Source organism: Coregonus clupeaformis, unplaced genomic scaffold (assembly GCF_020615455.1).
Source record: "Coregonus clupeaformis isolate EN_2021a unplaced genomic scaffold, ASM2061545v1 scaf0823, whole genome shotgun sequence".
Taxonomy (NCBI): domain Eukaryota; kingdom Metazoa; phylum Chordata; class Actinopteri; order Salmoniformes; family Salmonidae; genus Coregonus; species Coregonus clupeaformis.
The window spans coordinates 1-235,686 of record NW_025534278.1 but is presented as its reverse complement, the minus strand read 5'-3'; the positions used below and the strand labels follow the sequence as shown (position 1 = coordinate 235,686).

Here is a 235,686-nt window from a genome sequence, read left to right as displayed (position 1 = left end):
AGTTACATATGGAATAAACAAAACATACTGTAAGGGATCGGGGGTTGGCTGGGTCTAGACAGAGTCTGACACTTCCCCGATCTACAGAGAGGGGGAGTCATCAGACTCGATCTGGTTCACCTGAGTTCTGAGCACACCTGTCCGTAATTAGGGTAGGATATAAGGTGTGCTCAGAAGTTCTGTCGGTGCGAGGTATTGTTCCATTGTGACTTGCTAAGCGTTTTGTTCCGAGAGAGAGAGAGAGAGAGAGAGAGAGAGAGAGAGAGAGAGAGAGAGAGAGAGAGAGAGAGAGAGAGAGAGAGAGAGAGAGAGAGAGAGAGAGAGAGAGAGAGAGAGAGAGAGAGAGAAAAGGAGAGAGAGAGAGAGAGAGAGAGAGAGAGAGAGAGAGAGAGAGAGAGAGAGAGAGAGAGAGAGAGAGAGAGAGTTTGTTGTTTTTGATTACCCGTGTATCCGACCTGTGCCTTGTTGTTTGACTCCCCGTATTGCTTAATCCTCTACTTGTCTACCCCAGTGATTACCGTTCTCTGATCCTGTGTCTGTGACCTCGACTACGACTAAGCCCGCTCCCTTGGTACCTCTGCCTGTCTCTGCCTGGCCCGGTTTTGACCACAGCCCGCCCGACCACGATTAAGCTATTCCCTTGTCTGTACTCTAATAAAGCATCGGCTATTCTGCGATTGGATCTTACCACTCTGTCCGAGTATTCATTACAGAATACCTCGCCATTACCATGGATCCAGCGGAATTACAGAGGCGATGGGAGATACAGGAGAAACGGATGGATGAACTCCTGCAGCTACTCAACGCTGGTGCGGCTGAAGGCACCACCCCGAGCACGGTCAGTCCTCGTCCTACACCTCCGATTTCTCTACCGACTAGGTACGACGGGGAACCTGGCAAATGTCAGGGGTTTCTACTTCAGACGTCCCCTGTATATGTCGTATAATCGTACTATGTTTTCCGATGACCGTAGCAGGGTGGATTTCATGATTTCTCTACTAACGGGAAGAGCACTGGATTGGGCTACTGCGCTTTGGGCAGCTGAGGTTCCCGAGTTGAATGCGGAAGTTCAGTTCAAGAGACTGTTCCAGGAGGTGTTCGACCACCCAGTATCTGGGCGTAGTGTGGGAGACCAACTATGCGAACTTCAGCAGGGCCGTCGCCCGTAGCCAACTACGCTTTAGAGTTCGTACTATAGCAGCCGGTAGCGGATGGAGCGAGACAGCCTTGCTCACCGTTTTCCGAAGAGGGCTGCGCAAAGACGTACAGACTGAGTTGGCTTGTCGAGGAGATATCACTGCGCTACATGAGTTTATCAAAATAGCCATCTCTATTGATAATCTGATAGTGCAACACAAGGTATCCACAGTCCGGGAGCCCTCGATCACTGGTCCTAAGCAATCGACAGAGCGGAGGAGAGAATCTGAGGAGGAACCTATGCAACTGGGACGGTCACCTCTACAAGGGTCGGGTGAGACAACAACGTCGGCAAGACGGACTATGCCTGTATTGTGGTCAGTCGGGTCATTTCGTTCGTCAATGTCCGGGTACGACCAAACCGTACCCCCAGGATACCGCCTCGGAACTGCCAAACCGGTGAGTGAGACTCCAGTTTTGAACATTACATCTAAACAAATGTATGTGCCAGTTACCTTATCTGTCGGAGAGAAAGTGCGCAGGTTGGAAGGACTTATTGATTCCGGGAGCGGCTGCCAGCTTTCTGGATATGGGTCTTGCTGAGGAGTTGGGAGTTCAACTTATCCCAATTCAACCCCCCTGCGAGTCAACGCGCTAGACGGTGAGCCCATGGGCACCTGGGTTCATTACGCACCCGTACCGAGGAAATCAAGTTACAAGTGGGCTCCCTGCACCATGAGAACATCATTCTGTTCGTCATCTCCGCTCCACGGGAGCCGCTAGTCTCGGCCACCCTGGCTCGTTACCCATGATCCAGTCATCTCCTGGAAATCTGGCGAGATCACGGCTTGGAGTGAGGTATGTAGGGCAGAGTGCCTCATTTTACCTTGCAAAACGTCTACTGTGGAGGATGCGAAGGGTGCGGTGTCTACTGTTGTTCCTACAGAGTACCAGGATTACGCGCAGGTGTTCTCCAAGGAGAGGGCTACCGTGTTACCACCGCATCGGGCCTGGGATTGTGCTATTGATCTGCTATCCGGGGCTACACCTCCTCGCGGACGAATCTACCCTTTGTCACAGCCGGAACGAGAATCAATGAGCAAGTATATTGATGAGGCACTACAGCAAGGGGCCATTCGCCCATCTACGTCTCCCGCCGCATCCAGTTTTTTCTTTGTTAAGAAAAAGGATGTCGGACTGCGTCCTTGTATAGACTATCGAGGTTTGAACGATATTACCATTAAAAATCGTTACCCCCTTCCTTTGATTCCAGCAGCCCTCGAGCAGGTGGGGCAGGCTTCCATCTACAGTAAACTGGACCTCAGGAGTGCGTACAATCTGGTGCGCATTAGAGAAGGGGATGAATGGAAGACCGCCTTCATCACCCATCGAGGACATTATGAATATTGTGTCATGCCCTATGGACTTACTAACGCGCCCTCTGTGTTCCAGGCGTTCATGAATGACATTTTCAGGGACTTGATTGATCGCTTTGTCATAGTGTACATTGATGACATCCTAATCTACTCTAACTCTCTGAGTGAACATGTGTCCCATGTACGCCAGGTTCTGGACCGACTCCGACAACACTCTCTGTTCGTGAAGGCCGAAAAGAGTGAATTCCATGTCACTACGATTTCCTTCCTTGGGGCCATACTCACTCCCGACGGAGCTGCAAGAAGCTCCAGCCCAGGTACATTGGTCCCTTCAAGGTACAGAGACGTATTAACCCTGTCACCTACCGTCTGTTACTCCCTCGATACTACAGGATAAACCCTACGTTCCACGTCTCCCTGTTGAAACCTGTCCATTATAGCCCGATGTACCCACCAATCGCTCAACAACCTACTACACCACCTTTGGAGGATGAACAGGACACCACCTATACACCGGGAGCCAGTGGGTTTGGCGATGAATATATAGTGAGGGCCAGCCAATAAGAGCGTACAGGTCACAATGGTGGGTAGTATATGGGGCTTTGGTGACAAAACGGATGGCACTGTGACAGACTACATCCAATTTGCTGAGTAGAGTGTTGGAAGCTATTTTGTAAATGACATCGCCGAAGTCAAGGATCGGTAGGATAGTCAGTTTTACGAGGGCATGTTTAGCAGCATGAGTGAAGGAGGCTTTGTTGCGAAATAGGAAGCCGATTCTAGATTTAACTTTGGATTGGAGATGCTTAATGTGAGTCTGGAAGGAGAGTTTACGGTCTAACCAGACACCTAGGTATTTATAGTTGTCCACATATTCTAAGTCAGACCCGCCGAGAGTAGTGATTCTAGTCGGGCAGGCGGGTGCAAGCAGCGTTCGATTGAAGAGCATGCATTTAGCTTTACTAGCGTTTAAGAGCAGTTGGAGGCCACGGAAGGAGTGTTGTATGGCATTGAAGCTCGTTTGGAGGTTTGTTAACACAGTGTCCAATGAAGGGCCAGATGTATACAAAATGGTGTCGTCTGCGTAGAGGTGGATCTGAGAGTCACCAGCAGCAAGATCGAAATCATTGATATACACAGAGAATAGAGTCGGCCCAAGAATTGAACCTTGTGGCACCCCCATAGAGACTGCCAGAGGTATCAGACAACAGGCCCTCCGATTTGACACATTGAACTCTATCTGAGAAGTAGTTGGTGAACCAGGCGAGGCAGTCATTTGAGAAACCAAGGCTATTTAGTCTGTCAATAAGAATGCGGTGATTGACAGAGTCAAAAGCCTTGGCCAGGTCAATGAAGACGGCTGCACAGTACTGTCTATTATCGATCGCGGTTATTATATCATATATCATCACCTGGTGCCGATACAGGATTCTTCTTTTGTCTAAGGGCTGTAGGCACTATCTCTAATTTACAGTGCTATTCTAAATGGATCTATTACCGGATGGTCTTTTTACACTCTTCAATGATTCAGATTTTCCAATAGACTAATACTGTATGACCACATGCCACATTGGCGTATTGGAAACCAGTTTGAAAATACATAAATTCAGTACCTTGCAAAAGTATTCAGATCCCTTGGATTTCTTCACATTTTATTGTGTTATAAAGTGGGATTAAAATTGATTGAATTGTCTTTTTTTTTGTCAACAACATACACAAAATACTTTAAAAGATTAATACAAATTAAATAACTAAAATATAGTAATTGCATAAGTATTCAGCTCCCTGAGTCAATAAATGTTAGAAACACCTTTGGCATCAATTACAGTTGTGAGTCTTGTTGGGTAAGTCTGTAAGAGCTTTGCACACCTGGATTGTGCAATATTTGCCGATTATTCTTAAAAAAAATATTCAAGCTCTGTCAAGATGTTGCGGATCATGGCTAGACAGCAACTTTCATGTCTTACCATAGATTTTCAAGCAGATTTAAGTCAAAACTGTAACTTGGCCACTCAGGAACATTCACTGTCTTCTTGGTAAGCAACTCCAGTGTAGATTTGCTGAAAAGTGAATTCCTTTCCCAGTATCTGGTGTAAAGCTGGTGTGCAGACTGAAGCAGGTTTTCATCTAGGATCTTGCCTGTGCTCCGCTTCATCCTGTTTCTTTTAATCCTGAAAAACTCCACAGTATTTGCCGATGTCAAGCATACCCATACCATGATGCAGCCACCACCATGCTTGAAAATAAGGAGGCAGTTATTCAGGGATGCGTTGAATTTACCCCAAAGGCTTTGCATTTAGGCCAAAAAGTGTATTCCTTTGCTGTTTTTTTTTTGCAGTATTACTTTACATAAATGTATTCCGTATATTTTTATTCGTCTTTTCACTGTCTTTTAGGCCATTATTGTTGTTTCACTACAATGTTGTTGATCAATCCCCGGTTTTCCCATCACAGCCATTAAACTCTGTAGCTGTTTTAAAATCACCAATGGCCTCATGGTAACATCCCTGAGCAGTTTCATTCCTGTCCTGCAGCTCAGTTCAGAAGGACGACTGTATCTTTGAAGTGTCTGGGTGGTTTATTACATAATCCACAGCATAATTATTAACTTGGCCATGTTGAAAGAGATATTCAATGCCTGATTTGTTATTGTTACCCATCTACCAATCACTGCCCTTCTTTATGAGGCTTTCGAAAAGCTCGCTGGTCTTTGTAGTTGAATCTGTGCTTGAAATTCAATACTTGACTTAGGGACCTTACAGATGTTGTATTTAGGGGGGACAGAGAAAGGGTTAGTCATTCAAAAATCATGTCAACCCTTATTATTTCACACAGAGTGAGTCCATGTCAATTATTATGTGAGTTATTAAGCCAAATTTTACTCCTGAACTAATTTAGGCTTGCTTAAACAAATGGGCTAAATACTTATGCAACGACTATATTTGAGCTATGAATGTTTTATTGATCTTTTTTCATATATAATTTTTCTTCCACTTTGACATTACAGAGTATTTTCTGTTTACAAAAAATGTGTCAGGGTGACGTGGATGCGGTAAACGAAGTCAAGCGCAGGACACCGAGCTACTGGCAGACGTACTTTACTGCACACAGTAATCAAAGTACAAAAACAAACCTCCTAACAGGGAGGAACAATAACTCGCACACAAAAGCAACTGCCGACCTAACGATAAACAATCACACACAATACACAACGAGAGACAGGGGGTTATAAAGGGAATACAATGCAACATAATTGGAAACAGGTGTAAACAATAAAGACCAAACAAGACAAACACTGAAACATAGATCGGTAGCAGCTAGTACTCCGGGGCCGACGAACGCCGAAGCCTGCCCGAGCAAGGAGGAGGAGCAGCCTCGGCTGAATCCGTGACAGTACCCCCCCCTTGACGCGCGGCTCCAGCCGTGCGCCGACCCCGGCCTCGGGGACGGCCAGCAGGACGCGGAGCAGGGCGAGTCGGATGACTCCGGTGGAAATCCCTCAACATGGAGGGATCTAGGACGTCCCTCCTAGGAACCCAGCACCGTTCCTCCGGACCGTACCCCTCCTACTCCACGAGATACTGCAGGCCCCCCATCCGACTACTCGAATCCAAGATGGAACGGACTGAGTACGCCGGAGCACCCTCGATATCCAGTGGGGGCGGAGGAGCCTCTCCTACCTCACTCTCCTGGAGTGGACCAGCTACTACCGGCCTGAGGAGAGACACATGGAACGAGGGGTTAATGCGGTAATTAATGGGCAGTTGTAACCTATAACATACCTCGTTCAATCTCCTCAGGACTTTAAATGGCCCCACAAACCGCCGACCCAGCTTCCGGCAGGGCAGGCGAAGAGGCAGGTTTCGGGTCGAGAGCCAGACCCGATCTCCCGGTGCATACACCGGAGCCTCACTGCGGTGGCGATCGGCGCTCGCCTTTTGCCGCCTGATAGCCCGCTGCAGATGGACATGCGCAGCATTCCAGGTTTCTTCAGAGCGCCGAAACCACTCGTCCACCGCAGGGGCTTCGATCTGGCTCTGATGCCAAGGTGCCAGGACCGGCTGATAACCTAGCACACACTGAAAAGGCGTAAGGTTAGTTGAGGAGTGGCGGAGTGAGTTTTGGGCTATCTCTGCCCAGGGGATATATCCTGACCACTCCCCCTGCCGGTCCTGGCAATAGGACCTCAGAAACTTACCCACATCCTGGTTCACTCTCTCCACCTGCCCATTACTCTCGGGGTGAAAACCTGAGGTAAGGCTAATCGAGACCCCCAGACGTTCCATAAACGCCCTCCAGACTCTAGAGGTGAACTGGGGACCCTGATCAGACACTATATCCTCAGGTACCCCGTAGTGCAGGAAGACGTGTGTAAACAGGGCGTCAGCAGTTTGTAGGGCTGTAGGGAGACCTGGCATAGGAATGAGATGGCAGGCCTTCGAAAACCGATCCACAACGACCAAGATCGTCGTGTTCCCCTGGGAGGGGGGAAGGTCCGTGACAAAATCCACCGATAGGTGAGACCACGGCCGTTGTGGAACGGGTAGGGGTTGTAACTTCCCTCTGGGCAGGTGTCTAGGCGCCTTACACTGGGCACACACCGAGCAGGAGGAAACATAAACCCTCACGTCCTTAGCTAAAGTGGGCCACCAGTACTTCCCACTAAGGCAGTGCACTGACCGACCAATACCAGGATGACCAGAGGAGGGTGACATGTGAGCCCAATATATCAATCGATCATGAACCTCGAGCGGCACGTACTTCCGACCCTCTGGACACTGTGGGGGAGTAGGATCGGTACGTAACGCCCGCTCGATGTCCGCATCAACCTCCCACACCACCAGTGCCACCAGACAAGACTCCGGAAGTATGGGAGTGGGCTCAATGGACCTCTCCTCTGTGTCATATAGTCGGGACAGGGCGTCTGCCTTAGCGTTCTGTGACCCTGGTCTATAGGTGAGCGTAAATACAAATCGGGTAAAAAACATAGCCCACCTTGCCTGGCGAGGGTTCAGCCTTCTCGCCGCCCGGATGTACTCCAGGTTACGATGGTCAGTCAAAATGAGAAAAGGGTGTTTAGCCCCCTCAAGCAAATGCCTCCACACCTTCAGGGCTTGAACCACAGCTAACAGCTCCCTGTCCCCCACGTCATAATTGCGCTCCGCCGGACTGAGCTTCTTAGAAAAGAAAGCACAGGGGCGGAGTTTTGGTGGTGTACCCGAGCACTGAGACAGTACAGCACCGATCCCAGCCTCGGACGCATCCACTTCAACTTGGAATGCCAAAGAGGGATCCGGATGTGCCAGCACTGGAGCCAAGGTAAACAGGTCCTTCAGATGTCTAAAAGCCCTGTCCGCCTCAGCCGACCACTGCAGACGCACCGGACCCCTCTTTAGCAGGGAGGTAATGGGAGCTGCTACCTGTCCAAAGCCCCGGATAAACCTCCGGTAGTAATTGGCAAAACCCAAGAACCGCTGCACTTCCTTCTGCCAATTGCGCACGGCTGAAATGTGGTAAATCTCCATCTCCACCCCTGACGCGGACAACCGGTGTCCCAGGAAGGAGATGGACTCCTGGAAGAACAGACATTTCTCCGCCTTCACATACAGGTCATGCTCCAACAGTCTACCAAGCACCCGACGAACCAGGGACACATGCTCGGCTCATGTAGTGGAGTATATTAGAATGTCATCAATATACACCACTACACCCTGTCCATGCAAGTCCCGGAAAATCTCGTCCACAAACGATTGGAAGACTGAAGGAGCATTCATTAAACCGTATGGCATGACGAGGTACTCATAGTGACCCGAGGTGGTACTGAATGCTGTCTTCCACTCATCTCCCTCCCTAATGCGCACCAGGTTGTACGCGCTCCTGAGATCCAATTTTGTGAAGAATCGCGCCCCGTGTAATGACTCCGTCATACTAGCAATCAGAGGGAGAGGATAGCTGTATTTGATTGTGATCTGATTGAGCCCACGGTAGTCAATACACGGGCGTAAACCCCCATCCTTCTTCTTCACAAAAAATAAACTTGACGCAGGGGAAGTGGACGGCCGTATGTATCCCTGTCTCAGAGATTCGGTGACATATGTCTCCATAGCCGCCGTCTCCTCCTGAGACAGAGGATACACATGACTACGAGGAAGCCCAGCGCCTACTTTATGTGTTTCGGTCTGTGCCCGAAACACATAAAAGGGGAAATAAAGAAGGTGTCTTCAGTCTACAGACTCAAGTGTAGAGAACCGGATCCTTGCCAAGCAGAAAGGTTTAGTGGCTGACTGACTTCTCAATCCTCTCCTCCTCTGTACATGTCAGACAGCTTCTTGAAGCGTGGGCCCCACTCTTGAAGGAGGTCGTAGTCCTGGTCGTCTCCTAAGCTGGAGGAGTTGAGGGAGCTGAGGGAGCCGGCCTCAGAGCCACCTCCTTCATAGTCAAACACCAGGAGGGAGTCGTAGGGAGGAGCAGTGGGGTCGTTGTCAGCTGCCTTCAGGTTCTGGTGAACAGAAAGATTACATTTTAGCACCTTGGTGAATATACATTTTAAACAAGCATAAACTACATTTATCCATGTCAAATCCAGTTATTTCAATGACAAATCATCTTCAGAAGACCTAGATATGATCTTAACTGTGCATTCCACTCACAGTATAAATCAGTTCAAGACTTTACTCACATCATCAATGAAGTTGCCAATGTCGGCTGGGTTGGCGGGTCGTGGGCGATACTCTGGCCGGGCCATGGTTGGCACGATGTCATTACGGAAAACATCAGGACGGTTATCCAGACCTCTGTGCAGAACGCTCAAGTCGAAATCCTGAAAGTGGAAAGATGTACAGTCACGTATTATATTCCAAGATTCGAACATACAGAACCATAAACTTTAGAAACATTGAGTGACAGATTTGTTATTGCAAACCATTGCATATCCCAATAATAAATTGACCATTGGGAGAGCCTAGTGGGCTTGTTCGGAGCTAGTCTGGTGTGCTCTCCCCTCACCTGGTCATCCTCGCCACCTCCCTCCTCGTCGTAGTAGTAGATGTTGTCCCTGACATCATCCTCCTGCAGCAGAGGCTCCTTCTTCTCACCACCTCTCTTCCTCAGGAACATGAGCAGCAGAAGAGACAACACTGTGGAGCACAACAAACAAGCACTTCATTGTGTATTAACAATTACATATGTAGGCTTCGAGGACAGCATTGACCCAACACTTTAGTAACGTGTTAAACAAATTAACAACTTACATAGGAGTAGTAAGACGGCTCCTAGAATTCCCAGAATGCTAGAGAGGCCGAAGCCTGCTACAGATTTATTGGTGCACTGGACATCAGCTCCTTTGCAGTCACACACTGAGGCCTGGATGGTGCGGTCCTGGTGCAGGCCCTGGTTGTCAGACACTCTCAGGACAACTGTGTAATCTCCACTGTCCAACATAGTCTTTAGTGTCAGGATAATGCCAGTCTCTGAAATGGAAAACGGATAACATTTAACATCAAACAACGCAATTGTTTTAAAGGGGGGATAGTACTGTAGTTCTGGAGAAAAAAATCAATGCATACTTGTGTCATTCATTCTGGCAGTCCAGTTAGAATGGGACGACCCCTGAAGCTGTACGGTGTATGGAGCAGCGAAGCCCGCGCCATCTTTATCAGTGACTGACAGAAGCTGTGGGGAGGACTCCTTGTTGCAGACCCAAATCACCCTCTCGTCGATGGTTGGAGCATTGTCATTCACATCCTCCAGCTCTATGATAACGGTGCCAGTGCCAGTTGCCGGGACTTCATCTGCAAATTAGAGCAATGTCACTCAAAAGGTGAAGTTTAGGGTGTGGTCATCTTCTAAACTTGAAATATTAACAGTTAACATTAGAGAAAGGGAAAATTGAAATACCGTTGTCAATGCCCAGAACAATAACAGAGTATTTGTTGTCTTGGACAAAAGGGGATTATCTGTCCATGTGGCTCTTGACTTTGATCAGCCCAGTGTCTTTGTTGATACTGAGCCATCCAGCAAGATCCTTGTCTATCTTGTATCTGTTGAGTAAATGTATTTTTTTTTTTTATTCCCCTCTTCAAATCTTACAAAACATATAAGAAAATGTAAATGAAGTTATAATCTTACGTGACTTTCTGATTCCTTGCAGTGTCTGGGTCTGTGGCTGTGTACAGAACCAGGTCACTGTCAACAGGGAGATCCTCAGGTTTTCTTATAATCTTCTCCACTGGGGTGAAGACTGGAGCTTCATTTAGTGCCATTTAGTAGCCAAAACTTTTAATTTGGCTCTATTCTCCTGCATTTTCAATTTGAGATCAAATGTTTCATATGAAGCGACAGTACATACTGTAACTTTTTATTTGAGGGTCTTTTCATAAATATCAGTTTTACCGTTTATAAATTGTAAGCACTTTATGTATCTAGTCCCCCCATTTGAAGGCGTCATAGATATTTGGACAAATTCACAGTGTATTAAAGTAGTCAAAAGTGTAGTATAATTTAATTCTATATTCCTAGGACACAATGACTACATCAAGCATGCGACTACAAACTTGCTAGATGCATTTTCAGTTTGTTTTAGTTTAGTTTCAGATTATTTTGTGCCCAATAGAAATGAATGGTAAATAAGAATCACTTTTATTGTAAATAAGAATATGCTTCTGAACAATTTTACTTCAATGTGGATGCTACCATGATTACGGATAATCCTGAATGAATCGTGAATAATGATGAGTGAGAAAGTTGGAGGCATAAAGATCATACCCCCAAAACATGCTAACCACTCATCATTACCAATAACTGGGGAGGTTATAATTTTTTGGGGGTGTATGATATTTTCCCCTCGAACTCTCACTCATCGTGATTCAAGATGTATTCATGATTATCCACAATGGTAGCATCCACATTAATGTAGAAGAGTTTAGAAACATTCTATTCTCATTTACAAAAATAAATAAAATAAAAGACTCCAAAATGACAATACATTACTTACCATTCATTTCTATAGACCACTTTCTGTGTTTGCAAACATTGTCGCACAAGGGCGATGCGCTCAAGTTGGTGGCAGAAGGGGGAGTTCTTATAGAACGGTAGCAAAAAAAGCCTCTATTTATATGTTGCTTACGAGTGCATTTCACACTATTTTTGGATTATAATTGGATTTTAAGGCTCGTATGAATGTCCTGCTTAATATAATATTTGTGTCATTATCGCAAATCAACTGCATTATACTTTTTTTTTTTTTTTTACACTTCAACTTCGAAAAGTAAAATGGCTCTGTCTAGCTTTTGCTACAGCCTATATCAATGAGCGTTAGCATTCTAGCTAATGTGGGGTTCTATTTTCTTATAATTGGATCTGTATGTGATGAATAGCTTAGAAGGAATGCATTAATGATAAGCATAGGTTTGTACTATACTGATATAAATTGTTTCACATAACAGGCTGTGATTCATGTAAGGAACGTTAGGGGGTAGGACAGATAAGACTTGTATTTCTTACAGATACGAACACTGCCTCTTTGTTGTCTGTGAACCGTTGTCTGTGAACCGTCCTTGGCATTCCTGCCTAGTCTCTTTTTGTCGAGTTGAAGAAGACTAAATTTTTCCGTTTCCTTCATTTTACTGGTACCTCCTTCCCCTATTCATCGGTAAGCAGACACCTATTGTTATATAACTAAATGTCTGCATATTGGCTATATCCAAATTATTTTTGTGAAACACCTGTTTGATGTAAGTGAACTCTATTATGAAATCATATTGATAAAATTCTAGTTTACATGTCTCAATGACAATGCAAAATGTTTGATAAATGTGAAGGTTAAACGCCATGGCATATTGAGTATTGTTCCACTGAAGAGAGGTTCGGGGAAAATACTGAAATCCCTAGACTAGGTACCACTGGAGGTGGGCTAGGGATATAGGGAATTATTGGATAAAAGTGTGTACGCTATTTGTCGCTATATTTCATAACAATCTATTGTCATTGTATCAGTTTAGACTGGTTATAATTGGGAACATAGATTAAATCTATTGTCATTGTATCAGTTTAGACTGGTTATAATTGGGAACATAGATTACATCTATTGTCATTGTATCAGTTTGGACTGGTTATAATTGGGAACATAGATTACATCTATTGTCATTGTATCAGTTTGGACTGGTTATAATTGGGAACATAGATTAAATATAGCTGGGATCATAGGACGACACTTCTAAAAACTTAGAAGACAGTATAAATCGCCATTTGTCGTTGTACTTAGGTATTGGCCGGGACAACTGGGAACATGGGTAATACTGCAAACGAGTAGAGAGTATAAACTTATTGTCTTTGCAACAATAGGGTGAAAATAGGAACATAAGAGAGATACTGCAAACTAGTAGAGAGTATAAACTTATTGTCTTTGCACCAATAGGGTGCAAATAGGAACATAAGAGATATACTGCAAACGAGTAGAGAGTATAAACTTATTGTCTTTGCACCAATAGGGTGCAAATAGGAACATAAGAGAACAGGGTAGACTAAGTGAAAGGGGTAAGGGTGTGGCAACGTACCTATTGTTGGTACTATAAATAGTTAGACAGTGCGAGTGTTGTATGCATGAGAGTGTGAATGATAAACCTGTATACCTTGATAGAAAACTAATTGGGAGTTAAAAACGTCTGTGGCTGTCCAAACTGTATAATTTGGGAATAACTGTTGGGTTTGTGGTTGCTTAAACCATATAACCCGTTAATAACAATTGGGAACATAAAGCTAAAGTGATGAATTGTGTGACTGAACTGAAACGTTTGAGCTGATATGATTGAACTGTGGCGTTTGATGTTTGACATAGCATAATACTGGTTTTAGGTGCTTGGGTTGAGGCTTTTTGGTTGATTATTTGATGTAACGTTTGATGTTTGACCCTGCAAAATACTGGTTAAACAATTAGACTGAAATAATTCGGTTTATCGTTGAAATATAAATATGCACCAACTTTAACTATTTAGGTGGGAATGATTTGATTTAAATAAATAGACTAAAGTACCTTAAATAACGGCAGAATATTGGAAACACTAACACGAAACACAGCTCCTCAAAAGAGCCTACTCCCAGAGGAGAGGAAGAGAGAGTTGCAAGGGGAGGGGCTGGAGACAGCGAGAGTGTGGCTTTTGAAGAGTCAGGAGAGAGAAGGGGGGTGATTTAGGTTGATACAAACAATTATTGATGGGTTAGGACTGGGGATATCTGTATCATGTTTTGTGTGCACTACCATCTTTAGATTATAACCAGGAGAAATAGATTAGCTCATCTCATTGGAATGTTGCCCAGGGCTAGCAGTAGTGAAGTTAGGCAGTATTTAGGTCATAAAAGTGAGCTACCAAATTAAGTGAGGCCTGGCTATTTGTGGTTGTTGTTTTTCAAATTAGGTTTTTCAAACAAAAAACAACACACCTAGTATGATGTTTATAAAGCCTTGTTGTTTCAATTTTGGGGTGGTTTCAGCAGGTCAAGGGTGATAGGTCTTAGAGGAGCACGCACAGTGAATTTTATGGAGTTTTTTAGGTTTTGACTGAGTTTGGGGTATATATGATTTCTTATGAGAATGAATGTCATGAGGACTTAATGAACACTTGGGATAACTAACATTTATGAAATATTTAGAATTAATATTTAGAATAATGGTAATGTTTGGTATACTATGGGATGGAACAGTTCATTGAATAATTTCAATTGCCTCTGAACTCTGTTTTAACCTTCTGGTGTTAATTAATCATCCACACTAGTAAATTCTAAAGGCATGAGAGGAGGACTTTAAGATAGTTTATTTTACTAAGTTGAGGGTAATTAATAGTACTGTGAAAAGTGTGAAGAATATTATAATTTGGTAATAATATATATGATTTAAACCATAAAATAACAGAAGAGAGAGTGGAGGGATGGCAATTGGATAATGAATTACCAATATTACCTAAGTGATTGTTTAGGTAGGTGGTGATATTGACACATGGGCAAATCATGTGTCAAAAGGGGGTTGGTAGGATTAAATAATAAATATATACAAAGGAGAGGACAAAATACAAAAAAAAAAAAAACAAGAACAGAAATTGAGAGCTGAACATGTATGTGTGAAGATAGTTTATTAACCACACCCGTATGTCAGAGGTTTTGTGCCCCTCAGGTGAACTAAAGGAGAAGGTGACCCACTCTATCTAACCAGGAGACTGGTGAGCATCCAGTCCCTAAAAGAAGAAAAACTGGAAGCAGGCCTGTTGGGAAGGGCCCTACCAAGTCCTATTAGATTCACCTGGGTGCATGTCACACACGGCAAAAAGGTAAACCCAGTTACACCTGACGAACAAACACAGAGTTAGGAGAAAGAACCGATCACCACTAGGGCTCGGGGGTTGGCTCCTTAACGAAGATTCCCTTACCCTGTCTGATCATCCCTGTGTGAGTTCGATAGAAGGTAAAGCAATGGGTTGGCCTCTGGCGTCTGACATGTTCTCAGGGCGAGGATGGGGATTCACAGGTCTCCCGACGGTAGGTAGCTGTCTGATTGTGGGGGCCATATTCCTAACACACTCAAACCCTCCTGATCAGCCAGAAGTAGTAGTTAACCTAACACAAGTTGATAAAATAATACCTGAGCACAGTCTACGAAGGCATAGGAGACAGCTAGACGTAGGGAAAGGGGAAGTACTAGGGACTTTAGGGAAGGACATCACCATATGTATGTCACCATGTACATCCTGGGACTATGTAGTTGCTCATACCGAGCGGGGGGGATATGTCAATCTCCATACACAGTTTAGGGACAGGTGTAGTATTATGAAAGTAGGGAATTACCAGAAATGGCAGTGCGACCCATATAAGGGTAGGTACTGTCTGAAAGTCTGAATTACGCTAAAACAGGTTACAGACCTGAACAAGTGAGATATCCTCTTCAACTGGGGCACCCTATAGAGTAAACCTCTCTGAGGGAGGTAGTGAGACCGGGGCTGTGGTGAAGATAGTGCAAACTATAGACCTGAAGGAAGTAGTACAGGTGGAGAAGGGGTGTAGAAATCTTGACCTGTGGTTGGAATGGATTCAGTATACGGCAAGAACTATGTCTAAAGAGGACTGTTATGCCTGTGGGACAGCCAAACCAAGGTTAACAACTACTCCGTTCCCCTTGACAGGCTTTAACTCTCTGTCAGGTTTATCCTCCATGCAAGCCACCTGGGAATGTGGTGAAACAGTCTTGTAGTAACTTGCACTGTCTGTATCCCCCGATAACAAAGTCACCCCGACCTAGGTTGCCTCCGTTTGAAGTCTCAGGGGATTCTTATTATTGTTTTTCTAGGACTAGTAAGATAGGATACAGGGTAGGACATCTTAGCTCCTGCTCCCACACAGAGAATATCACAACTAAAGAGACCATGACTAATCTCTCCTCTTTGTTGCAGCCAGAGGATTTTAGGAACCAAAACCAGGCCCGTGCTGACATCTGATGGTTGTGTGGTGATAACAGATTGTGAACTCACCTACATACGCAAACAATCAAACGTGTCAGAGACTGGTGAGTTGTCACGTAGAAAGTAGGACCTCCTCCCGGGATCCTTTGATGAAAGATATATATTGATGGGATAGGAGTACCTCGAGGGGTTCCAGAAGAATTAAAAGCTAGGAATCAGATCGCAGCTGGGTTTGAATCAAGTCTTTTCTGGTGGTCAACAATTAATAAAAACGTAGATTGGATGAATTATATTTACTATAACCAGCAAAGATTTATAAACCACACTCGTGATGCAATAAAGGGATTAGCTGAGCAGACAGCGGCAACTAGCTTAATGGCATGGCAGAATAGAATAGCTTTAGATATGCTTTTGGCTGAGTGGGACGGGGTTTGCGTTCTGTTTGGATATATGTGCTGTACTTTCATCCTCAAACAATACAGCACCGGACGGGTCCGTGACCAAAGCGCTTCAGGGACACACCACGCTGGCGAACGAACTGGCTGAGAACTCTGGTATTGATAGTTCCCTAAACGGTTGGTTTGATAACATATTTGGTAAATGGAAAACTATTGTTGTAACTATTCTGGGTGAAGTTATAGCTTCTATGGGTATACTTGTTCTTTGTGGATGTTGTCTTATTTCCTGTGTCTGAGGTTTGGTGAGAAAGGAGATGGAAAAGGTGGTTTCCCAACAGATGGTGAGATACGGCCCAATCCCGGACTCCGACCTAAGGAATGAAGGATATGACCTACCAGGCTTGGTGGAGTGACACTCTAGAGGGTGTCTAAAGGGGGACAAAATGTACTTCCCTGTTTGTGTTTTATGTTTGAATAATCTTATGTTTTGTGTTCTATTAATCCTGTGTTTTATGCTTTATTAATTAAGTTAACCATTGTGAATGTTTGTCTTTCCTTATGTGAAGGTTTGAAGTTCCTGGGTGACTTGTAACCAACCGTTTGTAAGTTGGGTGTAGATGGAAGGACTGAGGGTTTTTATGTTTTAGTATCATTATTGCCTATTAATAAAAGTGTGATTATTTTTGTTTGTATTGTATTTTAATGAGTGACACCCTGTGTTTTCTTATTTTGGGTTCACACCCAGTGGGTGTGAAAAGGGGGATTGTGGGGTTCTATTTTCTCATAATTGGATCTGTATGTGATGAATAGCTTAGAAGGAATGCATTAATGATAAGCATAAGTTTGTACTATACTGATGTAAATTGTTTCACATAACAGGCTGTGATTCATGTAAGGAACGTTAGGGGGTAGGACAGATAAGACTTGTATTTCTTACAGATACGAACACTGCCTCTTTGTTGTCTGTGAACTGTTGTCTGTGAACCGTCCTTGTACGTAGGTACGTACAGTCTTTTGGATGCTGACTCCACAGGTTGTTATGATAAAAACTTATGCCTGGCTACAGTGTGCAACGGTGGAGCGCCAAGAGGCTGGGACCAGCCGGTGCGCCAATGGATTGGCTGAGTAAGTCTAAACCACGCTCAGTCTCTACTCTGATTGGCCAGCAGGGAGTGGGAAATATCTCTGTCAGAGTATTTGAAGAAGAACCTGTTACAATGGATTAGTTCTCTGAGTGCCCTGCGTGGTATTTCAGTGGACCCGTATATACGAACCTTCATACTTATCATACATACATTTTGCATATAATAAATTTAGCTTGGATTGAATATCTCTTGATTATGTTTTCTCTTATTCCAATACCAGATTTGAATTACGCAATTTCTAACACTAACAATTGCTGCATCCAAAATAGGTATTTTGCAAAGACCATAACCAAACCAAATATAACCCTAGCGACTGTTCAAGCAAGAATCAAAACATAATTTTAAGCATATGAGAACCCCAAAAATTTATTTTGCTTAGAAGTAATAAAAACGGAAATCTAGGCTGTGTTGAATGGGCGCAGATGGCGATGGCTTTCTTACTGCTGCCAAGAGTCGCGCTCAACTGTGCATGGCGTTAGTGTGTCGTGTACTGGAAAAGGGTCTATTGGGCACAACAATCAGAAACAACGAAAACAAAGTAGTCAAACTTGAAAAATGCACCAAATTCTTTTTTAATCTTCAACATAGGAATGCTACCAAAAATAATTTAATGAAACTGGTTACAATTGACGGAGTCACCCATGATTCACCAAATGATATTTTGAAGGAGGAAACAAAGTACTTTAAGCATATGTTTTCGTTTCAGTCGCCTCCATCTCCTCTAACTGAAGCTAATTGTAGAGATTTTTTTCAATTGATAATGTAAAATTAACAGCCATACAGAAAGACTCATGTGAAGGTGAAATTACAGAGGAGGAACTTCTGGATGCAATTAAAGACAAAAGTCCGTGAAAACTCCAGGGTTGGATGGCATACCAGTCGAGGTATACCAAACCTTTTTTGATATACTAAGAGGACCGTTATTAGCATGTTTTAACCACTCCTATGTACAGTGAGGGAAAAAAGTATTTGATCCCCTGCTGATTTTGTACGTTTGCCCACTGACAAAAAAATGATCAGTCGATAATTTTAATGAGAGGTTTATTTGAACAGTGAGAGACAGAATAACAACAAAAAAATCCAGAAAAACAAATGTCAAAAATGTTAGAAATTGATTTGCATTTTAATGAGGGAAATAAGTATTTGACCCCCTCTCAATCAGAAAGATTTCTGGCTCCCAGGTGTCTTTTATACAGTTAACGAGCTGAGATTAGGAGCACACTCTTAAAGGGAGTGCTCCTAATCTCAGCTTGTTACCTGTATAAAAGACACCTGTCCACAGAAGCAATCAATCAATCAGATTCCAAACTCACCACCATGGCCAAGACCAAAGAGCTCTCCAAGGACGTCAAGGACAAGATTGTAGACCTACACAAGGCTGGAATGGGCTACAAGACCATCGCCAAGCAGCTTGGTGAGAAGGTGACAACAGTTGGTGCGATTATTCGCAAATAGAAGAAACAAAAAAGTACTGTCAATATCCCTCGGCCTGGGGCTCCATGCAAGATCTCACCTCGTGGAGTTGCAATGATCATGAGAACGGTGAGGAATCAGCCCAGAACTACACGGGAGGATATTGTCAATGATCTCAAGGCAGCTGGGACCATAGTCACCAAGAAAACAATTGGTAACACACTATGCCGTGAAGGACTGAAATCCTGCAGCGCCCGCAAGGTCCCCCTGCTCAAGAAAGCACATATACAGGCCCGTCTGAAGTTTGCCAATGTTGTGGTTAGATGAGACCAAAATGGAGCTCTTTGGCATCAACTCAACTCGCCGTGTTTGGAGGAGGAGGAATGCTGCCTATGACCCCAAGAACACCATCCCCACCGTCAAACATGGAGTTGGAAACATTATGCTTTGGGTGTGTTTTTCTGCTAAGGGGACAGGCCAACTTCACTGCATCAAAGGGACGATGGACGGGGCCATGTACCATCAAATCTTGGGTGAGAACCTCCTTCCCTCAGCCAGGGCATTGAAAATGGGTCGTGGATGGGTATTCCAACATGACAATTACCCAAAACACACGGCCAAGGCAACAAAGGAGTGTCTCAAGAAGAAGCACATTAAGGTCCTGGAGTGGCCAAGCCAGTCTCCAGACCTTAATCCCATAGAAAATATGTGGAGGGAGCTGAAGTTTCGAGTTGCCAAACGTCAGGCTCGAAACCTTAATGACTTGGAGAAGATCTGCAAAGAGGAGTGCGGCAAAATCCCTCCTTAGATGTGTGCAAACCTGGTGGCCAACTACAAGAAACGTCTGACCTCTGTGATTGCCAACAAGGGTTTTGCCACCAAGTACTAAGTCATGTTTTGCAGAGGGGTCAAATACTTATTTCCCTCATTAAAATGCAAATCAATTTATACAATTTTTGACGTGTTTTTCTGGATTTTTTTGTTGTTATTCTGTCTCTCACTGTTCAAATAAACCTACCATTAAAATTATAGAGTGATCATGTCTTTGTCAGTGGGCAAACGTACAAAATCAGCAGGGGATCAAATAATTTTTTCCCTCACTGTAAATGGTAGATTATCTGACACTCAAGAAGAAGGTCTGATCTCATTATTACTGAAACAGGATACAAGTGGAAAATATAAAGATCCAGTCCATTTAAAAAATTGGAGGCCCCTTACACTTCAGTGTTGTGATGCAAAAATTCTAGCAAAATGTATAGCGCATAGAATTAAAAAGGTATTGTCGGATATTATTCATTCTAATCAGACAGGTTTTTTACATGGAAGATACATTGGAGATAATATAAGGCAAGTATTGGAAACAATAGAACACTATGGAAAATCTGGGAAACCAGACTTCCAAAAGGCATTTGATAAAGTACGACTGGGGTTTATATATAAATGTCTGGAGCATTTCAATTTTGGAGAATTTCTTATAAAATGGGTCAAAATCATGTATAGTAACCCTAGGTGTAAAATAGTAAATAATGGCTATTTCTCAGAAAGTTTTAAACTGTCAAGAGGAGTGAAACAAGGTTGTCCACTATCGGCATATCTATTTATTGTGGCCATCGAGATGTTAGCTATTAAAATCAGATCCAACAATAATATCAGGGGATTAGAAATCCAGGGCTTAAAAACAAAGGTGTCATTGTACGCTGATGATTCATGTTTTCTTTTAAATCCACAACTAGAATCCCTCCACAGCCTCATAGAGCATCTAGATACATTTTCTAACCTCTCTGGATTACAACCAAATTATGACAAATGTACTATATTACGTATTGGATCACAAAAAAATACAATTTTTACATTACCATGTAGTTTACCAATAAAATGGTCTGATGGTGATGTGGATATACTCGGAATACATATCCCAAAGGAAATAAATTATCTCACTTCAATAAATGTTAATAGAAAGTTAGCAAAAATAGATAAGATCTTGCTACCATGGAAAGGTAAATACCTGTCAATTTGTGGAAAAATCACCCTGATTAACTCTTTAGTATTATCCCAGTTTACCTATTTGCTTATGGTCTTGCCTACGCCTAGCGAACAGTTTTTTAAAACTATATGAGAAAAAAATATTCCATTTTATTTGGAACGGCAAGCCAGACAAAATTAAACTGGCCTATTTATATAATGAATATGAATTCGGAGGACAGAAATGAATAAATAAAGCATTAGACCTATCACTAAAAGCTTCAGTCATACAAAAGTTATACTTATATCCGAACTGGTTCTCTAGCAAATTAGTAAGATTGTCTCACCCAATGTTCAAGAATGGCCTTTTTCCCTTTATTCAGATTACAACTACTCACTTTCAGTTATTTGAAAAGGAAATCATCTCCCAAATATCACTATTTCTAAAACAAGCCATAGAAAGTTGGTTGCAATTTCAATTTAATCCTCCAGAAACGACAGAACAAATAATGCAACTGTGGTGTCCGAACAACGATGCTGCGATGATGTGTTGATAAGAAATCCGCTGACACTGTACTTTGATTATAAAGGTTTATTATATCAAAGATTTCAGCATCAATTTACAGACTCTGCAGAATCTGGAGAGCAACGAAACCAATCCCAAATATGATCGCTCTCTCATTATTTTGTTAAAACATGGTATGTATATCCTATGCTTTATTTAACATAAGGTGGCGTGATTTGAATAGACCAATCCCTGGCCTCCACATAGCCGAATGTCCTCTGTTTTAGGGGGCCCCTATAGTAACACCAGATGTTTCAGCAAAGTAGAGTCAAGTTCATCTAACCCCCAATATGATAGAAGTTCAGATACTACATATTTCCCCCCTTCGAGACTAATTAAGTCTCGAAAACAAAAATAATAGGATTGTGACAAATAAAATGTTTTATTACATCAGGCTTCTTGTGTAACTTTAGCAATAAAACAAAGTGTATGGAGTGTGAACAAATTGTTATGGAGTGTAAGAGCGAAAAACCTGTCTGGCAGCTTTCTTTCCAAATATCCATCAATCAATCAAGACAGGAACATTCTCTCACGGCCCCTCTGCCCCAGGCGACCACCTAAGTACTCCAGATCAATTTATAAATCTTTAACAATGCATTTTAAGCTATGGTGCAATCGAATACACGCGAAAGCCTCAGAAAACAAAATACAATCAAAAAAATGTCCACATTCAGGCTGGTCGATCCATCGGACCCTCCCGTGGATTCTCTCTGTCCCTGCCTAGACCCAATATCCCTAAGCGTCAAAGAAAAACGAAAAACATCTGAGGTCCCCACATGTACCCAACAACAGAAAACATCATTCTTCAAAAAATGTATACAGAAAGAATATGACACAAATTATGTATTACACATGCAAATATGTATACAGTGGGGGAAAAAAGTATTTAGTCAGCCACCAATTGTGCAAGTTCTCCCACTTAAAAAGATGAGAGAGGCCTGTAATTTCATCATAGGTACATGTCAACTATGACAGACAAAATGAGAAAAAAAAATCCAGAAAATCACATTGTAGGATTTTTTATGAATTTATTTGCAAATTATGGTGGAAAATAAGTATTTGGTCAATAACAAAAGTTTCTCAATACTTTGTTATATACCCCTTGTTGGCAATGACACAGGTCAAACGTTTTCTGTAAGTCTTCACAAGGTTTTCACACACTGTTGCTGGTATTTTGGCCCATTCCTCCATGCAGATCTCCTCTAGAGCAGTGATGTTTTGGGGCTGTCGCTGGGCAACACGGACTTTCAACTCCCTCCAAAGATTTTCTATGGGGTTGAGATCTGGAGACTGGCTAGGCCACTCCAGGACCTTGAAATGCTTCTTACGAAGCCACTCCTTCGTTGCCCGGGCGGTGTGTTTGGGATCATTGTCATGCTAAAAGACCCAGCCACGTTTCATCTTCAATGCCCTTGCTGATGGAAGGAGGTTTTCACTCAAAATCTCACGATACATGGCCCCATTCATTCTTTCCTTTACACGGATCAGTCGTCCTGGTCCCTTTGCTGAAAAACAGCCCCAAAGCATGAAGTTTCCACCCCCATGCTTCACAGTAGGTATGGTGTTCTTTGGATGCAACTCAGCATTCTTTGTCCTCCAAACACGATGAGTTGAGTTTTTACCAAAAAGTTATATTTTGGTTTCATCTGACCATATGACATTCTCCCAATCCTCTTCTGGATCATCCAAATGCACTCTAGCAAACTTCAGACGGGCCTGGACATGTACTGGCTTAAGCAGGGGGACACGTCTGGCAATGCAGGATTTGAGTCCCTGGCGGAGTAGTGTGTTACTGATGGTAGGCTTTGTTACTTTGGTCCCAGCTCTCTGCAGGTCATTCACTAGGACCTAGTGTGGTTCTGGGATTTTTGCTCAACGTTCTTGTGATCATTTTGACCCCACGGGGTGAGATCTTGCGTGGAGCCCCAGATCGAGGGAGATTATCAGTGGTCTTGTATGTCTTCCATTTCATAATAATTGCTCCCACAGTTGATTTCTTCAAACCAAGCTGCTTACCTATTGCAGATTCAGTCTTCCCAGCCTGGTGCAGGTCTACAATTTTGTTTCTGGTGTCCTTTGACAGCTCTTTGGTCTTGACCATAGTGGAGTTTGGAGTGTGACTGTTTGAGGTTGTGGACAGGTGTCTTTTATACTGATAACAAGTTCAAACAGGTGCCATTAATACAGGTAACGAGTGGAGGACAGAGGAGCCTCTTAAAGAAGAAGTTACAGGTCTGTGAGAGCCAGAAATCTTGCTTGTTTGTAGGTGACCAAATACTTATTTTCCACCATAATTTGCAAATAAATTCATTAAAAATCCTACAATGTGATTTTCTGGAAAAAAATTCTCAATTTGTCTATCATAGTTGACGTGTACCTATGATGAAAATGACAGGCCTCTCTCATCTTTTTAAGTGGGAGAACTTGCACAATTGGTGGCTGACTAAATACTTTTTTTCCCCACTGTATATATATATCAGTGCAGACACTGGAATGTAGTCCACTATACTGCAGCTCCTCAGCAGTGTCGACTTTCAATGCAACGTCGATGATGGAATCTGAACATTTCCACACCGTCCTTGTTTAGCTTCCTCCAGTCCATTCATATTGTCCATGTTTGAGTATTTGAATCCCACTCTACACATTCCCCATATGCTTCTGGAAGAAAAGAAAACACCAACCAGTATATTTTGCAAAGCAACACATGAAAATTAAAACATCAATATCAAAAATAATAATATATAATAATATATAAAATGATATATAAAAATGATATATAAAAATGAATCACATTCCATTTCCCCCCTTTGATTCATAAGAAAACACTAAATATCACAACAATATGCAAAGAAATGTGAAAATGATCACACAATCAGATATTCAAAATGGATATCTATCCATCAATACTCCATCCAGTACCACTTGTTCATCTCCATCTAGATCAGTCACGGTTAACGGCATCTGAGTGTTGTCTCCAGGCATCACAACTCCAACCCATCTCAATATCATAGCCTTCGCAAAAGTCAATAACAAAGTATAAAAGCAAAACATCCTAGAGTTACTTCAACCCTAGTTTTCGTAAAGTTTTGGTGTGACTTTTTTCAGAACTGGTCTGGGGCTACTTTGTCTAACCGAATCACCGGCTTCTCCTGTAACAGAGTCGCCCTTGGTGATCTCTGCGGTTTCACATTCCACTGAAATATGCCCTGTTGTTTCTGGGACGTATTGAAAATCAATGTCCCCAAATCTCCTTTCCTGTCCATCCATTGCAGAGTCGTGTCTGGCATCATCAGAAGTGTACACATGATCATCAACATTGTCCACAGCATGGACAATCTCTCCTTCTGGGTTTTTACTCTGGATATTGTCATGCATCTCTCCTTCTGTCTGTTCTTCCCTATCTTCATCCTGCTCTCTTGAGCCTTCAACATCTTGGCTCTCTGCGCGTGGCACCTCTTCTCTAGGCGCTTTAACACAATGTGACAAATGATACCACGTTGGAGACCCTTTAACCTGGACAGCCGTTCCAGTACTACGAACAACTTCAAATGGTCCCTCACGGCGTTCGTTATACCACTTCCTTCTAAATACCTTCACGCATACCTTGTCCCCAGGTTGCACTGTACTTCTTTTTTGCTCATCGAGCTTCTCCTGCACCTCTTCTTTTCTTTGCCTGTCAGAAACATACGTGGATAACTTTTTATAAAAATTGGCCATATACAGTGGGGAGAACAAGTATTTGATACACTGCCGATTTTGCAGGTTTTCCTACTTACAAAGCATGTAGAGGTCTGTAATTTTTATCATAGGTACACTTCAACTGTGAGAGACAGAATCTAAAACAAAAATCCAGAAAATCACATTGTATGATTTCTCTCACAGACCTGTTAGTTTTTCTTTAAGAAGCCCTCCTGTTCTCCACTCATTACCTGTATTAACTGCACCTGTTTGAACTCGTTACCTGTATAAAAGACACCTGTCCACACACTCAATCAAACAGACTCCAACCTCTCCACAATGGCCAAGACCAGAGAGCTGTTTAAGGACATCAGGGATAAAATTGTAGACCTGCACAAGGCTGGGATGGGCTACAGGACAATAGGCAAGCAGCTTGGTGAGAAGGCAACAACTGTTGGCGCAATTATTAGAAAATGGAAGAAGTTCAAGATGACGGTCAATCACCCTCGGTCTGGGGCTCCATGCAAGATCTCACCTCGTGGGGCATCAATGATCATGAGGAAGGTGAGGAATCAGCCCAGAACTACACGGCAGGACCTGGTCAATGACCTGAAGAGAGCTGGGACCACAGTCTCAAAGAAAACCATTAGTAACACACTACGCCGTCATGGATTAAAATCCTGCAGCGCACGCAAGGTCCCCCTGCTCAAGCCAGCGCATGTCCAGGCCCGTCTGAGGTTTGCCAATGACCATCTGGATGATCCAGAGGAGGAATGGGAGAAGGTCATGTGGTCTGATGAGACAAAAATAGAGCTTTTTGGTCTAAACTCCACTCGCCGTGTTTGGAGGAAGAAGAAGGATGAGTACAACCCCAAGAACACCATCCCAACCGTGAAGCATGGAGGTGGAAACATCATTCTTTGGGGATACTTTTCTGCAAAGGGGACAGGACGACTGCACCGTATTGAGGGGAGGATGGAGGGGGCCATGTATCACGAGATCTTGGCCAACAACCTCCTTCCGTCAGTAAGAGCATTGAAGATGGGTCGTGGCTGGGTCTTCCAGCATGACAACGACCAGAAACACACAGCCAGGGCAACTAAGGAGTGGCTCCGTAAGAAGCATCTCAGGGTTCTGGAGTGGCCTAGCCAGTCTCCAGACCTGAACCCAATAGAACATCTTTGGAGGGAGCTGAAAATCCGTATTGTCCAGCGACAGCCCCGAAACCTGAAGGATCTGGAGAAGGTCTGTATGGAGGAGTGGGCCAAAATCCCTGCTGCAGTGTGTGCAAACCTGGTCAAGACCTACAGGAAACGTATGATCTCTGTAATTATAAACAAAAGTTTCTGTAAAATATTAAGTTCTGCTTTTCTGATGTATCAAATACTTATGTCATGCAATAAAATGCAAATGAATTACTTAAAAATCATACAATGTGATTTTCTGGATTTTTGTTTTAGATTCCGTCTCTCACAGTTGAAGTGTACCTATGATAAAAATTACAGACCTCTACATGCTTTGTAAGTAGGAAAACCTGAAAAATCAGCAGTGTATGAAATACTTGTTCTCCCCACTGTATGTAACATACGCTCTCATTTCATCTTCCAAAAGAGCCAAACTTGGACCCTTTCCGTTTGTTCGCAAACAAGGCGTAGGCATCCTTCTTCCTGTGACCAGTTCATGGGGTGTCATACGTAGATCACGCAACTCACTTGAGTTCACTGCCTCACGTAATGCTAAAGGGAGTGCCACTATCCAGTTTAGACCCGTATGCTGGCAAATCTTGACAATGCGATTTTTCAAAACACCATTCATTTTTTTCACAAATCCCTTGACTTTGTGGGCGATAAACTGCTCCTAGACATTGCTTAATTCCCAATTTTTGCAAAATCAATTTCACTGATTTATCCACAAATTCTTTCCCATTATCTGAGGATATTCGATCGGGAAGTCCCCACCTGCTTATGACTTCTTTACACAAGAACTTGGCAACCGACTGAGCGTCTTTTCGCTTGGTTGGACAGGCCTCCGGCCATCGTGAAAATCTATCCACAACCACCAGCATGTATCTTTTCCCTTCAACTGGTTTTATCATATCAACAAAGTCGATAACCAACTCACGCATAGGACCTCTCGGTGTTGGAATGTGACCAGGAAGAACAGTCACACCCCTGCGAACATTATTTTTCAGACAGATTGTGCACCTGCCTATGACATAGTAAACCTGTTCAAGCAAATATGGTGCCCAAAAACCATACTCCTTTGTGATCTTTCTCCTAACCTCCCCCCTTGCAACATGAGCTAACCCATGTGCTTCCTGAATCATCAGACCTAATAGGTCTAGAGGCGCTACTATCAACCCCTCATGGTTTCTCCAAAGACCCGTAGCATCTTTGACGGCACCTCGGTCTAGCCATAACTGTTTGTCAATCGTAGAAGCAGCTTCTGCATCAAAATCACATCCTTAAGCGTAATTTTGTCTTCCAAGTCCACTCCATGAGTGACCAAAAAAACCTTGCCCAATTTGTCCGCTCCTGTGACGGCTTTTGCAGCTTCATCAGCAGCTTTGTTCCCTTGTGTGACTTTTGACACATCTGTTTTATGAGCTGCACACTTAGCTATCGCTATCTCTTTAGGCTTCATCATAGCATACAACAGTCATTATTTATGCGTGATGTTGTATCGGAGAACCATCCGTTTTCTTAAACCCTCGACCTTTCCACACTGCTCCAAACAAATGACATACATTATGTGCATATGCAGAATCAGTATATATCGTCACTCGCTTTCCTTCTGCTAACAAACATGCTTCTGTTAGCCCCACAAGTTCAGCAAGTTGTGCGGACGCAGGCTGTGGTATTACTTCAGCCTTTTCAACAACAAATCCAGTTCCTTGGGCTTTAACTACTGCATAGCCAGCACACAATTTATCTCCCACACGATAACAAGACCCATCAATCCAATACTCCAGATCTGCCTCACGTAATGGAAGGGCTTGCAAATCTGATCTAAGCCTTGAGTATTTCTCTGCTTCTTGAACACAATCATGTGGCTCACCATCCTCTGAAGTTGGCAAATTCTCGGCTGGATTCACCGTATCACACCTCACAAGGGTGACATCTTCCTGCTCTAAGAGCCTGTGATAGTCTCTGAGCCTAGGCATAGTCAATATATATTTTCCATAGTTCAGAAGATTTCTGAGACTATGATGGGTAAGAATTGTTACTGGGTAACCCATCGTAACAGATTATGCTTTGTCATACATTAAATATACTCCCACCATTGCTCTGTAGCACAGTGGTAGCCCTAGTTCTACTTCTGAATAGGCAGTAGAATAGTAGGAAATAGGTTGAGGATTCGTCCCTGTACCTGTCGGCTGACAAAGAACTGCACATGCATATTTACCTCCAGTAGAAGTAGACACATATAGCAATAAATTCTTAGAGTAGTCTGGTAGTGTGAGTGCTGGTGCCTCTTGTAACCTCTGTTTGATCGTTTCAAATGCTACAAGGCCTTCCTGTGTCCAGGAAAGATTGCTATGGAGTTGACCATTCCCAGTATCTTTAACCATAGCTCTCAAAGGTCCCGTCAAACTAGCATAGCCCTCAACCCAGGCTGAAGAATAACCAGCAATACCAAGAAATGTCATCATCTCTCTGACAAGTTCTAGGCTTCGGAGCCTTACGAATAGCTTCCAATTGACTGTCAGAAATGCTTCTGTGTTCATGCATTATTTTCTGACCCAAATAAACAACCTTCTCCTGGCAATATTGCAACTTTTTCTGTGAAACCTTATGCCCCTTTTCTGCCAATATCTGTAGCAATTTAATTGAGTCTTTATGACATGTTTCCTCATTCTGTGAACAGATAATTATATCATCCACGTACTGAATGACAGTGCTTTGCAATACCTGATCTATCCCTACCAAATCGTCCTTCAGTACTTTATTGAAAATGTGAGGACTATGCTTGAACCCCTGTGGCAATCGCCTGTACTCATAGAACTGTCCATTATATGTGAACCCAAATAAACCCTGACTTTCTACACTAAGTGGAACACTAACAAATGCACCACATAAGTCTAACACCGTGAAATGTGTCGCATCAGGAGGAATTTGGGCTAACAAGGTATGCGGGTCTGGCACTTCTGCTGGAAAATCAGTTACTACTTAATTCACTGCTCTCAAATCATGAACCATACGATAAGTCTCATCGGGTTTCTTCACAGGCAACAAAGGCGTGTTACTCTGAGTATTTTTTATTGTCTTCAAAACACCTGCTTTCGAAAGTCCTTCAATTTGTGGTTCGATCCCTTGGATTGCTTCATCTTTCAATGGATACTGATTCTTCCAAGGAGGTCTGGCTCCTGGTCGAAGTTCAACTTTCACCGGTTGGGCTGATTTCACAAGTCCAATATCGGTACTGTGTTGAGACCACAAACATTCTGGAACTTGTTGCAACATCTCCTCTTTCATAGGGTCTGAATCCATCTTCGCACTGCAAATAGATTAATGTGTCATCCGTACAGCTTGTGGCTGTCCTTGTCCTTGAGCCGAAATCATGATTTTGAGAAATCGCTGAACTTCACTCCTCCAAATCGCCAAATTCTCTTTCATCGGTACAAAAACAGCTTTCTCTGCTTCTGTCATCATTTCTCCTATATGCTTCTGCTCATAGTCTTCAGAAACCAACAAGGTGACATGTGGCACACTCTTCTCAATCTCAAATTCTTCATCCAAATAATCGTCTGTGTTTATATTCATAACTGCTCCTTGTGGTCCTAAAATTATGCAACATGAGCTGAGTTGAACTTTCTTTGGTTGATGACTCAACCATTCCTCTGAGTTCGATTGGGCAGCATTCTTGAAATACTTGAGCGTACAATGAAATGGATATTCCGGAAGCCTCGTGTCTGGCATGTTTGCCACAATACATTTCTCCCATATCTTAGCCGGCTTCATAAAATCTGCACTGAGATTTCCAATCCAAAATACTGAAGAAGAGTAAATCTCTGTCGTCATCAACAATTGGTAAACCGTTTCTTTTGGCACTTCTACCAGACAGCCGTCTGGCGTACATTTTATTGTACAATTCAATCTACACAATGCATCTCTTCAATAGGTGTATGTTCCGATACCAGTATGGGTATTGTAGTTTTCTGATTTTTATAGCAGAGCTCAATTGGTTCCGTATGAGGAATCAGCTGTTTCACTCCCTCAAACCCGATTGTCCGAATCAGTTGATTGGACATGGGGAGATGTGTAGCATCTTCAGGCTGAACACAGGTGAAAGCAGCTCCGCTATCTGCCATCACTTCCAATGGTCGGTTGTTTACTTTCACCTCAATTGTTGGATCTTTTTCCGGTCCTGATGCTACCAGCTGACACCCCCCTTTCGGATCTTCTTTGCACCTCTAGAATCCTGGCTCCGGGCCCCTATAAGGGTTCACCGGTCCTCCAAATGATCTTGACTGGCCCCTGTATCTTCCTCTGAAATTTCCTCTGGTGTTTCCTCCTGGCCCATTACACTCATGGGCAAAGTGACCAACCTGTCCACAATTATAACACACTTCTGAAGATTGCTGGAAGTATGGATTAAATCTTCCTCCTCTTCCTCTTCCTAAGCCTTCTCGTCCTCTTCCTCTCCAATTCTGTGTCTGTCCGGAAACTGGCTGTGGATATGAAACAACTGGTTCCACTAGTGGTGGAACACTGATTCTGCATAACCAAAGCCTGTTTCAACTCCGTCTTAATATTCTCCACCAGTTGTATTTGATTTCGTTTTCTGAGAGTTTCTTGGTCCTGTTCTTTCTGGTTGTGTTCCTTTTTCCTGTATAGATCCACTTGATGGGCTATATGATCTGTATAGATACCTTTTGCCATGCTTCCAAGTCCAACCACCTCTGCCAGTTTGCTCCTTACTGGTGAGGGCAGCCCCATCTTGACAAAATTGACTGCTCCATTTGACTCACATCTGGATAATTTCCGGTAATATTTCTCCACACTTGATGAACTCTTGACACAAAGGCTCTCGGATTTTCTTGTTGTCCTAGTGGGTCAATCAGAATGTTGTCAGGATGCACATTTGTTGGAAACGTATCTTTCAGTGCTCTCCACAGCCGATTTCTACTTGCAGCTAACAACTCAGGATCATTCACCGCAGTCTCCACATATCGATTAAGTCCAGCTCTCTGAAAAATTTCTTCCATACGTGGAATCCCAAGGAGATTAGCCAAAAGTATCTTAATGTCTCCTATGGCAGACTGTGTTCCCACCGTAATTTCTTCCAACTTTGAAATCCAGGGATGTGCTCCATCTTGAAGAGTAGGCAGCTTCTCAAGTATATCTGACATATCGGTATTCTGCAAAGGCTTATACTCCAGGTTCTGTCCTCGGATTATCACTGGCATCATCTTCTTACTTGTGCTCCCTTTTCTTGGGCGCAATGTATACTTCCTCTCCAATTTTTGGGATTCTTTTTTCAGCAGTTTTTCCTTTTGTATCTTCAGCTTCTCGAGTTGTTCTTCCAATTCTCTTACTTCTTCTAAATTATTCGACTTATTCAAGCATGATATGCATCGATCCATATCTCTTTCTATTTCTTCTGTGCTAGTCATTGCAGGATAAAATCCTCTTGAACATGAAGCACCTTTAATCTCCAAATCTTCATCGCTGTCTCCATCTTCACTTTCATCAGAGATCGGATCTCTTGTATCCTTCTTCTTCCAACTTCCATCACCCCTTCTTTCCGCTCTGGCCAACCTCCATCTGATCACAGGGTCCTATCCACCCATGATCTCTTCTGAATCACTCTGATTATCATCATCATCATCTTCAAATTCCATCCTCCTGAACCTCACTCTACCCTTAGTTTCCAGACGTGTCGTTTTCTTCTTACTTTTGGAGTTTGGATTCATCTTTATGGTAGTTTCTGCTTGTCCTCTCTCTATTATTCATTCATCTTCATCTCTGATGCAATAATCACCCTCCTGAATGATCACTGGAAGCTGAGGATAGACGTCCTTAAACTCTACTTCTTCCTCGTAAGGTGGGGGTCTTTTTGCTGAATCCGTATGTGAGAAAGGTGTATTGACTTCTGCCATTAGTTTTTCTGTTACCTTTGCCTCTTTTGTCATTTTCTCTATACCTCTGTCTCTTTTATCTTTTGTATATTTTATCAGTTTTTGTCCCTCATTTTCAAACAACTTAAGAACACCCAGCTCTCTTTGTCTCTTTTCTTTACGTTGTTCCCCTTTTTTCCCCTTCTTTTGATCTGCCTTATACGTGGACACAAGCACTTGCATTATTTTAATTACGTCTGGGTTAAGAGTCCCTTCCACTGGCCATGGTTGTTCAATGTCAGGCCAACGTTTATGCCATTTTCCAGATAACCTTGCAATACCATTAACTTTTTTTTTTCTACCAAATTATTGATTAGTGGCAATCTTACCACATCTGATAAAGAAAAGTAAAGGAAACTAGTCAACTTCAGAGCAATCAAAAGAGAAAGACTTGTAATCCAGCAACACTACAGCGCCCACAAACCAATTGCTTAATAAGCACCCAATCACCTTAATTTTACAGAATAATCTCAGTGCTGGATTTCCAACACAACTCTAATCAAAACAACCCATGCAGAAAGAAAACTCCAATGTGTAATTCTCAATTACATCAATTGACCAAGTCCCCTGCTAAATGGTCACAACATGAAATATTTTAGGCATACACAAACAGATAAATGCCCTTCATCGAGAAATGTGTCTATAATATCCTGTAAGGGAAAGTAAGTTTGTGGATAGAACAGTACTGGCCTTAATTGGACTGGATCCGGAGAAGCACACGCTGTTGCGTGACGCACTGGTCAGCACCTCCTCTCTCTCTGTCTCCTACTTCTCGTCTCTCACACCACAGGAGAACAAAAGAAACAGACAACAATTTAGTATTTTATGTACTCACTGGGTTATTTCAACCATACAATACAGATATTAAACTATTGGAGTAATCACCATATATGTTTTCTTATCCTTTTAGACATATCTATGTTCACATTCGCGCTAAGAAATAAGCAAGCAGCTTAACTCAGGAATATTTTAATTAGCGCAATAACATTTTATTTTATTTATTTTTTATTTATTTTTTATTCCGTCAACATAGCTCTCATTTATAAATTCAATGGATCTCAATCAAATAGTTTCATAGTCAAGCAACAGCCGCTTAACAAACAGAATACTTTATTTGTGTGTACTCAAGTCTCCCCCTCCTTCTCTTTGCAGCTGTAAGTCTGCGTGTCACAGCAGCTCAGTGCAGGCAGGGGAGTGGCATATTCGTTCTGTGTAACTGTAAACTCCTAGAATTCCACACATGCACAGTTCATTTATTAGTGTGACTTCAGAGTGAGATGAGTGCTCCTGCAAGTAATTTTTCTCTAAGTCAAACAGCAGACAGACCAGCTGTCCCTCCGTTTTTTTTCCAACAAACCACATTTACCACACAGACAGTAACACTGAACAAAACGCACAAACCAACACAAAACATAGAACACAAATCCTACTTCGAAGTTTCTTAACTTTACTATCTTCACTTATTCTACTCTAATCTGCAGATTTATACTTATTTTCTTATCCATTACAAATCCTCTCTATACAATTATAACGTCCTCCCGGGGGCTCATAGATTTTAACAAATTTGAAAACGTTCTCTCAAATGGAGACTCATAAGGTTTTAACCGTAATTAACAGATTTCCTTGCAAAAAACTAAAACCCCTGTTCTCAACCAAAACATATATGTATATATATCTAACATAAAATCTTATCATAGCATGAGTTGAGCATATAAATCTCTGCACAATCCACACAGCTGAAACACAGCAGAGACATCTTTCTTTGCCCACACACACACACTCTCATACACACATGAATGCATTCATTCATACAGTTTCTAAAGCATGCTTCCGCCGCTCCTTTTCCTTCATTCCTTTTCTTCCTACATTTTTGCTGCCTTGAGTTGCAGATATTCAATGAGAGGCTACTTCGGACGTATAACTCGTCAACTATATATCGAAAGGTAACATAACATTTAATTTGTATTCTACAATCTCCCAGTTCCTTGGAACGGACCCGAAAATTCACCTAGTGACTTTCCAGGATTTGCGGCCCATCTAATGATCGCCTCATTTGAGGGCTTCCGTAGATCAGCGGCGTCCTAATCCTGTTTTCCTTAGTTCCTTATTTTATTCCTTTATTTTATTCCTTTTTCCCTTTAATTTTATTCAAGCCAAATTTCCCTGGGCCCAGTGTTATCAATTCCTTTTTTTTTCCTTTGATCCTTTATTATATTCACACTCCCCCCCGTTTGCGTTGTTTCCAACGCAAACAAAATTTAGAAATTTAGAACGGAAACTCATCACACAGCAATCACAGCATGGCACACACAGGTTCTTCACGGTTCATTCCTTCAACGCACACACAGCCACACGAACTGACCAGCGCCCAAAGTTGTGAGAAAGCTCACCTTATTTGCCGGCCTCTGGAGCGGGAGTCAGCTCGGAGTCCATGATGGAACGTTGAAACAGACGCAACTCGCCCCAAAATCCTCGTCGCCAATTTCTGTGGTGTCCGAACAACGATGCTGCGATGATGTGTTGATAAGAAATCCGCTGACACTGTACTTTGATTATAAAGGTTTATTATATCAAAGATTTCAGCATCAATTTACAGACTCTGCAGAATCTGGAGAGCAACGAAACCAATCCCAAATATGATCACTCTCTCATTATTTTGTTAAAACATGGTATATACACTGCTCAAAAAAATTAAGGGAACACTAAAATAACACATCCTAGATCTGAATGAATGAAATAATCTTATTAAATACTTTTTTCTTTACATAGTTGAATGTGCTGACAACAAAATCACACAAAAATCATCAATGGAAATCAAATGTATCAACCCATGGAGGTCTGGATTTGGAGTCACCCTCAAAATGAAAGTGGAAAACCACACTACAGGCTGATCCAACTTTGATGTAATGTCCTTAAAACAAGTCAAAATGAGGCTCAGTAGTGTGTGTGGCCTCCACGTGCCTGTATGACCTCCCTACAACGCCTGGGCATGCTCCTGATGAGGTGGCGGATGGTCTCCTGAGGGATCTCCTCCCAGACCTGGACTAAAGCATCCGCCATCTCCTGGACAGTCTGTGGTGCAACGTGCCGTTGGTGGATGGAGCGAGACATGATGTCCCAGATGTGCTCAATTGGATTCAGGTCTGGGGAACGGGCGGGCCAGTCCATAGCATCAATGCCTTCCTCTTGCAGGAACTGCTGACACACTCCAGCCACATGAGGTCTAGCATTGTCTTGCATTAGGAGGAACCCAGGGCCAACCGCACCAGCATATGGTCTCACAAGGGGTCTGAGGATCTCATCTCGGTACCTAATGGCAGTCAGGCTACCTCTGGCGAGCACATGGAGGGCTGTGCGGCCCCCCAAAGAAATGCCACCCCACACCATGACTGACCCACCGCCAAACCGGTCATGCTGGAGGATGTTGCAGGCAGCAGAACGTTCTCCACGGCGTCTCCAGACTCTGTCACGTCTGTCACGTGCTCAGTGTGAACCTGCTTTCATCTGTGAAGAGCACAGGGCGCCAGTGGCGAATTTGCCAATCTTGGTGTTCTCTGGCAAATGCCAAACGTCCTGCACGGTGTTGGGCTGTAAGCACAACCCCCACCTGTGGACGTCGGGCCCTCATACCACCCTCATGGAGTCTGTTTCTGACCGTTTGAGCAGACACATGCACATTTGTGGCCTGCTGGAGGTCATTTTGCAGGGCTCTGGCAGTGCTCCTCCTTGCACAAAGGCGGAGGTAGCAGTCCTGCTGCTGGGTTGTTGCCCTCCTACGGCCTCCTCCACGTCTCCTGATGTACTGGCCTGTCTCCTGGTAGCGCCTCCATGCTCTGGACACTACGCTGACAGACACAGCAAACCTTCTTGCCACAGCTCGCATTGATGTGCCATCCTGGATGAGCTGCACTACCTGAGCCACTTGTGTGGGTTGTAGACTCCGTCTCATGCTACCACTAGAGTGAAAGCACCGCCAGCATTCAAAAGTGACCAAAACATCAGCCAGGAAGCATAGGAACTGAGAAGTGGTCTGTGGTCACCACCTGCAAAACCTGTCCTTTATTGGGGGTGTCTTTTCCACCTTTGCCTATCATTTCCACCTGTTGTCTATTCCATTTGCACAGCAGCATGTGAAATGTATTGTCAATCAGTGTTGCTTCCTAAGTGGACAGTTTGATTTCACAGAAGTGTGATTGACTTGGAGTTACATTGTGTTGTTTAAGTGTTCCCTTTATTTTTTTGAGCAGTGTATATCCTATGCTTTATGTAACATAAGGTGGCGTGATTTGAATAGACCAATCCCTGGCCTCCACATAGCCGAATGTCCTCTGTTTTAGGGGGCCCCCATAGTAACACTTTCCAGATGTTTAAGCAAAGTAGAGTAAAGTTCATCTAACCCCCAATATGATAGAAGTTCAGATACTACACAACAAATATTGTGGTTAAACTCAAATATACTCATTGACAATAAACCTTTGACAAAATGTTTTAAAAAAAAAGGTATAATCTTCGTAAATGATATCATCGGTAGGACTGGTGGAGTTGTCGCACATGCAGCTAACAAAAACATATGGAAATGTCTGCTCTACCCAAAATTACAACCAAATAATTGCAGCCTTACCGCAAAAATGGAAGAGGAAAGTGGAAGGGGGAGAAAGTAAGGAACTTGTCTGTCGGCCTTGCATTAAAGAACATATTTGGTTAAGGAAAACTGTGATAAATAAAAAAGTATATCAGTTTCATTTAAGGACCAAAGGATTGACAGCCGTTCCATATAGATAGCAAAATAGTTGGGAAGAGATTTTTGACGTACCGATCCCATGGCATAGTGTTTATGAACTGATACGCAAAACGACACCGGATTCAAAACTTAGAATCTTTCAATTTAAATTATTATATACAATTCTTGCTACCAATAGAATGTTATTTATATGGGGGATACAATCTTCCCAGCTCTGCAGATGTTGCTGCGAAGAGACAGAATCATTAGATCATTCGTTTTGGTACTGTCCATTTGTAGCTTGTTTTTGGACACAGGTCCAGGAATGGCTAAAGGATTGCAATATTTACCTGGAGCCAACCTTGCAGATAGCATTACTGGGTGATCTGAAAAGTCATAGCCAACAATCAATATAATAATACTTTTAGCAAAAATGTTTATTTTCAATTCACAATCTGTAGAAACAATGAGAATAGAAAGGTTCAGAACTTTTGTAAGACATCACAGTACAGTTGAAATATATATGGCAAATAGAAATCCTATATGGATGGTGTTAAGAGATAGATGGGAGGTGTTGAATGGAATTGAAGGATGGAACTAATAACTACTAACAACAAATAATAACAAGATAACTAATAATGTAAGCATACTGTGTCCATAATAAGTATATAGGTTGGGAGCTTTTGTGAAAGAGCACAGTTAGAAAGATATGGCATATAGAAGCAAACCGGATGGACATCATGAAAATGATCGGAGAGGTTGAGAGTAGAAGAAGTTCAGGAGAAAAAACAAACAAAATATAATTATTGTAAAATTGACTTTGTCCATAAAATGTAGATAGTAAGTATAAGCTGGAAGTAGAGGCCTAGGCATTGTTGTTCACTAGTTTACTCCAAGTAGGGAAAGGGTGGCGGGGTTGGAAAGTAATAAAGGGGAATATATATATATTTAAAAAAACATGGGGGATTGGAAGTGATGCAGACAATTACATTGATGGAAGTTACAATCTATCCCCAAAAAAAGAGAAAAAAAAAATACTGTGGCGCGTTGTCATTGCTGTCCGTTACTGTAATGATGGCTTTGCTAAAGCTGATAAGGCCATTTCCCTCCATATCGGCGGCTTGGATTTCCAAAGTATATTTGGGAATTTTCTGAAACAAATTAAGTAGTAAATTAAGTCAGGGTCACAAATGTAACGCAAGTAGAATGTACACAACGAATAAATGATCGACAAGACTATTGATTTGAAAAGAGACCAACCTTTCTGTCCAACCCAGGTGCATTAACCCAAATCCATCCGGTCACAGGGTTGATGCCAAACATGTTGGGGCTTGGTAGTAGAGGGTCCTGTTTGATAATGGTGTATCTGACATCAGAATTGGCAGAGCCCTCCTCATCAGCATCAGTGGCCGTTACCTGCATGACCTCGTCACCTGAACAGTGAAATAAATTAAAGCAAAGAATAATCACATCATTAAGTATTGTAAATACTGAGCGTGTGAACAACATACCTCGTTTTGATGCCTCAGGAACTGTTCCCGTAAATTGATCTTGGGTAAATACAGGTTTGTTGTCATTCATATCGATTACTTTCACAATGATCTCCATGGGCTCCTCAGCTTTACCTGAACCCACTGCAACAGCATGGGCTAGGAGCTAGAGAGAGAAGTAGCGAAAAACTGTAGTTTAAACTACATATCAGTTTAATTAAGTTAAGGGAAGAAAATTAGGATACACAAACCATACAATGTGTTGGTCTTGTTTCTCCCTGTCCAAAGGCTGGGTCACATAGAGAACCCCAGAGTTTTTGTCCACAGTGAAGAGTCCCACAGGAGGTTGGTCTGCCCCAGTGCCAGTGATGCTGTACTGGATCTTCACCACTCTATCATTGCTGGACCTGATCTGGTTCACAAAGATAATAATATTCATGTCAATGAAGAAATGTCCAACACTGACACTGATATTAGAGTAATGGAAAAATTATCCTTAACCTACAAGACACTTACCTGCACCATATCCTTGGGGAAGGGGCCTTGGTTGTTCTCTGGGAAGTTGATGGGAGGAATGACCCAGTCCCTCTTCGTTCTTTTCAGACCTCCTGAAGACTTGGGGAAGTTCAGAACTGGTAGAGACAGACTTGCTCCAGGCTGTGGAATTCAAACAAAAACCATGAAATATCAAGTCTACACACACACACTGAAAGAGCATTTTACAAAAACTGCCATCAAACGTCATCAATTGACCTGAAAAAATATATGTTTCAATGACAGAATGTTTCCAGCTATACAAGTCATTGAAACACTTCCAGGGAGATGTAGTTGCCCATCTATCCACTAGAGGACAGCATAGTCTTATTAATTTGACCAGTCGTATACCTGGGGCTGGGTGGTCATCTCATGGTGGTGGTGATTGTGGTGGTGGCCGTGTCTGGCCTCATGCAGCACTCTGACTGGAACCGTGATCTTCTTGCCCTTGGAGTGGGTAGAGACATCGAACTCCTCTTGTCCATTACGCAGAGTCACCCCCCTCTTCAGTTTCAGCGTCCCGTCGCCATTTACTTTGAATCGTGAATCCTCGGAGTGAAAGAGAAAGCTGGTGCGGCTGGTGCAGTCATCAAAAACCACTTCAAAAGGTCATAAAGAGAAAGGTGTTCAGAGGATTTCCCTTAAAAAATATTTTACAACCATAATACGTATGTGGGCCTAAGAAGTAACCATTGAAAGCACTTCAACAACAGGAGCAGATTTAAAGCACTGTCACATTAACCTCAAATTCATAACACAAGAGCCCTATTCCATCAGTGCTTCCTTGTGAGAAACTGATAAGAACCACCACTCACTCGGTAAACGTATAAATGGAATACTGGTCATAGTAACAAAGCAGCAAATGGCCTTCTAAAAAACCTAGGCCTAATCGCCTCATGATCGCAGTTCTGATCTGCTGCAAAGACATAAACCAGGGTTTATTATTTGCACAATGTAAAAACCCACAACATGTCTGACTTGCAAAGGAGTAAATTGACCCACATCCTCATCTAACTAACACTACATGTATAACTAGTACTGTGCAACTTAGAACAATATACAATGTACCAGGTGGAGATTAAGCTGTCATGGTATACAAGTAGTCTACCAGAATCATCATGTGTGGTCAGAGAGAGAAAGTGCAGAGTTGACTTGCCCAGCCCTGGGTTAAGACTCAAGGACAGGTGGGCAGCAACCTCTGGTTTCACATTACTACTCTAAACATCCTGAGGCATAGGCCTAGCTCTACAAAGAGGTCTGAATCACTCAGGTGTGAGTGTCTCATGAAGCCCCTATTATTTTACAAAATAAGTTGATTTAGTATTATTTAGATTTTTAAATGACCTACAATCCCCCCACTCTTTAGGAAAGATGGTGGTCGTCACCAAAGTCTTGAACAAATTAAAGAAAGCTGTAGGTTGTAAAGCTCAAGTTCAGAGCAACAATAAAGAATCAGGTCACCTGTCATTTGTTGTACAACTGGCTGTCTCGTCATTGTTGGTAAATCAGGCCTAACACTGTTGTGTCGTCTGCAAACTCGATGATTGAGTTGGTCAAAAAAAAGAGAGCCTCCATTAGCACCAATGCTGGACAGACAAAACACCACAATGCTATTGTAAATAAACTAAGACTGAGAAAACAGGGGAAGGCCAGTGCCATGCCATATTTGCCAAGTAATGTACAGGGTCATCTTGCCAGCCGCACCTCAACAAACAGTTACAAAGTCCTATCAAAGGCAGTTACTGGAGGTCCCAGAGACATGAGTCAATTATTTACTTAGAAACAAAGCAGCCTTGTGAAACTAGCCAGCCTTGTGTTTCATCATCTGTTGTGCAGTTAAACAACGGCTGACAACCTTGGACACACCAAATGGAACATCAATTGCTGTCAGCAAGTTCACTCACATTATAACTCTAAATTAATTTTGTGAATCACAGTGTAAGTTCATAGAGAAGCCAAAGACACAAGGCCTACAATCATAGCAAGACCTGCAAGTATCTAAAAACGATGTGTGCTCAGTGGTTTGCCTGTACAATGTACAGAGATGTGCACAGTTTGATTAGGAATCACAAAGGCTGTCTGGGGAGACGGAACAAATCTTGAAACACAAAATACTTCCAATTGAACCACTTTTCTGACAAATTGAATAACGGATTTTAAAAAATCTCTATGTGTACTGAAATATTCAAAGCAGAACACTGTCTGCTATGGATTAAACTAAAATGTAATCTGAAGTGATGACACTCATTTCAAAAATCTTAGGCTTTATGCAGCATTCAAAACAACTGGGGCTCGGAAGAATACGAGATCAAATCATGACGTCGGTGATCTTCAGGTTGAAAAGTTGGAGCTCTTGAAAGAGGCCTGAGTTCCCGAGTTGGAATTTTGAGTTGGATGAAGGTTCAAATAGATTTTTCCCCAGTCGGAGCTCGTTTATCAGAGGGAAAGAGAGGATGATATCTAGTATGAGGGAGAAGGGGATACAGGAAATTAGTTTAAAGAGTATATTGAGTAGAATGTCATTAGATATAGTCTAAAATATTTTGTTATCTTTTTTAAGAGCAACGGGGCTGGCAGGTAGGATTTAGTTTCTCCCCGTCTCTGGCCCACACTCCAGTCCACACCTCTACGCAGACGACACCATTTTGTATACATCTGGCCCTTCATTGGACACTGTGTTAACAAACCTCCAAACGAGCTTCAATGCCATACAACACTCCTTCAGTAGCCTCCAACTGCTCTTAAACACTAGTAAAACTAAATGCATGCTCTTCAACCGAACGCTGCTTGCACCCGCCCACCCGACTAGAATCACTACTCTCGACGGGTCTGACCTAGAGTATGTGGACAACTACAAATATCTAGGTGTCTGGTTAGACTGTAAACTCTCCTTCCAGACTCACATTAAGAATCTCCAATCCAAAGTTAAATCTAGAATCGGCTTCCCTATTTCGCAACAAAGCCTCCTTCACTCATGCTGCCAAACATGCCCTCGTAAAACTGACTATCCTACCGATCCTTGACTTCGGCGATGTCATTTACAAAATAGCCTCCAACACTCTACTCAGCAAATTGGATGTAGTCTATCACAGTGCCATCCGTTTTGTCTCCAAAGCCCCATATACTACCCACCACTGTGACCTGTACGCTCTTGTTGGCTGGTCCTCACTACATATTCGTCGCCAAACCCACTGGCTCCAGGCCATCTATAAATCACTGCTAGGCAAATCCCCGCCTTATCTTAGCTCATTGGTCACCATAGCAACACCCACCCGTAGTCTGCGCTCCAGCAGGTATTTCTCACTGGTCATCCCCAAAGCCAACACCTCCTTTGGCCGCCATTCCTTCCAGTTCTCTGCTGCCAATGACTGGAACAAATTGCAAAAATCTCTGAAACTGGAGACACTTATCTCCCTCACTAACTTTAAGCATCAGTTGTCAGAGCACCTTACCGATCACTGCACCTGTACACAGCCCATCTGAAATTAGCCCGCCCAACTACCTCATCCCTATATTGTTATTTATTTTGCTCATTTGTACCCCAGTATCTCTATTTGCACATCATCTCTTGCACATATATCATTCCAGTGTTAATACTAATTGTAATTATTTTGCACTATAGCCTATTTATTGCCTTACCTCCATAACTTGCTACATTTGCACACACTGTATATATATTTATTTCTGTTGTATTTTTGACTTTGTTTTGTTTTACCCCATATGTAACTCTGTGTTGTTGTTTTTATCGCACTGCTTTGCTTTATCTTGGCCAGGTCGCAGTTGTAAATGAGAACTTGTTCTCAACTGGTTTACCTGGTTAAATAAATGTGAAATAAATAAATAAAAAATAAATACAGTGGCGGTAATGCACCATAACGTTGGATGCCAACCGCCGATAAACCCCACTGAAGAAGAAACTACCACTAGTTAGTTCTTACCTTTTCCTAGTCTCCGGCCACTTTGTAAGTGATTTCTTTCCACTTTGAAAATGTACATTTCTGAATTGAAACCTGGTAGACACTTTGACTCCTCCGACGCCCCTGGCTTGAAAGCCTTACAAAAGGAAAAGAAACGTCAGTTTTATTATTTATAATCAACTACACAAGGTTACAAAATAAATATAACCCAGACTACCATAGAAATGCAATTATACTGTAACGACCCTGTATTGTGTTCTGTGTTCATGGATGTGTTATCGTTCTCATGGGTACTAGCAGGGGTTAAATATGCCGGGACAGATGGAAAGGTTGGGGGGTATGATGGGTAATCCCGCGGGATTTTGGGAATGATTAAATAGGGGTTACGGTCTCATATCTCTCTCTTCGGTTCGGGACCCTTGATTTGACATGTTCTATTTGTGTATGTTCGAGGTTTAGCGGCGTGGGTTGTGGCCTGAACAATAGCCCATTTAGGAATAAACCTGTGTTCTGCCTGTACACCTGGTGCCCGTCTCTCTTTTACTTTATGACCCAGCTGGGTCATTACATTGGTGTCAGAAGTGCTTTCGAACGACGGGATAGATCGAGATTAGGCGAGTTAGCTGTTTCAGTATAGGCCGTGGTTAGCTTTAGCGTGACTCGCATCTACGGTCAGGATGATCGGGGCGAGGCGGAAAGTTAAGGAAGAGTCGGACAAAGTGGCCGTTGGGGGCTCGGGTGTACCCGGTCGGGAGGGTCAGGCGAGGACGGCTGTAGAAGAGCTGGAGAGCCACATGGCGGGAGTTAAATTGTCAGTCAGCAAGATGGCAGAACGGGCGGGTTTTCCTTCAAACCGCTCGACCAGAACAGACGTCACGGCGACGGAGATATCGACGTCACCGCGTGCGGAAATGGCTGGACCTCCTTATGTAAACAGAGATGGCAGCGCCCCTATTGCCATTAGCCACGGTAGCAGCTAAACTTCCAAAGTTCAATGGACAAGGTAAATGGGAAGTTTTTTTCACTCAATTCGAGTTGTTGGCTAGAGCCGGGAGGTGGTCTGACGAGACGAAAGGGTTACAGCTTGCCCTGAGCCTGTCAGAGGAGGCGTCGGAATGCCTGCTAACGCTAGCCCCCGGGACGAGAGGGGCGACTACGGTGCGCTAGTGGAGGCATTGGGGGCCGTTTGGGCAGCGATGCACAGCCCAACATGCTGCGGATTGAACTGAATAACAAAAAGAGACTTCAGGGGGAATCATTAAAGGCGTTGGCAAGTGATATTCTGAGCCTGACCAGGCGGGCTTATGCAAATATGTCGATTGGGGTGCAAGACGAGCTGGCACGGGACAGTTTCATTAGAGCGCTCTCCTCCACCGAACTGGGTAAGCATGTGCAGATGTCGGACCCAGCATCTCTGCGGGCTGCAGTGGAGATAGCCAGGAAGAGGGAGCTGATCTGGGGTGAGGGAGTGAGAGTGGAAGTTGCCAGTCAACCAGAGGTGAGAGCAGCGGCGGCCGGGGTGCTGGGGGTCACCAAACCAGAGTGGGTCGACGAGTTGGGAGGGTTAGTCAAGACCGCTCGCTTGTCATTGAGAAGGGCTCCAGACAACATCGCAGTGTCAGCTCAACTTCCATTGTCTGCTGGGGTTGTGGCCAGACTGGCCACATTCAGCGGGAGTGTGGCAGATTCTCCAGTCAACAGGGAAACGACAGCGGGTTCTCGCGCAGGGGGCAGCGGGCCCATTCCTCCGCCCCCGAACCCACAGTAAGCAGAAGATGTACCCAGCAGTGCAGGCAAGAGGGTGGGGACCTGCTTCCCCAGGGTGTAGCGGCCACCGTGTTTCCTAGTCCGGTAGTTGTGGTGGGACGTACCACCATTGGGGACTTCTGCAATGTCATCGTCAAGGTAGAGGGGGTGGAATGTTTGGCCCTGGTCGACACGGGCTCTACAGTAACCCTGGTGAGACCAGACATACTACCTGTTGGGGTGCGGGTGGAGCCGACCTTTGTCCAGCTACGGACTGTCACGGGGAGCTAGCCCCCATGTTAGGGAAGTGTCGGGTGTCTGTGACTGTGGGGGAGAACTGTGGGGTGTCCGGTGTGGGTAGCAGCGGTACAGGACCCCTGTATACTAGGAATGGACTTTTTGAAAAGCTGTGGGGCTCAGTTGGACTTAGCTTCGGGCACTTTGAGGCTGTCGGGGGGCCCACAGTGGGAATGTCGCCTACGGGAGGGCCAGCAGGGGGCAGGGCTGTCCCTCCGTCTTCCTCCAAGCTTGCCGAAACTCCACTGGTCGTCCCGGCTGCTCCCTTGGTCGTTGTTCCATCCCAGCAGCTGTCTCCGGCGGCAACGACCTTCACTCCCCATAATGGTGCAAGCACAGGCATCCCAGTAGCCCAAAAACACACTGGCTCCTTCACCCCATCAGCCCGACGGGGGGAAGGAGGAAGTTATCGACGCCGTTGAGGCTGTGTGGCTGAAAAACTGTCAAGGTCTGGACGAGGGACAACAGAGACAATTAAAGCAGCTGCTGTTTGACTTTAAAGATAGCTTCAGCTTGGGGGGAAGATGAGGTAGGGCAAACGCACCTGGTTCAGCACGACATCGACACTGGGGGACAACCAACCCATTAAAATTCGGCCCCGTCGCATTCCCCTTGCCAAGAGGGAAGCAGCAGCCACAGCTATTGCTGACATGTTGCGGGCCGATTTCATTGAGCCATCAGACAGCCCGTGGTCCGCGCCCGGTCGTCATGGTGCCTAAGAAAGGGGGTAAACTTAGGTTTTGTGCGGACTACAGGGCCTAAATTCTGTCACCATTAAAGACTCTTACCCCATACCGAGGATCGATGAGTCGCTAGACCACGTCAGAGGGTCCTCGTGGTTCTCTTCCCTTGATCTGCGCAGTGGCTACTGGCAGGTGCCCCTCTCGCCTGGGGCACGTGAAAAACGGCCTTCTCCACGGATAGGGGCCATTGGCAGTTCAAGGTGCTGTGCTTCGGGCTTTGTAATGCTCCTGCCACCTTTGAGAGGCTCATGGACAGAGTGCTGGCGGGGGGTTCCGAGAGACGAGTGTGTCGTGTACCTAGACGACATATTGGTACACGGCACGTCGTTTGAGGGGGCACTGGGGGCACTTAGGCGAGTGCTGGAGAGGATCTCGGGGCGGGGCTAAAATTACACCCGGAAAAGTGCCATTTCATGCAAAGGGAGTTGGCGTTCCTGGGTCATCAGCTGGGTGGTGAGGGTATCAGCACGTTGCCAGACAAAGTGGAGGCTGTGAGGGGGTGGCCAATTCCAAAGGAAAAAAAAGAGGTTAAGAGCTTCCTGGGTCTGGCATCCTACTATCGTAGGTTTGTGAAAGGGTTTGCGGGGATAGCAGCTCCTTTGAACCACCTTCTCAAGAAGGACACTGTCTTTCAGTGGACCGAAGAGCACCAGCGGGCGTTTGAGGCCCTCAAACGTGCCCTGGTGGAGGCCCCTGTCCTGTCCTCACCAGACCCAAACCGTCCGTTTATTCTGGACACCGATGCAAGCAATGAGGGCTTGGGGGCCGTGCTGGCTCAGCGTGGTTCTGACGGGGAGCACGTAGTAGCTTATTACAGCAGAACTTTTGATAAGGCTGAAAACGCTACTGCGTGACAAGGAGGGAGCTTTTGGCTGTCGTGGCAGCAGTACGCCATTTCAAGTACTACCTGGGGGGCCTGCCGTTTGTGGTGCGGACGGATCACTCCGCCCTGCAGTGGCTTCTCTCCTTCAAGGAGCCAGAGGGTCAGATCGCCCGCTGGTTGGAGGAGCTGCAACCCTACGACTTCCAGGTGGAGCACAGGGCCGGCCTTCGCCACAGCAATGCAGACGCCTTGTCCCGCCGCCCGTGTGCTGAGGACGGCTGTGGGTACTGCGCCAAACGGGTGGAGCGAGAGAGGGAACTGTGCATGGAGGAGGGAGTCACCGCCACGGTGAGTCAGCTGAGGGTGACAGAGTGCCGGGAGCTTGAGGCTGTGGACGTCGGGGAGTGGAGGCGTCGCCAGGAGGAGGACGCAGAGCTGCGTCCTGTGCTGGGGTGGGTGGAAGAGAGAAGACGACCGCCATGGGGGGAAGTAGCCCCTCTATCACCAGTCACCAAAGGACTCTGGGCTAAATTCTCAGTCCTTAGAGTGGCTGAGGGAGTGCTCCAGAAAAAAAAAAAAAAGCCAGCTACTGGAGAAATGACGTGGCAGGTAGTGGTTCCCAAAAGGCTGCAAGGGAGCGTGTTACAGCAGCTTCACGGGGAGTAGGCGCAGGGCATTTTGGGGTCTCCAAAACGTTAAAGCGCGTACGTAAAGGCTTCTATTGGGCCAGGCACAGGAGGGATGTGGAGGACTTTTGCAGGCAGTGCGATGAGTGTGCTGCTAAGAAAGGACCTCCAGGTCAGTCACACGCCCTCCTACAACAATTCCCAGTAAGGGAGCCCATGGAGAGAATAGGGGTAGACATAGTTGGACCGTTTCCAATCACAGACAGCGGTAACAGGTGGATTCTAACTGCTATGGACTACTTCACCAAGTGGCCAGAGGCTTACGCTCTCCCAGACCAGGAGGCAGAAACAGTAGCTGATGCATTGGTAGGGGGAATAATCAGTCGGTTCGGGGTGCCACAGTCTATACACAGCGACCAGGGGAGAAACTTTGAGTCACGGGTGTTCTCAGAGTTGTGTAGACGGTTAGGCGCGGAGAAGACGCGCACTACTCCGCTTCATCCCCAGAGTGATGGGCTGGTGGAAAGATTTAACAGAACATTAGCACAACAGCTGGCTATCGTTACCTCAAAACACCAGAGAGATTGGGACACCCACTTACCGTTTATTCTCATGGCATGTAGGTCGGCTGTTCAGGAATCGACTGCGTGCTCCCCAGCGCTACTAATGTTAGGTCGTGAGTTGCGCACTTTCAGCCGAACTGACGTTTGGCCACCCTCCTGATAACGACGACGGGGTTTTGCCTGGCCCGAACTATGTTCGTCGACTGCAGAACCGGTTAGAAGCGGCTCACACCTTCGCAAGAGAGCAACCTCGAGAACGCAGGAATGCGCCAAAAGCGCCACTATGACTCACGCGCTAGGGGGAGGCACTTTGGAGCGGGAGAACGAGTGTGGCTTCACAACCCCACGCGCAGAAGGGGCGGTGCCCAAAGTTGGACAGTGCCTGGGTGGGGCCGTGCCTGGTGATAGAGAGAGTGGGGGAGGTGACGTACCGGGTGGAGGTTCCCACGGGGGCAGGAAAGGTGGTGGTCCACCGGGACCGATTGGCGCCCTACAGAGGGAGGAAAACGGTAGGGAATGGAAGTGAGGACTCTGATGTGAGCACACGGGGACAGTCTAGCGAGGAGACTATAATGCAAGCTGAGCCTGGGACGGGGGCTGCCTCTTCGAGGGGTGCTGGAAATGACATTGGGGCAGTTGAGTGTTCTGGGGGTCCACCAGTGGGAGTCAAGGGAGGCACAAGAGACTGATGCGACCTCCGGGTCGTTTTAAGGATTTTGTTTTGTAACCCTAGGGGCTAGGGTTTAGAAAGGAGGGGGCTGTGTAACGACCCTGTATTGTGTTCTGTGTTCATGGATGTGTTATCGTTCTCATGGGTACTAGCAGGGGTTAAATATGCCGGGACAGATGGAAAGGTTGGGGGGTATGATGGGTAATCCCGCGGGATTTTGGGAATGATTAAATAGGGGTTACGGTCTCATATCTCTCTCTTCGGTTCGGGACCCTTGATTTGACATGTTCTATTTGTGTATGTTCGAGGTTTAGCGGCGTGGGTTGTGGCCTGAACAATAGCCCATTTAGGAATAAACCTGTGTTCTGCCTGTACACCTGGTGCCCGTCTCTCTTTTACTTTATGACCCAGCTGGGTCATTACAATACTATCATAATGACCACTCACTACTATTGTTGTTGTTGATCTTCTACAAATAACACAGCACCCTATTGCGAAATGTAGTATATGTTTGGATAAAATAAGCTCAAAATAATACATAAAATAACCGGGTGCGTAAAAAAATAAAAAATATGATTCCGGGTACGTTAACCAGGTAATTAAGCAAATAACCGACCAACGCAACGCTGACTAAAACAAATATACCCGACAAATCATGAAAAGTTCAACCATAAATTAGTTTTTAAATAAGACCTGTAGGCTGTAGCCGAACCAGTATCTGTGCGTTAGCGACTAATGCACAGATACTGGTTCAGACTGTAGCCATCGTATTCCCGGGTAAATGGCGTAGCCTACATTGCGTGTTACTTTCAGAGTAGAAACAAAAAAGAATCTTACCTGGAGAAATAATATTAATATGCCCAACTCCACGAACCAAAAGGCCCCCATTTGTTTTGAATAATTTCTGGATAGTCGTTCCACCAACAGTAAAAAGTAATCCGTTTACGCGTAGAGGGGACACTTCTCTCTTGTTCAAATGTGTGCTTTCTGGGTGTCGGTTAAATTAGATAAATGAGCTTTTAATCGGGTGGCTTCAGCAGGCAGACCTCGCCCATCCGCTCGCTCCAAATATGGGCATGGAGGAGAACGGTTCTTTATACCCGCACCTATAAAACACAGGTAAATTGTCATAATCCAGAAACCCACAGCAGGGTCCTGTGTGCCAAATTATTACACAAGAATGTGAGAATTCCGATCGAGAGGAGAAGCACTGATGAGGAAGAGTGGGTTCAGGATCAAACACGGATGTCAGTCATTCATTCCATTTCAAACAAAACACAGTCAGCAACACTGACAATAATTTCACAGACTGGAGCAGTCTGTATTTGTCAAAAGCTATAATTTGTCAAAATAAGCTTTACATTTTAACAAATGACTGACAAATACATATATTTTAATCATGGTAAAAAAATAACATTTACCATTACTCCATTTAGCCTAGTCAAAATAAATGCTGTAGATATTCTTCACCATACATTTTCTCAGCTTGTAGTAAAGTCTGTGTCAATGTGAGAGACCCTGTACTATCCTACCACTACCACTTCTCTCAAAGGAACCATTCATTTTGCTAGTTTGACCACAGACTGCATGATCCTAAAGCCTGTCCAGTTGGGGAATGAGACTGGGACACTTTATTAAAAACACCCAATTTCATAAAACCATTATAGTCCTTGAATACTATTTATGTTGATCTCACTTTTACTCCTCAACGCTCATACTGCTGTAGTTTACATGGCTGCCCTACACAACTGAGCTAAACATAAGCATAATGAGTAGCCTAAACATCTCCAGTCAGCATAACATATCAGTACTAAAATGATGTATTGTAGATGGGCTTTACTTTACTACCTGAGGTTTTCTGTGGACCTGATTGGCTACAAATGCAGGATAAATTGAAGCAGGAAGTCCTCAATGCATCCTCTTTATCACATCTCCATCATCCTCACCTCAGACATGGTGGCAGAACAACATTACAGCCCCTGCTTCCTTTGGATTCCCAGCAGCCTTGTGAATCAATGGTTGAATGATAAGGGATGTGAGTTGACTTATAAGTCTATGGTGTCACTTTGTAGAACCAAATACGTCCTATAGACATAGTCTTTGGTAGTAAGTAACCTATATAATATCAATCAAATTATTAAGATATGGAGAGACCGGCCTGTTGGAGAAAATAAAAGTGCTTGAGGGTTCCAAAGAGAAGGGAAACTATGACATGCAAGATATTTCTTTATCCATTCAGTCAGTGACCTTAGAGTACAGAGAATATTGTGGATCATGAGTTTCAAATGTGTTCAGTTCATGACCCACAACCAAACATCACTTCCTTCACTTTAAAGGCTTCTACTCATGATCCACAATATTGGTATGCATTGCTAGCTAGCATAACCATAACCTCCAAATTTGTTTTAGCAGTCCCTCCCTGTTTATCCATGATTCCCATGGCACAAAACCTATGCACAAAACTACCGACTCCTGACTGCAATTTAACAGATGCTGTTTTCAATAGCATCGAAAGTAGAAATATCAAAGCCAAACTGGATGTTAGCCCTCCAGACTAGTCTTCACTAAAACAACAGAACTGTAAGTAATTTGCCATTTTATTGTCAGGAAATGTTTAATAATTTCCCAAAGAGTCAAACTACGAATGTTTGAGGCCGTTAAAAGCTCTATATTTTGTCATGAGAGCATGGTTTTCAAAAGAGCTAGCTAGCCACGATCTTTTGCATGCCATCTGGTGATTTGGTCATGTGAATGCGGCATAATGACGCTAAATAGCATACAGACTAATGCAATCCAACAATTGGGTTCAGTGAATTGACGCTACCATTACATTTCTGACAACTGTTTTGAAAAGGTCAGAAACATAATGTAGTTGAGCTACTAGCTAACAAGCTAGCTAACGTTAGCCCTGGCCCATTTGCCATGGCATGGGACAACTAGCTAGCTAACTAACGTTACTAGCATTTACCCTGTAAAAAGTTACAAGTCTGACAACAATGGATAATGTGGAGATTATGTTTTTGGTTTGAAATTCACTTACCACTAGCTTGAATAATGTGCTCTACTCTTCTTCTTGTTCTTCTGAGCTATTATACTAGCTACATGTCACGCCCTGGTTCTGGGGACACTGTTATGTTGAGCCAGGGTGTGTAGATCTATGTATTCTATTTCATGTTGGGAGTTCTAGTTTGCTTATTTCTATGTTGGCCTGAGTGACTCCCAATCAGAGGCAACGAGTGTCAGCTGTCAGCTGGTTGTCTCTGATTGGGAGCCATATTTAAACTGTCTGTTTTTCCCGTTGTGTTTGTGGGTTCTTGTTCTTATTTGGTTGTGTTCAACCGTAGACATCACATTTTCGTCTGTTGTTTTGATCGTGTGATCATACTCTAATAAATATAAATATGTTCACCTTCAACGCTGCGCATTGGTCCTCCTCCTTAGACGATCGTGACAGAAGAACCCACCAAAACTGGACCAAGCAGCGTATCCAGGAGCCATCGCTAGCAGATCTCCGGGGCAACCTCGACTGGGTCAAGCCTAGTGAGGAGCAGAGAGGGTGGACTTGGGAACAGTGGAGGAAGAGCTTCGACTGGGTCAAGCCCAATGAGGAGCTGAATGGCGGGAGTTGGAAGCAGAAGAGCGAGAGTTGGGCGAGAATTATAGAGGCCTGGCCCACGGGGAGGAGAGAACCCCAGAAAATTTTTAGGGGGGGGCTCACGACGTCGGGGCAGCAGGAGGCCGCGATAGAGCGGTCCAGCGGGTTGGCAGAGGAGGCCGCCAGGTTACGGGGGCCACTGGTCGAAGAGGGGATGGAAGGTGTAGAGGCACGCGAGAGGTACTGGGGTGTGTTACCAGTCCGGTCCGGCCCGTTCCAGATCCCGGTGTAGGGCCAGTGGTGTGTGTCCCCAGTACGGTCCGGTCTGTTCCTGCTCCCCGCACCAAGTGTACGGTGCGCGTCGCCAGCCCAGCCCGGCCTGTTCCTGCCCCTCGCACCAAGCCTACGGTGCGCGTCGCCAGCTCGGCCCGGCCTGTTCCTGCTCCCCGCACCAAGCCTATGGTGCGCGTTGCCAGCCCGGTCCGGCCTGTTCCTGCCACTCGCACCAAGCCAGGGGTGCGAGTCGTCAGCCCGGTCCAGCCCGTTCCTGCTCCACGCACCAAGCCAGGGGTGCGTATCGTCAGCCCGGTCCGGCCCGTTGCTGCTCCACGCACCAAGCCAGGGGTGCGCATCGTCAGCCCGGTCCGGTCCGCTCCTGCTTCCCGCACCAAGCCAGTGGTGTGCGTCGTCAGTCCAGCACGGCCCGTGCCTGTTCTCCACACCAAGCCAGTGGTGGGCGTCGTCAGTCCGGCACGGCCCGTGCCTGTTCCACTGGTGCCTGGTCCGGCACCGGTCAGATGCGTTACGCCGGAGCTAGAGCAATCCGCTCCATCAGTGTGCAGTCCAGCTCCGGCCAGCGGGGCCAGACCAGACCAGGGGTACTTTGGGGGGTTGGAGAGGGAGTGGGGATCAGGCCCGGAGCCGGATCCGCCGCCAAGGCGGAGTGCCCACCCGGTCCCTCCCCTGTGGTATTTAGTTGGCGCGGTCGGAGTCCGCGCCTTTAGGGGGGGGTACTGTCACGCCCTGGTTCTGGGGACACTGTTATGTTGAGCCAGGGTGTGTAGATCTATGTATTCTATTTCATGTTGGGAGTTCTAGTTTGCTTATTTCTATGTTGGCCTGAGTGACTCCCAATCAGAGGCAACGAGTGTCAGCTGTCAGCTGGTTGTCTCTGATTGGGAGCCATATTTAAACTGTCTGTTTTTCCCGTTGTGTTTGTGGGTTCTTGTTCTTATTTGGTTTGTGTTCAACCGTAGACATCACGTTTTCGTCTGTTGTTTTGATCGTGTGATCATACTCTAATAAATATAAATATGTTCACCTTCAACGCTGCGCATTGGTCCTCCTCCTTAGACGATCGTGACACTACAATTGCTGAATAGATAACTGCAAAGCAAGACAGTAGCTAGCCAAATTTAGATTGGCATGCGTGAACGTCATAAACGTGCGCTCTATCATATTGCTTCAGATGATTAGTTACTGTATTTGACTATCTCTTTACCTCATGTCATTTTTTGTCTGTTTCTATTCCCTATTTATTTCCGGAAATCTCACTGACTAGGCCTAGGTAGCCCCATAATTCAATTTACAAGTAATGTGTTGCTTTATACTTGCTTTATAAGTAATATTGAGCAGTTTGTGATATTTCTGAATAGGAAATGATCCTCACACAAAGTGGTGTAAAAAGAGGAAATGAGGCCATGTGAAATATAATCCAGTTGTCTCCACTCAAACCATTTGAGAGTTATCAGAACCTCCATTTACAATTCATCTGATGCTCACAGCTCCACAGTCACTTGACATGAAAGTGGGAAATTGTGAGTCAAGCAATTTTATGATCTTAACTTCTCTCTTCCAGTTCCCTTCTTTGTGTTGTGTAGATCGTCTCTGAATCCACAATCTGAATGGACAGCAGCTGGTATTGTATGATAAATCAAATCCTGTCTGTGCTTTGTCATAGTATGTATGAACAGTGAAGGCCAATCAGAAATTACATGTTATGTAGTCCATATCTAACAACTGACTTAATCACATGCCTCACTTCATGACCCAGCAGATAGATACAGTAGCGTATTGTTTGATGGAATATATTTTTAGGCTTTACATCCCATTTCTGACTCGGAACATCACAAATCATTTGAACTTCTTGCTAATAATGAATACATTAACACACTCCATGGTAATTTGCTACTGCAGTCCTAGATAGGCGTATAATGCACTTTTTATCCATTGTTTGAGACAAGAGAGAGAAAGAATATAACATCATAAAGAGAATAATGGATTATACTAAAAAAAAGTTAACTAAACAGGAATTACTAGAGCTATCATCACTGCAAAAAGCTGGACTTGACTTTGTGCTAATTAGGAGGAAGGCTCCCAACTCTTCAGTCCGAGAGGAAAGGAGGCTATGGGGATCTTGTTAATCATTATTTGGTTGTGTGCCTATCTGTGCTTGTATATTAACCCCAAAGGACAAATACTCCAGTGAGTGTGGTAAAGTAAACTGTGCTATAACACGTGACTGTGAGGAAGCTCTAGGAGAGAGTTCCCAGACTTAGCCAGAGGGACAGCCTGTGTTGCTGTACTCAGTACTGTATGTGTGTCAGTGAAGGCTCATTATATCATAATCACCAGTCATCACCATTTACATTTTAGTCATTCAGCAGACGCTCTTATCCAGAGCGACTTACAGGTAGTGAGTGCATACATTATTTTTTTATTTTTTCATACTGGCCCCCCGTGGGAATCGAACCCACAACCCTGGCGTTGCAAACACCATGCTCTACCAACTGAGCTACATCCCTGCCGGCCATTCCCTCCCCTACCCTGGACGACGCTGGGCCAATTGTGCGCCGCCCCATGTACATTGGACTTTAATGTACCTCTTATTTGATAGCAAAATTGTTGCTCAATTCACAGGTTCCCTTCAGGGGTGGATATTTTAATACAGTATTACATGATAATCTAGATAGATGGCCTCATAAGGATAGCAACTCTGATTGTGAGATAAGGAATATATGTCTAAGGTTAGGTGTTCTAGATATTTGGAGACATAAGAACCCAGATAAGATTATGTTTACATGGAGTACCAAAGATTTATCTTTACAATCCCGTATTGATTTCTGGCTGATATCTGAAGATATGGCTGACAAGTTTGATACAGTCTCAATTGAACCATCGATTTTAACAGACCACAAAGGGATTTCAATAAAGATAAATATGCATGGTTTGTCAACAAAAAAAGTTAGTAGAGGTTACTGGAAATTGAATAAGACTTTACTAGATAATTAAGCATTTAAGAAGGAAGTAGCAGGAATTATTGATAAATATTGGAACCGTGCGTGTGTTATGAATATGTTCAACAACGGAAATGAAACGTGAAGTCCTAAGGTAGATACACAACCAACCTTAACAAGATCCCACAACTAGACAGTGCCAATAGGCTGCCTAAGTATGGTCCCCAAGCAGAGACAACGAGCGACAGCTGCCTCTGATTGGGAACCACACCGGCCAACATAGATCCACACATACTAGATTGACAACATAGAAAAAGCACAACAAAGGTGCGGACTCCGACCGCACAACATAAACATAACAGGGTAGGGGCCGGGTGGGCATTCCGCCTCGGAGGCGGATCCGGCTCGGGGCGTGACGACCTCTCACTCTCCGCCTCCCTGTTGCGCCCCTGGTCTGGTCTGGACCTCGGCGCGCTGCTTCCCCTCTCCTTCCTCCCACGATACGCCAGGCCCTGTCTGGACCCTGGTGTGGGAGACCCCGAACCTGGAGAGGGGCTGACGTCATGGTCTGGACTAGAGCCGCTGACCGGAGCTGGACTGGGCACCGGTGGAGCGGACTGCTCTGGCTCCGGAGTGGAGCCGCTGACCGAAGCTGGACTGGACCCCGGTGGAGCGGACTGCTCTGGCTCCGGAGTGGCTGGCGCAGCTGACCGGAGCTGGATCAGGCACCGGTGGAGCGGACTGCTCTGGCTCCGGAGTGGAACAGCTGACCGGCACTGGACCAGGCACCGGTGGAACGGGCACGGGCCGTGCCGGACTGGACAAACGCACCACTGGTCTGGTGCGAGGAGCAGGCACGGGCCGGACCGGACTAGGAACATGCACCACTGGCTTGGTGCGAGGGACAGGAACGGGCCGGGCCAGACTGGCGATGCGCACCACTGGCTTGGTGCGAGGAGCAGGAACAGGCTGGGCCGGACTGGCGACGCGCACCACTGGCTTGGTGCGAGGAGCAGGAACAGGTCGGGCCGGGCTGGCGACGCGCACCACTGGCTTGGTGCGAGGAGCAGGAACAGGCCGGGCCGGACTGGCGACGCGCACCACAAGCTTGGTGCGAGGAGCAGGAACGGGCCGGACTGGCGACACGCACCACTGGCTTGGTGCGGGGAGCAGGAACGGGCCGGACCGGACTGGCGACACGCACCACTGGCTTGGTGCGAGGAGCAGGACTGGGTTCCTTTATTAACCCCCGCTCCTTCTGCTGCCTAACCTGCTCCTCTCGCCGTGCCTCTACTATTTCCTTCTCCCTTTTAGCCTCCTGTAGCGCCTCCCTCTGACCGAATAACTCCTGCTCCCTCTGAACCAACAGCCCCCGTAACATGGTGGCCTCCTCTCCTAACCTGCAGAACCGCCCTTTCACGGCCCCCAGTTATTGGCTGCCTTACTATTCTGTTCAATTACAAGATATATCCGTTTAATTTTGTTCAAAAAAGAGACACCAACCACGTACCTGAAGTGTTTACTAGATAGTTGACTATTTGGCTACCCTTCCGGTAAAAAATAATGACTTGCCTGTCAACTTTTCATTGCGTAGCCCGGTGCGCCCTCCTGTGGACTCCTAAAAAATGGTTATTCACCAACATATTCAGTGTTGTAACCAAATAATGTCTCATCATTTGTTTTACAGATTAATCTTATGTTTTGAGAAAGTAGATAACAGTTGAATTCTAAAATATGAGTATTAATAATTTACATCAAATAAAACTTTAATTTCAGTTATGTGCATTGACATAAACAATGAAAACACTGTTGGAGTTTGTGTTGCAGAGATGCACTTGGAAAGTAAAGGAAGAAATACACAAGAGTGGTTCAATAAATATATACACTGCTCAAAAAAATAAAGGGAACACTTAAACAACACAATGTAACTCCAAGTCAATCACACTTCTGTGAAATCAAACTGTCCACTTAGGAAGCAACACTGATTGACAATACATTTCACATGCTGTTGTGCAAATGGAATAGACAACAGGTGGAAATTATAGGCAATTAGCAAGACACCCCCAATAAAGGAGTGCTTTTGCAGTGTGGTGACCACAGACCACTTCTCAGTTCCTATGCTTCCTGGCTGATGTTTTGGTCACTTTTGAATGCTGGCGGTGCTTTCACTCTAGTGGTAGCATGAGACGGAGTCTACAACCCACACAAGTGGCTCAGGTAGTGCAGCTCATCCAGGATGGCACATCAATGCGAGCTGTGGCAAGAAGGTTTGCTGTGTCTATCAGCGTAGTGTCCAGAGCATGGAGGCGCTACCAGGAGACAGGCCAGTACATCAGGAGACGTGGAGGAGGCCGTAGGAGGGCAACAACCCAGCAGCAGGACTGCTACCTCCGCCTTTGTGCAAGGAGGAGCAGGAGGAGCACTGCCAGAGCCCTGCAAAATGACCTCCAGCAGGCCACAAATGTGCATGTGTCTGCTCAAATGGTCAGAAACAGACTCCATGAGGGTGGTATGAGGGCCCGACGTCCACAGGTGGGGGTTGTGCTTACAGCCCAACACCGTGCAGGACGTTTGGCATTTGCCAGAGAACACCAAGATTGGCAAATTCGCCACTGGCGCCCTGTGCTCTTCACAGATGAAAGCAGGTTCACACTGAGCACGTGACAGACGTGACAGAGTCTGGAGACGCCGTGGAGAACGTTCTGCTGCCTGCAACATCCTCCAGCATGACCGGTTTGGCGGTGGGTCAGTCATGGTGTGGGGTGGCATTTCTTTGGGGGCCGCACAGCCCTCCATGTGCTCGCCAGAGGTAGCCTGACTGCCATTAGGTACCGAGATGAGATCCTCAGACCCCTTGTGAGACCATATGCTGGTGTGGTTGGCCCTGGGTTCCTCCTAATGCAAGACAATGCTAGACCTCATGTGGCTGGAGTGTGTCAGCAGTTCCTGCAAGAGGAAGGCATTGATGCTATGGACTGGCCCGCCCGTTCCCCAGACCTGAATCCAATTGAGCACATCTGGGACATCATGTCTCGCTCCATCCACCAACGCCACGTCGCACCACAGACTGTCCAGGAGTTGGCGGATGCATTAGTCCAGGTCTGGGAGGAGATCCCTCAGGAGACCATCCGCCACCTCATCAGGAGCATGCCCAGGCATGGAGGGAGGTCATACAGGCACGTGGAGGCCACACACACTACTGAGCCTAATTCTGACTTTTTTAAGGACATTACATCAAAGTTGGATCAGCCTGTAGTGTGGTTTTCCACTTTAATTTTGAGGGTGACTCCAAATCCAGACCTCCATGGGTTGATACATTTGATTTCCATTGATGATTTTTGTGTGATTTTGTTGTCAGCACATTCAACTATGTAAAGAAAAAAGTATTTAATAAGATTATTTCATTCATTCAGATCTAGGATGTGTTATTTTAGTGTTCCCTTTATTTTTTTGAGCAGTGTATATATTATATTTTAGACATTTTTTTTTTTGTACAAATAAATAATTTAATATGAACACAAACAAAACAAACAATTAAATTTACATTTACGTCATTTAGCAGACGCTCTTATCCAGAGCGACTTACAAATTGGTGCATTCACCCTATAGCCAGTGGGATAACCACTTTACAATTATTATTATTATTATTATTATTATTATTATTTTATTTATTTATTTATTTTATTTTATTTTTTTGGGGGGGGGTAGAAGGATTACTTCATCCTATCCCAGGTATTCCTTAAAGAGGTGGGGTTTCAAATGTCTCCGGAAGGTGGTGAGTGACTCCGCTGTCCTGGCGTCGTGAGGGAGCTTGTTCCACCATTGGGGTGCCAGAGCAGCGAACAGTTTTGACTGGGCTGAGCGGGAACTATGCTTCCGCAGAGGAAGGGGAGCCAGCAGGCCAGAGGTGGATGAACGCAATGCCCTCGTTTGGGTGTAGGGACTGATCAGAGCCTGAAGGTACGGAGGTGCCGTTCCCCTCACAGCTCCATAGGCAAGCACCATGGTCTTGTAACAGATGCGAGCTTCAACTGGAAGCCAGTGGAGTGTGCGGAGGAGCGGGGTGACGTGAGAGAACTTGGGAAGGTTGAACACCAGACGGGCTGCGGCATTCTGGATGAGTTGTAGGGGTTTAATGGCACAGGCAGGGAGCCCAGCCAACAGCGAGTTGCAGTAATCCAGACGGGAGATGACAAGTGCCTGGATTAGGACCTGTGCCGCTTCCTGTGTAAGGCAGGGTCATACTCTCCGAATGTTGTAGAGCATGAACCTACAGGATCGGGTCACCGCCTTGATGTTAGCGGAGAACGACAGGGTGTTGTCCAGGGTCACGCCAAGGCTCTTCGCACTCTGGGAGGAGGACACAACGGAGTTGTCAACCGTGATGGCGAGATCATGGAATGGGCAGTCCTTCCCGGGAGGAAGAGCAGCTCCGTCTTGCCAAGGTTCAGCTTGAGGTGGTGATCCGTCATCCATACTGATATGTCTGCCAGACATGCAGAGATGCGATTCGCCACCTGGTTATCAGAAGGGGGAAAGGAGAAGATTAGTTGTGCATCGTCAGCGTAGCAATGATAGGAGAGGCCATGTGAGGATATGACAGAGCCAAGTGACTTGGTGTATAAGCGAGAATAGGAGAGGGCCTAGAACTGAGCCCTGGGGGACACCAGTGGTGAGAGCACGTGGTGCGGAGACAGCTTCTCGCCACGCCACTTGGTAGGAGCGACCGGTCAGGTAGGGACGCAATCCAAGAGTGAGCCGCGCCGGGAGATGCCCAGCTCGGAGAGGGTGGAGAGGAGGATCTGATGGTTCACAGTATCAAAGGCAGCAGACAGGTCTAGAAGGACAAGAGCAGAGGAGAGAGAGTTAGCCTTAGCAGTGCGGAGAGCCTCCGTGACACAGAGAAGAGCAGTCTCAGTTGAATGACCAGTCCTGAAACCTGACTGGTTTGGATCAAGAAGGTCATTCTGAGAGAGATAGCAAGAGAGTTGGCTAAAGACGGCACGCTCAATAGTTTTGGAGAGAAAAGAAAGAAGGGATACTGGTCTGTAGTTGTTGACATCAGAGGGATCGAGTGTTGGTTTTTTGAGAAGGGGTGCAACTCTCGCTCTCTTGAAGACGGAAGGGACATAGCCAGCGGTTAAGATGAGTTGATCAGCGAGGTGAGGTAGGGGAGAAGGTCATCGGAGATGGTCTGGAGAAGAGAGGAGGGGATAGGGTCAAGCGGGCAGGTTGTTGGGCGGCCTGCAGTCACAAGTCGCAAGATTTTATCTGGAGAGAGAGGGGAGAAAGAAGTCAAAGCATAGGGTAGGGCAGTGTGAGCAGGACCAGCAGTGTCATTTGACTTAACAAACGAGGATCGGATGTCGTCAACCTTCTTTTTCAAAGTGGTTGACGAAGTCATCCACAGAGAGGGAGGAGGGGGGGGAGGATTCAGCAGGGAGGAGAATGTGGCAAAGAGCTTCCTAGGGTTAGAGGCAGATGCTTGGAATTTAGAGTGGTAGAAAGTGGCCTTAGCAGCAGAAACAGATGAAGAAAATGTAGAGAGGAGGGAGTGAAAAGATGCCAGGTCCGCAGGGGAGTTTAGTTTTCTTCCATTTCCGCTCAGCTGCCCGGAGCTCTGTTCTGTGAGCTCGCAATGAGTCATCAAGCCACGGAGCTGGAGGGGAGGACCGAGCCGGCCGGGAGGATAGGGGACATAGAGAGTCAAAGGATGCAGAAAGGGGAGGAGAGGAGGGTTGAGGAGGCAGAATCAGGAGATTGGAGGGAGAAGGATTGAGCAGAAGGAAGAGATGATAGGATGGAAGAGGAGAGAGAAGGGAGAGAGAGAGCGAAGGTTGCGGCGGCGCATTACCATCTGTGTAGGGGCAGAGTGAGTAGTGTTGGAGGAGAGCGAGAGAGAAAAGGATACAAAGTAGTGGTCGGAGACATGGAGGGGAGTTGCAGTGAGATTAGTAGAAGAACAGCATCTAGTAAAGATGAGGTCAAGCGTATTGCCTGCCTTGTGAGTAGGGGGGACGGTGAGAGGGTGAGGTCAAAAGAGGAGAGGAGTGGAAAGAAGGAGGCAGAGAGAAATGAGTCAAATGTAGACGTAGGGAGGTTGAAATCCCCCAAAACTGTGAGGGGTGAGCCATCCTCAGGAAAGGAGCTTATCAAGGCGTCAAGCTCATTGATGAACTCTCCAAGGGAACCTGGAGGGCGATAGATGACAAGGATATTAAGCTTAAATGGGCTAGTGACTGTGACAGCATGGAATTCAAATGAGGAGATAGACAGATGGGTTAGGGGAAAAATTGAGAATGTCCACTTGGGAGAGATGAGGATTCCTGTGCCACCACCCCGCTGACCAGATGCTCTCGGGGTATGCGAGAACACATGGTCAGACGAGGAGAGAGCAGTAGGAGTAGCAGTGTTTTCAGTGGTAATCCATGTTTCCGTCAGCGCCAAGAAGTCGAGGGAGTGGAGGGTAGCATAGGCTGGGATGAAGTCTGCCTTGTTGGCAGCAGAACGGCAGTTCCAGAGGCTGCCTGAGACCTGGAACTCCAGGTGTGTGGTGCGTGCAGGGACCACCAGGTTAGAGAGGCAGCAGCCACGCAGTGTGAGGCGTTTGTGTAGCCTGTACGGAGAGGAGAGAACAGGGATAGGCAGAGGCATAGTTGACAGGCTGCAGCAAATGGCTACAATAATGCAGAGGAGATCGGAATGAAATGAACTAAACATCTGGGAAAGGAGAGAGCGGGGCCTCCCTCACCAAAACTCCCAAATATAACTCTCCCAACTTCCACCTCAGAAACTATAATTGTTTCACTGAAACACCCGAATATAACTCTCCCAACTTCCACTTTAGAAATTAGAATTGTTGTAAACTACAGCGGTTCAATGTTTCTAGGAATAGACTCTAACTTACTTTATTCAGCTAGCTAACTAGGTACAGTATTCTTCCATGAAAACCGCCCAGGGCACCGTATCCTATGACGCCATAGCTAACTAGCGTGCTAGCATCCAATAACACACGGTTTAGCACCAATACTTGGTTACAACAAACTACCAATAGTGTGTTAACACACTAAACAGACAATTCGTGTCCGTGTCTAGTTCCTTTCATAACGCAGCAATAATTAAACGTTGGCTAGCTAGCACAAAGTCAGTCATGCTAGCTACACAAGTGGACTACACATCTCGAATGTTCAGAAAGGGAAGCTTTATGTTGCAAAATTCTCATTGACTAAAATGATATTGTATTTAGCTGCTACAGTACTGCTAGCTGGTAGTGTTGGCTAGCTAGCAATGGCTGTGGTGTTGACTTTGTTTGAAAAACGGCGTCGCTGCGAACGAGTGTAGGTGGCTAAAATGATATTGTATTTAGTTGCTACAGTTCTGCTAGCTGGTAGTGTTGGCTAGCTAACAATGGCTGCTGTGTTGACTTTGTTTGAAAAACGGCGTTGCTGCGAACGAATGTAGCTGGCTAAAATTGTATTGTATTTAGTTGCTACAGTGCTGGTAGCGTTGGCTAGCTAGCAATGGCTGCGGTGATGACTTTGTTTGAAAAACGGCGTCGCTGCGAACGAATGTAGCTGGCTAAAAGGATATTGTATTTAGTTGCTACAGTACTGCTAGCTGGTAGTGTTGGCTAGCTAGCAATGGCTGCGGTGTTGACTTTGTTTGAAAAACGGCGTCGCTGCGAACGAATGTAGCTGGCTAGCTAACCTCGATAGTTTCTCTATACTACACCTTTATCTTTGATACAAATACAACTATGTAGCTAGCTAACATTACACTAATCAAATCGTTCCATTGTAATGTAATGTGTCATATTACCTGCGGAGCGAAGTACAGCATGACTACTCACCTCGCCTGCAAGTCGACTACTCATCTCGACCTCCATCCCTATATTGTCACAAAAATCACAATAATAATCCAGCTCCACCGCTGAAGCACCAATTTGAACTGCTCTCGGACTCACATATTGCTGTTCACTGGACCTTATGATCACTCAGCTGCACAGCTGATGCCTGCTGGACTGTTTATTTAAACGGTTGATAGATTAATTATTAATGACTAATTATTACACCCTGAAACTGTGTATAATGTGTTAGAAATGTGTGAGTGTAGGACCAGTAAGCTACCATTGAGCTACTATTTAGCAATGTGAGTAAGAGTTAGACCAGACAACAATGGAGAACTGTCTAAACCAAGATAAAGGGGCCTCCCAATTTAGGGAGGATGCGATATCTGCACCTGGCCGAGCAAGGACTGGGAAAAGATAAGAACAGTGATGGTCAGGAGAGCAGAGGAAAACATGAGCTGAGCCGAGGTGTGTGTGTGCTTACAAGATGTGTATAATGGAAAAATACAGGCCGCCTAAGGGGGGGCAGGATTTTTAGTATGACTTATGTGTATAAAAGGATTGTACCACCATTTTGTTTCAGAATTCTCAATGAATAAATATCTCTGACTATGCAGACCGGGACTCTGGCCGTTACTTAAATCCCAAAAGACTTACAACCTTTTGGGAGACGCACAGAGACACTAAAATAGTTTGTTAAATAATTCACATAACAGCTTGGTCCTTCTGAGCCGGACTCCAATACCCTGTTTCTGTCATTCCAGGTAACTCTGAAAACCGTCGACGGGCGAATGATACATTCGTAAATAGAAAGTCCTGCCCTTTGACATTAAGGGTTAAAACAGGCCAGAGGACACCTGATTAATGACAGAGACGGTGACGGAATCCAAACCTACATTGAATCTCGGCTGCAAGGATAAGGTCAGTAGTCTTTATTCATTACTTGGTGAAATTGATTTGAGAACTTGCTAAAATATTGAAAAGTAGCAAATTGATCAATGCGTAGCCATTTTAAGTGAAATGTAGGGGACTGTCAGGAATTATCAAGATTACATTGTGAGGATAGACTCCTCCGTAGAGTAGGAGATAATTCTGGGGGACTAGTCAACCTGTTGGTGGGTCCGTAATGATTCACGGTAATAGGCCATTACCAAAAGAAACTACCCGGTGTTGAAATAGAAGGAACTATTAAAAGTACACCTATGGGATGGAACCTGTAAGAGATTATTGAACAGTCAACAAATAATCCGGGTTAAACAAATACAAAAAGTACACCAGAAGGAATTAAAATAGCATGTGTGAGAAATAGAATATTAGTAAAGTCAAAAGTCACAAACAACTTGTCACACCCTGGCTCTGGGACTCTATTTGTTGAGCCAGGGTGTGTTTATTCTATGTGTTTATTTCTATGTTGGGGGTTCTAGTTTGTTGATTTCTATGTTTGCCTGTGTGACTCCCAATCAGAGGCAACGAGTGTCAGCTGTTGGCTGGTTGTCTCTGATTGGGAGCCATATTTAAACTGTCTGTTTTCCCTTTGTGTTTGTGGGTTTTTGTTCCGTGTTCGGTCATTGATACCGTTGGACGTCACGAGTCGTTTCTTGTTTTGTGTTTAAACTTTAACTAATTAAAGTATGTTTGTTCATCACGCTGCGCCTTGGTCTGTTCCATATGACGATCGTGACAGAAAAACCCACCATGCAACGACCAAGCAGCGTGTCCAGGGGCAGCTCTTGGGCTGGACATGGGAGGAAGCGCCGGGAGAAGAGACGGTGGAGGCGCGCCGTAGAGAGGAGCAACGGCGTGATCAGGGTCGTCGTCGGGCGGTCGAGAGGCAACCCCAGAAAATGTTTAGGGGGGGGCACACGGCATGGACGACGGGGCTGACGGAGGCAAAAAAGGGGCGGATTCTGGAGGCCACCAGGTTACGGATACACCGCCCTGTACGTCCTGTGCGGATGCCTCACACAGAGTGTGTGAGGGTAGGCATTCAGCCAGGACGGGTTGTGGCCGCTCTTCACTCCAGGGCTCCTATCCGTCTCCACAGCCCGGTTCGGCCTGTCCCTGCTCCACGCACCAAGCCTACAGTGTGCGTCGCCAGCCCAGTCCGGCCAGTCCCTGCTCCACGCACCAAGCCTACAGTGTGCGTCGCCAGCCCAGTCCGGCCAGTCCCTGCTCCACGCACCAAGCCTACGGTGTGCGTCGCCAGCCCGGTCCGGCCTGTCCCTGCTCCACGCACCAAGCCTACGGTGTGCGTCGCCAGCCCAGTCCGGCCAGTCCCTGCTCCACGCACCAAGCCTACGGTGTGCGTCGACAGCCCAGCCCGGCCTGTCCCTGCTCCACGCACCAAGTATTCGGTGCGCGTCGCCAGCCCGGCCCGGCCTGTTCCTGCCACTCGCACCAAGTATACGGTGCGCGTCGCCAGCCCGGCCCGGCCTGTTCCTGCCACTCGCACCAAGTCTACGGTGCGCGTCGCCAGCCCGGCTCGGCCTGTTCCTGCCACTCGCACCAAGCCAGGGGTGCGAGTCGTCAGCCTGGTAAGGCCCGTCCCTCCTCCACGTACCAAGCCAGGGGTGCGAGTCGTCAGCCTGGTAAGGCCCGTCCCTCCTCCACGCACCAAGCCAGGGGTGCGCGTCGTCAGTCCAGCACAACCCGTGCCTGGGTCACCGGTGCCTGGTAAGGTACCGGTCAACTGCTCCACGATGGAGCTGAAGCTAACCGCTCCTGCTAAGTCCAGTTCGGCTCCAGCCGGCGGGGCCAGACTGGACCAGGGGCGCTATGGGGGGTGTATTGGAGGGTGGTGGTCAAGGCCGGAGCCAGAACCGCCGCCGAGGAGGTATGCCCGCCCAGCCCTCCCCTGTTTTGTTTAGTTGAGGCGCGGTCGCAGTCCGCGCCTTTAGGGGGGGGGTACTGTCACACCCTGGCTCTGGGACTCTATTTGTTGAGCCAGGGTGTGTTTATTCTATGTGTTTATTTCTATGTTGGGGGTTCTAGTTTGTTGATTTCTATGTTTGCCTGTGTGACTCCCAATCAGAGGCAACGAGTGTCAGCTGTTGGCTGGTTGTCTCTGATTGGGAGCCATATTTAAACTGTCTGTTTTCCCTTTGTGTTTGTGGGTTTTTGTTCCGTGTTCGGTCATTGATACCGTTGGACGTCACGAGTCGTTTCTTGTTTTGTGTTTAAACGCTGCGCCTTGGTCTGTTCCATATGACGATCGTGACACAACTGTAGATTTTGCTGTAACTCTATCCGTTCTGGAGCCTTATAAACTCCAGGTTACCGATATAACCCCAATAATAATGTAAGGTTGTATACGTGTGAGACCTAATGTTTGCTCAAAAGTCACATCTATGAATAATTCCAGGTGGTTGTATAGAGGAGGGAGAACCCATTCCTGTTGTATGAGACTGTCAGGAATTATCAAGATTACATTGTGGGGATAAAATCCTCCGTAAAGTATGAGATAATTCTGGGGAACTAGTCAAGATTACATATACAGGAAGGGGTGATTCAAGGTGTTGTTGTGTGAAGCTGTTTTGAATTACTTGTTAAATTGACTTGTTATATAGAAGAGGTGGCTAAGGGATTTTTAACAGTACCAACCATGGGGGGCAAATCCTCACAAGAGGTCCCAGAATTTACTGGGGACGAGAAATTCATGGAAATGCGAGACAAACGAAATGTGTATTATGGGCATATTTGGAGAAAGAAATATGGCTTTACTGGGCGACTTGATGTAATTAAACTGGAATCCATGATTAAACAAATGCATGTAAATTGTGGTACTGATCTAAAGAAACAGAAAAGAGAGGGCTTAGAAACAGCCAGGGTGTGGCTAGTAGAAGCTAGAAAGCGGGAAGAAGGCAGCAAGAAAAGAGAAGTGAGTGAGAGGGAAAGAGAAGTGAAGGTTGAGGTCTCCGTGCCTCCCCCAGAGCAGAGGGCAGAAAGGTTATATCCAAACTTGGCAGACCAGGCATGGAGAGAAAATCCAGATGATGAATACGTAGAGAGGAGAAGGAGAGTGCAGGGGAATAATGTCGCCCCCCCACCGGCCCCACCTCCCTATGAGGAAGAAGGGGCTGGAGGAGGAAGGGAAGATGAAGGTGAGGAAGAGCCAGAGGTAGAGGGGTACAGGACAAGGGCAGAGAAAGTCAGACAGGAGGCTAAAAGGGAGAAAGAGAAAAGGAAGAAGCTAGAGAGGCACAGGGCTGAGGCCAAGAGAAAGGGGAATGATGAGTCAGAAGGGGAAGAATCAGATGGGGCTGGCAGTGGTAAGGGTAAAATGGAGCAATCCTATCCCTTAATAGCCCTGCCAAACCCCAGAGCAGGAGAAGACAACCAGCCTGATACCTTACAAGTATACAGAGCATGGACCCAGAGAGATGTAGTGAGAGCAGTGGAAGGGATACCCCACCCCAAGACGGGGGTACACCAGTTCAGAAGAGATATGGAAGGGCTGACCGCCAGCTTTAAGCTGAATACAGGGGAACTAGAGAGGGCAGTCAGACAGATAGTGTTAAAAGACTGGGCGGCAGTGAGAGGGAACTGGGTTCCCGGAGACGGGAATGCGCAGGTCCTAGAGTGGGCAGAAGGAGGGGCTTATGGAGATAAGTTGGCACAACTCTGTGATAATCTGAGAGAATATTATCACAGACATGCCGACTTCTCCAAGGTCCATGAGTGTAAACAGGGAGACAGTGAGACTATTAGTCAATACCTAGAGAGACTGAGAGATGTGTTCAATGCAAACAGTGGGTTAATAGATCCAGGACCAGGGGCACAAGAGGGTCCGTATCACCAACAGTTAATGATTGCCTTCCTAAGTGGAATGAGGCCAGAAATCTCTCAAACAATAAAAAATACCCTAATTGGCTGGGGGACGGCTACCTTAGCTGAGGTTAAACATTATGCAATCCATCATGAACAGAATGTAAAGGAACGAAACAAGAGAAAGGAAGCGAAGGGAGCTGAGTACCTAGTGGCAGCCCTAGGGGAGATGGGAGGTAGGAGAGACTGGAAGGACCTAGGAGAGAAGAGAGGCAATGGTAATAGTGGAGGCAGGAGTGAATGGAAGTGTTTCAATTGTGACAAAACGGGACATTTTGCTAGAGAATGTGAGGAACCGTGTTATCACTGTGGAAGGAAAGGGCACCAGTCAAGAGACTGTAAGAAGAAGGGGAAGAGAGGAAAAGGAGGAAAGGATAAACCAGGCAGAGGAGGAAGAGACAGGGGGAGAAAGCCAGAATCAGAGGAAGAAGAGGAGGCATGACTAGAGTGGGAGGAAGAGAGAAATCAGGAGAAGCAGGAGAGAGAACTGGAGGTGTTTGATCTGTTTCTTGTAGATTTGGCATTACAACAGGAACAGAAACCATACCTAACATTGACAGTAATGGGTAAAAATATAACATTTCTCTGTGATACTGGGGAAGACCGTACCTGTATTTGTAAAGATAATGCACCAGAGGGAATTGACATTAATGGAGAAAAAATTATAGTGCGATCAGCCTCTGGTCATAAAGGTATTGAACAACTGTCTGCACCAGTAACACTGAAACATGTAAAGACATGGAGTGAAGCTACTCTGCCTGTACTGATTTCAGTACAGTGTCCTGTTAATCTATTGGGAAGAGATGCGATGACGCAGTTAAACATAGAAGTAAGACAGACAGTGAGGGGAATGCAGGCTCATGTGATAAAGGATAATATGGTTGTAAGTGGTGAAGGGGAATCATGTTATTGGTATAGCCAGGACCTGTTGAGGGGAGGTAACTCAGACATACCAAAGACCTTAGTAGACTTGACTAAAACCCTAGTACCTGACTCACCTAAAATGACTGAGGATGACTTACATTGTACTCTGTGGTATAATACACACTCTGGCCCTAGTAAAGAATATGAGGAAGCTCTGTTTAAAACCACAGAAAGGACAATAGGCTTGAAATGGTTTCATTATGATGACACCCATGCAGCAGCAGAAGTCGAATTGGGGCCACAGAGTCAGCAATTCTATAGAGAGAGATGGAGCCCACATGTCTCCTTGGCAAAGGAAGCTCAAGAGGAGTGGTTAGATCTGGGGAAATGGGTGACACAGGCAAAGTATGTTAAAGACTGGCAGACTGCTCCTAACGGGGACCAACATAGCCAATCAACCGGCCGATATCGTAGGAAGTTGAATTGGAGAGCAGGTTGCACACCCGCTGTGCACCTAGACATAGGATGTGATAATTGATGACCAGATATTTTCCTCACAGAGGAACAAGAAAGAGACCTTGAGATTGTACCTCTAGAGTTGTGGTCTAAGGGACCAGCCGATGTGGGGTTAATTAAGGGAGTAACTCCAGTCCAGGTGGTTCCGCGGTCAAACCATAGGCCATACCAAAAACAATATCCAATGAAACCAGAAGCCATTATAGGGATTACTCCCACATTTGACCACTTACTCAAAGGTGGAGTGGTAATCCCGGGGGATGAGGCACAGTGTAATTCACCTGTATTTCCAGTAAAGAAGGCAGCTCCAAGCAATGATTGGTGAATGGTAATGGACCTACAGGGGGTAAATAAGAACATAATTCCAAGAGCACCCTGTGTTCCAGACCCACACACTCTATTGATCCAATTGAAACCAGAACATTCTTACTTTACTGTGATATACATAGCTAATGCTTTCTTTAGTATACCTGTACATCCTGATAGTCAAGGATGGTTTGGCTTTACCTTCAAAGGTCAGAAATACACATACTCGAGACTTCCACAAGGTTATTCGGAAAGTCCTACAATTTTTTCCCAGGCTATCACACGTAACCTGGGAATGTTTGAACCCCAAGAGGGGAGCCAAATTTTGATATATGTCGATGATATACTGGTAGCAAACCCCTCGAAGGAGGGGGTGTAAAAAGGATACTCTCCAGTTGTTAACTTTTATGGCAGGACAAGGGCACAAGGTCAGTAAAAAGAAACTACAACTCTGGCAGAAAGAGGTAATATATCTAGGTCACACGATAACGCAGGATGGGAGAACCCTAAACTCCTCAAGAAAAACAGCAATATTAGAAGCTCCTAAACCTCTGAATAAGAAACAAATGATGAGCTTTTTGGGAATGATAAATTACTGTCGAGCATGGATTCCCCATTATGCATTACACACTGGAAAATTGAGTGATTTTATCTATGGAAAAGCTATGGCAGCACATGATAAAATAATCTGGAATAACGAGGCTGATTTGCAATTTGAGGAAATTAAGCAATTATTGACCTCTTCAATGGTGCTGGCGTTCCCTAGATATGACAGACCATTCACTCAAACTGTGGATTGTAGAGAGGGATATATGACATCAGTACTGACACAAAAACATGGGGACAAAAATAAACCGGTAGCATATTTTTCTTCAAGACTTGATGAGGTGGCTCAGGCAATGCCTGTCTGTTTGCAATCAGTTGTGGCAGCTGCTAATGCAGTGCAGGACTCAGCTTCAATAGTACTATACCATGATCTAACCTTAAAAGTTCCACATGCAGTGTCAATTCTGCTATTGGAACACAAGATGGCGTACATGTCACCAGCACGACACCTATCTTGTATGATAAGATTGCTGAACATGCCAAATCTAACTATTGAACGATGTACAACGCTGAATCCTGCAACATTGGTTCCAGTTGTGAATGATGGTAGTCCCCATAACTGCATTGAAGAAACTGAAAAAATAGTACTACCCAGGCCTGACTTAACAGACTTAGCTATACCATGTTGTGAAGTAACAATGTTTGTTGATGGATCTTCTAGGAAGAATCCTGATGGCACGAATGCAACTGGTTATGCTGTGGTGACAGAGAATGAGGTTCTAGCTGCTGAACCCTTACCAAGAAACTACTCTGCCCAACAGGCAGAGATAGTGGCATTAACAAAAGCATGCCAACTGGGTAAAGGGAAGGTTATAGCTATCTATACCGACAGTGCATATGCCTTTAATACCGTACACGTCTTTGCTGCCCAGTGGAAGAATAGAGGAATGGTTACGACTTCGGGTAAACCAATAACACATGCAGAGTTGATTCTTGACCTCCTAGATGCAGTACTATTACCAAAAAAGCTCGCAATATGTAAGTGTGAGGCGCATACTACAGGGAAGGATAGCATTACTTTGGGGAATGCAAAGGCAGATGAGGAAGCTAAGAAGGCTGGGTCAAAACACTTCTCTGGTTCCAGTCAGCTGTCAAAAGAGGAAGTTTCGATAGACAGAGATCTACTTATAGAGAGCTACAGTAGGGCCCCAATTAAGGAAGTTCACAGATGGGTAAAGCAAGGCGCAGTAAATAAGGAGGGAATATGGGTCAAAGATAGCTTACCAATTCTCCCGAAATCACTGTTTAGATATGCTGCAATATTGACACACGGGCAGAGCCATGTGTCAACCGGAGGGATGGTAGAGCAGATTAGACAACACTTTGTTGCATATGGGATTACAAATTATTTAAAAAACTTTTGTTCAAGATGTGTTATCTGTGCTCAAAGTAATCACCAGGGCAGACAAAGGGCACCTCTGGGTGAGTACCCTCCGGCTAAGTACCCCTTTCAACAATTAGAAATTGACTTTATAGAGCTGACCAGGAGTGAGGGAAAGAAGTGGTGTTTGACTATAATAGACAAATACACTAAATGGGTAGAAGCTTTCCCTACCTCCTCGGCAGATGCTATAACAGTAGCAAAAGCAATATGCCAGGATATAATACCAAGGTTCGGCCTTCCAGAAACTATTTTTTCTGATAATGGATCCCATTTTTCTAATCAAGTAATATATAATATTGGACAGAAGTTACAAATAAACATGAAGAAGCATTGTTCGTATAGCCCGAAATCGGCTGGACTTATCGAACGCATGAATCAGACAATTAAGGCTAGATTACGAAAAACTCACATGAGCACAGGAAGGAATTGGGTACAATGTCTGCCAATCGTACTAATGACTATCAGAATAACGCCAGATAAGAATGGATTGTCCCCCTTTGAGAAAGTGTTTGGAAGACCTTACAGGATGCCACAGTTGGCAGGGCCAGAACAGGCAGACATAGAAGTAGAAGACACGTTGGCACAACACATGAGAAGACTGTTCATTAACCAAACACGTATGTCAAAGATTTTGTGACCCACAGGAGAACTAAAGGAGAAGGTAACCCACTCCATCCAACCAGGTGACTGGGTGTAGATCCAATCCTTGAAGAAGAAAGACTGGAAGCAGCCCCGTTGGGAAGGTCCATATAAGGTCCTGTTGGTGACGGCCTTCGCTGTAAGAATTGCGGAAAGATCCACCTGGGTGCATGTCACACACTGTAAAAAGGTAAACCCAGCTACACCTGACGAGCAAACACAGAGTTAGGAGAAAGAACCGATCACCACTAGGGCTCGGGGGTTGGCTCCTTAACGAAGATTCCCTTACCCTGTCTGATCATCCCTGTGTGAGTTCGATAGAAGGTAAAGCAATGGGTTGGCCTCTGGCATCTGAGGGCGAGGGTGGGGATTCACAGGTCTCCTGACGGTAGGTAGCTGTCTGATTGTGGGGGCCATATTCCTAACACACTCAAACCCTCCTGATCCGCCAGAAGTAGTAGTTAACCTAACACAAGTTGATAAAATAATACCTGAGCACAGTCTACGAAGGCATAGGAGACAGCTAGACGTAGGGAAAGGGGAAGTACTAGGGACTGTAGGGAAGGACATCACCTTTGAGGTCTTTGCGGACCAGTTGGGAAGTTGGGGACTACTGGCTGGTAGTATCATAAAGGATGGGAGATATATATGTATGTCACCATGTACATTCTGGGACCATGTAGTTGCTCATACCGAGCGAGGGGGATATGTCAATCTCCATACACAGTTTAAGGACAGGTGGAGTATTGTGAAAGTAGGGAATTACCAGAAATGGCAGTGCGACCCATATAAGGGTAGGTACTGTCTGAAAATCCGAATTACGCTAAAACAGGTAAAGGCTACGGATGAGGGAATGTGGTACATAGGATTTGACCGCAAATGTTGTGGAGACCCATTAGTGGCTTTCTGGGTAGTAATCAACCCAGCAGATGTTACAGACCTGACAAGTGAGATATCCTCTTCAACTGGGGCACCCTATAGAGTAAACCTCTCTGAGGGAGGTAGTGAGACCGGGGCTGTGGTGAAGATAGTGCAAACTATAGACCTGAAGGAAGTAGTACAGGTGGAGGCGGGGTATAGGGATCCTAACCCTTGGTTGGAATGGATTCAGTATACGGCAAGAACTATGTCTAAAGAGGACTGTTATTTACATTTACATTTTAGTCATTTAGCAGACGCTCTTATCCAGAGCGATTTACAGGAGCAATTAGGGTTAAGTGCCTTGCTCAAGGGCACATTTACGTCATTTAGCAGACGCTCTTAACCAGAGCGACCTACAAATTGGTGCATTCACCCTATAGCCAGTGGGATAACCACTTTACAATATATATATATTGGGGGGGGTAGAAGGATTACTTTATCCTATCCCAGGTATTCCTTAAAGAGGTGGGGTTTCAAATGTCTCCGGAAGGTGGTGAGTGACTCCGCTGTCCTGGCGTCGTGAGGGAGCTTGTTCCACCATTGGGGTGCCAGAGCAGCGAACAGTTTTGACTGGGCTGAGCGGGAACTATGCTTCCGCAGAGGAAGGGGAGCCAGCAGGCCAGAGGTGGATGAACGCAATGCCCTCGTTTGGGTGTAGGGACTGATCAGAGCCCGAAGGTACGGAGGTGCCGTTCCCCTCACTGCTCCATAGGCAAGCACCATGGTCTTGTAGCGGATGCGAGCTTCAACTGGAAGCCAGTGGAGTGTGCGGAGGAGGGGGTGACGTGAGAGAACTTGGGAAGGTTGAACACCAGACGGGCTGCGGCATTCTGGATGAGTTGTAGGGGTTTAATGGCACAGGCAGGGAGGCCAGCCAACAGCGAGTTGCAGTAATCCAGACGGGAGATGACAAGTGCCTGGATTAGGACCTGTGCCGCTTCCTGTGTAAGGCAGGGTCGTACTCTCCGAATGTTGTAGAGCATGAACCTGCAGGAGCGGGTCACCGCCTTGATGTTAGCGGAGAACGACAGGGTGTTGTCCAGGGTCACGCCAAGGCTCTTCGCACTCTGGGAGGAGGACACAACGGAGTTGTCAACCGTGATGGCGAGATCATGGAACGGGCAGTCCTTCCCCGGGAGGAAGAGCAGCTCCGTCTTGCCAGGGTTCAGCTTGAGGTGGTGATCCGTCATCCATACTGATATGTCTGCCAGACATGCAGAGATGCGATTCGCCACCTGGTTATCAGAAGGGGGAAAGGAGAAGATTAGTTGTGTATCGTCAGCGTAGCAATGATAGGAGAGGCCATGTGAGGATATGACAGAGCCAAGTGACTTGGTGTATAGGGAGAAAAGGAGAGGGCCTAGAACTGAGCCCTGGGGGACACCAGTGGTGAGAGCACGTGGTGCGGAGACAGCTTCTCGCCACACCACTTGGTAGGAGCGACCGGTCAGGTAGGACGCAATCCAGGAGTGAGCCGCGCCGGAGATGCCCAGCTCGGAGAGGGTGGAGAGGAGGATCTGATGGTTCACAGTATCAAAGGCAGCAGACAGGTCTAGAAGGACAAGAGCAGAGGAGAGAGAGTTAGCTTTAGCAGTGCGGAGAGCCTCCGTGACACAGAGAAGAGCAGTCTCAGTTGAATGACCAGTCCTGAAACCTGACTGGTTTGGATCAAGAAGGTCATTCTGAGAGAGATAGCAAGAGAGTTGGCTAAAGACGGCACGCTCAATAGTTTTGGAAAGAAAAGAAAGAAGGGATACTGGTCTGTAGTTGTTGACATCAGTGGGATCGAGTGTTGGTTTTTTTGAGAAGGGGTGCAACTCTCGCTCTCTTGAAGACGGAAGGGACATGGCCAGCGGTCAAGGATGAGTTGATCAGCAAGGTGAGGTAGGGGAGAAGGTCACCGGAGATGGTCTGGAGAAGAGAGGAGGGGATGGGGTCAAGCGGGCAGGTTGTTGGGCGGCCTGCAGTCACAAGTCGCAGGATTTTATCTGGAGAGAGAGGGGAGAAAGAAGTCAAAGCATAGGGTAGGGCAGTGTGAGTAGGACCAGCAGTGTCATTAGACTTAACAAACGAGGATCGGATGTCGTCAACCTTCTTTTCAAAGTGGTTGACGAAGTCATCCACAGAGAGAGAGGAGGGGGGGGGGGGATTCAGCAGGGAGGAAAATGCCTGTGGGACAGCCAAACCAAGGTTAACAACTACTCCGTTCCCCTTGACGGGCTTTAACTCTCCGTCAGGTTTATCTTGCATGATTAAATTGTTCAAGCCACCTGGGAATGTGGTGAAGGAGTCTTGTAGTAACTTGCACTCTCTGTATCCCCCGATAACAAAGTCACCCCGACCTAGGTTACCTCCGTTTGAAGTCTCAGGGGAGTCTTACTATTGTTTCTCTAGGACTGATAAAATAGGATACAGGGTAGGGCATCTTAGCTCCTGCTCCCACACAGAGAATGTCACAACTAAGGAGACCATGACTAATCTCTCCTCTTTGTTGCAGCCAGAGGATTTTAGGAACCAAAACCAGGCCCGTGCTGACATCTGGTGGTTGTGTGGTGATGACAGACTGTGGCCTCACCTACATACTAATTGGACAGGAACCTGTGCGCTAGCTCAGCTGGTAATGCCCTTCACTCTCATCAAACAATCAAACGTGTCAGAGACTGGTGAGTTGTCACGTAGAAAGCGGGACCTCCTCCCGGGATCCTTTGATGAAAGGATATATATTGATGGGATAGGAGTACCTCGAGGGGTTCCAGAAGAATTCAAAGCTAGGAATCAGATCGCAGCTAGGTTTGAATCAAGTCTTTTCTGGTGGTCAACAAGTAATAAAAACGTAGATTGGATAAATTATATTTACTATAACCAGCAAAGATTTATAAACCACACTCGTGATGCAATAAAGGGATTGGCTGAGCAGACAGCGGCAACTAGCTTAATGGCATGGCAGAATAGAATAGCTTTAGATATGCTTTTGGCTGAACGGGGCGGAGTTTGTGTTCTGTTTGGATCTATGTGCTGTACTTTCATCCCCAACAATACAGCACCGGACGGGTCCGTGACCAAAGCGCTTCAGGGACTCACCACGCTGGCGAACGAACTGGCTGAGAACTCTGGTATTGATAGCTCCCTAAACGGTTGGTTTGATAACATATTTGGTAAATGGAAAACTATTGTTGTAACTATTATGGGTGCAGCTATAGCTTCTATGGGTATGCTTGTTCTTTGTGGATATTGTCTTATTCCCAGTGTCCGAGGGTTGGTGAGCAAGGCGATGGAGAAGGCAGTTTCCCAACAGATGGTGAGATACGGCCCAATCCCGGACTCCGACCTAAGGAATGAAGGATATGACCTACCAGGCTTGGTGGAGGATGACGACGATTCAGATAGTTTGAGACTGGATGAAACTTTTCTTAGTTCTAATGTGTGATGTTGCAATGAAAATCTAACGAAGAGCTGTGATTGGATGTTAACCTAGAACTACAAATCTCTAGTTTAAAAGTTATTGTAATGACTTTTGTGTATTAAAGTCTTGTTTTAAGTATGATGTACTAATTAATCAATATTGCAGGATGTGATGAAGCAAATGTTCTTCACTATAGGCTTAGACTGTTGTTTCCAGATAGTGGGTAAACAGGTTAGGTACCATTGCTAAATAGTAACATTACGCTTTTAATCATGGGGTAACCCTGATGAACCTGTATTGAATGAGACACTTTTTAATGTTTTTATATGCAAACCAACTTATATACTTCAATGAGTGTGATTTATTTCTATAACAACATATATTTTGTATGTGCGTAATATTTAGTCAAAGGGTGGATTGATAGATTAATTATTAATTACTAATTATTACACCCTGAAACTGTGTATAATGTGTTAGAAATGTGTGAGTGTAGGACCAGTAAGCTACCATTGAGCTACTATTTAGCAATGTGAGTAAGAGTTAGACCAGACAACAATGGAGAACTGTCTAAACCAAGATAAAGGGGCCTCCCAATTTAGGGAGGATGCGATATCTGCACCTGGCCGAGCAAGGACTGGGAAAAGATAAGAACAGTGATGGTCAGGAGAGCAGAGGAAAACATGAGCTGAGCCGAGGTGTGTGTGTGCTTACAAGATGTGTATAATGGAAAAATACAGGCCGCCTAAGGGGGGGAGGATTTTTAGTATGACTTATGTGTATAAAAGGATTGTACCACCATTTTGTTTCAGAATTCTCAATGAATAAATATCTCTGACTATGCAGACCGGGACTCTGGCCGTTACTTAAATCCCAAAAGACTTACAACCTTTTGGGAGACGCACAGAGACACTAAAATAGTTTGTTAAATAATTCACATAACAACGGTACCCTGTCCTGTTTATTCTGTTTAGCCTCAGCCCAAACTTTATCGCCATTACCAGTTGTTGTCTTAGCTCTCTCTAATAACATCCCTGATTGCTTTATGCCTCTCTCCCATGTCAATATGCCTTGCCTATTGCTGTTTGGGTTAGTTCTTATTATACAATTTCACTGTAGAACCCCAAGTCCCTCTCAAACTGCCTCAAATAGCTCCTTTGTTCCACCCCCCATACACGCAGAGACCGGCTCAATCGGTGCTTCCAGTGATGCTATCTCTTTCATTGTTACCCAACGCGTAGGTTTACCTCAACTGTACTCATATCCTTCCATATCCTTTTCTGTACATAATGCCCTGAATCTTTTCTACAACGCCCGGAAATCTGCCCCCTTTTTCTCTATACCCAACGCACTAAAAGACCAGTACTTAAAGCCTTTAGTCATATCCTTATTCTACTCCACCTCTGTTCCTCTGGTGATGTAGAGGCTAACCCAGGCCCTGCAGCCCCCAGTATCACTCCTACTCCCCAGGAGCTATCAGTTGTTGACTTCTGTAACCGTAAAAGCCTTGGTTTTCTGCAGTAAATATCAGAAGCCTCCTTCCTAAGTTTGAGTTATTCACTGCGTTAGCACACTCCGTCAACCCTGATGTTCTAGCAGTGTCTGAATCCTGGTTTAGGAAGGCCACCAACTATAACATTTTCCGTCTAGATAGAACTGCCAAAGGGGGTGGAGTTGCAATCTACTGTAGAGATAGCCTGCAGAGCTCTATCATACTATCCAGGTCTGTGCCCAAACAGTTTGAGCTTCTACTTCTAAAAATCCACCTTTCCAGAAATAAGTCTCTCACTGTTGCCGCTTGCTACAGCCCCCCCTCAGCCCCCAGCTGTGCCCTGGACACCATATGTGAATTGATTGCCCCCCATTTATCCCCAGAGTTCGTACTGCTTGGTGACCTAAATTGGGATATGCTTAACACCCCGGCCATCCTACAATCCAAACTAGATGCCCTCAATCTCACACAAATTATCAATGAACCTACCAGGTACAACCCTAAATCCGTAAACATGGGTACCCTCATAGATATCATCCTGACTAACTTACCCTCTAAATACACCTCCGCTGTCTTCAACCAGGATCTCAGCGATCACTGCCTTATTGCCTGCGTCCGTAACGGGTCCGCGGTCAAACGACCACCCCTCATCACTGTCAAACACTCCCTAAATCACTTCAAATCAAATCAAATCAAATCAAATTTTATTGGCCACATGCGCCGAATACAACAGGTGCAGACATTACAGTGAAATGCTTACTTACAGCCCTTAACCAACTGTGGATTAATTTTTTACAAAAAAGTAAAATAAAACAACAACAAAAAAGTGTTGAGAAAAAAAGAGCAGAAGTAAAATAAAATAACAGTAGGGAGGCTATATATACAGGGGGGTACAGGTGCAGAGTCAATGTGTGGGGGCACCGGCTAGTTGAGGTAGTTGAAGTAATATGTACATGTGGGTAGAGTTAAAGTGACTATGCATAAATAATTAACAGAGTAGCAGCAGCGTAAAAGGATGGGGTGGTGGGGCAGTGCAAATAGTCCGGGTAGCCATGATTAGCTGTTCAGGAGTCTTATGGCTTGGGGGTAGAAGCTGTTGAGAAGTCTTTTGGACCTAGACTTGGCACTCCGGTACCGCTTGCCGTGCGGTAGCAGAGAGAACAGTCTATGACTAGGGTGGCTGGAGTCTTTGACAATTTTGAGGGCCTTCCTCTGACACCGCCTGGTATAGATGTCCTGGATGGCAGGAAGCTTGGCCCCAGTGATGTACTGGGCCGTACGCACTACCCTCTATAGTGCCTTGCGGTCGGAGGCCAAGCAGTTGCCATACCATGCGGTGATGCAACCAGTCAGGATGCTCTCGATAGTGCAGCTGTATAATTTTTTGAGGATCTGAGGACCCATGCCAAATCTCTTCAGTCTCCTGAGGGGGAATAGGCTTTGTCGTGCCCTCTTCACGACTGTCTTGGTGTGTTTGGACCATGATAGTTCATTGGTGATGTGGACACCAAGGAACTTGAAGCTCTCAACCTGTTCCACTACAGTCAATGAATAGCATTCTCACGTAGGTGTTCCTCTTGTCCAGGTGGGAAAGGGCAGTGTGGAGTGCAATAGAGATTGCATCATCTGTGGATCTGTTGGGGCGGTATGCAAATTGGAGTGGGTCTAGGGTTTCTGGGATAATGCTGTTGATGTGAGCCATGACCAGCATTTCAAAGCACTTCATGGCTACAGACGTCAGTGCTACGGGTCGGTAGTCATTTAGGCAGGTTATCTTAGAGTCCTTGGGCACGGGGACTATGGTGGTCTGCTTGAAACATGTTGGTATTACAGACTCAGTCAGGGACATGTTGAAAATGTCAGTGAAGACACTTGCCAGTTGGTCAGCACATGCTCGGAGTACACGTCCTGGTAATCCGTCTGGCCCTGCGGCCTTGTGAATGTTGACCTGCTTAAAAGTCTTACTCACATCGGCTATGGAGAGCGTGATCACATAGTCATCCGGAACAGCTGGTGCTCTCATGCATGCTTCAGTGTTGCTTGCCTCGAGCGAGCATAGAAGTGGTTTAGCTCGTCTGGAAGTCTTGTGTCACTGGGCAGCTCGCGGCTGTGCTTCCCTTTGTAGTCTGTAATAGTTTTCAAGCCCTGCCACATCCGACGAGCGTCAGAGCCAGTGTAGTACGATTCAATCTTAGTCCTGTATTGACTCTTTGCCTGTTTGATGGTTCGTCGGAGGGCATAGCGGGATTTCTTATAAGCGTCCGGGTTAGAATCCCGCTCCTTGAAAGCGGCAGCTCTACCCTTTAGCTCAGTGGGATGTTTCCTGTAATCTTCAGTGCAATCTTAATGCCAGCATTGGTTTGTGGTGGTAAATAGACAGCTATGAAAAATATAGATGAAAACTCTCTTGGTAAATAGTGTGGTCTACAGCTTATCATAAGATACTCTACCTCAGGAAAGCAAAACCTCGAGACTTCCTTAGTATTTGATTTTGTGCACCAGCTGTTGTTTACAAATATACACAGACCGCCACCCCTTGTCTTGCCGGAGTCAGCCGTTCTATCCTGCCGATGTAGCGTATAGCCCGCTAGCTGTATGTTATCCATGTCGTCGTTCAGCCACGACTCGGTGAAACATAAGATATTACAGTTTTTAATGTCCCGTTGGTAGGATAACCGTAATCTTAGGTCATCCAATTTGTTCTCCAATGATTGACGATTGGCTAATAGGATTGATGGGAGCGGCAGTTTACTTGCTCGCCGTCGGATCCTTACAAGGCACGCCGACCTACGTCCACAATATCTCCGTCTCTTCCTCGTGCGAATGACGGGGATTTGGGCCTTGTCGGGTGTCTGTAGGATATCTTTCGCGGCCGCCTCGTTGAAGAAAAAATCTTCGTCCAATACGAGGTGAGTAATCGCTGTCCTGATATCCAGAAGCTCTTTTTGGTTATAAGAGACGATGGCAGAAACATTATGTACAAAATAAATTACAAATAACGCGGAAAAACACACATAATAGTACAATTGGTTCGAGGGCTGTAAAACGGCAGCCATCTTCTCCGGCGCCGTTTTAATGAACGAGCTGGCCTTCAGCGAGCAGGCCTTCCTAATTGACCTGGCCCAGGTATCCTGGATGGATATAGATCTCATTCCGTCAGTAGAGGATGCCTGGTTGTTCTTTAAAAGTAATTTCCTCTCAATTTTAAATAAACATGCCCCATTCAAAAAATACAGAACTAAGAACAGATATAGCCCCTAGTTCTCCTCAGACTTGACTGCCCTTGACCAGCACAAAAACATCCTGTGGCGTACTGCATTAGCATCAAATAGCCCCCACGATATGCAACTTTTCAGGGAAGTTAGGAACCAATATACACAAGCAGTTAGGAAAGCAAAGGCTAACTTTTTCAAACAGAAATGTGCATCCTGTAGCACTAACTCCAAAAAGTTTTGGGACACTGTAAAGTCCATGGAGAATAAGAGCACTTCCTCCCAGCTGCCCACTGCACTGAGGCTAGGAAACACTATCACCACCGATAAATCTACAATAATCGAGAATTTCAACAAGCATTTTGCTACGGCTGGCCATGCTTTCCACCTGGCTACCACTACCCCGGCCACCAGCTCTGCACCCTCCGCTGCAACTTGTCCATGTCCCCCCCGCTTCTCCTTCACACAAATTCAGACAGCTGATGTTCTGAAAGAGCTGCAAAATCTGGACCCCTACAAATCATCTGGGCTAGACAATCTGGACCCTTTCTTTCTAAAACTAGCCGCCAAAATTGTCGCAATTCCTACTACTAGCCTGTTCAACCTCTCTTTCGTAACGTCTGAGATCCCCAGAGATTGGAAAGCTGCCGCGGTCATCCCCCTCTTCAAAGGGGGTGACACTCTAGATCCAAACTGTTACAGACCTATATCCATCCTGCCCTGCCTTTCGAAAGTTTTTGAAAGCCAAGTTAACAAACAGATCACCGACCATTTCGAATCCCACCATACCTTCTCCGCTATGCAATCCGGTTTCCGAGCTGGTCATGGGTGCACTTCAGCCACGCTCAAGGTCCTAAACGATATTATAACCGCAATCGATAATAGACAGTACTGTGCAGCCGTCTTCATCGACCTGGCCAAGGCTTTCGACTCTGTCAACCACCGCATTCTTATTGGCAGACTAAATAGCCTTGGTTTCTCAAATGACTGCCTCGCCTGGTTCACCAACTACTTCTCAGATAGAGTTCAATGTGTCAAATCGGAGGGCCTGTTGTCTGGACCTATGGCAGTCTCTATGGGGGTGCCACAGGGTTCAATTCTTGGGCCGACTCTTTTCTCTGTGTATATCAATGATGTCGCTCTTGCTGCTGGTGACTCTCAGATCCACCTCTACGCAGACGACACCATTTTGTAAACATCTGGCCCTTCATTGGACACTGTGTTAACAAACCTCCAAACGAGCTTCAGTGCAATACAACACTCCTTCAGTAGCCTCCAACTGCTCTTAAACACTAGTAAAACTAAATGCATGCTCTTCAATCGAACGCTGCTGGCACCCGCCCACCCGACTAGAATCACTACTCTCGACAGGTCTGACCTAGAGTATGTGGACAACTACAAATACCTAGGTGTCTGGTTAGACTGTAAACTCTCCTTCCAGACTCACATTAAGAATCTCCAATCCAAAGTTAAATCTAGAATCGGTTTCCTATTTCGCAACAAAGCCTCCTTCACTCCTGCTGCCAAGCATGCCCTCGTAAAACTGACTATCCTACTGATCCTTGACTTCGGCGATGTCATTTACAAAATAGCCTCCAACACTCTACTCAGCAAATTGGATGTAGTCTATCACAGTGCCATCCGTTTTGACTCCAAAGCCCCATATACTACCCACCACTGTGACCTGTACGCTCTTGTTGGCTGGTCCTCACTACATATTCGTGGCCAAACCCACTGGCTCCAGGCCATCTATAAATCACTGCTAGGCAATTCCCTGCCTTATCTTAGCTCATTGGTCACCATAGCAACACCCATCCGTAGTATGCGCTCCAGCAGGTATATCTCACTGGTCATCCCCAAAGCCAACACCTCCTTTGGCTGCCATTCCTTCCAGTTCTCTGCTGCCAATGACTGGAACAAATTGCAGAAATCTCTGAAGCTGGAGACTCTTATCTCCCTCACTAACTTTAAGCATCAGTTGTCAGAGCACCTTACCGATCACTGCACCTGTACACAGCCCATCTGAAATTAGCCCACCCAACTACCTCATCCCTATATTGTTATTTATTTTGCTAATTTGCACCCCAGTATCTGTATTTGCACATCCTCTCTTGAACATCTATCATTCCAGTGTTAATACTAATTGTAATTATTTTGCACTATAGCCTATTTATCGCCTTACCCCCATAACTTGCTACATTTGCACACACTGTATATATATTTTCTGTTGTATTTTTGACTTTATGTTTTGTTTTACCCCATATGTAACTCTGTGTTGTTGTTTTATTGCACTGCTTTGCTTTATCTTGACCAGGTCGCAGTTGTAAATGAGAACTTGTTCTCAACTGGCTTACCTGGTTAAATAAAGGTGAAATAAAAAAATAAAACCTCTTGATCCCACTGCACACACCTGCAGTGGAACCAGTGCTGACAGAAGTCACAGCACAACCATGGCACCTCGGATCTACACTCCTGAGAGGAGCTTGCAGGCCGATCATGCTCCCCGCAGCGAGCACAGCAGGTGGTGTCTTCTTTTATAAAAAATTAAATAATAAAAATTGATTAATATGGTTTTGCAAAATGTAGAAGTTCTTCAGCTACAATAGTAATAGATACAACTGAGAGAGAGAGAAAAACAGATGAAGTACCTGAGAGTGGTGCCATGGGTGGCGTGACCGACGTGACCAGTGGAGCTTTTCTCTTCCTTTTCTGTGCTGCAGTTTGAGAAAAAGTACTGTTAGACAGAGCATGTTTCATGAAAACCCTTTTTAACTTTTTTACATCAATACCTCTGGAGGAAGCTGCAGAGGTTTTTGGAGGAGGTGGAGATGACTTGAGGGCTGGTGCTATGTACTGTAGATATGTAAAGAGAGATTATTTTTTTTACATTGCTGTTTTATAAAACAAATTTTTTTCCGTAATTTTACATGTGTTTACCTGTGGAGGTGGCGGTATTCAAATTGCAGGGGGCAGGGACACCAGACGAGGCTGGTATGGTGGTGTGACCAGGGGAGACTGAGGAGGCAGTTGGTCCAGAGGAGGCCGTGTTGGTGGTGACAGACAGGGTGGGTGGTGTGCATCGTGGTGGTGGTGGACAAAACCGCCGACGATGGCTTGGAGGAGCTGGTGTTTGTAATGGTGGGGTTGAGGGGCCGACGATGGTGTGGCCGAGAGAGTACGCACGTGGCCTTCTGCAGCTGGGGACTCCGGCGGCTCCTACAGGTGTTGCACACTGGGAGGCACTGGCAGTGGTGATGCAGCTGTCAGGAGTGGTTCCAGCAGGGGTTCCTGCAGAGGCGATGGCATCAATGGTCTCATCCATGGCTTCAATGGCTGAAGGGTCAAAAAGGGAAGAGGCCACACTTCTTAAACCCTTCCACCACATAGTGCATGTCCTTGCATCGCTGGTACGGGTAGCGGAATACTCTGGCAAAGCACTTGGAGGAGAGTGGGTTGAGGGAGAAACCCAGACAAATCTATAACTGCGATGAGTCGGTTTCATAGCGACCAGAGCAGGCACAAAGTGCTGGCTCCCCGGTGCGCAAAACACGTGTACCAGCAGGCTCCGGGGACCAAGGAGCACATCACAGTGCTGGCCTGCTTCAACGCAGCTGGGGAGGACGTCCCCCCATTTATCACACTGCAGGTGTGTGCAGTGGGATCCAGAGGTAGCGGTGGAGCTGGATTTTTATTGTGATTTTTGTGACAATATAGGGATGGAGGTCGAGATTTAATTGTTTGTTTTGTTTGTCTTCATATGAAATTATTTATTTGTACAAAAAAATACATGTCTATAATATATTTATTTATTCAACCCATCTTGTTTATTTCTTCCTTTACTTTCCAAGTGCATCTCTGCAACACAAACTCCACACTGTTTTCATTCTCTGCTGCCAATGACTGGAACGAATTGCAAAAATCTCTGAAGCTGGAGACTCTTATCTCCCTCACTAACTTTAAGCATCAGTTGTCAGAGCACCTTACCGATCACTGCACCTGTACACAGCCCATCTGAAATTAGCCCACCCAACTACCTCATCCCTATATTGTTATTTATTTTGCTCTTTTGCACCCCAGTATCTCTATTTGCACATAATCTCTTGCACATCTAGCATTCCAGTGTTAATACTAATTGTAATTATTTTGCACTATAGCCTATTTATTGCCTTACCTCCATAACTTGCTACATTTGCACACACTGTATATATATTTTCTGTTGTATTTTTGACTTTGTGTTTTTTTTTTACCCCATATGTAACTCTGTGTTGTTGTTTTTATCGCACTGCTTTGCTTTATCTTGGCCAGGTCGCAGTTGTAAATGAGAACTTGTTCTCAACTGGCTTACCTGGTTAAATAAAGGTGAAATAAAAAAATAAAAAAATAACATTGTTTATGTCAGTGCACATTACTGAAATTAAAGTTTTATTTGATGTAAATGATTCATACTCAATTATATTTTTGTATTAAACTGTTATCTACTTTCTCAAAACATAAGATTAATCTGTAAAACAAATGATGAGTCATTATTTGGTTACAACACTGAATATGTTGGTGAAGAACCATTTTTTAAGAGTCCACAGGAGGGCAAACCGGGCTACGCAATGAAAAGTTTTTTTTACCGGAAGGCTAGCCAACTAGTCAACTATCTAGTAAACACTTCGGATACGAGGTTGGTGTCTTTTTTGAACAAAAATAAACGTACTACTAATATAATAAGAAGAGACGTGACTATCAGAGGCAAACCCCTGCCTCATGGTGACGTCACTCGCTCGGCTACTAGATAAATATGGGGTTTCGTACCTTGCACTGGATCAAACCGAAACTTCCCTTCATTGAGTGACCACGCTAACGAAAGGATAGATCACAAGTGGATTGCCTGGTTCAGGATTTTGGAATACCTCAGACGCACATCAAATGTAAGTTTGCTTATGGAATTGAATGATTTTGCAGTCGCGATAATACATTAATTAGGCTATGGCTGTTTCAAAACATTTTAGTTCAACTTCAATTTTAACATTGCTCAATGCTCCATCAAACCTTAGTTAATACTAGAGAATACAAGCACATTATTGTTTTAAATTAATTTGTTCAAATAAGTATTACACAAAAGTTCATATAAGTTGTGGCCTAATAAAGGATTTTTTTTTTTAACCCACTAGGCATAGTGATGAGAAATGCATTCTTTGTCAGAGTTGGCTGCTTTTCATGTTAACAGCAGAATCTTACTAAAGAGCACATCTATTTCACAGACAAAAAAATAATGAGTTTGAATAAAGGTGAGAAATTGCGGAACATGGACAAAAGGAGCGGGAGCATGCCGTTTCCCATGCACCTGCAGAACCTGCACAGAAGAAGCATGCTGGTGGACGACCGCGAGATGCGCAAAGCGCAAACTGGAGATCTGTCCAACGTCATGCGCTGCACGTCCTACTGTCCAGTGAAGGTCACTGAGACAGCTGTGTATCTGACTCGTCCGATTCCGTTATCTCCTCCGGCAGCGACTGGTTCGCCTCGGCGAGCAGGGTGTCGGAAAGCCTGGCACGTATTTTCGGTGGAGTCGAGGATGGTCACGACTGCGACGAGACAGGTGAGTGTCTGATGACCATTACTGATGATGATGATGATGGTGTTGACGTTTATATGGCATTAAGAATACACCACAAAGCAATACGTTTTTAAAACAAAGAAAATTACTGTTTGACAGTGGCTATTCTCAGCACCCCATTAAAGCTAATGCACATAGGCTCCAAACTAAGTAAATATAGGATTGGTTTCCATATCATCTTGGCACACAGGCTGAAGAACATTGATTATTGCTATTTCCATCCAGTCAGTAAGGCGCCACACATATCAAAGTACTGCTGTTGACATATACAGCCACAGAGATAGTGGATGGGAGATATGAAAATCAATGACTGAGGGAAGGAGACAGTAATGCACTGTAGTACCCATCACAGATATATGTTAATTGAGAGTTAATAAGCTGTACTAAAGGCATCATGAAATGGGAAATAGAAATGGGCAATAGTGAGTGAGACCTCACACTTGACCCAGTTAGTGGGTTTATAACATTGTGGCCAGGAGTATTTATCTGTCTGCTTGCTTTTGTTTCAGGAAACACATATGACAGATCGATCGAAGTGGACGCGGAGGAGGTGTCCATCCTGTTGTACGACATTTGGGAACAGGTGAGGCATATAATGCAAATTATGCAATTTCAGTTTGACCCTCAGTAAAATTGGTCTTAGTCATAGCATATCATTTGATGTAATGCGTAGTGCTCTAATGCTGATGTATAATATCATATATCACTATAATAACTTTAATTTGAGCACCTGTAGCTTTTGATTAGATAAGCAATGTAACTAATCTAATTCTATTTATCTTGGCCTACAGGATAACAGTCAGTGGCTGAAGGAACAGTGCATGAGGATAGGTGACGCCTACATTATCGTCTACTCAGTGACAGACAAGTCCAGCTTTGAGAAGGCGTCAGAGCTACGCATCCAGCTACGCAGAGCTCGAAGTCTGAGAATATTCCCATCATCCTTGTGGGTAATAAGAGCGATCTGGTGCGGTCCAGAGAAGTCTCTGTGGATGGTAAGTGACGGTGATCTTTGCCTAGTGCTACTTATTTTAGAATTACTGCTATAGTTAAAGCTAGTATAAAGGTGTTATGCGAAGGCATAATGATGAGGGTGAAGTCATTGTCCCCAGTGAACACTATAGATTCTCACCTGCGCCTCCCCTCCTTTTTTTTGCAGAGGGCAGCGCCTGCGCTGTGGTGTTTGACTGCAAGTTCATCGAGACCTCAGCCAATCTCCACCACAATGTCAGGGACTGTTCGAGGGCATCGTCCGGCAGATCCGACTGCGCAAAGACAGCAAGGAGGAGAACGCTCGCCGTATGGGCAAATGCAAACGACGCGAGAGCATCGGTAAGATGGTCAAGCGTTTCCTGGGCCGTATGGTGGCCCGGAAGAACAAGAAGATGGCCTTCAGACAGAAGTCCAAGTCCTGCCATGACCTTTCGGTCCTCTGAGAGTACAGTATCTGGACTGCTGTTTTCTCTTTGGCCTTCAAGACCAGACGCTGTGTGTTTTTAACACTATCCCCAAGGACTGATAGAGCTGTACAGAAATTATATATTTTATTATATTAATTAAATACAACAGACATGTCCATGTTAATGATCTGGCTTTTGAAGTTTCATTATTTTTTTTTGTCTGTCTTATGTATAGCTTTTCTTGTGTATGTATATTCAATCCACCAAGGCTTGTTATTTTCAACTATGAGTTGTAAGATTGCCTTGATAATGGGGGACAGTGTGTTTGGTTCTAGTGCATGCAGTGTTGGTCGTGTTGTATATAGCCCTCATGAAAGATTACATTATGGTACACTGTCCTGAAAAGCAATGGAACTGTAAGCACTATGAGGGATTTCACTGCATTCTGTCAACTGGAGTCATTTTTACTTGAAACTGGGTACGCAGGTTCGTACTTTGGCCATGATACTGAGGACAGGAATAATGTGTAATGGGGGTTAGGCCAGGTTTTGGAAAAATATATGATTCTATTGTCCTAACCTTCAGTCAAGTTGTGAATGAAGAAAGCAATAATAAGTTATATTTGTCATGTGAATTTAATTTAAAGGCAATTAATTATCTCTTCAAAGAGTAATCGGTTCATTCCCTCCCTTTCAGTGTTTCTGTCACATCACGTCACGTCTAACTCTCTGTCTGGAGGGTATGTCTGTCTGTCCTTCTGTCTAGAGGGTATGTCTATCGGGAGGGTCTTTCTGTCTGGAGGGTCTGTGAACAACTCAGCCAGAGGAGGTCCCACTCCCAACATGTGCTAGAAGCACTGAGTTACTAGTCTGAGGAAGAGTACTGTGATCAGGCTCTGTGACGTCCATAGTAACCATCTGGAACTCACGGGTGAACACAGAACAGCTTATCTTGTGTCTTCTCTCGGTTTTCAAGGTTGTTGTTTTTACCACATTCCAAAACATGATTTAATTGGGCGATGTTGCCAGTACCACAAAGGCAGTGTCTCATCTAGTTGAAGGCCCAGAGAACACAGTGGACCACCTGCTGGTGTTGTCTACTTGTCAGAAAGTCATTATTCTGACTAAACTATCCGTTTTGTAGCCCAAGGCTGAAATTAAGTTTGGATGGTATAGTTTGTGGAGTTTTTCATGAGGACATTGCTGTTCTATTAAGTCTACAATACAGTGTGCACCTTTATCGGCTATTCAAATAGACATGTCTGTCAAATAGACATTTCCCATTAGCTAGTAGACTGTCCTACCTGAGAGACCTGTCAACCCTAAGTCTGATGGGACTCTAATGGGCTGCTCCTGGTTAGCTGTGGAGGGTAGTGTGTGAATAGGCCCTGTTGTCTTGCTGTAGTGCTGATGGAGCAGTGAGTTAATAAACACATTGTTAAGGGGTGTGGCTCGGCTAGCGTAAATGTCACTGCAGCACATTGCTTTCTGACCCTCATGTCCACACAGGCTCCTACTAAACGTGTGTTTTCTCCCTGCCTGCAGCAATATTCCAAACCGTTCCACCTTTTCATGCCCGTTCTGTGGAGCCCGCAATCTGGACCAACAGGAGCTGGTCAAACACTGTATGGAAAACCACCGCAACGATCCCAACAAAGTGGTCAGTCTGTTATGTTATACCCTGAACTATGGACACTGTCCTAGTCTGAACATGGACACTGTCCTAGTCTGAACATGGACACTGTCCTAGTCTGAAGAGAGACACTGTCCTAGTCTGAACATGGACACTGTCCCAGTCTGAACATGGACACTGTCCCAGTCTGAACATGGACACTGTCCCAGTCTGAACAAGGACACTGTCCCAGTCTGAACATGGACACTGTCCTAGTCTGAACATGGACACTGTCCTAGTCTGAACATGGACACTGTCCTAGTCTGAATTTCCTAATGAGAGTGCATCCTAAACCAACAGAGATTCTACTGCATTCTGGTTTGGTGTACTGGTGAGGTAATTACAGGGTTGTTGATTGGTTGGTGTGCCTCCAGGTGTGTCCTGTATGTTCAGCCATGCCCTGGGGGGACCCCAGCTACAAGAGCTCCAACTTCCTCCAGCACCTCCTCCACCGGCACAAGTTCTCCTACGACACGTTTGTGGTGAGGATAAGGGTTGGGGTCTGGGCTCTGTGTCGTCTGTTCTTTAGATAGGACTAGAGCAGTTCTGTTGTCAATAATGTGACCGTAATATCCTAGTACTGTCACTGTAATATCCTAGTACTGTCAATGTAATATCCTAGTACTGTCAATGTAATATCCTAGTACTGTCAATGTAATATCCTAGTACTGTCAATGTAATATCCTAGTACTGTAACATGAATGCACTGCATATCTCAAAGCAGTCTGCTTTATTTATTTGGTGTCTGGCATTATTCGCTCAGTGGTTGACTGTGTGACTTTGTGTTTGCAGGACTACAGCATTGACGAGGAGTCATCACTGCAGGCAGCCATGGCCCTGTCCTGTCAAATCAAATGTTAAAGTGAGTGACTGTCTGACTCTGTGTTTGCAGGACTACAGTATCGATGAAGAGGCGGCACTACAAGCAGCCCTGGCTCTGTCCATGGCAGAGAACTGAGTCCCCTTGGTCCTCTGAGTCCCCCACTCTGCTGTCTGGGGATGCACTTCCATCCTGACACCCCGCTAGCTCTCTTTCTTTGTCTGGATCCACCCCATATCCCGCCCCCTCCACAGCCACCTCACAGGGAGAGTTTGGAAGGACCTTGTCCCTGGCCTAGACTCCCACTCTGGGAGAGCTCCAGAGGGATTATGTCCTAACCCTGTCCCCGATCCTCTACCTGGCCCTTCATCCACTCTGTTCACCTGCTTAACTCGTCAAGGCTCATTACCATTACATCATATCCTCTCAGCCAGCAGCAGCCCCTTCACTTCCTGTATACTGGGGAGGAGGGGAGCTTGGCCTCCAATACATTTTGCAATTCAAAACCACTGCAATGCAAAACAATGAGTACAGCATGGACATTTGAAGTGAAGTGTTTACTAGATAGTTGACTAGTTGGCTACCCTTCCGGTAAAAAATAATGACTTGCCTGTCAACTTTTCATTGCGTAGCCCAGTGCGCCCTCCTGTGGACTCCTAAAAAATGGTTATTCACCAACATATTCAGTGTTGTAACCAAATAATGTCTCATCATTTGTTTTACAGATTAATCTTATGTTTTGAGAAAGTAGATAACAGTTGAATTCTAAAATATGAGTATTAATAATTTACATCAAATAAAACTTTAATTTCAGTTATGTGCATTGACATAAACAATGAAAACACTGTTGGAGTTTGTGTTGCAGAGATGCACTTGGAAAGTAAAGGAAGAAATACACAAGAGTGGTTCAATAAATATATATATATTATATTTTAGACATTTATTTTTTTGTACAAATAAATAATTTAATATGAACACAAACAAAACAAACAATTAAATCTCGACCTCCATCCCTATATTGTCACAAAAATCACAATAATAATCCAGCTCCACCGCTGAAGCACCAATTTGAACTGCTCTCGGACTCACATATTGCTGTTCACTGGACCTTATGATCACTCAGCTGCACAGCTGATGCCTGCTGGACTGTTCCTTTAAACGGTTGATAGATTAATTATTAATGACTAATTATTACACCCTGAAACTGTGTATAATGTGTTAGAAATGTGTGAGTGTAGGACCAGTAAGCTACCATTGAGCTACTATTTAGCAATGTGGGTAAGAGTTAGACCAGACAACAATGGAGAACTGTCTAAACCAAGATAAAGGGGCCTCCCAATTTAGGGAGCATGCGATATCTGCACCTGGCCGAGCAAGGACTGGGAAAAGATAAGAACAGTGATGGTCAGGAGAGCAGAGGAAAACATGAGCTGAGCCGAGGTGTGTGTGTGCTTACAAGATGTGTATAATGGAAAAATACAGGCCTTTTTGTTTTAGATTCCGTCTCTCACAGTTGAAGTGTACCTATGATAAAAATTACAGACCTCTACATGTTTTGTAAGTAGGAAAACCTGCAAAATCGGCAGTGCATCAAATACTTGTTCTCCCCACTGTATGTACATGTGGGTAGAGTTAAAGTGACTATGCATAAATAATTAAAAGAGTAGCAGCAGCGTAAAAGGATGGGGTGGTGGGGCAGTGCAAATAGTCCGCGTAGCCATGATTAGCTGTTCAGGAGTCTTATGGCTTGGGGGTAGAAGCTGTTGAGAAGTCTTTTGGACCTAGACTTGGCACTCTGGTACCGCTTGCCGTGCGGTAGCAGAGAGAACAGTCTATGACTAGGGTGGCTGGAGTCTTTGACAATTTTGAGGGCCTTCCTCTGACACCGCCTGGTATAGAGGTCCTGGATGGCAGGAAGCTTGGCCCCAGTGATGTACTGGGCCGTACGCACTACCCTCTGTAGTGCCTTGCGGTCGGAGGCCAAGCAGTTGCCATACCAGGCGGTGATGCAACCAGTCAGGATGCTCTCGATAGTGCAGCTGTATAATTTTTTGAGGATCTGAGGACCCATGCCAAATATTTTCAGTCTCCTGAGGGGGAATAGGCTTTGTCGTGCCCTCTTCACGACTGTCTTGGTGTGTTTGGACCATGATAGTTCGTTGGTGATGTGGACACCAAGGAACTTGAAGCTCTCAACCTGTTCCACTACAGTCAATGAATAGCATTCTCACGTAGGTGTTCCTCTTGTCCAGGTGGGAAAGGGCAGTGTGGAGTGCAATAGAGATTGCATCATCTGTGGATCTGTTGGGGCGGTATGCAAATTGGAGTGGGTCTAGGGTTTCTGGGATAATGCTGTTGATGTGAGCCATGACCAGCCTTTCAAAGCACTTCATGGCTACAGACGTCAGTGCTACAGGTCGGTAGTCATTTAGGCAGGTTATCTTAGAGTCCTTGGGCACGGGGACTATGGTGGTCTGCTCGAAACATGTTGGTATTACAGACTCAGTCAGGGACATGTTGAAAATGTCAGTGAAGACACTTGCCAGTTGGTCAGCACATGCTCGGAGTACACGTCCTGGTAATCCGTCTGGCCCTGCGGCCTTGTGAATGTTGACCTGCTTAAAAGTCTTACTCACATCGGCTATGGAGAGCGTGATCACATAGTTATCCGGAACAGCTGGTGCTCTCATGCATGCTTCAGTGTTGCTTGCCTCGAAGCGAGCATAGAAGTGGTTTAGCTCGTCTGGAAGTCTTGTGTCACTGGGCAGCTCGCGGCTGTGCTTCCCTTTGTAGTCTGTAATAGTTTTCAAGCCCTGCCACATCCATCGAGCGTCAGAGCCAGTGTAGTACGATTCAATCTTAGTCCTGTATTGACTCTTTGCCTGTTTGATGGTTCGTCGGAGGGCATAGCGGGATTTCTTATAAGCGTCTGGGTTAGAGTCTTGCTCCTTGAAAGCGGCAGCTCTACCCTTTAGCTCAGTGGGATGTTTCCTGTAATCTTCAGTGCAATCTTAATGCCAGCATTGGTTTGTGGTGGTAAATAGACAGCTATGAAAAATATAGATGAAAACTCTCTTGGTAAATAGTGTGGTCTACAGCTTATCATAAGATACTCTACCTCAGGCGAGCAAAACCTCGAGACTTCCTTAGTATTTGATTTTGTGCACCAGCTGTTGTTTACAAATATACACAGACCACCACCCCTTGTCTTACCGGAGTCAGCCGTTCTATCCTGCCGATGTAGCGTATAGCCCGCTAGCTGTATGTTATCCATGTCGTCGTTCAGCCACGACTCGGTGAAACATAAGATATTACAGTTTTTAATGTCCCGTTGGTAGGATAACCGTAATCTTAGGTCATCCAAATTGTTCTCCAATGATTGACGATTGGCTAATAGGATTGATGGGAGCGGCAGTTTACTTGCTCGCCGTCGGATCCTTACAAGGCACGCCGACCTACGTCCACGATATCTCCGTCTCTTCCTCATGCGAATGACGGGGATTTGGGCTTTGTCGGGTGTCTGTAGGGATATCCTTTGGCCGCCTCGTTGAAGAAAAAATCTTCGTCCAATACGAGGTGAGTAATCGATGTCCTGATATCCAGAAGCTCTTTTTGGTTATAAGAGACGATGGCAGAAACATTATGTACAAAATAAATTACAAATAACGCGGAAAAACACACATAATAGTACAATTGGTTAGAGGGCTGTAAAACGGCAGCCATCTTCTCCGACGCCGTTTTAATGAACGAGCTGGCCTTCAGCGAGCAGGCCTTCCTAATTGACCTGGCCCAGGTATCCTGGATGGATATAGATCTCATTCCGTCAGTAGAGGATGCCTGGTTGTTCTTTAAAAGTAATTTCCTCTCAATCTTAAATAAACATGCCCCATCCAAAAAATACAGAACTAAGAACAGATATAGCCCCTATTTCTCCTCAGACTTGACTGCCCTTGACCAGCACAAAAACATCCTGTGGCGTACTGCATTAGGATCAAATAGCCCCCACGATATGCAACTTTTCAGGGAAGTTAGGAACCAATATACACAAGCAGTTAGGAAAGCAAAGGCTAACTTTTTCAAACAGAAATGTGCATCCTGTAGCACTAACTCCAAAAAGTTTTGGGACACTGTAAAGTCCATGGAGAATAAGAGCACTTCCTCCCAGCTGCACACTGCACTGAGGCTAGGAAACACTATCACCACCGATAAATCTACAATAATCGAGAATTTCAACAAGCATTTTGCTACGGCTGGCCATGCTTTCCACCTGGCTACCACTACCCCGGCCACCAGCTCTGCACCCTCCGCTGCAACTTGCCCATGTCCCCCCCGCTTCTCCTTCACACAAATTCAGACAGCTGATGTTCTGAAAGAGCTGCAAAATATGGACCCCTACAAATCATCTGGGCTAGACAATCTGGACCCTTTCTTTCCTAAAACTAGCCCCAAAATTATCGCAATTCCTCCTACTAGCCTGTTCAACCTCTCTTTTCGTAACGTCTGAGATCCCCAGAGTTGAAAGCTGCCGCGGTCATCCCCCTTCTTCAAAGGGGTGACACTCTAGATCAAACTGTTACAGACCTATATCCATCCTGCCCTGCCTTTGAAAGTTTTTGAAAGCCAAGTTAACAAACAGATCACCGACCATTTCGAATCCCATTGCCTTCTCCAGCTGCAATCCGGTTTCGAGCTGGTCATGGTTGCACTTCAGCCACGCTCAAGGTCCTAACGATATTATAACCGCAATCGATAATAGACAGTACTGTGCAGCCGTCTTCATCGACCTGGCCAAGGCTTTCGACTCTGTCTAACCACCGCATTCTTATTGGCAGACTAAATAGTAGGGGTGTAACGATCCATCTACTACATCGATGTATCGATTTATATTCCCTATGATCCAACTACATCGATCTGTGCTCAATGATTGGCCTTTTTGAACAACATATATCAATCTAACATCGTTTTAAAATGTAATAAATCGATTGTATCGATACTAGGATATAACCCATTGGATTTAAGCACGTCCAGACTTTATATGGATGTTTTTTTCTTAGCACTTTTAATGATAAAGGCTTTAAACATTACTCGATTCAGTCTGCCTATCCGTGACGTCATCGCCCCGTGCCAGCAGCAGCGCAAAGCGCAAAGACAACAAAACATAGCATGGCGGACGACAGAGGAGAAGCCGAACGGCAGAAATTATCAAGCCACCATTGCGGTCCTTACAAGAAACAGGAATCTAGAAACTTCACCTGCACTGTCCAGTATCCAGGTATTTATTTCAGTCACACTGGTTGAATTTTTGGCTAAAAGGTTACTGAATCGATTTCAAGTCACTGAATCGTTTCGGATCGTATCGTTCTAAATGAACCAATATCGTCCTTGAATCGTATCGACAACCACGAATCGTGATACAAATCGAATCGTTGTTAAAACGAATCGTTACACCCCTACTAAATAGCCCTGGTTTCTCAAATGACTGCCTCGCCTGGTTCACCAACTACTTCTCAGATAGAGTTCAATGTGTCAAATCGGAGGGCCTGTTGTCTGGACCTATGGCAGTCTCTATGGGGGTGCCACAGGGTTCAATTCTTGGGCCGACTCTTTTCTCTGTGTATATCAATGATGTCGCTCTTGCTGCTGGTGACTCTCAGATCCACCTCTACGCAGACGACACCATTTTGTATACATCTGGCCCTTCATTGGACACTGTGTTAACAAACCTCCAAACGAGCTTCAGTGCCATACAACACTCCTTCAGTAGCCTCCAACTGCTCTTAAACACTAGTAAAACTAAATGCATGCTCTTCAATCGAACGCTGCTGGCACCCGCCCACTCGACTAGAATCACTATTCTCGACGGGTCTGACCTAGAGTATGTGGACAACTACAAATACCTAGGTGTCTGGTTAGACTGTAAACTCTCCTTCCAGACTCACATTAAGAATCTCCAATCCAAAGTTAAATCTAGAATCGGTTTCCTATTTCGCAACAAAGCCTTCACTCCTGCTGCCAAGCATGCCCTCATAAAACTGACTATCCTACTGATCCTTGACTTCGGCGATGTCATTTACAAAATAGCCTCCAACACTCTACTCAGCAAATTGGATGTAGTCTATCACAGTGCCATCCGTTTTTTCTCCAAAGCCCCATATACTACCCACCACTGTGACCTGTACGCTCTTGTTGGCTGGTCCTCACTACATATTCGTGGCCAAACCCACTGGCTCCAGGCCATCTATAAATCACTGCTAGGCAATTCCCTGCCTTATCTTAGCTCATTGGTCACCATAGCAACACCCATCCGTAGTATGCGCTCCAGCAGGTATATCTCACTGGTCATCCCCAAAGCCAACACCTCCTTTGGCCGCCATTCCTTCCAGTTCTCTGCTGCCAATGACTGGAACAAATTGCAAAAATCTCTGAAGCTGGAGACTCTTATCTCCCTCACTAACTTTAAGCATCAGTTGTCAGAGCACCTTACCGATCACTGCACCTGTACACAGCCCATCTGAAATTAGCCCACCCAACTACCTCATCCCTATATTGTTATTTATTTTGCTCATTTACACCCCAGTATCTGTATTTGCACATCCTCTCTTGAACATCTATCATTCCAGTGTTAATACTAATTGTAATTATTTTGCACTATAGCCTATTTATCGCCTTACCTCCATAACTTGCTACATTTGCACACACTGTATATATATTTTCTGTTGTATTTTTGACTTTATGTTTTGTTTTACCCCATATGTAACTCTGTGTTGTTGTTTTATTGCACTGCTTTGCTTTATCTTGGCCAGGTCGCAGTTGTAAATGAGAACTTGTTATCAACTGGCTTACCTGGTTAAATAAAGGTTAAATAAATAAATAAATAAATAAAACCTCTTGATCCCACTGCACACACCTGCAGTGGAACCAGTGCTGACAGAAGTCACAGCACAACCATGGCACCTCGGATCTACACTCCTGAGAGGAGCTTGCAGGCCGATCATGCTCCCCGCAGCGAGCACAGCAGGTGGTGTCTTCTTTTATAAAAAATTAAATAATAAAAATTGATTAATATGGTTTTGCAAAATGTAGAAGTTCTTCAGCTACAATAGTAATTGATACAACTGAGAGAGAGAGAAAAACAGATGAAGTACCTGAGAGTGGTGCCATGGGTGGCGTGACCGACGTGACCGGTGGAGCTTTTCTCTTCCTTTTCTGTGCTGCAGTTTGATAAAAAGTACTGTTTCATGAAAACCCTTTTCAACTTTTTTACATCAATACTTCTGGAGGAAGCTGCAGAGGTTTTGGAGGAGGTGGAGATGACTTGAGGGCTGGTGCTATGTACTGTAGATATGTAAAGAGAGATTATTTTTTTTTACATTGCTGTTTTATAAAACACATTTTTTTCCGTAATTTTACATGTGTTTACCTGTGGAGGTGGCGGTATTCAAATTGCAGGGGGCAGGGACACCAGACGAGGCTGCTATGGTGGTGTGACCAGGGGAGACTGAGGAGGCAGTTGGTCCAGAGGAGGCCGTGTTGGTGGTGACAGACAGGGTGGGTGGTGTGCATCGTGGTGGTGGTGGACAAAACCGCCGGACGATGGCTTCGGAGGAGCTGGTGTTTGTAATGGTGGGGTTGAGGGGCCGACGATGGTGTGGCCGAGAGAGTACGCACGTGGCCTTCTGCAGCTGGGGACTCCGGCGGCTCCTACAGGTGTTGCACACTGGGAGGCACTGGCAGTGGTGATGCAGCTGTCAGAAGTGGTTCCAGCAGGGGGTCCTGCAGAGGCGATGGCATCAATGGTCTCATCCATGGCTTCCAATGGCTGAAGGGTCAAAAAGGGAAGAGGCCACACTTCTTAAACCCTTCCACCACATAGTGCATGTCCTTGCATCGCTGGTACGGGTAGCGGAATACTCTGGCAAAGCACTTGGAGGAGAGTGGGTTGAGGGAGAAACCCAGACAAATCTATAACTGCGATGAGTCGGTTTCATAGCGACCAGAGCAGGCACAAAGTGCTGGCTCCCCGGGGCGCAAAACACGTGTACCAGCAGGCTCTGGGGACCAAGGAGCACATCACAGTGCTGGCCTGCTTCAACGCAGCTGGGGAGGACGTCCCCCCATTTATCACACTGCAGGTGTGTGCAGTGGGATCCAGAGGTAGCGGTGGAGCTGGATTTTTATTGTGATTTTTGTGACAATATAGGGATGGAGGTCGAGATTTAATTGTTTGTTTTGTTTGTCTTCATATGAAATTATTTATTTGTACAAAAAAATACATGTCTATAATATATTTATTTATTCAACCCATCTTGTTTATTTCTTCCTTTACTTTCCAAGTGCATCTCTGCAACACAAACTCCACACTGTTTTCATTCTCTGCTGCCAATGACTGGAACGAATTGCAAAAATCTCTGAAGCTGGAGACTCTTATCTCCCTCACTAACTTTAAGCATCAGTTGTCAGAGCACCTTACCGATCACTGCACCTGTACACAGCCCATCTGAAATTAGCCCACCCAACTACCTCATCCCTATATTGTTATTTATTTTGCTATTTTGCACCCCAGTATCTCTATTTGCACATAATCTCTTGCACATCTAGCATTCCAGTGTTAATACTAATTGTAATTATTTTGCACTATAGCCTATTTATTGCCTTACCTCCATAACTTGCTACATTTGCACACACTGTATATATATTTTCTGTTGTATTTTTGACTTTATGTTTTTATTTTTTACCCCATATGTAACTCTGTGTTGTTGTTTTTATCGCACTGCTTTGCTTTATCTTGGCCAGGTCGCAGTTGTAAATGAGAACTTGTTCTCAACTGGCTTACCTGGTTAAATAAAGGTGAAATAAAAAAATAAAAAAATAAAATTGTTTATGTCAGTGCACATTACTGAAATTAAAGTTTTATTTGATGTAAATGATTCATACTCAATTACATTTTTGTATTAAACTGTTATCTACTTTCTCAAAACATAAGATTAATCTGTAAAACAAATGATGAGTCATTATTTGGTTACAACACTGAATATGTTGGTGAAGAACCATTTTTTAAGAGTCCACAGGAGGGCAAACCGGGCTACGCAATGAAAAGTTTTTTTTACCGGAAGGCTAGCCAACTAGTCAACTATCTAGTAAACACTTCGGATACGAGGTTGGTGTCTTTTTTGAACAAAAATAAACGTACTACTAATATAATAAGAAGAGACGTGACTATCAGAGGCAAACCCTGCCTCATGGTGACGTCACTCGCTCGGCTACTAGATAAATATGGGGTTTCGTACCTTGCACTGGATCAAACCGAAACTTCCCTTCATTGAGTGACCACGCTAACGAAAGGATAGATCACAAGTGGATTGCCTGGTTCAGGATTTTGGAATACCTCAGACGCACATCAAATGTAAGTTTGCTTATGGAATTGAATGATTTTGCAGTCGCGATAATACATTAATTAGGCTATGGCTGTTTCAAAACATTTTAGTTCAACTTCAATTTTAACATTGCTCAATGCTCCATCAAACCTTAGTTAATACTAGAGAATACAAGCACATTATTGTTTTAAATTAATTTGTTCAAATAAGTATTACACAAAAGTTCATATAAGTTGTGGCCTAATAAAGGATTTTTTTTTAAACCACCTAGACTAGGCATAGTGATGAGAAATGCATTCTTTGTCAGAGTTGGCTGCTTTTCATGTTAACAGCAGAATCTTACTAAAGAGCACATCTATTTCACAGACAAAAAAATAATGAGTTTGAATAAAGGTGAGAAATTGCGGAACATGGACAAAAGGAGCGGGAGCATGCCGTTTCCCATGCACCTGCAGAACCTGCACAGAAGAAGCATGCTGGTGGACGACCGCGAGATGCGCAAAGCGCAAACTGGAGATCTGTCCAACGTCATGCGCTGCACGTCCTACTGTCCAGTGAAGGTCACTGAGACAGCTGTGTATCTGACTCGTCCGATTCCGTTATCTCCTCCGGCAGCGACTGGTTCGCCTCGGCGAGCAGGGTGTCGGAAAGCCTGGCACGTATTTTCGGTGGAGTCGAGGATGGTCACGACTGCGACGAGACAGGTGAGTGTCTGATGACCATTACTGATGATGATGATGATGGTGTTGAAGTTTATATGGCATTAAGAATACACCACAAAGCAATACGTTTTTAAAACAAAGAAAATAACTGTTTGACAGTGGCTATTCTCAGCACCCCATTAAAGCTAATGCACATAGGCTCCAAACTAAGTAAATATAGGATTGGTATCCATATCATCTTGACACACAGGCTGAAGAACATTGATTATTGCTATTTCCATCCAGTCAGTAAGGCGCCACACATATCAAAGTACTGCTGTTGACATATACAGCCACAGAGATAGTGGATGGGAGATATGAAAATCAATGACTGAGTGAAGGAGACAGTAATGCACTGTAGTACCCATCACAGATATAGGTTAATTGAGTGTTAATAAGCTGTACTAAAGGCATCATGAAATGGGAAATAGAAATGGGCAATAGTGAGTGAGACCTCACACATGACCCAGTTAGTGGGTTTATAACATTGTGGCCAGGAGTATTTATCTGTCTGCTTGCTTTTGTTTCAGGAAACACATATGACAGATCGATCGAAGTGGACGCGGAGGAGGTGTCCATCTTGTTGTACGACATTTGGGAACAGGTGAGGCATATAATGCAAATTATGCAATTTCAGTTTGACCCTCAGTAAAATTGGTCTTAGTCATAGCATATCATTTGATGTAATGCGTAGTGCTCTAATGCTGATGTATAATATCATATATCACTATAATAACTTTAATTTGAGCACCTGTAGCTTTTGATTAGATAAGCAATGTAACTAATCTAATTATATTTCTCTTGGCCTACAGGATAACAGTCAGTGGCTGAAGGAACAGTGCATGAGGATAGGTGACGCCTACATTATCGTCTACTCAGTGACAGACAAGTCCAGCTTTGAGAAGGCGTCAGAGCTACGCAGCCAGCTACGCAGAGCTCGCCAGTCTGAGAACATTCCCATCATCCTTGTGGGTAATAAGAGCGATCTGGTGCGGTCCAGAGAAGTCTCTGTGGATGGTAAGTGACGGTGATCATTGCCTAGTGCTACTTATTTTAGAATTACTGCTATAGTTAAAGCTAGTATAAAGGTGTTATGCAAAGGCATAATGATGAGGGTGAAGTCACTGTCCCCAGGGAACACTATAGATTCTCACCTGCGCCTCCCCTCCTTTTTTTTGCAGAGGGCAGCGCCTGCGCTGTGGTGTTTGACTGCAAGTTCATCGAGACCTCAGCCAATCTCCACCACAATGTCAGGGACCTGTTCGAGGGCATCGTCCGGCAGATCCGACTGCGCAAAAACAGCAAGGAGGAGAACGCTCGCCGTATGGGCAAATGCAAACGACGCGAGAGCATCGGTAAGATGGTCAAGCGTTTCCTGGGCCGTATGGTGGCCCGGAAGAACAAGAAGATGGCCTTCAGACAGAAGTCCAAGTCCTGCCATGACCTTTCGGTCCTCTGAGAGTACAGTATCTGGACTGCTGTTTCCTCTTTGGCCTTCAAGACCAGACGCTGTGTGTTTTTAACACTAACCCCAAGGACTGATAGAGCTGTACAGAAATTATATATTTTATTATATTAATTAAATACAACAGACATATCCATGATAATGATCTGGCTTTTGAAGTTTCATTATTAAATTTTTTTGTCTGCCTTATGTATAGCTGTTGATAGTTCTTGTGTATGTATATTCAATCCACAAAGGCTTGTTATTTTCAACTACGAGTTGTAAGATTGCCTTGATAATGGGGGACAGTGTGTTTGGTTCTACTCCATGTAGTGTTGGTCGTGTTGTATATAGCCCTCATGAAAGATTACATTATGGTACACTGTCCTGAAAAGCAATGGAACTGTAAGCACTATGAGGGATTTCACTGCATTCTGTCAACTGGAGTCATTTTTACTTGAAACTGGGTACGCAGGTTCGTACTTTGGCCATGATACTGAGGACAGGAATAATGTGTAATGGGGGTTAGGCCAGGTTTTGGAAAAATATATGATTCTATTGTCCTAACCTTCAGTCAAGTTGGGAATGAAGAAAGCAATAATAAGTTATATTTGTCATGTGAATTTAATTTAAAGGCAATTAATTAGCTCTTCAAAGAGTAATCGGTTCATTCCCTCCCTTTCAGTGTTTCTGTCACATCACGTCACGTCTAACTCTCTGTCTGGAGGGTATGTCTGTCTGTCCTTCTGTCTAGAGGGTATGTCTATCGGGAGGGTCTTTCTGTGTGGAGGGTCTGAACAACTCAGCCAGAGGAGGTCCCACTCCCAACATGTGCTAGAAGCACTGAGTTACTAGTCTGAGGAAGAGTACTGTGTTCAGGCTCTGTGACGTCCATAGTAACCATCTGGAACTCACGGGTGAACACAGAACAGCTTATCTTGTGTCTTCTCTCGGTTTTCAAGGTTGTTGTTTTTACCACATTCCAAAACATGATTTAATTGGGCGATGTTGCCAGCACCACAAAGGCAGAGTCTCATCTAGTGCTGGTGTTGTCTACTTGTCAGAAAGTCATTATTCTGACTAAACTATCCGTTTTGTAGCCCAAGGCTGAAATTAAGTTTGGATGGTATAGTTTGTGGAGTTTTTCATGAGGACATTGCTGTTCTATTAAGTCTACAATACAGTGTGCACCTTTATCGGCTATTCAAATAGACATGTCTGTCAAATAGACATTTCCCATTAGCTAGTAGACTGTCCTACCTGAGAGACCTGTCAACCCTAAGTCTGATGGGACTCTAATGGGCTGCTCCTGGTTAGCTGTGGAGGGTAGTGTGTGAATAGGCCCTGTTGTCTTGCTGTAGTGCTGATGGAGCAGTGAGTTAATAAACACATTGTTAAGGGGTGTGGCTCGGCTAGCGTAAATGTCACTGCAGCACATTGCTTTCTGACCCTCATGTCCACACAGACCAGCTGTCCTTCCAGGTGTGCTGCTGGACATGATTGGCATCCTGCTAGTGTCTGAAAACTGGGCCTCAGACTTTGGAGCTATACTCACACACAACAACACACCATCAGTGTGTGTCTGGCAAAGTATGTGTGTGCATACCCATGTTTCCTTTATGGCTCCTACTAAACGTGTGTTTTCTCCCTGCCTGCAGCAATATTCCAAACCGCTCCACCTTTTCATGCCCGTTCTGTGGAGCCCGCAATCTGGACCAACAGGAGCTGGTCAAACACTGTATGGAAAACCACCGCAACGATCCCAACAAAGTGGTCAGTCTGTTATGTTATACCCTGAACTATGGACACTGTCCTAGTCTGAAGATGGACACTGTCCTAGTCTGAACATGGACACTGTCCTAGTCTGAAGAGAGACACTGTCCTAGTCTGAACATGGACACTGTCCCAGTCTGAACATGGACACTGTCCCAGTCTGAACATGGACACTGTCCCAGTCTGAACATGGACACTGTCCCAGTCTGAACATGGACACTGTCCCAGTCTGAACATGGACACTGTCCTAGTCTGAACATGGACACTGTCCTAGTCTGAACATGGACACTGTCCTAGTCTGAATTTCCTAATGAGAGTGCATCCTAAACCAACAGAGATTCTACTGCATTCTGGTTTGGTGTACAGGTGAGGTAATTACAGGGTTGTTGATTGGTTGGTGTGCCTCCAGGTGTGTCCTGTATGTTCAGCCATGCCCTGGGGGGACCCCAGCTACAAGAGCTCCAACTTCCTCCAGCACCTCCTCCACCGGCACAAGTTCTCCTACGACACGTTTGTGGTGAGGATAAGGGTTGGGGTCTGGGCTCTGTGTCGTCTGTTCTTTAGATAGGACTAGAGCAGTTCTGTTGTCAATAATGTGACCGTAATATCCTAGTACTGTCACTGTAATATCCTAGTACTGTCAATGTAATATCCTAGTACTGTCAATGTAATATCCTAGTACTGTCAATGTAATATCCTAGTACTGTCAATGTAATATCCTAGTACTGTCAATGTAATATCCTAGTACTGTCAATGTAATATCCTAGTACTGTCAATGTAATATCCTAGTACTGTCACTGTAATATCCTAGTACTGTCAATGTAATATCCTAGTACTGTCAATGTAATATCCTAGTACTGTCAATGTAATATCCTAGTACTGTCACTGTAATATCCTAGTACTGTCAATGTAATATCCTAGTACTGTCAATGTAATATCCTAGTACTGTCAATGTAATATCCTAGTACTGTCAATGTAATATCCTAGTACTGTCAATGTAATATCCTAGTACTGTAACATGAATGCACTGCATATCTCAAAGCAGTCTGCTTTATTTATTTGGTGTCTGGCATTATTTGCTCAGTGGTTGACTGTGTGACTTTGTGTTTGCAGGACTACAGCATTGACGAGGAGTCATCACTGCAGGCAGCCATGGCCCTGTCCTGTCAAATCAAATGTTAAAGTGAGTGACTGTCTGACTCTGTGTTTGCAGGACTACAGTATCGATGAAGAGGCGGCACTACAAGCAGCCCTGGCTCTGTCCATGGCAGAGAACTGAGTCCCCTTGGTCCTCTGAGTCCCCCACTCTGCTGTCTGGGGATGCACTTCCATCCTGACACCCCGCTAGCTCTCTTTCTTTGTCTGGATCCACCCCATATCCCGCCCCCTCCACAGCCACCTCACAGGGAGAGTTTGGAAGGACCTTGGCCCTGGCCTAGACTCCCACTCTGGGAGAGCTCCAGAGGGATTATGTCCTAACCCTGTCCCCGATCCTCTACCTGGCCCTTCATCCACTCTGCTCACCTGCTAAACTCGTCAAGGCTCATTACCATTACATCATATCCTCTCAGCCAGCAGCAGCCCCTTCACTTCCTGTATACTGGGGAGGAGGGGAGCTTGGCCTCCAATAAATGTTGCAATTCAAAACCACTGCAATGCAAAACAATGAGTACAGCATGGACATTTTTGTTATTCGGCAGAAAGTATGAAGGTTCCCAAAAATAAGGATTTAAGGTATTTTCTTTGACTCTTTATTTTTCACTGTTCAAATGAAACGTTTTCAAACTCCAGGAAAAAGCCATCACATGACACACGTTCTGGTAAAAGTACCACAGATTAGTTCTGTTAAAGTTTATTCTCAAGTGCATAATTTGATGGCTTTTTGAATAATAGGGACTACAGTTGAATGGCTTGACCCCATTGTCAGTGTGATAAGCTTCCAGCTGGGTGACAGCCTAGACATGACCAGTTAAACAGAGAGGGAGGACATTCTCACGTCCCCATCACGACAACAACACACACTAACATTTGCAAATCAAAACAAACTATCAAACTATCCCCTTTTGTATTCAGAGTTCTTGTGAATACTTGCACTTGTCACATTTTTCTACATAATTGAACTATAGATTGTTCTTATTTCATAGTTAAGAAACAGAATTATAGTACTGCATTTAGTCTTCACTCTGCTGTTGCTCTGCTGATATTTTTATGAAGCACCAGACAAGATAAAATCTATTTTTGGAAAATGTTTCAGTTTCAAATGCTGTACTAATAATAAGAAACGTGTTTATTGGGGATGTGTTTGTTGTTTTACCACCTTTTTCAAAGGACCCATTGGTACTGTACTGCTGGCATCAAACAGTTGTTAGCAGGATCTTAGGGCCTATGTGTAATACACTGTCTCAAACACAAGAGGGCACCCCAGTCTCGAAATAGACCGGGCACAAGTCAAAAGTCATTCAAAGCCCAGTGTTCTTCAGTCAGTGTTACTCCAAGTCATCATGTTTATACCCATGCACAGTATTGTGAAAAATGCCCATGTGTTGCCTAAATGTATGACCTGTTTGGTTTAGTGCCCACTATGAGAAGTGTTAGGGAAATTGACATTGTAAAGTGCAAGAAGTGAAATATTATGACGTGAGTACTGTTGGATAAGTATATCCTTGTGGTTGAATTGGTTGTTGCCCTGTAAAAGTCCAGTTTTATGTTCATTATTTTATTGAACACCAATGTTGGTCTGATCGTAAAATGTAAAAGTGTACATTGCAACACTGTACAGAATCAGTACAATGTTCCTAGGCCATTTACAGTGCCTTGCAAAAGTAATCATCCCCTTGGCATTTTTCCTATTTTGTTGCATTATAACCTGTCATTTAAATTGATTTTTATTTGGATTTCATGTAATGGACATACACAAAATAGTCCAAATTGGTTAAGTGAAATGCAAAAAATAACTTGTTTCAAAAAATGCAAAAAAATAACAAACGGAAAAGTGGTGTGTGCATATGTATTCACCCCCTTTCCTATGAAACCCCTAAGTAAGATATGGTGCAACCAATTACCTTCAGAAGTCACATAATTAGCTAAATAAAGTCCACCTGTGTGCAATCTGTGTCACATGATCTGTCACATGATTTCAGTATATATACACCTGTTCTGAAAGGCCACAGTCTGCAACACCACCAAGCAAGCGGCACTATGAAGACCAAGGAGCTCTCCAAACAGGTCAGGGACAAAGTTGTGGAGAAGTACAGATCAGGGTTGGGTTATAAAAAAATATCAGAAACTTTGAACATCCCACAGAGCACCATTAAATCCATTATAAAAAAATGGAAAGAATATGGCACCACAACAAACCTGCCAAGAGAGGGCCGCCCACCAAAACGCACGGACCAGGCAAGGAGGGCATTAACCAGAGAGGCAAGAAAGAGACCAAATATAACCCTGAAGGAGCTGCAAAGCTCCACAGCTGAGATTGGAGTATCTGTCCATAGGACCACTTTAACCCGTACACTCCACAGAGCTGGGCTTTATGGAAGAGTGGCCAGAAAAAAGCCATTGCTTAAAAAAAAGGCAACAAAATAGGAAAAATGTCAAGGGGCGTGAATACTTTCGCAAGCTACTGTACCTTCCACGATCCACACTGCTCCTATCTCAGTGGGGTCTCACAAAAACCCATTGGTCAGAGCTGTGAAAATCTGTTTGAATATACCATACACATTCCAGGTCTGTTGCAATCATTATGTTCCAATGGTTTGTTAAAGACATCCACTTTCTGATAGCGCACTAATTATTCAATTTGGATTTAAACAGAACTGTGCAGAACAGCTGCATACTCAATAATATGAGATCAATTTCTTTAAAGGCACTTTGCTTCAAAGGGATAAAATGATAATGTCCAATTACAAGCCATGTTTGAGTAGTAGTGTACCCGTTGAGCTAGCATTGATATATGAAGATTTAAGATAATGTTTTGGTTCATCCTGATGAAGGATGTCTTATAGGGAAATAGTTAGATTGTTCTTATATAGTGACCAATGGAGGAAGATATTATGGATTGTGATTCGTTGTTACTAGACTGACTAGTAAAAGTATAATGGTCTGTCCATTTATGTGTTTTTCCTTGTTTCCGAGGAGAATTGTATATACGGTAGAGAAAGCAACATTTAGGTTTAGGTCCCTGCGGTAACTAAGATTGAGAATGTATTCGTTTTTTCGTAAGTTATATATTTTCCACAAAGGAATGCATTGAAATATTGCACTTTAATTCAAAAATATATTTTGAAGAAGGGTAGGAATTTTGTTCATTTGTTGTTTTTATTTTTGTAACGTTAATTCATTCCAATGTGTACATTTCATTGATGGATGATAATGTAAGTTGTGGCTGTTTTTGTGTAAGAGCAGACGGAAGGTTAAGTATTATCTCAGTCATAACATGGTGATGTTTTGGAGCACTGGGATGGTACAAAATGTACAGCCAATTTATCTGTTGTGTCGTTAATATTTTATACATGGGTATAGATTGCAAAACCAACTGAGAAAACCATCCCAGATATACAAAAGTGTGGCAAACTAAAATGGACTCTCGGCTTAGTCAAAGTGTTCTTGGAGATAATGCATCCTTATTTGATAGACATTGACATGTTATATTTTCTGTGTTTAATTGTATTGTACTGGTTGATGGCACGGTATGACAGGGGTGGCCATTAGAGAAAAACTGTCGTCACCATGAGAAGTCCTGAGGGGCATTGTCACGCAACTTTAATTTAATAATTTTTACTACCTTTATAATGATGCTATTTTATAAATGTTTGTAAGGTAAAAGGTATTGTATGTTTAGATCAGCATTCATGTGCACAGCTGTAGCCTAACATGTAGATTTTGTATGGAGTATACCTGAAATGTATACTTTTCACTCTGTGTGTATTGTTGCATCCATGCATAATGCAACTGTACTGTGCATCATCATCCCATATGTCCTGCTTGTGGTCAAAACCAGCCCAATCTCCATTAAATAAACTCAATGTTGCAGGTCACACACTGAAACATCCACCAAAACACCAAAAACAGGGACAGTAAAAAGGAAACTATATTGTATGAACTTTGTTGGGTCTTACTGAGACTGTCTGTTCTGAACTTGGTAAGGCTGACAGGAAACAGACTGCCATATAGACTGGTATCACAGCAATCAGCGAAGGCTGGCTGTCCTTAGACAGAGCCTGAGTCTCTGACTGTGTCCCCCAGGACTCGACTGTCCTGGGAGTGTCATGTAATGTCATATGTCACTCAGTCTACAGTGAGAACTCTGCTAGACTCAGGCTGATTTTGTCCTCCCCAGGGGGACTGAGCTACACTCACTTGAACCAGGAAGTTTATTTCAGGGCCACTGTGCCCTAGAGACCCACCCTTGGGCTTTGGCCCTACTGTCAGGGCCTGTGTGTGTGTTAAATGTGGTTTATGCATTCTTGAAAAATAGTAATAATACCAGTAATAACAATGGTTGATTATGATGCTAACAATGTGGATATTCAAGTTTTAACACTGTTTGAAGTTTAATAAGATATTGTAGCAGATTTTTTCCCAATAAAAACACTGACCCATCCCACTCTCTCTTTTTCCTTCCTGACATGTTGTCACTAGATGTTTTTATTTGATACCCCCACTACTACCTTCACCTTGAATGGGTAACATATTTACTGCGTTGTGATCTTTGAACTGAAATTAGAGACTAACTTTAATCAGGAGGATTGTCAGGAGAAATCCCTGTCTTCTGCTGGTATGTAACAAGTAGCGTACACAGGGAGGTGTGAGACATGGGGTACAACACATAATTACTGGCAGTGAATAGAGACCTGACAATCTCCTTTAGTGGGGGCCTTTTTCAACAGGAGAATGGGGGGACCCAGAGCTCACTGTGGACCCAAGAGGCCTGTAAACAACCACTGGTTGCCAGGGAGATGCCTGTCTTTGGAGATGCTCTAAATGGAAAGAGACAGGGGCCTTCTGTGACTGCAGCACCGGGGTGACGGAAGACAGGCGACAAGCATGCAGAGCCTCCAAACCGGTGTGGTGTCTGGAGGCAGGAGCGGCACCTGAATGTCACGCCCTGGCTCTGGGGACGCTTGTATGTTGAGCCAGGGTGTGAGTGTTCCTGTGTAGGTTTGTGTTTTGCACTAAGAACGTCACGTATTGATTTGTTATTTTGTTCGTGTGATTACTCTAATAAATATAAGAATGTTCACTTTCCACGCTGCGCCTTGGTCCTCTGTATCTGACGATCGTGACAGAAGATCCCACCAAAACTGGACCAAGCAGCGTGTCCAGGAGCCATCGCCAGGGGAATCTCTAGCGGATCTCCGTTGCAACCTCGACTGGGTCAAGCCAAGTGAAGAGCAGAGAGGTTGGACTTTGGAGCAGTGGAGGAAGAGTCTCGACTGGGCCAAGCCAAGTGAAGAGCAGAGAGGTTGGACTTTGGAGCAGTGGGGTGAGAGTCTGGCGAGAGATAGGGAGGCCTGGTCCACGGGGAGGAGAGACACCCAGAAAATGTTTAGGGGGGGCTCACGCCGTGGACGACGGGGCAGCAGGAGGCCGCGATAGAGCGGTCCAGCGGGTTGGCAGAGGAGGCCGCCAGGTTACGGGGGCCACTGGTCACAAAGGGGAAGAGGTACTGGGGTGTGTTACCAGTCCGGTCCGGCCCGTTCCTGATCCCCGCGTAGGGCCAGTGGTGTGTGTCCCCAGTACGGTCCGGCCTGTTCCTGTCCCTCGCACCGAGCCTGTGGTGCGCGTCGCCAGCCCAGTCCGGCCTGTTCCTGCTCCCCGCACCAAGCCTATGGTGCGCGTCGCCAGCCCGGCCCGGCCTGTTCCTGCTCCCCGCACCAAGTCAGTGGTGCGCGTCGCCAGCCCGGCCCGGTCCATTCCTGCTCTCCGCACCAAGTCAGTGGTGCGCCTCGTCAGCCCGGTCCGGCCTGTTCCTGCTCCCCGCACCAAGCCTATGGTGCGTGTCGCCAGCCCGGCCCGGCCTGTTCCTGCTTCCTGCACCAAGTCAGTGGTGCGCGTCGCCAGCCCGGCCCGGTCCATTCCTGCTCTCCGCACCAAGTCAGTGGTGCGCTTCGTCAGCCCGGTCCGGCCCGCTCCTGCTCCCCGCACCAAGCCAGTGGTGCGCGTCGCCAGCCCGGTCCGGCCCGTTCCTGCTCCCCGCACCAAGCCAATGGTGCGCGTCGCCAGCCCGGCCCGGCCTGTTCCTGCTCCCCGCACCAAGCCAATGGTGCGCGTCGCCAGCCCGGCTCGGCCTGTTCCTGCTCCCCACACCAAGCCAGTGGTGTGCGTCGTCAGTCCGGCACAGCCCGTGCCTGTTCCACCGGTGCCTGGTCCGGCACCGGTCAGCTGCTCAACGCCGGAGCTAGAGCAATCCGCTCCACCGGTGTTCAGTCCAGCTCCGGCCAGCAGGGCCAGACCGGACCAGGGGAACTGTGGGGGGTTAGAGAGGGAGTGGGGATCATGCCCGGAGCCGGATCCGCCGCCAAGGCGGAGTGCCCACCCGGTCCCTCCCCTGTGGTGTTCTGTTGGTGCGGTCGGAGTCCGCGCCTTTGGGGGGGGGTACTGTCACGCCCTGGCTCTGGGGACGCTTGTATGTTGAGCCAGGGTGTGAGTGTTCCTGTGTAGGTTTGTGTTTTGCACTAAGGACGTCACGTATCGATTTGTTATTTTGTTAGTGTGATTACTCTAATAAATATAAGAATGTTCACTTTCCACGCTGCGCCTTGGTCCTCTGTATCCGACGATCGTGACACTGAAGCAAAACTGCTCTCGCACTCAGACCTTTACTCTGTGGTGGGGCCTGGACTGGTGTCAGAACTGGAAACGCTTCACCCAACAATAATTTCTATGTTGTTTGGGATTATCCCCCTGGCCCTATTAATAATGATAATGTCATTGTCTACCTTTCTACATGGGACAGAAGCTGGGTGCCAGGTGAATGGATATGGCATTGTCCAGCTGTTAAGTTTAGGCATTCGTGTTCTGAGCAAGTGTGGAGGTGTTGCTATAGTCTGGGATAGTCTATAAGAGGACATAAGGGTCCTACACAGTAGTTACTCAAGTTGAAGTGGTCCAATTAACCACAGTCTAAACAGAGCAGAGGGCAGCCCCTGTGACCTGGGCCACACTGGAGGATGCTTTTGATTGAGCTATGGATTGGTGGTGTTTGTTGTGTTATGTTAATACAACTGAGGCTTGGTTATAAAGACCGTTCAAACTCCACACACACACTATTCAGACTGGTTGAAAACATTCTCCTCATTAGCCGTCGTCATCTCTAAGATCCTCTGTTTGTGTTTCACCTCTATGCAGGTTTTAATGATGACTGGTGTCATAGTGTGAAAACAGTCAAGAAAAAACATTTCACTCACCCCAAGAGTAAGAAATTACAAGTGACACTACAATGACCTTTCTTATAATGAAGAAAGAAGGATTTTGTGTTTTTGCATAATCAACCTATCTAATTATTTAATATCAAAATAATATGTTATCAAAATACAGAGTTTATCATCTTGCCGTTTGTCATGAAATATGGGATTATTAATCTTGAGTGCATCAGTCGACGTGATCTTCCACCCTTGAGAGTGGCCACCATTGTAGTCCAGCACTCTCCTGTCCCCAAAACACCTGGCCCTTGAACCCCCTTCCCTCCCTATCCACCCCCATACAGGGGCCTGGGAAACAGGAATGGGTCAACCACTGATGAGGTGCAGGCCAGGCCTGAAAGTGTGTTACTGAATGGCGCACACATACAGGCAAAGAGACCAAATGGAGGGGATAGTGAGGGATCATGCAGAAATACCCTTCTGTCTGTTGAGCTTTCATATGAAACAATGTCGTTGAACAAAGCTGCATTTGATTATCATCAAAAGTGCACAAACATATTCATAATCTTTACCAATGATATTATATTTCAGATCATGTTCATTTATCATTTTCAGGCACAATTTGTTGTTGTTGTTGTTGATAAAAAACAATGTTTTGTAAGTACAATAGAATTAGCATGGCAAGCCATATCATTTTGGAACCTAAGGACCTTTACTGTTGGCTGGTCATTAATTAAATATTGACAATTATATAGGTGTTTCACAATTACTATTGCTATGCACTCTGAAGATGGACTCCTTTGAATAATGGGACAACTTTAACTTTGGGGTTAAAGGTCAGGTCAGGGAAAGCGAATATTGTGAGCAAGCAGGAGCCCTTGGACAAAACAATATCAGATATCAGATGGAAAACAGGGCGGGGGCATTGGCTGATTTCGACGGACCTCTAAATGTTACCAAGCTGCACCTGTTCAGGCCTGCACGGCTTTTCTTCCACAACAAGTGGACAGATATAACTACCCCCCTGAATCCTCCCATCCCCAGTCCACAGCAGCATAGTGGCAGGGTTTTGGTAACAAGTGCAACACATAGCATTCATACGCAGGGTGTCAGGGAGCTACAGGAGCGAGATATATTAATAAATGCCCAACACTCACTGTGGAAAATATTCCACAAATCTGAGTCGTTGCAAGGCTGTGCTGAGGTCATTCATAAAAATATCTCACCAGGCCAGATAGCATCCGCTGGATAAACTACAAATAGCCCCACTTTGTCTTCACAGGGGCTATAAGTGGCAACTGGGATTGTATTACTATGATACTAGCATTGGAGTAGTGGCATGCTTATTATAAACAGGTTATCCAGTATTTATAGACCTAAACATTTGTATTAATATCCATATAGACATGACCCGGCTGGATATCCCCTGAAGTCAAGCTGAGCTTGCATGCACTCATGATTTGACAACGTTGCCATGGCGACATGTGGGTGTAGGTAGTAGGGGTGTGTCCATGATGCGCTCATAGGCCAACACACACTGGAAAAATGTCAACTTTGACCCACTCGCTAATCACAAATCTTAAACCTAGTGCCGATATAGGATTCTTCTTTTGTCTAAGGGCTGTAGGCACTATCTCTAATTTACAGTGCTATTCTAAATGGATCTATTACCGGATGGTCTTTTTATACTCTTCATTGATTCCGATTTTCCAATAGACTAATACTGTATGACCCCATGCCACATTGGCCTATTGGAAACCAGTATGAAAATACATAAATACAGTACCTTGTAAAAGCTCGCTGGTCTTTGTAGTTGAATCTGTGCTTGAAATTCAGTACTTGACTGAGGGACCTTACAGATGTTGTATTTAGGGGGGACAGAGAAAAGGTTAGTCATTCAAAAATCATGTCAACCCCTATAATTTCTCACAGAGTGAGTCCATATAAATTATGTGATTTATTAAGCCAAATGTTACTCCTGAACTAATTTAGGCTTGCCCAAACAAATTGGCTAAATACTTATACAACGACTATATTTTAGCTATGAATGTTTTATTTATCTTTTTTTCATATATAATTTTTATTCCACTTTGACATTACAGAGTATTTTCTGTAGATTGTTGACAAAAAATGACAATTAAATGCATTTGAATCCCACTTTGTAACACAATAAAACGTGAAGAAATCTAAGGGGCCTGAATACTTTTGCAAGAGCTTTTATCAAGAGCTTGATATTCAAATATGACACAGACGCATTTTAATTTGTGTCTGTTGAAGGAAATAGACTAATTTAATTTATCGTGAGATAGCTGTCACTAGTTTTATCTAACGCACATAAATACTATCTAATCACTAATCTAGATTCTCATCACTACCACCAACTTATCAACATAAATGCTCTAGACAAATATATCAAAGCTCCTTCTCTATCTCAATGGATGGGAACTCGTCAACCTCTATGCTATCAAATCATCCCAGGAGCTGATACGGTGGCTGTATCCAGCAGAGTAGCAGGACAAGTGGAGATGGGGGTGAAATCCGCAGCAGCTGAGAAACAGTATGGGGGGGGTTAGGGAGGGTTACTGACAGGCGAATCCCTGGATCAGGCCCAGGGATTGTTCCAAAGGAAAACAGCGAGACACAGCTCTGTGGAATTGGAGAAAGCGCAGAGCATTGGAAACTCTCTAGGTTCCACTCATCAGTGCCAGGGACCTGAGAAGGACTGGATGCTCCTGTCAGCCCAACCCAGGCGCTAGTGTTTGGCCAGGCCCAATTCACACTGGGTCAGAAATAGCCCCACTGCCTCTATTTTTGACCCGTCTGCTGCTGTATGGGTAGCAGGTCCATGCCTCTCTTGCCCTGGCTACAGGGTATTTATAGGGCGAGAAGGGTCTTTTGTGGAGTCACAGTGGCTATAGTTAGGAGCTGCTGCGGCGTCAGCTGACGCACACGTCATGGAGAACAGCGTCAGAGGTCAAGATCACGTCTGGAGCCGGAGCCTTGTGTTTGTTTACCGTCCTCATCCTCTGCGTCTGTCCAGTAAGGCTGGTCAACGTTTCTACCAAACCTCTGAAACGGTTACATTCATATTGATCTCCACAATGTAAGTAGTAGTAGAAGTTGTCCATGGTTGACCGGGTCCATGGTGTCCTGCTGCTGAAGAATTCTGTTGGTATAAATTTAGTGTGTCAGAGAGGTGAAGGATGGGCTGAGACGGCTCCAGCCAGGATATGCTGAGGAATGCGTCTGCCATGTGTCTGCCGTGTCAGTCTCCACTAAAATTTCCAGCAACACCCCAGGGAGCTGTGACGGTGGTGCCAGAGCCCTGCCCCACGGGACCTGGCCTCATGAAAACACTGGCCTGTCTCGATGAGCTCTGCTCTGCGTGGGCTTTTTGCTAAGTTATGGGGTTTGTGGCCAAAGATACCATTTCTCTCCTAACTTAGAAACTTCCAGGTGTCTCTTTAGTCCCACAACTCTGCCAAACTCTGTCCTGGGGCCCCCCCTGGGTGCACGTTTTGGGTTTTGCCCTAGCACTACACAGCTGATTCAAATAACTAACTAATCATCAAGCTTTGATTATTTGAATTAGCTGTGCAGTGTTAGGGCAAAAACCAAAACGTGCACCCAGGGGGGGCCCCAGGACCAAGTTTGGGAAACCCTCTTTTGGCAGACACTCTTATCCAGAGCAATTCATAATACAGTGGGGGGAAAAAGTATTTAGTCAGCCACCAATTGTGCAAGTTCTCCCACTTAAAAAGATGAGAGAGGCCTGTAATTTTCATCATAGGTACACGTCAACTATGAAAGACAAATTGAGAAAAAAAAATCCAGAAAATCACATTGTCAAAATCAAAATTGTAGACCTGCACCAGGCTGGGAAGACTGAATCTGCAAGAGGTAAGCAGCTTCGTTTGAAGAAATCAACTGTGGGAGCAATTATTAGGAAATGGAAGACATACAAGACCACTGATAATCTCCCTCGATCTGGGGCTCCACGCAAGATCTCACCCCGTGGGGTCAAAATGATCATAAGAACGGTGAGCAAAAATCCCAGAACCACACGGGGGACCTAGTGAATGACCTGCAGAGAGCTGGGACCAAAGTAACAAAGCCTACCATCAGTAACACACTACGCCGCCAGGGACTCAAATCCTGCAGTGCCAGACGTGTCCCCCTGCTTAAGCCAGTACATGTCCAGGCTCGTCTGAAGTTTGCTAGAGTGCATTTGGATGATCCAGAAGAGGATTGGGAGAATGTCATATGGTCAGATGAAACCAAAATAGAACTTTTTGGTAAAAACTCAACTCGTTGTGTTTGGAGGACAAAGAATGCTGAGTTGCATCCAAAGAACACCATACCTACTGTGAAGCATGGGGGTGGAAACATCATGCTTTGGGGCTGTTTTTCTGCAAAGGGACCAGGACGACTGATCCGTGTAAAGGAAAGAATGAATGGGGCCATGTATCGTGAGATTTTGAGTGAAAACCTCCTTCCATCAGCAAGGGCATTGAAGATGAAACGTGGCTGGGTCTTTCAGCATGACAATGATCCCAAACACACCGCCCGGGCAACGAAGGAGTGGCTTCGTAAGAAGCATTTCAAGGTCCTGGAGTGGCCTAGCCAGTCTCCAGATCTCAACCCCATAGAAAATATTTGGAGGGAGTTGAAAGTCTGTGTTGCCCAGCGACAGCCCCAAAACATCACTGCTCTAGAGGAGATCTGCATGGAGGAATGGGCCAAAATACCAGCAACAGTGTGTGAAAACCTTGTGAAGACTTACAGAAAACGTTTGACCTGTGTCATTGCCAACAAAGGGTATATAACAAAGTATTGAGAAACTTTTGTTATTGACCAAATACTTATTTTCCACCATAATTTGCAAATAAATTCATTAAAAATCCTACAATGTGATTTTCTGGATTTCTTTTCCTCATCTTGTCTGTCATAGTTGACGTGTACCTATGATGAAAATTACATACCTCTCTCATCTTTTTAAGTGGGAGAACTTGCACAATTGGTGGCTGACTAAATAATTTTTTCCCCCACTGTATGTGCCATCAATGTACATTTTAACATTTAGCACATAGATATTTTTATTTGTTCACCCTTTATGGATTTTTTAATGTATTATTATTATTAAATGAGTGCTGGTTATAACAAGAAGAAAAAAAGTGTTTTATTGGTCAAAAGGGGTTTGACCATCTCCAGTTGCAGGTACTGTACATAGCTGGCTATTGCGGCAATGGCTGTATATGTGAAACAGTGTAGAAGTGAACAGTTGACAAACATTTAATTGCCAGCCAGCGCTAACACAGCAACCAATCTCCATTCCTCCTTCTACTCTACCAATCATCTAACAGACAGCCAAGTGTCACATCCTGATCTGTTTCACCTGTCTTGTGCTTGTCTCCACCCCCCACCAGATGTCTCCCATTTGTCCCCATTATCGCCTGTGTATTTATACCAGTGTTTTCTAGTTATCTGTTGCCAGTTCGTCTTGTCCCACCAGTGTGGTCATTTTTACTAGTGTGCCCTGAGCCTGCCTGACTCTGATTTGGATTATGAGTCTTTGCCTGCCTGGACTTACCTTTTGCCTGCCCCTTGTTATGTAATAAACTCTGAGACTCTTACTATCCACCTCCTTTGTCTGCATCTGGGTCTTAGCCTGAGTCCTGATACCAAGTTGCTCCAACCTGTGCAAGTTTGGAGTGCCTTGGGACATGCCTGACATGTTTTGGATTCTGCTGGAGAAAAGCAGCGTTTCTCCCGGCCAGCAGTGACTGGCAATGTGTTTGGGGAGCTCTCTCCACTCAGCTGCTCCACTTGTGCTGAGCAACTGGAAAGAGTCGACCCAGCCCCCCCGTCTCCCCTCCCGCAAAGCCTGGCATGGCGCCACAGCGGCATGCAGCTGGCCTCCCTCCACCTGCCAATAAACAGATATATTTAATAAGAATTTTCCATCCACCATTAAAAATGGTAAACATCACAGTTTTATTTACACTCTTAAAATATCCACCTTCACCAGCTGCCCTCCAAAAATACATGAATTAGCTGGGGGGCTGCTGTGATTTAAATGCTCCAGTCTCAGAGACCCCTAAGAGATCCTGCCTGGGGATAGGGGTGTCACAAGAACACTTCCAGAATGTCACCCACACTCTTTTCTGTTTATCCTAATCGCTTTATTCTCCAGTTTCCTGTGCGCCCATGATGATATTTACAGTATGCCAGTGATCTCACAATGCCAAGAAATGTTCGTAAAGTAGGAACGGGCCGGGTCACTGATAGGAAAGCGCTAACATTTAGTTCTAATACTCAGTCTTTGTTTTGATTTTAGAAAAGTGGGTTTCTTCAATATTTCTTGACAGACTAGGGCTTGTGCTTTCGTCTCAGTGGTTCATGTCTCCCATGATGATGCATGTTTTCATATTTAGGCATAATACAAGGCAATTGTACAAAAATAGGTATTGTTTTTAAACAAAGTCCATACATAATTGTATACTCCAGCTATACATTTCCACAAAAGGCACAGGTAATCATCAATAACACAATCAAAAACTTCAAGGCTTTTAAATTTCAAGTATTTTTGGCAGCATGCGATAACTTTTCTAAATTTTTTCTTGATGTCAAACTACTTCATATATCAAATATATGACATAAAGTATTTGGACACAGTCCATTGAGCTTTCATGAGCCTGAAATGTCAGAGACCAAAAACATTCAGTAGTCAGAGCTCCGTGTCACGAATAGTAGTTTATCTCCAGTGCTTTGTGAGGGTACAGCAGTCTGATGTTGGTAGAACCAGACATAGTCTAGGCAACAGGCACAGAGTGGGCAGCACAGGCAGTAAACGGCATCAGGACAGTGGGCAGCAGCCAGCCTCTTCATGCTTGGAGAGCAGAGATATCCTGGAGAAGGTTTTGGAGCAGCTCTTGCACTGGTATTTCTTGATGTCAGAGTGTGTCTGTAGGTGTGCTCGGAGGTTGGAGCGGTCAGCAAACGGCCGGCTGCAGTGTGGGCAGGAGAACGGCTTCTCACCTGAGAAAATGAAATTATCAACTCAGAGCCCTAGTGGGTAACTGAATACGGGACGATGTGAAGTCATGCTCAATTCATGAAACTGGTGAATAAAGGTAAAAAGTGTTGCCGGCTGTACATTACTCCGGCCGTACCTGTATGTGTGCGAATGTGTCCCTGGAGCAGCCAAGGCCTGGAGAAGGCCTTCCCACAGAGCTTGCAGACGCACGGCAGTGTGTGTGTTCGGATGTGCATCTTCAGAGCTCCCAGGCTCACGTACTCCTTGTCACAGTACTTGCAGCTGAAGTACTTGTGACACTGCCACTCACAGTGCAACTGCCTGTGCTTGGCCAGCCCAGAGAAGGTGAAGTAGGCTTTGTGGCAGTCGAAGCATTCAAAGCGCTCCTGACTAACACCAGGGTGGACAAGGCCCAGGAGGGGATTAGGCATGCTGCCCCTCTCCTGCAGGTGTCTGAAGTCCTGTGAGGGCAGGAAGGTCTGGGGTTCCATGGTTCCCAGGGGCTCAAGACCAGAGTGTGAGTCTCTTAGCGGATTGTTGTGAGACACTGACAGGGGGTAGGTGATTTGTTGTGTTGAGCTATGCAGGGACAAGCTGGTGTCCCTTGAAGGCAGCCTGTCTACCTGTGGAGAGTGCATGGAGGCTGGTGTGGGGATGAGACTTGGCCCTGGCAGCCAACCCTCCAGGGGCTGAGGAGTGCTGGGGATGTAACATGGTACCTCAGGCTGGACCAGGCTGGTGTGGAGAGCTGTAATGACACAAACACCATTTTATGTTAAAACTGTTTTACAAGTACATTCAAATGTTTTAATCATGCTCTATGAGAATAATTAGGTAGGATTCAGTAATACGTTAAAACATATAGTTAAACATTTGACATTAATTTACAATATTAGGAGCAGTCTCAAAGTAACAGAGTTCCAAAGTTCCAATGCATTCACATAGCCAACAGGAACTATTCTATTTTCCTTTTAAAAAACTCATCTGATTTCAGTCACATTCATTTTCTTTTCCACTTCTATAACGGTAATCTTGACAGTTCAATAGAGGAGGGTGGGAGGCTAGCTTGCTTTAAAGGGTGAATTGGAACAAAAACCCAGACTTAAGGCAAATTTCAGGGTAAAAGGAGCCTCGGAGGGCACTACATTAGCCTCTCGAACGCGCTTAATAGGACCCTTCAGATCCCAGAAGGAGGGACTAACAATAAGCTCTTCTTTTGTGTGACAGATTTTGCACCTGCTAAACTCCAAAACCGCATTTGTTGTATCCTATTCCAAGGTATCATTTCAATCCATCATTATTTACTTTCCTATAACTAACATACTTTTAGACTATGCTGTAATCATTTTGTTTGAGTTATAGGCCTAGTGTGTTCAATTACTCAAGGGAAAAATAAAAATCATTTTCAAAATGGGCTATGAATGGAATAAAATAAATAATGATAAGTTCATTATTTTTTTTCTGAAAGAATGCAAGTTCTAGCCAACAGACAAAATAGCAAAGGTATTGACATTGGTATTTTTTAAATTTTTTATAGAACTAGATGAGAATAAACAACACAACGATATAAACTTATAATTTAAGTAGATTTTAAAAGTTAACTGTACCGTCTGCTTTTGAATCCAAAATTCCATAGTTTGGCTTCTTATTAGTGAGATGTTTCTTCACCAGAAAGGACCTTGGCATCTTTAACATATAGCTCTGAGTTATTGATGAGTCTGCAGCGCCGCAATAACGTAACGAGTGCTCGTTGAGTAGGATGACCTGTTGAATAAATAGCTGTTACTTCGAGGCTGTCTTTTGCCTTGCATTCTTTCGTGAAGTGGAGAGAGTCAGGTGCAGGGGTCGCTGAGAATTAGCATACACACCCTGTCGGACCAATTAGAATGAAACGACAAGTGCACGGGGGCGGATCCTCTGCGTCGATCAGCATACCCCAACAAAACAGGTGCATCGCAATACACCGTACACAGTAATCTGCAAGCTCGTAGACAGGCGATCTGAATTTGCCCTGTTTACCAGTTTTTCTTTATTCTACAAACTTTCTCACTATCACATGGTATAGCAAAAAATGCCAAATAAATGTGCTTTTTTTTTGGTTGAACTAGCCCAAAAACTTTCTACACGTTCATAACAAATGTGCTCAAGGTCCAGACCTATGATTCGGCCAACGAACGGTGTTTATTTGAATGAATGCACTTTTTTTTTCTATCCTATGCTTACTTGTATAGAAAGACGGCTTTTTAGTGTTTCGTGAGAGGTTCCTCGTCTATTATCCTCAGTTTCTTTCCATGTCTCATTTGAACGCTTTGGAAACAAAGCGCATTTCCGAACCGGTCATTTTCTATTCCATGAAGTCCGTCCTATTGAGGCAGCCTAACTAGCGGTCAAGGAGGGGAGGTCAGCGGCGTGGAGGACTAAAAGCTGCTTTTTTTAAAATTATTTTTTATGATGGTGTGAAAGTATTCACTTCCTTGAACAGTTCATTGTGTAGATTTAAAAAATAAAAATACACTGACCTTAACCACCTACTCCACACTTCTAAAGTGTAAGAAAAAACGAATTTGTATTTATAGTACACGTTTAAAATTGAGCATTGTGCCTTGAATCACATGCAGGAGTCTAAATGTCTAAGGTAGCCTATAATGGTTCGAGCCTTGCTGATTGGCTGATACCCATGGTATATGGACTGATATACCACGGCTATGACTAAATATTTATTTTTACTGCTCTAATTATGTTTGTAACCAGTTTATAATAGCAGTAAGGCACCTCGGGGGTTTGTGGTATATGGCCAATATACCGAGGCTAAGGGCTGTGACCAGGCACTCCGTGTTGCATCGTCCCTAAGAACAGCCCTTAGCCTAGGTATATTGGCCATATACCACACCCCCCTCGGGCCTTATTGCTAAAATATAACTTGTACAATCTGCTCTGTGGGACAAGGAAATGACATCATTCATCAACCCAGACCTGTTTTATTCAATCATCGCCATCTAGTGCCTCAGCTGTGAATTTGAATTATTTTGCTCAAATAAAATAAAAAACAAAGACTGACATGTTTTAATTTATTTAATAAAACTATTCACATGTCCATCATTGTACCAAAGGGATATCCTTTATAAAAAAAACGGAATTCACAAGTGTGCTTCTTCAGAAGCAAAAAAAAAAAAAAAACATACTTAATATGATTAAAATGAAAAGGAATAAAACGACCCAAACTTAGACGTTAAATCAAACATTTAAAAAAGCATTTGAGCTTGATAATTCATCTCTGGATCGTCTTTATAGAAAAAAACAGAACTTTGATGCCAACATAGAAGCAAAAACCAGCAAACAAAGCATATTAAATTCAAGTATAATCTGGGGTTGTTAAGAGTCCATTAGAAAGCACTGCTGAACTGTGTAAAATCCATGTCAACATCCTGCTACTGCAGAGCCAAGAGTGTGCCACCCTCCCCATGCTGAAGACGAGTATTGAACACATTTTTCTAAAAATGGTCCCATGTCTGCACAAATCGAATTGCCAAACTGTAGATGTGCCCGAAACACATAAGGGGAAATAAAGAAGGTGTCTTCAGTCTACAGACTCAAGTGTAGAGAACCGGATCCTTGCCAAGCAGAAAGGTTTAGTGGCTGACTGACTTCTCAATCCTCTCCTCCTCCGTACATGTCAGACAGCTTCTTGAAGCGTGGGCCCCACTCTTGAAGGAGGTCGTAGTCCTGGTCGTCTCCTGAGCTGGAGGAGTTGAGGGAGCTGAGGGAGCCGGCCTCAGAGCCACCTCCTTCATAGTCAAACACCAGGAGGGAGTCGTAGGGAGGAGCAGTGGGGTCGTTGTCAGCTGCCTTCAGGTTCTGGTGAACAGAAATATTACATTTTAGCACCTTGGTGAATATACATTTTAAACAAGCATAAACTACATTTATCCATGTCAAATCCAGTTATTTCAATGACAAATCATCTTCAGAAGACCTAGATATGATCTTAACTGTGCATTCCACTCACAGTATAAATCAGTTCAAGACTTTACTCACATCATCAATGAAGTTGCCAATGTCGGCTGGGTTGGCGGGTCGTGGGCGATACTCTGGCCGGGCCATGGTTGGAGCAATGTCATTACGGAAAACATCAGGACGGTTATCCAGACCTCTGTGCAGAACGCTCAAGTCGAAATCCTGAAAGTGGAAAGATGTACAGACACGTATTATATTCCAAGATTCAAACATACAGAACCATAAACTTTAGAAACATTGAGTGACAGATTTGTTATTGCAAACCATTGCATATCCCAATAATAAATTGACCATTGGGAGAGCCTAGTGGGCTTGTTTGGAGCTAGTCTGGTGTGCTCTCCCCTCACCTGGTCATCCTCGCCACCTCCCTCCTCGTCGTAGTAGTAGATGTTGTCCCTGACATCATCCTCCTGCAGCAGAGGCTCCTTCTTCTCACCACCTCTCTTCCTCAGGAACATGAGCAGCAGAAGAGACAACACTGTGGAGCACAACAAACAGGGCCTTAACACACTAGCACTTCATTGTGTATTAACAATTACATATGTAGGCTTCGAGGACAGCATTGACCCAACACTTTAGTAACGGGTTAAACAAATTAACAACTTACATAGGAGTAGTAAGACGGCTCCTAGAATTCCCAGAATGCTAGAGAGGCCGAAGCCTGCTACAGCTTTATCGGTGCACTGGAAATCAGCTCCTTTGCAGTCACACACTGAGGCCTGGATGGTGCAGTCCTTGTGCAGGCCCTGGTTGTCAGACACTCTCAGGACAACTGTGTAATCTCCACTGTCCAACATAGTCTTCAGTGTCAGGATAATGCCAGTCTCTGAAATGGAAAACGGGTAACATTTAACATCAAAAAACGCAATTGTTTTAAAGGGGGGATAGTACTGTAGTTCTGGAGAAAAAAAAATCAATGCATACTTGTGTCATTCATTCTGGCAGTCCAGTTAGAATGGGACGACCCCTGAAGCTGTACGGTGTATGGAGCAGCGAAGCCCGCGCCATCTTTATCAGTGACTGACAGCAGCTGTGGGGAGGACTCCTTGTTGCAGACCCTAATCACACTCTCGTCGATGGTTGGAGCATTGTCATTCACATCCTCCAGCTCTATGATAAGGGTGCCAGTGCCAGTTGCCGGGACTTCATCTGCAAATTAGAGCAATGTCACTCAAAAGGTCAAGTTTAGGGTGTGGTCATCTTCTAAACTTGAAATATTAACAGTTAACATTAGAGAAAGGGAAAATTGAAATACCGTTGTCAATGCCCAGAACAATAACAGAGTATTTGTTGTCTTGGACAAAAGGGGATTCTCTGTCCATGAGGCTCTTGACTTTGATCAGCCCAGTGTCTTTGTTGATACTGAGCCATCCAGCAAGATCATTGCCTATCTTGTATCTGTTGAGTAAATGTAAAAAAAAAAGTAAAATGTTCCCCTCTTCAAATCTTACAAAACATATAAGAAAATGTAAATGAAGTTATAATCTTACGTGACTTTCTGTTTCCTTGCAGTGTCTGGGTCTGTGGCTGTGTACAGAACCAGGTCACTGTCAACAGGGAGATCCTCAGGTTTTCTGATATTCTTCTCCACTGGGGTGAAGACTGGAGCTTCATTTACATCTTCCACATTCACTATAACAGTAGCAGTGGAGGTTGGAATGCTGACGGCGAATGGGACTTCATTCTCCACAGTGACCAGCAGAGTGTACTTGTTATTCTTCTCAAAGTCAAGGGGCTGTATTGAAAGAACAGAAAAGCCCATCAGCATAGGAAAGATATTGGCGTTTATATCTACAAGCATACACTCCCCTATATATTTATTTGGACAGTGTAGCCAAAACTTTTAATTTGGCTCTATTCTCCTGCATTTTCAATTTGAGATCAAATGTTTCATATGAAGTGACAGTACATACTGTAACTTTTTATTTGAGGGTCTGTTCATAAATATCAGTTTTACCGTTTATAAATTGTAAGCACTTTATGTATCTAGTCCCCCCATTTGAAGGCGTCATAGATATTTGGACACATTCATAGTGTATTAAAGTAGTCAAAAGTGTAGAATTATTTGGTTCTATAATCCTAGCACACAATGACTACATCAAGCATGTGACTACAAACTTGCTAGATGGATTTTCAGTTTGTTTTGGTTTAGTTTCAGATTATTTTGTGCCCAATAGAAATGAATGGTAAATAAGAATCACTTTTATTGTAAATAAGAATATGTTTCTGAACAATTTTCCTTCAATGTGGATGCTACCATGTTTACGGATAATCCTGAATGAATCGTGAATAATGATGAGTGAGAAAGTTGGAGGCATAAAGATCATACCCCCCAAAACATGCTAACCTCTCACCATTACCAATAACAGGGGAGGTTATAATTTTTTTGGGAGTGAATGATATTTTCCCCTCGAACTCTCACTCATCGTGATTCAAGATTTATTCATGATTATCCACAATGGTAACATCCACATTAATGTAGAAGAATTTAGAAACATTGTATTCTCATTTACAAAAATAAAAAAAAGAGTCAAAAATGACAATACATTACTTACCATTCATTTCTAGACCCCTTTCTGTGTTTGCAAACATTGTCGCACTAGGGCGATGCGCGCAAGTTGGTGGCAGAAGGGGGTTCTTACAGAACGCCAGCAAAAAAAGCCTCTATTTACATGTTGCTTACGAGTGCATTTCACACTACTTTTGGATTATAATTGGATTTTAAGGCTCGTATGAATGTCCTGCTTAATATGATGTTTGTGTCATTATCGCAAATCAACTGCATTATACTTCTTTTTTTTTTTTAAACACTTCAACTGTCTAGCTTTTGCTACAGCCTATATCAATGAGCGTTAGCATTCTAGCTAACAATTGCTGCATCCAAAATAGGTATTTTGCAAAGACCATAACCAAATATAACCCTAGCGACTGTTCAAGCAAGAATCAAAACATAATTTTAAGCATATGAGAACCCAAAAAAGTTATTTTGTTTAGAAGTAATAAAAAACGGAAATCTAGGCTGTGTTGAATGGGCGCAGATGGCGATGGCTTTCTTACTGCTGCCAAGAGTCGCGCTCAACTGTGCATGACGTTAGTGTGTCGTGTACTGGAAAGGGGTCTATTGGGCACAACAATCAGAAACAACGAAAACAAAGTAGTTAAACTTTATGTAGTCATTGCGTGCTAGGAATATGGGACCAAAATACTAAGCTTTTGACTACTTCAATACGCCATTAGTGAATTTATCCAAATACTCACGGCACCTTCAAAATGGGGGGACTAGATACATTAAGTACTTTCATTTCTAAACGTTAGAACAAATTTATGAAAATACCCTCAAATAAAAAAGGTGACATTATGTAATGTCGCCTCATAAAACATTGGATCTCAAATAAAAAAATTCTAGAAAACAGAGCCAAATTAAAACGTTTTAGCATCACTGTCCAAATAAATCCGAAGGGGAGTGCAAGTTGCTTCCTCCAGGAAATCATTCCAGAGTAGCAGCTAAAACGCTACATTGACAGGTTGCTTTTGCTAGGCCCCCAGAGTAGCAGCTCAATTATATCTATAGGAGAGGATTTCAACATACCTTGGCTGTTGTAATGATGCCCTCCAGCTTGCTAGGGCCTGTGCTCACACTGAAAAGGCCTTGAGGGTCCCCGTCAACTATCTTGTAGGTGGTGGCCCAGGCAGAGGAGTGAGGCTCATCTCCATCAGTCACTGGCATTTTCACCACCAAGGCATCCACTTTATTCTCTGGGACTGACACGGTGTCCTGCAAAGGAGAGAAGCATGATTATAAAGCAACAAAGAAAGGGCAATTTCATTGTGTTACAACAGTGGTAAGGCTTCAAAATGTCTTCAGAAATGTGCTTACCAAAGGCGTCACAAACTGTGGCGCGTTGTCATTGCTGTCCGTTACTGTAATGATGGCTTTGCTAAAGCTGGTAAGGCCATCTCCATCCATATCGGCGGCTTGGATTTCCAAAGTATATTTGGGAATTTTCTGAAACAAATTAAGTTTTAAATTAAGTCAGGGTCACAAATGTAAAGTAAGTAGAATGTACACAATGAATAAATGATTTGACAAGACTATTGATTTGAAAAGAGACCAACCTCTCTGTCCAACCCAGGTGCGTTAACCCGAATCCATCCGGTCACAGGGTTGATGACAAACATGTTGGGGCTTGGTAGTAGAGGGTCCTGTTTGATAATGGTGTATCTGACATCAGAATTGGCAGAGCCCTTCTCATCAGCATCAGTGGCCGTTACCTGCATGACCTCGTCATCTGAACAGTGAAATAAATTAAAGCAAAATCGTTCTAGCATAATTTTTCTTAAAGAATATCACATTATTAGGTATTGTAAATACTGAGCGTGTGTGAACAACATACTTGGTTTTGATGCCTCAAGAACTGTTCCCGTAAATGGATCTTGGGTAAATACAGGTTTGTTGTCATTCATATCGATTACTTTCACAATGATCTCCATGGGCTCCTCAGCTGTATCTGAACCCAATGCAACAGCATGGGCTTGGAGCTAGAGAGAGAAGTAACAACAAATAGTTTAAAACTACATATAAAATAAGTTTAATTAAGTTAAGGGGAGAAAATTTGTATACACAAACCGTACAACGTATTGGTCTTGTTTCTCCCTGTCCAAAGGTTGGGTCACATAGAGAAACCCAGAGTTTTTGTCCACAGTGAAGAGTCCCACAGGAGGTTGGTCTGCCCCAGTGCCAGTGATGCTGTACTGGATCTTCACCTTTTTATCCTTGCTGGACCTGATCTGGTTTACAAAGATAATAATATTCATGTCAATGAAGAAATGTCCAACACTGACATTAGAGTAATGGAAAAATGATCCTTAACCTACAAGACACTTACCTGCACCATATTCTTGGGGAAGGGGCCTCGGTCATTCTCTGGGAAGTTGATGGGAGGAATGACCCAGTCCCTCTTCCTTCTTTTCAGACCTCCTGAAGACTTGGGGAAGTTCAGAACTGGCAGAGACAGACTAGCTCCAGGCTGTGGAATTTAAACAAAAACCATGAAATATCAGGTCTATAGTTTTACAAAAAATAATAATAAATAATAATATATACATACACATACATACACACACACAATCGTTCGTAAGTTTGGGGTCACTTAGAAATGTCCTTGTTTTTTAAATTAAAGCAAATGTTTTTGTCTATTAAAATATCAAATTAATCAGAAATACAGTGTAGACATTGTTAAATGTTGTAAATGGCTATTGTAGCTGGAAACGGCTGATTTTTTATGTAATATCTACATAGGCATACAGAGGCCATTATCAGCAACAATCAGTCCTGTGTTCAAATGGCACGTTGTGTTTCCTAATCCAAGTTTAACATTTTAAAAGGCTAATTGATCATTAGAAAACCCTTTTGCAATTACGTTAACACAGCTGAAAACTTGTGCTGATTAAAGAAGCAATAAAACTGGCCTTCTTGAGACTAGTTGAGTATCTGGAGCATCAGCAATTGTGGGTTCGACTACAGGATCAAAATGGCCAGAAACAAATAACTTTCTTCTGAAACTCGTCAGTCTATTATTGTTCTGAGAAATTAAGGCTATTCCATGTGAGAAATTGCCAAGAAACGTAAGGTCTCGTACAACGCTGTGTACTACTCCCTTCACAGAACAGCGCAAACTGTCTCTAACCAGAATAGAAAGGGGAGTGGGAGGCCCCGGTGCACAACTGAGCCAGAGGACAAATACTTTAGAGTGTCTAGTTTGAGAAACCGCCGCCTCACAGGTCCTCAACTGGCAGCTTCATTAAATAGTACCCGCAAAACACCAGTCTCAACGTCAACAGTGAAGAGGCGACTCCAGGATGCTGACCTAGGCAGAGTTGCAAAGAAAAAGTCCAGTGTCTGTGGTCTTTTGCCCATCTTAATCTTTTATTTTTATTGGCCAGTCTGAGATATGGCTTTTTCTTTGCAACTCTGCCTAGAAGGTCAGCATCCTGAGTCGCCTCTTCACTGTCGACGACGAGACTGGTGTTTTGCGGGTACTATTTAATGAAGCTGCCAGTTGAGGACCTGTGAGGTGCTGGTTTCTCAGACTAGACACTCTAAAGTATGTGTCCTCTGGCTCCGGGGCACTCTTGAGCACCGGGGCCTCCCACTCCCCTTTCTATTCTGGTTAGAGACAGTTTGCGCTGTTCTGTGAAGGGAGTAGTACACAGCGTTGTACGAGACCTTAAGTTTCTTGGCAATTTCTCGCATGGAATAGCCTTCATTTCTCAGAACAATAATAGACTGACGAGTTTCAGAAGAAAGTTATTTGTTTCTGGCCATTTTGATCCTGTAATCGAACCCACAATTGCTGATGCTCCAGATACTCAACTAGTCTCAAGAAGGCCAGTTTTATTGCTTCTTTAATCAGCACAAGTTGTCAGCTGTGTTAACGTAATTGCAAAAGTGTTTTCTAATGATCAATTAGCCTTTTTAAAATGTTAAACTTGGATTAGGAAACACAACGTGCCATTGGAACACAGGACTGATTGTTGCTGATAATGGCCTCTGTAAGCCTATGTAGATATTCCATTAAAAATCAGCCATTTCCAGCTACAATAGCCATTTCCAACATTAATGTCTACACTGTATTTCTGATCAATTTGATATTTTAAATGGAAATTTTTTTTTGCTTTTCTTTCAAAAACAAGGACATTTCTAAGCGACCCCAAACTTCTGAACGGTAATGTATGTATGTATGTATGTGAGCATTTGACAAAAACTGCCATCAAACATAAATTGAGCTGAAAAGAAATACATATGTTTCAATGACAATGTTTCCAGCTATACAAGTCATTGAAACACCTCCAGAGAGATGCAGTTGCCCATCTATCCACTAGAGGACAGCATAGTCTCATCAATTTGACCAGTCGTATACCTGGGGCTGGGTGGTCATCTCATGGCGGTGATGGTGATTGTGGTGGTGGCCGTGTCTGGCCTCATGCAGCACTCTGACTGGAACCGTGATCTTCTTGCCCTTGGAGTGGGTAGAGACATCGAACTCCTCTTGGCCATTATGCAGAGTCACCCCCCTCTTCAGTTTCAGTGTCCCATTGCCATCTACTTTGAAGCGTGAATCCTCGGAGTGAAAGAGAAATCTGGTGCGGCTGGTGCAGTCATCAAAAACCACTTCAAAAGGTCATAGAGAGGAAGGTGGTCAGAGGATTTCCTTTTAAAAACAATATCACACCCATAATAATAATATGTAGGCCTAAAAAAGTAACCATTGAAAGCACTTCAAAAACAGGAGCAGATTTAAAGTGCTGTCGCTTTAATCTCAAATTCATAAACACAAGAGCCCTATTCCATCAGTGCTTCCTTGTGAGAAACGGATAATAACCACCACAGATTCACTCAGTAAATGGAATACTGGTCATAGTAACAAAGCAGCAAATGGCCTACTAAAAAACCTAGGCCTAAATCGCCTCATGATCGCAGTTCTGATCTGCTGCAAAGACATTATGCAGGGCTTATTATTTGCACAAAATGTAAAAATCCCCAACATGTCTGACTTGCAAAAATAGTAAATTGACCCACATCCTCATCTAACTAACACTACATGTATAACTAGTACTGTGCAACTTAGAACAATATACAATGTACCAGGTGGAGATTAAGCTGTCATGGTATACAAGTAGTCTACCAGAATCATCATGTGTGGACAGAGAGAGAAAGAGCAGAGTTGACTTGCCCAGCCCTGGGTTAAGACTCAAGGATAGGTGGGCAGCAACCTCTGGTTTCACATTACTACTCTAAACATCCTGAGGCATAGGCCTAGCTCTACAAAGAGGTCTGAATCACTCAGGTGTGAGTGTCTCATGAAGCCCCTATTATGTTAACAGAAGAAATTGATTGAGTATATACAAAATAAATACATTATGACCTACAATTGTGTTTTCCCCCCTCACATCTTTCTGTAGTTCTTTCATTTAGGCCTAGACTGCCAATGAACAGTTGCTGTTTAGAAACCCTAAACCAATACTTTTTTCCAGCCTAATGAACTAGCTAAATGGTATGCAAACATTCTGTAATGACACACAAAATAAGAAATGTGTGGTTTTCATTAGTAAAACTGAATTGGATGTATGCCACAGTATCCACTTCTGCTTTCTGCTCATTCTATTGAGTTAGGTACCAGAGAATCAGGTAGGTAAAGGTACAGCGACTACTACTCTTTAGGCAAGATGGCGGTCGTCACCAAAGTCTTGAACAAATTAAAGAAAGCTGTAGGTGGTAAAGCTCAAATCCAGAGCAACAATAAAGAATCAGGTCACCTGTCATTTGTTTTACAACTGGCTGTCTCGTCATTGTTGGTAAATCAGGCCTAACACTTGTGTCGTCTGCAAACTCGATGATTGAGTTGGAGACATGCATGGCCACGCAGTCATGGGTGAACAGGAAGGGGATAAATGGAGATTACCATCCCTCAATGGTCACGTGGTATTTGACTGCGGTCATGCCTCATTACTGCCGGTGGTGCGGTAATCCGGTCACCACAACAGCCCTAGGTATAGCCTAATGATCACAGAAACTTGTTTTCTGAAAATGTCTTTGGTACATAATTGGTCTAGCATATACTCAAATTAAACAAATTCTAGTAAATCGCCTTTGAGTGTGGACTGTATTATTATGCAAACTGGATGGACTGGTTACCTTATGCTACGCTCCAAACTTTCTATCCATGAGTCTGGGAGAGAAGTTATAGGCCTAGGTGATGAATAGCCTAGTAACAGGGCATTTTCATAATTAATAGGATGACATTACCTTTAGCTACAGAATCTCACCACCGTGCGCTTCCATCTCCTCCCATCTCTCCTTGATTTATTTCGAGCGTGCAGAGAGAGGGGCTATCAACAGTTGAATGAAATATGTTTTCACAAAACATGTTACTATCGATGTTCCCGAACACATTTCACTTGGTTTCCCAAATTAAGCACTGGGTAGCTGCAGGAGCTGGGTTGGAGTCCATGGCATAGAGTTTGGGCGGAATATCACCTGTCGCGCAGCAAAAGGCTGCATGCTCCTCAAACAGTGACTGATGCAGAGTGAAGTAAGTGTTCTTATAAGCCCAGAATTCTATATGAACTCCCATGTGAAAGCAGAGTTTTGATGGCTGCCACTAAAAACAAAAGTATCCCAGCTGCTACTATATTTATTTCTCAGCTGCTAATATTAAGCACACTATAAAACTGGAGTAGACTACCTGGCATGAGTGAAAAACGAACTGCGGGAAAGTGGCCACCAGTCGCTATTCAAGTGCATACAGATGACATGTCTTTTTTCCCCCATGCCAATTTGATAATGAGCCATTCTAAATAAATAAAAAAATTAACATATTAGTAAAGACAAGTTTAAATTGAGAATAGTCTGATGGGTGAAAATCTGATCACTTGAGAGAAAAGCGTGTGCAGCCTGAGGCAAGCTTTTTTAGCCTATAGTCAACATCTGCGGTCGCTTTAGAGTTCAGAAATCTGCATTTTCAAAACGTAGACCCAAAAAATAAAAATAATAATAATTCGGTGTTTTAAGCCATTTCACCTGCGTTTTATATTGAAAAAAAAAGTCGTGTTTTTTGCTTCATCAGGGGTGTGCAACTATAGTTTTAATTGACACAACAGTGTCACACACGACAGAGAATAGCTTCATTTTGATCAGGTGACAACAGAAGTGCAATGCTATTTGGCTAGCAGCCACACAAGTAAATGAGCTTACAATGAAAAAGGAAGGACTTTTTGGCAAAAACGATGCATGGCCATCATATTTTGAACGTTTATCATAGAAAGAATGTAGCCAGCTACATTTCCTAATGTTTTGCTTGTAGATAATCTTGCATTTTACCAGACAAAAGTAGGCTACACTGAGAAAAGTACTGTAGAAAAGTAGCTACACAGTCGAATGCCCGTTCGTGAATTCTCATCGGAGTGGACAAATGCAAATGAAGCACCAAATGTGTCTGAAGCCGAGCAGATAAGAAACATTTTAGATCTGCGTTTACAAAACACAGGAAAATACTTATGCGCTCCTTTTTTTTTACGCCGTGAAAGAAAATACATAATTCTGTGTTGAGACCCCTGATCATGCAGCCCATATGTGTTTGATTTCTAAGACATTCTAAAAGTTTTGTATCATTCACAACTAAAGTTACCATATAACTCTAAAATCTAGCGTATAGGACCTGTTTCAAATTATAACTTTTACACTCAACATAGTCACTTCATATGCAAACTCGCATATTAGGTACATCTAGTACCAGGTCGGACTCCACTTTTCTTCCAGAACAGCCTGAATTATTCGGGGCATTCTACAAGGTGTCGGAAACATTCCACAGGGATGTTGGTCCATGCTGACGTGATGGCATCACGCAGGTGCTGCAGATTGGACGGCGGTACATTCATGCTGCAAACAGCCCGTTCCATCTCATCCCAAAAATTCTCTATTGGGTTGAGGTCTAGGGACTGCGCAGGCCACTCAGGTAAACTGAACTCACTGTCGTTCCATGTTTGTGGCCCACCTGTTAGCTTGCACGATTCTTGCCATTCTCCTTCGACCTCTCTCATCAAGCTGTTTTCGCCCACAGGACTGCCGCTGACATTATGTTTATTGTTTGTCGCACCATTCTCGGTAAACCGTAGACACCTTTGTGCGTGAAAAGCCCAGGAGGGCGGCCACTTCTGAGATACTGGATCCGGCGTACCTGGCACAGATGATCATACCATGCTCAACGTCGCTTAGGTCACTAGTTTTGCCCATTCTAACGTTAAATCGAACAGTAACTGGATGTCCATATGCCTGCTTTATATAGCAAGCCACGGCCACGTGACTGTCTGTAGCAGCAAATCATTTTCGTGAACGGGGTGGTGTACCTAAAACTGGCCTGGAGTGTATATTCAGGACACGGGACTTAAGCATATCGTCTCTGCTAAATGAACTAGCCTACAATAGTATGGCGCATAGTCAGATAACATACTGTAGGCCGACTCATTCTGTTCTTCTGAAATACATTTTCTTCATATCATAATGCCTAAATCATGGATTTATTGTGATGTGTATATTAAATTGATTTACTACACTTTAAAATGTAAATGTTCCAAAGGTGCTAGGGATGTTAATGGTTAACCGTTAGCCACTGGAAATACATTTGACTGGTCATGCTTATCGGTCTATGGTAATTTGCATAATTTAGTGGAATTATACTGAACAAAAATATTAAATGCAACATGTAAAGTGTTGGTCCCATGTTTCAGGAGTTGAAATAAAATCTCAGAAATGTTCCATAGGCACTTTACATGTTGCATTTAATATTTTTGTTCAGTATAATTCCACTAAATTATGCAAATTACCCTATAGACCAATAAGCATGACCAGTCAAATGCATTTCCAGTGGCTAAGCTTATTTCTCAAATTTTGTTTACATCCCTGTTAATGAGCATTTCTCCTTTGCCAAGATAATCCATCCACCTGACAGGTGTGGCATATCAGGAAGAGGGTTAACAGCATGATCATTACACAGGTGCACCTTGTGCTGGGTACAATAAAAGGCCACTGAAATGTGCAGTTGTATCACAACACAATGCCACAGATGTCTCAAGTTGAGGGAGCGTGCAATTGGCATGCTGACTTCAGGAATGTCCACCAGAGCTGTTGCCAGACAATTGAATGTTAATTTCTCCATCATAAGCCGCCTCCAATGTCATTTTAGAGAATTTGGCAGAACGTCCAACTGGCCTCACAACCGCAGACCACCACACCTGGATCGTCTGAGTCCAGCCACCAGGACAGCTGATGAAACGGAGTTTGCACAACCGAATAGTTTCTGCACAAACGGTCAGAAACGGTCTCAGGGAAGCGCATCTGCGTGCTCATTGTCCTCACCAGGGTGTTGACCTGACTGCAGTTCGCGTCGTAACCGACTTCAGTGGGCAAATGCTCACCTTCGATGTCCACTGGCACACTGGAGAAGTGTGTTCTTCACGGATTAATCCCGGTTTCAACTGTACCGGGCAGATGGCAGTCAGCGTGTATGGCGTCATGTGGACGAGCAGTTCTGTTCAATGTTGTCAATAGAGTGCCCCATGGCGGCGGTGGAGTTATGGTATGGGCAGGCATAAGCTACGGACAACGAACACAATTGCATTTTATCAATCGAAATTTGAAGGCACAGAGATACCGTGACGAGATCCTGAGAACCATTGTCGTGCCATTCAGCTGCCGCCATCACCTCATGTTTCAGCATGATAATGCACGGCCCCATGTTCCTGGAAGCTGAAAATGTCCCAGTTCTTCCATGGCCTGCATACTCAGACACGTCACCCATTGAGCATGTTTGGGATGCTCTGTATCTACGTGTACAACAGCGTGTTCCAGTTCCCCACCAAAATCCAGCAACGTTGCACAGCCATTGAAGAGGAGTGGGACAACATTCCACAATCAACAGCCGGATCAACTCTATACGAAGGAGATGTGTCGCGCTGCATGAGGCAAATGGTGGTCACACCACATACGGACTGGTTCTCGGCTCCATGCCCCTACCTTTTGTTTTAAGGTATCTGTGACCAACAGATGCATATCTGTATTCCCAGTCATGTGAAATCCATAGATTAGGGCCACATTTATTTATTTCAATTGACTGATTTTGTTCAGTGTAAATTGGCGCTGGTGTGTTCTCAGTCAGCATGCATCTTATTTATCACACATGCACAGCATAGAGCCTAGTTTGAGAGGAAATATCACCTACAGCTGGATGCTACTGGAGTGAAACATGAGCCCAGTCATTGCACAACAATTCTAAATGCAATCGCGTGTTAAAAACATGGTTTTGATGGCCACGATTAAGAAGAGGAAACCAGCTTTCTATTGCCTATGCATTCGCCATTCAAGTGCATAGGCAAGGTAGGCAGGCTACCACGGGTCCCCACCACTTTGCAATATGAGCTGGAGGCCTATGCATTTTGAAAAACATATTATTTAGAAATATGAAGTAAAACTTTCAGGTTATGAGGCACGTCTTAGCTTGCTTCAAAGTAGACTAGCCAAAGTCCCAACATGGAAACGTGGAGGCAATTATGTTATAAAGACTTCCTCATATGCCATAGAAACCAGCATTTCTCTCCTGTTCTATTGGTTTTTATATCAACTTTCTTTCGTTGTCGAGAAGCCAAAAGGCACAATCCTATTCATATTAGTGAACCCATCCTAGTTATTGCATCTTTAGATTCCACCTTTAAGTTAAACAGAGATGATCATCTCTGTCCCATATGGAACCGCTCGCATCAGGTGCGCTGTTTAGAACGAGGTTTCACTGCAAATTGGATTGGACATTTTTTGAAAATGACATTTTACATTGGCTGCTTCATTACAGGAGTTACACGTTCAATAATATAGCATTTTCGCTGTGAGATGATAGGCTTTCTATTGTTGCATGTTTTACTTAAGCCCGTCATGAAAAATGTCAGTTCCTTGTTTGCATGTATAGTATTTTCTATTGGTTACGTCATTTTACTCTTTGGAACAAATGTATGTTTGTTAACCAGTTAATGAGGGTTGGTTAGTCTGCAGCAAAATTGACCGAAAGTTGCATCCCTAAAAAGGCGTGCATCATCGGCTTGTATGCGTGGAGGCCTGGAGATGCTAAACATTATGTTAACTACCCATAAATTCCTGTGAGGCCTGCAGTTATTTGCATGAAAATACCCGACTGACAATTTCATGACCACCACAGCCCTAGCTATACCCACATAATATTGGCCAACAATAGCAAGACACTGACGTCAATCTTAGGAGTTAGAAGTGAAACTAGAATGGATTCCTGACCTTGCCACAACATGTAGATGAACGTACCAAATGTTCTGTATCATAAGAGACAAGTGTATATTATAGTGAGAGTCTGTAGATGTCTTCCCGTAATATATCCCAAAGGGAGGAGGAATAGTTGTAAAGCGATGACTAAGACTACCTCCTTATTACTGTAATAAACATGGAATGTGATCATGGGAAATAGGTTGCTACACAAAGGGATTGATTGAGTCAGCATTTCTCATTTACATTAGTCATTTAGCAGACGCTCTTATCCAGAGCGACTTACAGTTAGTGAGGGCATACATTTTTTTTTCTTTCTTCATATTGGTCCCCCGTGGGAAATGAACCCACAACCCTGGCGTTGCAAACGCCATGCTCTACCAACTGAGCTACACGAACTGTATTGATATATTGTTTTACTCTACTGATCAGATCTTGTGCTACACGCCCAGTGAAACTACCAGAGACTTAGAATGTCTCACCGATGAGCTCAATCAGTCTAGTCAACCTCTTTACAAAAGACAAAACAGCCTTCAATTAGGTCACAACTTGATAAAATCATAATTAAAAGCCATAACAATACAAATCAGCATACTAAATTGGTCACAAAATTGTGAGTGACACTTTGATTTCTTAGCAAAGTATAGGTGTGAAAAATCCCTCCATTAGCCCCAATGCTGGACAGACAAAACACCAAACCTATTGTAAACAAACTAAGACTGAGAAAACAGGGGAAGGCCAGTGCCATGCCATATTTGCCAAATGTACAGGGTCGTCTTGCCAGCTGCACCTCTACAAACAGTTACAAAGGCCTATCAAAGGGAGTTACTGGAGGTCCCAGAGACATGAGTCAATTCTTTACTTAGAAACAAAGCAGCCTTGTGAAACTAGCCAGCCTTGTGTTTCATCATCTGTTGAGCCGTTAAACAACGGCTGACAACCTTGGACACACCAAATGGAACATCAATTGCTGTCAGCAAGTTCACTCATCTTATAGCTCTAAATTAATTTTGTGAATCACAGTGTAAGTTCATAGAGAAGCCAAAGACACAAGGCCCACAATCATAGCAAGACCTGAAAGTATCTCAAAACGATGTGTGCTCAATGGTTTGCCTGTACAATGTACAGAGCTGTGCAGTTTGATTAGGAATCATGAAGGCTGTCTGGGGAGAGGGAAAAAAGTCTTGAAACAAAATACTTCCAATTGAACCACTTTCTGACAAATTGAACAACGAAAAAAAATTATAAACGTGTACTTAAATATTCAAAGCAGAACACTGTCTGCTATGAATGAAACTAAAGTGTAATCTGAAGTGATGACACTCATTTAAAAAATATTAGGCCTTATGCAGCGTTCAAAACAACTGGGGCTCGGAAATGTACGAGGTCAAATCATGACGTGGGTGATCTTCTGGTCGAAAAGTCGGAGCTCTTGAAAGAGGCCCGAGTTCTCGATTTGAAATGTTGATTTGGATGACATTTCAAATAGATTTTTCCCAGTCGGAGCTCGTTTTTCCCCCGAGTTTTGAACGCACTGAAGTCGGGGATTTCCGAGTTGTTTTGAACTCGGCGTTCGCATATGACAGGGCAAAAATGTAAGACAGCGAGGAAGCTGCCACTAGTTAGTTCTTACCTTTTCCTAGTCTCCGGCCACTTTGTAAGTGATTTCTTTCGACATTGAAAACGTAAATTTCTGAATTGAAACCTGGTAGACACTTTGACTCCTCCGACGCCCCTGGCTTGAAAGCCTTGTAAAAAGAAAATTAACGTCAGTTTCATTATAATCAACTACACAAGGTTATAAAAATAAATATTAACCAGGACTACCATAGAAATACAATTATACTATCATAATGACCACTCACTACTATTGTTGATCTTCTACAAATAACACAGCACCCTATTGCGAAATGTGGCATATGTATGAATAAAAGCTCATAATAATAAAAATATCCGGATGCGTAAAAAAAAAAAAAAGAATCCGGGTAAGTTAACCAGGTAATTAAACAAATAACCGACCAACGCAACGTTGACTAACACAAATGTACCCGAAAAATCATGAAAAGTTAAATCATAAACGACTTCTTAAATAAGGGCTGTAGTTTAACCAGTATATGTGTGTTAGAGAGATCTCTAAGCACAGATACTGGTTCAGACTGTAGCTATCGTATTCACATGTAAATGGCGTAGCCTACATTGCGTGTTACTTTTAGAGTAGAAACAAAAAAGAATCTTACCTGGAGAAATAATATTAATACGCCCAACTCCACGAACCAAAAGGCCCCCATTTGTTTTGAATAATTTCTGGATAGTAATTCCACCAACAGTAAAAAGTAATCCGTTTACGCGTGGAGGGAAACGTCTCTCTTGTTCAAATGTGTGCTTTCTGGGTTCTCGGTTAAATCAGAGAAATTAGCTTCAGCAGGTAGTTTCTGGGGAGTGATTTATGCAGGCAGGTGACCTCGCCCATCCGCTCGCTCCAAATATGGGCATGGAGGAGAACGGCTCTTTATACCCGCACCTATAAAACACAGGTAAATTGTCATAATCCAGAAACCCACAGCAGGGTCCTGTGTGCCAAATAATTACACAAGAATGTGAGAATTCCGATCGAGAGGAGAAGCACCGATGAGGAGGAGTGGGTTCATGATCAAACACGGATGTCAGTCATTCCATTTCATGTTCAAAGTAGTTTAAAACAAAACACAGTCAGCAACACTAACAATAATGTCACAGACTGGAGCAGTCTATCTTTGTCAAAATCTATAATTTGTCAAAATAAGCTTTACATTTTAACAAATGACTGATAAATACATATATTTTAATCATGGTAAAAAAAAACATTTACCATTACTCCATTTAGCCTAGTCAAAATAAATTCTGTAGATATTCTTCACCATACATTTCCTCAGCTTGTAGTAAAGTCTGTGTCAATGTGAGAGACCCTGTACTATCCTACCACTACCACTTCTCTCAAAGGAACCATTCATTTTGCTAGTTTGACCACAGACTGCATGATCCTAAAGCCTGTCCAGTTGGGGAATGAGACTGGGACACTTTATTAAAAACAACCCAATTTCATAAGTCCTTGAATACTATTTATGTTGATCTCACTTTTACTCCTCAACGCTCATACTGCTGTAGTTTACATGGCTGCCCTACACAACTGAGCTAAACATAAGCATAATGAGTAGCCTAAACATCTCCAGTCAGCATAACATATCAGTACTAAAATGATGTATTGTAGATGGGCTTTACTTTACTACCTGAGGTTTTCTGTGGACCTGATTGGCTACAAATACAGGAAATATTGAAGCAGGAAGTCCTCCATGCATTCTCTTTATCACATCTCCATCATCCTCACCTCAGACATGCTTGCTTTGGATTCCCAGCAGTCTTGTGAATCAATGGTTGAATGATAAGGGATGTGAGTTGACTCATAAGTCTATGGTGTCACCTTGTAGAACCAAAGACGTCCTATAGACCTAGTCTTTGGAAGTAAGTAACCTATATAATATCAATCAAATTATTAAGATATGGCGAGATCGGCCTGTTGGAGAAAATAAAAGTGCTTAAGGGTTCCAAAGGGAAGGGAAACTATGACATGCAAGATATTTCTTTATCCATTCAGTCAATGACCTTAAAGTACAGAGAATATTGTGGATCATGAGTTTCAAATGTGATCAGTTCATGACCCACATCCAAACATAACTTCCTTCACTTTAAAGGCTTCTACTCATTATCCACAATATTGGTATGCATTGCTAGCTAGCATTATCATAACCTCCAAATTTGTTTTAGCAGTCCCTCCCTGTTTATCCATGATTGCCATGGCATAAGCAGAGGCACAAAACCTATGCACAAAACTACGGACTCCTGACTGCAATTGAACAGATGCTGTTTTCAAAACCAAACTGGATGTTAGCCCTCCTGACTAGCCTTCACTAAAACAACAAAACTGTAAGTAATTTGCCATTTTATTCTCAGAAAATGTTTAAAAATATCACAAAGAGTCAAACTACAAATGTTTGAGGCCGTTAAAAGCGCTGTATTTGGACATGAGCGCATGTTTTTCAAACGAGCTAGCTAGCCACGATCTTTTGCATGCCATCTGGTGATTTGGTAATGTGAATGCGGCATAATCATTAATGACGCTAAATAGCCTACAGAAAATTGCAATCCAACAAGTGGGTTGAGTGAATTGACGCTACCATTACATTTTTGACAACTGTTTTGAAAAGGTCAGAAACATGCTGTAATGTAGTTGAGCTACTAGCTAGCTAACGTTAGCCCTGGCCCATTTGCCATGGCATGGGGCAACTAGCTAGCTAACTAACGTTACTAGCATTTACCCTGTAAAAAGTTACAAGTCTGACAACAATGGAGAATATGGTTTTGGTTTGAAATTCGCTTACCACTAGCTTGAATAATGTGCTCTACTGTTCTTCTTATTCCTTCTTATTAGCTATTATACTAGCTACAATTGCTGAATAGATCATCAAGACAGTAGCTAGCAGAATGTAGATTGGCGCATGCAAATGGCGCATGCAAATGTAATAAATGCGCGCTCTATCATATCGCTTCAGATGATTAGTTACTGTATTTTGACATCTAAATATCTCTTTACCCCATGTCGTTTTTTGTCTGTTTCTCCCCCCCCTTTTCGTAAATCTAACTGACCAGGCCTTGGTAGCCCCATAATTCAATTTACAAGTAATGTGTTGCTTTATACTTGGTTTATAAGTAATATTGAGCAGTTTGTGATATTTCTGAATAGGACATGATCCTCACACAAAGTGGTGTAAAAAGAGGAAATGAGGCCATGTGAAATATAATCCAGTTGTCTCCACTCAAACCATTTGACAGTTATCAGAACCTCCATTTACAATTCATCTGATGCTCACAGCTCCACAGTCACTTGACATGAAAGTGGGAAATTGTGAGTCAAGCAATTTTATGATCTTATCTTCTCTCTTCCAGTTCCCTTCTTTGTGTTGTATAGATCGTCTCTTAATCCACAATCTGAATGGACAGCAGCTGGTATTGTATGATAAATCAAATCGTGTCTGTGTTTTGTCATAGTAAGTATGAACAGTGAAGGCCAATCAGAAATTACATGTTATGTAGTCCATATCTAACAACTGACTTAATCACATGCCTCACTTCATGACCCAGCAGATAGATACAGTAGCGTATTGTTTGATGGAATATATTTTTAGGCTTTACATCCCATTTCTGACTCAGAACATCACAAATCATTTGAACTTCTTGCTCATAATGAATACATTAACACACTACGGGGTAATTTGCTACTGCAGTCCTAGATAGGCGTATAATGCACTTTTTATCCATTGTGTGAGACTCACATCTCATATGAGACGTCCTTGTAAATGTTACCATGTCTTCGCCTCCACTGAAGGGCAGTATTTACTTCAGTTTTCCTTATCTATGCTGGAATGTATAACAGATTCTCCAGAACTACACTCCCTAGCTGGACTTGACTTTGTGCTAATTAGGAGGAAGACTCCCAACTCTTCATTCCGAGAGGAAAGGAGGCTATGGGGATCTTGTTAATCATTATTTGGTTGTGTGCCTATCTGTGCTTGTATATTAACCCCAAAGGACAAATACTCCAGTGAGTGTGGTAAAGTAAACTGTGCTATAACACGTGACTGTGAGGAAGCTCTAGGAGAGAGTTCCCAGATTTAGCCAGAGGGACAGCCTGTGTTGCTGTACTCAGTACTGTATGTGTGTCAGTGAAAGCTCATTATATCATAATCACCAGTCATCACCAGTACATTGGACTTTAATGTTCCCCTTAATTAGATTGGCCATCCATTTTGATAGCAAAATTGTTGCTCAATTCACGGGTTCCCTTCAGATGGTCTCACAGGAGTGAAAGTGTAGCCTATATTTTAACGACATAACAACTTTTATGTCTTAATTTTGCATTTAGACTGCCATCCCATCACACAGTCTGACGTTCAGGATCTCATATGTTTATTTTACTGTGTATGGTTGGGAGACTGACTGTGCCCTGACTTGTTAATGTGGTCATATTGTTAACAGGAAATCTCTTCGGGGAATTCTATCCTGATAGAGCCAGTGACTAATGGTTAAAGAAGTACTGAAGCAAAAGTCATTTAGTTACTTTGTTTAAAATCCTTGAAGAAAATATAATTAATGACCATTTTAAGAAGCTTGAATTATTAATTGAAAACAGTTTACTGTTTCAGGTTTTCCATAAGGTTGACACTTGGAGAGTTCATCAATGAGCTTGACGCCTTGATAAGTTCCTTTCCTGAGGATGGCTCACCCCTCACAGTTTTGGGGGATTTCAACCTCCCTATGTCCACATTTGACTCATTTCTCTCTGCCTCCTTCTTTCCACTCCTCTCCTCTTTTGACCTCACCCTCTCACCGTCCCCCCCTACTCACAAGGCAGGCAATACGCTTGACCTCATCTTTACTAGATGCTGCTCTTCTACTAATCTCACTGCAACTCCCCTCCATGTCTCCGACCACTACTTTGTTTCCTTTTCTCTCTCGCTCTCCTCCCACACTACTCACTCTGCCCCTACACAGATGGTAATGCGCCGCCCAACCTTCGCTCTCTCTCTCCCACTACTCTCTCCTCTTCCATCCTATCATCTCTTCCCTCTGCTCAATCCTTCTCCCTCCAATCTCCTGATTCTGCCTCCTCAACCCTCCTCTCCTCCCTTTCTGCATCCTTTGACTCTCTGTGTCCCCTATCCTCCCGGCCGGCTCGGTCCTCCCCTCCAGCTCCGTGGCTTGATGACTCATTGCGAGCTCACAGAACAGAGCTCCGGGCAGCGGAGCGGAAATGGAAGAAAACTAAACTCCCTGCCGACCTGGCATCTTTTCACTCCCTCCTCTCTACATTTTCTTCATCTGTTTCTGCTGCTAAGGCCACTTTCTACCACTCTAAATTCCAAGCATCTGCCTCTAACCCTAGGAAGCTATTTGCCACATTTTCCTCACTGCTGAATCCTCCCCCCTCCTCTCTCTCTGTGGATGACTTCGTCAACCACTTTGAAAAAGAAGGTTGACGACATCCGATCCTCGTTTGTTAAGTCTAATGACACTGCTGGTCCTACTCACACTGCCCTACCCTATGCTTTGACTTCTTTCTCCCCTCTCTCCAGATAAAATCCTGCGACTTGTGACTGCAGGCCGCCCAACAACCTGCCCGCTTGACCCCATCCCCTCCTCTCTTCTCCAGACCATCTCCGGTGACCTTCTCCCCTACCTCACCTCGCTGATCAACTCATCCTTGACCGCTGGCCATGTCCCTTCCGTCTTCAAGAGAGCGAGAGTTGCTCCCCTTCTCAAAAAAACCAACACTCGATCCCACTGATGTCAACAACTACAGACCAGTATCCCTTCTTTCTTTTCTTTCCAAAACTATTGAGCGTGCCGTCTTTAGCCAACTCTCTTGCTATCTCTCTCAGAATGACCTTCTTGATCCAAACCAGTCAGGTTTCAGGACTGGTCATTCAACTGAGACTGCTCTTCTCTGTGTCACGGAGGCTCTCCGCACTGCTAAAGCTAACTCTCTCTCCTCTGCTCTTGTCCTTCTAGACCTGTCTGCTGCCTTTGATACTGTGAACCATCAGATCCTCCTCTCCACCCTCTCCGAGCTGGGCATCTCCGGCGCGGCTCACTCCTGGATTGCGTCCTACCTGACCGGTCGCTCCTACCAAGTGGCGTGGCGAGAAGCTGTCTCCGCACCACGTGCTCTCACCACTGGTGTCCCCAGGGCTCAGTTCTAGGCCCTCTCCTTTTCTCCCTATACACCAAGTCACTTGGCTCTGTCATATCCTCACATGGCCTCTCCTATCATTGCTACGCTGACGATACACAACTAATCTTCTCCTTTCCCCCCTTCTGATAACCAGGTGGCGAATCGCATCTCTGCATGTCTGGCAGACATATCAGTATGGATGACGGATCACCACCTAAAGCTGAACCCTGGCAAGACGGAGCTGCTCTTCCTCCCGGGGAAGGACTGCCCGTTCCATGATCTCGCCATCACGGTTGACAACTCCGTTGTGTCCTCCTCCCAGAGTGCGAAGAGCCTTGGCGTGACCCTGGACAACACCCTGTCGTTCTCCGCTAACATCAAGGCGGTGACCCGCTCCTGCAGGTTCATGCTCTACAACATTCGGAGAGTACGACCCTGCCTTACACAGGAAGCGGCACAGGTCCTAATCCAGGCACTTGTCATCTCCCGTCTGGACTACTGCAACTCGCTGTTGGCTGGCCTCCCTGCCTGTGCCATTAAACCCCTACAACTCATCCAGAATGCCGCAGCCCGTCTGGTGTTCAACCTTCCCAAGTTTTCTCACGTCACCCCCCTCCTCCACACACTCCACTGGCTTCCAGTTGAAGCTCGCATCCGCTACAAGACCATGGTGCTTGCCTATGGAGCAGTGAGGGGAACGGCACCTCTGTACCTTCGGGCTTTGATCAGTCCCTACACCCAAACGAGGGCATTGCGTTCATCCACCTCTGGCCTGCTGGCTCCCTTCCTCTGCGGGAAGCATAGTTCCCGCTCAGCCCAGTCAAAACTGTTCGCTGCTCTGGCACCCCAATGGTGGAACAAGCTCCCTCACGACGCCAGGACAGCGGAGTCACTCACCACCTTCCGGAGACATTTGAAACCCCACCTCTTTAAGGAATACCTGGGATAGGATAAAGTAATCCTTCTACCCCCCCCCCAAAAAAAAATTGTAAAGTGGTTATCCCACTGCCTATAGGGTGAATGCACCAATTTGTGAGTCGCTCTGTTTAAGAGCGTCTGCTAAATGACGTAAATGTGCCCTTGAGCAAGGCACTTAACCCTAATTGCTCCTGTAAGTCGCTCTGGATAAGAGCGTCTGCTAAATGACTAAAATGTAAAATGTAAATAAGAACGTTGTCTCGCTTATTCTGAGTGTAAAGAATCTAACATTATCTTTTTGAAGCAACGAAACAGGGTTTTTCCGCAGATGCGTAATGGTTTCAACAAGTCTAGCTGATTTCTCATGAAGGGTTCTGCAAGGCCATTGGCGCTGGCTGGTTATAGGGGCAAACTGTCATTTATTAACCACTGTCAATGTTTAAAGAATCTAATTGGTTTCGACCTTACTGTCCCTATTGAAATGATAGCGGCTGAAACCTACGCAAAACATTCAGGAAATCATTTTGAAAACATTATAATAAACAAAGTCTTGTACATCTCCTGATTAAAGCATTTGTTTATTATAGTACACCTAACTTCAACAATTATCCATCCGTCTAATGGGAGATGTTTGGCACTTAGGCTTAATACAACAATAACGTTTTAAGCATTTGTTATCCTCATCTGCCAAGTTTTACCAACTTCAACCCTGAAAGCTAGAGAGCAAACTAGCTACAGTGTGTTGATCATGAATTATACAGTACATGTTATGTGTTGTTGTGTTTTGTGGTTTTTGAAAGAGGGCTGACCACTTGGACGACAGCAGTTAACAAGGTGATGCTCAGGGTGATGGGGGAGGGGGTAGTTATATGTTCAAAGAGTGACTGGTTCTGTATTACACCTACTCTTCCTGTATTTAGTCTCCACAGTAGCAGCCAACACACTCATCCGTCTCTGTGCTCATTCACTTCAAAGATCTAGCATGACAATATCCTCATTCAACCCCCCCACACACAAAGATCAAGGGATCAAGATTGAAGGGAAATGCTCTATGGAGATATTACACTTTTTCAGTGTAAGGCTATGTGCAGTACTCTGTATACTGTACATTCCTAATGAGCTCACCCATTGACCCGAAGTAGTCAGTGGACATCCATTTAAATGCTGTGATCAGCCAATATCCCTCCATTGTCCTGTGATTGACTTCCTCTCTACACCATCGGCCCATAAAAGCCCATCAACGCAGAGTGAGGCTTTTAGACTCTATAAAATGTTTATGCATGCATAACCTCCACACTCTGATTAGGTTATGGAATCATGTTTCTAAGTAGCCAGCCATCCTTTTCTTTCCCGGATTTAACCAGCCCCATGCTTTACAGCATGTTCACATTTGTCTGGAACAACAGCCAGGGCCAGGGATAGACAAGACCTGTCTTGAGTTGTGCCTGGGTTTTTGTTTTCCTGGAATGTGTGGTGATGGGATTTCCCGTCTCCAGGAGAGCTACATTAAGCTTCCCGGCTTCAGGCATGAGTGTGTCTGTGACTCTACCCCTCCTCTCCACACTCTGAGTATTGAGATGAAATGGCACTCCTGCAACAGTGCATCCAGAGAGGACCCACGCTGTCTCAGTTGCAGGGCTCCAGGCTCATGGGGGTTTCAGCAAACCGTGTGGGGCCCCGAGGCACTCTCAACCAGTTCTCAAAGCTGTTGTGATGTCACTGTGGAGTGTCATGCATAAACTGTGTTGAAAGTCTCTCTTTACCTTCTGAAAAGGTGGGGTCAGTGGGATGGGAGGAAATGACTCACACATGCTACCTGACTCCACATTCCAGGGCTAAGAGGATTCTATGCTGGTAGGAGGTGCTAAAATATATCCATATCCTGTCTGTCTGTGTGTCCTCCTTCCTTGTGTTTCATCACCTGTAGAGAGATGGCACACTGACGCTCACTCACCTTTTTGACAGTCCCCTGACTCCTCTCTTTCTTTACATAAGGTGAAAAGTTGCTTGTGCATAGTATTGCCTGGGTCAGCAAAGACTAGAGCAAGGATAGCATGCTGATAAGTGTCCCTGGTGGAATGGCTAGCAGCCCAGCACTTAGCCTAGAGCAAACTAACCACACCCAAGAATCCTGCCTGCCTTTACCTTAATTGTTATTGTTGACACAGAATGTAGGTCGTTCAGCTAACTGCCCCACTGAACTAATCCCACTGACAGTGCTGATGAATGAGTAACTTAAAAACAACCAAGGGTGAGGAATAGCTTGAGAATTTTAGTTGGTACACTGTATTTTTACTTTGCAAGCTTTGATACTGAAATACATGCATAATCACAGTTCCTGTAATTCAAGTGAACATTTTTTTACAGGGGTTTAATAAATTTCAACAAGATACTACTGCCTCCTATGAGCTCACAACCAAGCTGGGCTCATGTAAATGGAATAAGGAAGGTGTGTTATCAAGTTCCATCTAAACAGGGATTTCAGGCTGAGACAGGCTTTAGGGTACAATGGAGGCTCATTGTGTACTGGAGCGAGCAAACCAGGAGGTTTCTTCAACAGCTGTTGACAAGATAGACAGAGAGAAGGTCAGTTTGCTTTCAGATTAAAGGAAGTCCTTAGTGATATATTACCAAGGTTTTTCAATAGTGGTTTTCAATGTTATTGTTTGCATTGGTGACACTCAACAAATGGGTTTGGGGTATTTTGAATAGTGTGTGCCCAGTATTTGTAATAGCTAATGTCATTCAGCTATTTAGATTATTTGGCACAGTAAAAGGAATCACCCAAGATGGTAATTTATGTAATGTATCACTCGAAATATGGACATAACAACATTGACTTTGTCGGCTGCTATTGATACTATAAACATACATAGTGAAACTACAGTTTAAACTGGATTTAAACCTTTTCAAACATGTTCCAAAAGACACAGGTGATTAATTGTACAATTATGGGTTAGGCTTGGCTTGAAATGGTGCATTGGAGATGGTATTCTGAGTCATCAGATGTTACTTATACTGCTACTAAAGATATTAGCTGGAGTTTATCATTTGAGTCTATGGTACAAAGCTGCTTTGCCTGGGATTCACAATTTACATGTGTAAGAGGGCTAATTGAATTGCTGTTTTATCTATGAAACATTTTTGCATAAACATTATTTTGTACTTGGATAATTATTTTCTTGCTTCTGTGTAATTTTACCATTATAGATTAACCTTGTAGTTCACGCAGTCACATTACAGAATTTAAGATGAGTATGCTGCCACCTGCTGGATACATCTGGAAATCCAACATTACACTAAATCGCTGGGCTGCGCCTGTGTTCGTTTAGACGTCTACAGTTTTCCGTACTGTTTCCGGAAGTGGATCGTTCAGTCCCGTGGTCCGCAGTAAAAAACAATAGCACAAACAAATATACCGTATTTATTTTATTTCAACATCACAAATGTCAGGGGGGACCAGTTTAGAGAACGCGAATCCCTTGATTTTTCAACGAACAGGCGAGAGACTTCAGACGGCAAATGACGAGGACGAAGATGTTGCTGATCCCATCGACGACAGAGAAATATTTGATATCCTTTCTGTGTAACGTTAGCTAGCTAAAGGATACATTGAGCTTTCAATGTCATACTAATTAACTTTGCATATGATGCTTCATTCTTTAATAAGAAAGCAAATTACTCAACACTGTGTTATCAGATTTCACCTTAACACGCGCTACATCTCATCAGATCCATTAATGATCCTGAACACCCACTGTCCCTCGAAGAGTTGAATGTCGTGGAACAAGTGCGAGTGCGCGTGAGTTAAACTTCTTTCACAAGTTAGAAGTTCGACACACAAACACATTCGTGTAGCTACTAAGTACAGTAGATAGCCTATACTGTGTTAACCTAATAAAACCATCAACTTTATTTTTCTTTACAGGTAAATGACCAAGAGAACACAGTGGGTGTGGAGTTCACCCCCACTATACCCCACTGCAGCATGGCAACTCTCATAGGCCTGTCCATCAAAGTCAAGCTGCTGCGGTCCCTGCCAGAAAGGTTTAAGGTGGGTGAAATAAATTATGTCTGCTTCCGGTGAGCTGTGAGAGCAAGCTTTAATATTGTTTAATTGCCTGAACATTTAACATTAACATAGTGGGTCATGTCTGTCAATGCCTAATCATATCTCTGCAGATTGACGTGCACATCACTCCTGGGACGCATGCCTCAGAAGATGCAGGTAAAGTGACATGCCTCTGAAGTAACTCAACATTGAGGCTGAGACCAACAATCACACCTTCAAGACGACTGCGTTGTAGACTGCCCTTTTTGAGAAGCCCTAATATCAATTTTACAGTAACAGTGATACTGAGGCTCTGAATTTTCACTTTAAAATGTAAGTCAAACAAAAACCAATGACTGCAAAGTTAAGCAAACCATAGAACCCTATGCACAAGGACTACATTTAGCAATTTCCACAGAAAATTTGACAAAAACACATTTACTTGAACTACAATTTTGGTAACAGAATGACAGTTTGTTCTTTTTTTTGCCGTCATTCTGCTACGGAACTTTACATCTGGACTGTTCTTCAAGTAAATGTGTTTTTGTGGAAATTGTTCAAAGTAGTCCTTGTGCATAGAGTTGTATGGGTTGTTTAACTTTGCAATCATTGGGTTTTGTTTTAGATATATCTTAAAGTGAAATATCTGAGTCTCAGCATCACTCAGTTACCGTGGAATTGCCCCTGACTAAACCCTTTTGTTTTTGCTTTGTTCCAGTCAACAAACAGCTGGCAGACAAAGAGAGAGTGGCCGCTGCACTCGAGAACTCCCAGCTTCTGGAGGTGGTCAACCAGTGTCTGATATCCAATGCAAGGACAGGCTGACCCTCCTGATGTATCAATTGAAAATTCTCCTTAGTCCAGGACTAGGCTTAATGTTTCTCTCCTGACAAGCTAACTGGACTGGTTGTTCAGTTTATGTTGAGTAAATGGCAAATGTATCACCTATGCTGCCGTTGTATTCTTTTCATCTAACATAATTCCATTGTATCATGTTTGAGTCCATGCTGTAGGCAGAAATACTAAACGGACACTATAGTTTTGCACTATTATAGACAAGCATTGTATCCTTTATTTTACTAGTAAAGCAATAAAATACAGGATCATATCATATTTCATTGAAAATATACCTGATGTTAATGGCATTTGCAAAGAGAACAAAGAAAATGCATACATCTCTAATAAATGAAGTGATCTCAAAGAACACAATGACATGTAAGACCAAAGACTGGGGAAGTGGCCCTGACACTAAATAAGAAAGGCCTTAGTTTATAACATACGTCTGGGGAAAAATTATATATAGTATAATACTTGTGCCATTGGATTTCCATCAGATGCCTTATTTCATATTTGTCAAAAATACAATAAAATATGTGAAATAGCATTTGATTTGTAGCGTTTTTTCTCACATCTCATGTGGTTGTAAATAAAAGAAATGACTTGATATAAAAACAAACATTTTAGACAGAACATTTATATGTTAGTTTAATGATATACATTTTGTCATTAGATTTGTCTTTACGTATTTTACTATGACAGTGAAATAAGTATTGTTCTTTTCAAATTCTCTTGAAGGAGCCTCTGAGATTCTCATTGCATAAGCGATGAGCTGGTCCCACAGGGTCAAAGGCTACATTTCCTAACTATGACATCAGACAGCAGAGTGGCGCAGCGGAAGCGTGCTGGGCCCATAACCCAGAGGTCGATGGATCGAAACCATCCTCTGCTATACCTTTTACATGTCGACAATTCAGCAAAAAAAAAAAACAGTCATAAAATATATAATGTAGAACGCCTTTATGCAATATAAATTATACCTAAATACAGTTATGCTTTGACAAAATGAAGAGGGTTTTGTTTTCAAATAATGTGTTAAAATGTTGTTCATAAACAACACTGTAACTTATATAATACATAAACTATAACTAATAGAATGGTTGATTTAGACCACATTAATATTGCATCATCCGGAAAGGTACGTGCAAATGTAATATGTTCACTATCACCCTCTCATGGACAATGGATGAAATAACAGGTCATTTTATCCGAGCAGTTCTAGAATTTCCATTACCCATTGAGAACCTGTGTATGTTAGCAAGTAGACTCCCGATCAACTGAGGCTCCTTCTCGTACCTGTAGTCAGTAAAAGGTTAGCCTAATTTTAATAAAAATTCTAACTAAAAGTATGTGTGAGTTTGTCAGGGGACCAGCAGATGGCAGCATTGTCTTTCTAGCAGTTTAAAATAGAACGTGTGAGTGATTATTCCAACGATGTGGGGGCATTTGTCACTCCCTGTTAGAGAAAGATGAGTAGAAAATATTCATGGTCCCGAAGCCAACGAAATACACCGGACAGGCAACCACAGACTGAAAAATTATGAGTAATTGTTATGGGGCCAGATTGAGCAGTGAAGCCGAAATAGCTCAGTTGGGAGAGCGTTAGACTGAAGATCTAAAGGTCCCTGGTTCGATCCCGGGTTTCGGCAGGAAATCTTTTTGAGACAGTTCTAATTTAGGTTGGTTGGGAGATTATCGTTTGGTCCTCCATCCTTCCTCCTTGACCCAACCTGGTCTCAGAGCATTTCATATTATTCTGTACATATATCAAAGATACACCATTTAGTGTATTTTACGTTTAATATTGTAGGTATTATTTGTGGATGTCCATCATCCATTTTGTATGATATGTTATGAATTACAATTGGTATGATGTTACGAATTTCCTAAATGTACTATACCTTACAAATTAGTAAAATGTACCATGTGTTAAGATTTCGCAAAACCTATGATGTTACTAATTCCAAGATGTGTTGCACAACTGACTTAATTCGTTTTGATAACTTTATACATTTATTTTGGGATCCAACACTGTAAACTTAATTTGCCTGATGACGCACAAGTGGAGAAGGAGCTTCTCATTTCATACAAGCCATTTTCATCCAAGTCGACTCTCCTTGCCTCCTCTCCTCGATACCTTTGAGCTTTTTCAAAAGGAGGTGAGAGAGGACGCAGGAGAGAGGACGCAGGACTTGAACAAATCTATTTGTGAAAAGGCCAATAAGTTAGTCGGCGAACGGAGGAGTGTCCTCGCCTGCTTGACAGCCTCCTCCCAGAGAGGAAGCACAACAGTATCCTATCTGAGTCCTTCGCAGAAGAGTTTTGAGATCTCCCATACCCCCTTTGAATCAGCTGTTGTTTACTGGGAGCAGAAAAGCACGCACATATTTAAAAACAATATGCTACTCTATAAAATGTTTAGCACAACTAGCTACTGTACATGTATTTTTACTACTTTACACATGTAATTTGTGATTAAACCCTTGTAGCCTAAACGTTGCATGACGACGCCCAAGTGAAGGAGAGTCTCATTACATTCAAGTGCATTTGTTTCCACATTTCCTCCCCTCCCCTCCTCGGTTACCTTTGACCTTATTCAAAAGGAGGTGAGGAGAAGATGAAGGAGTTGATCAAAACAATTGAGGATCTCCCCTACAGGTAGATGCCATCTCCTGACAATTGAAATGCAAAACAAGACACCTTCTGTTCTCTGTAAACATGGACAACAGAGCTCAGTAATTGCAGTCCCCTTGACAATGAAAGGACATTTCTGGTTACTACAACCAATCATATCAGCGTCTGCAACCAAGAAATAACCAAGAATTGCACTCGCCAACCAATCGGAGATGCCAGTGCAACCAAGAAGTAACCAAGAATTGACCAATGAGAACAGAGGTATATAATTGTCCGGAACTACTATAGAAGAGGAGGGTCTCTCATCCCCGAACATTTCATTCAACAGTAACGTTTTTAAACATTCACAGCTTATGTGATATTTTTCTGAAATCAGAAGTTTTGTTGTCTGCTGTTTTCGATTGGAATATCTAGCACTAGCAGGTAAAATCAGTGTATTAGGCTACATCACGTTAGTACAGTTGGCTAACAACTTAGTATTACTGGACAGTATTTACAGTAACAGTAGCTAGCTGCGTGTTTTGACAGGTTGTGAAAATAGTTTGTCACATCATCATCAAAATAGTCTAATGACAGCCCCAATATTATCCTACTAGCCTTAAATCATTGTGTGATTTTATGGTAGGCCTGTTTTGTCACACCCAGCTAGCTAACATTAGATACTTTGAAATTACTTAACAAACACTACAGCTAGCTAGCTGTTGATATTGAATAAACATGTACTTGCTTATGCTTGTGTGTGTGTGTGTGTGTGTGTGTGTGTCTGTTCTAATGTGCTGAGCAAGTTGAGATGTTAGGCAAAGGTTAAACACTATTCATTTAATGTTCCATCTATACACCCGATCTGCTCACTGTGATTAAATGTTGAATCTTATAGTCATAATTACAAACTTTCCCCCTACGTGAGAATGCTATTCATTGACTACAGCTCAGCATTCAACACCATAGTGCCCTCAAAGCTCATCACTAAGCTAAGGATCCTGGGACTAAACACCTCCCTCTGCAACTGGATCCTGGACTTCCTGACGGGCCGCCCCCAGGTGGTAAGGGTTGGTAACAACACATCTGCCACACTGATCCTCAACACGGGGGCCCCTCAGGGGTGCGTGCTCAGTCCCCTCCTGTACTCCCTGTTCACCCATGACTGCATGGCCAGGCACGACTCCAACACCATCATTAAGTTTGCCGACGACACAACAGTGGTAGGCCTGATCACAGACAACGATGAGACAGCCTATAGGGAGGAGGTCAGAGACCTGGCCGTGTGGTGCCAGGATAACAACCTCTCCCTCAACGTGACCAACACAAAGGAGATGATTGTGGACTACAGGAAAAAAAAGAGGACTGAGCACGCCCACATTCTCATCGACGGGGCTGTAGTGGAACAGGTTGAGAGCTTCAAGTTCCTTGGTGTCCACATCACCAATGAACTATCATGGTCCAAACACACCAAGACAGTCGTGAAGAGGGCACGACAAAGCCTATTCCCCCTCAGGAGAGTGAAAAGATTTGGCATGGGTCCTCAGATCCTCAAAAAATTCTACAGCTGCACCATCGAGAGCATCCTGACTGGTTGCATCACCGCCTGGTATGGCAACTGCTTGGCCTCCGACCGCAAGGCACTACAGAGGGTAGTGCGTACGGCCCAGTACATCACTGGGGCCAAGCTTCCTGCCATCCAGGACCTCTATTCAAGGCGGTGTCAGAGGAAGGCCCGCAAAATTGTCAAAGACTCCAGCCACCCTAGTCATAGACTGTTCTCTCTGCTACCGCACGGCAAGAGGTACCGGAGTGCCAAGTCTAGGTCCAAAAGACTTCTCAACAGCTTCTACCCCCAAGCCATAAGACTCCTGAACAGCTAATCATGGCTACCCGGACTATTTGCACTGCCCCCCCCACCCCATCTTTTTACGCTGCTGCTACTCTGTTAATTATTTATCCATAGTCACTTTAACTCTACCCACATGTACATATTACTTCAACTACCTCAACTAGCCGGTGCCCCCGCACATTGACTCTGCAAAGGTAGCCTCCCTACTGTTATTTTATTTTACTTCTGCTCTTTTCTTCTCAACACTTTGTTGTTGTTTTATTCTACTTTTTTATTAAAAATAAATGCACTGTTGGTTAAGGGCTGTAAGTAAGCATTTCACTGTAATGTCTGCACCTGTTGTATTCGGCGCATGTGGCCAATAAAATTTGATTTGATTTGATTTCCATAGCAGACATGAAGCGGCCCATCTTCAAAAAGTTGCCAGATGGGAGCCTTGCCCTGAAAGACACATGCCTTTGTCTGTGCCCTTGACACCTGTGCCCGGCTGGGCCTCTGTCTGCAGACTGGTCTTATACGAAATGGATGATGGACATCCACAAATTAATGCATCCCATACATATCATACTAAATGGATGCATCGGATTTAGTTACAGAACAATATGAAATGCTCTGTGACCACGTTGCTGTCTGTGACCTCCACACCTGTGCCCGGCTGGGCCTCTGTCTGTGACCTCCACACCTGTGCCCGGCAGGGCCTCTGTCTGTGACCTCCACACCTGTGCCCGGCTGGGCCTCTGTCCATCCTCCACGTCTATGCTCGGCTGTCCCTCAGTCCATAGTTTATGCCTGCCCATACCATAACCCCACCGCCACCATGGGGCACTCTGTTCACAACGTTGACATCAGCAAACTGCTCGCCCACACGATGCGATACACGCTGTCTGCCATCTGGCCGGTACAGTTGAAACCGGGATTCATCTGTGAAGAGCACATTTCTCCAGTGTGCCAGTGGCCATCGAAGGTGAGCATTTGCCCACTGAAGTCGGTTACAACGCCAAACTGCAGTCAGGTCAAGACCCTGGTGAGGACGATGAATGCACAGATGAGCTTTGTGCAGAAATTATTTGGTTGTGGAAACCCACAGTTTCATCAGCTGTACGGGTGGCTGGTCTCAAGACAATCCCGCAGGTGAAGAAGCCGGATGAGGAGGTCCTGGGCTGGCGTTGTTACAAGTGGTCTGTGGTTGTGAGGCCGGTTGGACGTACTGCCAAATTCTCTAAAACTACGTTATGGTAGAGAAATGGAAGATTAATTTATCAACAGCTCTGGTGGACATTCTTGCAGTCAGCATTCCAATTGCACGCTCACTCAAAACTTGAGACATCTGTGGCATTGGGGTAGCCTATCCGAGCCGCATTGGTTGAGTAGTATTGTACAAAAGCAACTTGAAGATTTCTTATATACAGTATACAGTTGAAGACGGAAGTTTACATATACCTTAGCCAAATACATTTAAACTCAGTTTTTCACAATTCCTGACATTTAATCCTAGTAAAAATTCCCTGTTTTAGGTCAGTTAGGATCACCACTTTATTTTAAGAATGTGAAATGTCAGAATAATAGTAGAGAGAATGATTTATTTCAGCTTTTATTTATTTCATCACATTCCCAGTGGGTCAGAAGTTTACATTCACTCAATTAGTATTTGGTAGCATTGCCTTTAAATTGTTTAACTTGGGTCAAACGTCTCGGGTAGCCTCCCACAAGCTTCCCACAATAAGTTGGGCAATTTTGGCCCATTCCTCCTGACAGAGCTGGTGTAACTGAGTCAGGTTTGTAGGCCTCCTTGCTCGCACACGCCTTTTCAGTTCTGCCCTCAAATGTTCTATAGGATTGAGGTCAGGGATTTGTGATGGCGACTCCAATACTTTGACTTTGTTGTCCTTAAGCCATTTTGCCACAACTTTGGAAGCATGCTTGGGGTCATTGTCCATTTGGAAGACCCATTTGCGACCAAGCTTTAACTTCCTGACTGATGTCTTGAGATGTTGCTTCAATATATCCACATAATTTTCCTTCCTCATGATGCCATCTATTTTGTGAAATGCACCAGTCCCTCTTGCAGCAAAGCACCCCCACAGCATGATGCTGCTACCCCCGTGCTTCACGTTTGGGATGGTGTTCTTCGGCTTGCAAGCCACCCCGTTTTTCCTCCAAACATAACAATGGTCATTATGGCCAAACAGTTCTATTTTTGTTTCATCAGACCAGAGGACATTTCTCCAAAAAGTACGAATTTTGTCCCCATGTGCAGTTGAAAACCGTAGTCTGGCTTTTTAATGGCAGTTTTGGAGTAGTGGCTTCTTCCTTGCTGAGCGGCCTTTCAGGTTATGTCAATATAGGACTCGTTTTACTGTGGATATAGATAATTTTGTACCTGTTTCCTCCAGCATCTTCACAAGGTCCTTTGCTGTTGTTCTGGGATTGATTTGCACTTTTCGCACCAAAGTATGTTAATCTCTAGGAGACAGAACGCGTCTCCTTCCTGAGCGGTATGATGGCTGCGTGGTCCAATGGTGTTTATACTTGCGTACTATTGTTTGTACAGGTGAACGTGGTACCTTCAGGTATTTGGAAATTGTTCCAAGGATGAACCAGACTTGTGGAGGTCTACAATTTTTTTTCTGAGGTCTTGGCTGATTTCTTTTGATTTTCCCATGATGTCAAGCAAAGAGGCACTGAGTTTGAAGATATGCCTTGAAATACATCCACAGGTACACCTCCAATTGACTCAAATTATGTCAATTAGCCTATCAGAAGCTTCTAAAGCCATGACATCACTTTCTGGAATTTTCCAAGCTGTTTAAATGCACAGTCAACTTAGTGTATGTAAACTTCTGACCCACTGGAATTGTGATACAGTGAATTATAAGTGAAATAATCTGTCTGTAAAAAAATTGTTGGAAAAATGACTTGTGTCATGCACAAAGTAGATGTCCTAACCGACTTGCCAAAACTATAGTTTGTTAACAAGAAATGTGTGGAGTGGTTGAAAAACGAGTTTTAATGACTCCAACCTAAGTGTATGTAAACTTCTGACTATTCCTTGCACAACTACTTACTTACTCCTCTTCATTCCCTATGGGACATTTAAGGATATAAGACTATTCCTTGTGACATAGGTTATTATTGTGTTATTACCATTTTACCGTTTATTTTCAAGGAAAATACCTGACAATGCCAGAGCCAGGCTGCAGAGCCTTATACTACGAATGTAATTTGAGGAGTTAGCAAGGTCACTTTGGTCAACTCTGAATTCAACTTGGGATAACTGCTACCAATAAAGTAGCTTGCCTTTTAGCCAGGTACATTTCAACGTTACCGAAATCTTCAGATCTAACCTGCTCCGAGGCAGGCTAACTCAGGGCTAACTTTACATTTATCATGAATGAAGAGTCTGAGCCGCGAGTTGAGGCCCAATTAAATCAGATTCCCGCCCTCTCGCGAACATGTTTATCATCATCTGCTTCAATTGAGGAAGACTGATTAAATACTTTATTAATAAACGGTGTTTTTGTGTGTTAAATAGTCATGTTAAAATACTGATCACATAACACATTTAGCAATGACAAATGCATTTGAAACTTCAGGCACAGTAAAACTTTTGTACGACTTACTACAATTATTTAATAATAGGAGTGGGGGAAAAAAGCTGCTCCTGCATTGATAACCACACCAATGTAATAAAATAAAGACGGTGCTTCTAAAAGTATATTTCACACGATAGCCTGCTGAATTTGCAAGATAACTTTTCTTACTATTCCTACTATTCCCAGTAATGAAGATGCACTTGGACACTGGAGAAGTAACAAGCACCGTTTCCCCATCCTAGCTAAAGCTGCGCACAAGTATCTTGTGAGCGCCTTTTCAGTGCAGCTTCACACATTGTAGACGAAAAAAGAAACAGACTCTCTTGTGACAAAGCCGAGCAGGTCCTCTTTGTGAAGAAAAACCTCCCCCAAATGTTAAAATTGTAAATGGGCAGTAATATTGTAACCCTGCCATCTAGAGTCACTGGGGGAAAAAATGACTAAGCCCAATGGCTTTTCTGTTGTTTATTCATGGCTGGTATAGGTCAAGATTTTCATTTAATTTAAAACAATGCAGTTTTGTTAATTTCCTGAATGAAATATGAGATGATGTGTTGTAAATTTGCTCGCATTTTCACAGACGCTCTTATCCAGAGCGACTTACAGTTAGTGCATACTTGTTTCATACTGGCCCCCCGTGGGAATCGAACCCACAACCCCGGAGTTGGAAGAGCCATGCTCTACCAACTGAACTACAGGAGGGCTAGTAAAGTGAGATGAGCACATTTGAAAGTTGTGCCATTTATAGCAGTTTATGACATTGCCTAGAGACAGTATTTTTTTCAAGCAGTTAAAGCTAAAATGACTAACTACATTTTAGTTTAAACCAATATTTATTTCAAAGCATTTTTAAGTTTCTCCATACAGTCAAGATTGGATAGTAAGAAGAGCCACCAACAACCTAACCATTTTTGTAATACGTGGCAGCTAAAATATTTGTCTCATGATTATCTGCTGTGCGATAAAATACATTCATGGTTTGTAATTTTTCTCATGTACAAGTTATTAAACAATCTGTTCCTAGCTAAACAAATGAACACGACACTTTGTTTAAACTATTTAACTGTACTAGAATGCTTAAAAGGCCGCTAAAATTTAAGATATCGGTTATCGGTATTGGGGTTTTTTGGCAAGGAAAATATCGGTTATTGGTATTGGCCAAAAATGTCTGGTATGTGCTGATGCAGCACAGCGTTATGTAGGTTGTAATGAAGGTAAATATCAATTTACAGGCATATTATAATGACATCGGCGAATATATTGATACGAATCCGATTAGGTTTAGGGTTAGAAAAATAAACTACAAAATGTCGCTATATTTGTAGTTCACAATTTATCCGGTTTAGGGAAGAAAATATGTCATTACATTTACATAAAACATTTCAGAAAAAACGGATATTGCATAAGCAAACGTCAACGTGATTCAAATTAAAGACAAATGCAGCTACAATAATTTATGAATACTATCAAAAAGTAATAATACAAATCTGACAGGATCGGTTGGTTAGCAAGAAGACTCCTTTTCGTACCTGTAGTCAGTAAAAGGTTCGCCTAATTTTTATAAAAATTCTAACTAAAAGTATGTGTGAGTTTGTCAGGGGACCAGCAGGTGGAAGCATTGTCTTTCTAGCAGTTTGAAAAAGAACGCGTGAGCGATTATTCCATCCATATGGGTTCGTTTTTTACTTCTTGTTGGAGAAAGATGAATATAAATATTCATGGTCCTGAAGTAAACTGAATCCACCGGACAACCAACCGCAGATGACAAATAGTTATGTGGGCAGTTAATAGTTATGGGGTCAGCTTTCTATGTACAGCCGAAATAGCTCAGTTGGGAGAGCGTTAGACTGAAGATCTAAAGGTCCCTGGTTCGATCCCGGGTTTCGGCAGGTCTTCTTTTTGAGACAGTTCTAATTTGGTGAGCAGTGATTGTAGGGAGATTCTCGCATGGACAAAATACTATCCTCTCCTCAACTCCTCCATAATTTCTCCGTGACCCGACCTGGTCTCAGAACATTTTATATTATTCTGTACATATATCAAAGACACTCCATTTAGTATGATCTGTTACGTTTCAAATTGTATGTATGATTTGTGGATGTCCATCATCCATTTCGTATGATATGTTATGAATTACAATTCGTATGATGTTACGAATTTCCATTTTTTTTAATGAATTAGCAAAATGTACAAAAGGTTAAGATTTTGCTAAACATATATGTTATATTCCAATTTGTCTTGCACAATTGACTTAATTTGTTTTTATGACTTTACACATTGATTTTGGGATCCAACCCTGTAAACATACAGTACCAGTCAAAAGTTTGGATACACTTACTCATTCCAGGGTTCTTCTTAAGTTTTACTATTTTCTACATTGTAGAATAATAGTGAAGACATCAACACTATGAAATAACACATATGGAATCATGTAGTAACCAAAAAGGTGTTAAACAAATCCAAATATATTTTATATCCAAATAGCCACCCTTTGCCTTGATGACAGCTTTGCACACTCATGGCATTCTCTCAACCAGCTTCATGAGGTAGTCACCTGGAATGCATTTAAATTAACAGGTGTGCCTTGTTAAAAGTTAATTTGTGGAATTTAATGTGTTTGAGCCAATCAGTTGTGTTACGACAAGGTGGGGCGGGGGACTGTCCTATAGGACTGTCCTATAAGACATAAAGGACAGTCAATCCGGAAAATGTCAAGAACTTTGAAAGTTTCTTCAAGTGCAGTCGCAAAAACCATCAAGCGCTTTGATGAAACTGGCTCTCATGAGGACCGCCACAGGAATGGAAGACCCAGAGTTATCTTTGCTGCAGAGGATAAGTTCATTAGAGTTACCAGCCTCAGAAATTGCAGCCCAATAAATGCTTCACAGAGTTGAAGTAACAGACACATCTCAACATCAACTGTTCAGAGGGGACTGTGTGAATCAGGCCGTCATGGTCAAATTGCTGCCGAGAAACCACTAGTAAAGGACACCAATAAGAAGAAGAAGAGACCTGCTTGGGCCAAGAAACACGAGCAATGGACATTAGACCGGTGGAAATGTGTCCTTTGGTCTGGAGTCCAATTGGAGATTTTTGGTTCCAACCGACATGTCTTTGTGAGACGCGGTGTGGGTGAACGGATGTAACGATCCCGGCAGTCTGAGTCGGGTCCTGTCTGTGGACTAGTTGTTCTGCTCGTGATCTCCAGTTTCCCGAGGGTTCTGGAACGCTCCGGGGAGCTCTCTTGATTTCCGCACCTGCATCCCATCAGCAATCTGCACACCTGGTCCTGATCATCACCCTTCTTAGGCTCTGGCCTAACATCCATTCCCTGCCGGATCGTTAGCCATGAACAGTAGGTTTACCAGAGTATCAGTCTTAGAGCTTCTAGCGTTAGTTTTGTTGTTTTGCACCTTGTTGGTTTGTTGTTTACTTACCTCCGTTTTGTTCCATCTGCAGTCACTCGTCCGGAACCTTCATCCAACCTCTGCCTGGTGGTCGGCGGCTGCCGAGCCATGATCGGATCAACCACTGCACCCCCCAACAACTAATCAACGCCGCCCGCTCTGTTCCCTGGATTACTCAGCATCACTCTTGAATTTGTAAATAAACACTCACCTTCGTTTCAACTTACCTTGTCCTGGTCTGCTTCTGGGTTCTGGCTTTGTAACTCGTGACAGAACGATCCGGCCAGTAATGAACCCAGCGGACCTGGACTCTGTTCGCCATGCCATTACCCATCAGGAGAAGATGTTGGGCCATCATAGCACGGAGCTACAGGAGATCGCGTTGGCAGTTCGGAACCTTTCTACCGGTCTGACGGAGGTCCAGAACCAGCGCCAGTTTCCGGTGGAGGATCCACTACCGGTTTCACCCATCTCGCCTGCCGCGTCTGGAGCGGTGTCCTTCCGTGAGCCCAAGGTTCCGACGCCGGATAAATATGAGGGGAGCTGGGAAGATGCCGTTCTTTCCTTATGCAGTGTGGGTTAGTGTTCGATCTACAGCCCTACTCTTATGCCACAGACAAGGCTAGGATAGCCTTTGTGATTGAGTTGCTGCGTGGTCGAGCGCTGGAGTGGGCTTCAGCCGTTTGGGAACGACAAGACCCCTGCATGGCTTCATACCAGGGGTTCACGGCCGAGCTGAGGAAGCTTTTCGACCATTCCGTCCGAGGGAGGGACGCAGCTAGGCGCCTGTTTTCGCTTCACCAAGGAACTCGCAGCGTGGCCGACTTCGTGATCGAGTTCAAGACGTTGGCTGTGGAGAGTGGGTGGAATGAGGAGTCTCTGCAAGCGGCCTTTTACCAGGGTCTGTCGGAGCAGCTCAAGGATGAGTTGATCTCCTATCCGGAGCCTAGTGACCTGGACAGCTTGGTAGCTTTGTCTATTCGGGTGGATAATCGAGTCCGAGAGCGAAGGAGGGAGAAGCAATGGGGTCCGTCCAATCGATCAGCTTCTCAGTTCCCAGTCGGGTCGGGTGGTGGACCAGAACACGTCGATCATTCTCCACCACAAAGGATTAGTGGAGAGGTCCTCTCTCCCGATTCTGAACCCATGCAAGTGGGGCGGCACGGGTTAACCAAGGAGGAGCGTCAACATAGACGTAAGACCAACTGCTGCCTCTACTGTGGTAGCTCGGGACATTACATCTCCACTTGTTCCCGGCGGTCGTCAAACTGCCCGGCTCGCTAAAGTTGGGAGGACTTTTAGCGAGCCAGTTTCAACCTCTCAGTACCTCTGTCAGACCCCGTTTCCCGGCTACCCTTGTGAACAGGAATCAGAGCTTAGCGATTAACGCTTTTATCGATTCAGGTGCCGATGGAAGCTTTCTTGATGCCGAGTTGGTGGAACAGCTGGGGCTTTCCAAGGAGCAATTGCCGGAAGCCATTGAAGCGACCACTCTGAACGGCAGTAGTCTGGCACGTATCACGATGAGGACTGAACCGGTTAAGATGCTGTTGTCGGGGGAATCATTCGGAGATGATTTCATTCTTCATTCTGCCGTCTTCCCATGTTCCTCTGGTCCTTGGATACCCCTGGCTGAAGGAACACAATCCCACGTTCGATTGGGTGACGGGCAAGGTAACGAGTTGGAGCCTTGATTGTCATGCTAACTGTCTCAAGACTGCCTGTCCCCATTCGGTTCCCAGTCAGGTGATTGAGGCTAAACCCCCAGATTTGTCCCTGGTTCCCGAGACATATCACGATTTGGGGGAAGTGTTCAGTAAGCAGAAGGCTCTGTCACTCCCTCCCCACCGACCATATGATTGTGCCATCAACCTGTTCCCTGGAGCTGTCTACCCCAAGGGAAGGTTATACAGTATCTCCCGCCCTGAACGTGAGGCTTTGGAGACCTACATCAAGGAGTCCCTAGCTGCTGGTCTCGTTCGTCCCTCGTCATCACCCCTGGGGGCAGGATTCTTCTTTGTGGGTAAGAAGGATGGCTCTCTTCGACCGTGTATTGATTATCGGGGGTTGAATGACATCACGGTCAAGAACAAGTATCCCCTGCCCTTGATGAGTTCTGCCTTCGACTCCTTACAGGGTGCTACGGTGTTCACCAAGCTAGACCTACGCAATGCGTATCACATGGTCCGGATCAGAGAGGGAGACGAGTGGTTGACGGGTTTCAATACACCGATGGGTCACTTCGAGTATCAGGTGATGCCGTTTGGACTGACCAATGCTCCAGCGGTATTCCAGAGTATGGTGAACGACGTCCTGAGAGATATGATCGGTCTCTTTGTGTTTGTTTACCTGGATGACATTCTGATCTTCTCGAAGGAACCTTCCGACCACGTCCAGCATGTCCGGCAGGTTCTGCAGCGATTGTTGGAGAATCGCCTGTTCGTGAAGGCCGAGAAGTGCGAGTTTCACGCCCACACGACATCCTTTCTCGGGTACATCATCTCCAGGGGAGAGATTAGGATGGACCAGGAGAAGGTTAGAGCGGTTCTGGAATGGGCCCAGCCCGGTACGAGATTGCAGCTCCAGAGATTTTTGGGGTTTGCGAATTTCTACCGCAGATTCATCCGGGATTACAGCCGTGTGGCCGCTCCGTTAACGGCCTTGACTTCCAGTATCAGGAGCTTCAAGTGGAATCCGGAGGCGGATCGAGCGTTTCTGGATTTGAAGAGGCGATTCACCAACGCACCGATTCTCTCTCAACCGGACACGGCCCGTCAGTTCATCGTTGAAGTGGACGCGTCTGATGTGGGAGTTGGCGCCATCCTGTCGCAGCGATGCTCCACGGACAGTAAACTCCATCCCTGCGCCTACTACTCGTCGCCTTTCGCCTGCGGAGAGGAATTACGATGTGGGTAACCGGGAGCTTCTCGCGGTGAAACTTGCCTTGGAGGAGTGGCGCCACTGGTTGGAGGGCGGAGCAGCCGTTTATTGTCTGGACTGACCACAAGAATCTTGCTTACGTGCAATCGGCTAGACGTCTCAACTCCCCGTCAGGCCAGGTGGTCGTTGTTTTTCGGACGATTCAATTTTTCCCTGACGTTCCGACCTGGATCTAAGAACGGCAAGGCGGACGCCTTGTCTCGGATGTTCTCCAAGACGGAGGAGAGTGGGTCCAAGACCGAGACAATTCTCCCCCGGAACTGCGTCGTGGGAGCTGTTAGGTGGAAGATTGAGGAGGAGGTGATGGCGGCTCTTCGGACGCAGCCCGGTCCCGGTAACGGTCCACCCGGTCGGTTGTTTGTGCCTGAGTCGGTTCGTCCTCGCGGTCCTCAAATGGTCCCACGCCAGCAAGATGGCTTGTCACCCTGGCGTGGCTCGGACAATGGCGTTTCTTCGCAGACGTTTTTGGTGGCCTGCCATGGCCGAGGATACTCGGGGGTTATGTTGCTGCCTGTCCAGTGTGTGCGCAGAATAAGAGTACCAATCGGCCCAGCTCTGGACTACTTCACCCCCTTCCTATTCCCCGGCGACCATGGTCGCATCTGGCCCTGGACTTTGTCACTGGGTTGCCCGCTTCTGAGGGGAACACGGTCGTTCTGACTATCGTGGACAGATTCAGCAAGTTCGCCCACTTTGTGCCAATTGCCAAGCTTCCCTCTGCCTCGGAGACGTCCGAGATCCTGGTTAGGGAGGTTTTCAGGGTCCACGGGTTGCCCAGTGATATCGTTTCCGACCGTGGCCCTCAGTTTACCTCTGCTGTCTGGAAGTCCTTCTGTTTGGCCATTGGAGCTACAGTCAGTCTCACATCTGGTTTTCACCCCCAATCTAATGGTCAGGCGGAGAGAGCCAACCAGAAGATGGAATCCACGCTTCGCTGCCTGGCCTCTTCCAACCCCACCTCCTGGGTCTCTCAGTTGCCTTGGGTTGAGTATGCCCACAATACTCTCCCTACATCTGCCACTGGGATGTCTCCCTTCCAGTGCCTGTATGGCTACCAACCGCCCTTGTTCCCTTCTCAGGAGAGGGAGCTCTCAGTGCCTTCTGTTCAGGCCCATATTCGTCGTTGCCACCGGACCTGGCATCGGGCCAGAAAGGCACTCCTTAGAGTTTCGGACCGGTATCAGCTCCAGGCGAATCGTCGCCGGATCCCCGCTCCCACCTACACCATCGGAGATAGGGTCTGGTTGGCCACACGGGATCTTCCTTTACGGACTGAGTCTAGGAAGTTGTTACCGAAGTTCATTGGTCCGTTTGTGGTGGAGAAGGTGATCAATCCGGTGGCAGTTCGACTCAAACTCCCGAGGACGCTCAGAGTCCATCCCACCTTTCATGTCTCCTGCCTCAAGCCTGTTTTCCTCAGTCCTCTGTTGCCTCCTCCGCCTCCTCCTCCTCCTCCTCGGATGATCGGAGGTGGTCCTGCCTACACGGTGCGACGCATCATGGATTCCAGACGGGCGGGGCCGGGGTTTCCAGTATCTCGTGGACTGGGAGGGGTATGGTCCTGAAGAGAGGAGTTGGATTCCGCGGCGACAGATCCTAGATGCTGACCTCATCCGTGACTTCTACCGCCTCCATCCTGGCGCTCCGGGGAGTCCGCCCGGTGGCGTTCGTCGGAGGGGGGGGTACTGTAACGATCCCGGCAGTCTGAGTCGGGTCCTGTCTGTGGACTAGTTGTTCTGCTCGTGATCTCCAGTTTCCCGAGGGTTCTGGAACGCTCCGGGGAGCTCTCTTGATTTCCGCACCTGCATCCCATCAGCAATCTGCACACCTGGTCCTGATCATCACCCTTCTTAGGCTCTGGCCTAACATCCATTCCCTGCCGGATCGTTAGCCATGAACAGTAGGTTTACCAGAGTATCAGTCTTAGAGCTTCTAGCGTTAGTTTTGTTGTTTTGCACCTTGTTGGTTTGTTGTTTACTTACCTCCGTTTTGTTCCATCTGCAGTCACTCGTCCGGAACCTTCATCCAACCTCTGCCTGGTGGTCGGCGGCTGCCGAGCCATGATCGGATCAACCACTGCACCCCCAACAACTAATCAACGCCGCCCGCTCTGTTCCCTGGATTACTCAGCATCACTCTTGAATTTGTAAATAAACACTCACCTTCGTTTCAACTTACCTTGTCCTGGTCTGCTTCTGGGTTCTGGCTTTGTAACTCGTGACAACGGATGATCTCTTCATGTGTATTTCCCACCGTAAAGCATGGAGGAGGAGGTGTTATGTTGTGGGGGTGCTTTGCTGGTGACACTGTCTGTGATTTATTTAGAATTCAATGCACACTTGCAGCGATACGCCATCCCATCCGGTTTGGGCTTAGTGGGACTATCATTTGTTTTTCAACAGGACAATGATCCAACACACATCCAGGCTGTGTAAGGGCTCTTTGACCAAGAAGGAGAGTGATGGAGTGCTGCATCAGATGACCTGGGCTCCACAATCCCCCCCACCTCAACCCAATTGAGATGGTTTGGGATGAGTTGGACCGCAGAGTGAAGGAAAAGCAGCCAACAAGTGCTCAGCATATGTCAGAACTCCTTCAAGACTGTTGGAAAAGCATTCCAGGTGAAGCTGGTTGAGAGAATGCCAAGAGTGTGCAAAGCTGTCATCAAGGCAAAGGGTGGCTATTTGAAGAATCTCAAATATAAAATATATTTGGATTTGTTTAACACCTTTTTGGTTAGTACATGATTCCACATGTGTTATTTCATAGTTTTGATGTCTTCAGTATTATTCTACAATGTAAAAAATAGTAAAAATAAAGAAAAACCCTTGAATGAGTAGGTGTGTCCAAACCTTTGACTGGTAGTGTAATTTGCCTGATGACGCGCGAGTGGAGATGGAGCTTCTCATTCCATACAAGCACTGTGGTTCTACATCTGCATTGCTTGCTGTTTGGGGTTTTAGGCTGGGTTTCTGTACAGCACTTTGTGACATCTGCTGATGTAAAAAGGGCTTTATAAATACATTTGATTGATTGAAAGCCTCCTCCCAGAGAGGAAGCACAACAGTATCCTATCTCAGTCCTTAGCGGAAGAGTTTTGAGATCCGCCACATCCCCTTTGAATCAGCTGTTGTTTACTGGGAGGAGAAAAGCATGCAAATTTTTTAAAACAATATGCTACTTATCTTTTACTCTATAAAACGTATTGCACAACTAGCTACATGTCTTTTTACTACTTTACACATTTCATTTGTGATTAAACCCTTGTAGCCTAAATGTAATTTGCACGATGAGGCTTGAGTGAAGGAGAGTCTCATTTCCTTCAAGCGCATTTGTTTCCACATTTCCTCCCCTCCCCTCCCCTCCTCTCCTTGGTTAGCTTTGACCTTTTTCAAAAGGAGGCGAGGAGAGGATGGAGGAGTTGAGCAAACCAATTGAGAATCTCCCCCTACACCTAGACGCCATCTCCTGACAATTGCATTGCAAAACAAGACACATTTCAGTTCTCTGTAAACATGGACAACAGAGCTCAGTAATTGCAGTCCCCCTGACAATGGTGAGTCAAGGACATTTCTGGTTGCCTCAACCAATCATATCGGCGTCTGCAACCAAGAATTGACCAATGAGAACAGTTATATAATTGGCCGGAACGTCTATCATCTCTGTCTCTACCATGCCAACATTTCATTCACCAGTGAAGTGCATTGGGCTACATCACGTTAGTACAGTTGGCTAACAACTTAGTATCCCTGTACAGTATTTACAGTAACAGTAGCTAGCTGCGTGTTTTGACAGGTTGTCAAAATAGTCTAATGACAGCCCCAATATTTCCATACTAGGCTGAAATCATTGTGTGATTTTATAGTAGGCCTATGTTTAGTCACACCCAGCTAGCTAACATTAGATACTTAGAAATTACTTAACAAACACTACAGCTAGCTAGCTGTTGATATTGAATAAACATGTACTTGCTTATGCTTGTGTGTGTGTGTGTGTGTTCTAATGTGCTGAGCAAGTTGAGATGTTAGGTAAAGGTTAAACACTATTAATTTAATGTTCCATCTATACAGTGCTATGAAAAAGTATTTGCCCCCTTTCTAATTTTCTCTACTTTTGCATATTTGTGATACTGAATGTTATCAGATCTTCAACCAAAACCTAAAATTAGATAAAGGGAACATAAGTGAACAAATAACACAACAATTACATTTTTATTTCATTTATTTCATAAACAAAGTTATGCAACACCCAATTCCCCTGTGTGAAAAAGTAATTGCCCCCTTACACTCAATAACTGGTTGTGCCACCTTTAGCTGCAATGACTCCAACCAAATGCTTCCTGTAGTTGTTGATCAGTCTCTCACGTCGCTGTGGAGGAATTTTGGCCCACTCTTCCATGCAGAACTGCTTTAACTCAGTGACGTGTGGGTTTTCAAGCATGAACTGCTCGTTTCAAGTCCTGCCACAACATCTCAATTGGGATTAGGTCTGGAGCAATTTTCATGTAGACTTGATTGTGTGTTTTGGATCATTGTCTTGCTGCATGACCCAGCTGCGCTTCAGCTTCAGCTCACAGATGGATGGTCTGACATTCTCCTGTAGAATTCTCTGATACAGAGCAGAATTCATGGTTCCTTCTATTAAGGCAAGTCGTCCAGGTCCTGAGGCAGCAAAGCATCGCCAATCCATCACACCACCACCACCATGCTTGACCTTTGGTATGATGTTCTTACTGTGGAATGCAGTGTTTGGTTTTCGCCAAGCATAATGGGACCCATCTCGTCCAAAAAGTTGACTCAAGTTTGCCAAAAAGCACCTGGATGATCATCAAGACTCTTGGAAGAACGTTCTATGGACAGATGATTCAAAAGTATAACTTTTTGGACGACATGGTTCCAGCTAATTTGCAACTATTTACTACTTTTTAGCTACTTACCCTAAACCTAACCTTAACACTTTTAGCTAACCCTAACCTTAACTCTTCAACCTAACTCCTAACCTTAACCCTAACCCAGAGTTAAAGTTAGCCAGCTAGCTAACATTAGCCACCTAGCCACCCCTAGCTAACATTAGCCACAACAAATTGGAATTCGTAACATATCATACATTTTGCAAATTCCTAACATACTGTACATTTAGCAAATGTGTAACTTATCATAGGAATTGTAATTCGTAACATATCATTCAAAATGGATGATAGACATACACAAATTAATACTAAATCAATATATTGGATTTAGTTACAGAACAATATGAAATGCTCTGTGACCACGTTGCTGTCTGTGACCTCCACACCTATGCCCGGCAGGGCCTCTGTCCATCCTCCACGTCTATGCTCGGCTGTCCCTCAGTCAGCCCCCTGTCCTCCTTATGGGCTGGGCAATCTGATGGAGTCAGCTGTCAGTCTCTCTCTATTTTCAGTTAATTATATATCATTGTAATTATTTGTGTTCTATTTGTTTGTCCATCTGTGGTGTTTATTTAACTGTATTACTATTTTTCAAGCTTATAAAGCATCATTTTTCAATGATGTATTATTCAACAGTATTCTCCCCTTCCACTTAATTCACTCTGCGCACAAAAGCCCTTAGCTGAATGCTCTAATTACATTTTGATCAATTCATGTCAGTCTTTGAATGCTCCATTGTATAAACTACACTGAACAAAAATATAAACGCAACATGCAACAATTCTAAAGATTTTACTGAGTTACAGTTCATTTAAGGAAATCAGTCAATTAAAAATAAATTCATTACATGCTGACTAGACCTCGATCGCGCGTATGTTGATTTTGTCAACCCACACTAGACGCAATCAGGACACGCAGGTTGAAAAATCAAAATGAACTCTGAACCAACTATATTAATTTGGGGACTGGTCGAAAAGCATTAAACATTTATGGCAATTTAGCTAGCTAGCTTGCTGTTGCTAGCTAATTTGTCCTGGGATATAAACATTGGGTAGTTATTTTACCTGAAATGCACAAGGTCCTCTACTCCGACAATTAATCCACAGATAAAAGGGTAAACAGAGTTTGTTTCTAGTAATCACTCCTCCTTCAGGCTTCTTCTTCTTCTTTGGACTTTATATGGTGGTTGGCAACCAACTTTAAGGTGCATTACCACCAACTGGACTGGAGTGTGGACCTCAATTCATCTTTCAATCACCCACGTGGGTATATGCTCCTAAAAACCAATGAAGAGATGGGAGAGGCCGGACTTGCAGCGCGTCAAGCATCACAAATAGAACCATGTGGATGCAATGATTGAATAACATGTATGTGTACATTTATTTTGTAAAGTTCGAGCACGTAACGCGAGCGGTGTGGTCAGCATGTTAGGCCCTAATCTATGGATTTCACATGACTGGGAATACAGATATGCATCTGTTGGTCACAGATACCTTAAAACAAAGGTAGGGGCATGGATCAGAAAACCAGTCCGTATGTGGTGTGACCACCATTTGCCTCATGCAGCGCGACACATCTCCTTCGCATAGAGTTGATCAGGCTGTTGATTGTGGCCTGTGGAATGTTGTCCCACTGCTCTTCAATGGCTGTGCAAAGTTGCTGGATATTGGCGGGAACTGGAACACGCTGTCGTATACGTCGATCCAGAGCATCCCAAACATGCTCAATATTTTTCATGAAACATGAGACATTTTTGTTCAGTGTATTTAATTTTCCAACATTTCAAACAATTAGAGTATATTTGTCATTCTCACGGCTTCCTCCAATTCAGTATCTTCAATTACTTCCTTGATTTACACTCAAAACTATTTAGCTAACATTACGTTTTTGGTGTGAAAATGATCTTAAATGTATAGATTAAGCCCTTTCTCTTAATTGAGATAAACAAGATTGAACTCCTGTGGTGTTTAGACTTAACACATTTATCCTTTTACAAGTTTGAATCCTGACGAGGGTGAGCAGTTTGACGAAAAGAGACAGGTTTTCATATTGACAGATTTACGGGGTAAGACGAGGGAGGATTGTCGGAAGAAGCCCGATGCTTTTCTACTGTCAGATTTTCACAGTAGGAAAAGAAACCATAAAAAACAACGATTCAATACAGCAGCCATGCCGGGATTCGATACAGGGTCGGCATCGGCGAGTATGTTCATTCTTGGTAGAAAATGCCCCCTGAAATCGCTACACTTGTTCATTGCTGGTGGCACAACCTCGTCTAATGAGAAATGTCCTTGGCACAGTAGGGGGAGCGTTAGACTGAAGATCTAAAGGTCTCTGGTTTGGTTTCGGCAGGAATCCTTTTTGGGGCAGCAGCAACCTAGAGGTTAGAGGTAAGGCCAGCAACCGGAGGGTTGCAGGTTTGAATCCCAGGTCCAACGGGAAAATCTGGTGGGAGCGATCTCCTGACAATTGAAACTTAAGACAAGACAAATGTCTGTTTTCTGTAAACATGGGCAATAAAGTATTCGTCTTTTAACATGTGTTACACTGAGGATAAAGTAAACCATACATTTTTAACATAGCATGCCACCTTATTTAGAGTTACATGCAGTAGTTCATTTAGAACTAGCCTACTGTGATCAATAAAATGTGTGATATAATTTGTTTGAAACAAAGCTAAATTAAATAAAGTTGTAGAAATATTCTGGAGTTATTATCCCTGGATACTTCTCGAATCTGCTGCCATTTCTGTGCATTAAAAATGGATGAGTGATACGGTTTCTTCTAACTGTAACAGAACACTTTTCCAATGCTGTTCCATTTAGCCCATTTAAAGACCATTTCCAATTCCTTGAGGGTTGTCAGTGCCTTCCACCAAAATAGCACCAAATCTATGCTGTTACTGATACACACAACCAAGCTATTTGTCTGAAGTCATTTACCCCTATAGAAGTCCACTAGTTTGTGTTCACCTGAAAGGCTGTTTTGTGTGAAGGGTCATCAGAGGTCAGGAGGGGGTCAGTGTGATGGGTTAAGGTGTTGAATTTAAAAGTTACCATTGCCAATGCATTTCCAGCTAACATGTGGTGTCTCAGATTAGGGGCAAGAGAGAGTCGTTACAGACTCCTGTAGATACAATCTGTCTGTTCTGAAGTAGTCTCCTTGTTGCGTTGGAGATGTTAGGGGTACCCTAGCAGCATTGGTTGAGTACTATTGTACAAAAGCAACATGAAGATTTCTGATATACAGTATGCCTCAGTGGAGCTGACTATTCCTTGCACGACTACTTACTTACTCCTCTTTATTCCCTATGGGACATTTAAGGATATAAGACTATTCCTTGTGACATAGGTTATTATTGTGTCATTACCATTTTACCATTTCTTTTTTTAAGTAAATACCTGAAAATGCCAGAGCCAGGCTGCAGAGCCTTATACTACGAATGTTGTTTGCGGAGTTAGCGAGGTAACTTTGGTTAACTCTGAGTTCAACTTGGGATAACTGCTACCAATAAAGTGTCTCGCCTTTTAGCCAGGTACATTTCAATGTTAACGAAATCTTCAGATCTAACCTGCTCCGGGGCAGGCTAACTCAGGGCTAACTACATTTATCATGAATGAAGAGTCTGATCCGCGAGTTGAGGACCAATTAAATCAGATTCCCGCCCTCTCGCAAAGATTGTCATCATCTGCTTCATTTGAGGAAGACAACTGATTAAATACTTTATTAATAACATGTGTTTTTGTGTGTTAAAAAATAGTAATGTTAATATACCGATCACATTACACATTTAGTAATGACAAATGCATTTGAAACTTCACACACAGTAAAACTTTTGTAGGACTTAATACAATTATTTTTATCATAGGAGTGGGAAAAAAAGGTGCTTGTGAATTGATAACCACACCAAAGTAATAAAATAAAGACGGCACTTCTAAAAGTCTATTTCACACGATAGCCTGCTGAAGTTTCTTTCATTTCGATTTCGGCACAAATTAAAATGTACCACTGACTTGCACATTGTTTGACGTTTCAGCATTGTTTCAATGAAGGGTTCAGTGTTCGACTAGCCAGCCACGTGCGACATGCACGCGCAGCCTGCTAGAGTTAGCGGCAGGCACACGAGCAATATCCACGGTTGGTAACGCAGATAGACAGATATTTCACCGGATGTATAAAAGTGAAGAATCCGCTTGGCGTTTCCTCTCGCTACCAAATATGGTAGTGAGAGGAAGCCCAGTGGCCGGCAGTGGGAGAAGACTTACGAGATGGATTTTGGGCGAGATTCTGCAAATTTTCTCATTGATGAAATATTTGATCTCAATACAGTTTTCTGTTCCCAAAACTAGAATCTGTCCCGAACAGAGTGGACTAAGTTTTGTAGACTTTACCCTTTGCCAAAGTTGTAAAAATTGCATTGTTTAGTTAATGCACATGCGCACTTCACAGAGTAGGCATTCTGAGTAGGCATTCACTTCACAGTGAAGGCACTAACGGAAATATTCAAATGTCTTTCTGTAAATAATAATAATAATAATAATAATAATAATAATAATAATAATAATAATAATAATAATAATAATATGCCATTTAGCAGACGCTTTTATCCAAAGCGACTTACAGTCATGTGTGCATACATTTTTAAATAACAACAGCCTACACCCTGGGTTCTCATGCTGAGGTGTTCATACCTATATAGCCCACAATCAGTGAACACCACTCAGACAACTCAGCAGGCTTCAGTAGGCTACATAAACACTGACTGACCTATTGTTCAATGTTTAAAATGTTATGCTAATGAAACAGCAGGAGCAACCCAATATACAGTGGGGGAAAAAAGTATTTAGTCAGCCACCAATTGTGCATGTTCTCCCAGTGAAAAAGATGAGAGAGGCCTGTAATTTTCATCATAGGTACACGTCAACTATGACAGACAAAATGAGGAAAAAAATCCAGAAAATCACATTGTAGGATTTTTTATGAATTTATTTGCAAATTATGGTGGAAAATAAGTATTTGGTCAATAACAAAAGTTTCTCAATACTTTGTTATATACCCTTTGTTGGCAATGACACAGGTCAAACGTTTTCTGTAAGTCTTCACAAGGTTTTCACACACTGTTGCTGGTATTTTGGCCCATTCCTCCATGCAGATCTCCTCTAGAGCAGTGATGTTTTGGGGCTGTCGCTGGGCAACACGGACTTTCAACTCCCTCCAAAGATTTTCTATGGGGTTGAGATCTGGAGACTGGCTAGGCCACACCTTGAAATGCTTCTTACGAAACCACTCCTTCGTTGCCCGGGCGGTGTGTTTGGGATCATTGTCATGCTGAAAGACCCAGCCACGTTTCATCTTCAATGCCCTTGCTGATGGAAGGAGGTTTTCACTCAAAATCTCACGATACATGGCCCCATTCATTCTTTCCTTTACACGGATCAGTCATCCTTGTCCCTTTGCAGAAAAACAGCCCCAAAGCATGATGTTTCCACCCCCATGCTTCACAGTAGGTATGGGGTTCTTTGGATTCTTTGTCCTCCAAACACGACGAGTTGAGTTTTTACCAAAAAGTTCTATTTTGGTTTCATCTGACCATATGACATTCTCACAATCCTCTTCTGGATCATCCAGATGCACTCTAGCAAACTTCAGACGGGCCTGGACATGTACTGGTTTAAGCAGGGGGACACGTCTGGCACTGCAGGATTTGAGTCCCTGGCGGCGTAGTGTGTTACTGATGGTAGGCTTTGTTACTTTGGTCCCAGCTCTCTGTAGGTCATTCACTAGGTCCCCCCGTGTGGTTCTGGGATTTTTGCTCACCGTTCTTGTGATCATTTTGACCCCACGGGGTGAGATATTGCGTGGAGCCCCAGATCGAGGGAGATTATCAGTGGTCTTGTATGTCTTCCATTTCCTAATAATTGCTCCCACAGTTGATTTCTTCAAACCAAGCTGCTTACCTATTGCAGATTCAGTCTTCCCAGCCTGGTGCAGGTCTACAATTTTGTTTCTGGTGTCGTTTGACAGCTCTTTAGTCTTGGCCATAGTGGAGTTTGGAGTGTGACTGTTTGAGGTTGTGGACAGGTGTCTTTTATACTGATAACAAGTTCAAACAGGCGCCATTAATACAGGTAACGAGTGGAGGACAGAGGAACCTCTTAAAGAAGAAGTTATAGGTCTGTGAGAGCCAGAAATCTTGCTTGTTTGTAGGTGACCAAATACTTATTTTCCACCATAATTTGCAAATAAATTCATGAAAAATGCTACGATGTGATTTTCTGGATTTTTTTCCCTCAATTTGTCTGTCATAGTTGACGTGTACCTATGATGAAAATTACAGGCCTCTCTCATTTTTTTAAGTGGGAGAACTTGCACAATTGGTGGCTGACTAAATACTTTTCCCCCCCACTGTAACTAGTGAGTCACTGAGGACAAAACAGCTGGTAGCTTAATGTGGACTTTGCTTATAAGAATGGAGATAAACATCTCCACCTCCACACTGTTCTGCATGTGTATGTGTGTGATGGAGACAGAAGATAAAAACATGTACTGAACACATGCATAGAGTGGGATTGTTAATTAAAGAGCCCTATGCAAGGTCACTTTCCTTGTTAAAGAGACAAGTCATGTTGATTCTCCCACTGATGGGGAACCAGAGAAGCTTATCCAACCCTGGGGGAGGAAGGCCTGTTCTTCTCTTCCTGTAAATAACTGTTTCAGTACTGTAAATATGACACTGTATGACCCGTTAAAAAGTACAGGCTAAAGCTGAGTCAGAGAAACCCAGTGAGTCAAACACGTTTCATAGAGCACCAAAAAAAATAAAAAATGGCAACAGAGAAAAACATCAATTGATGAAAAGATCTGACCAAAACATGTTTTTGGAAACATTGTGCTATTCAACTGAAAACCTTTGGGAACTGCGTTACAGTTAATGTCACTTGAGAAGGCATTTAACTTTAGTCTGTCCACCAAAACACCACCCAATGACTTTATGCATTGAGCATTGTCTCCAATCATGAGGAATGAAGTAGGCTAGTAATTATTCCTTTGTCACTGGTCTTCTCTTCTTCTCAGGAAGCAGAATGGTAAAAGACTAACAGACCTTGCAGTCCCAGCAGCCTACTATAACATTGTGCATTTCACATAACCACCATCAGATGGCGACTACAGACTAGGTTTACTAACCTCAATGAGACTCATGCAGGTGAAATCATCATTAATTTGGATCGCAATGGATTTCTTTTATGGTCTTTCTTTCCTGTCGCCTGCTGAGTCATGTGGGATACCTGTGGCCCCAGTGATACGTCTAGGCGTCGGTTTAAGAAATAACGTGTCGTATTTCTGTGGTGAACAGCTACTTTTTTTCACATTAGTCTCATTCACAACTTGTGTCACCATGGCTACGCGACCTATGGGCGGAAATGCTGAGAAGCATCTATTGGAAATGCTTGATGTCTCAGTTGATCTTGGCTAATCCTCTGACAATTTGTAGTAGATAACTTATCAATTACAAACACATCGTGTTATTTAAAAGGATTGATTGAATATGGTAAGCCTTGTGAATTGCTGGGAACACCTCACCTGTCCAGATGAATTGTAGCTGGCGCCATCACAAAGCATGGAAACCGTGTCAAGCCAACTCTCCATGGCTCTGGGCCAACTGGTGTTAACACTATGCTAGTTAGCCTACCCCTTCAACGCAGGTAGGCTATAACTTATTGAGAGTAAATGGGCGAATTACTCGGCAAAATAATTACATCAGTGGCATGATGGCATTGCATTGCAGGACGGGAGAATCCCTCAGCCCGCCCGCGCATCATTTTCAATCACGTCTCTGTGGAGCGGTCCTCACTCCCTCTCCTCCCTCCCTGGCATGATGTTACGTACTACTACTATAATAAGAAGAGACCTGACTCTCAGAGGCAAACCCTGCCTCATGGTGACGTCACTCGCTCGGCTACTAGATAAATATGGGGATCGGTACTGTTCACTGGATCAAACCGAAACTTCCCTTCATTGAGTAACGACGATAACGGAAAGTGGATTGCCTGGTTCAGTATTTTGGAATAACTCAGACGCACATCAAATGTAAGTTTGTTTATGGAATTGAATGATTTTGCAGTCGTGATAATACATTAATTAGGCTATGTCTATTTCAAATCATTTTAGTTCAACTTCAATTTTAACATTGCTCAATGCTCAATCAAACCTTAATTAATATTATAGGATACAAGCACATTATTGTCTTAAATGTATTTTTTCAAAAAAATAATACACAAAAGTTCATATAAGTTGTGGCCTAATAAAGGATAAAAAAGTAATGAGAAATGCATTCTTTGTCAGAGTTGGCTGCTTTTCATGTTAACAGCATAATCCTACTAAAGAGCGCATCTATTTCACAGACAAAAAAGTAATGACTTTGAATAAAGGTGACAAATTGCGGAACATGGACAAAAGGAGAGGGAGCATGCCGTTTCCCATGCACCTGCAGAACCTGCACAGAAGAAGCATGCCGGTGGATGACCGCGAGATGCGCAAGGCGCAAACTGGAGAGCTGTCCAACCTCATGCGCTGCACGTCCTACACCCCCGGCGAGCCTCACCGAGACAGCTGTGTATCGGACTCGTCCGATTCCGTTATCTCCTCCGGCAGCGACTCCGAGGGACAGGTGTACAAGGTGGTTCTCCTCGGCGAGCAGGGTGTCGGCAAGTCTAGCCTGGCACGTATTTTCGGTGGAGTCGAGGATGGTCACGACTGCGACGAGACAGGTGAGTGTCTGATGACAATTACTGATGATGATGGTGTTGAAGTTTATATGACATTGAGAATACACTACAATGCAATACGTTTTCAAAACAAAGAAAATAACTGTTTGACTGTGGCTGTTCTCAGCACCCCATTAGAGTGAATGCACATAGGCTGCAAACTAAGTAAATATAGGATTGGTTTCCATATCATCTTGGCACACAGGTTGAAGTACATTGATTATTGCTATTTCCATCCAGTCAGTAAGGCGCCACACATATCAAAGTACTGCTGTTGACATATACAGCCACAGAGATAGTGGATGGGAGATATGAAAATCAATGACTGAGTGAAGGAGACAGTAATGCACTGTAGTACCCATCACAGATATAGGTTAATTGAGAGTTAATAAGCTGTACTAAAGGCATCATGAAATGGGAAATAGAAATGGGCAATAGTGAGTGAGACCTCACACTTGACCCAGTTAGTGGGTTTATAACATTGTGGCCAGGAGTATTTATCTGTCTGCTTGCTTTTGTTTCAGGAAACACATATGACAGATCGTTCGAGGTGGACGAGGAGGAGGCGTCCATCTTGTTGTACGACATTTGGGAACAGGTGAGGCATATAATGCAAATTATGCAATTTCAGTTTGACCCTCAGTAAAATTGGTCTTAGTCATAGCATATCATTTGATGTAATGCGTAGTGCTCTAATGCTGATGTATAATATCATATATCACTATAATAACTTTAATTTGATCACCTGTAGCTTTTGATTAGATAAGCAATGTAACTAATGTAATTATATTTCTCTTGGCCTACAGGATAACAGTCAGTGGCTGAAGGAACAGTGCATGAGGATAGGTGACGCCTACATTATCGTCTACTCAGTGACAGACAAGTCCAGCTTTGAGAAGGCGTCAGAGCTACGCATCCAGCTACGCAGAGCTCGCCAGTCTGAGAACATTCCCATCATCCTTGTGGGTAATAAGAGCGATCTGGTGCGGTCCAGAGAAGTCTCTGTGGATGGTAAGTGACAGTGATCTTTGCCTAGTGCTACTTATTTTAGAATTACTGCTATAGTTAAAGCTAGTATAAAGGTGTTATGCAAAGGCATAATGATGATTGTGAAGTCACTGTCCCCAGGGAACACTATAGATTCTCACCTGCGCCTCCCCTCCTTTTTTTTGCAGAGGGCAGCGCCTGCGCTGTGGTGTTTGACTGCAAGTTCATCGAGACCTCAGCCAATCTCCACCACAATGTCAGGGACCTGTTCGAGGGCATCGTCCGGCAGATCCGCCTTCGCAAAGACAGCAAGGAGGAGAACGCTCGCCGTATGGCCAACTGCAAACGACGCGAGAGCATCGGCAAGAAGGCCAAGCGTTTCCTGGGCCGTATGGTGGCCCGGAAGAACAAGAAGATGGCCTTCAGACAGAAGTCCAAGTCCTGCCATGACCTTTCGGTCCTCTGAGAGTACAGTATCTGGACTGCTGTTTTCTCTTTGGCCTTTAAGACCAGACGCTGTGTGTTTTTAACACTAACCCCAAGGACTGATAGAGTTGTACAGAAATTATATATTTTATTATATTAATTAAATACAACAGACATATCCATGATAATGATCTGGCTTTTGAAGTTTCATTATTTAATTTTTTTGTCTGCCTTATGTATAGCTGTTGATAGTTCTTGTGTATGTATATTCAATCCACAAAGGCTTGTTATTTTCAACCATGAGTTGTAAGATTGCCTTGATAATGGGGGACAGTGTGTTTGGTTCTAGTGCATGCAGTGTTGGTCGTGTTGTATATAGCCCTCATGAAAGATTAGATTATGGTACACTGTCCTGAAAAGCAATGGAACTGTAAGCCCTATGAGTGATTTCCCTGCATTCTGTCACCTGGAGTCATTTTTACTTGAAACTGGGTACGCAGGTTCGTACTTTGGCCATGATACTGAGGACAGGAAGAATGTGTAATGGGGGTTAGGCCAGGTTTTGGAAAAATATATGATTCTATTGTCCTAACCTTCAGTCCAGATGTGAATGAAGAAAGCAATAATAAGTTATATTTGTCATGTGAATTTAACGTTTTGTTTTAAATACAGTTGATTTGCACTTCCTTTTAATATTCAATAATTTTGTTATGTTTACATTTGATTTTTTAAAATAAAAAAATAAGAAATACAACTATTCCATATCTTTTCTTACCCAGATCGTAAAACAATTAGGTTACACCAAAAACGAAAGTACCAGTCAAAAGTTTGGACACCTACTCTTTCAAGGATTTTTCTTTATTTTTACTATTTTCTACATTGTAGCATAATAGTGAAGACATCAAAATGATGAAATAACACATATGGAATTATGTAATAACCAAAAAAGTGTTAAACAAATCCAAATATATTTTATATTTTCAATTCTTCAAAGTAGCCACCCTTTGCCTTGATGACAGCTTTGCACACTCTTGGCATTCTCTCAACCAGTTTCATGAGGAATGCTTTTCCAACAGTATTGAAGGAGTTCTCTTTCTTCACTCTGCCGTCCAACTCATCCCAAACCATCTCAATTTGGTTGAGGTCGGGTGATTGTGGAGGCCAGGTCATCTGATGCAGCACTCCATCACTCTCCTTGGTCAAATAGCCCTTACACAGCCTGGAGGTGTGTTTTGGGTCATTGTCCTGTTAAAAAACAAATGATAGTACCATTAAGCGCAAACCAGATGGGATGGCGTATCGCTGCAGAATGCTGTGGTAGCCATGCTGGTTAAGTGTGACTTGAATTCTAAATAACTCACCGACAGTGTCACCAGTAAAGCACCCCCACACCATCACACCTCCTCCTCTATGCTTCATGGTGGGAACCACACATGCGGAGATCATCCGTTCACCTACTCTGCGTCTCACAAAGACACGGCGGTTGGAACCAAAAATCTCAAATTTGGACTCATCAGACTAAAGGACAGATTTCCACCGGTCTAATGTCCATTGCTCGTGTTTCTTGGCCCAAGCAAGTCTCTTCTTCTTATTGGTGTACCTTAGTAGAGTTTTTTTTGCAGCAATTCGACCATGAAGGCCTGATTCACGCAGTCTCCTCTGAACAGTTGATGTTGAGATGTGTCTGTTACTTGAACTCTGTGAAGCATTTATTTGGGCTGCAATGTGAGCTGTAGTTAACTCTAATGAATGTATCCTCTGCAGCAGAGGTAACTCTGGGTCTTGCATTCCTGTGGTGGTCCTCATGAGAGCCAGTTTCATCATAGCGCTTGATGGTTTTTGCGACTGCACTTGAAGAAACGTTCAAAGTTCTTGACATTTTCCAGATTGACTGACCTTCATGTCTTAAAGTAATGACGGACTGTTGTTTCCCTTTGCTTATTTGCCAGTAACCGAAAGGTCGCTGGTTCTAATCCCCAAGCTGACTAGGTGAAAAATCTGTCGATGTGCCCTTAAGCAAGGCACTTAACCCTAATTGCTCCTGTAAGTCACTCTGGATAAGAGCGTCTGCAAAATGTCTAAAATGTAAATGTAAATGTTATTTGAGCTGTTCTTGCCATAATATGGACTTGGTCTTTTACCAAATAGGGCTATCTTCTGTATACCCCACCTACCTTGTCACAACACAGCTGATTGGCTCAAATGCATTAAGAAGGAAATAAATTCCACAAATTAACTTTTAACAAGGCACACCTGTTAATTGAAATGCATTCCAGGTGACTACCTCATGAAGCTGGTTGAGAATGCCATGAGTGTGCAAAGCTGTCATCAAGGCAAAGGGTGGCTACTTTGAATAATATAAAATAAAACATATATTTTGATTTGTTTAACACTTTTTTGGTTACTACATGATTCCATATGTGTTATTTCATTGTTTTGATGTCTTCACTATTATGCTACAATGTAGAAAATAGTAAAAATAAAGAAAAACCCTTGAATGAGTAGGTGTGTCCAAACGTTTGACTGGTAGTGTATATAAAACAGACCTTGTTATTTGATTAACGTCCTCATAAATATTCATTAATAGATTGTTCAGTGGACTGGAGTCTTGTTGACCAACAGCATTACTGGAAGGAAACAAGGTAGTAAAACATTAAACTGGAGAGTCGTGCAAACGCACTTCGTTTTTCCACACTATGCAAACCGTTCTCCCTCCTTCATAGGGAACGCGCATGATTGAGAGAAGGTAAGACACAATAAATAGAACGTTTTCGAATAAAAATGTAATTGCAAAAATGATCGTGGAGTGTTAGGTAAATAAGTGATGCTTGCCAATCATTCATTCCGTTTTTGTGAGGTATAGGCTCTTATTCTGGCCTACAGGTTGAGGTTCAGAGAGTGAGATTGTTTTCATTCGCCGGTCTTTGTAAATCATAATAAGACATGTAAATATTGTTGCAAGCGAATGGCCAATGGGTATTGTGAATTGTAGTCTGCGGCGCGATGGGCCATCAGCGAGGCACAGAGGTTCCCGCGACCTGTGCCCAGCATTATTTTATTTTGGGGGGATTTACTGGAGTGCCAAATCTCATCATTAACTCTTTCTTGTGCCAATTGCCTTGTCTTTTGTGACCATATAACACATACTATAAAGTCATAATATTTATTTATTCTTGTTATAGAGAGAACAATTAATTGCTAGGCTGTTTTGTGTCGCAGGTGTAATCATGCCCTGGGAAACAGAGTGCAGCCTGCTCTCATAGACTAGATGTAACATAGTACACTCAAAATAGTATGGTTTCAGTATGGTTACATAAGACAGAAGGTTACTTAAGGCAAAAACTAAAGGAGGGTGGTTGGTCGGGTGTATAACTTTGCAACTACTTACAACTTTTTTGCGACTTTGCAACTACTTAGCATGTTAGCTAACCCTTCCCCTAACCCTAACCTTAACCCTTTAACCTAACTCCTAACCTTAACCCCTAACCTAGCTAATGTTAGCCACATAGCTAATGTTAGTGTTAGCCACCTAGCTAACGTTAGCCAAAACAAATTAGAATTCATAACATATCATACAAATTGTAATTTGTAACATATACGAATTGTAATTCGTAACATATCATACTAATTTGAGTGACTCAGATTGTAATTTACTATGTTACCTCTACCCCTGAGTCCAGGTTGCAGGGTAAGTTCCGCTTTTAAGTCTGTGAATGTGATGAGACATTAATGTACCATGTAGGCCTACTGCCTGTGGCTACTGAGTATATATTTAACCTAACATCCATTTAAATGCAACATTTTCTTGCACAGGTGTAGGCCTATTGAAGTTGTATTTACATTTTTAAGATGGTTGATTCTGCAGATTGGCAGGTCTATTAATTTTTGTAAATATTTTTTAAAAAGATGATTAAAATAGAATAGTTGCACATGCAGCATTCACACTGGGTTTTCTCTCTCTTTCTCTTTCCCTTTCTCCATCTTTCATTCTCTGCTTCATAACAGTGAGAATCAATCCGTAACAAGACAGAAATCATAGAAACCATGTGTTCCCAAAGGTAAAAAATAACCACTGTTTGACTGGAAATGTTGTGCATCCTGCCTTTACAGATATACAGTTACAAAAACACATGACTGGAAGATAAGTTATGTCCATCTTTATCATTACACTGACTGTAAGTATGCTTCCTTTGAATGTGGCCTTCACAGGTTATTAAAGCAATCTCAGATTATTATGATTTTGATATACTATTTACGTGAAAATAAACTTCAACTAAATGATTGAAAGTCATGCTGTCTTTTGCCTCCTTGGATTTTTGTAGTTGGTGGTACTTCAGACTCCCGCACAGTGCTCAGGGGCCAATCTTAAAATTGGCGTCCCTGAAAACTATGATGGTATTTTCCCATGGTACCTGGCTAAGGTAAGACTTTTCAGTTCATTTCACCATTTATGCAACAAAAAAAACATTTACAACAAAACAGCTTGCTTATTGGAAAATAATAATTAAGGAATAATTCTCTCCATATTGCTGCCAGTCTGTGTGATGCATCATACCCTGGTCCTGCTGAGATGTATGTATTAATGGCTGTATGCAAGTAAAAGAGGGAGAAGAGCCATAAAAAGTTTTGCTGTTGCACTGCATTCAGCGCTCAAGATATAATTATACCGGAGCTACTCCCGCACAGCTCCCTCATCACAAAACTAAAATTGGAGCGCCTCTGGCTGTCTGTTTAATGCTAGACCGCCAGCCCTGCATCCATGGCAGGAGGATTCTTTTCTTCACTTAGAAATCATCAGGTTTGTCCTGGCAGCGCATGTGTTTGACACTGTAATTGAAGGCCTTTTGAAGCTGTCAAATTAAATGCGTGGTCCAGTCAGTTCTTCCCTTTTGCATGATGTATGATCAAAACATACCTCAGATTCACTCTAATGGCGGACATGGTGGAGATCGGATAATTGGCTCTACTTTGTGTTAGGGTGGAAAGGACAACATTATTACTTTAAAATGTGTGTTCTTGAGCAGAAATGGCACTGACAGTCAGGTCTATGAGTCAGAGTTGTTTTCTCACCAGCTTTACTATTTGAACGGCTCTGAACTTCTCAGGTATCCTGCTCTGGCACATGATAGCTGTTTTTTAAAATCATAACATGAATGTAAGAATGAAAAAGATACATTTCTGTCATGAAAACATTTGCATTTCATGTCAACACATTAGATGCATGACAAGAGAAGAATGTTTGGTGTGAACGATTAGCTACTTTGTCAACCACTGCATAGCCTTAAATATAGACTTTGCAGCCTGTTGATCTAAAATGAGGTTATGGAGCAGTCAAGAAAGAAGTATCCCAGACCAAATCAAAGTGTTAGGTTCTCAGGAGTTGAACACATGCTGAGATCATTGGCATGGCTTTGGCAGCTGAGAGCCAGTTGCTATGTGGTATGTGAAGCCGTAAAACATGCAGCGCTGAGTGGCACGAGATCACCAGCATGCTCCTGTTTCATAGGCTGCTCTAGCCATGCCACAGTCACACCGTGCCAGGCCAGGCTGCATGACAGTCCTCTACGATAGACAGTCACACAGTACATGACTAGGATACCCATTCATACCTGACCATGGCCGGGCCAGACACAGGCATTGTGGGTCTGGACCAGAGGGCGTCTGTTTTGTGACTGCCCCTCTGCCAGCAGCTTGTGACACCCTTGAGAACAAACTGTCAGCGGTGAACAAGTTTTCCATAAGGGGGAAAATGTTAACGTTCATTATGACACATAACCGCTCACTCAAAAGATTCAAAAGGATTGCCAGATGGAGCTATACATACACATATTCATCCATTTACACATCATAGAATGGGTGAATAATCAATTGACTTTATATGAGCAGAGCAAAAAGACATTACACAAGGCCCAGAGATCTCCTGTGCTTGCAGTGACATACAGTTATCCTCTCAACTTTGATGTAAAAGGTCAACATTTGCCCACACACAGTAACCAGAAGTTTTATTTTAGCTGCACATATGACTCTTGCAGAGAATACTAAAGTTAAAGTCTATTGTAGTGAAGAGGGAATTGTAGATTGAATTAATATTATTGTCCTTGTCCAACACAGCTCCCTGACCTCCCAGCTACCTACACTGACGTTGTGGTGAAAGGGGACGATGAGGGGATCTTTGGAGTTGAGGCAGGATTTCTTTATGCCCTGAAGCCTCTGGACAGAGAGAAGCAGCCATCTTACTCTCTGCAGGTTGACAGTCACACATTTATGGCATTATCTATGCATGTAGTGATATGTTTACAATACATGATTACGTTTACAATACATCACAATACGTGATTAATCATCCATGCGGTTATTATGGCCATTGGCAAAGATGGAACACAAGGTGACCTATGAGATTGCATGGATGGAACGATATTGTAATCATCCTCATCAAAAATACCATCAAATTGAATGCAATATATTGCAATGATTTGTTTTGATTGGGGTGTATTATCTCTGGCTTGTCCTCAAACAATGTACTGTCTAGCAACATCAAATGAGACACAATATCCTTAGTTAATTACAATCAAATTAGATCTTTAGGCTACCGTATTTGTCTTAATTAACTTATATTTGCCCTTCATACTTACAGTTGCATTTACTTTAAGCTGGAAGTGAGTTTTCCCCCCCAGCTTCTCAGCTGTAATTGCCACTAGAGAAAATAATTACTACAGGAAGTCAAGTAATGTCACCCTTGTTAGCCCAGGATTGCGTGACAGGCATAGCCAGTCACTGCAGGAACGGAAGATAGACCTAAATTAGGAAGTCAATATTGGCCATTTGAGTAGCAGCCTGAGTGAAAGAATGCTATTACCTCCATGCTTAATTTAGATCTCTGCCTAATAAAATGTTACAATTTTAGTGTGGAGCAGATTGGTGAGAAATACTGTATATGTAAAAGTGAGAGACTACAATGTCTTCATATAGCATTGAAGACATCTTTAGCGTGTTATGAGGGGCACGATTAGGTACTAAGCGCTTGAAACCTTGTGCGCTCATCACAGGTGTCCTTCACAGTATCCTTGCAGTCTCAGAGCTTTATGGTGGAAGTATGCGTCATTGACAAGAACGACAACGTGCCTGTGTTTATCGAGGAGAGCATGAGAGGCAGTGTGCAGCTGGGACTTCTGAAAGGTTGGTTATACTAGCCAGAACATAGAGCCCATCCACCATTCAGGAGAAAACAAATACCGGAGTTCACAGAAGGGATTTACATTTGTGACATATTCATGAGTTTATTTCCCAATACATACTGATGAGTGATGTTTGCATTGTCTGAATCTTCATGACTTATACAGAAATAGTATCACCTGAACTAACCACATGGCTCTAGTGAAGGACATGTATTAGAGGTAGAGGTGATGTGCTTCATCTTTTTTATTGGGGTCTTACTACAGTCTGACCTTGAGCTATTGTGGGGTAGTTCTTTGAGTTTTTGTGTAAGAGATGACTCAAGCGTTTGGATTTATGTAACTGAGGGGACTCACGGTTGAGTGGATAAACGGAGGGTGCTGTGTGAGTGTGAGCATCACACCAACAGATAGTGGGTTACCATTGATAACATTGTGATGTGAACTTCAGGCAATTATAGAGCAGACTTTACATTGAGAGGTTATAGTAATATCCCCATAAAGTGTGCCTCTATTCACATGAACGACAGTAGATACAAATATGTTAAACAATTCATGTTTTTACCAAATGTAAAGTTATGTAAAATTATGTTGGAATAAAGTCTGAAGGTTATCATAATTAAATCAGGATTGTCCAGGAGGAATACTGGGATTTGAACTGAGTAAGGATGTTTCACTATAAGAAATAGCCATTGTCATCCTTGCTTATGATAGACTAGTCAAATCACAGTGTGAATGTACACAGCTGTACAGAAGCTTGTCTATCTTTCTCTTGGCTAGGGATCTCATTCATGCAGGTGGGGGCATCTGACCGTGACGACCGTAACACAGCCCATGCTGACCTGCGCTTCAGCCTGATGGACCAGACCCCCAGGATCCCCTCCAGTCACATGTTCTTCATAGACTCTGTGACCGGCGAGGTGTCACTCACTGAGGACGGTGAGTTATAGGCCCCTCACTCAACTGTCCTGTTTTATTCTACATGGTATTGTCTTACTTTTCTCAATTCACAGTTAAATGAATTACTTAGTACACTCCTCTCAATCCACATACACACGCGCACGCACACACACACGCATGTACACACGCACATGCACGTACACACACACACATACACACACACACGCACGTACACACATACACACGTACACCAGTTAACTCTGATAAAAACAGTCCCAATTTGGGCAGTGTTGGTGCTATTTCAGGACTTCTGGTTACCATGGTGGCCCTATGTTACAGCATGACTGAAGCTAGACAACACTAACAACCCCAATCCACCCCATTGGCTGCCACTATAGGTCCATTTAACTGTGAAATTGGCTAATTACGTATTTAGGACTCTGATGGCCTTGTTAGTGGGTTATTAACAATGTTTTCCCGCTTTTTTTAACGTGCTGTCTGTGAACAACGTAATGCAGCTCCAGGACTCCCTGGATCGTAGCAGTCCGCCATTCAATTTAAGTGACCCATTATAGCCACCAAGCAGGGCTTTACATTTTACAGGTCAACAGTGTGTTTCTAGACACTGAGACATATCCTATAAAATCAGACTGGAAAACACTTTCAGTTAAACACCTAACATGCCACCACAATCATTCAACAGCCCAATTTCTCCCCTTGGTTATTTCATTCTGCCCCACTTGTGGTGGTTACTGTATATTCAACTGCTATATATAGCCTATAGCCTACAGCCCCCGGTTATCATTATATATGATAATAATCATGACGTATGCTACTGCTGACCTCAGTGATTTCTTTTGTGTGTTTGTCTAAATGTCTGATTGTAATATATTGATATACAGTGGGGAAAAAAAGTATTTAGTCAGCCACCAATTGTGCAAGTTCTCCCACTTAAAAAGATGAGAGAGGCCTTTTTTATGAATTTATTTGCAAATTATGGTGGAAAATAAGTATTTGGTCACCTACAAACAAGCAAGATTTCTGGCTCTCACAGACCTGTAACTTCTTCTTTAAGATGCTCCTCTGTCCTCCACTCGTTAACTGTATTAATGGCACCTGTTTGAACTTGTTATCAGTATAAAAGACACCTGTCCACAACCTCAAACAGTCACACACCAAACTCCAGTATGGCCAAGACCAAAGAGCTGTCAAAGGACACCAGAAATAAAATTGTAGACCTGCACCAGGCTGGGAAGACTGAATCTGCAATAGGTAAGCAGCTTGGTTTGAAGAAGTCAACTGTGGGAGCAATTATTAGGAAATGGAAGACATACAAGACCACTGATAATCTCCCTCGATCTGGGGCTCCACGGAAGATCTCACCCCGTGGGGTCAAAATGATCACAAGAACGGTGAGTAAAAATCCCAGAACCACACGGGGGGACCTAGTGAATGACCTGCAGAGAGCTGGGACCAAAGTAACAAAGCCTACCATCAGTAACACACTACGCCGCCAGGGACTCAAATCCTGCAGTCCAAGACGTGTCCCCCTGCTTAAGCCAGTACATGTCCAGGCCCGTCTGAAGTTTGCTAGAGTGCATTTGGATGATCCAGAAGAGGATTGGGAGAATGTCATATGGTCAGATGAAACCAAAATATAACTTTTTTGGTAAAAACTCAACTCGTCGTGTTTGGAGGACAAAGAATGCTGAGTTGCATCCAAAGAACACCATACCTACTGTGAAGCATGGGGGTGGAAACATCATGCTTTGGGGCTGTTTTTCTGCAAAGGGACCAGGACGACTGATCCGTGTAAAGGAAAGAATGAATGGGGCCATGTATCGTGAGATTTTGAGTGAAAACCTCCTTCCATCATCAAGGGCATTGAAGATGAAACGTGGCTGGGTCTTTCAGCATGACAATGATCCCAAACACACCGCCCGGGCAACGAAGGAGTGGCTTCGTAAGAAGCATTTCAAGGTCCTGGAGTGGCCTAGCCAGTCTCCAGATCTCAACCCCATAGAAAATCTTTGGAGGGAGTTGAAAGTCCGTGTTGCCCAGCGACAGCCCCAAAACATCACTGCTCTAGAGGAGATCTGCATGGAGGAATGGGCCAAAATACCAGCAACAGTGTGTGAAAACCTTGTGAAGACTTACAGAAAACGTTTGACCTGTGTCATTGCCAACAAAGGGTATATGACAAAGTATTGAGAAACTTTTGTTATTGACCAAATACTTATTTTCCACCATAATTTGCAAATAAATTCATTAAAAATCCTACAATGTGATTTTCTGGATTTTTTTTTCTCATTTTGTCTGTCATAGTTGACGTGTACCTATGATGAAAATTACAGGCCTCTCTCATCTTTTTAAGTGGGAGAACTTGCACAATTGGTGGCTGACTAAATACTTTTTTTCCCCACTGTATATGTGTGTGTGTTCCAGGGGCTTCCACCCTGGACCCAGAGATGTGTGGCCGCTACAAGCTGTCAGTGATGGTGAAGGACATGGGGGGGAAACCCAACGCTTTCTTCTCCATGGGCATCGTGACGGTGGAGGTGACGGGAAACACCTGGGCGTCACCAGACCCTGTTCGCCTCCAGGAGAACCTCCCTGGCCCCTACCCCATCCCCATCTCACAGGTAGAACCTCCCTGGCCCCTAGCCCCATCCCCATCTCACAGGTAGAACCTCCCTGTCCCCTACCCCCATCCCCATTTCACAGGTAGAACCTCCCTGGCCCCATCCCCATCTCACAGGTAGAACCTCCCTGGCCCCTACCCCATTTCACAGGTAGAACCTCCCTGGCCCCTACCCCATCCCCATTTCACAGGTAGAACCTACCTGGCCCCTACCCCATCCCCATCTCACAGGTAGAACCTCCCTGGCCCCTACCCCACCCCCATCTCACAGGTAGAACCTCCCTGGCCCCTACCCCATCCCCATTTCACAGGTAGAACCTCCCTGGCCCCACACCCATCTCACAGGTAGAACCTCCCTGGCCCCTACCCCATCCCCATTTCACAGGTAGAACCTCCCTGGCCCCATCCCCATCTCACAGGTAGAACCTCCCTGGCCCCTACCCCATTTCACAGGTAGAACCTCCCTGGCCCCTACCCCATCCCCATTTCACAGGTAGAAACTCCCTGGCCCCATCCCCATCTCACAGGTAGAACCTCCCTGGCCCCTACCCCATTTCACAGGTAGAACCTCCCTGGCCCCTACCCCATCCCCATTTCACAGGTAGAACCTCCCTGGCCCCTACCCCATCCCCATTTCACAGGTAGAACCTCCCTGGCCCCTACCCCACCCCCATCTCACAGGTGACATAGTATCATGCTCCTTCTCCATCCCCATCTCACAGGTGACACACAGTGATGCTTTCAGGGATCACAGAGATATCTGTATATTCCTGCATACATTACATACTCAGGTGTCATTTGCCTCTAGTCTAGAAGAATGGAAAGGGGTCTTCTGACAAATGTCAAACACTGTGAACTTTCCTCAGATATTCTATTTGACTGTTCATTGTAAAGGAATGGGTGAATCATCAGGATACTGCAGTTGTGTTGTTGTCTTTTTAGCCCCCCCTCCGGGCTTTCCTAAGCGACCAAGGTGTGCATTATTAATGTCACTCATACCCCTAGCCTTTCCCCTGCCTGAGTCACGGTAGCCTGAGGTTCCGTTCCCGCTGTCGGTGTGTGTGTCTGTGTGTGTGTCCATAATGTCGAAGATTGCTCAATCAAACCTCACACTTTGTTTCTGACTTAGCGGTTGTATTGAATAGGGATCAGTCTCTGTGCTCTGTGCGGGGCCAGTGTCTCTGTATCTGCACCTGGTCTGCTTTACAGTCTGACGTTTAGCTTGTTATTCAACATTTATAATATTAGCCACGGCCCACTGCTTGCATCAGCACCAAATCACTAAAGCTGTGTAAAGCTGTGCATGCTTGTCCATTTATGTATATATTCTTAAATTAACCATATTGGGTATATGTTGTGAAATTGTTAGATATTACTTGTTAGATATTACTGCACTGTCGGAGGTAGAAGCACAAGCATTTCTCTACACCCGCAATAACATCTGCTAAACACGTGTATGTGACAAATACAATTTGATTTGATTTGAATAACCGGAAACATCTGACATTATCAGAAAGAGGAAAACTAGACGTTCTGTTACTGCTCAGTAGTATGAATCTTCTCTGCATTTCTATCAACATTTATTAGTCTGGAAAACAATAGTCTGTTTTCTATATATAGGTGCTTACAACAATGGAACATTGTCAGAAATGCAAACTTAAGACCTCAAGACAGTAATGCAAATTCGAGAACATAAAGTCATGATTTGCTGTGAATATGTGTATTTCTAAATTTCAGTGTGGTCTGTGGGTGTCACCACAGTAACTCCCCTCCACCTCCTCTTCCTCCTCTCCTCCTCCTCTCCTCCTCTCACTCACGCCAGCTCCATCCGCCCACTGAAAACGTGTGGACTCAAAACGTGGGCAGATTTGATCTTTTTCACATTTTCAATGGCAATTTACCAACCTAAAATAAAATCTATCCAAATGTGGACAGGCAAAATCTCAAACAAATCCTCCAAATCTCTGCCAGAACATAAATGTGTGTGTGTGAGAGAGAGAGAGAGAGAGAGAGAGAATGTGCTAGAAGTTGTGCTCTAGAGCTCTTCACAGCTCAGAGGCGGGGTCAGGGAGGTGGGAGGCTAACAGAAAAGCATGGACCAGGTTTAAAGTACAAGATGACTCTGTTCTTGAGATTCTCAAAAAAGATATGCTTCTTTTAAATCTGATTGAAAAATAATAATAATAATATATGCCATTTAGCAGACACTTTTATCCACAAGCGCCATTGCTCTACCAACTGAGCTAAGCGCTACAAAGGACCACAAAGCATCATGATGTATATTATTACTTTATACTGCAATGTAAAGATTATATCGGCTATTACTTATGTTTTTTATAGTGCATCTACTTAGTAGGAATCTGTTTGTCAACATACTATTACTATATCACAATTAATTAGGCTGTAACTTGTATTGTAGAGGCACCACATAATACCACATCTGCATGTCCATGTAAAGGGTTAACAGTGTAGAATCCACCACTGGTGACTGTGCCTACATGATGGGAAAAGCCTCTCTCCACCCACTCTGCATTTACCACCATGTGTATGTAGGCGGTAGGACTCACAGCTGTGCTGTTACCAAACAGATGGGGGGGTCATGTTGAAAGACTCTATGTATGGCTGGGAGCCCTTTACTATCAACAGCATGGAAAGTCATTTATCTGCTCAGTGAAATGTCGTGCAACACGTATGCATTATGCTGATGTATCTTTCTTCTATTATGCATTTCTCTTTCCAAATATTTTCATTCAGTCACATGTCATTGATATAGGTGCACTTTGGTTGTTGATCTCAAGAAGCATTGCTCATCTTTGGGCATTTTCTGTATTTTTCCAAAATAACAATCAGGCTAAATCAAGGCAGGAGAATTCCACATTGAGCATACTTCTTATACATGTAAGTCAGATTTGTAAAATAAAATGGATCTATTAGAAATACAGAAGTTGTGGGCAATTCCACCACTTTTCAACCTCATTTCATTATCTCCAGCACAATACCAGTGTCTACAAATGTGAAAACGACGCATTTCTACGTTTTGTTGACATAATCAAAAAATGAAAACATTTTAAAAAGAGTGATTTTCAAACATGAGATGCGCGGTGACGCAGGGAGCAAGAAAATACCCTCCCTCTGTCTAGAATCTCGTTGCAGGCTTTGAAAATCACTGAATAATGTTTTAGGACCTTTCTTCTTATCCTTTTAACCACAGATCATAGAAACGCGCCATTTTCACATACGCAGACACTGGTATGGTGCTGGAGATAATGAATATGAAGTTGAAAAGTGGCGGAATTGCCTTTTAAGACTGCTTATTCACAAGGTGACATAGAAGACAGAGCGTGCACTGCAAGCTGTTAAAAAAGCACTGAAAGCAAAACATTACATCAGCTAGTGTGCTCTACTCCTCCATTTTTAGAACAACCAAGTCATTAATCACGTTGTTATATACTACATCTCTTCAAAGCACTGAGGCCCTGAAACACAATAACACTGGGAGTAAGGCAGTAGTGAGAAGAGAGTCTTGTGTATACACAGCCTCAGTGTTTGGGGAGCCATCTCCAAAACAATGGAGTGGAGTGTGACAGTGTGATGAGGAGATGTACACAGCTCCTTCTTGGGTGCTGTTTCATGGGGTCCTTTGAGCCAATCATACAGCTCCCTGTCCAGCCCTGTGCTTTAAATCAGGGGTTTCCCTCTCTAGTAAAGCCTAGGTATCTATGCTTTACTAGAGAGAGAGAGAGAGAGAGAGAGAGAGAGAGAGAGAGAGAGAGAGAGAGAGAGAGAGAGAGAGAGAGAGAGAGAACAGCTAAAGGGGGGCTCAATCCTACAATCCTGCAGTGCAGAGAGAATGTTGAATTGACGATGTTCAGTTTATGACCTGTTCGGTGCCTTCCCTGCTTCCCTGTGCTGTGTCTAGGTGAAGTGGAGTGGGGGTCTGGTAGAGTACAGCCTGGAGGGGGAATTCCCAGAGATGCTGTTCACTGTCAGCAGAGAGGGAGTCATCTCTCTCAACGCCCCACTAGACAGAGAGACTCAGGACCAGGTGAGTGGGCACACTGTTTTCATTCACATTGTATCTATCGTACCCCCTGTATTTATCGTAGAGTAAAGACTTGTTAGGGCAGTGAATGCAGAGTAATGTCATGTGATGTACGACATTACACTGTAAGGACAGAGGAAAATCGGGGTAAACAAGAAAAGGAGGATCATGACTCAAATCACAACGTGTCTTTTTTCATCCTCTGGAGTTTGCCAAGAAGCTAAGCTCCAAAGCTGTACAGGATTAGATAAACATCACTTTTTGGCACAGGTTGACTTTGGGGTCATTCTGCAGAGTAGCAAGCAACATGTCTGCCCAGAGACCTTACTGCTCACTGGTCTGACACAAGTAAGGAGAAATCCATCACTGTATTGGATGTTCTGTTTCTACAGAAAGCCCTCTGAGAGTCTATTCTGTCTGAACTCTACCTATAGTACAGTAATTATAAAGCCAGACACACCCCCTCTCCCCTCCTTCACCTCTCTTCCTGCCTGGCAGTGACTGTCACCTACCGTGATGGAGCTGTCATGTTCCAGCATGCATCACACTGAGTCACAGCCTATCGATACACCTCCTCACACAAAACAACACGAGTGAGGCAGTCCAGGTTCCCTGATTGAGATGGTTCCACGCTGACTAACTGAGACTCATATGTCAGCGGCATGTGACTCGTACAGCTGATGGAGGGAAGAGGGAGGAGAGGAGAAGGGGGATGCACATGTACAGTACCTTTCACTTGGTGTTGACAGAGTTGTGTGCCCGTACGGGGTGCAGAGATGATGAATAATCCCTGGACGTGTCAAAGAAGGCGCTATACAAGCAAAATGGCTCAGTGCTGTGAGCTGAATAGCAGTCCATGAATCAATGGACACACTGTCACTGCCTGTGGTTAGCCTAAAGGCTTCATCTTCAGGTTGAAGTGAAAGGGGGGAGGGGGCAATCTGCACTCAAAAAAACAACACATTTTATTCACACTCATACACCCCACACACCTCCCATCCCCCCATCTATTCTAAGAAAGCTCAATAGATAATAAATACAAAATCGTTGTGGCTTTATCTCAAACTGATGTTCCAGTGTGTAATTGTGCCACGTTCAATACAGAACATGAAGATCTTTCCAGGCTGAGAGCTGGCGCTCTGTGTTATTCCAGTGTGACTGTTTGTGGTCTCACTGTGCATCCAGACAGGGAGATTTAATCTATCTGACATTTTGTGAAAGTACATGACCCCATGTGGCTCTGTCTGTTAGTTCCAGATCAGCATTGTGGTGGAGCGTCCGGACGGCAGGGAGATCGCCAAGCCTGTGGAGCTGAGGGTGATGGTGGGCGATGCCAACGACAACAGGCCCACGTTCCCTACTACACAGTACCACACCGTGGTCAAGGAGCTCGCCCCACGGGGTGAGGCACAACCCTCAGAACACTCATTTAACACACTCCTACAGATAACTCTGGAACAAACTGGATCACAAAGGCTTTTTGTTTAGGCTTAAAACGAAATACTCCGAAAAAAAATAAAAACTATGGAGAGGGTTCAATTCTGTTTTTGTTTTGCCCACACACTAATCTGTGAGGACTTTGCTCTTTTCCCAGGGACGGAAATCCTCACAGTTCAAGCAGCCGACAACGATGATCCCAAAACAGATAACGTGAGGATCTTCTACCGGCTGGTTGGCCAGATCCCAGAGAGCCCTCGTGCCTTGTTCCGGGTGGACCGTGATTCTGGGGTCATCTCAGTGCAGGCAGACAACCTAGAGGGAGCCGCCCCACAGTACACACTGACCATCACTGCTGAGGACGCTAAAGGTGACCAACAGTACTGCATGGCAATGTGGTTCTGTGGTGTTAGGGAGAGGGGTGAGGGATTACTTCCACAAAGATAATGTATGCATAGTACAATGTAAAGATAATCCAGAGATACTCTATAGTAGTAACCTATTGTGATATGTAGACACGGGTGCAGTGGTATTGTAAATGAGTTTTAGACTAGCAGATGTATCCTCTGAGGAGAATATTGTTTAAATATGACACTACAGTGACTGATGATCATGATTAAGACTGAGGGCATCAGTATGACAGAGGCATGCCAAACGAAATGACTCACAAATGGAGCCTATCTCTCTCTGATGATGATTTCATTTGCAGGGTTAAACAGCTCCTGTACTGTGGTTGTGACAGTGCAGGACGAGAACAACAACGCACCCGTCTTCACTCAACACGAGGTACCTTTACGCAGGCTGAAGAGGGGACTGACCTGTGATTTGGGGTTTGGGGGATAGAAGTGATTCAGAGCACTCATTGCAAATCTATCTGCTTATATATTAGATTTTTCTCTTCTGTTGGATGGCTGCTGTGTGAACTCTCCCTCCAGGTCACTGATTTGATTTCCCAGAGGGGAGCGAGATGGAGTGCTTCGAGGGGGATCCGAGCTTTAATCTCAGGCTTATACAAATGTAGGATCATCATTTGAGCCAGTTTGCTACAGCAGGAAAGTAATCCTGCAGCAACAGAAAATGTGAATTATTATGTGGATTATAATTAATGGGCAATTTTTCGTAATGGAAAATCAAATCGGAAATTTCAGAAGCATTTTTAAACCTCAAATACACTACACGTTTTACATTTCGTGCATTGCAGGAAAGTTCTCCCGCAACAGGGTGATCAAATTAATATCCTACATCTGTAGAGATGGAACCATATTATTGTAGGGTTTTTTCTCATTGTGCTCCAAATGGACAATGTTCTCTGAGTTAATCTGAGTAAGCCTCAGATGAGGCCTGTGAGAATCCTTTATTTATAGAATAGGCAAATCCACAGCATCGCCATAAGACAGCTCTAAATGATATCCCTCACACTTACAGCAGTCGGAACATTTCACATCTTTATAAAAAAAGTCATTGTGATTGCACTGAGCAATATTCAATATTATGTCTGAGCTCACTGGTCCAAAAAAGCAGTTTTAGATGAAATATGAAATACTTTGTTAAAAGTGAAAAATGCATCCCTTCTAATACAGAAATGAACTGCATTGTTCTGGAATTTGTCAATAAAAAGCCCCCAGAAGTGAATCATAAGAGATCTCATTAGCCGCACAGTGTCGTCATCTCCTCTGGTACGGGGGGAGTGTCCCTGAGCCTACCAATTAAATTGACCTTAATCTTAACATAAAGGCTATTTTTGATCTATGAGAGCATCTTTGGGGACAGTCAGTGTTTCCAGCGGTCTTTTCCATAGTCGATCCTCATGAATAATGAAGTCACCGCTGAGGTCTCTATGAGACAACATTGGGTTAGCTCTGGCCTCAAGGTATGCAGTATACGGGCCAAAGATAGACTGTTTTCTCACACACTGTTCCAGAATGGAAAACAGTCTACACCCACACCTCCTGAATAATGCAGGAGACAGGATAGTCGTGAAAGATGTGGGAGCAAATCGCCATCTTAAGATGGGGACATGTGACAATGAACACACAAAGCTCTCGTTGACCTGGTGCTAGACTAAGTCAATGTAAACACCAACTGTGCTTGTTATGTTTAGATGCTCTCGGAGTGAGAGAAGGTACTGTTAAGATACAGGAGACGTGCCCTGCCTTCATATTCTACAGTCATTCCAGAGTCATCCAGTGTGTTCCTCATTGGGTGCAAGCCATGACAAAAGATTTACAGCCATTCTCATTTTGGATTTTCTATGCACCTCAACAATGCTGTCGATCATTTCTTGAGTCGATGCCAGCCCCAGGCTCATGTTCTTTCACTATGGCACACACACACACACACACGCACGCACGCACACACACACACACACACACACACACACACACACACACACACACACACACACACACACACACACACACACACACACACACACACACACACACACACACACACACACACACACAGAGGTGGAAAAAGCTCTTGAGTGGGTCACGCCAGAGTGCCCCTGCTTTTTCCAGCAACATGTGAACGGATTTGTAGGGAGCTGGCAGGTGAGTGGTGAGACCCATGGTATCAGCGACCCTCTAGCCTGGGCAGGCAGATCAGAGACACAGCCGCTTCAGTGGAGGGTCACAGTGAGTGGCAGATTAAAGGACTCCCAAGCAGAGAGATAGGAGGTGTGTGAATGAAGGTCAACAACACAGGGCCACAGGGGACACGCCTGCATACACACACCAGACCTGGGTCAAATACATAACCTAGATTATGTCAAATATGTTAAAACTTTTGAAATGCACTTGATTTAGTTTGCCTGGAACAACGGAACCAATGGAGTAGTCCTAAAAGTGCACATTCTAAGCTAAATCAATCTAATACTAAATAATATACTTTTCAACTATTTCTCAATCAATCACATTAATTTTATAAAGCTGTTTTTACATCACCAGTTGTCACAAAGTGCTTTACAGATACCCAGCCTAAAACTCCAGAGAGAAAGCAATGCAGATGTAGTAGCCCCTGCTTCATGATCTTTTTCTTCTCCCTGTCCTCATCCCCCCCTCCTCTCTCCCTTTCTCCTCTCACCTTTCTCTCTCCCTCCTCCCCCTCTCTCCTAGTACGGCCCCTTCCACCTGGCAGAGGATGCTCCTTTGGGAGCCACGGTAACAGTGGTGTCGGCGTGGGATGCTGATGAGAGGGGAGGAGACAGCTGGCAGGTGAATTACAGGCTGGAGTCTGGCAACGAGGAGGAGGTGTTCACGCTGGTCACAGACAAGCAGACCAATGAGGTTTCAATCATCCTCTCCAAGGTACGGCCATCTCCTTCATTCAACAGTCTCTATTCTCTCTTGTTCATTCACAAATAAGACACAACCCAGAGAGCCCTAGACGTCGATGAATATGATGCATTTTAACATGATCTCAACAGTAATAATATCTTCATAGAAATATGCAATGTAGACTCTAATAATTATGCATTTCGGTAAGTAACCATAAAGAAAAGATACAGGCATATTGAATCTTGTATATCACTTTCTGTGTCTCTTCATACACACACGTGGCTATTTCAACGGCACGTGTCCCAAAAATAAGCCATGACAAAAAAAAAGAGTTTATCCCAAAATAATCTGAGCCCATCCCTGGGGTGTCTCTCTGGCTCTTCCCTGGTCTCCTGTAATCCCCTCCACCCTCCCAGCCCCGCCTCAGCATCGCCCTGCCTCAGCTCTCCCCTGACCTGGACAGGAGGGCTTTGGAGACAAAGAGAGAGTGTTTGTCATTGTGTGTGTCCCAATTCCCTGGAAGTGTGGCAACTATGTTCTACCTCTCTATGAGAGTAGAGAAATGTTACCCATATTCCACAGAGGTAAACCAGGAGTTGTCTAAACTGATATAGGACTGGAGCACAACCCCTTTGCATTGTATCTGATGGACCCTGACATACAGTAACAATATCAAATGTATGACAGAGCCGTATAAGGCTCTGACATAGGCCTACTGTAGCTAATTTTGAAGCACCACGTATGGTGTATTGTTTGTGCAGCAGTTACACGCTTAAAGCTAGCCAACGATAAAATAGCATGTTAGTGCATCAGAGCATGCTCACTAATATGTGACCTTGTGGCGAGACTGACACAACCCAGAGGGTAGTCCCATTGTCTTATTAAGAACAGATTCCACAAAGTCTAATTGAATAATCGCACAGTGCCATTAGTCTGTAGAAAGTAATTGCAGTTTACTCACTATAAACCACATAGGCAAGGCACTGCTAACTAAACACTAGCTCATCTGGCTCTCTGGTGCTGTGCTACAGTTGTTTTGATAGCGTAAAGATGATATCAATGTGGATATTCAGCTCCTGCTGTACTGTAGGCAGATGTGTCTGAGGTTAGGTGTAGCATGATAATCTATGTGACTTGATCAGGAAAAACTCTGGGCCTTTTACCAGACCCATGTCAAGCATGAGTTCTGTTGAAATGTCTCCCACACGCATACACACCTGCCGTCATGAATGGTGAATTAGAGATGATGGGATAGAAAAGTGTGTGGTCAGTGGCCGTGTGCTGGGTGGCAGGTGCACATAGCTGATTCAATCCTTTTCAGGGGAAAGAATGGAGATTACAGACGAACACACCCACGCGCATGCGCTACACATACCACACACACACACACACACACACACACACACACACACACACACACACACACACACACACACACACACACACACACACACACACACACACACACACACACACACACACACACACACACACACACACACACACACACACACAACCTCACACACTGGACTAATGCTTTGATCTTATTATGATCTTGATATGAAAGAGGGGATCACAAGTAATCGTCTCCTTCTTTTTAAATCCATTGAGCTGGAGACTCTCATGCTTCAAGTGTCCCCATTTAACCGAGTGGGCCGCCCTCCACACAGTAACTTAAGGCCAGCAACAGCAGCTGAGTGGTGGTTGGATTCTTCTGGTTGTTGCCTGACACAAACCAGCACTTCACCTCCAGTCAGCACCATTAGTCACTCCAACACAGATCAACGTCTGAACGTCTGTGTTTTCTCTCTAGCAACAGAGGTAGCTATTTGGGCCAGGCTACATGTTATTAGCAACAACAATCACTTCATTTCACCAGAACGTAGACAACTCACAGAGTAAGCATAGCAACGGCTGTCCACTAATGGGATTCTCCGTCACAAGCATGATTCATGTCAGTTGACCCTTGAATCAAATGGCCGTCCCTGTCATTCCAGTTTCTGTTTTACAGTGGAAATAAAACTCTGCCGGTAAATCAGCTTGTCTCACATGCAGGTGACGGTATTATAGAGGCCCTGTTTACTTTAGAGTCGCTGTAGGATCAGTCTGTAAATATGTGGAACGCGCCGATTCCCAGCAGACATATGCAGGCTCTTTCTGACCTCCTGTGTTTGCTCGATGAGCGTAATACAATCCCATGCCTCTGGAGGGGGCGGTTCGATATTTTGCTCAGTCTAAATGAGCAGCCTGTGCATCTCATGGAGTGCTGAAATGGCACATTCACAACAGATTCACTGACTGCTTTTTGCTCTTTAGATAACGTCTGATGTTTTCTAGGAAATGTTAGTAAAGCCCTCCAATGATTATTTTCCTAGTGTTCATTCTTGCACTGTATGTAGAACACTATGTTCCCATATTTCACAGCTCTCAGAACACTACATGTATGTTAGTGCATGCGCTTCCATATGAGCAGCCTTTCTATGGCAACCTGTATGCATGCAGGTGCTGGACTTCGAGCGGGAGAGCGAGTACATCCTGGTCCTTAGTGCTCAAAACCCAGTGGCCCTGGTCCGAGGGAGGTATGGCCCAGCGTCCACGGCAACCGTCTCCATCTATGTGGACGATATCAACGAGGGCCCCATCCTGTCCCAGAGCCACTACGAGGTCACTGTCAGAGAGGGGGAGGAGCCAGGACGGGTTATTGCCACTATTCGTGGATATGACCCAGACTCACACCCAATCAGGTGAAACATCATTCATCAGAAATAATGAAAAATAAACATTAATTCACAGTTTAAAGGCACCCCACATATACTCTGAAGTAATACGTACTAATGGTTTGGGTTTTGTTTTTGTCCAGATACTCGCTCAGAGGAGACACAAAGAGGTATTTCTCCATTGGGAAGTACTCAGGTGAGCTGAAGACCGTCCAGGCCTTGGACAGAGAGGAAAACAGCACCTACACTATGGAGGTCATGGCTGAAGATGGACGTAAGATGATTTTCTGAGAATAATGTCTATTTCTATATTTCTCTATCTTTCCAGACAGAGGCTTCAGGGCAGCTTAGACCTCGGCCTTCTGTTTGTCCCAGTGGGTGTCACATTTAATAAGGCAAGGCTAAAGCAATACTTCCATTGAGAATTCAAGACCACACAGTATTCACTGACAATGTAATAAGCAGGGAGTGAGTCATGCGAAGTGACAGCCAGTGTGTAGCCAGCTAGCTGGTGGGTGTAGAGTGGGGAGTGAGGAGGGGGTGTATGTTGTATAGAAAACTCAAATCCAATCCTCCCAACACTAGATAAGTATGACTCAGAACAGAAGATAGACCTGCAGGGTCTGAGAGCTGCACACGGCACCTCTCCAATTACCCACTGCCCTCATCCCTCGTATGCACTTATTATCATGTCTAGTGAAATATCTATTCCAATTCAGACTGGTCCATTACCCGCAGAATGGGGGCTCTTACTCACATCTTGAGTCCAAACCGGTAGAGGCTAGAGAGGACAGTGGTGTTAATTGGTGGAGGAGATACTGTAATATGTTGGTTGGATCAAAGTGTACAGGTATCAGAAACATTTTAAAATCTGCTTTGTAGTTCAGAGAGGTTGTGGTTTCTAATGTCCCTCTCTGTGCTTGTCAAGGCCAGCAGCACCCAATACGAGGACTATTGTTACCAGTGATTCAATGGGTACTAATGTTTATTAAAACTGAACTATTTGCCCCCAAGGGAACTCTTCTCTGTCAGCCTCCACCCTGGTAACGGTACATATCCTGGATGTGAATGACAACAGTCCTGTGTTGGTGGGGGACTACTCCTGGAAGTACCTGTGTACACCTCGCTGGGAGGACCAGGCCTTGGTGCTGGCATCCCGGGACAGTGATGGTCCCCAGCACGGTGGCAGGCTCAACTTCTCCCTGCGCAGTGACGCCACTGTGCGCGGCAACTGGAAACTCACCCCCATCAATGGTGCGACTGTCTGCCTCACCATCCAGATAACCTAACTTCAGTTTTTTCGCTAACACATTTTTTTTTTCTTTCAGACAAACAGAAAAATCAACACAGTCTTAAAACAACCTCTTGGCCCATCAGATATTTTAGTAACCAATCCAGCATGACAATACTATAGGTGTAGTGACTGTAGTCGGGACAGGGTGACCCAACGCTATGACATTGTAGGCTAGCACCATACTGTAGGAAGTAGGACCCAGGAAACATTAACCTCTCTGGAGGATCAATCCAGATCGAGGTGTTGGATTGGTTGAGTCATGTCTGTGTAAGAACCACTGCCAGACAGCTAAATTACAGTGACAAATTAGACCACTTATTCTATTTGAGTCATCATGGTGACGTTAGACCTGACGCTCTCACTGTGGCTACCCGTGTCTGTGTACCTGTAATAACATTGGAAAGAGAACAATCCAGGGTGTTTTGCTACAATGTGATGAATGGTGAGTAGGATGTAATTCAGGGATCCATTCAGGCCGCTTGTAGATCCAGAAGAGACGTGTAGAGAGGATTAGAGTGAGTGGAACTGAGACACTGACTGGCAGTGGAAGTAAATTGCCCTCATCCTTTCTTCTGAGGCTGTCTGACTTGGCAGTGTCAGTAATACGCCTAATTGCCTCTTCCTGTCGCTGTACCTGTCTGTAATGTGTCAGGCTGACATACAGTAATCAGACTTGTCGACTTGGCTGTGCTGACACAGCCTCTCTTCTGATTCACTGTGTCAACCTTTTCTCTTTCGTTTTTTTCTCTCACCCTTTCTCTCTGATGCATTATTAATGGAAGAGGCGGAGGCCGGCTGTAATTATATTTCCCCTTTAATTTGTGTGATGTCACAGCTGGGACCCGCTGGGCTGAAAGGCTAAGAGGCTAAAAGTGTATTTTTCCCAGCAGCACCCAGCAGCTGCAAGACTTGTCCCTACTAACACCTGCTGCAGACGTGCCATGGCGCACCTATTTACCTCACCTTTATGGCTCTTCGCCCTCCTCCCTGACAACTGGGGAGGCTGGAGAGAGTGACGGAGGTGTGACGCAGCCTCTGTCTTTGAGAAGCTCACAGAGTATGCTGTGACGTGATTGTCCTGAGAGTTTACCAGTAGATTCCACTGTTCCTGTCCACCACTGAACAGACAGTCAATCAATTCTAATGAATCATAAATAGATACAGCAATGATTTACCTCTATATTTCCCATTATTCCTGGGCCGTGATAAAACCAGGTTAAAAAAAACTCTCACATACACTATTCCTGTCAATTATGACATCAAAGAAAAGTCACAATAAAAACCATTGAGGATGCGGAAGACCAAGGGCTCCTCTACTATTTATGGCACTGAAGCCTGCCGGCTGCAGCCTTACCTCACGAGATGATATACAGTGCATTCGGAAAGTATTCAGACCCCTTTACTTTTTCCACATTTTGTTACGTTACAGCCTTATTCTAAAATGGATGAATAGTTTTTTCCCCCTCATCAATCTACACAAAATACCCCATAATGACAAAGCAAAAACAGGTTTTTAGAAATGTTTGCAAATGTATTAATAACTTAAATATCACATTTACATAAGTATTCAGACCCTTTACTCAGTACTTTGTTGAAGCACCTTTGGCAGCGATTACAGCCTCGAGTCTTCTTGGGTATGACGCTACAAGCTTGGCACACCTGTATTTGGGGAGTTTCACCCATTCTTCTCTGCAGATCCTCTCAAGCTCTGTCAGGCTGAATGGGGAGCGTCGTTGCACAGCTATTTTCAGGTCTCTCCAGAGATGTTCGATCAGGTTCATGTCCGGGCTCTGGCTGGGCCACTCAAGGACATTCAGGGACTTGTCCCGAAGCCACGCCTGTGTTGTCTTGGCTGTGTGCTTAGGGTCGTTGTTGTGTTGGAAGGTGAACCTTCGCCCCAGTCTGAGGTCCTGAGTGCTCTGGAGCAGGTTTTCATCAAGGATCTCTCTGTACATTGCTCCGTTCATATTTTCCTCGATCCTGACTAGTCTCACTTTCCCTGCCGCTGAAAAACATGGTGCCAGGTTTCCTCCAGATGTGACGCTTGACATTCAGGCCAAAGAGTTCAATCTTGGTTTCATCAGACCAGAGAATCTTGTTTGACATGGTCTGAGAGTCCTTTAGGTGTCTTTTGGTAAACTCCAAGCGGACTGTCAAGTGCCTTTTACTGAGGAGTGGCTTCCGTCTGGCCACTTTACCATAAAGGCCTGATTGGTGGAGTGCTGCAGAGATGGTTGTCCTTCTGTAAGGTTCTCCCATCTCCACAGAGGAACTCTGGAGCTCTGTCAGAGTGACCATCGGGTTCTTGGTCACCTCCCTGACCAAGGCCCTTCTCTGCCGATTGCTCAGTTTGGCTGGGTGCCAGCTCTAGGAAGAGTCTTGATGGTTCCAAACTTCTTCCATTTAAGAATGATGGAGGCCACTGTGTTCTTGGGGACCTTCAACGCTGCAGAATATTTTTGGTACACTTCCCCAGATCTATGCCTCAACACAATCCTGTCTCAGAGCTCTACGGACAATTCCTTTGACCTTTTGGTTTTTGCTCTGACATGCACTGTCAACTGTGGGACCTTATATAGACAGGTGTGTGCCTTTCCAAATCATGTCCAATCAATTGAATTTACCACAGGTGGACTCCAATCAAGTTGTAGAAACATCTCAAGGATGATCAATGGAAACAGGATACACTGGAGCTCAATTTCGAGTCTCATAGCAAAGGGTCTGAATACTATTTATGTTTTTTTATTTTTAATACATTTGCAAACATTTCTAAAAACCAGTTTTCGCTTTGCAATAATGGGGTATTGTGTGTGGATTGATGAGAAGAAGAAAACACAATGTAATCCATTTTAGAATAAGGCTGTAATGTAACAAAATGTGGAAAAAGGGAAGGGGTCTGAATACTTTCATTTTACATTTACATTTTACATTTTAGTCATTTAGCAGACGCTCTTATCCAGAGCGACTTACAGGAGCAATTAGGGTTAAGTGCCTTGCTCAAGGGCACATTTACGTCATTTAGCAGACGCTCTTATCCAGAGCGACTTACAAATTGGTGCATTCACCCTATAGCCAGTGGGATAACCACTTTACAATTATTATTTTTTTTTGGGGGGTAGGGGTAGAAGGATTACTTTCCAAATGCACTGTACATCTGACATTACACACGGTACATAATGACAAGTCAAACTGTGTAAGGCTGTGTAATATGTAATAAATGTCACACCTGAGGACCTGTAGTGATAATAGTAGAAGATAGAAGAAGATAAGAATGTTCTTTGTGTTGGTCCAGAGGTGCGTCACAGTCTCAGAACAGAGGCACATGAAGGGGACCAGTGTCTGAGGCCAGCCAGGGGCTTTTGGACCCCCAGATAACAGCTAACAGTCTGATAGTAAACCCTCTGTTTACGAGACGGGAGCTCCTGCCTCTACGTTATACGCCGCTGTATTTTGGATTCGTTCATAGATTAGATAAAGTATCAGTGCATTTGCACTAGAACCCCCCCCTTCCAACCTTCGTCACCCATTGGCCAGTGTGTTTGTTTTGAGTCACAGAGGGTCTACCAGACAGGTCCCTCACACATACAGAATGTGTATGATAAACAAAACCTAGGTCTTTGCAATGTAGAATAACATTTATGTGGGCTATTGATCATGCCAGTATTTTACTCGTGTTCACCAAAACCTAGTTAATCAATCAGCCACGGTTATTTATCTGAATTGGCCTGTATACCAGACTCTTTACTGAGGACAAGCAGATGTTTAAAAATATATTTGAGGTAATGTTTTTCGTTCTCGCACGGGCTTTGGAGCTTTTGGAATTTCCCTCTGATGTTTACTTTGCTGTTAGACGCTAGCCAAAATGGACAAAATACTTCTGTGTACCGTCAATCAAATTGGTCTTAAAAGAACATCTCATTCCAAAATCATGGGCATTAAAATGGAGTTGGTCCCCCCTTTGCTGTTATAACAGCATCCAGTCTTCTTGGGAGGCTTTCCACTAGATGTTGGAACATTGCTGCGGGGACTTGCTTCCATTCAGCCACAAGAGCATTAGTGAGGTCGAGCACTGATGTTATGCGATTAGGCCTGGCTCGCAGTCGGCGTTCCAATTCATCCCAAAGGTGTTCAATGGGGTTGAGGTCAGGGCTCTGTGCAGGCCAGTCAAGTTCTTCCACACCGATCTCAACAAACGATTTCTGTATGGACCTCGCTTTGTGCACGGGGGCATTGTCATGCTGAAACAGTAAAGGGCCTTCCCCAAACTGTACAGTTGGCACTATGCATTGGGGCAGGTAGCGTTCTCCTGGCATCCGCCAAACCCAGATTTGTCCATTGGACTGTCAGAATGTGAAGTATGATTAATCACTCCAGAGAACGCGTTTCCACTGTTCCAGAATTGCCGAGTTTTACACTATTCCCGCTGATGCTTGGCATTGCGCATGGTGATCTTAGGCTTGTGTGCGGCTGTTCGGCCATGGAAACCCATTTCATGAAGCTCCCGATGAACAGTTCTTGTGCTGACGTTGCTTCCAGAGGCAGTTTGGAACTCGGTAGTGAGAGTTGCAACCGAGGACACAATAATAGATGGACATTATTTGTCGTCCATTCCTTTCAGTAGAATATACATTTCTGTCAGCACCACCATTGTTCGCTCTGGTAGCTGTGCTGTTATTACAGTCATGTCGATGGGCAATTGAACTATCAAAAGAAACATGCATTGTTTACAATCAATGTCACTTCTGGGCTTTCCTTTCACACTGGGATGTTGGAGCTGTAATTACTCTGTAATGTCTGTCCTTTCTCTGAAACAAATAGGACTTGGTTTGGCATATGCTGAGTGTGTGTTCATGTGTTTTCTCCTGGCCCTCCCACCCCTCAGAATATCTCCAAAACTCAATCTGGTTGACAGCATCTGCTCTGTAAATAGAAAAGGACATCTCATAGATCCCTGTAGATTTGTTGCCCTATATGCCTGATGTATGGCAGCATGTTAGAATAGAGTATTGGTCATCCTGAGACATTGTGTTCAGACTGACTCAGTCTAAGGGCAGGATGGGCCGCAGGTGCACCCTCTCCACCTGTCATAGCCTGGTCTCAGCCCAGTCTGCCTGGTGATCCCCCCTCTACAGAGGACAGCTGAATTTTACGCGCTATGCGCTTCAGCACTTGGCGGTCCCGTTCTGTGACCTTGTGTGGCCTACCACTTCGCGGCTGAGCCGTTGTTGATCCTAGACGTTTCCACTTCACAATAACAGCACTTACAGTTGACCGGGGCAGGTCTAGCAGGGCAGAAATTTGATTAACTGACTTGTTGGAAAGGTGGCATCCTATGACGGTGCCACGTTGAAAGTCACTGAGCTCTTCAGTAAGGCCATTCTACTGTCAATGTTTGTCTATGGAGATTGCATGGCTGTGTGCTCAATTTTATGCACCGATCAGCAATGGGTGTGGCTGAAATAGCAGAATCCACTAATTTGAAGGGGTGTCCACATACTTTTGTATAGAGTATGATTCTATGAAATGTGAACAATTATGTAATTTTACCAAGAATACGTACAGAACCTTTCAAAGTTATGGAGCCCAATAAACTTTTGTCATAAAAGTTTACTATAGGCTACCAATGTAATATCTGTCTTTCCCCAGACACCCATACCAACCTGTCCCTGAACATCCCGTACCTGTCTCCTGAGGTCTACACGGTCCCCTTCACCATCTCTGACAGCAGCTCTCCTCCCAGGAGCACCTTCATCAACCTGCCAGGTGACACACATTGATATGTGTTGAAGCAGAATATTTTGCTATACGCAGACATGTTTGCAAAATGTGACATGTGTCATTTCTCATGTATTACAACTGGAACTGTGATGTTGTCACTATAATAGATGGCCGTTATTTGTCGTCCATTCCTTTCAGTAGAATATACATTTCTGTCAGCACCACCATTGTTCGCTCTGGTAGCTGTGCTGTTATTACAGTCATGTCGATTGACAATTGAACTATCAAAAGAAACATGCATTGTTTACAATCAATGTCACTTCTGGGTTTTCCTTTCACACTGGGATGTTGGAGCTGTAATTACTCTGTAATGTCTGTCCTTTCTCTGAAAACAAATAGCAGTGGGTTGGACATATGCTTGGTCTGTGTTCATGTGTTTTCTCCTGGCCCTCCCACCCCTCAGAATATCTCCAAAACTCAATCTGGTTGACAGCATCTGCTCCGTAAATAGAAAAGGACATCTCATAGATCCCTGTAGATTTGTTGCCCTATATGCCTGATGTATGGCAGCATGTTGGAATAGAGTACTGGTCATCCTTAGACATTGTGTTCAGACTGACTCAGTCTCAGGGCAGGATGGGCCGCAGGTGCACCCTCTCTCCCTGTCGCAGCCTGGTCTCAGCCCAGTCTGCCTGGTGATCCCCCCTCTACAGCACACTGAACTGATTTAGTAAAACCCTGAGGCCGCAGGGGCATGGAGATGTTCTCTCCCTGTCATCGTGGTCTGCTCAGGGTATCTGTAATGTGCTTATGAGAGCTGAATATGTCCCTGTACTGTGTGAGTAGTGTTGACTGTGTCTTAAATCACAGTGACGGTGTGCCCGTGCAATGTGAGAGGAAACTGCAGGACCGCCGCTAAGCAGCTGCAAGGCATGCCAACCATCCAGTCCACCGTTGGCATCCTTCTGGGAACCCTTGGGGTCATAGGTAAGAGTAGCTGCTGTTGGACTGTAGACTGAACACCTTTAAGATACCAAGTGAAAACAGCGAAGTCAATCAATCAATCAATCAAATGTATTTATAAAGCCCATTTTACATTAGCAGTTGTCACAAAGTGCTTGTACAGAAACCGAGCCTCAAGTGTAAGCAACATGGTCCTTTGTGTAATTTTGTGTCATGATGATCTGTGTTCACTTAGGTTCTTTTTCAGGATCTTACATTTGAGTTAGTCATGGGAAATTTTAGTATGGTGGGCCTAATTTTATCTTTCTTATTTATCCCAGGAATCATTCTAATCGTTGTGTTTGTGAGGCTGTCCTACCAGAACCCCAAACCGCCGAGCAAAACCAACCAGGAGAGAGAGCCCCTGAGGATCTCACTGTGAGGGTACTGCCTGCATATGTCTCTGACTGTGCCCTTATGGACAGGGCCATAACAGTAGAGCAATGATATAGTGAGAATGTTTATTCAGTACTGTGCATAGTATTTACCTAGTGGGTAGTTCTTGGGTTGCGGTGGTATTTGTGCATTTGGGAAAAAATGTACTTAACTTTCCTAGTTTTTTTTATTTACAGTAAATGTATTTGGGTACATCTTCCCAGTCTAAATCAACTAATGGCAGCTTCATTACTTTAAATCATTTTCACCATTATGATAACTTTGTACCACCAGTAGGAGTAGTAACACCAATGACGAAAACACCTATGATACATTTTAGGTAAACTAGGATTTTCTGAAATGGAGGCCACATATACTAAAATCTAAGTTCATTAACCCTTTAAAAATCACTTACTAAAGTGATATGATTAATAATTCTGCTCACAATGTAATTTCCCTTCATTTAAATAGAGTAACCCCAAGTGACACTTTGGATTTAGACACACCAAAGTATCAATGGAATCCTCAAATGTATGATATACTAAAAGGGTATGATTAGCTTGTAATTTTATTTAAAATAGACCACTACCCCGTTAACAGTTTGCCACTGGAGGGAATGCTCATTGGAGGGATCCGCTAGCGCGTCGTTGAACACACCTTCCAAGTCGTTCATTATTTTGCATAGAACGCATGCCTCTCGTTGATTATCCCTTACGTAATGAATCATTTTCGAGGCGGTAACACCAATGACATAAAACTGAGGGACACATTATATTAGTTAAAAAAATTTGTATTTTAATAGCCTACTTTGTTTTCATAGATCTATACAGTATGTTTAATACTTTTGTTTACTTTCTAGAATTCAAAATAATAGATATATCTAAATCCCCCAAAACATGTCACAACAACCAGAGCCATACAGTTTATATAGAGAGAGTTTGGCCAATGTGATTTCTGTCTGAACGTTCTGAGAGCGCCACTTTTTCCTCCATAGCCATTGCTAAGTGATCATCGACGCTTCCACATTGTAATGTTTATTTCTGATCATTTTTAAAACCTATGAATATGTCCAGTGAAAGCAGATATGCAATTTGTTGACACTACAACACAGTAAAGACTTGGATACACATTATCCTGAATGCTAATCATTAAAAAAGTCTGTAAAATGTACTGCTCTGTTTTACTTGTTTACAGCCCCCTCATGAAAAAGTACTACTGAATTACCACACAAAACCTACTGGCTTTACTACTTGATTGCTATTGAGATGTGTAGTAAACCAGTAGTGATTTATGTAGTAATTTAAGTAGTAATGAGTGACAAATTGGAACGTTTCACTACTGGTGAACACTAAATATTTCCTACTTAAATCACTACAATAAATATCCCTTAATGACTACTGTGTAACTACTAAGCTTTTGGGTATCTAGTACATTACTGCTGCATGCCTACTCAATCCCTATTGAATTACTACTGCCATCTGTGTGTGTAGTGTTGTGTCACTACTGATCACTACTGAATTGCTCCGGATCCTTTTTCATTTCCTACATAAACCCTTTTGAAAACATTTATTACTGTTTGCCTATTCAAAATCACTATTGAGATCTTGTTTCACTACTAGACTAGTGCACATGTTATTTCCTCAAGTTTCTAACTGTAGTTATATCATCAAACAATTATATGTACATTCTTTATTTATATTACATTAATTACATATTAAATTACACATTTACACTTTTTTGTTAATCCATTTGAGGCCTTGTCTTCATTCAGCTTTGACTTAACTATCTTCAGATCCTCTTTTTTGTTGCAGCCACATTTCTCCACCACGTAACCTTTTAGAAAATAAAGACATTTGCATACAAACACACATACTGATTAACTAGCATGTTGAAAACAGAGGCTACATAGCTACATTTCAATGTGGCTAGCAAACAGCTAGGCTAAACTCAATACATCTCTATGACAACGGCTAACGGCTAAGACCGTTTTGGCTAGCAATATTTTTGATGTAGTAAAAAGTTATATAAATGGCTAAACAATGGCATGAAAGTTTTCATAAAATATAAAAGATGGTGCCAGCATAAGGGCTATGAAAGACAGGATGACAAAGGATTGAAGATGATTACATTCAGGATTGTCAAAAACAGTAGCTACGACTTCCTGTTTTGTCTTCTTTGGTGGTTGCGAAAAAGCGGTGTAGTCTGGCTGTAGTGTTGTGATACTTATTTACTACCAACATCAAGTAGTAAAAACTCTATTTGATTACTACTGGAAACACTACTTTTTTCCTACTGAATACTACAAAACTCTACTTGTGTGTCTTGAGTAGTGCATAAACTACACATTCACTACACACTCCCTACAAGTCTCTACATAGTCACTACTGCACAAATACGTTTTGTGTAGTAATTGAGTAGTACTTTGTCATGAGGGGCGGGTCATTTCATAGGGAATTGTTGGAGACACTCTCGTATTGTTACATCACCAAAATATTGTGAATAAAGGCGCTAACAAGTATTTTGTTGGACGATGTATATTATGTATAACATGCGTATCCCGTACATACGACTAATAAAACTTGAAACCAACATGGTGTCCGTTCTAAAAACCTGGCTGAACTCTCTTAATATATGACTCTGACTACAACTCTACTAGGTCACAACTGGGACAAGGCAATTTGCTTACCCTAAATACTTTAAACAATGCATAAACGTAAGGCAGTATAAATGTCTAGTATTATATTTTATCCTTGACTAAAACATGTTTGAAATGTAACTATTTGTCATTTTAAAGTGTTTTCCATGGTTTTAAATGCCACCGCAATTCAAGAACCACCCTAGTAGTAGACTTTTGGCATTGCTTACCTACGGCATATATGACACATTTTGTTGAGTTTTAGTTATAGTATCTGTCATATTTTGTGACACACACAATACTTTCTCGCAATTACAATGTTATCATTGATTAAGATTGCGTCATACTGCTATGCATATAGGGATGTTACATTTACTTGTTATTTATTTATTTTAGCATGAAGCTATTTTAGCTATTTTAAATATTGATATGTAATGATTTGTAAGAATCAGTAGGTTTTTCCTGTTTAATGTTGATTTTAAACCTTGTAATTAAAATGCAGGATGACAAATTGAATCTATTCTTCGCACCATATCATTCCACTGATTACATTTCACATTGTAATAAATCTATTGAAAAGAGAAGCCTACTGTTCATTCACAATGCTTTTTAGGAGGCTTAACCACATCGAGGTTGATGTATTGTTAAAGCAATCCCAGGTTTAATACCCTGTACGTACCTTACTTTTATGGTTTTCTAATAAAATGGTATAAAATAAATATAAAATAGCTTCTTAGCAAAGAGCAATTTCTCAAGCAAGAATTTTGCTAGGACTGTCTGGGAGTGGTCTGAGTGGAGAGTGGAAAACTGAAAACTAGCTGTTATTGGCAGAGAGGTTTGGAATTCTCTTTCTTATTGGTATGTTAAATAATTTACCGCCTGGTGATGTCAGCAGGCAGGCCAAAGCTCCATCCCACCAAAACAGGCTGACATTTCAGGGGTTCTTTTTAAACAGCTCTAGAAACCTCTAAAATTGCATTATCATATAATTTTCACAATTTCACAGTATTATTCCAACCTCATAGTGTGGAAATGTAGATAAAACACAGGAAAATCACGTTTTTGACCGCACTGGGCCTTTAATAATTCCATCCCATGTGGATCTATAATAACCATCTCAAAATGGTTGTACATGTAATAGGACAGCCAGGATTATCCAGAGAGCAGTCTTAATCACATTTAGCAATGTGCCTCCAATTTACAGGATGTTGACAATAGCATACATGACCTAGATGACCTGACAAGCGTGCTGGTCTATATATACACCCGGGGGATCCATAAATAGCCCAACGCTCAAGGTCCGCTGAATGACGCCCAGCGGCAACCCACACCATTTTATAAAAAAAGAAAAAAAGGAAAGGTGTTTAGCCAAGTTGATGCATTATGGTTTTCTAATGGTGCATTTTCCCTTGGAGCAATTGGCCCAATCTCTGTTGGCAGCCCTTAGAACAAAGACCAGCAGCCAAATTATTCCCTGTCAGGCATCTGGTTTATGTGGACGCTGAGACAATAGCTATTCATGTATACATCTGTGTGCAGGTTGGCAGATGGGTAAGCGATGTAATCTCCCATGCAGAGTTAATGGGCTGTGGTGTATCAAAGCAGAAAGGAGTTCACATCCACAGGCTCAGCCATGTTCCACAATGCTCCACAGGCGTACTAGGCTGTACTAGGGAAAACACAATAACAACAACAACAGGAAAGCATTAGGACGAATAAAAAGAACATTTAAATCCAGTGTACCATATATAGAACAGGCAGGCACGATGCTCCCCTGTGTTGTCTTCTAATAGTAGCCTACAGTACATGTGCATGGAATCATACACAAGGGAATTACACAGGAACTAATACACACGTGACCCAGCTAAAAACAACATTAGCTTACGTACTTCGGAATCAGAATAACCGCAAAAGCCCTGTAGAAAAGGCCCAACAAGCCTGCTTTTGACATAGGGTCAAGCATTAGTATGGCTGTGAGGGACTGTTGCTCTATATTTAACCTCTCTGTGGACCAGAGTGGTTAAGCTGGCTATGGGGCAGGGACATTTCTGAAGGAAACATTTTCGACTCTGTCCCCACCAACTGGCTCAAGGAAAATGAGAGGTAATGCACCACATATGTATGCTCTGTGACTTTGCTTGCGTTCTGTACTGTTTCCATTGCTGGGTCACTTAACATTGTGGTATGTTTCCCCCCCATTTTAAAAAGTATATTTTGAGTTCTCAATGAGCAATTTGACTTTGGCCAAACATGATAATGTTTGATTATTATTTATTATTATTATTATTATTATGATAATGTGCTCATCTGTAATGGGGGTTATCTGTTTATCAGCAGCATGTAGGACAGTTCAGTGCTTGACTTGGGCAGGAGCTCACCGGAGGTGAGTACCGGCACCTCAAATGTTCTACTGCTTGAGCTCCTGTTCCTCTTATAGAATATTAGTTCAAAAGTATTGTGGATATAAATATAAACAGTACCGTAACCCAAAATGAGTCCCGGAACCTATTTCAGTCCATGTCAAACACTGGGAAAGTTTGAGATCACAGTAACCATTATAGAACCTAACAAGTGTTCCTGAGACAGTTTAAAAGCTACCATGCTGAATGTTTCATTAGGGAATCCCGGGGGTACCTCTGCTGGGCTTGACCGTGAGTGGGGACCCACTTCTACTGTCTGTCAACTACCCTGTTCAGTTGGTAAGGGCAGGAAGTGAATGACCTTAAAGTGATGCCATGCCAGCCTTGGCAGCAGTGTGAAAATTAGCTGCTCTCACCGCTGCAAATTCGAACAACACTCTGGGCAGATAGAAATGTCTACACTTGGAAGGAATTTACCGTCACTGCCTATTTATAAACCCACTTAATCTCTCAGAAAGAGAGGGCCGTTTCGCTGCCTTGATTAATTTAATAGGGCTTTTGCCACTTAGCCCCTCTCCACCTACCTCCACTGCACCGGCCTGTTTACAACGGGCAAGATTACAGAAGTCGACTGAAGGTTAAAAGACAGAATAGGAGAAGCCTTCATCTCTCTACCAGGAAACATGTCATTTCCCTGATCCGCATATATAATCATATCGAGCATTTCTATCTCTTGTGGGTTTGGGAAAGGGACAAGCATGAAATCCAATTTTGGAGTTGTGATTTGGGTCTGCTCTGTGACACACGAATAGGTCTGCAGAAAGTGACTACTCTCCTTCAAATGTGTCTGCGTCTGTCTACATTACCCTCGTCTGAAATTAAAATGCAGAGTCTCATTTGAATAAAGTTCAAAACAAGAAACATGAAATCAAGAAACAGGGTGTCTGAATTTAGCGTTTTGATTACAACATGATTGGATTTGCTGACAAAACACCTAGTTATAATTGATTCTCTTCTTACTCCTATTAGCGTCCTACCTATGAAAGCCCTGGCTATTCAAGGTCTTTCCATATGAACTTGTAAACAGACAGTGACAGGAAACATTGAAAAAGTTACTGATGTATAGGATTGCATGACAGTGAACCTCATGCTTCAGCTGGCTGCCTCTGCACTGTGGTAGCCTAACTGTGGTAGCCTAACTGTGGTAGCCTAACTGTGGTAGCCTAACTGTGGTTGTGCTGCATGGAACTATATCAAGCATATCCAGCTGTCCCCAGCTGCTCCTCATGACATCATAGCCTTCCCAGAAACAGAAAGGCATGGTTTGGCTCCAATAAGGTCCCATTTAGTGACAGATGGATCCTGCCTAAGGGGGCTGGCACTGGCATAGGAGGGGAGGGGTTTATTCCAGAAACTGTGTCGCTCCACTGGCTACGCTGAGTGGCGTTAATCCTGTGTTTACTATAGCAATCACGTCCTAGAACTACAGGAGAGCATTCTCAGCACTCGTGTCCTGCCCTCACACAACAATAACAGATAGTAGCCTAAAACCATTGGTATCACCACTTCTGAAGAAAATTACAGGCAAAATAATATGTATGCTACAATAATGTACACTCTACATGATGTATTTGTATTTCATAATGATTTTACAGTCATTTCCCCGTGCATGTTCACGTAACATTACATGTGACATTTGCATTGTGCTACAGTAGAGCAAGGTCATCACTTCATCAAGGCACGGAGGTGTGTAAGTAGGCAGCTAAAGAAAAGGCACTCTCCAGTCTCCAGACCCACTTTAGGTATTATTTGCCAAGCAACAGAGTAGGAGCAGAAAGTCCTTTGAAAAGACAGAAGTACATTACTGCCTGTTAGACTGCTGAAGAACACATAGAAACAGCCTGTAATAGCTAATGTCTGAGTCCGTCTGATTTCTTAGGACTCTTTTTGTATGAAAAAGAACCAATTTGGAGGTTTGTTTCTGTAAGTAAGCAGCAGGTTGGACCAGGTCTGGGAGTCACTCATGCTATCTGCGGGATGGCAATGCAGTGGACGAGATGTGGATGGTGCTCTTAATTCATTTGGACCTTGAAGCCTTGCGACTTGTGACGTAGTACACGATAATTCACAGAGAGGCACAGACGTTTAAATTCATATAGCAGCTAATGGGCCCTGCATCTTCCCTATCAAAGTGGTGTTCCAGGCGTGGGCTAATGGAATAGACCTTTGTGTAATTGCAATAAGGCAGTCAGAATTGGCCGCCCTGTGAGAATGCGACTGCTTGGCTTTGCTAATACAATTAGCTTAGCTTTTACATCTGGTCTAGCACTTCTTATTGTACTCAGTCAGACGAATAGTAGAAAATGGCAAAAGCCACTGTGATGGGCTACAACAATATGTCACACAATACACTATAATGTTGTGATAGGTAAAAGGTTACAGGTAATCATGAACCATCATTATTTCCAGTGAAATAAGTGGGATGAAAACATGGAGAGCAGTTTGATTATTGTAACCCTCCTGAAGATCACATAATGCCTCAATTGTATGCAATGACAAGCTTCTTTCTCCTCAGTCAACTGCTACATAATGTCAAAAAGAGTATCATTCATATTTTTTATTTGAATCTGTGACATTTTCACTTCACAAAAGAGCAGCGTGATTACATGGCAGGGAGGGAAGTACATTTTAGTCATTTAGCAGACATTCTTATCCAGAGTGACTGGATACATTTATGTACTTTTCCTGGTCCCTGGTGGGAATCAATCTCACAACCCTGACATTTCAAGCACCATGCTCTACCAACTGAGCCATACGGGACCACTAGGCCTACCTGTGTGATTCACAGCTAGGTGGGGAGAGAAGAGGAGATGAGTGGAGGGCTGTGGAGAGAGGGAAGGTTGTTCAGGGACAATGGTTTCATTAAATCACATGGCTCACATTAGGATGGGGACATTGAGAGCTAAGCAGCTTTCTTTGGGAAGCCAGAACAACGCTTTGAACAGGTGCTATGAAAATAATCAGGATCATGAGTGGACCTGCATGGCTGGCTTTTGCCGGCATGTCCAATACATACCACATACAGTACAATATGCAGTATGTGTATGATTTTTCTCTTATTGTAAGATGTTTACGGTCTGTAATTTAGTGATTTCTGCACCCAGAACCGTATTGCATGTTCGCTGGTCTGGCCATCTACTCAATGTTCCATCTGTCACAAAAGACTAGTAATTTAGTGAGACAATCCCCAGTAAAACAGAAAATCCATTTAAGATTCCTCCCATCTGCTCCTATAGTAACAGATAGAGGTTTGGACTTCACTAAAAGGAAAGCAGTCAGTACAATTCATCATAATGAGAGCATGCTGTGGGAACACAACACATGTGACTGTGCACTATCACTCATAAAATGTTGCACCCTGCATGGCCTGCTGCTGTTCTGTTACAACACTGAACAAAACCTATAATTGTCCCACAACACTCATAATGCTTTTTGTCTCCAGTTATGAATAACCATGTTAATTACCGTTTTTGTTTTTTTACATATTATTCCCATGTAAGTGCCTACCATGACCTGAATGACCAATTTATCACCCCTCATCAATAATTGCCTACAACAAAACAACAAAAAACAGCACATAAATTGATTTCAAGCACTACAAACACCCTGAACAGTCACTTGCTGCCAACACAACCTGCCAACACAACCCCATCTCTCCTACTCCTACTCCCACACACACTCCACACTCACACATACTCCTTTGCAGTGCACTGTCACACACAGAGTCAGCCTCCACAGTCACTCACATCTCCTCTCAAGGCTTACTGATGGCTCAACTCAGCTCAGCCACACTACAAAAGAGCAAGAGTTGCTCACTTTATCCAACATGGCCGCCCACTCTTCCCAGCACTTCCAGCTCACTCGTTCAGTATGTGATAGTAGAAGACTCGCCCACTGTCTGAGTCTGTGGAGTGTGTAGTTGAGTGCCAACATGTAAGGTCACAAGCAGAAGCAGCCTTGAGCTGTGTGGGATGTGATCCTCTGTCTCTGTGTGGGCGATTCCACTCAGAACAAGGCATAGGCAGTCTGTGTGATATTTCATCTCCTACTGCAAGGGAAATTCAAGATAGGCCAGGCATAAGGCTTCAAGGTACATATTGATCAGCACCTTACTATACATGCAATCAATGTATACACGTTAAACTACAGTAGGCCTGGCTACGTGAATATGATATTGCTTGATATCATAATGGGAGCTATGGTAGGTCAGTCGGTGTCAAATCAAAACAAAGACGCCAACAGAGAAGAGAGCATTTGGATCTTAAATCGGTGAAATTAAAGATAATCATTACTAGACTGTTTAAAGAAGATTAGAGGCAAAGCAGACAGCGTAGACTCTTCCTTACTCATTTGTTTGTTTTGGGATATGAGCGAGAGAGATAACCTAGTGGCATCATTTGAAATGACAAATGCAGGTCTTGAACTCACATTTCTTCCATTTACATAAACCCCCTCTTTAAACTCATCGCACCCTCACCCTCTGACCCTCTTTCCAAGGTCTCTTTAATTTGAAACACCAAGCTTCACAGGACCTCCCACAGTGAGGGGACTATCAGTGGTTCTAATCTGACGGCTCTGTCCCAATAACAATAGAGGCAAAGATAGCTCCATTAAAAGTTGAGCCTGGGAGTTGTGACGGCGGCTGCTGCTCATATCTCCTGCAAATCTTTCTCCCTCTCCTCTGCTGGTATCATGGAGCTACGCCGGTCCTGACAGAACCTCTCCCTTCACAGCCCCCTGTGGGCCACAGAGCCTGTGCACATCCAAAAACATGACTCCCTAACGCAAATACACACACAGGGATGAGCACATGCACTGACAGATGTTGACAGGTGGATGTTCTATACATTATTATAATGAAGGCTTTTAAAACAATTGAAGAGCAGATGGACCAATAATGACAATAACAAAATTAAACAGAGACAAAACAATGCTGAAGGTTACACGAAAACTATTAAACAGAGTGAGATGTCACCTAGAGTATCCAATGTCGTGTTACATGTCCACAAAGCTGCTTTGTTTTACATTTTTTATTTATCCTTTTATTTAACCAAAGGGAGTGCTCCTAATCTCAGCTTGTTACCTGTATAAAAGACACCTGTCCACAGAAGCAATCAATCAATCAGATTCCAAACTCTCCACCATGGCCAAGACCAAAGAGCTCTCCAAGGATTTCAGGGACAAGATTGTAGACCTACACAAGGCTGGAATGGGCTACAAGACCATCGCCAAGCAGCTTGGTGAGAAGGTGACAACAGTTGGTGCGATTATACGCAAATGGAAGAAACACAAAATAACTGTCAATCTCCCTCAGCCTGGGGCTCCATGCAAGATCTCACCTCATGGGGTTGCAATGATCATGAGAACGGTGAGGAATCAGCCCAGAACTACACGAGAGGATCTTGTCAATGATCAGGCAGCTGGGACCATAGTTACCAAGAAAACAATTGGTAACACATCATGCCGTGAAGGACTGAAATCCTGCAGCGGTCCCCCTGCTCAAGAAAGCACATATACAGTTGAAGTCGCAAGTTTACATACACTTAGGTTGGAGTCATTCAAACTTGCTTTTCAACCACTACACAAATTTCTTGTTAACAAACTAACGTTTTGGCAAGTCGGTTAGGACATCTACTTTGTGCATGACACAAGTAATATTTCCAACAATTGTTTACAGACAGATTATTTCACTTATAATTCACTGTATCACAATTCAAGTGGGTCAGAGGTTTACATACACTAAGTTGACTGTGCCTTTAAACAGCTTGGAAAATTCCAGAAAATGATGTCATGGCTTTAGAAGCTTCTGATAGGCTAATTGACATCATTTGAGTCAATTGGAAGTGTACCTGTGGATGTATTTCAAGGCCTACCTTCAAACTCAGCGCCTCTTTGCTTGACATCATGGGAAAATCAAAAGAAATCAGCCAAGACCTCAGAAAAAAATAGTAGACCTCCACAAGTCTGGTTCATCCTTGGGAGAAATTTCCAAATGCCTCAAGGTACCACGTTCATCTGTACAAACAATAGTACACAAGCATAAACACCATGGGACCACGCAGCCGTCATACCGCTCAGGAAGGAGATGTGTTCTGTTTCCTAGAGATGAACGTACTTTGGTGCGGAAAGTGCAAATCAATCCCAGAACAACAGCAAAGGACATTGTGAAGATGCTGGAGGAAATAGGTACAAAAGTATCTATATCCACAGTAAAACGAGTCCTATATCGACATAACCTGAAAGGCCGCTCAGCAAGGAAGAAGCCATTGCTCCAAAACCGCCATAAAAAAGCCAGACTACGGTTTGCAACTGCACATGGGGATTGTACTTTTTGGAGAAATGTCCTCTGGTCTAATGAAACAAAAATATAACTGTTTGGCCATAATGACCATCGTTATGTTTGGAGGAAAAAGGGGTAGGCTTGCAAGTCGAAGAACACCATCCCAACCGTGAAGCACGGGGATGGCAGCATCATGCTGTGGGGGTGCTTTGCTGCAGGAGTGACTGGTGCACTTCACAAAATAGATGGCATCATGTTGAAGGACAATTATGTGGATATATTGAAGCAACATCTCAAGACATCAGTCAGGAAGTAAAAAATGTGTCCCAAATGGGTCTTCCAAATGGACAATGACCCCAAGCATACTTCCAAAGTTGTGGCAAAATGGCTTAAGGACAACAAAGTCAAGGTATTGGAGTGGCCATCACAAAGCCCTGACCTCAATCCTATAGAAAATGTGTGGGCAGAACTGAAAAAGCGTGTGCGAGCAAGGAGGCCTACAAACCTGACTCAGTTACACCAGCTCTGTCAGGAGGAATGTGCCAAAATTCACCCAACTTATTGTGGGAAGCTTGTGGAAGGCTCCCCGAAACGTTTGACCCAAGTTAAACAATTTAAAGGCAATGCTACCAAATACTAATGGAGTGTATGTAAACTTCTGACCCACTGGGAATGTGATGAAAGAAATAAAAGCTGAAATAAATCATTCTCTCTACTATTATTCTGAAATGTCACATTCTTAAAATAAAGTGGTGATCCTAACTGACCTAAAACAGGGAATTTTTACTAGGATTAAATGTCAGGAATTGTGAAAAACTGAGTTTAAATGTATTTGGCTAAGGTGTATGTAAACTTCCAACTTCAACTGTACATGCCCGTCTGAAGTTTGCCAATGAACATCTGAATGATTCAGAGGAGAACTGGGTGAAAGTGTTGTGATCAGATGAGACCAAAATCGAGCTCTTTGGCATCAACTCAACTCGCTGTGTTTGGAGGAGGAGGAATGCTGCCTATGACCCCAAGAACACCATCCCCACCGTCAAACATGGAGGTGGAAACATTATGCTTTTCTGCTAAGGGGACAGGACAACTTCACCGCATCAAAGGGACGATGGACGGGGCCATGTACCGTCAAATCTTGGGTGAGAACCTCCTTCCCTCAGCCAGGGCATTGAAAATGGGTCGTGGATGGGTATTCCAGCATGACAATGACCCAAAACACACGGCCAAGGCAACAAAGGAGTGGCTCAAGAAGAAGCACATTAAGGTCCTGGAGTGGCCTAGCCAGTCTCCAGACCTTAATCCCATAGAAAATCTGTGGAGGGAGCTGAAGGTTCGAGTTGCCAAACGTCATGCTCGAAACCTTAATGACTTGGAGAAGATCTGCAAAGAGGAGTGGGACAAAATCCCTCCTGAGATGTGTGCAAACCTGGTGGCCAACTACAAGAAACGTCTGACCTCTGTGATTGCCAACAAGGGTTTTGCCACCAAGTACTAAGTCATGTTTTGCAGAGGGGTCAAATACTTATTTTCCTCATTAAAATGCAAATCAATTTATAACATTTTTGACATGCGTTTTTCTGGATTATTTTGTTGTTATTCTGTCTCTCATTGTTCAAATAAACCTACCATTAAAATTATAGACTGATCATGTCTTTGTCAGTGGGCAAACGTACAAAATCAGCAGGGGATCAAATACCTTTTTCCCTCACTGTAAATGGTAGATTATCTGACACTCAAGAAGAAGATCTCATTATTACTGAAACAGGATACAAGTGGAAAATATAAAGATCCAGTTCATTTTGTAACGATCCCGGCTGTCTGAGTCGGGTCCTGTCTGGTGACTAGTTTTTCCTGTTCGTAATCTCCAGTTTCCCGAGGGTTCGGGAACGCTCCGGGGAGCGCTCTTGTTTTCCGCACCTGCATCCCATCAGCAATCTGCACACCTGGTCCTGATCATCACCCTTCTTAGGCTCTGGCCGAACATCCAGTTCCTGCCGGATCGTTAGCCATGAACAGTATGTTTGTCAGCGTATCAGCCTTGAGTTCTAGCGTTAGTTTTTGTTGTTTTGCACCTTGTTGATTTGCTGTGTACTCACCTCCGTTTTGTTCTGTCTGCAGTCTCTCACCCGGAACCTTCACCCAACCTCTGCCTGATGGTCGGCGGCTGCCGAGCCATGTCTGGACCTACCACTGCACCCTCAACAACCCATCCACGCCACCCGCTCTGTCCCTGGATTATTCAGCCTCACTCGGGAGTCAATTAATAAACACTCACCTTTTTCTCTAATTACCTTGTCCTGGTCTGCTTCTGGGTTCTGGCGTAGTAAACCGTGACAGAACGATCCGGCCAGTAATGAACCCAGCGGACCTGGACTCTGTTCGCCATGCCATTACCCATCAGGAGAAGATGTTGGGCCATCATAGCACGGTACTACAGGAGATCGCGTTGTCAGTTCGGAACCTTTCTACCGGTCTGACGGAGGTCCAGAACCAACGCAAGTTTCCGGTGGAGGATCCACTACCGGTTTCACCCATCTCGCCTGCCGCTTCGGGAGCTGTGTCCTTCCGTGAGCCCCGAGGTTCCGACGCCGGATAGATATGAGGGGGAGCTGGGAAGATGCCGTTCCTTCCTTATGCAGTGTGGATTAGTGTTCGATCTACAGCCCTACTCTTATGCCACAGACAAGGCTAGGATAGCCTTTGTGATTGCGTTGCTGCGTGGTCGAGCGCTGGAGTGGGCTTCAGCCGTTTGGGAACGACAAGACCCCTGCATGGCTTCATACCAGGGGTTCACGGCCGAGATGAGGAAGCTCTTCGACCATTCCGTCCGAGGAGGGGACGCAGCTAGGCGCCTGTTTTCGCTTCACCAAGGAACTCGCAGCGTGGCCGACTTCGTGATCGAGTTCAAGACGTTGGCTGTGGAGAGTGGGTGGAACGAGAGTCTCTGCAAGCGGCCTTTTACCAGGGTCTGTCGGAGCAGCTCAAGGATGAGTTGATCTCCTATCCGGAGCCTAGTGACCTGGACAGCTTGGTAGCCTTGTCTATTCGGGTGGATAATCGAGTCCGAGAGCGAAGGAGGGAGAAGCAATGGGGTCCGTCCAATCGATCAGCTTCTCAGTTCCCAGTCGGGTCGGGTGGTGGACCAGAACACGTCGATCATTCTCCACCACAATGGATTAGTGGAGAGGTCCTCTCTCCCGATTCTGAACCCATGCAAGTGGGGCGGCACGGGTTAACCAAGGAGGAGACGTCAACATAGACGTCAGACCAACTGCTGCCTCTACTGTGGTAGCTCGGGACATTACATCTCCACCTGTTCCCGGCGGTCGTCAAACTGCCCGGCTCGCTAAAGTTGGGAGGACTTTTAGCGAGCCAGTTTCAACCTCTCAGTACATCTGTCAGACCCCGTTTCCCGGCTACCCTTGTGAACAGGAATCAGAGCTTAGCGCTTAACGCTTTTATCGATTCAGGTGCCGATGGAAGCTTTCTTGATGCCGAGTTGGTGGAACAGCTGGGGCTTTCCAAGGAGCAATTGCCGGAAGCCATTGAAGCGACCACTCTGAACGGCAGTAGTCTGGCACGTATCACGATGAGGACTGAACCGGTTAAGATGCGGTTGTCGGGGAATCATTCTGAGATGATTTCATTCTTCATTCTGCCGTCTTCCCATGTTCCTCTGGTCCTTGGATACCCCTGGCTGAAGGAACACAATCCCACGTTCGATTGGGTGACGGGCAAGGTAACGAGTTGGAGCCTTGATTGTCATGCTAACTGTCTCAAGACTGCCTGCCCCCATTCGGTTCCCAGTCAGGTGATTGAGGCTAAACCCCCAGATTTGTCCCTGGTTCCCGAGACATATCACGATTTGGGGGAAGTTTTCAGTAAGCAGAAGGCTCTGTCACTCCCTCCCCACCGACCATATGATTGTGCCATCAACCTGGTCCCTGGAGCTGTCTACCCCAAGGGAAGGTTATACAGTATCTCCCGACCTGAACGTGAGGCGTTGGAGACCTACATCAAGGAGTCCCTAGCTGCTGGTCTCGTTCGCCCTCGTCATCACCCCTGGGGGCAGGATTCTTCTTTGTGGGTAAGAAGGATGGCTCTCTTCGACCGTGTATTGATTATCGGGGGTTGAATGACATCACGGTCAAGAACAAGTATCCCCTGCCCTTGATGAGTTCTGCCTTCGACTCCTTACAGGGTGCTACGGTGTTCACCAAGCTAGACCTACGCAATGCGTATCACCTGGTCCGGATCAGAGAGGGGGACGAGTGGTTGACGGGTTTCAATACACCGATGGGTCACTTCGAGTATCAGGTGATGCCGTTTGGACTGACCAATGCTCCAGCGGTATTCCAGAGTATGGTGAACGACGTCCTGAGAGATATGATCGGTCTCTTTGTGTTTGTTTACCTGGATGACATTCTGATCTTCTCGAAGGAACCTTCCGACCACGTCCAGCATGTCCGGCAGGTTCTGCAGCGATTGTTGGAGAATCGCCTGTTCGTGAAGGCCGAGAAGTGCGAGTTTCACGCCCACACGACATCCTTTCTCGGGTACATCATCTCCAGGGGAGAGATTAGGATGGACCAGGAGAAGGTTAGAGCGGTTCTGGAATGGGTCCAGCCCGGTACGAGATTGCAGCTCCAGAGATTTTTGGGATTTGCGAATTTCTACCGCAGATTCATCCGGGATTACAGCCGTGTGGCCGCTCCGTTAACGGCCTTGACTTCCAGTATCAGGACCTTCAAGTGGAATCCGGAGGCGGATCGAGCGTTTCTGGATTTGAAGAGGCGATTCACCAACGCACCGATTCTCTCTCAACCGGACACGGCCCGTCAGTTCGTCGTTGAAGTGGACCCGCGTCTGATGTGGGAGTTGGCGCCATCCTGTCGCAGCGATGCTCCACGGACAGTAAACTCCATCCCCTGCGCCTACTACTCTCGTCGCCTTTCGCCTGCGGAGAGGAATTACGATGTGGGTAACCGGGAGCTTCTCGCGGTGAAACTTGCCTTGGAGGAGTGGCGCCACTGGTTGGAGGGGGCGGAGCAACCGTTTATTGTCTGGACTGACCACAAGAATCTTGCTTACGTGCAATCGGCTAAACGTCTCAACTCCCGTCCAGGCCAGGTGGGCGTTGTTTTTCGGACGATTCAAGTTTGCCCTGACGTTCCGACCTGGATCTAAGAACGGCAAGGCGGACGCCTTGTCCCGGATGTTCTCCAAGACGGAGGAGAGTGGGTCCAAGACCGAGACAATCCTCCCCCGGAACTGCGTCGTGGGAGCAGTTATGTGGAAGATTGAGGAGGAGGTGCTGGCGGCCCTTCGGACTCAGCCCGGTCCCGGTAACGGTCCACCCGGTCGGTTGTTTGTGCCTGAGTCGGTTCGTCCTGCTGTCCTCAAATGGTCCCACGCCAGCAAGATGGCTTGTCACCCTGGCGTGGCTCGGACAATGGCGTTTCTTCGCAGACGTTTTTGGTGGCCTGCCATGGCCGAGGATACTCGGGGGTTTTGTTGCTGCCTGTCCAGTGTGTGCGCAGAATAAGAGTACCAATCGGCCCAGCTCTGGACTACTTCACCCCCCTTCCTATTCCCCGCGACCATGGTCGCATCTGGCCCTGGACTTCGTCACTGGGTTGCCCGCTTCTGAGGGGAACACGGTCGTTCTTACGATCGTGGACAGATTCAGCAAGTTCGCCCACTTTGTGCCTATTGCCAAGCTTCCCTCTGCCTCGGAGACGTCCGAGATCCTGGTTAGGGAGGTTTTCAGGGTCCACGGTTTGCCCAGGGATATCGTTTCCGACCGTGGCCCTCAGTTTACCTCTGCTGTCTGGAAGTCCTTCTGTTTGGCCATTGGAGCTACAGTCAGTCTCACATCTGGTTTTCACCCCCCAATCCAATGGTCAGGCGGAGAGAGCCAACCAGAAGATGGAATCCACGCTACGCTGTCTGGTCTCTTCCAACCCCACCTCCTGGGTCTCTCAGTTGCCTTGGGTTGAGTATGCCCACAATACTCTTCCTACATCTGCCACTGGGATGTCTCCCTTCCAGTGCCTGTATGGCTACCAACCTCCCCTGTTTCCTTCTCAGGAGAAGGAGCTCTCAGTGCCTTCTGTTCAGGCCCATATTCGTCGTTGCCACCGGACCTGGCATCGGGCCAGAAAGGCACTCCTTAGAGTTTCGGACCGGTATCAGCTCCAGGCGAATCGTCGCCGGATCCCCGCTCCCACCTATACCATCGGAGATAGGGTTTGGTTGGCCACACGGGATCTTCCGTTACGGACTGAGTCTAGGAAGTTGTTACCGAAGTTCATTGGTCCGTTTGTGGTGGAGAAGGTGATCAATCCAGTGGCAGTTCGACTCAAACTACCGAGGACGCTCAGAGTCCATCCCACCTTTCATGTCTCCTGCCTCAAGCCTGTCTTCCTCAGTCCTCTGTTGCCTCCTCCGCCTCCTCCTCCTCCTCCTCGGATGATCGGAGGTGGTCCTGCCTACACGGTGCGTCGCATCATGGATTCCAGACGGCGGGGCCGGGGTTTCCAGTATCTCGTGGACTGGGAGGGGTATGGCCCTGAAGAGAGGAGTTGGATTCCGCGGCGACAGGTCCTAGATGCGGATCTCATCAGTGACTTCTACCGCCTCCATCCTGGCGCTCCGGGAGTCCGCCCGGTGGCGTTCGTCGGAGGGGGGGGTACTGTAACGATCCCGGCTGTCTGAGTCGGGTCCTGTCTGGTGACTAGTTTTTCCTGTTCGTAATCTCCAGTTTCCCGAGGGTTCGGGAACGCTCCGGGGAGCGCTCTTGTTTTCCGCACCTGCATCCCATCAGCAATCTGCACACCTGGTCCTGATCATCACCCTTCTTAGGCTCTGGCCGAACATCCAGTTCCTGCCGGATCGTTAGCCATGAACAGTATGTTTGTCAGCGTATCAGCCTTGAGTTCTAGCGTTAGTTTTTGTTGTTTTGCACCTTGTTGATTTGCTGTGTACTCACCTCCGTTTTGTTCTGTCTGCAGTCTCTCACCCGAACCTTCACCCAACCTCTGCCTGATGGTCGGCGGCTGCCGAGCCATGTCTGGACCTACCACTGCACCCTCAACAACCCATCCACGCCACCCGCTCTGTCCCTGGATTATTCAGCCTCACTCGGGAGTCAATTAATAAACACTCACCTTTTTCTCTAATTACCTTGTCCTGGTCTGCTTCTGGGTTCTGGCGTAGTAAACCGTGACACATTTAAAAAATTGGAGGCCCCTTACACTTCAGTGTTGTGATGCAAAAATTCTAGCAAAATGTATAGCACATATAATTAAAAAGGTATTGTCGGATATTATTCATTCTAATTAGACAGGTTTTCGTTTTGGTGTTCGGCAGGTTTTTTGCCAGCTGTTCGCCCACACAAAACATTTTCTTGAGGCAAGTCAAATTTCAGTAGCCGAAGTCTACGCCCCATCGTCGGTGATAGGCCAACAGTACTGTCATGACTCTCTCCTTGGTGAGGATTATATGTGCCAGATCAGCTTGGCAAATGGCTGACAGATAGCCAGACCCCCCCTCTCTCCCACAGGAGAGGAGAAGGGGGAGTTGGGCTGGTTTTATGACTTAACAGCCAGTCATAAATAGTTTGCAGAAAAGGACTCCTTTTGGTCTCTAGTATGGGAAGAAAGAAATCTCTTTGTTACAGAGAGACTCTTGCCGCCTAAAAACTCGAACATCAAAAGATTGGACATTGGAACATTGTTGTTGAGATCCAAATGTTTGGAATGGTCGGTGGGGATCTAAAGAATAATCATGTCATATTGTTTATTGTTTTGTGACGTATTAAGGATGGTATTACTAAATAACTGTATCTCGGAAAGTGTACACATTCCATCTTTCAAGTTTACATCTAAATGTTGTATAAAATAATTGATCAAGTATGGGAGTATTTTGGTGAAGATAGGAATGTGATTTATTCTAATGAGATTATAGTTTTTCATATAAACTATGCACAGTGACTAGCCACACCCCAAGTGCCATCAGAGATCGTGCCAGCAAGTAGGGACGCCCCTTTTACCAAGAGGGCATAAAGGCTTGAAAGACAAATCAAAGTTAGACCAGAAAACCTGAGAGTGGCGACTGCACGTTTAGAATGGTTAGAACTTTGAATGAGACAGACCAGGAAGCGTGGAGCGGTGGCTACACGGCTTTAAATGGTTAGACCAGAAAGACCTGGAAGGGTGGAGCGGTAGCTCCACGGCTTAAAATGGTTGACACTCTACAGACCAGAAACCGTGATAGTGGCGACCACACGTTTAGAATGGTGAGAACTTTGAATCAGAGACCAGAAAGACCAGGAAGTGTGGAGCGGTGGCTACACGGCTTAAAATGGTTAGACCAGAAAGACCAGAAAACGTGAGAGTGGCGACTGCACGTTTGAAATGGTGAGAAACTCAGAAATTCTCAATCTCTACATGAGAAGAAGACCACGCACTAGACCTTATCATATAAGTCTGCAGCTGTACATGTAAAGTGTCTAGAACTTTCACTAAATAACTTTCTATTGACCCCTCCTTCCCCTAACCAAGCAGTCATGCTATTGTTAGTCCAGTCCACTAGGGAGCTGTTTTCATTGTATTACGTTAGTAATCAATAATCTATACCGTGTGTGTGTGTGTGTTTGTATTCTGTGTTATTATTTAGTTAGTTAGTAAATCAATAATTAAGCCAATTTGTGTATTGCTGATTCATCAATAAAGTTAGGGTTCTTGCAGGTTCAAGGATTATGCGACGTTCAGAATGAGACTGATGAGGTAATGATTTAATAAGTGACTGTTATCGATATAAACACAGCAAAAAAAAGAAACGTCCTCTCACCGTCAACTGCGTTTATTTTCATCAAATTTAACATGTGTAAATATTTTTATGAACATAACAACATTCAACAACTGAGACATACACTGAACAAGTTCCACAGACATGTCACTAACATAAATGGAATAATGTGTCCCTGAACAAAGGGGTGTGTGACCACCAGCTGCATTAAGTACTGCGGTGCACCTCCTCCTCATGGACTGCACCAGATTTGCCAGTTCTTATGTGAGATGTTACCCCACTCTTCCACCAAGGCACCTGCAAGTTCCCAGACATTTCTGTGGGGAATGGCCCTAGCCCTCACCCTCTGAATTAACAGGTCCCAGATGTGCTCAATGGGATTGAGATCCGGGCTCCTCGCTGGCCATGGCAGAACACTGACATTCCTGTCTTGCAGGAAATCACTCACAGAACGAGCAGTATGGCTGGTGGCATTGTCATGCTGGAGGGTCATGTCAGGATGAGCCTGCAGGAAGGGTACCACATGAGGGAGGAGGATGTCTTCCCTGTAACGCACAGCGTTGAGATTGCCTGCAATGACAACAAGCTCAGTCCGATGATGCTGTGACACACCGCCCCAGACCATGACGGACCCTCCACCTCCAAATCGATCCCGCTCCAGAGTACAGGCCTCGGTGTAACGCTCATTCCTTCAACGATAACCGTGAATCTGACCATCACCCCTGGTGAGATAAAACCGTGACTCTTCAGTGAAGAGCACTTTTTGCCAGTCCTGTCTGGTCCAGCGACGGTGGGTTTGTGCCCATAGGCGACGTTGTTGCCGGTGATGTCTGGTGAGGACCTGCCTTACAACAGGCCTACAAGCCCTCAGTCCAGCCTCTCTCAGCCTATTGCGGACAGTCTGAGCATTGATGGAGGGACTGTGCATTCCTGGTGTAACTCGGGCAGTTGTTGTTGCCATCCTGTACCTGTCCCGCAGGTGTGATGTTCGGATGTACCGATCCTGTGCAGGTGTTGTTACACTGTTGTTAGACGTGGTCTGCCACTGCGAGGACGATCAGCTGTCCGTCCTATCTCCCTGTAGCGCTGTCTTAGGCATCTCACAGTACGGACATTGCAATTTATTGCCCTGGTCACATCTGCAGTCCTCATGCCTCCTTGCAGCATGCCTAAGGCACGTTCACGCAGATGAGCAGGGACCCTGGGCATCTTTCTTTTGGTGTTTTTCAGAGTCAGTAGAAAGGCCTCTTTAGTGTCCTAAGTTTTCATAACTGTGACCTTAATTGCCTACCGTCTGTAAGCTGTTAGTGTCTTAACGACCGTTCCACAGGTGCATGTTCATTAATTGTTTATGGTTAATTGAACAAGCACGGGAAACAGTGTTTAAACCCTTTACAATGACGATCTGTGAAGTTATTTTGATTTTTACGAATTATCTTTGAAAGACAGGGTCCTGAAAAAGGGACGTTTACAACATGTATATCTTCTAAGAGTTTAATTCGGGACATGGTAACTCGTTAAACAACTTATTCTGTGGTGCCCCAAATTCCTAATGAGTTAATTGTTACATGATTAATTTAATCGAGTGACAATTAAACATAGTTAGTTGATTCGATAAATAACAGTCATCACATTAATGTAACTCACGTCACGACAGTACTACTCCTAGTAGGAGTGGGAACTATGGATGGGATTCTTCAATTAAGTGTTTGTTGTCATTCACCGAGAGACAACTAGTTTGCATGCAAATTTTTTCACTTGAGAAATACTGCACCAAACATTTTAGTTAGATGTAAAATTATGCGACTAAGACCTCCTTTGCTAAAATGTCAAAATTAATTACAGATTTCTAGATTGATCTTAGATTAATTCAGACTATTTTGAGGATGTGTTACTGGGTATGTTGTTGCTACAGCGTCTCAGGAGGGACAAACAGTAATATTGCAGATTTTCTCTAGATTTTCAATCAAAGGTCTTTTAAGGGAGTATGCAAGGCACAGACGTTCGCTTCGCCTAGCCAAGTTCTGCTAGGTGCAAACCGAACCTAGAATGCGGACGCCTTTATAGTTCTGTGATCTCAGACAGTATTGTCCATGACTCTGTACGGTAAGTAAAGTGCTTAAATATATTGGCAGCTGCCCTAAGATGGCTTTATAGACAAACATTGTTGCAACTTGCATACAACCCTATTCCATTTCTTGTTAACTGATCTGCGATGCTATATAGGCCATAATGTGGACGTGACATTACACACTACCCAGGGTGCTGCTGGTGTCTGACCATCAAGTTTAAACACTACTACACTAACTACATCAAGCAGCTTCAGTGTGTCGGCTGGGCCCTGTGGATCTCTCAGGATTAACTAATCATCCACACCCGTATTGGGTTCCTCTCAGGAATTCCAACACCTGGCCTCCTGTCATCCTGGCTGCGGCTTAGCCCCTACACCCCCAGGTTAACTGACCTCTCCCTTTGTTGCCATGGATACGAAGCACCAACGCAACATATCAAAACGACTCTATGGCGTTAAGTAACAGAGTTGTCACGTCCAGTGCTCTGAGTCTCCACTTTCTCCACTTAGTGATGGCGGGTATTGTCTCTCACATTAGTAGAGCCACTGAATGGCTACTCCAAAATAAGCCTGCTGCTGCGGCCTTATCAAGCATGTGTCCTGGAAACTTGGAGAGGGACTTTAGATCCCTGGCCTCAGGGAAACAGGCCTGTCGAGGCTCCTGGGTGAGTGTAAGGCAGTCATTGGTGCTCTCTGCAAAGCCAGCTGAAGGCTACAGTTGTTTCACTCAATGAGCACAAAACGCTCCGAGTGGAAGTTTGGGGATTTATTTGTTTGACCTTCACTTTGTTTTCACATTAGGTTGTCCAGTTTCTTATATAGCACATCTTTAATTAGTCATTAAGATGTTTACTTTATATTTGATATTTTTAGACAAAGGACAAACTTATACAGCATGCCAAAAAGTTGTAATGGAAAACTGTATGGAGTCATCCACAATCCTTGTTTCTCCATAAAGGCCTTGTCCAGTCAAAACGTGATTTTCCTGTGTTTTATATATACACTGCTCAAAGAAATAAAGGGAACACTAAAATAACACATCCTAGATCTGAATGAATGAAATAATCTTATTAAATACTTTTTTCTTTACATAGTTGAATGTGCTGACAACAAAATCACACAAAGATTATTGATGGAAATCAAATTTATCAACCCATGGAGGTCTGGATTTGGAGTCATCCTCAAAATTAAAGTGGAAAACCACACTACAGGCTGATCCAACTCTGATGTAATGTCCTTAAAACAAGTCAAAATGAGGCTCAGTAGTGTGTGTGGCCTCCACGTGCCTGTATGACCTCCCTACAACGCCTGGGCATGCTCCTGATGAGGTGGCGGATGGTCTCCTGATGGATCTCCTCCCAGACCTGGACTAAAGCATCCGCCATCTCCTGGACAGTCTGTGGTGCAACGTGGTGTTGGTGGATGGAGCGAGACATGATGTCCCAGATGTGCTCAATTGGATTCACGTCTGGGGAACGGGCGGGACAGTCCATAGCATCAATGCCTTCCTCTTGCAGGAACTGCTGACACACTCCAGCCACATGAGGTCTAGCATTGTCTTGCATTAGGAGGAACCCAGGGCCAACCGCACCAGCTTATGGTCTCACAAGGGGTCTGAGGATCTCATCTCGGTACCTAATGGCAGTCAGGCTACCTCTGGCGAGCACATGGAGGGCTGTGCGGCCCCCCAAAGAAATGCCACCCCACACCATGACTGACCCACCGCCAAACCGGTCATGCTGGAGGATGTTGCAGGCAGCAGAACGTTCTCCACAGCGTCTCCAGACTCTGTCACGCCTGTCACATGTGCTCAGTGTGAACCTGCTTTCATCTGTGAAGAGCACAGGGCGCCAGTGGCGAATTTGCCAATCTTGGTGTTCTCTGGCAAATGCCAAACGTCCTGCAAGGTGTTGGGCTGTAAGCACAACCCCCACCTGTGGACGTCGGGCCCTCATACCACCCTCATGGAGTCTGTTTCTGACCGTTTGAGCAGACATATGCACATTTGTGGCCTGCTGGAGGTCATTTAGCAGGGCTCTGGCAGTGCTCCTCCTGCTCCTCCTTGCACAAAGGCGGAGGTAGCAGTCCTGCTGCTGGGTTGTTGCCCTCCTACGGCCTCCTCCACGTCTCCTGATGTACTGGCCTGTCTCCTGGTAGCGCCTCCATGCTCTGGACACTACGCTGACAGACACAGCAAAACTTCTTGCCACAGCTCACATTGATGTGCCATCCTGGATGAGCTGCACTACCTGAGCCACTTGTGTGGGTTGTAGACTCCGTCTCATGCTACCACTAGAGTGAAAGCACCGCCAGCATTCAAAAGTGACCAAAACATCAGCCAGGAAGCATAGGAACTGAGAAGTGGTCTGTGGTCACCACCTGCAAAACCAGTCCTTTATTGGGGGTGTCTTGCTAATTGCCTATAATTTCCACCTATTATCTATTCCATTTGCACAACAGCATGTGAAATGTATTGTCAATCAGTGTTGCTTCCTAAGTGGACAGTTTGATTTCACAGAAGTGTGATTGACTTGGAGTTACATTGTGTTGTTTAAGTGTTCCCCTTAATTTTTTTGAGCAGTG

General features: G+C 44.2%; 9 protein-coding genes, 2 non-coding genes and 1 pseudogene across 12 annotated transcripts; 9 read left to right on the top strand and 3 right to left on the bottom strand.

Annotated features, from left to right (window-relative positions):
- Positions 1 to 8,702: 8,702 nt before the first annotated feature.
- On the bottom strand, positions 8,703 to 49,868 carry LOC121559224 (cadherin-1). Its single transcript, XM_045216849.1, has 16 exons — positions 49,787 to 49,868; positions 49,203 to 49,471; positions 42,919 to 43,033; positions 39,332 to 39,579; positions 38,963 to 39,103; positions 38,703 to 38,858; positions 38,468 to 38,612; positions 38,217 to 38,389; positions 37,979 to 38,107; positions 10,641 to 10,677; positions 10,410 to 10,466; positions 10,079 to 10,303; positions 9,764 to 9,982; positions 9,519 to 9,649; positions 9,193 to 9,333; positions 8,703 to 9,012 (listed from the first exon to the last, which is right to left on the bottom strand). Exons 2-16 carry the CDS (start codon positions 49,251 to 49,253, stop codon positions 8,806 to 8,808), a joined length of 2,175 nt encoding a protein of 724 aa, XP_045072784.1. The 5' UTR covers positions 49,254 to 49,471; positions 49,787 to 49,868; the 3' UTR covers positions 8,703 to 8,805.
- A 36,129-nt stretch (positions 49,869 to 85,997) lies between these two features.
- On the top strand, positions 85,998 to 89,652 carry LOC121559221 (annotated as a pseudogene).
- LOC121559220 (E3 ubiquitin-protein ligase RNF166-like) lies at positions 89,621 to 91,447 on the top strand. Its single transcript, XM_041872507.2, has 4 exons — positions 89,621 to 89,628; positions 89,720 to 89,870; positions 90,257 to 90,364; positions 90,775 to 91,447. Exons 1-4 carry the CDS (start codon positions 89,621 to 89,623, stop codon positions 90,838 to 90,840), a joined length of 333 nt encoding a protein of 110 aa, XP_041728441.2. The 3' UTR covers positions 90,841 to 91,447.
- An 8,575-nt stretch (positions 91,448 to 100,022) lies between these two features.
- Positions 100,023 to 102,431, top strand: LOC121559216 (GTP-binding protein RAD-like). Its single transcript, XM_045216847.1, has 6 exons — positions 100,023 to 100,105; positions 100,443 to 100,613; positions 100,646 to 100,780; positions 101,308 to 101,381; positions 101,590 to 101,794; positions 101,959 to 102,431. Exons 2-6 carry the CDS (start codon positions 100,454 to 100,456, stop codon positions 102,234 to 102,236), a joined length of 852 nt encoding a protein of 283 aa, XP_045072782.1. The 5' UTR covers positions 100,023 to 100,105; positions 100,443 to 100,453; the 3' UTR covers positions 102,237 to 102,431.
- LOC121559215 (GTP-binding protein RAD) lies at positions 100,055 to 181,061 on the top strand. 2 transcript variants are annotated; one of them, XM_041872501.2, is made up of 5 exons: positions 100,055 to 100,105; positions 178,532 to 178,897; positions 179,419 to 179,492; positions 179,701 to 179,905; positions 180,070 to 181,061. In XM_041872501.2, exons 2-5 carry the CDS (start codon positions 178,543 to 178,545, stop codon positions 180,345 to 180,347), a joined length of 912 nt encoding a protein of 303 aa, XP_041728435.1. In that variant the 5' UTR covers positions 100,055 to 100,105; positions 178,532 to 178,542; the 3' UTR covers positions 180,348 to 181,061. The 2 variants fall into 2 exon arrangements, with proteins under 2 accessions (XP_041728435.1, XP_041728434.1); XM_041872500.1 differs by lacking the exon at positions 100,055 to 100,105 and adding an exon at positions 178,114 to 178,217.
- Positions 102,568 to 106,869, top strand: LOC121559219 (E3 ubiquitin-protein ligase RNF166). The gene is made up of 3 exons (XM_041872506.2): positions 102,568 to 103,994; positions 104,404 to 104,511; positions 105,208 to 106,869. Exons 1-3 carry the CDS (start codon positions 103,830 to 103,832, stop codon positions 105,271 to 105,273), a joined length of 339 nt encoding a protein of 112 aa, XP_041728440.1. The 5' UTR covers positions 102,568 to 103,829; the 3' UTR covers positions 105,274 to 106,869.
- Positions 118,372 to 121,279, bottom strand: LOC121559217 (zinc finger protein SNAI2-like). Its single transcript, XM_041872502.2, has 3 exons — positions 121,001 to 121,279; positions 119,530 to 120,141; positions 118,372 to 119,395 (listed from the first exon to the last, which is right to left on the bottom strand). The coding sequence occupies exons 1-3, from the start codon at positions 121,086 to 121,088 to the stop codon at positions 119,214 to 119,216; spliced, it is 882 nt and encodes a 293-aa protein (XP_041728436.1). The 5' UTR covers positions 121,089 to 121,279; the 3' UTR covers positions 118,372 to 119,213.
- On the bottom strand, positions 122,452 to 139,748 carry LOC121559214 (B-cadherin-like). The gene is made up of 16 exons (XM_041872499.2): positions 139,482 to 139,748; positions 138,878 to 138,992; positions 130,328 to 130,578; positions 128,294 to 128,434; positions 128,040 to 128,195; positions 127,802 to 127,946; positions 127,524 to 127,696; positions 127,285 to 127,413; positions 126,997 to 127,182; positions 124,898 to 125,142; positions 124,663 to 124,805; positions 124,332 to 124,556; positions 124,015 to 124,233; positions 123,755 to 123,885; positions 123,429 to 123,569; positions 122,452 to 123,248 (listed from the first exon to the last, which is right to left on the bottom strand). Exons 1-16 carry the CDS (start codon positions 139,530 to 139,532, stop codon positions 123,042 to 123,044), a joined length of 2,658 nt encoding a protein of 885 aa, XP_041728433.1. The 5' UTR covers positions 139,533 to 139,748; the 3' UTR covers positions 122,452 to 123,041.
- Positions 149,268 to 151,362, top strand: LOC121559218 (cytosolic iron-sulfur assembly component 2B). The gene is made up of 5 exons (XM_041872504.2): positions 149,268 to 149,500; positions 149,650 to 149,729; positions 149,856 to 149,981; positions 150,110 to 150,155; positions 150,697 to 151,362. The coding sequence occupies exons 1-5, from the start codon at positions 149,374 to 149,376 to the stop codon at positions 150,801 to 150,803; spliced, it is 486 nt and encodes a 161-aa protein (XP_041728438.1). The 5' UTR covers positions 149,268 to 149,373; the 3' UTR covers positions 150,804 to 151,362.
- trnaf-gaa lies at positions 152,392 to 152,464 on the top strand. Its single transcript has one exon. It is a non-coding gene; the product is annotated as a tRNA-Phe (tRNA).
- trnaf-gaa lies at positions 160,690 to 160,762 on the top strand. Its single transcript has one exon. It is a non-coding gene; the product is annotated as a tRNA-Phe (tRNA).
- A 13,824-nt stretch (positions 181,062 to 194,885) lies between the features above and the next one.
- On the top strand, positions 194,886 to 214,052 carry LOC123485726 (cadherin-17-like). The gene is made up of 11 exons (XM_045216848.1): positions 194,886 to 195,065; positions 196,314 to 196,464; positions 196,657 to 196,869; positions 197,209 to 197,285; positions 199,616 to 199,807; positions 202,280 to 202,521; positions 202,638 to 202,768; positions 203,509 to 203,748; positions 209,435 to 209,551; positions 210,377 to 210,493; positions 210,790 to 214,052. The coding sequence occupies exons 1-11, from the start codon at positions 194,994 to 194,996 to the stop codon at positions 210,888 to 210,890; spliced, it is 1,653 nt and encodes a 550-aa protein (XP_045072783.1). The 5' UTR covers positions 194,886 to 194,993; the 3' UTR covers positions 210,891 to 214,052.
- Positions 214,053 to 235,686: the final 21,634 nt, after the last annotated feature.

What these genes read in the sequence shown, in the direction of transcription:
- LOC121559224 (XM_045216849.1), bottom strand. Translation starts at nt 49,253, where the DNA reads ATGGGGGCCTTTTGGTTCGTGGAGTTGGGCATATTAATATTATTTCTC. An exon ending in TGGCCGGAGACTAGGAAAAG is followed by an intron (nt 39,580 to 42,918) that starts GTAAGAACTAAC and finishes GACCTTTTGAAG; the next exon opens with TGGTTTTTGATGACTGCACC. An exon ending in TGCCAGAATGAATGACACAA is followed by an intron (nt 9,983 to 10,078) that starts GTATGCATTGAT and finishes TTTCCATTTCAG; the next exon opens with AGACTGGCATTATCCTGACA.
- LOC121559220 (XM_041872507.2), top strand. An exon ending in GCAACGATCCCAACAAAGTG is followed by an intron (nt 89,871 to 90,256) that starts GTCAGTCTGTTA and finishes GTGTGCCTCCAG; the next exon opens with GTGTGTCCTGTATGTTCAGC. An exon ending in TCTCCTACGACACGTTTGTG is followed by an intron (nt 90,365 to 90,774) that starts GTGAGGATAAGG and finishes CTGTGTTTGCAG; the next exon opens with GACTACAGTATCGATGAAGA.
- LOC121559216 (XM_045216847.1), top strand. Translation starts at nt 100,454, where the DNA reads ATGAGTTTGAATAAAGGTGAGAAATTGCGGAACATGGACAAAAGGAGC. An exon ending in TCTGTCCAACGTCATGCGCT is followed by an intron (nt 100,614 to 100,645) that starts GCACGTCCTACT and finishes AAGGTCACTGAG; the next exon opens with ACAGCTGTGTATCTGACTCG. An exon ending in CAGAGAAGTCTCTGTGGATG is followed by an intron (nt 101,795 to 101,958) that starts GTAAGTGACGGT and finishes TTTTTTTTGCAG; the next exon opens with AGGGCAGCGCCTGCGCTGTG.
- LOC121559219 (XM_041872506.2), top strand. Translation starts at nt 103,830, where the DNA reads ATGTTTCCTTTATGGCTCCTACTAAACGTGTGTTTTCTCCCTGCCTGC. An exon ending in GCAACGATCCCAACAAAGTG is followed by an intron (nt 103,995 to 104,403) that starts GTCAGTCTGTTA and finishes GTGTGCCTCCAG; the next exon opens with GTGTGTCCTGTATGTTCAGC. An exon ending in TCTCCTACGACACGTTTGTG is followed by an intron (nt 104,512 to 105,207) that starts GTGAGGATAAGG and finishes CTGTGTTTGCAG; the next exon opens with GACTACAGTATCGATGAAGA.
- LOC121559217 (XM_041872502.2), bottom strand. Translation starts at nt 121,088, where the DNA reads ATGTTAAAGATGCCAAGGTCCTTTCTGGTGAAGAAACATCTCACTAAT. An exon ending in TTTGGATTCAAAAGCAGACG is followed by an intron (nt 120,142 to 121,000) that starts GTACAGTTAACT and finishes GTGTCATTACAG; the next exon opens with CTCTCCACACCAGCCTGGTC. An exon ending in ACACATTCGCACACATACAG is followed by an intron (nt 119,396 to 119,529) that starts GTACGGCCGGAG and finishes TCATTTTCTCAG; the next exon opens with GTGAGAAGCCGTTCTCCTGC.
- LOC121559214 (XM_041872499.2), bottom strand. Translation starts at nt 139,532, where the DNA reads ATGGGGGCCTTTTGGTTCGTGGAGTTGGGCGTATTAATATTATTTCTC. An exon ending in TCTTGAGGCATCAAAACCAA is followed by an intron (nt 127,697 to 127,801) that starts GTATGTTGTTCA and finishes TTCACTGTTCAG; the next exon opens with ATGACGAGGTCATGCAGGTA. An exon ending in CACAGTTTGTGACGCCTTTG is followed by an intron (nt 127,183 to 127,284) that starts GTAAGCACATTT and finishes TCTCCTTTGCAG; the next exon opens with GACACCGTGTCAGTCCCAGA.
- LOC121559218 (XM_041872504.2), top strand. Translation starts at nt 149,374, where the DNA reads ATGTCAGGGGGGACCAGTTTAGAGAACGCGAATCCCTTGATTTTTCAA. An exon ending in CCCTGCCAGAAAGGTTTAAG is followed by an intron (nt 149,982 to 150,109) that starts GTGGGTGAAATA and finishes ATATCTCTGCAG; the next exon opens with ATTGACGTGCACATCACTCC. An exon ending in GCATGCCTCAGAAGATGCAG is followed by an intron (nt 150,156 to 150,696) that starts GTAAAGTGACAT and finishes GCTTTGTTCCAG; the next exon opens with TCAACAAACAGCTGGCAGAC.
- LOC121559215 (XM_041872501.2), top strand. Translation starts at nt 178,543, where the DNA reads ATGACTTTGAATAAAGGTGACAAATTGCGGAACATGGACAAAAGGAGA. An exon ending in TCACGACTGCGACGAGACAG is followed by an intron (nt 178,898 to 179,418) that starts GTGAGTGTCTGA and finishes CTTTTGTTTCAG; the next exon opens with GAAACACATATGACAGATCG. An exon ending in TGTACGACATTTGGGAACAG is followed by an intron (nt 179,493 to 179,700) that starts GTGAGGCATATA and finishes CTTGGCCTACAG; the next exon opens with GATAACAGTCAGTGGCTGAA.
- LOC123485726 (XM_045216848.1), top strand. Translation starts at nt 194,994, where the DNA reads ATGCTGTTCACTGTCAGCAGAGAGGGAGTCATCTCTCTCAACGCCCCA. An exon ending in ACAGAGAGACTCAGGACCAG is followed by an intron (nt 195,066 to 196,313) that starts GTGAGTGGGCAC and finishes TCTGTCTGTTAG; the next exon opens with TTCCAGATCAGCATTGTGGT. An exon ending in GAAACTCACCCCCATCAATG is followed by an intron (nt 203,749 to 209,434) that starts GTGCGACTGTCT and finishes GTCTTTCCCCAG; the next exon opens with ACACCCATACCAACCTGTCC.